Raw genomic sequence first — 229157 nt, forward strand, 5'->3', positions numbered from 1 at the left:
GAGAAGCTATGATAGCCAAGGGAGAGAACCTGTGCAACCCCCTGTTCAGGAGCCAAGTCAGGTTCACAAAGTCTGCCTTCTCCAGCAGCCTCTTGGGGGGCTCATAGCCCCAGCCCTAAAGTGTGAGGACGCACATCTGGGGCTGGCCGAGAGTGGCTGCCGGGTAACCATTGATGCTTACAAGACTGTACAGGACAATGAAGGCCTGTGAGACACCTGGCTGGGGCACTGGTTATAGGCAGACACCCTCAGGCTTGAGACCAGCTCTGTATTCCTAGCTTCGTGACTCTGAGCAAGTCATTCTAGCTCTCTCAGACTTGCTTCTTAATCTATAAAATGGAAATAATAATGTTTACTCTGTAGGGTCATTGGGAGAATTTAATGAGATAGTATTAAAAAGGGTAATATTGCCCCCTGACAAATGTTAGCTGCCATTATTATAATTGTAATAATAATAATTATTATTTGAATTCAAATTCCAGCTTTACCACTTCCTGGCAGAGTCATTTTGAGCAAATGGTTTAAGCACTTTAACCTTCAGTCTTCATCTTTTATAACTGGGAATGATAATACCAACTTCTAAGGGTTCAGGGAATACATCCATGCGCCTGGCACTTGGTAGCAACTAAAAAAAAAAAAAAACTATTATTGAGTCATGTTTTACCCTTTTCTTTTTTTTTCTTTTTTTAATGTTTTACCCTTTTCAAAGCACTTTCTCATAGGTAAGGCCCAGATAAAGCAAGAGCCACTTAGCAACACCTCTGAGTGCGTTGGGGAGACAGGTGATCTGCAGGAGTAACTGTCCACAATTGGACAAAACCAGGGGCATGTGGCTCCAGGAACGTGATGCCAAAGTGAAAGGGAGCATGACTAACAGAGTAATGATGAGAGCTGAACAGTTTCTCTGAGATCACTGCCCCCATTTTATGGATGAGGAAACTGAGGCCCAGAGAAAATGTAATAAGAAAATATTAATAAGGACCACAAATTGAGCACTAGTTATGTCCAGGCATCTTGCTAAGAACCTTACATTTGACAGTTCATTTAATTCTCTCAACAGCCTATTAGTATTATTATCCTCACCTTACAGGTGAGGAAACTGAGGCCCAGTGAGAAATGACTTCCTCAAGGTCACACAGATCTAGGAGATGGCTTTATATTTCCAAACACCATGGCTGGCATTTACTCAACACTGAGCTCATCGTACCACAACACCAGCTGTTTTTTTTTTGTGTGTCTTTTATTTTTCAGAACCCTATGAGGTGTACATTTATCCTCCCATTTCACACTTGAGGAAACTGAGGCTTAAAGTCACACAGCATCTACAGGGTGATGATATAATGATATCATTATAAACAGCTGACATTGATCTTGCTCTTCTTACATGCAGTACTTTTTTTTTTTTTTTTTTGAGACAGAGTCTCAAGCTGTCGCCCTGGGTAGAGTGCTGTGGCGTCACGGTTCATAGAAGCCTCAAACTCTTGGGCTTAAGCGATTCTCTTGCCTCAGCCTCCCAAGTAACTGGGACTACAGGCACCCACCACAACGCCTGGCTATTTTTTGTTGTTGTTGCAGTTGTCGTTTAGCTGGCCAGGGCCGGGTCCGAACCTGCCACCCTCAGTGTATGTGGCTGGCGCCCTGTTGACTGAACTATGGGTGCCACCCATGCAGTACTTTTTAAACCTCTTCATCATAGCTGACCTTGAGAGCACCCTCCTTGTGCACTTAGCATATATTCCCCATCATGGCCATACCAAGTAGACACTGGTATCTTTGTTTTAGAGACTCAGAAACTGAGGCACAGGAGATGGTGCCCTGGCTGGAGTCAGGTATGACCAAACTTAGATTTGATTTGAATGTGGATCTGTCTACCTCTGGCATGTTCTGACCTCTCCAGGGGAAGTCCCACTACCAAGGTCTCCCTATGAGCAGCAGCAGAGCCAGGATAAGGATCCCGGTCTTTGGATTCCCATGGGGTAGACCAAATTGGCACAGCTGGTGATGGGGCGTGACTGGCAATTAAGTGGGGCAGTACCCTGGTTGCTGTGGCTATGAGGAGCCTCTCAGAGGAAGAGTGAGAAACGGGTGCCAGTTCAGGGTGGCACAGGATGAAAGCACCCTGGATGAATGCCACAAAGTTGTTCAGCTGACTCAGGACCTGGTGGTTGTAAGGTGACCTCTCCTGCCACCATCCCCACAGAAATGACTCCCAAGGTAAGTTCCCAAGGCACCAGTCCTTTGGTCCTTGTCACTGGCCATCTGCAATGCCCACATCTCTCTTCAGCCAGCAGGTACCTTTATTTACAATCACCTTGGAAGGGTCAAGCAGACATATGTTGCTAAGGGTCGTTTATTCTTGTTTATAAAATTTATGCCTTCACCTCGATTACACACTGTCAAAACAGAAAGGATTGGCCCCAAAGTCTCTTGCCGCATGACTGCCTCAGACGTGCATACATCTGTTAACTCTGTAGGAGCTGTAGAGGGAAATAAGTTTCGCTATAACTCAGAAGCTCCGTCCTGCCACCAAGTGCGAGCCACAGGCCTTGAGAAAAGACATCCAGGCGTGCACATGGAAAGGGAGGAGGCTGGGGTCCGTGAGTGGCCGCGCTAAGTGTCCTCAGGATCCTATCCTGGCCCAGCCATGGACTTGCTTCAGCTGCTTTGAGCCAGGAGATGGGGGGGAAGGAACTCTACATCTATAGCCCTGGGGGTTCAGCTGCAGGATTCCAGCAGCTGGAGAGAGTTCTGAGCCTGTGGCTCTCCACCTGCCGTCTTCAGCAGGGAGAGAAAAACATTGACTCTCCGCTGCTGAGGGGAGTGGAGGTTGGTAGGATCTTCCAGAAGGGCAATTTGGCAACGCACACGAAAGTCCTAGGAATGTGTGTACCTCATAGTCCTGCAATTCTGAGGCTGAGAATTTCTCTGGAGCAAGTAGATACATCTGTGTAATCATAGGCATTTTTTTCAGTGCAGCATTGCTCATTACAGTGAAAAACTGAAAACCAACATTTAATAATAAGAAGCTAGATAATCAAATAAGTGAAATATTTAAGAGACTATAAGAAATACCATGAAGCCTTTGAAAATGATAGTACCTATGTTACTACTATGGAAAAGTGTTCAATATCTAAAGTGACAATGAAAATCCTAAATTACAAAATGTTATGTATGGAACCATCTAAATCCTGTCAAAGAAATATAAATGTGTGCATATATACTACAGAAAAAATATGAGGATCCATTCTATATGGTACCTCTAAGTTACCTCTAAGTTTTGGAATTATAGGTGGTTTTAATGTTCATTCTTATTTGCCGGTATTTTATTTCTCTCTTCCCTCTTCCCGCTTCTCTCTCCTCTGCTCTGCTCTCCTCTCCCCTCCCCTCCTCTATTGTCCTCTCTTCTCTCTCCTCTCTTTTCTCTCTCTTTTTTAGAAACAGGTTCTCACTCTGTTGCCCAGGCTGACGTGCAGTGGTGAGATCATAGCTTACTACAGCCTTGAATTCTTGGGCTCAAGTGATCCTCTGCCTCAGCCTCCCAAGTAGCTGGGACAATAGGTGCACACAACCATACTTGACTAATTTTTAAATTAGAGATGGGGGGGTCTCCCTTTGTCACCAGGCTGGTCTCAAACACCTGGCCTCAAGTGATCCTCCCATCTCAGATTCCCGAAGCACTGAGATTACAGGCATGAGCCACTAGAACTAGCCTGTCTATCTGGATTTCCTAATTTTTCTACAATGAATTTGGGCTGAATATCACCAAGGGTTATTTGTGTTACATACTTGAATGAAAAAAAAAAAGAAATTGGCAGAGGTTTCTCTGCCTGTAACAAATCATCGACCTCCCTTGGGGTGGTTGGAGACAAGAGAGATCCCCCACGTTCTCACCTCCAACCCATGAGGAGGAGGGCCTCCAGTAGCCAAAGCCGTGGGGCTCCTCCAAAGTCTAGAAGCCTAGAGAACAGGCACACGCTGTCTTCTGTTGGAGACAGCTGGCCGTTTGGAGTCCAGTGGGATGCAGACACTTGGATTCCATTCTAGGGCAACACAGAAGGGAAGAAAAATGATCCTGGCCCCACTGAGGTGTCCCCAGGGGGAAAACCAAATGTGCTTTTCACGCAACTGTTGAGGATGTTGGCACCCTCTTTCTCCTCTGTTGGTTGCTGCATCTTTATCTTGCACAGAGGTTGAGAGGAGACAAAGAACTTTCATATTTACTATGTCATATAGATTTTCATTCTGGATTATCACCCTAATTTTCCCTGTACAAGCTAGCACCGCAGTGAGTATAATGATGAACCCGTGTGCCAGTCAACAAACAAAACCAGCACTCAATCCAGCCTTTGTTAACATAATCCAGTTTCTTTCCCCCTCTACTCTGCTGAGAGATGCCTTTTCCAAGTGAGTGCCTAGTGGCTGTGTAGAGGAGCCTGAAGCTGGGTCCAGATTCCAGGAAGGAATTGGTAATCCATTATTAATGTCTGCCATGGCCTCTAATGGGGTAGTGGAACAAGTGGCATGGTTTCAACATTTCTGGACTTCTAGGCAGAGCCTTTACAGATCTCAAAGCCAGCTGCGGTCTCCAGGACACCTGAGAGTTGCCACACTATTTCTCCAAAAGAGCCCTCAAAGTTGGGATCCCAGCCCCACAACCCTTAGGAAAACTACCTAGCAGGAGAGGAATTTCTCAGAGCTTTGAGTAGACACATCAGGGTTATAGCATCTTTGAGAAGCAAATATTTATAAAACTGACTAATTAGTCAGTCCTGACGAGCTCACCATCATAATTCAGAATCTGTAATTACATTTTGCATTAAAGCACATAGAGTTGGCATAGAGTTGGCTGTGCCCGTAGCTCAGTCAGCAAGGGCGCCGGCCACACCCGGCTACACCTAGGGTGGCGAGTTTGAAACTGGCCCAGGTCTGTTAAGCAAAAATGACAACTGCAACCAAAAAATAGTTGGGTGTTGTGGTGGGTACCTAGAGTCCCAGCTACTTGGGAGGCTGAGGCGAGAGACTCGTTTAAGCCCAAGAGTTTGAGGTTGCTGTGAGCTGTGATGCTGTGGCACTCTACCCAGGGCAACAGCTTGAGACTCTTGTCTCCAAAAAAAAAAAAAAAAAAGAGTAAAGCCAGTGAGAAATGATGTGACACCTCCTATCCCAAGTCATCCTGCTTCACCTGCTTTGTCCCTCAGTTCCCAGTGCTGTTCCCAGCTGCATGAGGAGCCAGTTCCAGCTCTCCCACCTGAGGTGACTATAAACATTTTGTTCAGGGAGACATTTTTGGGTTTATTGAGCAAAGTGTCCCCTAGCTAGACACTACCAGGAACACACCTATGGTTGAACACAATGAGATTTGTCTTTTTGCAATGAGATAATATGCGCATCCTGGGGAGCTATGGGGTGCGTCCAGATTAAGGGTCTGAAAGGGCTTATTTTTGGGTTTTGTTAGTTAGGTGGTTTGGGCAAGGGTTCCAGGAAGCAGGGCTTGGCTCTGAGTTGGACGCTGTCTAGAAGCAGGGCTCTATGACTGGATATCTTAGTAAACCCTACCTAGAAGGGTAGAACAAATATAGCTAAAAGTATAACTGAATACACTGGAGGGTGCGGCAGGCACAGCCCCAGCCTTGAGGAAGCTGGCAGTCAGCTTTGGCAACCCGCTGTGTACACATATATGCACACCAGGATGTGATGAAGTTTTTGGTTTGGGGAGTACTCGGTGTTCACTGTGTGCCACGAACCATGTGCATGACCTCATTTGACCTCAGCAACCCCACAAGGGAAGAATGGGCATCCTCACTTTGCAGGCTTGGAGAGGTTAAGTGACTTGTTCCCCAGCCATGATGAGGAAGTGGCTGAAGCTATCCTATCTTTGATTCCAGACTCTGAATCCTTACTACCACCCTGTGGGCAAGAATGGGCCAAAAATGGCAGGATGCCTCTTGTGGATATTTGCTATGTTTGGGCACCCACTATTCAATTGCCTCTGTTTTTTCCTGAGAACTTACTTTTCCTTATGGGATACAATCTCCATGGGGCTCTTTGTCTTATTATCAACCAGAAATTATCTTACTGGTTTCTCTCATGGTGTCTATCTTTCCCCAGATAGACTGAATCTCAGTGCCTGGAATAGTGCTTAGCACATAGCAGGTGCCCAACAATATTAACTGAGTGAGTATGAAAGAGCATTAGCACCTTGTCCAGTCTACTTTCTCTCCCTAAATTTCCCTGAAACTCTTTTGTGTACTGAGTGAGGAAAGGTTACTGGCTGCAGCTGGTTCACTCATCCCCATGGCACCCTGAAGAGATTTGGCCTCAGGCTTTACTGTCTAGGCCCACAGAACTACCCTGACTCCCATTCTGCCTGCAGCCTGCACCTTCAACCCTCAGTATTGGCCAATAAATTCATCTTCTAAATGAGGAAAATCTGGCTTCTAGTGCTTGTAGCTCAAGACCCCTGGCAGATAGAGACCACATTCAATGGTTTGGAAGTAGGTAGCTTGTTTCATTCATTCATTCATTCATTCATAGTCTAACTCTGTTGCCCAGGCTAGAGTGCCATGGCCTCAGCCTAGACACAGCAATCTCAAACTCCTAGGCTCAAGCAATCCTCCTGCCTCAACCTCCTGAGTGGCTGGGGCTACAGATACCCACCACAACACCTGGTTAGCTTTTCTATTTTTAGTAGAGATGAGGTCTCACTCATGCTTAGGCTGGTCTCAAACTTGTGACCACAAGTGATTTTCCTGTATTGGCCTCCTGGAGTGGTAGGATTACAGTCATGAGCTACTGTGTCTGGCTATGTTGAGATTTTTAAATCATATGCCACTCGGACAAATGTCTTACTTTACTCAATGGCCACTTCCATTGCCCCATAAAAGCCAGACTTAGAAAGAAGGATTCAGGCTCGGTGCCTGTGGCTCAAGCGGCTTAAGGCACCAGCCACACACACCTGAGCCGGCAGGTTCAAATCCAGTCTGGGCCCGCCAAACAACAATGACGGCTGCAACCAAAAAATAGCCGGGGCATTGCAGTGGGCGCCTGTAGTCCCAGCTACTTGGGAGGCAGAGGCAAGAGAATCACTTGAGCCCAGGAGTTGGAAGTTGCTGTGAGCTGTGATGCCACAGTACTCTACCCAGGGCGACAGCTCGAGGCTCTGTCTCAAACTCTACCCAGGGCGACAGCTCGAGTCTCTGTCTCAAAAAAAAAAACAGTACTCTACCCAGGGCGAAAGCTCGAGGCTCTGTCTCAAAAAAAAAAAAAAAGAAAGAAAGGATTCAGAGAAGGCGCCCTGAGTAAACCTGCCAATACATCTTGGGCAGATCCAAGCCTGGCACAGCCAAAGAGCAAAAACCTTGGCAGTAGGATTTTATGCATTCTGCATTTCCCACAGGCTTTTCTGGGGTCAGAAAGGCAGAGCACATCTCCAGAGGGGTTTCTTCTGTGGTCGCTGGTGACTCTAGCAGGCTGGCTCTCTAGTGAAGGTCTATAAATCGACACAGGTCTCCCAACCCGCAAGTCTGTCTCTCCCTATGGCTCAGAAACCACATAGATTGCCAGGAACTTAAAAAAAGCATGAAAGGAATGTGGCTGCTAGTCCCCAGGTGGGAGAGCACAGTGTGTGGTGACACTCTGGGTCCAGCCAGGGCTTGGGCCCAGAGGGAGCCTGCAAACCTGGGGCTGAGAGCGAGCCCTGCAGAAGCTCCTTAGAACATCCTGCTTCCTAGAAAGACATTTGAAAAACAAAGTTAACTCCAGAGAGGATGTCACTTCAGTCCCTGGAACAAAATGATGACAGTTATAATGGCCATGAGTCATCAGCTTTCACAGATGGCCCAGGCTGGGGCTTCTCAGACCATTTCTCTGCTGTTCACAGCAGCACTGCAGAGCGACGGCTGCTGTGCTTGTTTCATGGAGTTCTGAGAAGTGGGGGCCTCTCCCAGACCTCGCCTTGGCCTTCCAGCTAAGGGGTGGCAGCGCTTGGCCATGAATCCAGCGGCAGGATGCTCCAAAGCCTTCACTCACCCCAGTGCCCTCTTAAACTGTGAGTACTCAGCCTAGGCTCTGGAATCAGCTTGTTGAGCATTTGCTCTTGCAAATGGAGCTGTTATGAAGATCAGCAGGATTTCATTCTGACCTCCTACACCAAGCCTGGAGAGAACTGCTGATCCAGCCTGGGCTGTGGCACGGCTTCCTCTATAGCACAGCCCAATGCTGAGTGAGTGTGAGATGTGTGGGTGGGAGCACAGCAAGATACTCAAGATACACAGCAAGAATGGTGTGAGGTGTGTGGGGGCTGCACAAGCCTGGACACACCTCAGCGGGATCCTTCTGGCTGAAGGATCTTGCTTGTGGACTGCTCCATCCAGACAAGTGGAGGAGGGGATATGATTTTATCCTAGTCCTGCATAAATCCCATGGAGACATCACAGATGACCTTTCTCCTTATAATTTCTTGTTACCCTGCTGTGATTGTTGGTAGCACAGAAGCCACTCTGGAAGCTTCAATTAGAGCCCTATCTCCAGAGTTGTGGGCAGTCCTGTTTGTGTTTTTTCTTTTTTTTTTTTCTTAAAAAAGACAGAGTCTCACTTTATGGCCCTCGGTAGAGTGCTGTGGCCTCACACAGCTCACAGCAACCTCCAACTCCTGGGCTTAAGCGATTCTCTTGCCTCAGCCTCCCTAGTAGCTGGGACTACAGGCGCCCGCCACAACGCCCGGCTATTTTTTGGTTGCAGTTTGGCCAGGGCTGGGTTTGAACCCACCACCCTCCGTATATGGGGCCGGCGCCTTACCGACTGAGCCACAGGCGCCGCCCATTTGTGTTTTTTCTTTTTGATGAGACAGTCTCACTCTGTTGCCCCAGCTAAAGTGTGTACATCATCATAGCTCACAGCAAACTCATACTCCTGGGTTCCTGGATCTTCCTGCCAATCCCAAGTAGCTGGGATTATAGCTGTCTGCCATAATGCCTGGCTAATTTTTCTATTTTCAGTACAGATGGGGGTCTTGCTCTTGCTCAGGCTGTTCTCAAAATTCTGACCTCAAGCAATCCTCCCTCCTTAGTCTTCCGAGTGCTATGATTACAGGTGTGAGCCACGCCTGGCCTCTATTCTCATAAAGTGAAAGGCAGGAAAAGGTAAGAAGGAGGCTCAGCGCCCGTAGCACAGTGGTTATGGCACCAGCCACATACACCAAGGCTGGCGGGTTCGAATCCAGCTAAACAAAACAACTTCAACAACAAAAAGATAGTCAGGTGTTGTGGCGGGTGCCTATAGTCCCAGCTACTTGGGAGGCCTAGGCAAGAGAATCGCTTAAGCCCAAGAGTTTGAGGTTGCTGTGAACTGTGATGCCACTGCACTCTACTGAGGGTGACATAGTAAGACTGTCTCAAAAAAAAAAAAAAAAAAGAAAAGGTAGGAAGAAGACTAATAATATATAGGTGGTTATTCAGTGCCAGGAACTGAACTGGGTGCATTTTTTGTGTTACTTTGTTGAATTCTTGGCATCCTCTAAAGGAGACCTCAAGGCTGTTTTCCAGATAAGGAAATGGACCCACAGGGAGGTAGATTCTGTGTGACTCAAGAGGCAGGATTTGGATGGGTGGGGTCTTCACACATGTGGTGTAAACACTATGTGAAGAACATGCTAAGATTTATACCCAATCCAGGGTGATGGCAGCCTCTGGGAAGTGGGTAAGAGGGATGGGACTATAGAGGGTGCTTATCTGAAATGTATTACTTCTTAAAACAAAGCTGAAAGCAACTATGACAGATTGTCGACAGCTGTGTAAACTCTGGCTGGTGAGGCCAGAGCCTTTGTATCTTCTCTCCACTGTGGTGCCCGTGTGCTCCTTAAACTCAGATGCCCAATCTTGAGCCACTCAGGCACATGTCTAGATAAAAACAGAACACGGCCATCAAGTGCTTAAGTACAAATTTAATAAAGCCTTTGATCACGTCTTAATCCGTAAGTTGCCTACAAAAACAAAAAACCCACAGCTTTTTAGAGTCATCAAGAGCCATCAAGGTGTCAGTGAACACCAGTTATAAAAGTACAGATTCGATGTTTCAGATAGTGCAATAATGCCAACTGTTGAAAGGAAGAATTTAGATGAAATTATAAACTACTGCTCCTTATCTAAAAACAGGTCAAGTTGACATTGGTGCTTATAAACCACTCTTTCCCCACTCCCACTGGCTCCAATCCTTGGGTAATACAAATTAAGGTGGGATTGATCATCTTTGTGCAGACTGACAGTTTTTCAGCCCCAGCTTATCTGTATGAACCTGCCCAGCATGCACATTCAGAAGAAATTTTCAAAAGAATCAAGTAAGGAAGTGGCAAGTCCACAGAATCAGAGGTTACTAACAAATCTTAAATAATAATAATAATAAATTCATCTTTAAATTCCTTGTTATCGTTCCATCATAGTAAGCACACATATTCTGCTCTTTAGAAGCCCAGGGACTCTAACCTGAGTGGGACACCAGGATCTAGCTGAAACTCTCTGGTGTGGGCTATGGAGCCAGCAGGAAGGTTCTTGCTGGGTGTTCTGCTGCTTTGAAGAGAGTGAAGCTGGCAGCACAGAGCAGAGGAGGGACAGGTACTCCTGGCTTTGATCTTGGTGGCAGGGATGCAGGAGGAACATGGTAGGAGTCTGGGTGGCTATCAACGCAGATCATACACATGGCCTCTGCCTTAAATTACCTAGATCTAGAGAAGAGTTCTCATGACAGAGGTGAAGAACAGGGCAGAGGAGCACAATGGGTTGGAAGAAAAATGAAGTTTAAAAAAAAACCAAGGGTGGCACCTGTGGCTCAGTGAGTAGGGCGCCGGCCCCATATGCTGAGGGTGGCGGGTTCAAACCCAGCCCCGGCCAAACTGCAACAAAAAATAGCCGGGCGTTGTGGCAGGCGTCTGTAGTCCCAGCTGCTTGGGAGGCTGAGATAAGAGAATCGCGTAAGCCCAAGATTTAGAGGTTGCTGTGAGCCGTGTGACCTCATGGCACCCTACCCAAGGGCGGTACAGTGAGACTCTGTATCTACAAAAAAAAAAAAAAAAACCAAAAGGACAGGGCGAGGTGGCTCATCCCTATAATCCTAGCACTCTGGGAGGCTGAGGCAAGTGGATTGCCTGAGCTCATAAGTTCAAGACCAGCCTGAGCCAAAGCTAGACCCCATCTCTAAAAATAGCTGAGCGTTGTGTTAGGTGCCTGTAAACCCAGCTACTTGGGAAGCTGAGGCAAGAGAATTGCTTGAGCCCAAGAGTTTGAGGTTGCTGTGAGGTATGACACCACGGCACTCTACTGAGGGGAACAAAGTGAAACTGTCCCCCCAAAAAAGAAACCAGCCCACAGGGTATGAGTCTCCTCAGCCTCATGAGCCAATCAGTGCAAAGGGCTCCAGATGCCCTATGCTGAGGAAGGACAGGCAGCAAGACCCAGATTCCTTGGGATTTTGTGATCTTTGGGGTAAAGCCATTGCCCCAATGGGATAGGTACCTTAGGTTACTGTTTGTGTTTTCATTAGACAAAAAGCACAGCAAACCAGCAGGGACTACAGGCCCCTCTGGGGCCAACAGGATTTGGGTAACTGCCAGCGTGTTCTAGGGATTGAGCTGATTTTAAGGGCCAATGTATTTTTCTCCCAAATCAGGATGCCAATCTGAATGCATAAGATAGGAACAGGCTAGTGGCAGCTCCTTGGCAGCTTGGTCTGCTGAAGACACAGGAAGGGGTTGACGGGGGAGAGCTGAAGTGTCTAACATGTGGCTTCAGGGCGGGAACAGTGCCCTGAACATCCTGTGTTCCATGGCCTCCCAGCAGGCTCCTAGGCTTCCCTGGGCAGCAGGGGAGACTGGCTGTGTGGGAAGAGGCTGCTATGGACGGTGTGGAAGCAGAGACTTTTGGGTGCACAGAGGCTTGGTGCACCTTACCTGAGTAAAGAGTTTTCAGAAATGGAAGGAGAGAGGGCGGCGCCTGTGGCTCAAGGAGTAGGGCACTGGTCCCATATGCCGGAGGTGGTGGGTTCAAACCCAGCCCTGGCCAAAAAAAATAAAAAAACAAAACAAAACAAACAAAAAAAAAGAAATGGAAGGAGAGGATCTCAAGCATAGTGGGCTTTGTGAGCTTAGACCCCCATGATGAAAACCACTCTGGACTCTTTGGAGTTCCTGGAACTTGTTCAGGTGCAGTTTACTCAGAGGGTTAAGGAAGGAAAAACTCTCAGTAAAAGACCAAACTATCACAAAGAAGCCTCTCTATAATCACCAGGAAGAAAGGACCACTGTGGGCGGAATCTGGAGGTTTATTTTCCACATCCCCTTCCCATGAGTATCACCTGGAGAGTGTGATGTCATTTTGTCTAGTGTTGTGTTGTCTAAAGTTCTTGAGGCCACAGGGAGGCTCATGGCTATAGAGAGAGTCTGGAGGCCAATGTCACCTGGCAAGTTGGTCGTGTTCTCAGGGCACACTGCTTCTAGGAGCTGAAGATCCCTGGCAGCCCAGGGGCCCATTAGGGCTGGGGCTGAGGCTGGGGGCTAGGAGAGCTCAAAGCCTGTGTTCATGCTGATGGCGTAGCGCAACTTCTCCCGGAGGACGCTTTTCTTGCTATAGTTGGGCAGCTTGAGCAGGTTGAAACAGGTGGAGGAGGTGGGTAGACGGCCGCCTGGTTCCCGCTTGCGGATGGTAAAGAAGCCCCGGAGGACGCTGCCCAGGGTGTCCCCAGTGTCCTGCAAACACACAGCATGGCCCAAGTTGGGAGGTGTCTGGTTTGGGAGCCTGGGTAGGTATCAAACAGGTGGCCTAGGGAGAGGTCCTGGCCAGTCCTTGGGCCCTGGGCAGTGTGGGTCCCTGCCCTTACACCTGAGGTCAAACCTCAAACTTAGGACAACTGGCCTTAAGATGTCAAGGCCTGAGAAACAAGGACTACTTCTTGAGGTCACTCAGGAAAATCCTGTGTTAAGTAAGTAGTTGGCCATGGGGCCTTGTGGTTAGTAGCTCATTATCAGTAAACCGACTGTCAAAGAGTAGAATACTGTAACCCTATCTTAGGTACCATAACTTAGCTGTGAATGCAGCCTAACATTTTCTCCTGAACTGGACAGAGCTATGGCTTGTGGCAGGCTAAGTGTGGAGCTGAGGATCATCTAGTACCCTGTGTGAGGAGGGATTAACAGCTCAGACTGGGTGTCTTGAAAGACAGTGACACCCTGAGGCCATTGGGCTTTATGGGGAGGAGGACCCTCAGCTGAGCACTTACCCACTGTGCTCCTAACACACAGCTTGTGACCCCTAAGGCACTCACTCCCCCTTCACGGGTGAGGAAACGAAGCAGCCTGGCCAGATGCACAGTCACAGGTAGCAGGGCCGGCATCTGAGCTGTGTGTGTCCACTTTCTGAGCCCGTGTCCTCACCCTATCTTGTACTGCTCTCAGATCTGGAGCCCTGGCAAGAACGGCAGCTACTAAAAAAATAGCAAGCCCCTACCAGGTACAGCCAGGCACCTCCCAAGGCTATAAAGAGAAAGGGACCTCCAAGAGAGAGTGGAGGCCCAGAGCAGCCTGAGTTTGTGGATGCTTTCTGAAGGACAGGCCAGCTCTCCTGCTGTAGGACTGTGGGACCCTCCTCCCTGGCTGGGAGGATCCTAGGAGACAGCCACCAGGAGGGAAGTCAAGGAACACCGCATGAGGCCAGCTTTCCCCTGGCTGTGGTACCTGATCATCTGATACTTCAACACAGCGGATGGAGAAGGGTGGCTTGAGGTAGGCGAATCCCAGCAGTGGAGGCCTGGAGCAGCTGGTCACAAACTGTAACACAACACAGGGTCAGAGGGGGACAGAGTGAGGTTCTTACTGCTCCAGAAAGGGCTCCCCTGCAGCTGTGCAGTACACTTTTGCTTCCCATCACTGTACTACATATTGCTCACGGCTGTGGAGCCAGCGGCCTCTGGTGACAGAGCTACATCTGGCCTGAGGACTGAGACACATCTCACATCTCCTCGGGGTACTGCTCTCTGGGATTAAACACATGAAAACCCAGAGATGTGGCTGGTTGTCTGTTGAAGAACAGACGACTGAAGAGTTCAAAAACAATGCAAACTCCTGACCAGGGTGTGGTGTGACATCCCCAGGAAGCAGGTCTCAGTGGGATCATCACAGTCAGCTGGAAGAGAGTGGTGATGGACACCCTTCCTTAGAAAGAGACCATGCAGTGAGAGCACAGAGGGCAAGGCAGAAGCTGGTGGCACCACTAAAGTGGTATAGGAGAGAGGAACCCCCGTTTGGACTATGCCACGGACTGTACTTGCTCCCACTGTACTTGGCATCCCGTGGCTTCTTGGCCATGCAGGTGCGACTGAGGTGCTCTCACCTAAGCTGCCTGCTGGCTTACAGAGTGGTATGGTGTGTGTGCTCGGGCCTGTGGGCAGCTGGACACACTGCCTTGCTATGCCCCTGATATTCTCTAAGTGGCAGCACCCGTGTTATTACCTCAACTGTGCTAGCTTGTGCTGAACAGAGGATCTGACCAACCTGGAAATCTAAGTGATACACCTACACAGGAATGTCCTAAGAAACTATTCACTTTCTTCAATTCAATAGTAACCAAGAATATTTTCCCTTCTCTGTTACTTACAACACCCAGCTACACTCCAAAATTCAGTGGCAAGTTGAGAGGTTAGGTCTTAAAAATCATATTACCATTTAAACAACGTTGTGAATGGTTTAAGATTCTTGAGATCATCCAAAGACAGTTTATGTGGGCCAGGCTTCAAAAAATTTTTTTAAAAAGTATTGACATGATATTTCTATTCTGATGTTTTATTTATAAAAAGCAGGGCAGCGCCTGTGGCTCAAGGAGTAGGGCACCGGTCCCATATGCCGGAGGTGGCGGGTTCAAACCTAGCCCCGGCCATACCCAGTCACACCACTGAGCTGTGCCTTGGGATTGTGGTCAGTCCTGTTGTAAGGATGAGGTGACAGACACAAAAGTGTTCGTACATCACAGTCTAGGCAAACACAGGTGTGCTCCCCCTATAGACTGGGGCTGGTCAAAGGAGGGAGGGGACTTCTACCCTCTTTGGACATGGAAAGAAGGGAAGGCACGGGAAGCCTCCAGGCACTCTGCTCTCACCACATTTGAGAGGAGCATGGGCACACCCACTCCTGTGCAGAGGTCACCTTTCCTCCACCTGGCTCTGGAGCCTGTCTACTACCACAGAAAAGGTCAGGCCTGTGACAAGGAAGTACGGGTTTTGTTACAGCTTATCCAGAGACACAAACACACTGGCTGGGCAGGCTGGTGACTTCATGATTAGGAGATGCTGGGCACTGCTGAGGTGCTGCTGGGAAAATGGATGGTTCTCCCAGGATTAACTTCTGGAATTACATCTACCTGCCCACCTCAAATCCCTGGACCAAGGGGGATGACTGGACCATCTATCTGTGTTTCTGTGCGGCTGAGTGAGGGTCTCCTCACTAGGAATGATCAGTCCAGGAGAGGGAAAACCAGCCACCATTTTGCTTGGTGGGGAGGGCCAGGTGGCCTCCAACAAAACAGAGGTCACAGAAGACTTCAAAAAAATCCCAAAGTCCAAAGGAAAATATTTTGAGGGACTAAATTTACCTCCAGAATATGGCAAGATGTTTGTAACAGTCAAATAGAAATCAGATGGTGAAATGATGAGCCCATTTTTATAAAAATATACACAAAATGGACAAGTGTATGTGTGTTTTATCCCGAGTTGTCCTAGAAAATTCTTACACTTTGTTGATGTTAGTAATAAAAATCTATACATTGTGGAGGGAGGGTGTATTGGTGGGACCACACCTACGGTGCATCTTACAAGGGTACATGTGAAACTTACTAAATGTAGAATGTAAATGTGTCAACATAATATAACTAAGAAAATGCCAGGAAGGCTATGTTAACCAGTGTGATGAAAATATGTCAAATGGTATATAAAACCAGTGTCTGGTGCCCCATGATTGCATTAATGTACACAGGTATGATTTAATAATAAATTAAAAAAAAATCTATACATTGGCATTGGGAGTGACACTAGGAGCATTTACAACTCTACAGACACCAGAACTGGGGAACTGGGTACTCTATCTGCAAAAATATACACTGACATCAGCCTAAGCAAGCATGTATGTTTCTTGGGACATTGTGTTTGTGTGTTGTGTTTGTATGTTTTACACTACTGAGAAAAAACATGCACAGAGATAGTCCCTGGTGAGTAGAAATGTAGATAATTTAAGATTTTTCACTATAGGACTATGGATTGTTTAAAAATTTGCATATTTTTCCAAAGTAAGGGAGTCAATATTATTTATTTTTATAACGAAAAGAAAGAAAAAGACGTTAGCAAGGTCAGCATGGGCCAAAGGGAGGATAGAGTGCTGAGACCAATAGGCAGGCATGCCTGCAAGGGCAGGGGACTGTTCTTGCTGCCAGGTGCATGAGGCAGGCCCAGCCTTGCCCCTTTAACCCTCGCTGATTACCGCTGGCCTACCAGGGAGGCCTGCCTAGGAGAAGACATGCTGATAACATGAGGTCTTCCTGATAATTCCATTTTTTCCAGTGTAAATTATTACGTCAACTGGCCTTCTAGGTTTATGAGAATACATGAACGCATGCACAGCTCTAAATATAAAATACCTTCAGAAACATGGCTCTTTCTTCAGGTGTGAAGTCGGAGGCCAGAATATCCCAGAGCCAGATAATGACTCTGTGACTTCCATGAAAACCACCATAGTATACCGTGTGCTTCCTGAAAACAATCCAGATGACAAGGGTTCAGCAACAAATGCTGAGGGACATTTATGGGCACAGACAAGCAGAGACATTTAGGTACATGGCAGAGGCAACTCTGACAGGCCAGGGCAACACTACTAACGTCTCTTTTTTTTTTTTTTGTAGAGACAGAGTCTCACTTTACGTCTCTTTTTTTTTTTTTTTGCTACTCACTTCTCTTAAAAAGTCACAAGTTCATGCTTTAATAATCCCATCTCCCTGGAAGCTAAATGGGCAGAGTTTGAGAGATGGCGCTGCTATTCCCAACCAAAAGCCAGCATGAGACTCTGTAAGCCCCCCCTACTAGAACTTCAGTGAGCCCCAATCTTTTCTTTTTTGTGTGTTTTTTTGGCTGGGGCTGGGTTTGAACCCTCCACCTCTGGCATACGGGGCCAGAGCCCTACTCCTTTGAGCCACAGGTGCCGCCCGAGAGTCCCAATCTTTAGAACCTGCATCCACTTCTCGACTTCTAAGCAGACAAGTGGTTGAGCTTTTAGTCCAGTGTAGTCCAGCCAGTGACCCGGGAGGAGGACATTTGGGGATGGGCTCCTGAAACAACTCTCCAAAAGGAACCCAGCAAGGAAAGCAACTGGCTTTCTAAGGGGCCTAACAGTTTCACACCTACCCCTGAACCCACCCCTTACTTTAAATCTTCCAGATCAATCTCAGCATTGTCACCGGAGATGAGACGCTGCAGCTCAGGAGTTGAGAACATTCGGATCCACTCGGGTTTGATAATGGAACGGAATCCGCTAATGAGGGCAGCTGTCTGGTTTTTGATTTGAGTGTGCATGCGAAAATGTGCCATCAGATGGATGTAGCTAATTCTGTTGCCAACAAGGAAGAGAAAACAATGGAAATTAACAGGTTGGGGCAGCCTGTTACCAGTGGGCTAAAAGATGAGTCTAGTCATTTGTAAACCACTTCATAAAAAAACAAATAGAGCATATCACCAGGACAATGACAATGAGGATGAGGATGTGGATGGAGTGCTCCTGAACTGCACACTGTGTGCCACTGTGCATGCATTGAGCCTTCAAAGGCATTACCTCATTTCCTTCTCCCACAAAATCCAAGGGTCACACATCAGAATAGCCCCCAGTTGCACAGGACCCTTCTTAGTACAAAGAGTGCTTTTTGGACTTTTAATTTTTTTTTTTTTTTTTTTTTTGAGACAGAATCTCATTTTATCACCCTCAGCAGAGTGCCATGGTGTCACAGCTCACAGCAACCTCCAACTCCTGGGCTTAGGCAATTCTCCTGCCTCAGCCTCCTGAGTAGCTGGGACTACAGGTGCCTGCCACAACACCTGACTATTTTTTTGTTACAGTTTGACAGGGGCCAGGTTCGAACCCTCCACCCTCGATATATGGGGTGGTACCCTACTCACTGAGCCACAGGCGCCGCCCACTTTTTGGACTTTCATTTAACCTCATCCTTCTGGGCATAAGCCAATCAAGATATAATTCAGTCTCTAATGAGCTTTAAAGTAGAGAAAAATTGTTTCATGTTGGAACTTTAATCAAAATCTGGCTAATCTCGATCAACAGTCTAGAGCCATGAAAAGGTAGACCCACAGGATGCCTTAAACCAGCCGAGTTGCGACCAATAACAATTCTAAGCAGAGTATGCTTTCATGAATACAATGACTTCACCTACAACTGTACAATATAATGTAATCCCTTTGAGCAGGTTAAATACATTCAAATGACCTTCTTAGCAAATCATTTACTCAGAGATTAAAGAACTTGAGCCCAGCCCAGATACAACTCTCAGAAATTATACATTAGTATAGTACAAATAAATCTGTTTTATCTTACAATGCTCAGGTCCAGTTAGTGGCCTTGAAAATATCCTTATTTTAGAAGATTATCCAGCAGCAAATCTGTACATTAATATATCCAAGTAAGAATTTTTCTATTATTGCTACTCCTCCCATGTGCTCTCTGAAACAAGTTACTAAACTGTTCCATTTTATGAAGACAGACAGAGGGGTAGGGAAGTGGGAAGAAGGGAAGAGGAAGAGTGTATAGGAAACATTTAACACTCAGGAAGTCCAAGATCAAATATCACTCTAAGGAGCAGGAGACTGGCACTGCCAGGCCTTTTAAGTTGCCTGTAGAATTGAACCACCAGTCCTTATTCTGGGTTTTATGCTAAGACAGTGTAAGGTTTGTGAAATTTCAGGGCAGGACAATCTGTAGCATAGCCTACACTGACCCACTTTCTTTGGCTGCCATACATAGCAGCCAGCGACACAAAAATGCACCATCAAATCAAAGTAGCTAATTCTGTTGCCAACAAGGAAGAAAAAACAATGGATATTAACAGGGTGGGGCAGCCTGTTACCAGTGGGCTAAAAGATGAGTCTAGTCATTGGTGAACCACTTTATAAAAAACACAAATAGCACCAGAGGATATCAACAGGACAATGACAATGAGGATAACAAAATGTGGCCTCTCTAGGGGTGGTGGGATTTATGTGATATGTACACATCCACTGATGGTGAGCATCCCTGTTGGCATTTATTAAGCCTCTCCTTTGAGCCCAACATTCCAGAAGGTATTTTATATACCTTATCTTATGTCCTGCTCTCCAAAGGAAGGTCAACAGGCCAGGTGCTGGTGAGGACCAGGATTCACCATGGCTGTTCTCTCTGACCCTGAACTCGGTCCTCTCTACTCCCCCAGGCAGCTCCTCCCACCCTGTGCCTGGTTCCTTCCAAGTTTTCAACTAATACCCTGTGGCCAAAGGGCAAGGCTGGTGTATTTCAATCATGATGAAAACAGGATCTATTCTTCCGGCTAGTCTGACAATTTAAATAAAAAGCTCCCCAACCATATATATTGACCAAACCACCTGAGAGGAACATGATACTTGGGAACACCGGACTATGATGTGCATCTGATCCAAGTGAATCACCAGGTGGGCCTGGGCACCTCACTTGTCACTAAAGATACTGATGCTCTAATTAGAAGTTCAGATGCTCAGCTGAGCCTAGTGGCAGAAGATTGACTGACCGAAGAAGGGCCGATGTCTACTCTCCATGCCAGGTTCTACTTTTATAATTAGGTGACAGTATGGCCAGGTAGAGACAGTGCATTGAGGGATTTTGCTTCTAGGTACCAAAAAGGTTGAAATTTATGATAGATTCCTAAAAGCCTGTTATCTGTGACAATAGCTGCAGGCCTCAGAGTCTCTCCAGTTCCCCATTCTAAGGACCTCTGTCTGCGGCATTTGAATTCATCACGGTGTCTTCTCAAGAATAGTGTTTGATACAACTGCCACATGCTATCATTCCTAAATGATCTGCCCCTCCAAGGTGTCTTTGCGCCTCCGAGCCCTCTGGGTTCAGGACAGCGTGCCTGAATGGCTCAGAATCCATCTGTCTGCATCTAGAGCTGTCATTAAATTCTTAAGAACACTGCGGCCTGGGTGCCTCTGACCTTAGAAGTGCTACTGCAAAAAATAAATTGTCAATTCTTATTTTGCAAATTGAATTTAATACAATTCTGGCCTATGAACTGTAACCAGTAAATTCCATTATGATATTTATGGCTTCTTTCTACTTCAATCTATCTTAATAAGTTCTGAACATAAGCCTAGAGAGCCAGAATGAAGTCTTTTCAAGTGGTGACCTTAAAAATCTAATTGCTATACTCACTTATTTTCATTTGTAACAGGAATGGTCTTCCCTCCAGGAACCAGTTCATGGCAAACAAGCTGGGGGAGAAGATGGGGAATAATTACTAGAGAGCATTCTTTTTTTTAGAGACACAGTCTCACTTTGTCGCCCTTGGTAGAGTGCCGTGTTGTCACAGCTCACAGCGACCTCCGAATCCTGGCCTTAGGCGATTCTCTTGCCTCAGCCTCCCAAGTAGCTAGGACTACAGGCGCCTGTCACAATGCCCGGCTATTTTTTGTTGCAGTTTGGCTGAGGCCAGGTTTGAACCCGCCACCCTTGGTATATGGGGCTGGCGCCCTACTCACAGGTGCTGCCCAGAATTTTTTTTTGAGACAGAGTCTCACTTTGCAGCCCTAGGTAGAGTGCTGTGGCGTCACACAGCTTACAGCAACCTCCAACTCCTGGGCTTAGGTGATTCTCTTGCCCCCCCCCCCCCCCCCCCCCCCCGGTAGCTGGGACTACAGGTGCCCAGTGCCTGGCTATTTTTTGTTGCCGTTTGGCCAGGGCCGGGTTCGAACCTGCCACCCTCAGTATATGGGGCCAGCACCCTACTCACTGAACCACAGGTGCCACCCTACTAGAGCAGATTCTTTTTCTTTTTTTTTTTTTTTTTGGTAGAGACAGAGTCTCACTCTATGGCCCTTGGTAGAGTGCTGTGGCCTCACACAGCTCACAGCAACCTCCAACTCCTGGGCTTAAGCGATTCTCTTGCCTCAGCCTCCCCAGTAGCTGGGACTACAGGCGCCTGCCACAACGCCCGGCTATTTTTTGGTTGCAGTTTGGCCGGGGCCGGGTTTGAACCCGCCACCCTCGGTATATGGGGCCGGCGCCCTACCGACTGAGCCACAGGCGCCGCCCACTAGAGCAGATTCTAATGGAGAAATAAAGCTTCTTGAAGATGAAAGGCCTGACACAAACATACATGATAATGATGGAATTAAGATGGTATGCTGGGGCGGCGCCTGTGGCTCAGTCAGTAGGGCGCCAGCCCCATATACCGAGGGTGGCGGGTTCAAACCCGGCCCCGGCCAAACTGCAACCAAAAAATAGCCGGGCGTTGTGGCAGGCGCCTGTAGTCCCAGCTACTGGGGAGGCTGAGGCAAGAGAATCGCTTAAGCCCAGGAGTTGGAGGTTGCTGTGAGCTGTGTGAGGCCACAGCACTCTACTGAGGGCCATAAAGTGAGACTCTGTCGCTACAAAAAAAAAAAAAAAAGATGGTATGCTGTTTGGGAACAATCATTTTTCACAGAAAGTCAAGGCTGAAATCTCAACAAGCAGGTTCAGCACCAGCCACATACATCTGAGCTGGCAGGTTTGAATCCAGCCCAGGCCCGCCAAACAACAATGACGGCTGCAACCAAAAAATAGCTGGGCGTTGTGGTGGGCACCTATAGTCCCAGCTACTTGGGAGGTGGAGGCAGGAGAATTGCTTGAGCCCAGGAGTTGGAGGTTGCTGTGAGCTGAAATGCCATAGCACTCTACCCAGGGTGACAGCTTGAGACTCTGTCTCAAAAAAAAAAAAAAATAAATAAAAAGAAATGTCAACAAGCAAACCCTGTGTGATGAGTATGAAAGGTTTTCTTCTTATCTGATCCTTCTTCAAACATTTATTTGTATTAAGGCTTTGGACGTCATGGAGAGGAAAGTGTTGGCATTAGGAGTACAGAAGGATAGTTCAATAAATGTGGGTACATCTATATCCTGGAATACTGTGCAGCTATTTAAAAATACAATAAAAATGTGTATTTGTTGAAAAGATGAAAACAAAAAGCAGTTTATATAACAACATGCATAATATGGTATTATTTTTGCAAAAATACAATTACATACTATGCCTAGGGAAAGAGTCTGGAAAGGAACAGGTGCCGCACTACAGGAGGGCACCCTCCAGATACTGGCCTTACAAGTACTTTCATGTTCATCTTTATGCTCGTATTATAGCTGAATTTTTTGTTAGAAGTTTCACTATTTTTTTAGTTGGGAGAAAAAATTAAGTATGTTAGGAAGGAGGCTCAAAATATGATTAAAGATTTAAAAACTCTACAATATCAACTGCTCTCCTCAACTTCAAGAACTAAAAATCAACTAAAAATCGAAGTTTACATCATTTTGAAGAGAATTTTTTTAAAGTCCTAATCAAATGTCAATTAACACTTCCATTCTTTTTTTTTTTTTTTTTTTTTTGAGACAGTCTTACTCTGTGCCCTAGGGATAGAGCTGTAGTCACAGCTCACAGCAACCTCAAACTCTTGGGCTCAAGCTATCCTCTTTCCTCAGCCTCCCAAGTAGCTGGGACTACAGGTGCCTGCCACCATGCCTGGCTAGTTTTTTTATTTTTAGTAGAGATGGGGGTCTCACTTTTGCTCAGGCTGGTCACAAACTCCTGAGCTCCAGTAATACCCACCTCAGCCTCCCAGAGTGCTAGAATTATAGGTGTGAGCCACAGTGCTCAGACACTTTGAAGCTAAATGTAATAGAAATTATATTAATATGCTATAGCTCTACAGATGTAGAAAGGATAAAGTAAACCTCTAGTCCCACTGCTACCAACATCTAGGGTGACACCAAAACATTTTAAAGCTGAAAGGGCCCTGAGAAATCACCCAGCCTGACATTTCCCATAAAGGGTTCCAAAGAACACCTTGTCTGTCAGCCAGCAATTGGAGAACCATTCTGTGAGACAATATTTCTTTTTTGAAAGAAGAGCTCTACATCAGAGGCGTCAGAGGAACAGGAGGATTACACGGCCACATTCAGTGTCTTTCCCACAGGCTTCTTCTCCCACAGGATGTGTCAGCCTGCTTGGTGACCTTTCAAGAGGACAGGCTATGTAGGGCTGCCAGTGATGTTTGCGGTTTGGTCCCATCAAGGATTTGCATTTGGCAAGTGATACTTTTGGGGAATAAGGAAATGTTTCTCAGGGAGACTGAATGACCTCTTTAGAGGTAATCCAGGCCTGAATCCAAGCCAGCTGTGTGCTAAGAAGCTCCTGGTGTGGTTCCTCCAGAGCAGCACTTGGGCCACACATATCCATGAGCCTTATGCAGAGGCTTCCACGTGGAGGGCGCTTCAGAGAAAAGCCATAAGGAACAGCTGGGAGGTGGAGGAGGGGGGGGGGAGAGATGCTGCTGCCCTGATTCCAGGACCAGCCGTTCCTTCTCTGTTCTTCATGAAGAGCACAATGACAGGGTTCTGCTGGAGGCACTGCTCAGGTGGCTTCTTCTCCTCTCTAAGTCATAATCCTCTATTTGTAATAGCTAATCCTCACCATGGTAATGAAAAATGATGTTACAAGTGGAGAATTAAGTGATAAAATGTGATATAAGCAAAGCCAGATCTCTCTGGGAGCTCTCTGAGGGGTGAGCAGGCAAAGGCCAGGCCAACTGGGAAGGAAAGGGTGGTGGCCTCCCTCCTGCATGTTGAGAAGAGGGTGGGCAAAGAGGGGAAGGGAATGAGAGACCAAACAGATGGACCCACCCTCCGCTTATGGACTTCTCTCCCAGCAAAATACCAAGGAGAGCAGGGCTGCTCTGAGGAGGCCTGCAGAGAAAGGGGAGGAGTGCTCAGCCAGCAAGGTCAACCTACCTGGCCCATGACGTCCTCATCATAAGACAGAGTTAGGCCCAAGTCAGCGATGTCCCCGTCATAGCGCTAATGCAACAGAGAAGGGGAAAAACGTTGGAGCAGAAGAAGACTACTCTCCTTGAAGAATTTAGCACTATCCCTTCTGAAGGTGTTACTTTGGCAGGATTAATAACTTTAGCTGCCATAGGGCTTGAAGCAAAGGAGAAGGCCACACATCCCCTAAAGGAAGGAGGCTGTGCTGATCAGCCCTGAGAGAGCCCACAAGGTGACACAGGGGCCTGCAGTGGCTACAGGGAGAGCAGGAAGGGCAAGACATCTCATTCCAGGATACAGAAGGTGAAGGATAAAGGGGATCCCTGTGGGACTTCACAGAGTGATGATTACTTCATACTGGTGCTTGGTATGGCTCACCCACCATTCTGCACTCACCTTAATGGAAGTGAGGTTTTTGTAGAATTCTGAGTCCAGAGAAGGAAGTTCATCCACAGAGCTATAGAAGATGCTATGGTGGTGCCCAAGCAGCTGGCTTAGGAAGAAGGATGCGAAGGGCACATCTACTACAATTCCCTGTGGCAAAACAGAAACAGTTTTCTATTCCTCAGTCCAGGATTACTGACTCAATGTCTGGACTGGGGTGGCACAGGCTGCAGACATGGCCCTGACGTGCCTCCAGCGTCTCTTAAGTTTTTCAACCTGGGCAGCAAAATCTCTCCATGCTTTACCAAACACAACTGAATGCCTCCTGTGGACATCCCATCCTAGTGGTTATGGGCACAGGCTTTGGCCTATGTGTACCGTGAGAGGATCTTGGCTGTGCTGTGCAATTTTTTAAAGATTGCTAAATTATTTTTGAAGAAGTTCAAAGCACAGTAAGTATCAGGGATCAAATCTTATCTTGGCTATTGCCAGGCTATGGGCTTTCTCATCTGCCAGCGGGAAACAGAGCCATCCTCTCATTCATAAGGACTGAGTAAGTACAGATCCGACCCCTCCTAGGCTCAGTGCAGCCATGGGGATGTGCAGATGTGTGCCACGCCACAGGCATGAGCACAGAGGACAGGCCCTCAGCTGGGGGCAGGGCGGGGAAGCTTCCAGGAAGAAGAGCTATTTAAGCTAGTAGCTCCTGGTATGAAGCCCACAGGCGTGCTCCAGGGATGGAATGCATTTCTGTCCATGGAGCACTACGAGGCAGGGCAGGTAGGCAAAGGACCGGGCTAGGAAGGGGGCAGGGCCAGACCTTGAAGGGCCCCATAAGCCTTCCTGCAGTCTGGGTTCTATCCTGAGGGCTCTGAGCAGGTGACAGATTTGCACTTTACATGGGAAATGAACTGGAGGGAGAAACACAAGAGATAGGGACAACAGCTAGGAAGCTGTGGCAAAATGCCAGGGGAGACACTGAAAGACTATACTAGGGCAGCAGCCAAAAGGGTGGAGAGAGGTATGAGGACTGGGGAGAGCCACTCAAACTCCATGGTGGCCTGCCCCAGAGGATCATGAGGTTAAATGAGTTAATACATGCAGGGCTCACACAGGGCCCAGCAGGGCCTTACTTCTCTCATCAGTACAATTACTATCAGATGTAAGAGAGAGCGAGGACTCAAGAGACAAGGTCTAGGAAATGTACAGGACATTGAAAAAAGTGAGGAGCCGTGCTTTTCAGGTGGCCCAGACTCCCCAGGTCTCTCCACAGCTATACATTTAAAGCAGTGATTTTTCAACTGGTGTGCTGTGAGAGGATCTTAGGTATGCTGTGAAAAATTTTAAAGATCATTAGTTAAATTATTTTCAAAAGAAGTTCAATGCATAGTAAGTATACTCTTTTTTTGACTAACATAATGTTAAGTGTGCTGTGGAAGTTTAACTAGAGGTTCAAGTGAGATAAAAAGGTTGAAAAACACTGATTTTGGTATATCCCAGGTAGATCCTAATGGGGTTTTTAAGTTTTTTAAAAAGGGCATCAGGGTGTTGGCCCCATATACTGAGGGTGGTGGGTTCAAACCCGGCCCTGGCCAAACTGCAACAACAAACAAAAAAATAGCTGGAGTGTTGTGGCAGGCACCTGTAGCCCCAGCTACTCAGGAGGCTGAGGCGAAAGAATTGCCTAAGCCCAAGAGCTGGAGGTTGCTGTGAGCTGTGACACCATGGCACTCTACCAAGGGCGACAAAGTGAGACTCTGTCTCTAAACAAACAAAGAAAAAAAAAGGGCATCAATTGAGAAGTTGTCTCCATTTTGCAGGTGAGGAAGCAGAGGCACAGAGAATGAGCCCAGGACCACAAAAGAACTCTGATTGGCTCCCTTATTCCATCAGAGCCAGGGACTGGGGACTCTTAAGTAGAAGCTGTTTCCAAAGTAATTTATCTCTGAGAGCCCTCCCTCTCTCAGCCTGCCATGACCCCTTGTCTGGGCGTGGAGCTCAGCAGAGCCTGGGCTCTGGGAAGGTGCCTGCAGCTCTGCAGTCTGCTGTGAAGGCCACACAGGCTAGCCCCTGATGGGCTTATGCTGCAGTTTTACGTCATTCCTAGGGAGTAGGACTCTCAAGGCAACTTGAGGAGTGGCTCTCAATGGACAGGGAGTAGGAACTGAGTGGGCCTCACCCAGAGCCTGTGGAAGTCCACAATGCCCTGACCCCATGAGACCACAGAGTGGATAGGGTCACTCACACACCCTTCCTGTGAATGACAGTAAGGATGGACAGCTCTGCCCCACCTGGGGTGACCAGGTGCCTGGCCCTGTAGGAGGGGTTTGTGTGTATCACCTCATTTATCATCAATAGCTACCCAGATGCAAGGCTTTTACTATCCCTTCTTTACTGATAAGAGAACAGGGGCTTAAAAAAGTAAAGCAACTTGAATGCAAACAGTCACACAGCAGGCCAGGGAGGAGCTAGACTTGACCAGTTGCCATGAACTATGTCCCACATTCTTTAGTCTACAGGCCAACTCCCAGGTGCTCTGAACTATGAGGTATTCACTCAAATAACACAGATTTTAAAATGCTGCCCTCCTCCAATGGGGCCCATGCCTCTACGTGGTGATGAAGCTCTGTTCACCACCCCTCACACTCAGGGAAGGAGAGGGCTAGCCTTGGTCTTAGGCCAGCCTGGGTTTTGAGGAGTGGCTCTCAATGGACAGGGAGTAGGAGCTGAGTGGGCCTCACCCAGAGCCTGTAGAAGTCCACAATGCCCTGACCCCATGAGACCACAGAGTGGATAGGGTCACTCACACACCCTTCCTGTGAATGACATTAAGGATGGACAGCTACCCACTTAACTAGCAAAAGGACTCTGGACAAGGGACTTTTCAAAGCCTCAGTTCTCTCATCCTTCAAACAGGACAGCAGCAGCTATGTCATAGGACTGTCAAGAGGATTCAATGAGATGACACCTGCAAACAGCCTAGGATTTGTGTCTTGGTTCAGGCTCTTCCTTTTTCAATTGCTTTCTAGTGACAGTTTGTTTCCACATGTGGCAGGTCACACAAATGGATATGAAGGAGCCCACAGTAGCTCTAACATTTTATTTCACATTTCTCTGGTCCTTAACGTGCCTACCTCATACACAGCTTTCCCCAGCATCTTCCCTACAAACTCGAAGAGCTGCAGGTAGTTCTCATGAATGTAAGACGTGGGTGAGGGGTACAGCCTCTCATCCCCACTGGTTGTCTGCATGGCAAAAAGATGGGGAGAGGCAGAGAGGTTAAATGCCTTGTGCCAAGTAAGCCCAGCTCTTGCTTCTCATTTGTCTGTCGCATTTGGCTACTGTCAAGCCCACTCTTGCTCCCCTGGAATACCGTGAACAGATTGAGTGCTGGGTCAAACACCCGCTTGATGATCTCTTCCAAGAACTCCTTGAAAACACCGTCTTGATCAATCCCTGCCTCGTCCACCCCGAGGTCATTGACAAACTTCACTCGGATCACGCCCTTCATGGTGTGCTGGGAGAGCTGCCGGAGCTGCTCATAGCCGTCCTGCCAAGAGCAGAATTACAGCTCATTAGAAACCAAGGCCTTCTGCATAATTCAGGGCTCCCTCCTCAAGGTTCTTTCTCCCTCAGGCAACGCTTTCCCACCGTAACTACTAAATGTGCAAGTCAGGACACATGGGTATATGACAAGAGCAATTCTCATCTGCTTTTGAATAAGAGCCCATTAAAAGGAAAGATCTGTTTTGGGGATGTGACAGTATCACTCTTTGGCAAGAGGAGGCTGACCTCAAGAGGACACAGAGCAGTGAGCTGGGGAATTAGACAAAATGAGTCATGACAAGCTCTTGGCTATCAGACAAAGGATGCAACAAGCTAGGATGGGGTGGGTTTCTCTTTCTTTCTCCTCTCTCTATGCTAAGAGTATCTATCTTTTAGCTTATGGAAAAAAAAAAAAACAAACTTATGGAACACTATAAAATAAGTATCCTTACCTCTCATGTCCTGGAGCTTTCCCCCAGAACATGAAGACCCATGAGTCTTATTGAGGAATTTAGGTTACATATTAAGGGCAAGGAGCATCATAGCTAGCTTTCTGCTTGGGAAAGACCTTTCTATCAGCTGCAGAGCAGAAGGACGGCGGGAGCCAAGGCAAGAAGCAGAGAGACCAGGATGCAGAAGCGATGTCAGGCTGGGGCTCTGTGGCCAGCTCTCCTGGGATATAGCCATTTAGCATGTCTTTCTTATCCAGAATTCAATACACATGGCCCCCAGAATACAACTTCAGAGTTCCCCTACTAAATCACCTTGTTTATAATCTCTTGATTCTTATCTGTAGAAGTGTTCCTGGCTTCTGATTCACCTATCTAACGCATTCCTAGTAAAATCTTGCTGAGGTTTTATTTTGGAGCAGAGACTATAAAAAAGTGCTGAGGAAGACAGGGCCCAAAAATCCTTTGGTCCAACATGAAAGGCTCCATCACCAGGTGAAACTGATATCTTTACATACTGTCACAGAATGAGTCACAAAGCAACCTTTACAATCCTGCTGAGGTCACACATTTCTCCTTTCAGCTTATAACGGTGTTGGTGCCATTTTGTTTTGCTGACACTGGACAGACCATCCCCATAGCATCCACTTGGCTGCTGCTCTGGTCACCTTGTCACAAAGCAAATGAGCAATGTGCCAGAGTGTGGTGAGCCCTCTTCTGAGGATCCCTTGTTGGCCTTCCTGCCAGGCTCACTTAGTTATCCAAAGGACTGTCCTATGATGCCTCCAAAGCTAGTAAGCACAGGAAAAATTACCTCTGAAGTTTTCTAGGTCACCTGTGGGAACAGCTACAGGGTTCTATATACACAAACCTGAAAGTGCTTTTTCTGCATATAAAGTTTCAGAACCAGCAAGTTAGATGAAAAAAAAAAGAGAGAGAAACAAGAAGCTATCCTGCAGCTGTAGCCACATTTAAACCATTCTGTCTAAATTAAAGATAATTATCTTGGCACCCAGTTGAGGATGGGCAGAGAATTCCAACATGTTTGCTAGCAGGATTTCCTCCATTCTGCTTTAAAATTATGCCTCCCTTCCCTTACTATACAGTAACAGACGCATCTGAGGTTATGTGGGTCAGACAGAATGGTGTATGTGAAAGTACTCAGCTCATGACTTGAGGATGGTTTGCTGGATCAAACCTCAGTTTTACTTTATCAGCTCTACATCAGCCTCTTCTTTAAAGAGTCCTAAAGAAGACTCTGCCGCTTGCCTCTCCTGATGTGCTTCCTGCCCCCTGGGAACTGGTATGGCTGTGTAAAGATTGTGCATATGCACCCTGGGAAGGCGACCGTGAGCCAGGCCTTTCTCTTCTCTACCGTGCCTTAACGTGTAGACACAGAGCACAGAAGCTGGGACAAGGAGGTCTGGACCAGGCCTGCCTCTATCACTGACCCAATTGACCCTGACTGACAACCAAACTTCTCTAGCCTCAGTTCTGCCTTTGACAGGGGAAGGGGAAAGGGTCGGATTATAGTATGTTCGAGGGTCCTCCCAGTTCTGAAAAGGTATACTTTCAGCCTGAATTAACTCTTTTCTGTAGGACTTCAGACCAACACCTGGAAGCTGATACAGAGGCAGTCTTCAATATAAACCTTAAAGGAGGGATAGTATGAGTCTGACATAAACTTGCTGATGCCCTCTTGTGTCCAAATAGAGCAAAGGCCACTGGATTCTCACTCTTTTTTTTTTTTTTTTTGAGACAGACTCTTTCTTTCTGTGTCACCCTGGGTAGAGTGCCAGGGAGTCATAGCTCACAGCAACCTCAAAACCCCGTGGCTCAAGTGGTCCTCTTGCCTCAGCCTCCTGAGTATCTGGGACTACAGGTGCCTACCACAGTGTCCAGGTAGTTTTTCTATGCTATAGTTTTTCTATTTTTAGTAGAGACAAGATCTCGCTCTTGCTTAGGCTGGTCTCAAACTCCAGAGCTCAAGCTATCCATCCATCTCAGCCTCGCAGAGTGCTAGGATTATAGGCATGAGCTACCGTGTCTGGCCTGGGCTTTCATTCTAATAACCAAACCATGAGACCATGAAAACAATGGGGAAAAGTGAATAAAGGACCTTTTCCCCTTCTCTAACAGAAAGTAAACAGGAAAATGAATTTCCCTAAAACCTTACACAGAAATTGTTCCTCTGATATTCCTGAGGGATGTGTTTTAAAAAGTAGACCAAGTGTGAGCCAAGTGCAGTGGCGCAAGCCTGAGATCTCAGACACTTTTGAAGGCCAAAACAGAAGGATCACTTGAGGCCTGGGAATTCGAGACTAACCTGGACAACATAGTAAGATTATATATATATATATTTTTTTGTTTGTTTGTTTTTTTGTTTTTTGTAGAGACAGAGTCTCACTTTATGGCCCTCGGTAGAGTGCCGTGGCCTCACACAGCTCACAGCAACCTCCAACTCCTGGGCTTAGGCGATTCTCTTGCCTCAGCCTCCCGAGTAGCCGGGACTACAGGCACCCGCCACAACGCCCAGCTATTTTTTGGTTGCAGTTTGGCCGGGGCCGGGTTTGAACCCATCACCCTCGGCATATGGGGCCGGCGCCTCACCGACTGAGCCACAGGCGCTGCCCAGTAAGATTATATTTTTTAAAAAATTTTAAAAATTAATTGGGTGTGGTGATGTGCCCCCGTAGTTCCAGCTACTTGGAAGGCTGAGGCAGGAGGATCATTTGAGCCTAGGCAGTGAGCTATGATCAATGCCACTGTACTCTAGCCTGGACAGGGCAAGACTATCTCTGAAAGAAAAAAAAAAAGAGAGAGAGAGAGAGAGAGATGTCAAGTGAATCAATCTCCCATAAGCAGTGACAGTTGAGGGCATCAGGGGATTCTGCCATTGTCAGGAGACACCACAGTCTATACCACCCCAGACTCTTCCAGTGGGTGGGTGCTGACCACATCTAAGTGGTATGATCACTGGTGAGACAGTAGACTTTAAGAGACAGGGGAGATGCATCCAGGTCCAATGAGGAAAGTGGAATTAGGCTTTTTCTTTCTGAGTCAAAACAGAGGTTGCAAGATGGTAGCTCATAGGTTGAATTCAGTGGAAAGACAGGTGTTATATGACTTTCTAGGCACTTTCCAAAATTTAATTAGTTCACAACATGGAGACCAAGAGATTTCACATAAAACTCTAAATTTTGGGCTTCTGTTAAAGATTCACCAAGATTATAGAGCCCACATCTCCACATGATGAGTCAGCAGGAGCTGGGCGCAGGGGGCCTTTGAGATGCTCTTCACTCACCCACCTTCTCCATTGCTCCCCAACACTGAGGCTGGGTTTAGTTGTCACATGTCAACTCACTCGTGGGACTGTAAAGGTACACAGACTGAGAGGGTGATGATTCAAGAAAAATGGGAGAGATTTCTATGTTTAGCACTCGAACAAAACACTCCTGCAACGAGATTGGACTCAATGAGCTTTACACATTCACGTGACCTGCAGGGCCCCTCAGGCACATAAAGTCTTTATGCTTACCTTAAGGACTGTTAAAAATGCCAACTGTTCAACATGTGCTGCATTTGTCAGCAGTTCTTGGGGTCGATGCCAGAGGCCAGGGGAACCTCAAGTGAGCTCCCCAATAAGGAGTGACATAAACACAGAGCTAACACAAAACAGGAGAGGATGAAGAGGAGTGGGGAGGAAGGACTGCAGGTGTGGCTATGCTGCCATTTGCTGTTGGGTGATCCCATGACTATCTGACACTACAGAATATGCTAATGAGAAACTGGCTAGAACGCGATAAATGGTCTAAAGAATAAATAGGGCAAATTATCACAACCAACCTCTCCTGGGACTGGGGTCTGCAGCTCAGACAGCAATCCCACTGGGGCAGGACTAGCAACAGAGCACTGGCCTCCCTTGGTGGTCCTTGGTGTATGGGCTATGCTCCATACAACCCTGGGGGGCATGGCACAGAATGCTCAGATGTCCTAGGTAGGTACATTTATGATGACGATGTTCTAGCAGGTCAGGGCTGTGCTCTAATAGAATCAATACATTATGACAATTTTCTGACACATGAGGACAGGGTACCTACCTCTAATTTACATGAAGTTGTCATATAGTGGTGACCCCAGACTACGGTTTGGCTAAGGCAGGCTACTTCACTTGTATCTTGTGTTTCTTCTACTGGCTCTGTGATGAATGTGTTTCTATATGGTACAATAAACATAACACCCTGCTCCACCTACACCATATTCACAGCTGGGAGTCTAGGCAAAGTGTCCGCTGGGACAAATGCAGTTTGCACAGTCATGAGAATGTCAGGGTGGCTGCTGCAGCTGGCAGTTCTGCCCTTGTTTCAAAGAGGCATTAAGAGGTTTATGATATAGGGCAGTGGCCTTCATAGGATAAAGGAAGACAATGAAGGTCTCCAGTACTGAGGACACATTAACCAAGCAGCTATTCAGGGCAGTCAACAGGACAAATGACTCCTTCCCTGTTCTTAGAACCTTGATTTCAGAGTTATGAGATCAAGGAGGGATAAGAGCAGTTCAGAGGCCATAGCTTGAATGGCCCCATTTTACAGAGCACACTTCTTTGTGGTAGGATTCTGTAGGCCCCACACTCACCTCCAACATCCGGGACCGGCGGATAGTGATGTGAGTGACATGAGGAGAGGCAGAGCTGGTTTCCACAAGCCCCAGTTTTTCTTTCTCCCTGGTAACCATGTTTCGGAATAGGAGAACTCTCTGAAAAGAGCAAAGATGGGACCAGAAACAGGGTCAGCCACAGATGAATCCATAAAAACACTCTACAAAGTTACAGAAATTTAAGTCACATGAGATCCAACCAGAGTGGGATGCCTTGATTTGTGGTACTGCTGAGAACAGTAAACATTTCCCAAACTTAAGGGACTTAGAAATATAGCTGAATACATGCTAAGGAAGAAATGTTCCAGAAACAGTGGTCAGGCTGCAGCTACAGTCCAGCTAGGAATAGTTCAGGAGAAAATCATTCTCCTCCTCTAGTCAATAATCCACTGTAAAAACCTGGTGCTGGAACAAGTTACACAGGCTGCTTTATATAGCTGTGCCTGCTTTAAAAGAAATCAATATCATGAATCTACACAAAAATGGTTCGAAGATAATTTTTCTCACTGTCAGAAATTTTAAAAATGATCCCACAGTATAAAAAGCCTGATGGCTTTTTTTTTGGCAGCGTTTGTGGCTCAGTGGGTAGGGCACTGACTCCATATACCAAGGGTGGTGGGTTCAAACCCAGCCCCGGCCAAACTGCAACAAAAAATAGCCAGGTGTTGTGGTGGGTGCCTGTAGTCCCAGTTACTTGGGAGGCTGAGGCAAGAGAATCACCTAAGCCCAGGAGTTCGAGGTTGCTGTGAGCTGTGACGCCACAGCACTCTACCGAGGGTGATAAAGAGAGACTCTGTCTCTACAAAAAAAAAAAAAAAAAAGCCTGACCTTTTTATCTGCCTTCTGTATGGCTTCAAGCCCGTCACAGTCCCACCACTAATACTTCTCAATTACTGCTGAGAAGAATCCTTCTTTTTCTTAAGACTCTGATGAGTCCCTTTAGGAGAGCAAGACCCTTTGCCCATCCTGGGTTTGAAAATCACCACCCTAATAGCACTCGAACAAAATCAGCCAAAGGAATACATAAATCCAACTTTCTTTTTTTTTTTTTATGTTTGAGAAAGAGTCTCACTTTGTCACTCTGGATAGAGTGCTGTGGCATCATAGTTCACAGCAACCTCAAACTCTTGAGTTCAAGTGATCCTTTTGCCTCAGCCTCCCAAGTAGCTGGGACTACAGGCACCCACCACAATGCCCAGGTATTTTTTTTTGCAGTTTTTCTTTTTTGGTCGGGGCTGGGTTTGAACCTGCCACCTCTGGTATATGGGGCTGGGGCTCTACTCCTTTGAGCCACAGGCGCTCCCCACGCCCAGGTATTTTTTAGAGATGGGGGTCTTACTCTTGCTCAGGCTAGTGAGGCTAGTCTCAAGCCCCACAGCTCACGCAATCCATCCGTCACAGCCTCCCAGAGTGGTAAGATTACAGGCGTGAGCCACCGTGCCCAGCCCTTTTGTTTTTTTAAATGGGAATCTCCTCCAAAGTCCAGAGTTTTATTAAATATAAATATGAACAATCACAGTAATAACAACAGTAGGAACAGGGATAACTATACATGGGGGCAGTCCTAGTGTACTTTCCTTTACTCATAACAGAAAAAGCAATTGCCAGTGGTCTCCTAAGAAGAGGGGGCGATATTCTGTTGAGGAACTGTGGTTTGGTGAAGCACCTCAAGGTGACTGGTTTACAGGCTGAGAAACAAGGACCCAAATACTCTGAATAGTACCAAAAGCTCTGGGGGTTCCAGGGCCACACGCAAGGGAAGGAGTGGATTAAGGACCACCAAGTAAGGCATTCTAAGCCACTTGCTAGAACGAGATCAAAAAAAGGGGAGAGATGCAGATGGCAGATGGTCCTCTTGTGTGTGTCAACAAGAATATTTCAGCAGTCTGGATGGCCAAGGCAGGTAGATCACCTGAGCTCAGGAGTTCAAGACCAGGCTGAGCAAGAGCAAGACCCCATTTCTAAAAAAAGCCGGGTGTTGTGGTGGGTGCCTGCAGTCCCAGCTACTTTGGAGGCTAAGGCAAAAGAATCGCTTGAGCCTGAGAGTTTGAGGTGGCTGTGAGCTATGACACCATGGCTCTCTACCAAGGGTGACAAAGTGAGACTCTGCCTCACTTTGAACAAAAAAAGAACCAAAAATATTTCAGCAGCAGAGGGCAGCACATACATCACTTGAGATGGGAGGAGACAACAGGAGAGCCCTGAACACTCTGAACACACCAGGCCTGAAACACTCCCCCAGGACCTGCTGGTTCTATCACACAGAGGAGGACAGTGGCTAGGAGACAAGAAAGGTTCTATTTTCCCAAGGAAGGAAATTTTATGAGCCAAGAACAAATAGCCTGGATGACAATCTTAAGCAACATTCCCCAAAGAAAAATGATGAAAGACTCACAAGTCATTTCAATTAATCTCAGTGGTTTCCAAAGTTTCTTACACACAGCACCCCTAGTGTCTCAGTAATTTTTTTCATGGCACTCCTAGGCCAAAAGTAATCCCTCACAGTTCCATTTCCTAGGTACTGAGGTTCTAACAACTTAGAGTATGTATGTCCTAAGAACTTAATAGCTGTGTTTTACAAATGCACATACACCAAAATATAAAATACTTTTATTTCGTCTTTTTTTTTTTTTTTTGTGGTTTTTGGCTGGGGCTGGGTTTGAACCCACCACCTCTGGCATATGGGGCCGGGGCCCTACTCCTTTGAGCCACAGGCAAATATAACATCACTGAAAAGAACATAGTGCAATCAAACACTGAAACTATGAACTACCTTTAACTTGTAGTTGGCATAGTGTTTTCACTATGTTCCTCTCAAACATGTGAAACACAGAGGCAGCACCAGGTGCCCCAGCACTATCTGTGAACTGTAGATAGATAAGAGTGTAGGCTCTAGACCATGTGTCATGGGAATGGTGTGGTCAAAAGCTGAATTCACAGACTCTCGGGTCCAAAACAACATGTGCATTTATTTTATTTTTTTGACATATTTAATCTTTTTTTATTATTATTTAGTTTTTATTTCATAATCATAAACTTAACATGGAGAGGAATAAGGAAAATATGCAACTCAAAGAGCTGCAGTGAGAGCGCAGAGATCACAGGATATTGCGAGCAAATGGGGTAGAGGGGTGCTCTCCTGAGCTACAGAAGGAATGGTTTGGTGGTTGAAACATTAAGTCCAATTTATTACAGCTGTCCACAGTCAGTAATGGTGATATTCTTGCTGGTCTTGCCATTCTTGGACCCAAAGCGCTCCATGGCTTCCACAACATTCATGCCTTTTTTCACCTTGCCAAAACCACAGGCTTGCCATCCAACCACTCAGTCTTGGTAGTGCAGATGAAAAACTGGGAAACAACAACAACAAAAAAAGAAAAACTGGGAACCGTTTGTGTTGGGTCCAGCATTTGCCATGAACAAGATGCCAGGACCTATATGCTTCAGGACAAAGTTTTCATCTTCAAATTTCTCCCCGTAGATAGACTTGCCACCAGTGCCTTTATGGCGTGTGAAGTCACCACCCTGGCACATAAACCCTGGAATAATTAGGTGAAAGCAGGAACCCTTACAACCAAATCCTTTTTCTACAGTGCTCAGAGCACGGAAGTTTTCTGCTGTCTTTGGAACTTTGTCTACAAACAGCTCCAACCTGTTAACATAGCTTTATGGATTAGATGAACAAGCACTTCTTGGTTTCCAGGTCCTCGAAGGAGATGTGGCCCAAGGGCTCGCTGTCGGTGGCAATATCAAAGAACACGCTGGGATTGACCATGGCTGATACCAGACGACTATAAGAAGCGACAGCATCTGCAAAACCGATTTATTTAGTCTTTTTATTTTGAGACAGAGTTTCACTGTCACCCTGGGTAGAGTGCTGTGGCATCATAACTCACAGCAACTTCAAACTTCTAGGCTCAAGTGATCTCTTACCTCAGCCTCCTGAGTAGCTGGGACTACAGGTGTACAACATCATGCATGGCTAGCTTTTCTATTTTTAGTACAGATGGGGTCTTGCTTTTGCTCAGGCTGGTCTTGAATGAGCTCAGGTTAACCATCCACTTCGGCCTCTCAGAGTGCTAGGATTACAGGCTTGAACCACTGTGCCTGGCCTAAGATGTGCATTTTCAATCAGATATCACCAAATTGGGTGAAGCCCAGGAGAAGAAGGGCTGCAGACTACTGCAAGTAAGGACTACTAGTTGGAGAAGCTAAGAATGCTTGGACAACAGAAGACTAGGAAGGCAAACAGGAGCTGACTATAGGTCTCAGAAGATTTATTTCACAGATTAGAGATACCACTTTTGGGGGCTGTCAAAGGACCAAAGGGTAGAAGTTACGAGGAAGTAGATCAGCATAAGATGAGGAAGAACATTCCATCATTTGGAAAAGGAAAGGCGTAGAAGGGCCTGCTCTGCAGAGTATTTTCCATGTGAAGACGGGTCAGGGCTATTGCCCTGTAGAAGGGCAGGGTTGACCAAGTGATCCCTACAGGGCCTTTTCATGTCTAAGAGTCTGTCAGACAGCTACATCACCACTTGGGAGGAGAGAATAGTTACTGTAAGTATTAAAGTCAAGGTCAAAACAACATCAGAGAGCAGTGAAGATTATGTATCTCTAAAAAATGGTATTTAATTTACAAAAATGTGATTTATGCTTTTTTTTTTTTTTGCAGGTTTTGGCTGGGGCTGGGTTTGAACCCACCACCTCCGGCGCCCTACTCCTTTGAGCCACAGGCGCCACCCTGATTTATGTTCTTTTAACAAAATGTCTATTTTATAAAAAAACAAAGATAAGATAATATAAGTGGTATTGTCGCTGCATCTGATAGATACTTCTGGAGCGCCTGCCACTCACCAGGGTTGTGAGCAGCATTTACCCACATCTCCTGGATGCCCCTGCCACAGCATCTGACCCTTCCCAAGTCCCTCGTGTCCCCCGGGGATGTGACACCATGCTCTCTTGGTTTCCCTCCTTCTTCTATTCCTCCTTCTCTCCTCATACAGGCCCTTTGGGTAATGGGTCCTGCAGGGCTCCTGGACTTCTCGCTCGATCAGGCTCCCTGACTGCTTTACCAACATCTATGAGATGTGGGTGCTATCCCCACACAGAGCCCATCCTCTGTCCCAAGCTCCAGGCCTGTAGGTGCTATCTCCTTAACCACCCTCCCCCCCCTTTTTTTTAAATAGAGTCTAACTTTGTTGCCCTGGGTAGAGTGCTGTTGCATCACAGCTCAGAGCAACGTCAAATTCTTGGGCACAAGTGATCCTCTTGCCTCAGCCTCCTGAGTAGCTGGGACTACAGGCACCTGCCACAATACCTGGCCATTTTTTTTTTTTTTAGAGATAGGGTCTTACTCTTGCTCAGGTTGGTGTCAAACTCCTAAACTCAAAGCAATCCATTCGCTTCGGCCTCCCAGAATGCTAGGGTGGCATGAGCCACCCTGCCCGGCCCCTTACCTCCCTTACCTCCTTACCACAGAAGGCTCAGAAATGAAATGTTGCTATAAGCATTGTGTGCACCAAAGGAACATCTTGTTTGACTGTCTATAGGCGTTGTTTACAGTCAAAAGTTAAAAATGTCAACCGGATTATCTTTCTTACTCTCACAGCTTGCTTTAACGGGCTCTGCCACTAGCCAGTCCTCCACACTGCAGCCAGAAGGATCTTCCTAAAGCAGTGGTTCTCAACCTTCTAATGCCACAATGTATTTTCATTGTTAAAAAGGGGCCATGACACATAGGTTGAGAACCGCTGTCCTAAAGTATGAGACTCTGACCAGAAGCCTCCTAAGCTTAAGACCCTCCAGTGGTTTCGGAGAGAGTCCAAGCTCCCAGCCTAGGTTTCTGAGGCCCTTCTGGTTCTGGCTCCTACAAACTCCCTTGCTGCCTTTCTCACTCCATCCACACACTCTCTCTAGTTGTATTTCTGGCTCTGCGACAGTACTCATTCTCTCTCACTCGGGCCTTTCAGCACTGTCTGCTTCTCCCTGTGGATCCCTCTCCAACCCCCTTCCCCTCACTCCAGCTGGGCCAGACCTCCATGCCTGGGCCTCCACAGCGGCCATCCCATTTCACCAGAACCGCCAGCCCACACTGTCTTCCTCAGCCTGGTAGCCCCAGCGCTAGTGTGACACCTGCCACAGAGTAAGATCAAACTCTATTTCTGTCTGCTGGATGAGTGATCTCATTCTGTCATTTCCAATTGCTATAATCAAGATGGAAAGTCAGAAACCATGTGGTGGAACAGAAAGATACACCAGGAGCCCAGGGATGAGTGCTACTCACATTTTTGTGAGGAATGACATGAGGGATATACTGCAGGATCAACTGTGCCCGTTTTCTGTCCTTGTCAAGTTCTTGGAAGAGCACACTAGGTTTGAGATCCCTGAAGAAGAAAGACACAGGTTTGGGATAATTAAAACAAAACTCCCATGCTTTGGTGCAGGGTTGGCAAGCTACAGCATGTAAGCCAAATCTAACCTGCTGCCTGTTTTTTGTAAAGTTTGATGGGAACACAACCTTACTCATTAATATTCATGTATGTATTGATGTCTTGTGGCTGCTTTTGCGATATGATAGTAGAGCTGAGTAGCTGCGACAGAGAAGTTTGCTCTGCAAAGCCTAAAACTATCTAGTCCTTTACTAGAGAAAAGTTTGCCAGTTTCTGCTCGAATGCCACGGCTTCAACAGTTGCACAAGAGTTGACATATCATTGATGAAAATGCTGACATGCTCTTCTGTTTAGCTGTTGAAGGAGGATTTCCCTACCCTAGTCTCCAAAAAACTTAAAAACAATTTTTACCCTGGTAATTCTGCTGATAAAAACTACCACTTAACTCGGCTAGGCTGAAAGACCTACTTTTCCCAGCCAGGATAAGAAAGATCTGTTAAATGTAATCTGATTTTGTCGCCATTAATTAACTCTAATCATATTTGGTGTAAACATCTCTTAACAGAAGCAACTCAAGTATCATCAGAAGCATCCTGACAGGTGTTTCATAGGAACAGCAGCTCTCTGTACACAGATGAATAAATAAAATGAAGGAGAGGGAAAAAGTCCTTGCCATCCTACAACACAAGTGCTGGGCCCTTAGGCAACTCTGCTGTGGGCAGCAGGACGGGGCAGTAGCTTCCACAAAGCCCATCCCCAAACCTGGTGCTCACTTTCGCAGCCAGTGGTCCTCAGGGGCGAAGCGTCGTCGACAGTCCCGCTCATAGAGCACCATCAGCCACCCATGGACAGACTGGAATAGCTCCAGGGTCTCGCCCTTGGCGGTCTCTGTGGGGCACACAAATGGGATAGTCTCACTCAGAAAGAGGAGTCAGAGCCAGAGAGGAGTGGGAGTACAGCAATTGTTTTTCATAGTCATCAACTCCTTGATTCCCTCCGCTCAGAATTTCCTGTGGAACCAGAGGAATTAAGAGGCACTCTGGGTATACACTAAGTATCTGCGGAGCCTGAGAAGCTCGCAGATACCCCCACTACGTTGCCTCCCTCTAGTATGTCATGCAGAGGACCTTTTGAATCTAAGGAGCTTTGTACTGAATGATTAGAAACACCTCAGTAGGGACTCTTGTTTGAAGTGTGAACTGGCACACGTTTTATCTTCATGGAGATCAACTTGAAGAATCAAAAGGAGATTCAGGGCAAAATTAATCATCATTAATAATCCCTGACACATACATGCAAATCCTGAAGGACGCCTGGGAGAGTGAGGCTTTATCGTCACACTACTATCCGAAGAGGTCACAGAGAGTGAAGAAATAAAACTTCTAATTATGTGAATAAATGTGTATCTTATATTAACTTTAACAGACAATAAAGCTAAGAATCAGTTGATTAGGCCCCTTGGCTTCCCTGGGTGTAGCATCAACCAAATAATGACAGACACCTTAACCTTACCTACAATTCCATCCCAGATCATCTTAAACACAAAGGAGTTCAAAAAAGAGGAGATGGTGACCAGCTCTTCCAGTTTGAATGAAATTTGTTCTTCATAAACTTCAATGTCATCAAGGATCCTAAATCAGACAGAAAATTATTCAGCACATTCCACTGAGAAAAGAAAGAAAAAAAAAAGAGACCTGCACTGCTTAACAGACAATGTAAACCAGATTAAGAAATACACTCTCTCTTTTAGAGATACAGATAAAAATGGTAATGATGTCTAGAATTTGCTTCAAATTAATTTAGGAGAGGACAGAAGGTAGGAGTTTAGATGAAGCAAAACTGGCTGTGAGTTGGGAACTAATAAAGCTGGTGATGGGCATATGAGGGTTCCTTATATCATTCTTTGCACTTTGTAGTATTTTGAAATATCTGTGGTAAAAAGTTTAAAAAGTATAATTAAGTGGTATAAAAGTGGTATAATTAAGTGGTATAAAAGTGGTATATTAAGTGGTATAAAAAGTATAAATAAGTGGTTTTATGCTATATTTTTCTTATTCATAAGGATATAACTGTGATACTTCCCTAATTCATGCCTGAATTTATGCCTTACTTATGCCTGAATATAAAGGAATCTTGACCAAGAGTGTGTTTATTGAAAAAAACTGTGGAATCTTACTCCACATTTGGGACAGACACTAGTGATATTTGGGAGGTACTTTGTAAGTGTTTGTGAGTGAACAAATAAATATTTGAAAGGGTGTATGAATAAATGGACCATTTAAGATAAAGCTCTAACTGGAAAGTTCCTAAAACGGTTCCTTGCACTAGAACACTACTCACCCTTGGCTCACTCTCCACCAGAGGTTAAGGGTGTCTTCCCCAGCAGTGGCTTCCTGCTCTCACCCCAGCTGCTCAGTTAGCCCCTTTCTCTCTGTGATTCTCACCCATCTGCCACCCACATGTCCTTGATCCCCTCCTGCTAATGTCTTCTAGCCTGAACATAATTGCCCGAGGGCTATTCTATTTTATAATTCTTCACCAACCTTTTGAGAAAAAGTGAAATTTTAAAAGAATAGCAAATACACAAGTAGACACATAAGCTTAAAAAACAAAGGAATTGGATGGGACTAACATTTGGTTAATTTCCCACTCTGTGCCAGGCATTGTACTAATTATTTGGCATTCTTTTTCTCATTTACTGTCAGACTGACAATATTATCTCCATTCTGATAGGAAAGCTGAGGCTCAGAGAATTAAGCTCAGCATCAGCCTGATAATAATAACAGCAATTACTGAGTCCCTCCAATGTGCCAGGCACTATGCTAAGCTCTTTCCATTATCTCTTTTAATCCCTGAAAGGTAGGTGCTGTTGTTACTCCCAGTTGCAGAAGGGAAAACTGAACCTCAGAGAGGCTGAATCCCTTGATCCCTTGTGCTGGGGTCTTAGGAAGTGGTTCAGCATCTAGGACAGACACCAAGTGACACTTGATAGGTCCTGGGAATTTTCTAGGAATCTACTTAGCACAGTGAGTAAATGGCTGAGCTGTGATTTGAACCCATCTCCAGGAGACCCCAATGTCCACACTCAGAGGTGCTGACCCAGCTCCCTAGAAAGGACAGGAACCAACAATTGCTGAACTGTGGCATGCCACCTACTTTGTAAATGTTTTCTTGCCTAATTTTTATAATGTCCCTCCACACAGGTCCAAATGTATGCAGTCTATCAGCAATTACTTCCTTACTGAAATTCTAATTAGGTCTCTCTAAATTTTAGGAAAGGGATTCAGCCCCACGGTAGTCAACCTACGTGATCAGGTGCCGGGAACAGTCACAGAACAGCATCAGCATGGCCAAGAGCTGCTTGGACTCCTTGGTGTCATTGTTCAGGCATTCCAGGAAGAGCTTTAACCCTCCTTGGGGCCCCAGCTCACAGATGAAGGCCCACAATTTGGGCAGCAGGTCATCAAGGTAAGTGAGACCTAGAAAAGGATAGAGAAATCCAAGCTTCAGGTGGGGGCTCCGTCTGGCCTCTTGTTTCTCCTACCAGTGGGAAAAACAAAACACTTAATCTATTAGTGAACATTTGATGTGCCTGAGAAGAAGGCGGTATTATCAATGAAAGCATGATCACCGTGAGAATAACAAAACAGCACTGACATTTACTGGATCCTTACTCTGTGCCCGATACCATTCTCAGTACCCTGCATGCACTGTCTCCTTTCTCTGCTTTGTGAAGCCCAACGTCAACTTTATAAGTGAGGAGACTAAAGCAGAGGTTAAATAAATGAACATAAATCACACAGCCTATAAGTGTCAGAGCCAGGAACAGAACTCAGAACTGTCTGACTTCATATCTATGTTTTCAGTCAGGGATCTGTAAATTTTTCTGAAAAGGGCCAAAGAGTAAATATTTTTATGCATTATGGGTCAGATGGTTTCTGCTATTAAAGTAAATTGAATTTAACAGAGTTTAATTGAGCAAAAAACAATTCACGAATCCAGCAGCCCTCAGAGCCTTGCAGGCTCACAGCACTTAGCCAAGCTCTCCTCTCACCCACAATTATTCTACCTATTTTAAAAATGGGAATGTGAGGAATGACTCGCAGAGATGCTCTGAAACATCACACAAAAACTGAACCTTGGGGAAGCAAAGGTAAAACAGAGGACATGCTAATTCTGCTTCTGATGGCCACAGGGTTAAGATACACAGTGGACATCACTGGTATACGTTAAGTCTAATAATGAGTCTGGATCTGAAATTCCATGTGCCAAGGAATATACAATAAGGTGTGCTCCTCAGAAAAGCAGAGTCACCTTATATTTGAGCCCTTACAATACTTCTCATTTTTACAGGGCACTCTCTGAATTACTTAGTTTTGAAAAAAGACCTATTTGGAGAAGATCTATTAGCCCGGGGGGGTGGGGGTGGGGTGGCAGGGAACTCAATCAGTGCTACTTATGGGTGCTCAGAAAGTGACCTGAAGAAATTCTAAAGGGACAATGACTTAGTGATTATTCCTAAAGTTTGACCTCACACTTTCAAGGTTATGAGGATAGTTATAAAGAAACCTTTATAAAACTAGAGTATCTTGATGTGCCTGGTGGTTATGTAGATGCTCAGGTCATAACAGGTCTTTAAACTGTCCATGTTATATACACCAAAGAATGCAGAAATCTCATAATTTAAAAACAGGTTAAAAAAAAAAAGATGCCAAGTAAGTGATTACATTGTGGAGATCAAAAACTTCTACAGGACAAAAAAAGAAAAACAGCTATCCTCGTGTTATGTGAACAGGATTCATAATGTAGATGAAAATACTCAGTATCATACACTCCTTCAGCAAGAGCTACATCGTGAGCGATTCTGACATAAATGAAGATGCTGTGCCTGCAGAGTTGTGTCAAAGGACCAGCGATGGCTCCAGTGCTGTCAGACTCACAGGAGGAACACGAACAAAGACACTTCATAAATTGTGGGACTAGAAAATCAGCAGTACTTTTATAACAAATATGTTATTTTCTACAACTGAAGATATGTAGAGCTAAATTACATGAATTTAGCTATGAATATCATCATATATACACTGTAGACCAGTTTACCTTCATCCCTGAATGTGTCTTTTCAAGTTGGCCTAAAAACTTATTTTTGGATTTTTCTCATTTGGGAGAAGACAGTATCATTGGGAGGTCACTTCTAAAGCTGGACATAGGCTGTAACCTCAAAATCCTCTCCCTCAATATGCTCCCCAATCCTTAAGGTGCGAGGGGCCCCAGGTATGATCTTGCCCTTCGTTCCTCCCTCTGCTCTCTCTTTAGGAACCAGCCTGAGGCCCAGGCCTTATATTCCATCCTTAGCTGATGCTCCCAGAGTGTCTTTAAAGGCCTGCTGGACACCTCCTCCTGCATTCCCTGCAGGTACCTTGCACTGTCACAGCCATGACACAACTGATTCCCCACACACCCCACCCCTAGCTGGTTTTCTCTAGCTCAGGACATGGTACCACCATCCACAGAGGTGCTTGGGCCAAAAATCTAGTATCATCTTTGAAACGTTTGGCCCTCACACCCTCAATTCAATCTGTCAGTAAGATTGTATCTCTAAAACACACCTAAATTCTCCTGCTTCAATCTCCATCACTACTACCAGGCTGATAACTCAACCAAGAATGATTTTTGCTGCCCAGGGGGTATTTGGCCATGTTGGCTGTTGCAAGTAAGTGAGAAGGTGCCTCTACGAATAGGGGCCAGGGACTGCTAAACATCCTGCAATGCACAAGACAGCCCCCACCACAAAGACTCATCTGGCCCAAGATGTTAGTGGTGCTAAGGCTGATAAACCCTGCTCTAGTCCAAGGAACCCAAGATAATCTCCCACCACATTTACGTTCATAGAGCCCATTGTTATATTAAATCTGCTTTATATTTAATCTGTTATATTAAACTTGCTTACTGCTGGTCTCAACACTAGATTGTAACCACCTTGACAACAGAGACTGTGGCTGTCTTGTTCACCTGTGAATCTCCAGAGCCTGACATACAGGTGCTCTATAAACATTTGAAGAATGGATAAACAAGTGTGAAAGAGAGATGCTGTGATTTATGATTTTTAAAAATGTAAAATGCAGCAGAGAAGTTCTTAATCGTCTACGCAGTGAGCAGCTTTCATGGTTTACGAAGACCTTTTGTACTCTTGTCACCTATTCATACCAACAGCTCCTGTGCTGCCCAATTCTGTGTTCACAGAGGGGACTTTCTTCTCTGCTCAGCTGAAATAGAAAATATTGGGCACAGGGCATAGCCACCTGAGGCGATATGTAGTATTATGCAGTCAATAAAAATGAGGTTTCGGAAGAATTTTTAACATGATAAAATGCTTATGATTAATGGAAAGGGAAAGATAAAACTATACATTTCAATTTAAATATACAGTCAACCTTTGAATGACATGGGTCTGCAATGCATGGGTCCTCCTCTGCACCCCTAAGACAGCAAGACCAACCCTTCCTCTTCTTCCTTCTCCTCTGCCTACTCAACGTGAAGATGAGGATGAAGATTTTTATGATGATTTACTACCACTTAATGAATAGTAAATGTATTTTCTTAATAATACTTTCTTTCCTCGAGGTGGCTTTATCGGAATAATATAGTATATAATAATACCTGTAACAGAAAATATAAGTTAATTGACTGTTTACGTTATTGGTGAGGCTTCTGGTGAACAGGCTATTAGTAGTTAACTTTTTGGGGAGTCAAAAGTTGTACATGGTTTTTTGAAGGGTAAGTGGCTGCATCCCAACCCCTGCATTGTTCAAGGGTCAACTGTATTTATATGTATAGTACACTTAAGCACAGGTGGTTATCTTTGGATTACAAAATTAAAACTGGTATAAATTTTCTTTTCTCTGCTTTTCTATGTTTTCTAGTTTACTCTTAAAAAAAATTTTTTTTTTTTTTTTGATAGTGTCTCACTTTGTCACTCTGTACAGTGATGTGGTGGCATAGCTACAGCAACCTCAAACTCTTGGGCTCAAGTGATTCTCTTGCCTCAGCCTCCCAAGTAGCTGGGACTACAGGCACCTACCACAATACCTGGCTGTTTTTAGAAATGAGGTTTTGCTCTGGCTCAGGCTGGTCTCGAACCTGTGAGCTCAAGCAATCCACCTGCCTCAGCCTCCCAGAGTGCTGAGATTACAGGCATAAGCCATAGCACCTAGCTAAAAAAAATAATTTTTAAAAGTAAACTGTACCTCATAACTAGGTAATAGCAACAAAATGGAAGTACTATGATTAAGGGTACTTGAACTATTTAACTGAAGTGCACTAATCTCTAAGAGGAACAACTCAAAAACACCCTTCCTTAAAATACCTGAGTCAATGGACACCAAGAAAAAAAAATCCACTTTTTCTAAGACAAACTGTCTGCCAAATTTAAGAGATAAAAGACGATGCCTCAGGTCTGCAAACCTGTGAGTATCTGTAACCGGATCTGGGTGAGAGTTGTCAGCGAGGTCTGGTAGAGGACACAGATGTTGCAAACCTTCTGGACTTCTGCAGAGTCAACGCGCTTACCCCCGACAGGCCTGAGAATATTGCGGACTGATGTAGACTTTTGAAACGCACGCTTTAGGAGACCTGGCGTGGAGAAAAGCAGAGATGTGAGAAGAAGTTCAGCCATCTGCAAAATTCTACCCTGGGAGGCAAGAGTGTTTCAACATTTACCAATTTATAGCCAGGCCCAGACAGTAAGGCAGATGCTTTTTTTTTAAATTATTATTAAATCGGTGGCGCCTGTGGCTCAAGGAGTAGGGCACCGGTCCCATATGCCGGAGGTGGCAGGTTCAAACCCAGCCCTGGCCAAAAACCACAAAAAAAAAAAAAAAAATTATTATTAAATCATAACTGTGTACATTAATGTGATCATGGGGCACCATACACTGGTTTTATAGACCATTTGACATATTTTCATCACACTGGTTAACAGAGCCTTCCTGGCATTTTCTTAGTTATTGCGTTAAGACATTTATATTCTACATTTATTAAGTTTCACATGTACCCTTGAAAGATGCACCGCAGGTGTAATCCCACCAATCACCCTCCCTCTGCCCATCCTTTCCCCTCCCTCCCTCCCCTCCCTCTCCCCCTTCCCCCTGTTCTTAGGTTATAACTGGGTTATAGCTTTCATGTGAAAGCCATACATTAGCTTCATAGTAGGGCTGAGTACATTGGATACTTCTTCTTCCATTCTTGAGACACTTTACTAAGAAGAATATGTTCCGGCTCCATCCATGTAAACATGAAAGAGGTAAAGTCTCCATCTTTCTTTAAGGCTGCATAATATTCCATGGTGTACATATACCACAATTTATTAATCCATTCGTGGATTGATGTGCACCTGGGCTTTTTCCATGACTTAACAATTATGAATTGGGCTGCAATAAACATTCTGGTACAAATATCTTTGTTATAATGTGATTTTTGGTCTTCTGGGTATATACCTAGTAGAGGAATTATAGGATTGAATGGCAGATCTATTTTTAGATCTCTAAGTGTTTTCCAAATATCTTTCCAAAAGGAATGTATTAATTTGCATTCCCACCAGCAGTGTAGAAGTGTTCCCTTTTCTCCACATCCACGCCAACAGCTCTGGTCTTGGGATTTTGTGATATGGGCTAATCTTACTGGAGTTAGATGATATCTCAAAGTAGTTTTGATTTGCATTTCTCTGATGATTAAGGATGATGAGCATTTTTTCATATGTCTGTAGGCCATGTGCCTGTCTTCTTCAGAGAAGTTTCTCTTCAAGTCCCTTGCTCAGCCTGCGATGGGATCACTTGTTCTTTTCTTGCTTATACGTTTGAGTTCTCTGTGGATTCTGGCTATTAAACCTTTGTCAGAGACATAACCTGCAAATATCTTTTCCCATTCTGAGGGCTGTCTGCTTGCTTTACTGTGTTCTTGGCTGTGCAGAAGCTTTTTAGTTTGATCAAGTCCCAGTAGTGTATTTTTGAAGCTGCTTCAATTGCCCGGAGGGTCCTCCTCATAAAATATTCGCCCAGACTGATTTCTTCAAGAGTTTTCCCTGCACTCTCTTCTAGTACTTTTATAGTTTCATGTCTTAAGTTTAAATCTTTAATCCAGTGAGTCTATCTTAGTTAATGGTGAAAGGTGTGGGTCCAGTTTCAGTCTTGTATAGGTCACCAGCCAGTTCACCCAGTACCATTTGTTAAATAGGGAATCTTTTCCCCACTGAATGTTTTTTTTTTTTTTTTTTGTAGAGACAGAGTCTCACTTTATGGCCCTTGGTAAAGTGCCGTGGCATCACAGCTCACAGCAACCTCCAACTCCTGGGCTTAAGCGATTCTCTTGCCTCAGCCTCCTGAGTAGCTGGGACTACAGGCGCCCGCCACAACGCCCGGCTATTTTTTGGTTACAGTTCAGCCGGGGCCGGGTTTGAACCCACCCCCCTCGGTATATGGGGCTGGCACCTTACCGATTGAGCCACAGGCTCTGCCCCCCACTGAATGTTTTTAATTGGCTTGTCAAAGATCGAATAACAGTAAGTAGCTGGGTTCATCTCTTGGTTCTCTATTCTGTTCCATACATCTACCTCTCTGTTTTTGTGCCAGTACCATGCTGTTTTGATCACTATTGATTTATAGTATAGTCTGAGGTCCGGTAGCGTGATTCCTCCTGCTTTATTTTTATTTCTGAGTAATGTCTTGGCTATTCGAGGTTTTTTCTGATTCCATATAAAATGAAGTATTATTTTTTTTAAGATCTTTAAAGTATGACAGTGGAGCTTTAATAGGGATTGCATTAAAATTGTATATTGGTTTGGGTAATATGCCACAGGCAGGTAACTCTACCGAATTACGTGTTAGTGGCATCTCCTTAACTTTCATCAGAGTGGGCAACAAGAATCTTTCCAGGGAACCCATCACTGACTCAGCAGTAGAAGTGCTGCTGTGGTGTTAGCTGGTCTGTGACTTGGCAGCCCCTTTGTAAGGAACCCCACGTGGGAGACCTATTTTATGATTAAGAACTCCCAAAAAGCTTTATTTCCTTTAAGAAATGAGAAGAAAGAAAGGGGTCTAAAAATCCCTTTTCATTTTGGCTACTAGAAAATTCATAGCCAAACTGAACTTCAGAGAGAGCCACTGTAACTCTCATGAAATGTGTATCTGTGGCTGTTCTATGTACATGATATCGATTTTGTTCACTTATTTATATTTTCCTGGTCCTTGTCTACTATTCCTATGGATTTTGTCACTGTTTTGTCAAACATGAATCTGATCTAAGCAGCCTCAAAATCATGTGGCAGAAGTCAGAGTGCCCCCTCAACCCTAGACCATTTATACAGAGAGACCCAGGGGCTATACTTCAGCCCGGTAGATTCCCGGGGCCAGGCCTGCTCCAGCCACTCACTCTTCACTGGAAGCACATTCTGTGGGGACGCTGGCTGAACATGGGCCAGTTCCTGGTTCTCTAGGAGCTTCTTGCTCAGGATGTCACTGAAGAAGATCCGGATCAGGGGCACCCCCCACAGGAACTGCAGCTGTTTGGTGATCAAGTGCATCGACTCATTAAGGCTAGGAGAGAGCACAGACGACCCAGTGTGTCAGTGCCACCTGAGGCAGGGCCAGGGACAACCCACCCAGCTACTAATGGGCCTTTCCCTTGGGGTGTAGCTAGGGCCTGCCCATCAATGTGGCAAAGAAGATAACTTTAAAGAAAAAAAGTACAACCAACAAATTGTCACCACCCAGGGCCTGGTATATTGAAGGCATAGACTTTTTATCTCCTCTACCAACAGAGTTCCTGCTTTCCCAGGTCCCCAGGTGCAGTTCCCACCTACCATCACAGTCTTCTCAGAGATACTTGCCATCACCTAGTCAACAAAAGCTAACTTGAGCCTGCTGCACTGCCTTCTTCCTCATGGTGAGCCTGTGGGCATGGCCCCCAAATCCAGATGGATCAACAGCCTCCTCAGTGTTTCCTTGCCTTCAGGGGTCCTCTGTTTACCCACACTGCACCTCAGCACCACCTACATTCTTGAAATCTGCCATCATGCCTTTCCTGCTCAAGACCCTACACTGGTTCCCATGTGCATCTTCGTAGTGGTAAGAGCCACCAACACTGAGGAGGGGCCAGCCTTACTCATGCGCCCTTTATATCCATCATCTTATTGAATCGTTCAAGACAACCCTATCAGAGGGACTACAAAAATTATCCCCATATTTCAGATAAGGAAAGTGACGTAAGTTGAGGCGTCTAAAGTCCCTTGAAGAAGGTGCAGTGGGGTGGAGCCTGGGCTGTTCACTAAAGTATACCCACCCTCTTTAGGCTGCAGTATCACACTGGTGGCCTATCCTCTGGCAATAAGTCTTTTTAACTGGCTAGGACCAAAAGATATCATTTGGGTACAAAGGAAAAGGGAATGAATTTGGGGCTATCCTTCTCTGGCCTTCAGTTTTTTGCCTTGAGGGCACCTGCCAGGGACCCTGTGCCTTAGGCAGGTATCCAAACCAGAAAAGCTGAGCATCATAGCTGCTGTAAGTCCAGAAGCTACATCATCTCAGCCTTAGCTGCACATTTCAAATCTGTGATGCTGCCTTGCTTGAACTCTGTTCTTCCAATCTAGCACTTCTCATGTTTTTTATCCTTAATCACAATTTTCTTAATTTATGTGCCACCTCTTAAAAAAGATCTGGGGTGACTTTTTTCCCTTTGACTCATTTGTCTTGTTTCAGCATCTCTGAAAAAGGCAGTCTATATAATCAATAAAATTGATATTAAAGAAGAAAAAAATATCAATAGACAAGGTCCACAATTTAATGAAAAGAACAAATATAATTTCAATTTTGTAAAAAATGAGATATTCTAGATAGTAAAAGACTAAAAAGATGTTCACTCAGCTTCCCGTTGGGTAGGAGAATTATAGGCTGGTTTTCATTCTCTTTTGGCCTTATCTGAATTTTACACAACGAACAAATTATTGTTGTGGTAAGAAACAAAACAACAGAAGCTGGAAGAAAGAAAGAAGGAAGAAGGGGGAGATGAAGAAAGAGGCAGCAAAGACAGTGACTTGTCTCCGGAACTCACCCATAATCCACAGATTGGGAGAACCAGCCCAGGACAGGGTGCCAGTGAGTCAGGTTGGATTTCTTCTGGGACACATACTTTTGACAGTAACAAAGCATCTGGGTGAGTAAACTCACAAACCCATCCGTCTCCTCCTCTAACACTCTGGGGCTGAGGGAGCCCAGGTGTAAGAGGTTACCTACAAGGAAAGAAGGCCAAGTGTGATGGGCCCACACAGACATGGTCAGGCAGCCATGTTGTATGTGTGGGAAGAAATTCTACGTGAGGGACACATTCAGGGCCAGAGGCTGCCAATGTGGTACAGAAACAGGCTGACCTGACTTCAAATCCTGGTTCTGCCATAGAGAAGCTGCGCCGTGGTTCTCACCCACCTCTCCAATTTGTTTCCTCATCTATAAGATCAGAGTAATGATCCCCACTCTCATGTGAGGACTGCATGAAGTAACAGGTAAAATGTCAGGCACATTTATCACAGTATGTGATATTTAGTTAATATTACACTTCAATATTACAATGATATTTAAAAATCAAGGGTCAACATAAGAAATGACCTTTTGAAGGATATCTGAATGTCCTGGGAAATCACTATTTAATGTTCACCAAAGTTATATAATATCCCTTGTGTAAAGACTCCTACCATAAACTCTTAAATTTTAGCCTCAAGAAGCTCTTTCTATGTGAAATAAATTTCTTCCTATTAGGCAAATTGGAATTTGCACATAATTTTCTTCCTATTAGGCATAATGAAAATTATGTGCCTCTGCTGTCCAAATGCTCATATCCACAAAGTCTCTCTTCACCTACAATAAAAAACACCATACAACAGGTGAAGCAGGTGCTACTCTGATCCATGCCACACTCCACTACGCCCTCACGTCTCCCTTGAGACCAGAATTATCCAGGCAACTCACTACCTTTTCAACTTTTCCTTGGCTTCCATCAAGCTAAGGGATGAAATCTAATGTTCATTTATAATCACTTAACTAGCTTGCCAGCCTGGTATATCTTCCATGTGATTGTTAATTCACAGGTTTATTTTAACTCTTTGAATATGTCTTTAAAATGTAAGAACTTCCAGCTGTTACTAAAAACAACTCACGATCTAGAAGAGTGAAAAGGAAAACACTGGGCCTTTCCCTGCTGGCCAGACAATTAAATTTCAGCCACGGATACTCACCCATTAGACAAAGTGTATGGCATCCTTCTAAACTTTCACATACGTCACGGCACTGGTCTTCATCTCTTAAAAATATGATGAATTTACGAAGGATATCATGAGATTCTAAAACAGTGAGGCGCTGCAAACAATTGAGACAGTCAAAGCAGAAACTTACTGAAGAGTTTCCCATTAGGGTATAAACTAGAATCAGCTGCAGATGACCCCCTACTCATGCAGAACATGCTACCAGTCGCCAAGATGATGGACAAAGATGAGAACCTGCTCCTTGGGGCTATTAACATGAGTGTCTGTAGTAACTATTTGTTCAAAAGAAAATTGAGAAGGTAGGAATTAGCACAGAAAACATTTTACTTTTTAATCTTATTTTTTGAGCTTGAGTCTCACTTTGCCACTCTGGGTAGAGTGCCTTGGCAACATCACAGCTCATAGTAACCTGAAACACTTGGGTCCAAGCAATCCTCTTGCCTCAGCCTCCCGAGTAGCTGGGACTACACGAGCCTGTCACAATACCCAGCTAGGTTTTTTTTTTTTTTTTTTTTTTAGTAGAGTTGGGGTTTCACTTTCACTCAGGCTGGTTTCAAACTCCTGAGCTTAAGCAATCCACTCGCCTTGGCCTCCCAGAGTGCTAGGATTATAGGCGTGAGCCACGGTGCCTGGCCCATGTTACTTTCTCATTTCTTTTCTTTTTGGCTATTAAGTCTTCTTTTTTTTGCAGTTTTTGGCTGGGGGTGGGGCTGGGTTTGAACCACTGTCCTCGGTATATGGGGCCGAGGCCCTGCTCCTTGAGCCACAGGTGCTGCCCTACTTTCTAATTTCTAAAAAAGAAAAGCAAAAATAAGAGCTCACACGCCCACTTACCTCAGGGGTCACTGTGCTGAGGTGAGTCACAAGAGCAGGAACAGACATGACATGGATTAGGAAGGGCCGAATCAGATTGTCTGAAAATTGTGCAGCAATCACAGGGCTAGACACAGACAGGGGAGATTATTCAGAGAGGACTTCATGCACACCCAAACAAAAGAACAACCTTACCAATACTCTCAGATCCCCAGAAATAATGCCACACAAAGCTTCTAGGAAAACTAAAGGCTAAATATGGGGATATACCATAGGGAAATGGTTAAGTCAATGATAGTATAGTTACACGATGCAAGACTGCAGCCATGAAAAATAAGTTTTGAAGTTTTAGTGACATGAGAAAATGTTCATGCTATAATAAACTTAAAAAAAAGCAGAACCGGGCGGCGCCTGTGGCTCAAAAGAGTAGGGCACTGGCTCCATATGCTGGAGGTGGTGGGTTCAAACCCAGCCCCAGCCAAAAACTGCAAAAAAAAAAAAAAAGGCAGGATAAAAAAAAAACTATACACATGGGGAAGGGGCTTTTGGAGTACTTGTATGATCGATTTCTCGATTGGGTTATGTTCACTCTGATAACTAAATACTTAAATTAAGCAGTCTATTTAAGAATATATATAGTATATTAACATTTAAAAGTACATACCAGAACACAAATATGTATACTTTTTTTTGAAATAGGGTCTCATTCTGTTGTCTGGGTTGGAGTCAAGTGGCACAATCATAGCTCACTACAACCTCGAACTCCTGGGCTCAAGTAATACTGCTGCCCCAGCCTTCTGAGCAGCTAAGACTATAGGTACATGGCACCATGAACAGCTAAAATTTTTTATAGAGAAAAGGGTCTCACTATGTGGTCCAGTCTCAAACTCTTGGCCTCAGGTGATCCTTCAACTTCAGCTTCCCAAAGTGCTGGGAGTATAGGCTTGAGCCAGCACCCAACTATATAAATTTTAAAAAAGACTGGGAAGACATTTAAAAATGTTAACAATGTATTGCTAAGATACACTATACACCTCGATAAAATGGCACAGGCACTTTGGAAAATAGTCTGGCAATTATTCAATAGAATTCAACAGAATTTTTTCCTCTTCATACCTTTCTGCTTCATCTAGGTTTTTTAAAATAAGCATGTATTACTTCTATAATCAAAGAAAGATAATTATTAAAATAAGATAATGACCTCTATCTCAAACCACACACAAAAATTAACTCAAAATAGATCTCAGACCTAAATGGTAGCTTTATAACTTAAACTATAAAATTCTTTGAAGAAATATTTGTGACCTTAGATCAGGACAAGATTTCTTAGATATCATACTAAAAGTACAAGCTACAAAAGGAAAAACAGATAAATAGTACATCATCAAAAACCTCTGTGAAAAGATGGCTGGGTGCAGTGGCTCACATTCTGGGAGGCTGAGGTGGATAGAGTGCCTGAACTCAGGAGTTCAAGACCAGCCTAAGCCAGAGTAAGATCCCTATCTCTAAAAGTAGCCTGACACTGTGGCAGGTGCCTGTAGTTCCAGCTACTTAGGAGGCTGAGGCAAGAGATGCTTGAGCCCAGGAGTTTGAGGTTGCTGTAAGCTGTGACAGCATAGCACTCTACCGAGGGCAATAAAACAAAACTGTCTAAAGAAAAGGAAAAGGAAGGAAAAAGAAAAAAAAGAAAAGGTGGCGCCTAAGGCACAAGCCTCATACACCAGAGCTGGTGGGTTCGAATCTGGCCCAGGCCTGCCAAACAATGACAACTACAACCAAAAAATAGCCGGGTGTTGTGGTGGGTGCCTATAGTCCCAGCTACTTGGGAGGCTGAGGCAAGAGAATCGCTTAAGCCCAAGAGTTGGAGGTTGCTGTGAGCTGTGATGCCATGGTACTCTACTAAGGGTGACAAGTGAGACTCTGTCTCAAAAAAAAAAAGATCATGCTCCCCTCTCCAAATACTCCTATGTTTCCCATCTATTTCCTAGTACTTATTTTCTCAGCAAGAAAGTCATCAGAATCTTTCTTTAGTCTACTTATAATTGTTGTACTTAAGCCCCCTAGGTGACAAATTCTATAAACATACTGCTGGTTTTATGTATAATAGGCTAGACACGATACGGTGGGGCAGGGAAGGTAAAAAGAGAGATGTGGTGTATAACCCCTGCCAGCAGAGAGCCCTCAGTGCATCCAGGGGGTAGCGCAGGCACTCAGGGAAATGCCAGCTAGGGCTAGTGGGTACATTACTAGGTATGTGAGTAAACAAGGGGCCCAAATAATGAATGCCATGGTGGTATGAGGAACAAGGCAAGTTTGGAAAGGTGTCCACATGCCATTTACTCAAAAAATATATATGGTTCTCAGAATACAAAAATGTGTCCAATATGTAAGAAAAGCATTAAAAAAAGGAGTACACTGTATGGGCTCTGGTGTCAGATGGCCTGGGATTAATTTCTGGCCTGGCTACTCCCTGCCATGTGACCCTCTCTGAGCCTTAGCCCCAGGCCTTTCCTTCCTCATCTACAAAATAAAGAACGTGGTAAGGAGTCAGTTCATGCGTGTACATGTCTTTCGACAACATGCATGCAGCCCATGAATGTTAACTATTCAGATTTCAAGACTTAGTGATCACACCAAAATATGTCATCGAGGATTTTATAGACTTACGCTATATTCCTGGACGAAGAAACCGCTGTGAATATCTTGTTTTAAAGGTCCTGATCATGTTTGATTACATGTAAAAATTCAGTGGGGAAGAAGTGTACACTGTTTGGAAAAAGGGCTTTGGTGTAGCCTGGCTTTCGCAAGTGATTCAGTGGAATCTAATACATACAGAGAGAAGAAAATCTACAATAATGGATGCTATGATAGCCTTAAAGGAGAAGAAATGTGGTGGAATGATTGGATGTGACCATGTTGGTGAATTACATGTCAATTACAACCACACAGGAGCAGGGGAGAGATGATGGATGGAAAAGAAGGTGATGTGCTCCTAGATTACGTGTTCTCTGGAGAGGGAAGAGGAAGTACAGCTGTTCCTGGGTTTTAAAGCTCAGGCCTTGGTGTGCTGATGCAGTGAAGACTGCCTCTGCCCAAGGACAGAAGGTGATGCTGCTGGACTGAGCTGCTCCAGAAGATGATTCGGCAAAGGGGAGTTGCGATAAAATGCATCTTAGGCTTCTGGGAAAATCTGCTTGTACCCAGATGTTTTGGCTCATTAAACACAACTCATGCTACTTCTCTCAAAGTATGAAACAAAGGTATAGTTTATTATATAATTTGTCCTACTTCTGTAACTAACAACAGCATAAATGGTTGGATCCTGCTCCTTGGCTGTGAGGGTCTAGCCCCTAGAGTTATGTAGTCCAACACAGTAGTCACTGGCCATATGCAACTCCTGAGCATTTGAAATGGGGCATTTCAAATTCAGCTATGCTCCAAGTGTAAAATACACACCAGTTTCTGAAGACTCAGTATGAAAAGCAAAATGTAAAGCATTATTTAGTTTTAATTAAAATTTAACTAGATGTAGTTAAACAGTTAAAATACATTTAATTAGATGCAAAAATGAAAATATTTTAGATATATTGATTTAAATAAAATGTATCACTAAACTAAATTTCTCCTTTGACTATTTATTTATTGAGACAGTTTCACTCTGTCACCCTGGGTAGAGTGGCGTGGCATTATAGCTCACAGCAATCTCAAACTCCTGAGTTGGAGTGATCCTCTTGCCTCAGCCTCCCAAGTAGTTAGAACTACAGGTACCTGCACAACACTTGGCTAGTTTTTCCAATTTTTAGTAGAGATGGGGTCTTGTTCTTGTTTGGACTGGTCTCGAACTCCTGAGCTCAAGAAATCCACCTGCCTTGGCCTCCCAGAGTTCTAGAATTATAGGTGTGAGCCACTGTGCCCAGCCCCCTTTGACTTTTTAAATGTGGTACTTTCTGTGATGGTAGAAATATTCTATATTTGTGCTGTCCAGTAGAGTTGCCACTAGTTACATGTGGTTACTGAGCACTTGAACTGAGGAACTGCTTTTGTTTTTTGAGATAGAGTCTCACTCTATCACCTTTGGTAGAGTGCCATGGTGTCACAGCTCACAGCAACCTCCAGCTCTTGGGCTTAGGAGATTCTCCTGCCTCAGCTTCCCAAGTAGCTGTGCCTACAGGCGCCCGCCACAATGCCTGGCTATTTTTTGTTGTTGTTATTGCAGTTTGGCCAGGGATGGGTTTGAACTTACCACCCTGGGTATATGGGGCTGGTGCCCTACTCACTGAGCCACAGGCGCCACCCTGAATTCTTAATTTTATTTAATTCTGATGAATTTTCATTAAAACTCCCGCCTGTGGCTCGTGGTTATTTGAAACCAGTCTAGATTTGGGGCCCAAATTTGGTCTACTGCCTGTTTTTGTACATAAAATGTTACTGAAACATGCTCACTTGTTGATGTACTCTTTATCGCTGTTTTCAGGGCACAATGGCAAAGTGGTTGTGGAAAAGGCTGTATAGGCTATAGAGCTGAAAATACTTACCATCTAGCTTTTTACAGAAAAGGTTTGCCAAACCATACTCTAATCATTTTCTGAATAGGTGCTCCATGGGAAATGATTCCATGGACTATTAAAGGACACATTCCACCATCCACAAACAAGGCAGGGGCATTCCATTCTCAGATATGTTTGGACTAACATCAAGACAAACAAGCCCAGGGCGGCGCCTGTGGCTCAGTTGGTAAGGCGCCGGCCCCATATACCGAGGGTGATGGGTTCAAACCCAGCCCCGGCCAAACTGCAACAGAAAAATAGCCGGGCGTTGTGGCGGGCGCCTGTAGTCCCAGCTACTTGGGAGGCTGAGGCAAGAGAATCGCTGAAGCCCAGGAGTTGGAGGTTGCTGTGAGCCGTGTGACATCATGGCACTCTACCGAGGGCCATAAAGTGAGACTCTGTCTCTACAAAAAAAAAAAAAAAAAGATAAACAAGCCCAAACATCTTGCTACCGCAGGACTTCTCAGAGCTTTTATCCCTCAAGTGCACTAAGGATTAGCAGAAGGGGTAGAACAGGTAGCTTTTTTGTTGTTGTTAAATCAAGCTGGTTTGACCATGACACTTTCTCTTCTAGGAGATCTAACTAACATCTCCCCATGTTAGTGTTTTGTTCAACAGTTTAAGAATGTTCTGGGCAAACTAACAAGCACAGCATTTTATATTTGGCAGTTCTCAGAGTTGCAGGTATAATTTCTATACGGAAATACTTAAATTCTGGCATTTTTTTTTTTTTTTTAATGTCACCCTCAGTAGAGTGCTGTGCCATCACAGCTCACAGCAACCTCAAACTCTTGGGCCCAAGCAATTCTCTTGCCTCAGCCTCCCAAGTAGCTGGGACTACAGTTGCCTGCCACGACGCCCGGCTATTTTTTTGTTGCAGTTGTCATTGTTGTTTAGATGGCCCGGGCTGCGTCCAAACTCGCCACCCTTGGTGTATATGGCTGATGCCATAACCATTGTGCTACAGGCGCCAAGCCGAAATACTTAAATTCTTACGTTCATATCTCCAAACTGACTAAGTAAAGGCAAATATCACAATCTCTCTGAGCCTCCAAATTCTACCATTTTACACCTATATTACCAATACTATTTATTCCCTTGCCCTTTGCTGGGCCTCCTCCAGCTCTTAGGCTTCCTTTATTTAATCAATTAAAACCTCTAAAGCAGTGGTTCTCAACCTGTGGGTTGAGACTCATAGGAACTGTATTAAGGGCTCTTGGCATTAGGAAGGTTGAGAACTGCTGCTCTAAAGGAAAATAATGGCATCTGGGCCACTGGCAGAATGAGAATAATTCATTTTGAATAGTTCCCACAGATCACACTGCAAAAGCATTCAAGGTTACAGACTGAAGTTTGAGCAGTCACAAATGTGTCACTTTCACTAAGGACAGTACTTCCTGTAAATTCTGACAAAGTAGGCAACTCCATACCTGATGCCCAGTAAAAAAGAAAATGAAACTAAGAAAAGGAAGCACTGAGAAGCAAGTCCACACCCTAGGTATAGCTTCTTTCTTACCGCAATGCCAGAGAAAAGGCTGCTGTCAGAGTGCCTTTGGACAGGCAAGGCCGGGGTCTCGCCAGGCCATGGGTTAACAATACCTGAAAAGAACATTTTAACTGGTTAGGGGACAACATTGACTTTACATTCATCTTACATAGAAAAGCAGTAAAGGTAACAAAACTATATTGGGATGTTTTTTAAAAAGAAAGGGGAAAAAAGTACTGGGTATAGAGGTTCATTCTACTATTCTCTTCCTATTTTAAATATTATGTTAACAATTTTAAATAATAAAGTTTAAAAAATTACCAGCTAATAAAAAGAACAGACTTAGAACTTCAAGACACCATACTGTTTTAGAAGCAGGTCAGGGATAGCATCAAGCAGATGCTCCCTCTGCTGAGATAAACTGTTGATAATACTACCTTTTGCTATCACACCACCCTCACAGGGTTGCTGTGAGGAGAAAATGAAACCAAATCAGAAAGTAGCCCAATACCAGGTAGAAAGGGTTAAATCAAGAGTACTTCTCGAACTCAAGAATTCCACAGTCACTCGTTCCTGAACAACAGGGATATGCTCTGAGAAATGCATTGTTAGGTGATTTTGTCAGGGTGCAAACATACTGGAGTGTCCTACACAAACCTCGATAGTATAGCCTACCTGCTACATAGTGAGGCTACACAGTATGGCCTATTGCTCGCAAGCTAAAAACCTATATAGCATGTTATACTGAATACTATACGCAATTATAATACAGTGCATAGTATTTGAGTACTTAAACATATTTAAATATATAAAAGGTACAGTCAAAATATGGTATTAAAATCTTAAAGAGACCACCATTGCAAACGTGGCCTATTATTAACTGAAATGTTGTTACATGGCATGACTATTTTATTTTTTTATTTTCTTTACTTTTACTTTACACTTTACTTTACCTTTTACTTCACATCACTTTATTTTATTTTGAGACAGAGTCTCACTCTCTGGCCCCTGCCTACAGTGCTGTGCTATCGTAGCTCACAGCAACCTCCAGCTCCAGGGTTCAAGCGACCCTCTTGCCTCATCCTCCCAAGTAGCTGGGATTACAGGTACCTGCCACAATGCCCAGCTAGTTTTCCTATTTTTAGTAGAGATGAGATCTCTCCCTTGCTCAGGCTGTTCTCAAACTCTGAAGTAATCCACTCTCCTAAGCTTTTGAAGTGCTAGGATTATAGGTGTGAGCCAGCACACCCACCCCAGGACTGTACTTTTAAATAACAATTACGCTTCTCTAGCGGTACGAACTGGCATAATTAGATGCAAAATGGACAAAGGCTGTTTTAGGACACAGAGGTAGAACTGTAACTCCAGACACTAGCCAAGAAGGAATCTGAGGGAACAAGACCTGAGGCCTCCATCCTTCCCCAGTTTAAATTTCAAGAGACTGGATTACTCATAGAGCCTAAAATGCAGAGCACTGAAGCAATCCCAGTGCCACTGTCCTCCCTTTACCTGATCCATAATTGACCTCAGGCATGGGGAGGGGGAGAGGACACTGCCCATCAAATGCTTCCCTGGAAAAGTGTTTCAGAAAGAAGGGCACCAGATATGCCAAAACAAAATACAAAAATCTAAGTTCAGGTGTTGGAGAGTGGAGATGTTGCAATGTTAGGGGATGGGTCACTCACTGACCTGCATCACAGGATAAAATCCATGCTGGTTAAGATGTCCCATTATGTTTGCACAAATGTGGTTCAAGGCTGGTCGAAGACTCTCACCTAAACAAAGAAAAAAGTTTAAAGAAAAACATTTCTTGTCATCATGTGACCTATTCATCTGGGACAGAAAATTACTCTCTAGGCCCAAAGCTTTAAGGAAATGAGGTACTTCCTGGCTTGCCTTCCTTTTCCATTAGGACTATAACCAAGTACCAGGAGATTCTGCATACCTGGAATTCTCTTTCTCCTGGAAGTCCTGGCTCAAGTAATTACCTCTTTGGTGGTGAGTCCCACTATTCCCCTGGCCTCTGACCTCCTGTAACACCTTTTTAGTTCCCTCATAGGGCCTGGTGCTTCCTGCTCCTGTGGTTGCCTTCTCTCCTCACTGGGACATGAGCTTCCTGGCAGGGCCTAGAGCTCCACAAACTTCAGCGCCCTCCCAGAGTCCCAGGACAATGCCTAAGATAAACCTTTCTTGCTAACCCGGAGGCTTTGCACATGCAGTTTCCTTTGTTTTCACAGGTTCATCCCTCCTGTTTGTCCTGTGAACTCCTACTGTCTCTCCAGCTCTTAACTCAGACATCACTTCTTCAAGAAAGCCAGAGCCCCATGCCAAGCAAAGCCTCCCCCACCACACTTCTCTTGTATTCTTCCTTCTGAGCACTGAGCATATTAATGCCATTTTATATATATATGAGTGACTTCTACTTAATGTTTGTTTCCCCCACTAGACACAAAGTTCTGTGAGGAAGGTAGTGTCTAAAGTCCCTGGAAAACAGCGACCTTTTCTGTTTTGTTCATCACTGTATCTCTGGTACTGAGCATGGTGTCTGGCACGTAGTCACTATTTGTTGAATGTATGAACGAAATGACTATATGATTTTCAGGGAAGGAGGCAGCTTTACAGAGCAAATTTTGTGGCAAAACAGAATTACTTGCTACCAAATGATTTTTCCAAATGAAATGATAAGGCTTAAGTGAATGTTATCACTTGGCGTTGAGGCACTGTGGGGGTTATACAAAGCAGAACCATGCCTTTAAACATAAATTCAAAGAAGGGGAAAATATAACACACAATATGGAACATATTCTGTATACTACAATGCAATCTGCTGGGAAGTGCCAAAGGCATCTTCATGCTTCTGGTCTCAGGGCCTTCCCTGAAGTTTGTGGTAGCAGAAAGCTTTTTACAAAGAAGAAAAGGTGGCAGTGGCTCATACTTATAATCCTAGCACTCTGGGAAGCCAAGGCCAGAGGATCATTTCAGCTTGGGGTTTAAGACCAGACTGAGCAGTAGTTAGACCCTGTCTCTACTAAAAATAGAAAAATTAGCCAGACACAATGGCATGCCTATAGTCCCAGCTACTTGGGAAGCTGGGGCAGGAGGATGCATCACCTGAGACCACAAGTCTGAAGTTGCAGTGAGCTACGATGATGCCATGCACTCCAGCCTGGTTGACAAGAGAGAGACTCTTTGTCTCAAAAAATAAAAATTACATAAAAAAAAGTTCTCCCAAGTTCTCTATGGACATGCCAATAAGGAAAGATTTTGAAACAAGTCCCACAGACCTTTTCCCCGTAGAATTTTCCATGTTGAAGTGTCTGTGAAGGTGACAAGCATTGTGAGATACAGTGTGATGAGTCGAGAGTCTTGTAAGATTTCAGGCTGGAAACAACAAGAGTTCATTAACATATTAATCCTCTGATTTCAGATACTGAAGCACCCATTTTCCAACTGTTCTAAGTGTACTCAGACTATAATAAATTAATCAGAAATATCATAAGGACATTTGTACTAGACTGTTCAGGGCAGCTCAATTTACAATTGCCTAATTGTAGAAACAATCTAAACACCCACCAATCCAGGAATGGATTAACAAACTGTGGTATATATATAACGGGGAATACTATTCAGCCACTAAAAATGATGGAGACTTTACACATTTTGTATTAACTTGGATGGAAGTGGACTGCATTTTATAGTAAAGTATCACAATAATGGAGAAGCAAGAATCCAATGTACTCAATTCTGATATGACAACAATTGATGACCTAGTACATGGTAGGGATGGGGGAACATAAAGAGGGAAGGAGGGAGGGTGTTTGGGGGTACACACCTCTTGGGGACAGGACACAATTATAAGAGGGACTTTACCTAATAAATGCAATCAGTGTAACCAGGTTCTTTGTACCCTCAATGAGTCCCCAACAATAAAAATAAGTCTTTTCTTCCCCGCCTTGGGGAATGATCATATTAGGAGTTAAATGACAAAGATTTTGACACACTAGTACTAACTATAAAATCAAATACTCCTGGGAATGGAGACGTGAGAATTCCTGGAAAATACATGTGTCTGTCTGTCTATATGAACACTGCAGCGAGGAGAGTAGAAATGCAATTGGGCATAGCAAGGACTTTCAGCTCAGATTTCTGGCTTTACCACCTAGTAGCTGTGTGATCTTGGGCTAGTTTCTTAACCTGTCTGTGCCTTGGGGCCATCATCTGTTGACTAGGGATAGGATGATTACCTTCCTCAAATGGTTGTTATGAGGAATAAATAGATTAAGGCATACAAAGTACCAAGAATAGTGCTTGGCACACAGACAACTCCATGTAGTATTGTTGTTATAATTATGATAGTTCATTGTTTCCCAAGAGTAAGCTGGGCAAAAGGAACATTGGAGACCCCTAGGCTCATAGTAAACAAGACAGGGGAAGTGACTTGTTCAAGGTCACATGGGAAATCAGCAGAATTAGGAATTAATTATAGATATTACTTGTTCCAGATCCAGTACTCTTTCTTCCTAATGTCTGTTTCTTCACATGAATTTAAAAAAATTTTTTCAAATAGAAGGCCCTCTTCTCAAAATCTGTTGTAGAATTCAGAAACAGAGAGCAGATAAAAGGGGATCTGCCTGGCTCCAGTTAAGGCAAGGGACCTGTCCATTTAGCCCTGAGGCATTCTGGTAGAATCCCAGGGCTCCACGGAACAGAGTAAAGACCACCACTCTGAGCTATAACCCTTACCTGACAAGTCAGGTGTGGCTTCTTGCTGGCTTGCTGCCTTGGCTGGATTGTGGCCAAAAGCAATTCATGAGCATCCCAAGAAGGATGGCAAGGACTAGCTTGCTGGGGGGCTCTAGGGTCATTTGCTCCATTGCTTAGCTGCTACGTCAGTCCTTGCCAAGCCTCTGTCCCTGAAACCTGTCCCTCTCTATGTGCAGAGTTGAAGTGGCTGCTGTTTGTGTCTATCCACACCTCTGTCCATCTCAGAACACAGGATGGGCACAGGACCAGATTGACTGTTAATATGTCACACCTCTCGCCACTGTGACTGGTTCAGAGATGAGCCTTGGACTACACTGGACCTTTAAGAATCCTCCTGGGTTTTTGAACCGGAAGGGGAGAGTTCCCTTTTCTGTTTCATCCAAGACAGAGTAATGATGTGAGGCCAGAATTATTGGTCGCTGTGATTACAGCAGGGACGACAAGGTGACTCCAAAAAGGAGCAAACATAATAAGTAAGAACGAGGGAGAATCAAGAAGCCCCTGGCTCTAGTTATCCCCAGCTGCCACGTTACATAATACATTCTATAACAAAATGTTCTCATTCTTGCTTAGCTTTTATGTATTACTGTGCTCGTGCTGGATTTCTGTACATGTAATAACAAGCCTGACCAGTGCAATAATACAGACCATAAAGTATTCATTACATCAAATAAATGGGAAGGAAGATGACAGATTCCCTGGCATGGAGGCTGTGGCAAGTACAGTCAATATTTAACATATTGCATACCAAAGAAGGGCTCACACTGAGAACAGCATAAAACGTCCTCTCTCCCTGAAAAGATACTCCATGAGTAATTCTTTACTAGACTTTGACTGATAGATCTCCAAAGGTATCACCTAATGAGCCTATGAAGAAATGATAGAGGCTGAAAATATAAACTAAAGGCCCCCGATAAGAATGACATACATAAATATATATGTAAAATCTTTCTTTTTTTTTTTTTACCTTGAGTTGCTCAAGAAACTCACAGCAATACCACAGAATGTCCTTGATCTGTTTAATCCACAGAAGGGTAAGATCCTTAGAAAGAGCCAGGGACACATACCACACCTACAAATGGGAATAAGAAGACTGTCATGGGCAGTTGGAGCATACTGCACATGCTTCAATTGCCTGAACTGGATTTATTAGGTAGGTCCAGTGCCAGGTAGGGCAATGGAGATGAACAGACAAATAAGCAGCATACAAGGCTTAATGCTAAACCCAAAGATAAAATAGCCTACTAAGGCAATTTACTATCCTGCATAAGAGACAAGAGCTGAAAATGGCCTCTTGGATCATAAAAGGAAGGAATCACTTCTACTTTGTTACTATTTTCCACCCATTACTAATTTGCACATGAACGTGGATTAGTCCTAACATTCAACAGGAACTTCCAGAGCCCAACAGGCTGACTGTTAAGAGCTTGTGAGAGACCTTCCAGCTTCTGGTGTACTTACCTTGGGTTCGTTCTCAGCATCCATGCTGCTCAGGATGCTGCGGCACAACTTTTCAAATCTCTGCAAAGAGACAGAATGGGGGTTATCAATTCTAACTTAGCTAACAGTGGGAAAGAGAAGGGAGCAAACACTCAGCAGGCACCTGGCAGGAGCAGGTGTTATATCAGGTGATTCACATACGTGATCACATTTAGTTCTTTTTACAGATGTGGAATCTGAGGATCTGAAAGGCTACAGAAGGGTTCTCAAACTGGTGGATGAACCCTACAGATATGATTTAGAAATTAGGGTATTTCAGGTAAAAATCCAGATAGGGGTTTCTTTTTAAAAATAAAAATCTGGCACACTGGGCTTGGTTTCCTGCAATCTATCTGCTGTCTCCTAAACTGTGCCCTCTTATTGGCCACTTTGCAAGCATCATGGATACTGACTTTTGCCTCACAGATATCCGCCAGATTGTCATATCATCATTCTTATCCCGAAATGCAAAAGGAAGAAAAGTGGAAACTAGGAAACAGATTTCCATTTGGCTGTGCCAGTCCTGGATCCACCCTTAAAAGCAGTGTGATGCTGGTGGCCCTACCATACTGAGCTGCAGTTTCTCCCCCTGTATGATCAGGGTCACTTCCTAGAAACTGTCTGTACTTATCTACGTAATCATACATTCATTGCCGGCATACCCTTCTCTCTCCTGCTGGGCTATGAGCTCCATGACGGTAAGAGACCTTGCCTGTCTCATTTTCTTCCAGGGCCCCAGTACCCAGGAAAAGGGTGGCACAGTGTGAGGCTTAGCAATAGCAAATGCCCAACAGCTGGTAACATGGAGACATGCCTTGATGGTCATTTATACCATCACATGTAACTAGCTGCTTACCTGGAATTATGTTTTCCAGGCTGATCATTCTAATCCCAAAGGTGCAAACTGGCATGTTTTGTTTGGTTTGCAAGATATGAAACAAATTTCAATTTCCAATTAGTTGCCAGCTTTTACAAATTAGAACATTGAGCATAAAGACCCAGATCTCCAGCATCTCAAAAAAAAAAAAAAAAAAAAAAAAATCAGAGGGTGGGTCCATCACCAGCTGGGATCAAGTAGCAGCTGCTCTCTCTGGATGGGGCAGCCCACAGACCCCATCAACACCACTGCTCTTTGTCAGTTACCATTCATTATGATTCATATTTTGTATTATATTAGGTCTCCTATAGGGCTTCTTTCACTCATTCACCTAAACTGCATGGCTCCTGCATGCATCTGAGTCCAACTCATGCTTGTAACAGTCAATCTGAAAAGATTCTCAGAAGCACTGGGGATAATCCCTCTACAATTGGTCCCGAGAAAACAAAAGGAACAGATGTAGGGATGACAGTACCTACCCCAGAGTGGCTATAAGAAAAAAATGAATATTTATAAGATACTTACAAAAAGACCTGGCATGTACTATATATGTTTGCTATTATTATTTTTACCTCATTATCCTCTTTGAGTTTGAATAAAAACAGCAGTTTCCTGGCAATCTTAAAAATAGAAAGTGCACTTCTTTTACTCGACCCAGAATCCTCTGTTTTTAAAAACTCATCAATCTCTCTCCTAGGGAGGGAAAAGTTAAAAAGAAAAAAAAAAAAGAAAAGAAAAGACTTTGTTAATTAGGAACTTGTAGCACCTGGAAGGCTTTTCAAGCACTCTAACAGTGCTGGGGAGATCCTGGCACCCACCTGATGTCTCTCCGCAGTCGAGTCCGACAGAGAAAACTCCGGATGTGAGCCTGAATCTCAACGGCTGCCCGCTCCCGCTCTCTCTGCACAAGCCTTTCTTCTCGGGCCTGACGGGCTCTGTCAATGAACCAAGCTCTCGAAGTCTGAGATACGGTGAACATGTTTGCAAACTTGCACAAACCCTACAACGGAAACAGGCGAGTAGCTGCTGCAGGCTGTTGTGTGAAAAACACACATAAAAAGGGGCAGGAGCCTGGGCAGCAGCAGAGAGATACTCAGGACCCTCTTGCATCCTCCAAAGTGCTAACAGCTCTCCTGGGACAAGATCCAACTTCCTACTTGCTCCTTTCATGCAACTCACCAAGACAAGACACCCTATATCCTATATAATTACATCTTAAATTTTTTTTTTAAGAGACAGAGTCTCACTCTGTCTCCCCGGCTGGAGTGCAGCAGACTAATCATAGCTCACGGCAGCCTCAAAGTTCTGGGCTCAAGGAATCCTCCTGCTTTAGCCTCCCAAGTAGCTGGGACTATAGGCATCTGTCACCAGGACTGGCTTGTCTTTTTAAAAAAAATTTTTTTTTGAATATATACAATTTATTTAATAAATTAATGTCATTCAAAATACAGTGCCAGAACATTGTGCAGTTGAACATGCTAGTAATGTTTATCATGAAGCACCTGTGCTCATGTTAGATTGGCGGCGCCCCACTACTGCTAGTGGTTCCTGGGATTAATGCCTGAGCAGCGCAAGTTATCTGCTCTTCTGCACAACTAGTGCAGAGAATTCCTGAACAGTTCACCTTCCTAATCCCCCCCCCAACACACACAACAGGTTTAAAAAAACACACCCTGACAGCTAACAGGTATCTATACACAATCACTCTACAGTAATGCTTTTTATTAAATTAAGATGTAATGACCTGGTTAACCCACTTTAAATCTTTAAGATGGAGAACTACATCAGCAGCAGGTAGTTATATGCATGAGCCAATGTAAATGTAATACAGAAAGTGGAGGCATTTACTGATTACAGCTCCACGCAAACCCGCACAATGAGGGGCTGGCAATTCATATTGCAAGCCCAGCAACGTAAGTCCACACCTGGTAAATGACCAGCTGATTAGAAGACCTGTATTCTAGATAGACAAGTTAGTGAAAAGAGAATACATGCACCTAATAGCAGAGACTGATCCTGCAGTCATAGCTTTCCCTGTGTAATACCATAAAATTATGGAAGATCTTCAACTATAGCATGGGATTTAGACATTTCTATACCAACACAGACATTAGTGTTAAGTGCAGCTGAATTAATTATACTGAAAAAACTATTCCAGGGCTTCAGAACAGAAGCACAGGAATGAAGTTACATATACTAAAATAACCTCAGCACAATTTGTGATACCACACTAGGAACAGGAAGCTACTTTTGTAAGTGGACATTTGAACTGTACAGACAGGGCTAACAATGTTAGATAATCTGGATTCTTATGCTCTCATGATACACATAAAAGTTTCTCAATTATTGATTAATCTATTTCATATTATGGAAGCTTATCTTTCTGTAAGACTGATATATATTATACTGATGCAAATAGTAGGGCATAAAAATAAAATTTATCAAAGATAGATTTTTTTTTTATGTACTCATACTTAAGTTCTTTCATAGCCTCTCATTTAACAAAGAAAATGACAAAGCACATAACTCAGGCGTGCACTCCCTGAACTCTCTAACTATACAGGTGGCAGTGCAACCATTTCTCCATCAAGTTCAAAGTCGTCTGTCCCATCTGGTGAAAAAAGGCAAGTCGGTGGTTTCCATGGAGATTCTTCAAGGCAGGATGGATAAAGTTTCCCCACAGTGCATCGAAAATCTCTCCCTAAGTCCCATAGTACACGTTCAGATATATGCTGCCGCAGAGACCACCGGTCAAGTTCCAGATCATACTGGTAAGTGACATATTTAGCTCATTCATTTAAGTGGGTTTCTCGCATAAACACACATAGAGAATTGGAGATCACAACAGCTCTAACACAGGGGTCAGAGTATCTCTTAGCAGGGATGTTGGCTGCCATTTTCCACTCATTCTTATTCACATCATATATCTCCACAGTTACTGAAGACCCATCTACAGTGCCAGAGGGCAGTCTTATGCCAGAATTGGTAGCAATATGTAATCCTCCAATATAGAAAATTTTATCACCAAAAGCTGCAGCTGAAGCAAAGGACCTACTAGTCTGCCTCATGGCCATTTCTACCCACGAATCAGACCTTGGAAAATAGCAATACATGAGATTCAGTGTCATCACATAAACGCAATCATGAACCACAACTGCTGCACTCCACTGCCAAGCACAAGGCAAAGGGCTAACCATCGTCCACTCATCTTTTTCAGTGTCGTATCTTTCTACGGTCCTCCGGTTAAGTTCTCCACCTACACTGTCTCCTCCAATTGCATAGATATAGCCTTCACAGCAAACCAAAGATGGCTTTACTCGGACAAAAAGCATTGGAGTCTTTGGAAACCAGGTATTTTGCTGTGCATCAAACCAGTAAAAGCAATTCACAGTTCTGAAGGCAGTCTGGTTTGCTTGTTTTACTATGATTCGTTTTTGTGTTTTTCAGAGGAATCTGACCCCCTGCTATGTAGATGTCATTATCACGAGTTACAACTGTTCCAACCTTATGCAAATCAGCTGGTGGGCTGCAGAGCTTGTAAACTTTTTCTGCCTTGGGGGCTGTAACAGACAGAAGAATAAAGACTACAAGGATTTTCTGAAGATGCTTCAATGAAAATCATCATTTCCTCTTTAGTCATCCCAAGTCTTGGTTTGAAAAACTTGGGCATAGACTTATATAGACCTTGAACCACTACAGACTTATCATTAGGTGGCAGACCTTGAAACCAAGCTCTCTGTGTCACTTCTGAAAGTGCATCAATTCTGATTTGGCTAAGAACTGAAGATAAATACTGAGATTGTGATTCTGTGTTGTACTCTAGCCACAGCATAGCAGCTTCTCGAACGGTTTCTTCCTTTTCTACATTTAAATTGTCACTACTGAGAATATCTATCAGTAGGTCGTGCGACAGCTGCATGAAAGCTTCCCGGTGATACACAGCAGTGAACTTGTGCTCCACCATCCTTTTAGCACTTTGTTTTAATTCCTCACAACTGAAGAGATCAGCAAAACTCAACAATCGCACACAATTCTCTGCATTTATTTTTTTAATTAAATATTCTCGACAACGTTGTAATACATCTTCTACTTTTGGGGTGGCGCCAGTGGCTCAAAGGGGTAGGGTGCCGGCCCCATATGCCGGAGGTGGTGGGTTCAAACCCAGCCCGGGCCAAAAACTGTAGGAAGCAAGCTGTTTCATAAAGCTGTTCTACAGTGCTGTCATTTATTGCCAAGTTACCCGTGTATGCATAAGTTCTTATTATCTGTAAAGTGGCAGCATCCACATTCCTCAGATGTACATGTGTCTGTTTGCTTTCACTTAGTCCACTCATGAACATGGCCCTGAAATAAGAGCTACATGTTGCAAGAACCATCTTATGACATGGGAACTCAGTGCCCTTAACAATTAACACTATGTCAGTAAACAACTGCTGTTCATAAAACAGTTTCAACTGTTCCAGCAAGGACACAGCATATTCAGTATTGATCTGCCTCTCGTCTTGAGTGGACATGACTATATTCCATTAATATCTCCCGGAACAGATTAGAAAAGTCCGTCTTAGTGATGGAAGGTCAACTGAATATTTCAGAAATACAGAAACTCTACTTGCTGTTATCTGCAGCATTCAGAACTAAGACTGACCACAGCCGTTAAGGAATAATATCCTGTTCTGGGCTTAGAATCAGTCCTAGGTCATCCTGTGTTAATTAGGTTCTTCAGAGTTTTTCAACACAGTCTGCAGACATTCTCTTCAAATCTGCAATTGTGCAGCTCTTGAGTAAAAGAGAAAAATACACGAGGTACATTTTGTGGCAACATCTTATGTTCAGTGGATCCTGTGGAGTAACCATAATCCTTTATTCAAAATTGTTGAGACAGGCCTCGTAGCGCAACGGTAGCGCGTCTGACTCCAAAATTGTTGAGACAAGGTATGTTCGGCTTGCTTTTCAATTTACTTTAGGTCAGAAAAAAGTCCTTCCTTTTAAAGTTAATTTTGTATCTTTAATTCTTTTCATAATTTCACTTGAAAGGGCCATCGTGGGAGCAGACAATCCTAAGGGTCTGCAGCTTGAGGAATAGATATTCTTTTACAATTTTCCGTTTCAAAGGGCAGGTTCTGCTTTCTTTTTAAAATCGTTAATAGACCGCAACAGGACCTCCGTAAACCTAGACCTTTCTGTGTTACTTCCCATGTACCGCGCGGAAAAAAAGCGGCATGTAAGGAGGGGGTCGTCCTCCTAGGGCCCACCGCGTCCCGAGCTGCTGAGTAAACAGCTTTATTTCGGCAAGGCCAGAGCGCGGTCCCGGAGACCCGGAGACCCGCAGCTGCCGGCGGTCCCCTGCGCCGGGGCCGGAAAAGCCCCCGCGACGGCGGCCGGGCCGCCCCTTCCCCGCGCACCCGCCAGCAGCCGCGCCGCATTGGGGTCGCCTCGGGTGCGGAGGGCGGCGCTTAAACATTTTTTTGTAGAGACAAAGTCACACTATATTGCCAGGCTGGTTTTGAACTCTTGGCCTTAAGTCAGGCATCCTCAAACTGTGGCCCGTGGGCCACAGGAAGCGGTGTGAATTGTATTTTTCCTGTTTTGTTTTTTACTTCAAAATAAGATATGTGCAGTGTGCATAGGAATTTGTTCATAGTTTTTTTTTTTAAACTATAGTCCGGCCCTCCAACGGTCTGAGGGACAGTGAATTGGCCCCCTGTTTAAAAAGTTTGAGGACGCCTGCCTTAAGTGATCCTCATGCCTCAGTGTTCCAGAGTGCTAGGATTACAGGTACCAGCCACCACACCCAAGTTAATTTCATCTTAGGAGGAAGAACACAGGGCCTGGCATAGGGTAAGGGTAGGCTCTACACAGGTGTTACAAATGAACAAAGCATGACTCAATCCCACCCATAAAACTCTAATTCAAATTGTTGCAAATATCTGAGTTTTCTGTAGTTCATATTTGGGAAGTCAGCACTGAGCAATTAGTTTTATTTTGTTAAGTATAAATCTGTGGGGAAAAAATCAAACATGATTACTGTTACCATTATTTTACTTATTTACTCAATATTTACTAGTGCCTGCTTTATAACCACCACAAAAAAAGTGGGCCACTTTAGCATTAAAAGGTACACAATCCAAAATGCAAGACAGCCCTTACTTCGAATGTGCTCAGTTTTATGTATTGCCTTTTCCATTGTCCTTACTGTTCTCTCCTGCCAAGGACTCACAAAGCCTACAGCTGAACTAGGTGCCTCCGCTAAGAGGCACTTTTCTGGAGAAAGGCTCTAAATTATACGTTACATTTTCTTTTTTTTTTTTTTTTTTGTAGAGACAGAGTCTCACTGTACCGCCCTCGGGTAGAGTGCCGTGGCGTCACACGGCTCACAGCAACCTCTTAACTCTTGGGCTTACGCGATTCTCTTGCCTCAGCCTCCCGAGCAGCTGGGACTACAGGCGCCCGCCACAACGCCCAGCTATTTTTTGGTTGCAGTTTGGCCGGGGCTGGGTTTGAACCCGCCACCCTCGGCATATGGGGCTGGCGCCCTACTCACTGAGCCACAGGCGCTGCCCAATATACGTTACATTTTCATCTAAATCACTGGTAACTGTCTTTTCCCAAAGGGATGGCTTTGGCCAGCAGCCTGAAGCACACAAACACTGATCGATGGAGCCTCTCAGATTATTCTTTTGATGCTCGAGAACTCAGTCATTCTATAAAAAATGCACAATCAGCCCAGCTGTAAAAACACTGAAATGAATTATTCAGAAATCCAGCCTTCTGGCAAATAATCTGTTTACCAGGTTGAAAACATTATCCAAAATAAAAGGTTTGTCTAGGCTCCTGCCACATGTAGTTATCAAGGACCTCTGTGGCCCCTTCTTGATAATGATTCATATCTGTTAAACATGAGGGCTTTGCCAAAATATGAGTCTTCTGTAATTCTTGAAACAAATTAACAGAGTCCCTTAACCACAGAAGGGACAATAAAAAGGTTGGAGAGAGAAAAAAGAAAAAGATTGGAGAGAACCAGATGCAATGGCTCATGCACAATCCCAGCAACTCAGAAGGCTGACACCAGGAGTTCAAGACCAGCCTGGGCAAAATAGCAAGACCTCCCCCATTTTTTTTTTTTTTTTTTTTGGCCGGGGCTGGGTTTGAACCCGCCACCTCTGGCATATGGGACCGGTGCCCTACTCCTTGAGCCACAGGCGCCACCCGACCTCCCCCATTTTTAAAAACATAAGAAAAAATTAGCTGGGTGTGGTAGAGTATGACTATAGTCCCAGCTACCTAGAAGTCTGAAGGATCACCTGGGCCTCTGAGAGTTGGAGGTTGCGGCAAGTTATGATTGCCTTGCTGCACTTCAACCAGGGTGACAAAGCAAGACCCCCATCAGAGAGGCTCAGCACCGGTAGCTCAGCAGCTAAGGCACCAGCTACATACACTGGAGCTGGCAGGTTCAAATCCAGCCCGGGCCAACTACAACCAAAAAATAGCCGGGCATTGCGGTGGGCGCCTGCTGTCCCAGCTACTTGGGAGACTGAGGCAAGAGAATCACTTGAGCCCAAGAGTTTGAGGTTGCTGTGAGCTGTGATGTCATGGTACTCTACCAAGGCAACATTTATTTCTCAAAAAAAAAAAAAAATAAATAAATAAATAAATAAAAAATAAATAAATAAAGATTGGTCTCCTGAACCATTCACTCTTCTGACCCCAACAGTAGAAGTCTGGAGAGCTTACCTGAGGAGCTGCCTGTGTTGCACAAATGTCCGGTAACCATTAGTGATCTTGTACAGAACTCACAGCTGAGGACAGCTTCTCACTTTAGAGGGGCTTCTTTTTTCTAACAGAAGAAAAAAGTCCAGATTTAGTGTTAAGTTTACTTATCTTCCTGAGTAAAAACTAACAGATACAATGCCAATAGTTTTTTTTTTTTTTTGAGACAAAGTCTCACTTTGTCACCCATGGTAGAGTGCCCTAACGTCATAACTCACAGCAACCTCAAACTCTTGGGCTTAAGCGATTCTCTTCTGTCAGCCTCCCGAGTAGCTGGGACTATAGGCGCCCACCACGATGCCCAGCTATTTTTAGACGAGGTCTCACTCTTGCTCAGGCTGGTCTTGAACTAGTGAGCTCAGGCTGCCTAGGCCTCCCAGAGTGCTGGGATTACAGACGTGAGCCCCTGTGCCCTGCCCAATAGTTTTTTAAAAATGCTACTTGTATCTTCTTTAGTTAATGCCTAGTCTAAATGTTAGACTATATTTCCTTAGTCTTCATGGTTTAAAAGGGATAGGTTGAAAATAGTATCAAAGAAGTTGTCTGAATTAAAGCTGTATTGAGAAGCAAAAATAAAAGTTAGAGCTGATGGAATGTTAAAAAACCACTGAAAATTATGTTTGACATTTTTAACCATATGGAAAATGTTTATGGGGAAAAAGGGCTGCCTGTGAACCAATATGATCACAATTACCTAAACAAAGAGAAAAATGCATGTGCACAGACACAAATACATATATGTTAAGAGTGATACATGGTTGTTTTGAGATAGTGCAATTGTAGGACATTTCTTAACTGGTCTCTATTTTCTAAATTTTCTCCAGAAGGCAACATGGTGAAGTAGCACAGCACAGTGAGAGGTGTACAGGCTTTGGAGTAACACAGCTGAAGCCAGTCCCTAGAAGGAGAGAGTCTCAGTCTGTATTCATCTGTTAATCAGCTCAGAGGTTGTTCATGAGCACTAAAGATGATGAGGTCAAGGGCCTAAGGGGGTGCTGACAACACAAAGTCAAGAAGTCTAATTGATGTATTATTTTTACAGACATAAGAATTTTCTTTTTTACACTCTTCAGCAGTGGCTCCCATCTATAGTCAGTCACTAAGGTTCTTTGGGTAGGAAATGTTGGCATCCCGACATTACTCACTCATTAAATTTTTTCCTACTCTGGAGTGCACTAAGATTCACTAATTCTCTTTGTTGAGCAGTGAACCCCTGGCCCTGTTGCTCTGACTGGGTAACCGGTTCAAGCTCCTGAATAGCTACAAAACAGCAAGGCCCAAGCCAGGTGCACAATGATATGCTCTCCCATAACACACAGACAGTCACTCATTGTCAGGAACTACACGAGGATGAGGCAAAAATGGAAAAATGAACTTGCAAGCAAACTTTGCCTAAGTACCTATAAGATTATCTCAAAACATTCGCTTCTCCCAGGGGTCTTTCAAGATCCCTTCTTTAATATTATCTTCCCCTCAGCAATGTTATTTGTTGGTTTCTGTTTACAGCACGTAATAGCCTATACTCTAAAGTTTTTCTCATTCTTTTCTAAAGAATGATCTCCTCCACCCATATAGTGTGTACTATAGTTCAAATAAAACACATAATCAAGTATTAAGCATTGCTAAATGCCATGGAGAATAAAAGAAAAGGCTGTGTGTAGCAGAAAAAAACTTGGATCAGAGAAAGTAGCTCTTGGGTTCTTTCTAGTTCTGATTCCCCATGTCATTTACCCAACCTACTTATCCTCTCTATGCCTCAGTTTCCTCATCTGTAAATTGATGATAATAATAGTACCTAGATCCTAGGGATGCTAAAAAGGAGTAAATGAAACATAGAGCCTTTTGAACCTCAATTTAGTCATCACAACATTAAGATTATGGGAAAATATTATTAAGTGGTATCTTAAAGCATATAGCATGTAAGTGAGCTTTACTGTATTGTCGTTAAGAAATTTACAATCCAAAACAGTCAAGGACTCTATTCCTTTCACAGTAGTGCCAAAGAAGATGAAATATTTGGGAGTATATCTAACAAAGGACATGAAAGATTTCCATAAAGAGAACTATGAAACTTTAAGAAAAGAAATAGCTGAAGATGTTAACAAATGGAAAAACATACCATGCTCATGGCTGGGAAGAATCAACATTGTTAAAATGTCTATATTACCCAAAGCAATATATAATTTTAAGGCAATTCCTATTAAAGCTCCATTGTCATATTTTAAAGATCTTGAAAAAATAATACTTCGTTTTATATGGAATCAGAAAAAACCTTGAATAGCCAAAACATTACTCAGAAATAAAAACAAAGTGGAAGGAATTATGCTATCAGACCTGAGACTGTACTATAAATCAATAGTGATCAAAACAGCATGGTACTGGCACAAAAACAGAGAGGTAGATGTCTGGAACAGAATAGAGAACCAAGAAATGAATCCAGCTACTTACCATTATTTGATCTTTGACAAGCCAATTAAAAACATTCAGTGGGGAAAAGATTCCCTATTTAACAAATGGTGCTGGGTGAACTGGCTGGTGACCTGTAAAAGACTGAAACTGGACCCACACCTTTCACCATTAACTAAGATAGACTCTCACTGGATAAAAGATTTAAATTTAAGACATGAAACTATAAAAATACTTGAAGAAAGTGCAAGGAAAACTCTTGAAGGAATTGGCCTGGGTAAATATTTTATGAGGAAGACTCCCCAGACAATTGAAGCAGTATCAAAAATACATTACTGGGACCTGATCAAACTAAAAAGCTTCTGCAGTCAAGAACACAGAAAGTAAAGCAAGCAGACAGCCCTCAGAATGGGAGAAAATATTTGCTGGTTATACCTCCGATAAAGGTTTAATAACCAGAATCCACAGAGAACTCAAACGTATTAGCAATAAAAGAACAAGTGATCCCGTGAAGAGAAACTTCTCTAAAGAAGACAGACGCACGATCTACAGACACATGAAAAAAAGCTCATCATCCTTAATCATCAGAGAAATGCAAATCAAAACTACTTTGAGATATCACCTAACCCCAGTAAGAGTAGCCCACATAACAAAATCCCAAAACCAGAGATGTTGGCGTGGATGTGGAGAAAAGGGCACACTTCTACACTGCTGGTGGGAATGCACACTAATACATTCCTTTTGGAAGGATGTTTGGAGAATACTTATCGAGATCTAAAAATAGACCTGCCATTCGATCCTGTAATTCCTTTACTAGGTATATACCCAGAAGTCCAAAAATCACAATATAACAAAGACATCTGTACCAGAATGTTTATTGCAGCCCAATTCATAATTGCTAAGTCATGGAAGAAGTCCAAGTGCCCATCGACCCATGAATGGACTAGCAAATTATGGTACATGTATACATGGAATATTATGCAGCCTTAAAGAAAGATGGAGACTTTACCACTTTCATGTTTACATGGATGGAGCTGGAACATATTGTTAGCAAAGTATCTCAAGAATGGAAGAAAAAGTATCCAATGTACTCAGCCCTACTATGAAGCTAATTTATAGCTTTCATATGAAGGCTATCACCCAACTATAGCACAAGAAAAATGGGGAAAGGGCCAAGGGAGGGGAAGGGAGGGGGGAAGTTGAAGTGGAGGGAGGGTAATGGGTGGGGCCACACCTATGGTGCATCTTAGAATGGATACAGGTAAAACTTACTAAATGCAGAATAGAAACGTCTACATACAATAACTAAGAAAATGCCATGAAGGCTATGTTGAATAGTTTGATGAGAATATTTCAGATTGTATATGAAACCAGCACATTGTACCCTTGATTGCACTAATGTACACAGCTATGATTTAACAATAATTAACAAAAAAAAAAAAAAGAAAGAAATTTACAATCCAGTTAGGGGAACAAGAATTACAGGTAGAAAGGTAAGAAAAACGAGATTGGCAATAACTAAGATCATTTGAAAAGGAAAATAAGTTGAGTACGCACTACGTGTGAAGTTCTAAGTGATCTCATTTAATGACAGAAATCTTATGTCCAATTTAGGCCATTAGTACATGGCAGAGACAAGATTTTTAATACTAATGGTCAGGATTCAGACTCCTCTTCATGTCAATGTTCCCATGAGAGCTGCTCAAAAATCAGTCTTTCTTGGGTGAGACCAAATGTATGGAGAATTGCAAAAGCACACAATAGTCAAGAAATAATTTTCTAAAGGTAAAACAACACAAATACTAACTGCTGACTGAGCACCAGAAGATATCCCTACACAGTGGGTGGGCCACCAAGTTTAATGACCACCATGGTGTAAAGGCAGACCACGTAAGGTTATTACATAAACAATTATTAATTCTACCTTTTCAACAGCTCTACCAGGTCTCAATAGTCCAAGTACTAGTTAAAGAATAGACAACAGGGCTCACTGCCCATAGCACAGTGGTTATGGCACAAGCCACATACACGAGGCTGGCGGGTTCCAACTCGGCCCAGGCCAGCTAAACGATGCCAAATGCAACAAAAAATAGCCAGGCGTTGTGGCAGGCGCCTGTAGTCCCAGCTACTTAGGAGGCTCAGGCAAGAGAATCGCTTAAGCCCAAGAGGTTGCTGTGAGCTGCGACGACACAGCACTCTACCGGAGGCCAAGATAGTAAGACTCTGTCTCAAAAAAAAAAAAAAAAAAAAGAATAGACAACAAGACTTAGAGAAACTATAATGATAGCTATCATTTGTTGAAAGCTATAGCTTATGTAGGTGGGTGCTATCAATCCTACCCTGACATGATGAAAATGAAAAGCAGAGACAAGACTTATGGGAGGTTGCTGGCTCCTGAATTTGAACCCACGCCTAACTGGAAAGCAATTCTTTATTGGCAAGTTCCAGAACAGCAAAGCAAAAAGGCGCTGAGACTGCAAGGCTGCCCGTGGGCAAAACCAGAGTCAAATTACGACCAAATTTTTCTTTATTCAGGGCTAAATGTCAGACAGGGTATTAAAACATATCATACAACACCCTCTGTGAAACCACCTAACAGATCCATTTTACAGAGGTGGAAAGTTAGGCTTTCCTAACTTTTCGAACAGAGGAGTGAGGGAACTCACCGAATGTCACACAGCGAAAGAAAGGATTCGAATTCCAGTTTGACTAACTCCTGAGGCTTGGAGTCTTTCCTCGGCATCGACAACCACAGTAACAAATCCTTTGCGCCCAGCATTAGTGTTTTTATAAAGGCCTATAGTCCCAAAGGAGAGAAGAGGTGGAAAGGGCGACAGAGAGACTTCCTGGAGCACGAAAACCAGCCCACAGCACCTGCCTCTCTGAACCTGGCCAGGCAGGGACTCGGCCCCAGAGCCACCTCCCTCGAAGTCCCCGGCCCCACCACCCGGAGAACAGAAGACCCTATTCCTACTCGCTACCCACAGGCCGTAGACCTTTATCCGCTCGAGGCCCCAGTGCTCGGAGTCAGGGATGCGGCTGCAGCCGCCTCAGCCCAAAACCCTCGAGCAGACCCGGGGAAGCGGCCGAGGGCCGACCGCCATCTTGCCCCGGGGTGTTGTCTTTCAGAACTCCGCCTGGAAGCAAACATCTAGTTCTGGGAAACAACAGTTCCGTAGAGCGTCTTCGCCCAGGAAAGAAGATTTCTCTGCATTATGTTCTCCTCTCTGGCAACTGAAAATCAGAGAAGAAAAATGCCTGATCCAGCCGAGTGCAGTTGGAATCCTTTCTGGCTAGGGAGGTGGAAGAAAAGCAGCCAGCGTCTATAGGCACCGAAGGATGTTTTAGGAAAGTGCTCTCTGAGGGACCGAAGTGGGAAGCGGACAGCGGAAGTTCCCGCCCCGGCTCCGCCTCCGCCCCCGGCTCGCGTAAATTGGGTGTTTCCTGCCTCTTTCAGTCCGGGTTTGGAGACTCGGGCGTCCTCCGACTTTTCATGGTAAGGAGGGCGGTGCCCACCGGCTGGGGACTCTGGGCGACCGAGGAAGCTGAGCAGCAACAGAGCATAAGTGGAAGGGACCGAAAGAAGCGGGTGCGATGAGGGGCAGTCGCGATAGAAGAGAGGCAGTTGGGGGATTGGATGCTTGCGAAGCCGGAGGTGGGGGAAGGGCTTTGGGTGGAGAAGGGCAGTGTGGGTGTGCAGGGGGTCCTTGACAGTTGGAATCCGGGAAAAGGCATTTAGACTCGAGGAGTAGATTTGAGTGTGGGTGAGTCTTGAGTGATTGTGAGGAGAACAAAGAGATGTCATTGTAAATAGATACGTGGGATGGAACATGAGGATTTGGAGGATTGCGAAGGAAAATGGGTAGGTTATGAGAATGTGAAGTGGGCTTTCTTGGAGCGGAGCGTTTGGGGTTTCGAAAGTTATGGCTGGGGTCACTGGGTTTCATAGAAGTGGGGAAGGGGCTTCCAGGTGCTTCTGAACACGCGGGCGAATGGCGTAAAGAAGTAGAGGGAACTAATAGGCGGATTTGCGTTCAGTGCTTGAAATTCCAGGGAGGGATGCCAGCCTTCTGAGGTCAGGTACTTTAGCCACACAGTCTGGCGCCTAGGTACATATCCAGTCACTTTTTATTAAGATCCGTGATAGACAACGCCTGAAGGAGCGGAGGACGTCTTACTTTCTATCAGCTATGTTTCTGTGTTCTTGGAAGGTTTCTGTGTGCTTGGGATCTTAAAGGGTCTATTGCATGAATAACTCTTTGTTACTAGGTGGGCATGACCAAAGATCAGCCCAGGTCTTTCTACTTATTTGTTTGTTTGTTATTTCCCTTACAACTTAAGTCTTCCCCTCCTGGGAAGGTCAGCCCCAATGATACTGCTGAAGACAAATCAGTCAGCTTGTATCTGACTGATCTCTATTTTGTGCAAAATAAGGACCACCTGAAGGGAAGAAGATGGCATAAACCAGTGGTTCTCAGACTGTGACTTAATTAAGGGAGCCAAGGTAGGAGCAGTACACCTATAGTCCCAGCTACTCAAGAGGTTGAGGCTGGAGGATGACTTGTGCCTAGGAGTTCCAGGCCAGCCAAGGCAACATAGTGAGACAGACCCCATCTCATAAGGAAAAAAAAATGTAAAAGTTCTTATTTTCAAGCTGTACCATAGACTACTATATCATACAATCTGGGGGCATCCAACTGTAGGTTTAGAGTAATGATTTCTTGATTTGGGCTATGTAATGAAAGGTACATGAGAGTTGAAGTCAGGGCCCTTATAGTTCTGATTCTTAGTTTTCTCCCCTGAAAAATGACAATGATGATAAACATGTTCCTCTTCACACTGTTGAGAGAAATAGGCCAATAGTTTGTGTGCTGAATGCAAGAAAACGGTGTTTGTTGGAGCAGTTGAAATAGGCAGTACCTGTTTATGAGCAAGTTTTGGCCACTACATAATGCTACAGTTATGTGGCCAGTGTGATTTAGTTTGGTTGATATGAAACAAATTTTTCTGAGTTGTCGGTATGCCCTCATTTGGGGAAAGTTTTATAGCTAGCCTCAGTGCAGTGTTTTAAAAACTTCTCTGCTATAAGAATCCCCCCAAGCTGATGTTTTCGCTACACATCCTGGTCAATTCTTAGATCAAGCTGGTTAAACAAAAACCTTAACTCAGTGGCACTGAGCCCTGGCCCCACATCAGAATTACATGAAGGAAACACTAGTGATTTACCTGCCAACCCTTCCTGTCATCAAGATTTTGATTAATTGGTCTGGGGAAGAGCCCCGGCAGCCACCAGTGTTTTAAGCACACCCTGGTGATTCTAGTAGTAAGAGGAAAGAACCACTGGTCTTAAAAGCTTGAGGGACAGAAGGGAAACTACACAAAAACATAGGTGCCAGATACCTTAACATTCAATCCCTGAGGGTTATTTTGAAGATTATGGCTTTAACACTCTTCTTTACAAGTTAGGAAACTGACACATGGGTTAGAATTCCTTGAACATCTTGCAGGAAGTGGTGGAACTGGATTGCAGTCTTGGTTTGTCAAACTCTGAATCTAGTTTTCTTTACAAAAATGAGACAGTTTTAGAATGAAGTGATACAGGATCAAGGGTTTGGTGCCCCTTTTTCTATTGTACTTGCTTGGAATCGCCTTTCAAGTAAAAAATTTTCTTCTTTCACCTCATTTTTATTTTTTCAAACATGTATATAGTTGCTTCCTGCCTCTAGCTTTAAAGCTATGAAGTGGGGGCTTGCTTTTGTTTATGGTGCTTCAGTTTGTTTTTATGTGTAGGTGACTTAGGAATTTGCTGGGCCAAGATCATGGAGTTAATTGTTGCCTAATTAAGGGCTATAATACTTTTAGATCCGTGGGTTGTAGCCTTGGCTGGCATTAGAATCACTTGGGGCAGTTTCGAAAGCATTTGTTGCCTCAGCAGCCCTCTAGACCAATTACATCAGAATTTTCACAGGTAAGACTCAGGCATCAGTATTTTTTAAGCTTCCCAGGTTGAGAAGAATGTGTCACCAAGTGGCAAACCAGTATCTGTATATTTAGTTTTTAGAAACTGGGTCTTGCCCTGTTGCCCAGGCTGGAGTGCAGTGGCACAATCATAATTCACTGAAGCCTTGAACTCCTGGGCTCAGGTAATCATCCTATATCACCCTCCCGAGTAGCTGGGACTACAAGCATGCACTGTCTTACCCAGGTAATTTTTCTTATTCGGTGTGTATGTATAGAGACTTGCTATTTTATACAGGTTGGTCTCAAACTCCTGGCCTCAAGCATAACTCTTGCTTTAGTCTCTCAAAGTGCCAAGATTACAGGTGTGAGCTACCATGCCTAGCGTCAGAGTCACTATTTAAAATCAGCAATAGAATGTTCATGGAAATGGGAAGGAGAGAAGCCTAGACTTACCCACCTAACTGGAATAAACTTCTGATTAAATAAAACCCTCAACCAGTATCTCAAATATGATTTACCTCTCTGTTTCTCTTTTTCTTTTCCTTCTTTTTTTTTTTTTTTTGAGATAGTCTCCCTATGTCATCCATAGTAGAGTGCCATGGCTCATAGCTTATAGCAACCTCAAACTCTTAGGCTTAAGTGATTCTCTTGCCTCAGCCTCCCAAGTAGCTGGGACTACAGCGCCCACTGCAAAGCCCAGCTATTTTTTATTGCAGTTGTTTAGCTGTACTGGGCCAGGTTCCAACCTGCCAGCCTCAGTGTATGTGGCTGGTGCTGTAACCACTGTGCTATGGCCACTGAGCCTACCTCTCAGTTTCTTATAACCAATTTCGCTGTCTCCTTCCCCAGCTTCATTAATAATGAGATCAAAAACCTCTGAAACAAATAGTAGGGAGAGGTTTATTGTCATCTTCTTTGGTCCCTCAGTTCACCGTAACTTGGGCTCAAGGACATGAACACAGCCAGAACATTTTTCTGTAATGGCTTATCCTAGTATATTTGGTTGGCTGATGTTTAGAGGAGGAGAGCTCCAGAAAGATTCAGAGCTTTTCCTAATCTATAGTCTCACGCTAGATCAGGATGGTTTCTGCCTTTATCTCTTAGTAATTCAGTCTGTCATTAGAGCTGGAAGCAGTTTCCAAAGAGAAGAAGATAATTTGAGACTTTGAGAGCGTTCTTAAATCATCATCATTTGAGTGTTTCCTCTGAGCCAGGGGCCCTTGCTGAGCACTGCTGAGGCGGCTAAGCTGTTGTCCTGTTTGATGGATGGGACTAGATTCAGATATCACCCAACTCTCATAGCTACCAAGTTGGGGGCTTAAACATAGGTCTGATCCCCACATCCTGAACCACATATTACCTCTCATATTTCAGGGCTTTTTGTACTTTCTAAAGAGAGAGGTGGGGCTCTCCTTGACAACTTGATATGTCATAGCTCTAAATATACCAAGCATGATAGGCTCTGGGCGAGCCAGGACAAGTCTTTGACTTGCCCCATTACTGACTCACCTCCTGGCTTTAAAAAGTGACTGACCCTCTCTGGGCCATGGCATCCACATCCACAAAATGGAAATTGCCTTCCATTATTGTTTGGATTTTAAAACGTGATGTAGTACTCTGGGAGGCCAAGGTGGGTGGATTGAGTTCGAGACCAGCCTGAGCAAGAGTGAGACCTTGTCTCTAAAAATAGCTGGGCATTGTGGCAGTGCCTGTAGTCCCAGCTACTCAGGCTGAGGCAAGAAAATTGCTTGAGCCCAAGAGTTTGAGCTTGCTGTGAGCTATGCTGCTACTGCATTCTACCAAAGGTAACAAAGTGAGACTCTGTCTCCAAAAAAAAAAAGTGTGGTAGAAATTAAGTGGTAAAAAGTGCAGGGGGAGGGGCTTTCTGGAGCCATAGAAATGGTTTTTAATCTTGATTTAAAGAGAGAGGTGGGGCTCTCCTTGACAACTTAATGTGGGTCTACCCAAGTACGTGTATTGATCAAAACTCATCAAACTGTACACTTAAAATATACTTTATTATGTGCAGATTATCTTTAAAAAGTGTTAGCCAGGCCTGACATGGTGGCTCACGCCTGTAATCCTAGCACTCTGGGAGGTCGAGATGGGTGGATCGCTTGAGCCCAAGAGTTTGAGGTTGCTGCGAGCTATGACACCATGGCACTCTACCAAAGGTGACAAAATGAGACTCTGTCTCCAAAAAAAAAATAAATAATAATAAATAAATAAAGAGCATTAGCCATAAAATGTACAGTTGTCCCACATAGTGGGCAGACCACATTTACCATAGTGGTCCATAAGATTGTGATAGGAACTAAAATTCTTACCACCTAGCTACATAGCCATCAGAATGTCGCAACACAGCATTACGTGTTTATGATAATGCTCATGTAAATAGACCCGTACTGCCAGTCATATAGAAGTATAGCACATGCGGTAATGTACATTATATAATACTTGATAATGAAAATAAATGTTACTGGTTTATGTATTTCTGTATTATATTTTAATCATTATTTTAAAGTGTACTTCTTGTACTTATTTAAAAAAAAACAACAAACTGTCACACAGCCTCAGGCAGGCCCTTCCGAAGACATTGTTATCATACGAAGTGACAGCTCCATACATGTTAATTGTCCCTGAAGACCTTCCAGTGGGATAAGATGGGGAGATGGAAGACAGTAATATTGATGATCCTGACTTTGTATGGGCCAAGGTTTGTGTCTGTGTGTATGTCTTAGTTTTTAGCCAAAAAACCCCATTAAAAATAGGAAAAAGTGGCTTGGCACCCGTAGCACAGTGATTACGGCACCAGCCACATACACCGAGGGTGGTGGGTTTGAACCCAGCCCTGGCCAGCTAATCAATGACAACTGTAACAAAAAATAGCTGGGCCTTGTGGCAGGTGCCTGTAGTCCCAGCTCCTGGGAGGCTGAGGCAAGAGAATCGCTTAAGCCCAAGAGTTTGAGGTTACTGTGAGCTGTGACGCCATGGCACTCTACTGAGAGTGACATAGTGAGACTCTGCCTCCCCCCAGTAGGAAAAAGCATACAGGACAAGGATATTAAAATATTTTTGTACATTTGTACAATGTGTTTGGGTTTTAAGCTAAGTGTTATTACAATAGAATCAAAAAGTTGAAAATTAGAAAGTTTATTAAAAATAAGTGAGAAAGATACAGTAAGGGTAGTTTATTATTGAAGAAAGAAGTCTTTTTTATGTTTTATTTAGCCTAAGTACACAGTGTTTAGAAAGTCTGCAGCAGTGTACAGTAATGTCCCAGGCCTTCACATTCACTTGCCACTCACTGACTCACCCACAGCAACTTCCAGTCTTGTAAGTACCAAGCATGGCACAAGTCCTATGCAGGTATACCACATTTCCCTCTTTTGTACAGTAATTGTACATTTTCTCTGTATAGGTATGTCTAGATACACATACTTAACCGTTGTGCTGCCTACAGAGTATTCAATACAGTAACATGCTGTCCGGGTGTGTAGCCTCAGAGCAATAGGTTGTACCATACAGCCGAGGTGTGCAGTGGGGTGTACCATCTGGGTTTCTGTACGTGCACTCTGATGTTCCCACAGTGAACAAATCACCTGATGACACATTTCTCAGAGTGTACCCATGACTGTACATGAAGTACACTTTATGTACTTTATCTGTTTCATGGTAGGTGTCTTCCAAAATGCCAGATCATTTCCCATAAACATATTTATTGTATAAATTGAGATTTGAAAGGGGTGCCTAAAAGTATTTCCGTATGGGGACAAATTTCTCTAATAAATCCCTCTCTCAAAATGTGTATAAGACTTTTTCCCCATTCCAGATCTTCAACATTTTGGGAAATTCTTTATTCTTATAAACCTCTTTGACCATCCCATGAAGAAAATGTTTTTCTGTGGCAAATGGTTGGCCATAAATGTTAGGGTGAGGTCTCTGGGGACTGATTTCAAAAGAAAGCTGGAAGAGAGAGGAAACTGTTTCCTCTTGGCCTTTTTTTCTTTATATGAGGCCACAGAGAACTCAGATGAGCTAAGCCTGAGGTTTGAAAACTTTGTTTTTAGATGTTTTGGTAAAACTGAAGGCTGAACAGTTTACTGAGAAAACAAATTCTCAGGAGGCTGGTTTTTGTGTTTGAACTTGCTGGACCCTGACTCAAGTTCCCCAGCAGGTGATTTCCAGGCCTTTCTGCTCTTGTGGGAGGTGGACTCGGGAGGGTTAGCCAGAAGAGTAGGAAAACCTGGAGTTGAGAATTGAATATTGCTTGTGACTGTCCATTAGTCATTGCCACCCTTTAGGCCTTGGTTCATTTAAAAAATGACTTTTGTGTTTTACAGGTTATAACTTTAACACATAGTCATTGTGGAAAGTCTGGAAAGGATAGAAAGGCATAAAGAATTAAAAAATAATCTTTTTTGTTTCTGGGAATTACTCAAAAAAGATTTGTTTGGTCAGTGCCCTTTAGCCAAAAACCACACCGAGCTTACCTGTAGTCAGACAAAGATGGGTTTATTTCCTTGTTCCATTGAGGGTGTGGGGTGTCTCAGAGGATTTGAGCTTGTGTTGGGTAATTTGGAGGAGGGTTCAGAGAATTGGGGCTTTGCCCTGTGTTGAATGCTGCTTGGAAAAAGGGCTCATTCTGTGATTGGGTGTCAGTGATTCTTGTCTTGAAGGCAGGAAGAATGGAATGAGGCTAACGCTCCAGTTGGCAAAGAAACAGCAGTAACTCATATTAGCCAGGACAGGAGAATGTTGTGTGTTTTTTGTTTTGGGGATAATGTTTGTGTTTTTGTCTGTGTTCAGACATGAGTATGTAGTGGTCTTATTTTTGTCTAGTTGCAACATGACCACAGAGTGATCTTATCTGGTGGTGGTGTGTTGTGATATTTCTCCTGTTAAGTGGGAACTCTAAGGCCCATCTGTGAGGGCCAGGCCAGCTCCTGGATGTCAGGGCTGCTGTTTTTTCTCAGTACTACAGCCCAGATTCAGCAAAGATCCCACCCACTCGTGGACATCTTCTCCCGCTCTACAGTTTTACCTATTCATTCAAGAAATGTTTTCTCTAAGCACATATGTCCAGATGCCAGCCTTCTTTTCCAGCCCTGCTTAAATCAGACACTACATCCATTTCTTTGACTTAGGATATATGCGAGGGCTGGTAGTGCTGTTGGGAGGCTGTCACAGGATCTTGCCATTTGGGGTGTCACTACTATAAGAAGTCTATAATTTTTTCATGGTCACAAATGGGGAAGGGAGAAGAAAAATGAAAAATCTAATTTTGCAGTAATGTGCTTCCAAGAGTTTACTGTTTAGTCCCCAGAAGCATTTTCTACTACTACTTCTAGGAAGTATTAGGAGTGTGGGCTGGGATACCATTCAACTTTATAAAAGCTTGTTTCATCTTTGATTCATCCTCTTTTAGCTGTTGATGGTGCAATAAGGAAGCATAGACCTAGGCAGTGCTTTGGACTGTTTTACGATGCAACTAGGGTGTGTGTGTGTTTGAGGTGGAGGGTGGGGGGTATTATGCATAAAGGAAGTTCTTACAACACAAGACTTAGTGGCAGACTTGTGTGCCTATTGGGTTAGCAGGTGGGATCAGCCGTGTGAAGCTCTCTGGGTGGGGTTTGGCACAAACTGTAGGATACATGTTCCTCTCTGAGGACGGCCAGTACCCCAGCTTCCACTAGTTGTCTTGCTGGCCCAGTTGGCGTTTGATTTTAAGTCAAAAATCCAGATTTTTTTGGTGAGGTTTCCTGAGTTGTCAACAATGGAAGTAAACTTTTAAGTTTTAAATGCAGTGTGTACTTGGACCAAGCAAAACACATCTGGAGGCCAGATTCAGCCCACATTTTACAGGCTGAAAGAGGTCAACCAGGCCTGGTGTTGTGACCTTGTGTCTTCTCCATCTGCAGGAAGAGATGTCAGGAGAAAGTGTGGTGAGCTCGGCGGTGCCAGCGGCTGCTACCCGCACCACTTCCTTCAAGGGCACAAGCCCCAGTTCTAAATACGTGAAGCTGAATGTGGGTGGAGCCCTCTACTATACCACCATGCAGACGCTTACCAAGCAGGACACCATGCTGAAGGCCATGTTCAGTGGGCGCATGGAAGTGCTCACCGACAGTGAAGGTAAGCCCACCACCAGGTGCCTGTCTCTGGTTGTGCATTCGACGCCATACTAGGCACTGGAGACATGCTTGTGGTTGAGGGCTTTAATCCAAAAGACTAGACACTAAATGGGTAGTCACACACACAGGTACAGACCTGGTTCGTGTGCTCAATAGTATTGATACAGGGTTCTCCCCCTCAGGGCTGGACAGGAAACCCCCACCCCCATTCTCTAGGCCCAGATGAGCTCAGAAATCAGACTCCCATCTCTAGGCACAAATGGCTGCCCTTTCTAGGCCATACCCTCTGGGCTCTAGCAGGGTCAAGAATAAAGCATCCTGAAATGTTTGGGGTGGTTCCACCATTAGAGCACACACCCTAATCCCTTCCCAGAGACAAAAACTGCAAAGACCTAATAACCTTGCCCCAGCCAAGGGACTGCATTCATTCATTTATTAATACACTCATTAATTTTGAAAAGGTATTTTTCCACTTACCAAGTCCTGGCCAAAATGTAGTATACACCTCTACATAAAAGACCCACGGAAGACTTCTGAACTTGGGTCTTTCCCTTTGCCAGAAGTTCTGGTGCTTTTTTACTCCTTCTGTATTCCTTTCTGTCTAATAAAATCCTATCTTACCGCTGATATGTGGTTCATGGGTTCATTCTTCAAATCCCCGAGACCAAGAACCTACTGAAGAAAGAAATTCTGGTAACATTACCTTGGTGTGCAAGGAGCCTTGAGAGTGAGTAGCAGGGAGGTGGGATCTAGTCTGGGGGATGTGCTCAGGGGAGGCTTACCTGAGGAGGTGACATTAAACCCAAGACCACAAGATGAATGGAGGCAGCTAGACAGAGACTCCTACCGTCTTGACTTAGTTAATTTTTTGTGTGACTTTGAGAAAGTCACTTCTCCACTCTAGGTCTCAGCCTCCTTACCTGTAAAATGGAGACTGGACTAGCCACCCTCGTTGGTTCCTTCCCATTCTCTCTGCAGTGATTCTGTGACTTCAAAGTGTAGCTCAAGCCTGGGCAGAAGTGTTTTCTCTGGACCTTTGTCATCTTAGGACGGGGCCTTCACAAGGGCTCAGAGATGGATTTGTGTCCCAACTCTACATTTAGTGTCTGGTGATCCTAACCAGGGGCCTATGATATCTCATTTTCTTCATCAGGCGAAAGGGGCACAACGATTCCCACCTTATGGGGCTGTTGGCACATAATAAGTATTTGATACACAGATATTCAGTGCATATGTATTTTTTTCTTGTGGAAAGTCAAGTTAGTAAAAGACAAAAGAATTTCCATAACTACTTCCTCTCTACCTGGAACAAATTGTACCTGGCAAAGGGGTATATCTTTCCTGGCTGGGCTTATGGACAGGTCACATGAGGTTTTAAAATATCTCTGTCTTGTGTTCCTTGGCCTGAAATTGCTTAAGATTAGGCCAGAGCACAGTCTGGCTTGCCCCACTGTACCTGTTTCTGAGATCAACCTTCTGTGGTAATGTCCCACCTTTCTAGGGACATTGGGGAAAGTGGGTGAGTTTTGACATAAGCAGATAAGGATAAGGGAACGTAAGCCTGGTGTGCCACACTTCATTCTCTGATCCTAAGAGGGCAGAAGCTCAGGCTGCCTGCCCAAAGGTTAGGGCAGGGGTCCTCAAACTTTTTAAACAGGGGGCCAGTTCACTGTCCCTCAGACCGTTGGAGGGCTGGACTATAGTTAAAAAAAAAACTATGAACAAATTCCTATGTACACTGCACATATCTTATTTTGAAGTAAAAAAACAAAATGGGAACAAATAGAATATTTAAAATGAAGAACAAGTAAAGTTAAATCAACAAACTTACCAGTGTTTCAATGGGAAGTATGGGCCTGCTTTTGGCTAATGAGGTGGTCAATGTCCGGTTCCATATTTGTCACTGCTAGTCATAACAAGTGATGCAAGTGTGCATCAGTTAGTCTAGATCTGGTTGGAGATTTCAGATGTTTCATTCTGGAAAAAGTCTGTTCATGGACATAAGTGCTGCCAGAGATGGTTGCCATTTTGAGTGCATGGTTCCTGAGATTAGGATATGTCTCAGAGGGGAGAGATGCATAGAAATTAGGAAGGCTGCTTGACTTGAATGTGTCTTTCAGAGAGTCACAATTCTGCAGTTCAGCCAGTTCCATTTGGTAAATCGTATCCACATTTTCAATGTCAGAAAATGGGTTATGAAAAAGCTGTATGTCCTGTTCATGGAGATGAAGCTCTTTAAATCTAAATTGGAACTCCTTTCGCAACTTTTCCAGTGAATCCACACATGTTTTATTTGGTAATGCAACCAATGGATTTTCCGCTAACAGATTTTGAGTTGTGGGGAGGTGGCAGAAATTTTCCTCCTTCACTTGTTTGATGAGGAGGCCTAATTTTATTTCAAATGCTTTCACATGAGATTGCATATCACAGGTGAGCTTCCCCTTTCCTTGAAGTTGCACATTGAAACTGTTGAGTAGCTCTGTTACATCTGTCAGAAAGGCAAGGTGCCATTTCCATTCTGCATCATTGAGCTCTGGTACTTCTTTGTTTTTTGAAAGCAGAAAAGCTGTAATCTGTGGAAGTAAGTCATAGAAATGTTTCAAAACTCTCCCTTGACTCAGCCAACAGACTTCTGTGTGGTACGGAACATCTTCACAGGCAACATTTAGCTCAGACAGAAATTCCTGAAATTGTACAGGTTTAGTGCATTACCTGTAATGAAGTTAACACAAGATACCACAGTTTTCATAACAGAGTCCCACTTCAGTGATTTACTACACAGTGCTTGTTGGTGGATGAGGCAGTGTATGGCTATTGGATGAGAATGGTTATGTTTGTCCATCTCTTGGTTAATGCTAGCAATTACTCCTTTCTTAGACCCCACCATGCTAGGAGCACCATCAGTTGTCACACTGGCTAGTTTTGCCCAGTCCAGCTCCAAACTATTCACAGTTTGCCAAACCTTTTCATAGATATCCTCTCCTGTAGTTGTTCCTTTGATGCTTTGCAGTGCAGCAAGCTCTTCTGTGACTTCAAAATAGTCATTCGTCCCACGAATAAAAATTAGAAGTTGTGCAGAATCACAAACATCATTACTTTCATTGAGTGCCAAGGAAAAATAGGAAAGTTTTTTTTGCGGAGTTTTGCAAATGCTGATGCAAATTGTCTCCCATTTCTTCAATCCTTCATGTAATTGAGGGTCCTGAAAGACTCATTGTACTAAATAAATCAGCCTTCTCTGGACACATCTCTTTGGCAACAGAAAGAAGGCATTCTTTAACAAATTCTCCCTCCACGAATGGTCTGCCAGTGCACCTATTAGCTTGGCAGTTTGAAAACTTGCTCGCAGTGATGAAGTATTTATCTGTTTCTGCTTCACAAAAGTATTTTGCTGAGTTGTCAATGTATATTTCAGTTTTAATATTTTATCTTTTCTCACTTCTCCGACCAATCATATTTATCTTTATGTTGAGTTTGATAGTGTTGACACAAATTGTATTCTTTGAACACAGACACTATATTCTGGCATATCACACACATAGCTTTCTCCTTGTACTGCATGAAAAAGTAATCATAAGTCCAACTGTTCTTTGAATATCCTACACTCGAGTCAATTTTTCTCTTTCTTGATATGATATAATTGTTTCCTAAGGATCTCAAATTGCTATTAGTAAAATACATATATATATATGTATCTATATACACAGTGCTCCAAAAACAATATACCAGCAATAACTTTGCCCACACAGAGACATATAGACTGCACTGCCCATCAATGCAGTCTGATCAGTGTCCATCAATGCTGCCTTGCCAGTCCACAACATTTCAGTCTCGCCAGTGCCCATATGGTGGAACTCCGCTTTTACCTCAGGCTCACACTGATGCGGTGTGGGAACAGGCATGATTACAGAGCCGGTTCCTCCACCACCTTTCCAGTTCACACTACCCTGTGCGAACCGCACTATGATCTGTGAACTCGCACAGGAATCTAATCACATGGGTGAGAGACCCATGTGATCAGATTTCACTGCAGGAAAAAAGAAGGCACCTATGCCTTTTTTCTTCTTCATCTAATGCGAGTTCAGCCATACAAGCATATGGCTGAATTTGCACTGCTCAGAGATGGCAACAGTGTGAACTGGGGCTTACACAGAACACAACATACAACATCATACACAACTGAATAGCAATCAGAATATAAATGCACTTACTGTCAATTAAATTGGGTTTCCTACTCCTTGGCTGTCTGCAGAGCTGGATTAAGTTCCCATTGGGCCCTAGGCAGATTACCAGTTTGGGGCCCCCATGCGATAAAACTGAGCACTGACCATTTGCGATAACACTGACTGCTGACAATTTGCATTAATACTGAGTACCAACTATTTGCATTACCTCTGAGCTCTGACTATTTGCATTACCTCTGAGCACTGATAATTTGCATTAGCACTAAGCGCTGACTATTTGCATTATCACTGTGATGCAACCCCCCTAGAAACCACTCCCAACCAACTAACCAACTTAAAAAAAAGGCTCTTCTAACTTCAAAAAAAAAGGTGCCCCCTATCTGCAAAAAAAGAAAGACCTCCTAACTTCAGGAAAAAAAGGCCCCGCTTAACTGCAAAAAAAAAAAGGCCCTACTAACTGCAAAATTAAAAAAAAAGACCTCCTAACTTCAAAAAAAAAAATAAATCCTAACTTGTTCTTACCTTGGTCTTTAGGAAGCAACAGGCTCTGCACAGGCAACCTGGTGACTCCTCCAATTACACCAGAGACTGAGAGGAGGAGTCAAGAGGCAGAAGGAGTGGAGTTGGAGAGTGTGGGGCACATTCCACACATGCGCACTGCGGGCTGAGACAAGTGGGCTGCTAAGCAGGACGGCAAAAACACCCAGAGGGGGAGAGACAGAGAAGGAGCAGAGTCGGAGAGTTGGCGCACATTCCACACATGCGCACTGCGGTCCAGGACGAGTTGGCTGCTAAGCAGGACAGGCAGCTGTGGCAAAAACACCTGGCGGGCTGCATGTGGCCTGCAGGCCATAGTTTGAGGACCCCTGGGTTAGGGCATTTCCTGCAGTGTCCTGGGGAGGGCCATGCTGCAGTGCTGAGGTTCTGCTTTCAGCAGCAGTGAAATAAGATTGGAGCGCCTCAGCTTCTTATGAGGGAGTGGGTCCCCTTTGCTGTACCATACCCCATATTGCCCAGGAGTATTTGTGGAAATCGAGACAATAGCATCCCAGCTACACAAGGAAACGGGCATTGTCTGAGAACCCAGAATCGTTGTGGTTTTTCTTCCTTGTCTTACCCAGTGTTGGGGGTAGGGTGCTTAGGAAAAGCAGCTGAGTTGCATTTAAAGCTAAGTGGCAGCCTTACAGTTCAACCACCAGCTTCACCAAATTCCTTTTGGGGACCTCATTAAGGAGATGGGCTGTCAGGCTGGTTGGTCTTCTAGCCATCATCTGTACCCGGCAGAGCAGTCCTGTTTGCCCTTGGAGAGAACGTTGCGTAGCCTGAACCCGTGCTTACATGGTGCCTCAAGTACACCTTTGGGGCTGTCAGTCAGAATAGACTTCCTGCATCTTACAGCTTCATTCTGGCCTTGGGGCTGGAAGCCTATCAGCTGCAATGAAGTGTGCTGCAAAAAGGCAGAAATGCCAAGTGCAGCTCAACCAGATAAGTGAAACCAGCAGTAGCACTTGGCTGGTTAAAGGACAGGGGCTTTGAAGGTACCAACAATATATGTATCATGTTGCTAGAAATCTCTGAAGGATGCCCAAGAAAATGATTGCTTCCTAGGCACCCAAGTCCACCGTGGGTAGAATAGTCTCCCTTTTGTTCCTTGCTTTTTGCTTGCTTGAGTTTTGTACCATGTGCATGTAATTGCTAAATGGAGAAAAACTTGGGTGTTAGCCAGAGTTAGCCAGACCTGCATTTGAGTCCTGGTGGTGATAAGCCAACATTTATTGAGCTATTTCTGTATGCTAGGCATTGTACTAATTTTGGTTTATTTGCTATTTACTAGTAATGTGATGTTGGGCAAGTAACTTTTTCTCTGAGCCTCTTTCCTAATTTCCCAAATTGTGAATTATAATGCTTTGCTGAGTTGTTAACCGGGATTAAATGAGGACATTAGAAAGCACATGAGTGCCTGATACATTGGGATAACTCAATAAATGGAAACTGAATTATGGCTTTAGCTGTCTCCTGGGTGGGGTGCAGAAATGGCGGAAGAGGTGTGTCAGAGTTTGGCTGCCGTCCCTGGGCTTCATGGCTGAGTGTGCTGCAATTCCGCATTATCCCCTGTGGAGTGGCTTTTCTAAGATAATGAGGACACTGTGGAAATGAGCAGAACTTTCACAGAACTCTACCCCGGAAAGATTCATTTCTTACTGTGCTAGAATTTTTACCGGAGTCTTTGTTAGCATCGCCATTTGTTCGCAGAGTTAGGAAGCACCTTTCACAGTAAGTTCCATTTAGTATTCATTTGTAGTTGTCTGTTTCATCTCTATTGCTTGGTACAGTACTTCCCCTCCCCCACCCCATGTGGTTTCTGATCTCTTGCTAATGGTTTTGGAATTAGTATATACACTAGATTGAAAAGTGAGAGTCATTCATAGTATTATCAGCACATTCTCCTAAAGAACTGAGAAACCAGTGTAATTTGTGGGAAAACTGCAATATCTAGGAGTTTCCCTGAGATCTCCCACCCTTCTGCCTTAAATGATAATGCTCTTTTGTGAAATTCTGAAATACCTTGAGAGCTCTTAAATTGTGAATAATACCACAAACTCCCCTGTGTCACCACTCAGACCCAGGCATAAAGCATGAGCTGTATCAATGGGCTTTCTCCCTTCAGAGGTAACCAAATAGTCTGACTTTGGGGTCAGTAAGTGACTCTCAACCTTGGATACATGGTGAGTCACCTGAATAATTCAGCATTGGTGCCTGGGTCCCATGACAGAGAGCGAGGTGTCATTGGGCCAGGTGTGACTGAGACATCAGGAGTTAGAAGAGCTCCCCAGGTGATTCTTTGTGATTGAGCCAGGGTTGAGAACCATAGGTGTATCTTTCCAAGTGTTAATTTTACCACAGCTGTTTATGTCCCTAAAAATGTGCTATTGGTGTGTTTTAAGTGGAGAGTTTTTATTTGAATGGTGCTATATTGTTTGTGTCCTTTTTGCTTTTGCTAGCTTGTGAGATCAATCCATGAATAAACAGCTCTAATTGAAACATTTCCCAGTGGAGGAGTGTTCCGTTCTAGAAGTATACTGTAGCTGATAGAACCATACTCTATGGATGGTTATGCGTGTTGAGCAGTTCATTAGCCGTTTGGTTGCATCTTATTAACATTTTACTTTTTCTTTTCTTACTACTTTGTAGAAGTGGGTATTCTAGACTGTATTTCTTTGTAGTTCTTTGCTACCAATATCTCCTCCCAGTCTTGACTTGCCTTAGCTTTTTTAATGGTATCTTGTGGTACCTCAAACTTTTTACATTTAGATCTTTGATCTACCTCAGAGGTGCTCAACTATGGGAAGAAGAGGGTCCAACTGTCTGTCACTGTCAGTATGTAGAGACGGGGATAGGTCCACCAAACTTTGTCAGAAGGCCAGGATTCTGGAGAACAGTGAGATTAGCCTATTTAAGATTGTTTTGTTTTTCCATTTCCAGAATTATAGCTTCATATATTTAACTTTAAAGTGAAGACTATGTTAACTCTTCATTTTAAACAATAGTTGGCAGAACCCATGACATAATAACATTTTGATTTAAAAGTTAATTGTTTTAGTTAATCTACTTAAACTTGTTCAGATAGGCATCTTTAGGGTGGGAGTTAAATTTATAAAACAGTGAGAATGGGAGACATTGAAGTTCAGGCCGGACCTAAACCAACTAGACCAGCTGTGTTATGTCTGTCCTCCATCTTATTCTCATTATATGTGCTTTTATTTCCTACTCCTATTGTATATCTATAAAATGGATTTTAAATGGAAATAATGGCTATCATTTACTGTATTTGTCTTGGGATTGAACTTATTCTGGCAAAAGATAGGCTTAAAGTTATATTGGGAAGGAATGCAGCACAGTTAATAAAAGACAACAAAGTAGCCACACTAATTATAGTAACAAAGATGTCTGAGAATAATGTATTTTTTTATTTGAACAACTGAAGTTTTTAACTCTTGACTCCACATAGTTCTGCAGTCTCCTGGTCCAGCTTGAGTTCACTGGTTTTTCTCAGAGGGATAAGGCTAGATGTGGGAATGATGTGATTTAAACAACTTGACTACTGTAGGGATTACAAGTAAGTAGAACGTCTCTGGGGCAGGCTACTTTTTTTTGAGTTGTTTGTCAGGTTTTTTTTTCTGAGGATAACCTGGTCATCAACTGGAATGTATGTAGGTTTCAGGAAGCAGGGCAAGGCGCTTTTTTAAAAGTAGTTTTAAAGTGTGGTGTATTATAACTGAGGTGGCTAGGCATGTCATGACAGAGATTGAAGGTTATCTGCTGGAGGGTCTGAAAAGGCAGGAAGGCCCTCCTGGGTGGAGGGTTCAAGGTTAGTAGGTTTCTTGGTTACTGGAATACAGGACCTGGAAGATATCTTAAAAATTACTCCGGGGCAAAGAAGTAAAACAGTGGCCCAATCTGGCTTCTTTACACTGACATGAATGAAGTCAGGGTTGTGCCTAGGGTAAGAGATGAAATCATTTAGCAATCACCTATAAATATTTACAAGTTCTGGGTTTTAGGGCTGAGGTTTGTGCAATAAGAATATTAGTATTTTTATTTATAGTCTTAGCATAGTTTTTAAGATAATATTTACCTTTAGAACTCATCTGAAGTTCTGGGCAATTCAAGTGAATATTTCTGAAAATCAGCTGGGTGTGGGACCACTTGTGAGACTGTGTTGTAACCATACCTTTTACTGGGAAATTTTTATTCAGGTTCTGATTTTTCCTGAGGTATCTATATAGGCACAATAGATAGTGTTTAATACTGTACAGATTTTTTTTTAGAGTAGCCAACTATTGATCTTTGTGGAGTCTTTAAGGCATTTGTAGTTTCTTATCAGTCTTAGAGTCAAGAGACAAATCTCTAATTATGCTTTTTTGGTCCCTGTCTATAGATTAGGATAAATATTTTCAGGAAGTTTTTGTAATGTTACTTCTGGGACAAGTCATTCCAAAATATGTCAGAGACATGAATTTGGGGGTAAATATTTTTAACTTACTTTTTTTTCAGTGTCTACTTTGAAATGAAAAGATTTTACATATTAAAACCTAATATGTTATCTCAGGGCTAAGAAGCAGGAAGAAAAAGCAAATCTAAGCAAATCTGACTACTGTATATAAATTCTTTATTTTGGGGCCAGTCTTTTAGTCCTGGTAACAGACCAGTTTAGTTAAATAGTTATGTCTCATTTTATAGGCTTGCATTGTAGATAAGGCTGGAATGTAATATAGGCGGGCCACAGTTTCTTATTTTTTGAATTATATTTTTCTTTCTTTAATTTTCCATTTTACTCACAATAAATTACAGTAGAATCAATTTAATTGTCAAAATAAACTGTATTTTCAGTATACTGGGTCTGATTATTTGTATAAAGTGCAGTAAGAATATTAGTCATTTAGGCTTTTTCTTTTCTTTTAAAATTGGCTTTGCTGGAACCTTTTATAAGGAATCTCAGGTTAGACTCTCATGAGCCCAGGTTTTATTTGTGTCATTAGATATCTGTATGTATTGGGTAAATTTCTCTTCTCTGAAGATCTCTAAAGTAAATTGGGATTCCAGGACCTGTCAGAAAGTCACATTTTTTTTACTGCAGATCAGGATATGTTATTGAAGAGGTATTTGGCCAGTTTTTCCAACAGGCTTTTTATTGACCATAGAAAGTCAACTTTAATTTTCTAATTAAGTCTGGATGCTCTGAAACTCTATCATTGTAGTCAAAGCCTTGGTAAAATAACTAGTGTTTGTTATTTTGTCTTATACAAGAAACATATTGAACTTACATAAATAACTGTATTGTCAGAAATTAAGAATACTTACAAATGAGGACCAGGTGAGGGGCTCACACCTGGAATCCCTAGCACTCTGGAAGGCTGAAGTCAGAGGATTGCTTGATCTCATAAGTTTAAGACCAGCCTGAGCAAGAGTAAGACCCTGTCTCTTAAAAAAAAAAAAAAAAATAGCCAGATGTTGTGGTGGGTGCCTGTAGTCCCAGCTACTCAGGGAGCTAAGGCAAGTGAATGGCTTAAGCCCAGGAATTTGAGGTTGCTGTGAACTATAATGCCGTGGCACTCTACCTAGGGCGACAAAGTGAAACTATGTCTCCAAAAAAAAAAATAATAATAAAATAAAATAAAAAGAATACTTATAAATGGTTTTGAAATTCTGGAGAAAGCAAAAAGAGAGAAAAATAAATATTTAAAATTTTGTTTATAAGTACGTACATTGTTGAAAGTTATAAATAGCTCAAAAGACGGAAAAGGGTTTTCTTGATTTCTGGAAAACAGAACACAGAAAGAATTAGTAATGTTTTAAACAAAAAGTCATAAAAAATTAGTTTACTCCTATGTAATTAATTTCTGTTCTGTTTTAGCTTTCTAATTAAAAGTTCTAGAAGTTTGCTTTTAGTCCAATGGTATATGATCTCTAAAGTTATTAGAAATTTTTATTCAAGAGAACCTTGCCATTACATTTGGGTAAGGCACCAGCCACATACACCGGGGCTGGTGGGTTCAAACCTGGCCTAGGCCAGCTAAAACAACAATGACAACTGCAACAAAAAAATAGCTGGGCATTGTGCTTGCCTGTAGTCCCAGCTACTTGAGAGGCTGAGGCAAGAGAATCGCTTAAGCCCAGGAGTTTGAGGTTGCTGTGAGCTGTGATGCCACAGCACTCTACCAAGGCTCACATGGTGAGACTGTGCCTCAAAAAAAAAAAAAAAATTATTACTGATAACATAACACTAACATAGACTAATATTGTATAATATTAGAACATATGTATATATAAACAATCTATAGAAAATTAACTATCATTTTATATTTGACAATATTTTTTATATAGTTTTGACACACTAAATAGGTCTAATATGTCTTTCTCAGACTTTTAGTGGTCTAATATTTCAAAGGGACCAAATTTAGAAGGCTGGGGGGCAGTGACTCACACCTGTAATCCTACCACTCTGGGAGGCCAAGGTGGGTGGATTGCCTGAGCTCACAGGTTTGAGACCAGAGTGAGACCTTGTCTCTAAAAATAGCCATAGGCACAGCACATGGCTCAGTGAGTAGGGCGCTGGCCCCATATACCAAGGGTGACGGTTTGAATCCAGCCCCAGCCAAACTGCAACAACAAAAAAAAGCTGGGCATTGTGGCGGGTGCCTATAGTCCCAGCTACTCGGTTGGCTGAAGCAAAAGAATCATTTAAGCCCAAGAGCTGGAGGTTGCTGTGAGTTGTGACACCACGGCACTCCACCTAGGGTGACAAAGTGAAACTTTGTCTCTAAAAAAAAAAAATAATAAAATAAAAAGTAAAAAAAATAGCCAGGTGTTGTGGCAGGTGCCCAGCTACTTGGGAGGCTGAGGCAAGAGAATCGCTTGAGCCTGAGAGTTTGAGGATGCTGAGAGCTATGATGCCATGGCACTCTACCAAGGGTGACAAAGTGAGACTCTGTTTCCAAAAAAAAAAAACCAACTGAATTTAGAATTTTGATTTTTGGAAGATTTGTCAAATATCAAAGGCTTCCAACATTTGTTTAAGCAGGATCACAAGCAAAAAGATTTCAAAGGCAGTACATAGCCAAGTGGATCACATATAAATTCCTTTGTAAATTTCCTTTTATGAGTTCTATTTAACCTGTACAGAGAATTTACAAACATCTCAAACCTTCTGTCGCTTTCTTAATCAGTTACAATTTACCACACAAGATCCTTTCTTACACAGTGCTGCTTATTTATTTATTTATTTTGTTTAATTGTTCTTCAAAAAACCACTTTTCATAAAATAGGATCACAGTTTACTATAAACTTAATCGTTTAAACTGATAATCAGAAGATTTAAAAGGCAAAATCTTATTTTTTGACAAAGTCTCAGTTTCCCAGATAATCTAAACATTTTATAAATGACTCAGACATTTTATGAAGCATAACATGACTTTTAAGTTTTTGAGTTACTGAAAACTGTTTTGAAACCACAACATAGGCATCATTTCTGATGTCTTTTCCTTGTCCTCCTAAGTTTCACATGGCCACATGGCATCAAAGATAGCTGTAAAGGACATGACCTATCTGTGTACTTAATTCTTTTACCAAGTGCAGAGTTCAAGACAGAAAGCAAGAATACTGGATCATTCAGTTTCTCTCAGAATAGCAAGGGGGCGAAACAAGTTGGAGCTGGGAAGGGGCCATGTGGGCTAGACTGTACCTTGTAGCTGTTGTCTTAGGCAAAGAGAACATATCCCTAGGCCTCATCACAACCACCAACCTATCTGACCTCAGAATTCAGAAGCTCAAAATCAAGAGCATAAAGTCAGTCAAAGCTAGCAAAATTTAGAAGTATTACAGAAGTGGCAGTTTTATAATCTTTAAACATCTGAACTTTAGTAACAGGTTTAAAACTAGTTTTATTTATCAAAAAATATTAAAGTCACTTGAACAAAAAGGCATGAGTTTTTTCCTGTTTTTCTGGTGAAATACTTGATGTGTTTACTTTTTTTAAAAATCCAATTAATCAGAGCTATTATATATATAATTTTCTTTTTTTTTGAGACAGAGTCCAGAGTCTCACTTTGTCACCCTTGGTAGAGTGCTGTGGTGTCATAGCGTACAGCAACCTCAAACCTCAAGCGATTTTCTTGCCTTTGCTTCCAGAGTATCTGGGACTACAGGAGCCGGCCCCCACACCCGGCTATTTTTAGAGGCAAGGTCTCATTCTGGCTCAGGCTGGCCTCAAACCTTTGAGCTCAGGCAATCCACCCGCCTCGGCCTCCCAGAGTGCTTGTGGTTGTTACATCCTGTAGTAGGTACTATTGCCATCAAATGGGTAGTGGCCAGGGATATGCTGCTAAGTACCTACAACATACAGGATGGCTTCCTCAATAATAAAAAATTATCTGGTCCAAAACGAATAGTTCTCGTCCCTCATGACATCAGGAGGGACACCCCCACAACCAAGAGGCTGCTTGACTTCCATTTGCTTTTCTACATGCTAGGCTCTTAGGCTGACTTTCAAAGGGAAAGCTTCTTGCTTTGAAAGCAACTCAAATATTTAAAGTCAAAATGCTAATTGAAACCTGATGGAGAGTGTGCTTGGCTTCTTTGCCCTTATTTGTCTAAAGTATGATTCCTTCTCTGCAACCATTTCCTGATAGCATTCTTGAGCTGGAGCCCAGTGTCATGGTCTGCCTATTCATTTAAGGAAACTCTAAGCTGTCACTTGGATAATTGATTTCAGGGACCTTGCTCTTTGTGTGCAGCTGAGTTGTCATGCATCAAAGGCAGAATGTACAAGAGCAGCTGAGTTGAGTTCGTTGCTATTTCTTGGCTAAGGTTCTACTTGTCTTTTCAGTTCCAGTGAAAAGAGTTTTCCTATGAGTTCCTTACTTTTTCTTTCTTTCTAGTCCTACTTTCCCCACTCTGGAATGTCACTTAACCTCACTGAGACTTTACTTTTATCTGTGGAAAATGTACTTGATCTGTCGAAAATGTCCAAAAAATTGTTGAGAAGACAATTTAGTCTATCTACACCATGTCAGCTTTTTGAGAAAAAAGTACTTAGTTGAGGATAACGCAGGCTGCAAACTGGTAGCCTACAGACCTATTTCAACTGTGGTGTGTTTTATTTGTCCTGTGGTAGATTGATGACAGTTTTATTTTAATTAGTGTACTATTCTTTAAAAATCAGGAGAGTCACACAAAAATCTGGATTTCTGGCATCATTTGGAGGAAGAGCACATTCTACCCTGGGCCCATATTCCTGCCTGGCCTCTTTTGGCTGGAGCAAGAAAAGCCTGCCCCTGCGGAGGAGGGGGCAAATGCTCTCAGGTCAGCCCTGGGCCTCAGCATTTGTACTGTGTTCATTTATGCTGCTTGCTGGCCCCTGTAGACATCTGAGTTGTGTAAGATATTAAGTCCATGTTTCGTTGTCTTGAATGTAGACATGGGTAGGATAACATCTGAAGATCACTGCCTAGATGTGATTTACCAGCCACATGAAGGCCTCTTCTTTTCTTGAAACCAGGGTTTGACTTTAGGCTGCACAATCACACTGTGTCTGCCCCACTGGGGATTGTACTCAGGAAAGCACACTCTGTGGAAATATAGAGTAGAAAGAAGGCTCAGAAGGCGGGGTCCCAGCCGTTATCAAAAGGTTCAAAAACTTGAGGCTGAGTAATTTCAGGAGTGGAACATGGAAGTTGCCTTGATATCAAACTTTCCTGGTGATTCTTGCAAAAAATGTTAGTTATACCCTAAGACCATGAGAGAATGCTTGGCAGGGACTGCATTTAGGGGCCAAGGGATGGAGGGAAGTGGGTAGACTTGTGACCTTGGAGTATGCATTGCTACTCTTGACTTTTATTGGCCCCTGCCATTGATCTAGGACCTAGAGGTCTGAGTAGGACTCAAGGCAGGGCACGATGGGGTTAGAAGTGGAAGTACTGGCCTCTTCTCAAACTAGGCACAAATAGGGAAGGAAAGTATGTTATAAAATGCCTGGTTCCAGTTTAAACTCCTCACTGCCCTTTGCATTGGTGTTTTCATCTGTGGGGGGCAGGAGTCTTGTGCCCCTGGCCTGAGGTTGCCCTGCTAGTCAGGAAAGTTAGGACTTAACCTCATCAGGAGATACTTGGTGTTTGCTCTGTTCCTATGTCCCTTGCCTATACTTCCTCCTCTTTCCAGGCCTTAGTCCTGAGTCCTCTGTCTCCTCCTCCAAATACCCTCCCCGTTTTTCTTTTTTTAAAACAGAATCCGTTGCCCAGGGTGGAGTGCCATGGCCTTAGCCTAGCTCACAGCAACCTCAAACTCTTGGGCTCAAGCCATCCTGCCTGCCTGCCTCAGCTTCCCATAGCTGGGAATACAGGTGCCAACCACACCTGGCCGATTTTTCTGTTTTTTTTGTTTGTTTGTTTTTAATATGGAACACTTCACGAATTTGCATGTCATCCTTCCACAGGGGCCATACTAATCCTCTCTGTATTGTTCCAATTTTAGTATATGTGCTGTGGAAGTGAGCACCGATTTTTCTCTTTTTAATAGAGGCGGGGTTTCACTCTTGCCTAGGCTGCTCTCTAACTCCTGAGCTCAAGGGATCCAACTGCCTCGGCCTCCCAGAGTACTAGGATTACAGGCATGAGCCACTGTGCCCGGCCTTAATAGAGGAGTTTTGAACTCTTAGGCTCTCTAGTGGTAGAATATTAGGCCATCAGGCCAGCCACAAGATTGAAAGGACATTGAGAAGCAAAGGGGTAGTCTTCCTGGCTTTCACCCCCAAGAATTTTTCACTGTGACTGATTTGGTCAGCTGTTGGGAACTTTTTCCAATCCAATAAAAGCTATTTCCCCATGTTAACTAAGCTGCTTGAGGGCCAAGTCTGTGTTCACCAATTGTTGTTACTGGCTACTGGGGGCTTGTTGTGGGAGGTTCTGGGATAGTACTATGTATAGGGCTGGTGAGTGTCTGGGGGTCACTCTCGAGCCAGCGGTTGCAGTCTGTGGGAATGAGGCTTGTGCTTCTTTCAAAATGGCTCTGTTACTTGGCTAAATGAAGTTTTGTAGAAAGAGGAATTAGATATTTTTTACCCCAGAATTCTTCTCCCTTCATTGGGATGTGGCCCTTTGGTCCAGGTGTGTGGTTCACCAGGTACTTCTTGGAATGCTTTCATCTAAGGGATATTTGAGAGTACTTCAGAAACATATTTTTAAGCCTCAGAGGTCCTGGTGTCCAACAGAATGTAAGACCAGAGTAGGCTGGGGTTGTAGTTGTGTCCAGCCAGCAGGACCTGGAGGCTGTGGCAATGGCGTCTGGGCAGAGCCTACTCAGCCTTTTGCTGGTAGGCAGGTAGATAGGGCCTCAGCTCTCTCAGGTCCCACTCTCTCCTGGAAAGTAGAGGGAGCCAGGAGACATCCCTGCTGTGCTCAGCGCCACCTCCCACCCCCACAGAGGAGCACCTTTGAGGACCCTTCTGCTGTCCTCTTCCCTGTGTAGGTTGGATCCTCATTGATCGGTGTGGAAAGCACTTTGGTACGATACTTAACTACCTTCGAGATGGAGCAGTCCCCTTGCCTGAGAGCCGCCGGGAGATCGAGGAGCTGCTAGCAGAAGCCAAGTACTATCTAGTCCAGGGCCTGGTGGAAGAGTGCCAGGCAGCCCTACAAGTAAGCATCACCCTTTTTTCCCATTTGGGTGGGAGGCACTAAGTCCATTTGCCTTCCTTGTTGTCCCTCCGTGGAATGGGGCAGTGGAGGTAAAATTGTCCCCTGACCTTGAGCATAGGCTTGCTTTCTGCTTGAGAGACCTAAAGAGGCACAGAATGGTATGTGAGTTGTATATGTGCAGGAGGGCAGAAAACTGACCTCCAAGAGAGAATATATATGTGAAGTGCTACAACAAAGATCCTCTGGATTCCAAAGGTCTCTTGACACTGGAGGCAGAGGTCGTGCTTGAGGTATGTGTTTGTGAAAACAAGGTGGAGACATTCTATCTGATCTTCTCCATGCCCTCCCTATCAGTGCTGATGTCTGATAAGCAGCTTTTATCTACTTCTTCCTGTTTTATGATAATAAATACAGACCTGAGGTTTGCTCGGAGGAGGACTCCTCCCTGAGTTCCTCAGTCCCCCGGCATAGACTCCTTGTCAAGGAGTCAAAACCCGTTCATCTTTGCTTGCTTTATTTTTAGAATTACAAAGCCTAGAATTGTAAACATCCTTATTTTATCAGCCATATCAGAACCCATACTACACTACCAGGCTCTCTGGCCTTAGGTAATGAACAAGTTTCTCAAAAAGAAATATTTACAGTATCCATTCAGTAAGCCACAGCCTCTCATGCTTTTCATCAAAGTATCAAAGCAGTAGTATATCAATTCAAATTACCTATTAAACTTGCTAAAAAAAATAGTATGAGCTTGTACTGATTGTCGAGCTGTCCAAGGACCTTCCCTAGGAAAAGGTTACAACCCCTGAAGTTTACACAGTAATCAACTATGGCAAACTGATGTTAAGCATTAAATATCATATAAAACACTTAAATTTATCCATGTCACTGTTGATACTCATGGCAGGTATCTCCCTACTACATCATTAAATAGAGAAAAAACTCACCATGCCACCTGCTATTTGCTAGAATGTTTTGCTCATAATGGGAATTCCCAAGAAACTAAAAATAGACAATGGCTCATGTTATCCCAGTAATACTTTTCAAAACTTCCTTCTTACTTGGCAAATTCAGCATATTACAGGAATGCCCTACAACCCCACAAGACAAGCCATTTTTTTTTTGGAGACAGAGTCTCACTATGTCGCCCTTGGTAGGTTGCTGTGGTATCACAGCTCACAGCAACCTCAAACTCTTGGGCTTAAGCAATTCTCTTATGTCAGCCTCCAAGTAGCTGGGACTATAGGTGCCTGCCACAACACCTGGCTATTTTTTTGTTGTAGTTGTCGTCGTCGTTTAGCAGGCCCGGGCTAGGTTCAAACCTGCCACTCACAGTGTATGCGGCCGGCATCCTAACCACTGAGGAACAGACACCAAGCCAACAAGCCATTGTTGAATGTGCTAACTGCACTTTAAAAAATTATATTCAAAAACAAAAAGGAGCATATGACCCCCGTATTGCTCACCCCAGAGATACTATCAACAAAGCCCTTATAAGTATTAATCTTTTCACCTGGAATCCTGATAATTTTTCTACATTTCAACAGCACTTTCAAAAAGCTTCCAAGCCAGCATGGCCAAAGGATCAACAAGTGTTCGTAAAATTCTTAGACTTGACTCAATGGGAAGGACCTTATCCAGTCTTAACATGGGGGAGAGGATATGTATGTGTTTCCACACCAACAGGACCAGCGTGGTTCCCTACAAAAAGGACCAAACACAAGTGGGAAGGACCATGTCAACCCACAGCCGATCCAAGAGCCCTTTGAACAGATGAGTCTTCAGAAGAATCCGCGAGTACCCCTTCCCCAAACACGAGGGGCACCCCTGGTGACGTGGGGATCACTTAAGAAATTATTTCAAGATGCCGACACTCTTATGAAACAGCTTGGTGCTCCTCCAACACCTGAAAACAAGTTCCTGGCTTGCCTGACAGTGATATCTCAGAACTCTGCCAAGGTGTGCTTTCTCCTTTTATTGTGTTTTTTCTCTGCCACTAAAGCAGAACACATCTATTGGGCTCACTTAATAGAATCTCCTTTAGTCCAGCCTGTGTTTGGGGAGATTCTGAGCTCCTCCCTTTCCAGTAACAACACCACTTGGACTGGAGGTCTTTTTATGTCCTTAGGGCATCCCTTGCTGAACCAGACTGGCTTTATTACCCCAGTGTCTTTTCTTCATTGATAAAACTCCTATGTGTTTTTACCTCCATTCATTGCAACCTTGTGCTATGGTTGTGCCTCATAGTTTTACTTACATTATTCTACTAAACCTCTCAATATGACTTTCATGAATACTACTTCCCTCTTTTCTTTTCTTTTTTTTTTTTTTTTGAGACAGAGTCTTACTTTGTCACTCTCGGTAGTGTACTGTGACATCACAGCTCACAGCAACCTCCTGCCACAACACCCAGCTCGCGCACACAAGTGCGCGCGCTCGCTCTCTCTCTTTCAATATATATATATATCTATATATATATACACACACACACACACATATAATTTTTTTCTTTTTAGGGATAGGGGTCTTGCTCTTGCTCAGGCTGGTCTTAAACCTGTGAGCTCAGACAATTCACCCATCTCGGCCTCGAAGTGCTGGGATTACAGGTGTGAGCCATCATGCCTGGCCCCTCCCTCTTAATAATGGCAATTGATCTATGCCAAATTTACCTCTTTGTATGCACTTTTCTGACTCCTCTACTCCTGATAACGCTAGCTGGGAGCCTAGCCATGTACAACAACCTCCCTGAGCTAATCTCACCCAACAAGTTCACCTTCTTAACTGGGGGCCCTATGGCCATTTAATTGCAGAAGGTAAACTATAAAGTTTGCAGAATGGACTCAAAGCAAATTTCGGGTCCAGCTTGTCAAAACAATCAGTGTTCCCTTTATTATTCTGTTTTTTGTTGTTGTTGTGGTTTGTTTGTTTGTTTTTGAGACAGAGTCTTAGTATGTCACCCTCAGTAGAGTGCCGAGGTGTCATAGCCTACAGCAACCTCAAACTCTTAGGCTTAAGGAATTCTCTTGCCTCAGCCTCCCGAGTAGCTGGGACTACAGGTGCCTGCCACAACGCCCAACTATTTTTTGGTTGTAGTTGTCATTGTTCAGCAGACCTAGGCCAAGCTCAAACATGCCAGTCTTGGTGTACGTGGCCGGCGCCCTACCCACTGAGCTACGGGCACCACCCTCTTATTATTCTAAACTCTGGGCAATTACTCTCCCATTTCCCTCCCCCCTCCATCCCCCCAAATTTTAAAACATGGTGTTATCTGTACCAGTACTATAGGCATGTTCACATTAAATTTAACAATTTTTCTTTCCAATGGAATCCTTGGATGTACTACTAGCCCATATGTATTCTTACTAGCTCCTTCTTTTTCATTTCATAGCACAATTTATTCTTCTACCCTTTTATTCTCTACTGCTTGGTTAAGTACTTGGTTTTCCAATCACAATGCTACTAGTTTGAACATCTCCACTGTATTCATTATGGAAAAAAAGTAGACACCTGGGTTCCAGTTCATCTTAAATGACCCTGGCAAGCAGATTCCACTTTGCATATTTTAATTGATGTTAAATTAAAACAAAAAAAGTTCCTTGTGAGCCTCATTGCTTTTATAGTTTCTGCTATTGTTTTACTTGCTTCTGCATCAGTGGCCATAGCTGCCTTAACTGAATCTGTTCAAACTGTTCCTTTTGTTGATACTATGATGGCTAATAACACATGAGCTCATAAGACAAGCTAAGATTGACCATCAAGTTATGCAAAGACTTCATGCCCTTAAGCCTGCCATTAAATGGCTTGGTAATAAACAGGGGAGGACTGCTCTTTGATGTGACTTTAACAGTATGAATTGCGTCACAGCAGTTCCTTACAACAGTTCTCTCAATCAGTAAGAACAAGTTAAAAATCTTTTACCGCAGTGCCTTTGATGATACTGTGGCTGAAGATAAAGCTGATATATCTAGCCAGTTACATGAACAGACTATCACCATCCAAAAGGCTAGCCAACACTCTATTTTTAACACTTTGGAAACAGATTTTCAATGGTTATCTCCTTCTCATTGGTTTTCAGGGTTAAATTTAAGAATGTGTTTTTTTGGTGCTCTCCTGATCCTCTTCATCATCATTATCGCATTCGGACGATGGATGTGTCATCATCAGACCCAACGACAGAAGAAACAAGACGAGACGTTTGCTTATGTTCACTTAATGATGCTAAAAAACAAAAAAGGGGGAGATGTAGGGAAAATTGTGTCCTGACCTTGAGCATAGGCTCACTTTCTGCTTGAGAGACCTTAAAGAGTCATGAGAATGGTATGTGAGTTGTGTATGTTTAGGAGGGCAGAAAACTGACCTCCAAAAGAGAATGTATATGTGAGGTGTGATGATAAAGATCCTCTGGATTCCAAAGGTCTCTTGACACTGGAGGTAAAGGTGGTCCTCAAGGTCTGTGTTTTTGTAAAAACAAGGTGGAGACATTCTATCTGATCTCCATGTCCTCCCTATCAGTGCTGATGTCTGATAAGCAGCTTTTATCTACTTCTTCCTGTTTTATGATAATAAATATGGACCTGAGGTTTTCTTGGGAGGACTCCTCCCTGAGCTCCTCAGTCTCCCTGCACAGACTGTGTCAGGCCTCTTCATTCTTTGCGCCAAAACCCTTCATCCAGTTCCTACCATCCAGAAATGTGAGAGTTAATTACCTAAGCCTGGAACCACTCCCCTTTGGTCAGGGTGACCCTGAGAGGCATCCCTTGAATGAGCAGGTCACCTAACTTCTCTTTGGCTAATTCAGTCCCCATGGTGTTGGGTCCTTTTGTGTATGTTGAAACTGTTCAGTAAATCACAGGGTATAAAACTTGATCAGTGTTCTGGATCTATCTTGGGATTTGTTATGGCCCATGAGTTGGTGTTGGAAGCCAAGTATAGTTATTATGGAAAAACACCCCTCTCTTCTTAGCTGGATTGGGGCAGAACTGTTGGGATCAAGTCTAGTAATAGTAAAATCCCATAAAACCATAATGCTCCTAGGTATAGCCAACAGCCTTTTATTTCAAGCAAAGTTACAACATGATGGAAAATCATGTTGTCCTAGGAATGTGGGATGTGTGCATGAGCCTCATGTGTGTGTCTGGCCATCACTGGAGCTGAACCCATTGTGCCTGACCAGTGCCTGACCAAACACCATTGTTGCCACACACCACCTCCACCCCGAGAGCCTGTGATCTCGTGGTCAGGTTCAATGAATCTGCAACATTAAGTTTAGTTCTGTTTTGTTGTTATGTTTATTAAAGCAATGCAGGTACATCATTTAAGAAGTCAAATAGTACTGCAAGGTTGATGTCAAAAACACTACTATACTTCACCCACCTACCTTCACCCCTGAGGGTAGGCTCTTTGAATTCTTTCTGTAGTTTTTCTATTTACATTTATATTTCTACATAATTTGCCTATATAGCTATTTATTGACTTTTCGGTTTTCAGCATTATCCACTAGCATTACAATAGTAAATTAGAATTTAGCCCATATACTACACCACCTCAACCACCGCTAAGCTTATCTTGTCCCGTTCTCTGAATAGTTTATCACAGTTTGGTTAAATTCAGAATTTACATTATGAGACCTAAATATAACTAAAAGTTAAGCTACAGAATATACAATGATTATTTTATGTTAGTATAACTTTCAGGTTGCTGGAATTAGTGATTTCCTTATTGTTTTGTTTGCTTGGTTTTCTGAGTGTATATCCTAATTTAGCCCCACATTCTCAGATGGTCTTCTGTTGGTATGTTCAGAAGCAGGAGAGATTGTTTCATCTGTGTCTTGGAGACATGTTCTCCCCAGCTTTCATTTCTATTAGTCTGAGTTTAGACCTCCAGGACTAAACCTCCTTATTCTCCTTCCTCTTAGTTTCTCCTGCTTCATCTTTTTTTACTTTCCCAGTGTTTCAGAGGTTTTTTTTTCTGAGACATTATGTTTTCAACCTTCTATGGGATTTTTCATTTCTGCTATCATTTTTCTAATTTCTAACAGCTTTTTCTTATTCTCTTAATGCTGTACTTTATCTAGCATGCTGATCTTACTTCACAGGATGCCCTGTCTGTTCTCACTCGTCTGAGGATAAGTTTGAACTTTATTCTCCCTTCGTGGACTCCTTTTTTCTTTTTCTCTCTCTGTTTTGGTTTCACTCTCATGTTTGAGCCGGCTTTCAATATACAATCTAACGATCCTTGGCTGTCTGTCAATACAGTGACTCTGAAAAGCTGTGCATGGGTGGGCCTTACTGTCCGTGGGGTTTGTTGTCAAGTGATAAGGCTGACTTTTTCAGTTGGAGCCCCAATTATCAGAATCTATAAGTTATTTTGAGTGGCATGTGGTTTCCCTCTATTCCTTTTACCTTCTGGGAATAAGCCTTAACTGGCTGCCTATTGGGGAAAGAAGCTGGGGGTGCTCACCATTTAGTATGTAGATCTTCACTCAGTCTCCATTTTCAAAACAGCAGCTCAGCCCTGCCCTCTGCTGCACAAACTGCTTCAGGAAGAAGGTGGACTTTTTCTTTTGCCAGATTGGGGAAGAGGGTCTCACTGGGACTTCTGCCAACTGGCAACTGCTGTAGCCCTGTTGCCACCAACTTTTAGCCCTGCTCTCTGAGGACTGGTCAGGCTTCTTTCCCATCTGCCAACTCAAGTTTGTCAGCTTTCTCCATCTCCTTGGTTATCACTCACCTGTGACTTGCTTTCCACCTTGAATTTCTGACCTTATTTTTGTCTGCTGTTCTCACTTTTTTTTTAATTGTTGGGGATTCCTTGAGGGTACAGGAAACCAGGTTATACTGATTGAATTTGTTAGGTAAAGTCCCTGCTGTTCTCTCTTTTCTTTCTTTCTTTCTTTTTTCTCTTATACCTTTTAAAAATTCCTTTGCAGGGCGGCGCCTATGGCTCAAGGAGTAGGGCGCCGGTCCCATATGCCGAAGGTGGTGGGTTCAAATCTAGCCCCGGCCAAAAAAAAAAAAAATTCCTTTGCAGTCATTGTAGTTGGATTTTAGGAACTTTCAGTTAACTCTTCTTTAAACTACCACATTGAGGGCTTATTGTTGACTGGGCTGTAGAAATGTATCATCATTGCTACTATTTACTGAGTATTCCATAGCCAAGAGAACTTACTGGAAAATTCAACTCCTATCCTACTCATTGTCTATCTAATCCATTGGTGATAAGAATCCTCCTCTTTTCCCAGCCTCAACTGCCCCATCTCCCCTCACTAGAGCCTGTCTTTGCTCAGCACGCTAGCTTAAAAATGCAATGCTGAGCAAGCCTCCTAGGCTGAAAGCATGTTTTGTTCCAGCAGAACAAAGATACTTATGAGCCTTTCTGCAAGGTTCCTGTGATCACCTCATCCAAGGAAGAACAAAAACTTATAGCGACCTCAAATAAGGTATGTTGGAGGCACCCTTTGTGGAATTTATTTTGCTACTACAAGTGGAGATTCTTCTGAATAAGTTTTGAAATAAAAGCAAGTGTAATTGCCTGAGCAAGGCTTGAGAAAGGGTTCTGAATGGGAAGCTATAGCTCATCGTGTGTCCCCCCACTCTGGCTTTCGGGTCATGTGGTCCCCCTCTCCAGCCAGCAGGCTCTGCTTGTCTGCCTTTGCTGCCTTGTGGCAAGGCCCTCACTCTATAGGAAGCCAGTGGTTCATTTCATCTGTATGCCAAGTAACTGTCGTCTTCCTTTTTTAAAACAATCCACAGCCAGCCGTGAAGTTGCTCTACAACAGAAGTAACAACAAATACTCATATACCAGGTAAGGTGTCAGCCAGGTTTTCCATCTGTACTCACTAGGAAAACCTCCATTCACACCACTCTAGCCCAGTCAGGGGTTGTTCTTGTTCCAGTCAGATGACGATGACTCCTGTACCTCTGGAGTGCCTAGATACATAGATGGATAGATTGATAGAACTTAAGGGAGATGTAATTCACACATACCACAAAATTTATCTTTTAAAAGTATATAATTTAGTGTGTTTTAAGTTGTGCAACCATCAACGCTAATTCTAGAACATTTTTATTATTCCCCATTTCTCCTCTACCACTTTCCCTCCACTCCCAAGCTCCAGGCAACACTAATCTACCTTCTATCTCTGTGGATTTGCCTATTCTGGACATTTCATGTGAATGGACTCGTACGTGGCCTTTTGTGACTGGCTTCCTTCGCTTTAACATAGTATCTTCAAAGTTCATCCATTTTATAGCATGAATCAACACTTTATTCATTCTTTTTATGGCAGAATAGCATTCTGTTGTATGGATAGACCATGTTTGTGTTTATCCATTCATCGTTTGATGGACATTCGGGTTGTTTCCCCTTTTTTGCCTATTGTGTATAATGCTGCTATAAACATTACTGTATGAATCTTTGTATGGACATATGTTTTCATTTCTCCTGAATAGATACCTAGGAGTAGAATTGCTGGGTCATATGGTAACTCTAGGCTTAGTCATTTGAGGACCTGTCAAACTTTCCTAAAGTGGATGCACCATTTTATATTCCCACCAGCAATACATGTGGGTTTCTAGAATGCCTTTTGGCTCCTGGGAACCAAGTGTGGTTTGTCTAAGGTTAGCTCCTAACCTTGTTGGCTTCCTTAATGAGCTGAACTCTGGGTCCATTTTTATGCCAGGGGAACATTAGGGATGTGGGGCCATTTAATGAGGGCAATCAAGATCCTTAAAAAGATGTGTGATAAAAAGTCTCCTATTCTGCTCTTTGTATGGGTCCGTGAGGTTGTCTTCTCCACCTAGTGCCTGTGCCCAGAGGCCCAATGGGTTAGCATCTTCTCTCTGACTGTTGGAGAGCCAACACTCAAGCATACTGGGTAGGATCATAGGCTTAGAAGCCAGAACTATCTTTTGGGGGCCTGGCACTGCCACTTATTAGTTTTTGGCCTCAGGCAATTACCTAATTTCTCTGACCCTCACTTTTCCTTCTTTGAGCAGTATAGATTGTAGTGCTTTTCCATGGGATTATCGTAAGATTGAAATGAGATACATGTAGTTGAGAAATTGGACCCAATAAGGGCCAACAAATGGTGGCTATTTTTACCAGCTTGAGATCTCACCTTATCAAATGCTCTTTTGCAGCAATTCTGATGACAATATGTTGAAAAACATTGAATTGTTTGATAAGCTGTCTCTACGTTTTAACGGAAGGGTCCTATTCATAAAGGATGTTATTGGGGATGAAATCTGCTGCTGGTCCTTTTATGGACAGGGCCGCAAGATTGCTGAAGTCTGTTGTACCTCCATCGTCTATGCCACTGAGAAGAAACAGACCAAGGTAAGAGCCTAGAGACAGTGTGAGTGGCTGTTCTGAAATATGTACTTGTTGAATTTCTTTAACTTGAACAAAATAAGGAGGAAGGGCTTCCAAAATGTTTTTCTTGCCTTGTGGTTGCTCATTATTAAAATAATCCTTATCTTTTGGGCCACAGAAAGATCAAAATGTAGTTCTTACTGAAACAAACTGGCTTCCCTTCTGAAACTCAGGTTAGACAGTCAAAGTATACTCAGATTTCTTTGCCATGAACCTGGGTCCAGACTTACCCTATACCCTATACCCACGCATACCCTCCTGCCAGCGTTTTCTCTACCTGGCATCAGTGCTGTTCCTCACCTTCCTCCATGTGACATTGCTGCTCACTCAGCATGGCCTCGTTTATCATTTAGTCTTGCTCATCAGAGGAACTCTGCTGCCTTCAAGATCTTGACTTTGGCTTTCTAGTTATGACCTGCTACTTACTTGGGATCTGTCTGTCCTCTTACCTACCGACATAGAGTTTCCCTCCACTGTCTCCCAGGGCCTGTTCAGTGTTCATTAGCTCCTAACCTCTTTGGTTTCCTTAGCACACTTGGCTCCCTTACTAGGCTCTGGATCCATTTTTATGTCATCCTCTCCAAACCTGTCCCTTGCTTCACCTGTCCCTTGACTTCTACCACCTTGCCATTCTGCAAGACTAGATCACACCACAAACTACTGCTAGAGATCTGGCCCACTGTTCATGGGAACTCCACTCTCTTTAGGTTTTCTGGTTGCCTGGCCTCCTTGGCCTATGCAAGGTTTTCTCCCTCCCTTTCTTTCCTTTCCTTTCCTTTTCTTTTTTTAAAACTTTTAATCACAGTATACATTTCTGTCATTTCTTTTTGTCTTTTTTCAGCCTATATAAGGGAAATATGATTACCAGTGACATACAGCAGGTCAGCTGCAGGACTGACATGCCTCTGGTCCTCTTCAGTCTATAGGTCAGGTCATTATTGTCCCCTGCAGCTTTAGGAGGCATAGAATTCTACATGGTCTAGCAAAAAGCAAAAGAGAAAATCAGATCATAAGTGGAAACCAGGGTCTTGTCTTTGACCTATTATTGAAAAATTAGGACATGTACAGAATTTTTATTTTATTTTTATTTTTTGTAAAGACCAGGTTTCCTATGTTGCCCACATGGGTTTTGAACCCCTGGCCTTAAGTGATCCTCCCACTTGGGCCTCCCAAAATGCTGGGATTATAGGGGTGAGCCTCGTAGAGTAGGGAAATGATCTCCCATGTACTCATCACCCAGCTTCAAGGGCCATGAACACGGGATCACTCCTGCTCAATCTATTTCCTCCCCCAGCACTCACAGGATTAATTTAACAACATATTTTATTTATAAATAGATATTCAGAATCTTCTGAAAGGATTCATACTGTTCTTAAAATAGCCAAGATGTGGAAAATACTGAGATTCTCTTTTTCCCCCCAAACATACCAGGGAGACCAGAATCGTTTGCTTCCCTTACCACATAAGCGAGGCACATCGAGTCTCTTTTCTCCTATGAAATTTTTTTTTTTTTCTTATTAAGGGCTGTGAATTCTGTCAGTAACTAGATCCTCTTTTTGTATGGTTTTATTTATTTATTTATTTTTAAAATTACCTGGGTTACCTCTGCCCTTGGGTGTTAAAAGAATAGTGGTCATATTGGTTAAGCTTTAACATATTATGACTACTCATTTTTAGAGACCACATGTCTGACCTGTGTTGAGATTAGCAGAAGGAGCCTATACTTGTGTTTGTGAAGCTGGTTAGTGGCAGAGGCAGAATGGGAGGCCAGGCACCCTTTCTGCTGCCTGTCCCTAAGGGCTTTTTCCTTTCTCCAGGGGAAGCATGTGACTGAGTTCCCAGGAAGTTGATGAGGGGACAGCTGCCTGTGTAGGAACCAATTCCCCCTTCATCTAGCCAAGCCTCTGGGAACTGTGCTTTGGGGAGGCACTCACATTTTGTTTTCTCAAGTAACTGCAGATGTTCCATTTGTTTTTTTGCAGTTTTCAGCCGGGGCTGGGTTTGAACCCGCTACCTCCTACCCTTTGAGCCACTGGAGCCGCCCAGGATTTTTATTTTTTTTTTTTAAATAATTTGTATCTTCCCTGAGAGAGCATTCCAAATGCTTTGCTAATTCTTTTGCTATTTAGCTGTCTTTTGTGGTTCATTTGGAAAGGGTGTGCTCTGCTGAAATGAAAGTTTCAGCAGTGTTTAATGTATACCTTGTCAGTTTGGTTCCTAATTCTGATTTGCTAGGGAGTAGGTGGTAAGGAAGTATGGAATTCTGCCCTTTATTGATCTTTTTTTATTCTGTTGCAGATTGTATTGCTTCTGTTGTCTCTTCTGCCATCTGCATTCTGTTATTGAGCCCTTCCAGTGAGTTCAGTTTTTTGTTTTTATGTTCATTTTGGTTATTGTATTTTTCAGTTCTGAAATGTTTGTTTCTACTGTCTCCTTGCTGAGCCTTCTGTGTTTTCATTTGCTCTGAAGGCAGTGTTTGCCTTTACTTGTTGAAGCATCCTTGTAATAACAGCTGTCAGGTTTTTGTTTAGTAAGTCCAACATCTTATATCATTGTGGCACTGGCATCTGCTGATGATCTTTTACCATAGGAGTTGAGATTTTCCTGGTTCTTCAAATGCTAAGAAATTTTGAATTGGATCCTAGGTATTATGGATATTATGTTACAGGACTCTGGGCCTTGTTTATATCCTAGGGAAAATGTTGACATTTTTATTTTAGCAGGTGATGGACCCAGTTAGGTTCAGGATGTAGTTCCCACCAGCCTGCTGTGGGTTGTAGTTCCAGTGACAGTTCAGTTTCAAAGCTTTCAGATATGTACCACCTGTGTGCCATACTGTGGGCAGTCTGCCCTGGGCAGTGTCTGTCCTAGTGTTGAGTTCTTAGACCCCATGTGTGCTGTTAAGGGGCAGAGCCTGCAGCCAGGGAACGAATCTAGGAGTTCATGTACAACTTCACAGGCTGCTTTGTCAAGCTCCCCTTCCTTCACATCTCTTTAGTACTTTTAAGTTGCCCAGGGCTCTCCTTTTTCGGTTGGCCAGAAAGCTGGTGCTTTAATTACTCTGCTCTGCCACCCACTTCCTGTGACTGTGCTGCTATCTGGAGCCAAGCAGTATGAACATAGGGAGAAAAGCAGCAGAGATTCACCTTATCCTGTTGAGTCCACAGCTCTTATCAGAAGGGAGGGTTCCCTCCATCCAATTCAACACCTCTGGTTGCTGCCATAGCCACTTCTACCATGGATTGCTCAAGGCTGGAGTGCAAGAAAATAGAGAAAAGAGAATCGGGGAATTTCCCCTGCACTCGCATGTTAGACTCTACTGGCTTCTCTGGGCACCAGAGACCTGGAGCTCGCTCTTATCTGGTCTCATTTTTGGGTTTCAGCCTACACTGATGCTGACAGAGGGAAATTGTAAACCCACTGCTAGTTTGGTATTACTTCAGATTCTGGTCTTTTCCCCTAATTTGCCTGCAAGCTGCCTAAGGTCTCTATTTGCTGCTCACAGTCCTCATATTGCTGCTCGTAGTCCTTGGATTGCTGCTTTTGTACATCTGTCCTTTTGTAGTGTCATTGAGGAAGATAGAGTTGAGTGTGTTTCCTCCATTTTCCCTGGATCCAGAACCTCAGAATCCTACCTTTTAAAGCAGAGTCTAGTCTGCGAGTCAGGTGTCTGGGGCCCACTTTTATGACCCTTCTCCTGTTCACAATGCCTTAACCTTGAGAAGCGACAGGCAAACACTGACCAAGCAGGAGGGATTGTGTCCGTTTCATGAGAGTCCCCAGGCAGTCCCTGTTTAGAAGGAATTCTGCTTTAAAGACCACTTTAATGTGTGGAGGGACTCCTGTGCAGGGTTGCAGCTTTGTTGGTTAGCAGCAGCATTTTGAAAATACCCTAAATGTCCATCCAAGTGAAATATAATTCACCATTGCATTGATGTATTCTTTATAATTCCTTGATGTGGTGTGATCTCCAGGTTAAGTTAGGCACAAGAAGATACAAGCTGGACAACAGTAATCCCAACTACCTGTGAGGCTGAGGCAAAGAGGATTGCCTGCAGCCAGGAGTTCGATACCAGCCTGGGCAACATACTGAGACCCTGTCTTTAAAAAAATTTTTTTTAAAAAGAAGAATAAGAATCTGTATAGCAGATTCTTTTGTATTTTTGTATTTTTTAAAGTGTGTGAATATATATGTATTTTTTTTGAGACAGAGTCTCACTTTGTCGCACTTGGTAGAGTGCCTTGGCGTCATAGTTCACAGCAACCTCAAACTCTTGGGCTCAAGCGATCCTTTTGCCTCAGCCTCCCAAGTGGCTGAGATTACAGGCTCCCAGCTATTTTTAGAGACGAGGTCTCCCTCTGGCTCAGGCTGGTCTCGAATCCATGAGCTAAGGCAGTCCACCCTCCTCAACCTCCCAGAGTGCTGGAATTACAGGTGTGAGCCACTGTGCTTGGCCAATATATGTATATATACCACATTTACACAGAATGTGGTATATATACACAGAATTTCTCGAAGGTAGGGTAATGAGAAGCATTGCCTATTGCCCTTGGTCTCTTTTGTATTTGGTGCCATGTATAAGTGTTGCCTATTTGAAAATATCAATTTAAAAACAGTCTGGGCACAGTGGCTCACACCTATAATCATCACACTCTGGGAGGCTGAGGTAGGAGGATCTCTTGAGCTTAGGAGTTCCAGACCAGCTTGAACAAGAGTGAGACCTCATCTCTACTGAATATAGAAAAATTAGCTGGGTGTTGTGACACCTGTTTTCCCAGTTACTCAGAAGGCTGAGGGAGGAGGATCACTTGAGTCCAAGAGTTGAGGTGGCTATGAGCTAGGCTGACACCACAGCACTCTAGGCTGGCAATAGAGTGAGACTCTGTTTAAAAAAAATAAAAGACAGGGCGGCGCCTGTGGCTCAGTCGGTAAGGCGCCGGCCCCATATACCGAAGGTGGCAGGTTCAAACCCGGCCCTTGAACTGCAACCAAAAAATAGCTGGGCGTTGTGGCGGGCGCCTATAGTCCCAGCTACTCGGGAGGCTGAGGCAAGAGAATCGCTTAAGCCCAGGAGTTGGAGGTTGCTGTGAGCTGTGTGAGGCCACGGCACTCTACCGGGGGCCATAAAGTGAGACTCTGTCTCTACAAAAAAAAAAAATAAATAAATAAAAGACAGTCTTCAATGGAATCCCAGGGACCTGACTGAGCCTGATGCCCTGCTCAGAAGTGACAAGATGACAGGCTATGTATTATGCTAACTTACTTGTCCTGTATATTTTGTGAACGTAGGTTGAATTCCCTGAAGCCCGGATTTATGAGGAGACCCTGAACATTTTGCTGTATGAGGCCCAAGATGGCCGGGGACCTGACAATGCACTCCTGGAGGCCACAGGTGGGGCAGCTGGGCGCTCCCACCACCTGGATGAGGACGAAGAACGGGAACGGGAGCGAATTGAACGTGTGCGACGGATCCACATCAAGCGCCCAGACGACCGGGCCCACCTCCACCAGTGAGCATGCAGGCAACCGAGCCATCCTCCTGCCACCCCTTCCCTCCCTGCCATGCTACACTCAGATCCTATGCAGGCTCCCAGGCACCTTCCACCTCCTCTGGAGCCTGGAGATCATTTTGTAACAAGCCAGATAATTATTTTGCTATTTCTTGACAAGGTGAATTGGTTGTCTCAACCCAGGTCTATGCAGCCCTATTTTTGAGCAAGCTATTTTGAGGTCTCTACTTTTCATGAGACTCCAGGAACCTTTGGAGCCAGGCTTTCTTGGTTCTTGGAGGAAAAGTATGAATGAGTGTAAAGTATATGTGAGACTTTGTTTGCAGTATTTATTTTTGTGAGTGTTGACTACCTATTTGGGCTTCTTGGTGATACTCCCCTAAGGTTCAGTGTGACTATTCTAAGAGGAGTTCTGGGGTTGGTGGCCATCAGGGATATCAGAGCTACTTACTGCATATATCATAACCCTCCAGCACATTGGCTACCATTCCTGGGTGTTTTGCCAGACACAATCCCCACTGCTTTGCTAGAAGTTCGTTGTGCCACGTGATTTTGTGCCTAGTCCATTCTGATAATTGCAGCTTATAACAGAAGTTTCATCTAGTAAGCCTCTAAGATGTTACTAGTGTAGCTTTGGGTGCAGAGCTTTCCTTAAGGAGCAAGACTTTTGCTGCCCTGACTAGTGTTTGGTTGGGACACTAGTGTCTGCCTAGGATTAGAGTGTTCCTGGCAGTGAGTGTTCAGCTCTGCTCCTGGCTCCTACAGTTGCTCTCCTTGTTGACCTGCTCAGTTCCAGTAAGGCCATCTGACCCCCCAGACAGGGATAGCTCACTAAGTACCTTGATCAGCATCTTCCTCATGAAGCTGGGTTTACTACAGCAAATAGACGCCCTGCCCTTTGCTTAGAAATTCAGTGTGGCTCAGATTCTTTGTCTTCCCCTCTGGTATCCAAGCAGGGACCTCCTCCCCCACGCCCCCCCGCCCCACCCCAGCACCAGCCCCCAGGGTGTTCCCCTGCTATAAATATAACCACTGCTTGGAGATACCCTTCTTATCTTTGCCTCTGATTCTTACACAGTATAGGGTAGCCAGCCGCGTACAGGTTGAAAGAATGTGCAGATATCTTTGGGTCTGGATTGTGTCTGTGTTCCCATTTGTGTTAAGGGAAGTGTGCTACTGTTGATGGGGGAATGTGTGCTTGTGGGGCACGGGCAGCCTGTGCCAGAGCCTGGCTGGCTGCCTGGTGCTCGTGTAGGACAGATGTTCTCAGTTACCTACCTCCCAGCTCTCTTTGCCTGCAAAGGAACAGAAGTGAGTTGTGACTGATACTGGGTTGTTGAGACTAGAGTAGGTAAAGTAGTTACAAGGAGATGTGTGTGTCAGGTGATGGATGGGTTTGTCTGCTTATCAAGGGAATCGTTACCGTTTTATACCAAAGGTATTAACATGGGTAGCCTTTGACACATGTATTCCAAAAAACGAGTTTATATTTTGAAACGGTTTTTACAGCACAGACTTTTTTTATGTCCTGCCTTGCCCTGCCTGTGACAGTTGTATGCCTTTATTTTGTATCCAGCAGCAAAGCCTACAATAAAACTGTAAAACAGTCATGACTGAACGTAAAAATCATGTATTGGGTAGATACTTTTTAAACTGTTGGGTGGAAACTTTTATATTAGTCCATTTGGATTTTATTAAGTGCTGTGGAAAGAGGGCTTACAAAATAATGTTTCGTAAATATTTTATACTGTTTAAGTTTTAAACACCAACCCTTTTGGGTTGAACTTTTTTAGAAAGTTAAAGTGAATGTCAGTTCTGATGTTTTCTGTAGGAAAGGAAAAGCCATTGTATAAATTGTTTTTTAAATGTTTGTATGAAGAGTAAGTTTGTGGTAAGTTAAAGTTAATCTGTTTTATTTTGGCTCCTATGCCTTATGACTTAATGTTCCTGGCAGCTCTCTCTAACTTTACTTTTCCTCCAACTTTGCAGTTTTGAATATGAACAGGTTCATAAAACATTCCATGGTAAGTGATACTGTTAGCTGCAGGTAGCCATGAGCTGACAGTGTTGGCTGGTCCACACGCTTATCAAATATACTCTATATTATATGGAACTGATTTTGCTTATGTTAGCACTAAGGACAAAAGTCAATATTTCAGAACCATCCAAGTAAAACACTGATCTAAGAATTGGCAAAAAGTAAGGTTTTATCACATAGTAATAGCATACAGTTTTTAAAAATGGAGCAGCTTCTAGTCTGTTGTAATCAAGTTTTTTTTTTTCTTCTTTTTTAATAAGTCCTCTGCTTGTGGTGACTGGGAGGTTGTACCTGAGATAATTCCTGCCATATCTCTGTCACTTTCCTGTGGTAGATTAGCTGGTCAGTCACTGTGCAGGTTTCCCAGCCCTGTTGAAGTGTATTTGCTGTACAGCAGCTGTTCAGCACTGAAGTGTGAACAACACTCAGCCCTCCCTCCTGAGTGTGTGCTATCTTTAGGGCTCCACCCAAAGTCACGGTAACACATTTAAGCGTGGTGTTAATTAACCTTTCTGTTCTTTGTGCTATGAAAAGATGCTGTAAGTTTTAAAGTAGTCACTGTTGTACAAGCATTTGTGGACATACATGAAATAAAAGTTATATAATGCTTCTATTTAAATCTGCTTTCTGGGTCTTTTCAGGAATGCCCAGCATCACTGAGCCACTGAGGTGCGGTTTACAGTGAAGAGGCAAGGCAGAGCCCCTACTTTTCTACCTTACCACCTTAAAAGTTGCTCAGCATGGAAAACGAAAGAGGAGTCATTTTTCTGTAGAGTATGAATTTAAACACAGAAGGGAGGTCTTGGGTTAGTGGTTGTCTGGCTTGGGCAAAAGCAGAATGACAGGTGGAGTTACTACTGATTTAATATTGGGGGTTGAGGACTCATCTCACCATGTGGGACTTAAAAGCCTCATCAGAAACAACACAATTGCTTGATGCTTGTAAGTTCCATTTATTTAAAGTGAAATTTGAATTTTGTAGCTTTATGAAATTTTCTTTGCTGATTCTCAGACCATATACTGTAAGTCCTCAGTGTCATCGATTAGTTCTTAGAAACTTCAGTTTGAAGCAAAACCACTTTTACCATAGGCTAATGGATAGAAACAAGGGTTAAATTCCTATAGCATACTCCTAGTCACAGAAATACCCCCAAACTTCTAAATAACAACACTTCTAATACTAAACATTGAAATAAATGGGATACATTTAAGAAAGATTAATAAAAACAAGATAATTCCCCAATGTTTAGTGAGTTAGTGAGGATGGTTGTAGTGGTGGGTTAAATCAAGGAACAGATACTTACATAGCAAAAATTATAAGGAGCACCAGAACCAAATACTCACAAATATTGATTGCTGAGTGCTTTTGTATCAGCGTTTATTGTTGTGCATTTGTATGATAATCATATGCAAATTTTTATTGTGCAGTAATTTATATTCATTTATTTTCCAACCTGCTTGTTCCAGGTCAGGGTCTTGGGTGGCCTGAGCATGTCCTAGCAAATTGGGGCATAAGGCAGGAACCCACTCTGGCCAGGACTCTTCCACTGCAGGCACATTCAGACTGGGACCATGTAGCCAGTTCACATCTTATGCACGTCCTGCGGCTGTGAGAGGAAACTGGAGTACCCAGAGAAAACCCACATACACTCCACCGATAGCAGCTCTAGCCAGGAATTTTTTTTTCCATCATCTTTATAATGAAATGATGTTATTTGAGGACCTGCTGTACATATTTCATTGTAACTCAGGGGCAACTTGACAAAGGTAGAGAGTCTTGCCCACTCTATAAAGACCTGTTGAAATGTCCATCAAGTGTAGGCCCTACTGGGGATATTTAAAACCACCCCCTCGGGTGACCTGCAGTTGCTCCCTAAGGGAGACATTTTAATATAGTGCCCAGGGCAGCTGAGAAGCTGGGGTTAAGATTTGGCATAATAAGCACCCCTCACCCCAAGTTTCTTCAGATGTGATTCTCTATCCAATGCTGCTGGAATCTTTCCTTGGTGTAGCCAATTGGATCAAATTTCTGCTTCCTTGATAATTTGCTCAGCTGGAGGGAAAAAGTCAATGGTAGAAGTCAGATGTCATTCTCTATCAGGACTTCTTACGGACTGACACCTGGGAGAGAGGTACATTTCAGATCAGATACCGCTCAGCTCCCTGCTCTGGAAAGGAAGCGATAGTTATCACCTCAACTATCACAACTGGCAAGCTGAGTGGATGGGCTATGAGACACCAGCCCCACCTCCCTGGAGACACACCACATTTAGAAAGTGTCTCACGGAATTCCCTGGGTATCTTTAGCTGGAGCCAGACAGGATGACAAAAGCTGTAACTCCAGAGTTAATCTCAGAGGTGTGAGTTTTAAGACAGCATATAAAATGAAAAATCACCTTATAGTTTCTATCCAAAGTGATCCTTATTTTAACTTGTTGCTGAAGTTGTGTTTAGGGACAATTATATGGTAAAAGACAATTTATGTACTTATTTATATCCACAAAATGATTTTGTAGGTAAATGTATGTAAATTTAAATGTGTATAAGACATTCCACGTTGATAGATCATTTGAAATTGTTTTCTATCAAATAATTCTTGACATAAATACAAATACATTTTAAAGGTTCAGCCCCCTCTGTTTTTAGCATGTCATTTCCCAGCAACGTTGGGTCAAAGCAAGCTCCATATACTACCTTCCAGCCAAGTCAGAGGCTGAGTCAGGGTTCCTGAACTGCTCAGGTTTGATTTCTTCAACCTCCATGCTCCTGGGAATCTCTCACATTCCACAGACTAGGCCACGCCCCCAACCAGTTAAGCCACAGTATCTGGGGGTGGGACACCAGTGTCCCATGTGGAAACAAGTTTGAGAACCTCAATAAGGAGGCATAAGGCCTTCATCTACTGAAGCAGGTTGAACTTTGACATTTAAACCTGAAATATTCAATGTCAATCCTGGTTTACTGACAACTAAATATGGTAAACTTTTCCCCTTTTATTTTTAAGAGAGATTCTTGCTCTGTCACCCAGGCTGGACTGTAGTGGCAAAGTCATAGCTCACTGCAGCCCCTAACCCTTGGGCTCAAGCAATCCTCCTGCCTTAAGTAATTAAGACTACAAATACACACCACCACACTAGTCTAATTTGTTGTTGTTGTTTTATGAGACAGGGTCTTCCTTTGTTGCCCAGAGCGGTCTCAAACTTCTGGCCTCAAGTGATCCTCCTGCCTTGGCCTTCTAAAGTGCTGGGATTCAGGTGCAGCCAATGTACCTGGCCCTTTCTCCCTTTTTATTTAGTGTTTAAATACTTGAAGTAACAATTTCTTCCTGTCTTTCAAATGTAGAATCAGGAATGGGAAGAATGAACTACCTTCTGATTCTATTCAGTCTACAGGGCCAAAATTCATAAAATTTTCTCACCTAACCCTGCTTACCTCCCTTCCCAGACACAACCACTCACCACTGTTAACTGTCCATTTTTATCTTTATAGACTTGTTCTTCTGGTCCGGTGTTAAAAGCTATGGTGCCTTCTTTTCCTGGACTAATGTAAAACTGTAAACTTAAAACACACAAAGTGACAAGTTATACACTCTGTTTTCTTCCCTCAGCCTTTAGTCTGCAAAAGAAATTCACTTATGAAACTTAGCTAGTTTCAAGATCAGATTCCTGTTTTATTGTATATTTGAGAAATCCAAAGAAAAACATTTCTACAGCTGGGCAACTGATATATTCCTGTAGTTATTGTCAAGCTAAGTTAGCACATTCAGTTCTTCTACATGCCAGTTTGATGCTGAGGCATCACCTACACATCTTCACACTGAAACAGTTACAGGACAGAGCATTCCTTGGGAGGTCCAGCAAAACAGAAACAACCACTTGTCAAAGTAGTCAGCTCTCCCAGTAACAAGAATTTGCTCATCAGGTAAAAACTTAAAACAGCACAAGTATGAGGGGAAAGAAACAACTATCCAGGATAGTTTGCTTTCCTGGGAGCTCTGGGAGCACGTGGCTGAGAAAGAATCAAGCCTGGGCCTGAGCCTTAGACGTCTGTACACTGGCACTGACAAGCTTCATGGCCCCGGGCATACCTGCTAACCTCCCTGTGCTCTCCTTGCCTTGCCCATGAAGTAGAAAAGCTGGCATCTACTTCAGAGTGTTGAGAGAGTTAAATAAGAGGATTATATTCTGTGCACCAGATGTTTTTCTTTGATAAAAGGATCATTACGAAAATTTTGAGATACATAAAGATCAAGAAAAGTAAAACCCATACAGACAGAAACAAGTGAAGCCCTCCCAGCAACACAAGTAAGCTGAGCAAGTTGAAACTTGTATGGATGAATCAGAAAGGATGCTATCAACTGTTTCTGGGAATTAAAATAATGAACCAAAACTTTCATAGTGACCCACATGTCCTAATCTATTAGCAGCCTGTGACGCTGTGGCCCAGTGTGCTCAAACAACTGTCCCGACAAGCACCCACGGCAAAAGTGTGGCTGTCACCTGCTCTGACCCAGAGGTCCACCTTTTACACAGTGACAGCTTCCCTCAGGCATGCAACTACCTCCTCTGAAAACTATGGGAAGATTATTGCCTTCCGAGGTCAATGAGTGATTAATCACTGACATCTTTGCTTCTCTGGAGCCTAAGACCATAGGGGTGAAGACAGAAGAAAGTTCTTTATGGGAGAGGGCAAGGGTACACCAGTCCAGTATTCTCTCCCACCCCTTGCTGGTTGATGGTGCTTGCTTGTTTTGGAGGGAAGAGGCAAGTGTGGGTGAGCGGATTAACATTTGCAACATCCCTCATCTGTCAATAACCATTTTCACGTTGAATTACTTCCTGAGCTGAAGATGAGCTTCCTACCTTCCTTGAACAACATTTACAATGTTCTCCTTCTTAACCAGCATGATGAGTTTAGTAACTGCTTCAAATACGTGTTCACACTGTAAAACAACATCCCCCTGGGGTAGAGAGGAGATAAGGGGTTGTTTCAGTATTATAGGTTTAAAAGAAGCACACACTCCAATACTGAGGTTGCACAGTGCTCAACATTTTGGCAGTGTACTGTTTTTCCCCTCTTTGAGCAGAGACTGGTGGCCATCAGTTACCTTTTGCTTGTTGTCCTCTGGCGAAACATGAATGACTAAGATTCCATCACTCAGATTGCTAGTGGAGACACCTTAAGACAGATCCAGAGTTAGGGACCAGGGACCCCACAGCTTGACAGAATACAGAAAGAAAAGATGTGCCCAGGGGTCCCCAACTTTGTGCTTTGTTCTCCTAGGTGGGCCCAGTGGCATGAAAGGTATACTCCAGAGATCAGCCTGCTAGTGGGCTGTGATCTGAATAAAAACAGCTCATTATAGAAGTTGACTACTGGCCAATCCAGATACTTGAGTGAAGAGACGCTATTGATATTTATGCCAGAATAATGAGTCGGGCCATGGGCACCTTTGTGTCTTCCGATTGAGGGTTCATTACTGGTATTTCCAGTAGTTGAATTAACTCAGTGAATTATCTCAGGATTCCCCACTTCTTACCTTTGAGTGCTGAGTACTCTATTTTCTGCTTGATTTTGGCAAATTCCACCACATAAGCTGCTTTCTGAGTCAGAATGAGTTGCCTCTGTCGTGCCTTGAAGCCTTTCCTGTCATATTTAATGACCGGGATACCATACTGCAAGGAGGTTATCATCATCGCAAGGGGAAGATTACTTTGTGGTGGGAGGTGGTCAGAGTTTGAGCTCCTTACTACTCAGACTCTAGTAATGTCACTTTAAGCACTCACAGACACTCAAGAGAGATTTTCCATACACATTTTTTTTCTGCGCCCTGGCTCTGGGATTGGATTTAGCCTCACCTGACTGCATTGCCCTCTGAGAAAGTCAAGGGTGAGACTTGCCTCATGGGTCTATTCTCAAGGGCCAGAGAGATGTAAATCCTCACAAGCCAAAGGGTCATCCAATCAAGTGCCACAGGCTTCTGTTCTCCAGGGAACCAAAAGGGGCAGAGAAGCCACCAGAGCACATGGTAAAGACAAATGTTCACCTGCTGCTATGTGCCAGGTCACGGCCTGTCGACTGGATCATGCTCCCAGGAGCCCATCATCTGCTTTGACAGGAGATTGGGGTACCGCAACCTCAAGTAACCTGCCCAGCATCTCACAGCTGCTAAGAAGCCAGAGTCAGCACCCCGGCACTAGGCCACATTGCCCCTCACTAATAACGGAGATGTTTCATGATTAAGTTCATGGTTACATTTCATTCAATTTTGTAGGAAAGCAAAGCAGGACAGTTTCCAGGGTGACAGAAGGACCATAAGAACAGCAACAGATCTCTAACTGTCAGAGTGTCATTCGAGAGCCCTGGCCCACCCAAGCTGTACCCCTGCATTTAAATAGTGCTGCTAGATACTTTATGGGAAAAAACCACCCCATAAAAGACCTAAGAAGGGAATCTTATTTGTGGCTAAGGACACCCGTTGCCTTACCTGGATTTTCTCATTGCTAATTAGTTGAAGCACTTTGGGATTAATGTCTTCTTCATCTAGGGAGGGAACCAGAACATCATGAATCATCACTAAACACTAACTCTGCGGAAAAGTCGCCAGGATCAGCTGCTTTTGTTATATTTTGCTGTGCTGAGGTCTCAGCTGGGGAAATAACCTGTCAGGAAATGCCACAAAGCCGAGCAACTTCCTTAGACTTTTTTAAGAATTGGGAGGCCAAGTACATAGGTGGGAAAATGTACTTACCTATCCGAGTGTTGGCAAAGGGTTGCATTAAACTTTCTGCATAGCCTTCTTTCTTTCCCCTGAATATTTCACTTGTAACCACCTTTTGCTGCATCTGGTAATACATAATTGAAAGCACGAAAATGGTATCCATGGGGCTCTTTGGGACCCAGGAGCTTTAAACCCTTGCTATCACATACTTTGTTGGGTAAGCTGTAAAAGAACACATTACTGGCTTTGGCTAAAGTGCTGTAAAAATGATACCAGGTTGACAGTTCTGCTGGTCCTCTAACTTGTACTAGTTTCCTAAAAGTGGAATTTTCAGGACTTCAGAGAGTAGTTTCTTCTGGATCAGAGATTGGCAGACTACAGCCTGTGGGCCATGTGCGGCCTGCTGTCTGTTTCTGCAAGTAAAGTTGTATTGGAACACACAGCCCTGCTGTTCATTTGCACATTGTCTGTGACTGCTTTCTCATGATAGCTGCAGAGCTGAGTAATTGCAATAGATCCTGTGGCCCACAAAGCCTAAAATATTTACTCTAGCTCTTTACAGAAAAATCCTGCAGAACAGCATTAACAGAATCAAACCTCCAGCAGAAAGGGGTCCTGCAATCTTTGCAGTGCAGGGGCCATCTGGATTGTGTTCCCATGGTAATAACAGTAGGAGCCATGCTGATTATAGTAGGGCTCTGCTCTATGTGGTCTGCACACATTTATCTTCAGTGCATCTGTGAAGCCTGGGACTAGCATGACCTGTGGCTTATAGTAGAAATAGTGGACAAGGCCTTTGACACTAGTATTCTGTGCAGGATCCACGCCCACCCCCTCCAGGATCCTGCCACCCTGCAGACACCCCTTCCCTACCATTGCTTTCCACTCAGCTGTGATCCTTCGGCAGTACTTCCGAACCAGGTTCCTCATACACATTTTCCTGAGCAGATCTGAGGCCTGTACGGAAAACATAGCACTTTTCCATCTACCTGACCAAAGTGTGAGTTTTAGAAACAGCCTTGTATTCAGTTTGACTTAAAGTACAGAGTTACTATTTTATGGTTAAAGACATGAACATTCTGACTTTGCTCTAACTTCTCCCTGTGGCTTCACTAGTGGTTCTCAAACTTGAATATGTTTATGAGTCACCCGAGGAGCTAGTTACAGTGGATCCACATCAAAGCCCTGCTAGTTTTTTCTATTTTTAGTAGAGATGGGGGTCTCGCTTTTGCTCAGGCTGGTCATGAACTCCTGAGCACAAGGGATTCACCCTCCTCAGCCTCCCAAAGTGCCAGAATCATAGGCACAAGCCACTATGCCCTGCCATCCTCAGGTCATCTTACGAGAGACACGTTCTACGAAGGCGGTGTGAAGCAAAACAGACTTCCACTGGCTTTCTGATGATATTAAAGATACTGCAAATTCTAAGGACTTAAATTTCTTGTCCAACATCCTTGCCAAGAAGCGCTTTGCTAAGGCAGCTCCTTCAAACTAAAGGGAGGCAGCACAAAGGAATACCCATCAAAGTCCGTGTTACAACTTCAGACTCCCACATTAGCCCTCACATTCTCCAAGATGCCAGGAGGCCTCAGCCAGCTCCTGTCCAGGACAGTCTTTGGAATATGATGCCGAAGATTCAAGATGTAATTCTTCCTCACAAACACTACAAACTCTTCATTCTCAGGACAAAGGGGTTTATTGCGATAGATGAATCCCTTGATGAACCTAAAAAGGAAAGTGTTCTATTAGTTTGCTAGACCTGAGATTTATGTTCCGAGTGCTAGAACATTTATTCACTGAGATTTATGTTCTGTCCTCATTTATTTGATTCAAAGGAGACCAAACTGGTTGTTTAAATGACCATATAGGCCAGTCATGCGGCCCACAGGCCAGTCAACCCCAAAGATAGATTGTTTCACCCACAGTGCTTGTTGTTTTGAGTAACTTGAATTAGTTACCAGGCTGCACTTGGCCCACAGGCTGTAGTCTGCCAATCTCAGGGAGGTATTACATAAAAGCTAGATTTTGGTTTTCAAGTGGTGTGGTAGCACTTCCCCTTGGTGGCCATCCACTGGATCAGAATAAATTAGTGCCCCCTTCGAGATGGACTGAGCATTCTAGTTTGCCAAAATTCTGACCTCACCCTGTGGTCTTATCCTAGCTCATGAGATTTACTCCCTTGACCTGCCTGGCATCAGAAGGCCTTTGGCTTTATGATTTTTGAGCAAGGCTAAGACAAATTACAAATGTACACAATTTCAGTCACCATCAAATTTGGGTACTCAGGCCAAGATGGGACTGAATTCCTGTGCATATCCTGAAGGGAACATTCCTTTCTGCACCAACCCAAAAATTACACCAGACTCAACCACATCCATTCCGTGTGGCACAACGGTGTGTGTGAGCACTCCTGCCTGTCATACTTGACAACTTACTTTCTGATAATCTGCACGGCCCACTTTCTCCTCTCTGCCTCCCTCCGAGCCAGGGCTCCACGCCAATAGGTTTCCAGTCTGATGGCTGAAAGAATTCACTGCTGGCATTAGAAGGTGAGCAGGATCATATTTAAATACAAAAGACTTCTCCAGAAGTTATCTACTTGGTGCAACAAATACCCAGATGCCCACTCAGCACCCTGTTCGCCCCAGAGATGGAAAGTCAGATGAATGTGATCAGGAAAACTGAGCTAGGGATACAGAAGAACAGAGGATGCTGTGGGAAGGGGTCAGTTTCCTGGCATCTTTTTTGGGGAGGGGGTGAAACGTGATGATATGGATTTAGTCTCGTGACCACTTTTAGCCTCTCACCTAGAGTTAACTTTGATTTCGTTGTCTACATTTAACACATTACCATGCGAGTCGTATTTAACTCATCCTAATTTTTGAGCCCGTGTCCTCACGAAGCATATTAACTCACAGATTTCTTGACCTTATTGTGTCCCCCTCAATTTTTTTTCTAGTGTGGCAGTCACGTTGTTAAAAATTGAGATACCTAATCCAGGGTACACAAAAAACTAGCTTTTGGCTTGTCAATCAATTTTTAAATGCTCTTCAAATTCAGTTACTTAGATTTTAAAAATGCTTTTATTTTATGCCTCAGAACAGCATTGTTTCTATACAGAAACAAGCAACTATAAACACAAACGTCCATCAACACAATGGCTAAGTTGTAATATATTCATATGAGCTCAGAGGCTGGCAAAATATGGCTTGTCACCTGTTTCTGCAAATAAAGTTTTATTGCAACACAGCCATGCCCATTCTTTGAGCTACTTGTGCATTATGATGGGAGGCTTGAGTAGCTGTGACAGAGCCCATGTGACCTGCAAGTCCATCACACCAACCTTTGATATAGTAAAATATGCACCAAAGAAAAGGAATAAATGTACACACATCTGGTAGAATTTCAAAAACAATTTTGAGTGCAAAAATGTCCCTAAAGATACCAACAATCTAATTTTATTAAGTTCAAAACATGCCAAACTATAAATGTACTATTTAGAGATACATCCATAGGTGGTAAAACTATAAAGAACGTTGTCTTTGTAGTTGTGACAACAAAATTCAAGAATTCCAGAGTGGTTACTTCCAAGAAATGTGTGTGTGTGGCTGAGGGTTTTGTGTGTGAACGTGACTGAGGCGGGACAAAAAGGCAGTGACTCCAGGGTACTTGTGGTGTTTGAAGCATTTTTCAGAAATTTTAAACGTGCACATCTTGGCTGGGTGAGGTGGCTTATGCCTGTAAACCTGGCACTCTGGGAGGTCGAGGCAGGTGGATTACTTGAGCTCAACCAGCTTGAGCAAGAGGAAGACCTTGTCTCTACTAAATATAGAAAAAATTAACCAGGAGTTGTGGGTGCCTGTAGTCCCAGCTATGCAGGAAACTGAGGGAGGAGAATCGCTTGAGCCCAAGACTTTGAGGTTGCTGTGAGCTATGATGATGCCACAGCACTCAATCCAGGGCGACAGAGTGAGACTCCAAAGAAAAAAAAAAAAAAGCACGCACATGTCATAAAACATAAAACAGCCTGGGTGGCTGAGTACAGTGACTCACACCGATAGTCTCAGCCGTTCAGGAGGCTGAGGCAGGAGGATCCCTTGACCCAGGAGTTTGAGGTTGCTGTGAGTGAGGCTGACCCACTGCATGCTAGCCTGAGCAACACAGTGAGACCCTGTCTCAAAAAAAAAAAAAAAAAATCCCCAAACCATGTCTGTAGAACAATGATAAGCCGCAACATTATAATCTCCAGTAAATAAAGAAATGAGAAGAGGCCCAGAACTGGACCCTGAGGCAAGGACAGGCAAGGCGAGAGAACTTGCAAACTAGCCTGTGCACCCAGGTGCCAAGGGGATAAAGAGAGAAAGGGTGAGACTCTGGCCGACTGCAAACTGCTGAGTTTCTGTGTAATTCTTACCTGCTTGTCTTTTTCTCACATATTCTCTCCTTCCTTGGCAGCCTTTGTATGTGGCTTGAATTCTCGCAACTTAAAATAAAACAAAACTTTTGGTGAAATGGTTTTTCATTTGTGTGGCTTTGTGTTATGACTTCCAGGAAGGAATGGGACAAGGGGGCCTCAAAGGCTGGGATGTAGTGATGACACAGGAGGCCCATCACAGCATCACAGAAATGGGTGCTGTCGGGTCACACTCAGCTCGGTTCCTAGATGCTGTCCAGTAACCAGGGCTTCCTTTCTGCCCTTCTCTTTCCTTGCCCCAGAGTAAGGAACACCAGCAGTAGAAGCCCCCAGTTCCATGCTGCGCATTGCATTTCACTCTCATGCTCCCGTCCATGCGGTGGGCATTATCAGAACTTTATACAAATGGGCAACGCAAGTGTCTTCAGACAGTGAAGACACTTGCCAAGGTCAAGGCAACACAGCTACTAAGGAGGAGTGTGAACCTAGGTCTGAGTGGACCACAAAACACACAGTCGCCCTCGTGTCTCCATCCTCTCTCTATCCCTCCATGCTGTGACTAAAGTCCCTCCAGAGGTCAAGTTTATTGAGGCCTCACAAAGCAGCAGCATCATATTCCCTGAGAGCTGGTTAGAGATGCCGACTCAGGCCTCCCGAGACCCATCCAAGCTGGCGTCTGACCTATAACTAGATCCCCAGCCATCAGGGCCCACTGCAATGGGGGTCAAACCATGAGACCCTCAAGGCTTGAAGCCCCAGCCAGACCCACATTGAAACCACAGCCCTACTGCTTACTACCTGTGCAGCCTTCACCAAGTTACCAGCATCTCTGTGCCTCAGTTTCCCTGAATACAAATTGCTGATGATAATACCTACCTCATAGGTTTTTCTGCAAATAAAAGAAGATCATGGGATAAAGACTCAGCATGCACCTGGCACACAGCAAGCCTTCAAGTGACTCAAGCATAGTCCTTGACAGATCGGTTATTATTTGAAGGGTAAGCCCTGTGTCCCCAGTCATTTTGACTTTTTAAATTTTTTGCATTTCCTGTCACCCAACTTTGCTCATTTTACCATTCACAATACAATACCCTGGCTGTAGGTTTGGAAGCTATGCCTTCCAATATCAGATACTGTGATATGAAGTTTTTAAAACCTTAATTAAAGGGGGATGGTCTCCCATGGTTTTAGGTCCTAATGGTGCACAACAGGGTCTGCTCCAAAGTGGAAGGTACAAATGTTTACATTTCTGCCTTATCCACGGCTGGCCTCCAAACACCCATGAAGGCATAAATTTACTTGTGTATTTTTATAATTCCACATCTTGTTCCTGGTTTCCACAGTGAATGCTTCTCACATTACATCAGACACCCAGGTTTCAGATCCATTCCCACATTAAACTTGTTCATTTCACATTCTACTGAAATAAGGGCAGAAAAATCATACCTAATTGATGTTTACTAAATTCAAAGGCATCTTCGGTTGCAAAGAGAGTCCTGGGGAAACGAATGAATATTTTGGTTCTAGAAGTGAAAAGAAATGTATTCATTATCAGTCAGTTACCATCTGTGGGGAGTAGTTGAACCGTGTTGCCCCCACATGTTGCCAAAGTCCCATCTACACAGAACCTCAGAATGTGATCTCGTTTGGAAAGAAGGCCTTTGCAGACATGATTAAGGTAAGGAGGGAAATGAAATCATACCAAAGAAGGTGGGCCCTAAATCCAACAATAGTGTCCTTAGAAGAGACAGAGAAGGACACACACGGACAGACCCAGGGAAGTCCTCGGAGGCAGAGATCAGAATGATGTGGCCTCAAAAGCCAAGGAGTGCCAGGAGCCACCAGAAGGTGGAAGAGGCACCTAAAAGTAGCACAGACCCCTGATGAGTCCTGGATTTTGGACTTCTGGCTTCCAGAACTACAAGAGAAAAAAATGTTGTTGGGGTTTTTTTGTTTGTTTGTTTGTTTGTTTTGACACAGTGTCGTACTCTGTCACCCTGGGTAGAGTGCCATGGCATCATCAGAGCTCTCAGCAACCTCAAACTCTTAGGCTCAACTGATCCTCCTGCTTCAGCCTCCCAAGTAGCTGGGATTATAGGCACCTGCCACCAGGCCCCACTAGTAGACAAAGGGTCTATTTTTAGTAGATACAGGGTCTTGCTCTTTCTTAGGCTGGTCTCAAACTTCTGAGCTCAGGCAATCCACCCGCCTTGGCTTCCCAGAGTACTAGGATTATGGGGGTGAGCCACCTCAGCCAGCCTAATTTATGTTGTTTTAGCCAGCCAGTTTGTGGTAATTTGTTCTGCAGTCCTAGGAAATGAATACACCATCCTAACTTCAAGTAGCTTCTAATTTTTAAATAGTGATAACAAAGAAGATAGATCTGAAGTTTAAAGAAGATTCCATTAACCAACAAAGAGAAGTTACCAATACTGGTCTCAGATTTGCCTGTCTTCACCCTGTGCCTTGTGAGGATAGTTCCCAGAGCAGCCACTGGCTGCGGCAGCGTGTCATGTCATGTGATCCCCCTGCCACATTCCAAATTATGGGATCTGAGGCAGACACACCACCTCTGACCTCCATGGCCTGCCTCCCTCAGGATGTGCCGAATCTGATTCCCCTTAGGGATTTGGACTGACTAAATAACTGTCTGGAACAGAGCCCAGAACAAAAGCCTAAAGATAGAGGCCGGGGCCAGGTAAGCTGGCTAACCCCTGCTATCCTAACACTCTGGGAGGCTGAGGCTGGAGGATCACTTGAGCTGAGGAGTTCTAGACCAGCCTGAGCAAGAGTGAGAACCATCTCTACTAAAAAAATAGAAAAAGTAACCAGGCATTGTGGTGGACACCTATACTCCCAGCTACTCAGGAGGCTGAGACAGGAGGATCGCTTGAACTCAGGAGTTTAAGGTTGCTGTGAGACTGAGGCCACAGCACTCCAGCCTGGGTGACAGAATGAGACCCTGTCTCCGAAAAAAAAAAAAAAAATGATAAGGGGCCAGGATGCCATCAACAGCTACATACAAGGAGGAGTCAAGAGCTGGCCGGGAAAGAAAACCTACTACTGATGGAGTCAAAGGCAGAGATTCTGAAGGGGAGAAGTCCCACAGTCTAGGAGCAGAGCCTGCTCATGCTGGGGCACTGTTCCTTGAAACCACAACAAACCTGACGAAAATGACTCACAGAACAAGCTCACACCATTGCGATTCATCCCACGGAGTTGTGTCTGAAAGTTCTCTGTTCACGACAACTACAAACTATAGTTCAGATACCAGAGTTCTGGAACATTGCTTTCTGGGATGCCGAAGATGATTTCACTTTGGATGGGTCCCAGTTGCCAGGTCTGGCAGGTCATGCAAACATTTGAACAATAAGAGAACCAAAGCTCACAGACGTAAGTTGGTGCATCTTGGCCCCTTCTTCATTTTGCAAACATTTCTAAACCTGCTGAGTCAAGTTTAGGACCCAGGGCTCCCTTGTTAACGTCATCTCCTCTGACAGGCAACTCTACAGACCAGGCGTTCTCAAACTTTTTAAACAGGGGGCCAGTTCACTGTCCCTCAGACCGTTGGAGGGCCGGACTATTGTTAAAAAAAACAACTATGAACAAATTCCTATGCGCACTGCACATATCTTCTTTTGAAGTAAAAAAACAAAACAGGAACAAATACAATCACATGGCCTTATGTGGCCCGCAGGCCACAGTTTGAGGACCCCTGCTATAGACTTTCTAACCATTCAGAGCTGCATTTGAATTGGATAGAAGCATCTGTGTATAAATCTACATAAATCCTAGGAACTGAGTCTCCAGGAACACTTTGATGGCAAGAACAGAGACCATTTGGACATCTGTCGTCACTTACTTCCCTAACTTGTATTCCTCGGGTTTGTAGCCAATGTACTTAATCAGCCGTTCTACACCTTCTGCTGGAGGCCCGCACCAGTGCGGCCAGGTATCAGGGCACAAGGATTTGTACCTGTACGGAGAGAGGAGAGGGACATCTAGAAGCCAGGGTGGTACCTTACTCCAGTTCCCCCCATTCCTGGGCAGAGGTCTGCTTAGCTCCCACCACCCTCAGTATATGGGGCTGGCGCCCTACTCACTGAGCCACAGGCGCCACCCCAGAGAAAGGATTTCAATAGAGTAGGCAGGTTGACCTGTCTTCACAAAACAATGACATCATCAGACACACCCAAGTAATTTAATTCCCCCATAGGGATCTACCCAAGAGAAGTGAAAACATGGGTCCACGTAGAAACCTGCACACAAACGTTCATAACAGCATGATTTGTAGTAGCCGAAAGGTGGAAATGACACAAGTGTCCATCGGTGGACAACTGAAGAGATAAACAAATGTTTTCTAGCACTAGAAGAACAATTTCCATGCTTGGGAAGTAACACATTTTTTTCCCAAGGGTAATCTTGGCTCTGATGTTGACTTAAGAACCTATAGATCAAGGTTAAAATCAACACAACTGGACCAGCTGGCACCCTCAAAGATACCAAAATCAGGAGGCCGGGTGTGGTGGCTCACACCTATAATCCTAACACTCTGGGAGGTGAAGGCGGGTGGATTGCCTGAGCTCAGGAGCTAGAGACCAGCCTAAGCAACAGCGAGACTCTGTTTCTGCTAAAAATACAAAAACTAGTTGGGCCTTGTGGTGAGTGTCTGTAGACCCACCTACTAGGGAGGCTTAGGCAAAAGAATCAATGAGCCCAGGAGTTTGAGGTTGCTGTGAGCTGTGACACCACAGCACTCTACCCAGAGCAACGGAGTGAGACTCTGTCCGCCAAATAAATAAATAAATAAATCCCAAATCCACAGAAGCTTCAGTCCCTTATGGTATAGTATCTGCACCCACCCTGTAAATTTTAAATCATATCTAAATTACTTATAATACCTAACACAATGTAAATGCTATCTAAATAGTTGTTATGATATATTTTTAATAAGTACTGTTTTTTTTTTTTGTAGAGACAGAGTCTCACTTTATGGCCCTTAGTAGAGTGCTGTGGCATCACACAGCTCACAGCAACCTCCAGCTCCTGGGCTTACGCGATTCTCTTGCCTCAGCCTCCCGAGTAGCTGGGACTACAGGCGCCCGCCACAGCACCCGGCTATTTTTTTGTTGCAGTTTGGCCGGGGCTGGGTTTGAACCCGCCACCCTCGGCATATGGGGCCAGTGCCCTACTCACTGAGCCACAGGCGCCGCCTAATAAGTACTGTTTTTTATTGTTGTCTTTCATTATTTTTTCCCTAAATATTTTTGATCCACTGTTGGTTGACTCTGTGGATATGGAACGTGTGGATAAGGAGGGCTGGCTGTGGATCTCTTTGTCCACTAGAAAGCAGACTCCATGAGACCAGGGTGGGGTCTGACCTGTTCTCTGCTGGAACTCCAGCTGGCTCAGAGCAGCTTCTCACTAGTATTTACAGAAAAAATGAATGAGACTAAGACAGCAGCAAAAGAGGGAAAAAAAAAGTATGACATTCCAAAAAGTGCAAGAAGATGGAAACATCAAGTATGTGTTTGCAGGGAGGGGTGGGGTGTGGCTGGTGCTTCCTGCCATCTTCACCAGGAATTGGATTCAGAAAAATGGATGGGACGTGGGAGAATGTACAATAAGTAGATGGTAGGCAAGGACAGTATGTCTAGGGTGAAAAAAAAAAGGCAAATAGTCTGTCTGGCAGTTCTTCAAATGATTAAACTCAGAAAAGCCTGATATTAGGTTGAACTGTGTGAAATTGCCACTGATATCTAACCATTCTGATCTCCCCAAACAACCACTTTATTATGCTTATCTTGACAGTGTATTGTTATTTTAGTGGCGCAGATTCACACACAGCCTATCACCAAAGAAATGCTGGTGTACAACCCACTTGGGAGTGCATGATTAAGTCCTTATAAATCCCCCAAGCACAGACTATCTATTTACAATCTATCCAAGACAGTACTTCGAGCACAGACAATTTAATTTTCACCTTGCAGGTAAGGAATAGGTCATAGCTATAAGAGACAGAATGAGGATTCCGACTCAAGTTTGTGTTTCCAAAGCCCCTGCCGCATGATGAGAGGCACCTCATGATGCTAAGGCACCAAACCAGTGGAGACGGTCACAAATGGAGAGTCCGCCCATCTAAGTCAGTGGGGGTGGGGTGGGGTGGAGTTGGGGTAGGGGGTCCACCCCTGTCCCTGGTGGCAGGTCTATGTACTTGGCTTTGCCATTATGATTGAAAAAAATTAGGGATTAGTGGCATGAATAGATGTTGATAAAATTTAGCCAGGTTTTTATGCTCTCCAAAATGTTAGTGTTCTTTTTTTTTTTTTTTTTGCTGCCTTGACAACAGCAAAGAAGAACAGACTAGGGTTCCCTAAGGTACGGCATCTTGTTTACCACCAGATCTAACAGACTCATGCATAGCCAATGCTATTCTTTAGTAACTTTACCTCTGCAAAAAATGTTCATATTTCCGCCGGTAGGCAAAGCCAGCCCGTCTCACCCGCAGGTGCTCCATCAATCCCAGGTACTTGATCTGATGACTTACGAGGAAGTCGTCAAACTTGCCTTTGGAGGAACAGAAAAAAAAAAAATGACAGTAAAGGGCCCCACTTAGTTTAAAGTGGCTTCATTTCAAACTAAGACAGAGAGGTTGCAAACCAAAGATCTATGGGAGGCTTGAGTGCAGTGGCTCTCGCCTGTAATCCTAGCCCTTTGGGAGGCCCAGCCGAATGTATTGCTTCAACTCAGGAGGAGACTAGCCTGAGTGAGAGTCAGACCCCATCTCTAAAAATAGCCAGGTGTTGCGGCAGGCACTTGTAGTCCCAGCTACTGGAGAAGCTGAGGCAAGAGAATCACTTGAGCCCAAGAGTTTGAGGTTGCTGTGAGCTATGACGCCATGATACTCTACTGGGGGTGATAAAGTGAGACTCTGACTCAAACTAAATGAATGAATGAATGAATGAATGAATGAATAAGGGCTGGATATAGCCACAGACATGTTTTCTTAGGTTTCAATTGCGTGTGTGTTTAATGGAGGGAATTTTATAGGAAAATTTAAATTGAAATTGAAATTGAAAAATCATGAGATCTAGCCACCCTGGGCCCATAGTCCCACATGGCAACAACTGGCTGGAAGGGAATAGCACTGTTGCCCCTTTAGATAGTTTGCCACAGTCCCAGTTTGCCGCAGTCCCCTCCAATCCCTACTGTCTTTCACCCTCTCCTCCTGTAAGCCTCTGACTATACGACTTCATTATAGATGATGGCAAGAGCTTGCAAACCCAAATCACAGACCGTTCTGGGAGATTATTCACTGGCTGGAGAAAAATAATGCTGTTTCCCTTCACCTCTGATACTTACCTGCCTGGCTCAATTGTGCTGCTCTTAAAGCTGAACCAGGGCTGAGCAACGCTTACCCAGAGCCACCAGAGAAGCTCCCCTCCCAGCTAGTTTACCAAGGGCTGAGCAATGCTTACCCAGAACCACTAGAGGAGCTCCCCTCCCAATTGGTTTACTGTCCATTATTTAAAAAGAAAAACAATTCACACGCAGATGACAAGAAGAGAGCTGTGGTGGGTCTCAGGATCCTAACCCACTGCCATCTCGGTCAGCCTTGCCAACCTTTTCTCTGAGCTCAGTGTTCAGAACAATTCAAAACTCACTGGGTTCTTTCCTCTCATTGGGCTTGATACAACGGATATATGAGGGTTCCTTAGAGATGAGAATTTCTAGAAGGCTGCTCAGACTGTTTTTAAACTGAGTCCCCACCTGCAGAGAAAGAACAAATGGAGTAGACATTGCTGGTTCTGATACACACACAGATGACTGGTCAGGGCACAAGACTTCAGCCTTTTAGAGATGAACTCTCAAAAGATCATTTTATTTGCTACCAGTTCATGCGTCAACAGGCAGCTTTGGATGTGCTGACTTAGAAGCCTACCCTTGGTCTGGTGACACAGAAGCTGAACAGGTGTCTGTCTGGGAGGTTTTACTTGCTCAGCAAATACATAGTGAGTGCCTTGTAGGAACCAGGGCTGCAGCTGAGCCTGTCCCTCTCTGCCACTTCCCCTTGGGTTTCCTTGTTGGCATACTTCGTTCGTGACACTGGTGCTATTGTTAGTGTTTTATTCAATGGTATTTTCCCAAACCCTCCTCCCACTAGATTGTAAGCCCCTAGATTGTAGTGCAGGGACCTTGCTAATCTCCCCATGCCCAGCACAGTGTCTGACACGTAGTAGGTGTTCAATGGATGTCTGCAAATGAATGAACTAGTGTTAAACTTGAAAAGTATATTATTTAGTAGAATCTGCTGGAGAGTGATATTTCCAGGAAAGGGGAGGGTGGCTTAAAAAGTGGAGGCCATCACGCCCCCCGCCCCCAGCTAATTCTTGTTCCCTTTCTAATTTTGCACCAGCATTTTTTCCCACTCACTGTTGGTGGCCTCCTCCGGTTTTCTAACTCAGCCACCAGGAAGCATTCCCTCAGAATGCTGTTTGTGGACTTGCACAGCACCTGTAAGTGAAGAGCACCACAGTTGCCTTTCAGAAGTCACTAAGGAGCCTCCAGGCAGGCTCACAGAAGTGTCCATGAGGTGACAGAACCAACCATCTGCATCTTGAGCATCTGAAGACATTCCTACTGCAGAAAAGGGGAAGAAATACATGAGGTTGGGTGCACTGGCTCACACCTGCAATCCTAGCACTTTAGGGGGCCAAGGTGAGAGCATGACTTGAGGTCATAAGTTTGAGACCAGCCCGAACATGACTGAGCTCCCTTCTTTACAATAAAAATAGAAAAAATAGCTGAGTGTAGTTGTAACTACTTGGAAGGCCGAGGCAGGAGGATCACTTGAGCCCAGGACTTTGAGGTTGTACTGAGCTACGATGGTGCTACTGCATTCTAACCTAGGCGATACAGCAAGACACTGTCTCAAAAAAATAAAAAGCAAATAAGAAAAAGGGAAAAAATGAATCAAATACAAGAGAAAAAAGCCACTGCTTTGCATACTTGCTGAGGCATTCTCTAACATGATGAAGTAAAAACTGTTCCCTAGTTCAATGAAGCCGCTACAGAATAAACCAGCTGCTGAAGATAGTGGTGTTAAGTGAAGACAGCAAGATGCAGGAACACATGCACAGTGCGCTGTTCTTGTGTAAAGAGATAGAAAAAGAAGAGCGGACACACACACACATATATATATATATATATATATATATACACCTCCTAAGCTGTGCGACCCCTGGAAGGATGCACATGGCTCAGGCCAGGAGCGGTGATTCACACCTGTGAACCTAGCACTCTGGGAGGCCGAGGCTGGTGGATTGCTTGAGCTCACAGGTTGGAGACCAGCCTGAGCAAGGGTGAGACCCCATCTCTACTAAAAATAGAAAAACTAGCTGGGCATTGTGGCAGGTGCCTGTAGTTTCAGCTATTCAGAAGGCTGAGCCCAGGAATTTGAGGTTGCTGTGAGCTATGATGACACAATGGCACTCTACCCTAGAGTAATGGAGACTCTGTCTCAATTAAAAAAAAAAAAAAAAAAAGAGCAATTGGTCCTCAGAAGAGACAGTTGGTGGTATGTGGCCAAGAACATTAGTTTTTGAACTGTTTGATTTCACCCCGCTCCGCGCATGTTTTCAAAATAATCTATGTTACAAAAAGTCCTTCATTTTTTTAAACTGCAGTTCTCAGTGAAAACGTTTTTCTCTGTATACGTACAATGGAATATTAGTCATCCTTAAATAGATATTCTGTCACAAGCTGCAAAATGGATAAACCTTGAGGATGTCATGCTAAGTGACAGAAACCAGACTCAAAAGGACAAATACTCTATGATCCTTTCATATGAAGTACCTAGAATGATCAAATTCCTGGACACAGAAGGTAGAATAGTGGGTGCCAGGGACTAGAGAGGGGAAATGGGGAATGGTTGTTTAGTGGACATTGAGTCTCAGTTTTGCAAAATGAATTATGGAGATTAATTGCACAATAATATCAATATACTTAACTGCTGAATTGTACACTTTAAATGATTAAAATGGCAAACTTTGTGTTATGTATGTTTTATCACAATTTAGTTTCTTTTTATTTCAGGCTGGGCACAGTGGCTCACACATATAATCCCAGAATATTAGGAGGCTGAGGCAGGAGGATCACTTGAGTTCAAGAGTTGGAGGTTGCTGTGAGCTATGTTTGCACCACTGCACTCCAGTCTGGGTAACAGAGTAAGACCCTGTTTTTGTTTAACCCATGCCATTTCAAAACTTAAAGTGACATGGAAGAGTAATTTGCATATAGGAAAGAAAAAATTTTAAAGTGATCCATCTCGATATCAAGAAGAGTTTAAGGCACTTCAGCCATGGTTGATGAGGGGAGGAATTCAGAATTTTGTCCTGTATGATGCACACTCCATGGATTGGTTTGTGAAACAAATGGCCACAACCTCCAGAGGGGAAATCCACAGAGGAACACTGTCACCTACTTATAACCAAATACTCCCACTCCTGTGTCATTCGCAGAGACTCGGTGAGGAGGGCATCGCTACACTCATTACTCTGATGGAGAAATCTGCCTGGGGGTCCCCAGCAGGGAAGGAATAGGGCTGGGACTCAGACCCAGACAGCACCTGCCTGGAGGATCCAAGTTAGGAATCACTTATCAACCCCAAATTCAAAAAGGTTGGAACAAGCAGGAAGGAAGGCAGAAAACACTCCCAAGATGAACTGTTTGCCTGATCACTCTGAAAATGTTGCCTTTAGGTTTAAGCTTTTTTTTTTTAGACAATCTCATTATGTTGCCCTTGGTAGAGTGCCGTAGGTGTCACAGCTCACAGCAATCTCCAACTTTTGGGCTTAAGTGATTCTCTTGCCTCAGCCTCCAAGTAGCTGGGACTACAGGCGCCCATCACAATGCTAGCTATTTTTTTTTTGTTGTAGTTGTCATTGTTGTTTAGCAGGCCTGGGCTGGGTTCGAACTCACCAGCCCTGATGTATATAGCCGGCGCCCTAACCACTGAGCTATGGGTGCTGAGCCTAGGTTTAAGCTCTTTATAAATCGAGATAATTAAATAAAATCCAATAAGCATTTCACGTTTATATTGAAGCAGTACCCTGAACCCCATAAATGCATCAATGTACAAAGTTACAATTTAATAAAAAGCAATTAAAAAAATAAATAAAATCCAATTTTGTACAAAACAGTTAACTATTTCAGTACAAAAGAGAGGCACTAAACCCCCAATGTTTTTCTGGTTGGTGACACATACAGAAAGAGATCGGGAATTTCATTGGCAGCCCTAGGGCCTAATTCCAGATCCAGCACTACCACATGTATGACCTTGTGGAAGTTGTGACCTCTCTGGGTGTCACTTTTCTCATCCTAAGGTCATGACACCTTATTATATTCCCCTTGTGCCAGAACAAAATTGCAGCTTCCCCCTTACCCTGTTGCATTTTAAGTTGCTTCTCTTAACGTTACTCCTCATCCAGGCCACAGGGCCTTTGCACATGCTGGTCCCTTTACCTGTAATAACTCCTAATCTTTCTATGGCCAAATCATTCTCATTTAGGTTTCAGCTCACAGTCACCCCCATACAGGTATTTTTGTGATTTATTTAAATTAAAAATGTCCCCTTGATCACAATTCCTCATTTATCCTTCTTATTAGCACCTCTCCCTGATGGATAACTTATTTGTGTATATATTTATTCTCTGCCTCCTACCTCCAACTGTAAGCCCCTTGAGAACAAGCACTCTGTCTTGTAGCACCCAGGGAGGGGCATCATGCACACTTGAATGGTTTGTTGAATGAAGTGTTCACACCCATGACCTTAACTGTCTGCTCTGGCCATAATATACTGAAGTTCTAACACTGTGTGGAAAAGGAAAATCCGGAAGGCAAAATCTACCCCCCAAATTAGCATTAAGGATGATATTTCAAAACCATCAGAAACATATGGCTAAGTTTCAGACTCACTTCTTTCAGATGTCTGTAAAGGAGATCATTGTTCTTTTCCAAGAATCCTGGAAAACAGTAAGTAAAACAGTTTTGAATCAATAGCTTTGCTTAAAAATGCAATTCCATCCCAACTGATTGTGAGGAGAAATTCCTAAGAATAATTTCTTAGGATTACACCAGAGTTTCTTGATCTTAGCACCATTTGTATTTGGGGCCAGATGGTTTTTTGTGGTAAGGGCTGTCCTGTACATTGTAGAATGCTGGCCTCTATTCACACCAGATGCCAGTAGCACTCAGTCCAGTTGTGACAACCAAAAATATCTCTAGATACTGCCAGATATTGCAGGGTGAGTAATGCCATCTCTGGTTGAGAACCAGGTTCTCAGAACTGAACTCACGGCATGTACTATACTTGACCTTGATGAGCTATCTCGTAAAGGTGTCACCTTCACACTAAGTATTGTACGCGTGCCTTAATCCAATAGCAAAGAAATGCATGTACAGTGGTGACACAGAAACAATGAAGAGGACCTTGAGCCTAAGGACAACCAGCTAAGATTATATAAGTGGCTGTGAAAATTCTTCATCACTAAGAAAAAGCAAACTCAAGCACCATAACTAGAGGTACCCAACAGTGTCTTTCTGCCAAGGAAGACATGTCATTTCTAATTTTAAAACCTGGCCACTATGTTTAATTAAGGTCTAATTAGTTAATAATTAAATTAGGAACTTAATTAGCATTTTAAGGTCGAAATCAGCTTAAAGAAAAAGATGTGCATCAAAAATGTCTAGGAAAAAACATGGGGGTGGAGAAGCAAGCTGGCTTCACTCTTCACCCCACAGAAAACTAAAACTAAATATATAATGCTGAGATTATGACCAGCAATGTCCCAGAAATCAAATATGAGGATGAGGCAGTAGATTTGGACATCCTTCCCCCACAATCTGCCTGGCACCAAATGTACAGAAAATTTCTCCTGCCTATAGAGGAGGACAACTACCTTTCCACCATCATGGGTTCTCTGGCAGGAGACTGGTCTCTGCTTCAACCTTTAGGAAGCATCATGAATGCCCGAAGGGAGAAATAAGTCTGAAGTGGGAAGCAGGACCACCCTCCCAGCCCTAGGAACTCTGCTTTGTAATGCAGCCAAAAGAGATGGCAAATCGGAATGGCTGTTCAGCTACACTACACTGCGAGGAGAAGTGCATGGACCCCTAGCCAGCCTTCCCACACAACTGGGATATCTACCCTTTTTAGGGCCTCTCCTGTTTGGGATCAGCCATGTCCCTATCATTTAGTGAACCTGGACTTAAAGCACCATCTAGTGCCAAGAAGGAGGCAGCAACCAAGTAGAAAAAAAGATATTCAACAGATAAATTACGGAGTCTCTAAGCAAACATAGCCAATAAAAACCAAAACAAGCCAGAAAAGACTGAATAAATACCTAATCCTTCAATGCAAAGACACAGATGTATATCCATAATAAACAGTAGAAAACAGGGAACCATGACTCCTTCCCCCATCAAATGCACAAATCAAGGAGCCATTGGCAAACCCTAATGAGATGGCAATATATGAACTCACTGATGAAGAATTCAAAATAGCAGTTTTAAGGAAACTCAGTGATCTCCAAGATAATACAGAAAATCAATTCAGAAGCTTATGAGAGAACTTTAACAAAGTGATTAAGATAATTTAAAAAAAACCAGAAATCTTATAAGTGAGAAATATACTTGTGGAACTGAAAAACTCATTAGAGACTCTCAACAGCAAAATGGATTAAGTAGAGAAAAGAATCAGCAAGCTCAAAGACAGGGCTATTTAAAATTATGTAGAGAAGAAAAGGAACAAAGATCACCCATAGATATTGAAAATTATCTCAAAAAGACCAAATCTAAGAATGATTGGTGCTCAAGAAGGAGATGATAGGCTGGCTGTGCTGATTCATGCCTGTAATTCTAGCATTCTGGGAGGCTGAGGCAGAAGGATTGCTTGAGGTCAGGAGTTTGAGACCAGCCTGAGAAGGAGCGGCTTTCTCTTGCTCAGCCCCATTTCTACCAAAAAAATTAAAAGTTAGGCTTGGCACCTGTAGTTCAGCAACTAGGGGGCCGGCCACACAAGTTGGGGCTGGCAGGTTCGAACCCAGCCCAGGCCTGTCAAATAACAATGACAATTACAACAACAAAAATAGCTGGGCATTGTGGTGGGTGCCTGTAGTCCCAGATACTTGGGAGGCTGGGGCAAGAGAATTGCTTAACCTCAAGACTTTGAGGTTGCTGTGAGCTATGACTCCATAGCACTCTACCAAGGGCAACATAGTGAGACACTGTCTCAAAAATAAATTATATATATAATAATTTATATATATATAGATTAAATAATATATAAATAATAAACAAATATATATATATATATATATATATAGAGAGAGAGAGAGAGAGAGAGAGAGAACGTCAGGCTGAGACAGGAGGGTCACTTGAGCCCAGGAGTTTGAGGTTGCAATGAGCTGCAGTGATACTGCAATCTATTGAGGGCTATACCAGGGCTATAAACCAAGACTCTGTCTAAGAAAAAAAAAGAGAGAGAGAGAGTTGAGCAAGGGTTAGAAAGCTTATTCAAAGAAATAATAACAGAAAATTTTCCAAAACTTAAGAAAGAAAGAAATATCCAGGTACAGAAATGTCAGAGAACACCAAACAGATTAAACTCAAGTTTAATCTGTAAAACTCAAGTAAGACTACCCTAAGGCAGATACTACTAAAACTCCCAAAATTCAAAGACAAAGAAAAGATTCTAAAAACAGCGAGAGAATAGAAGCAAATTACATATAAAAAAATTTAAATTTGTCTAGCAACAGACTTCTCAAAGAAAACAATACAGGCCAGGAAAGAGGGGTAAAACATTTTCAAATACCAAATACAGCATACTGTGTTCCAGCAAAGCTATCCTTCAATTATGAAAGAGAGGCAAAAGAGGGACTTTACCTAACAAATGCAATCAGTGTAACTTGGCTTATTGTACCCTCAATGAATCCCCAACAATGAAAAAAAGTGAGGAAAAAAAAAAGAAAGAGAGGCAAAGTCTTTTCCTTTCAAAAAGACTAAGAATTCACCACCACCAGACCTGACTAACAAGAAATGACAAAAAGGGTTGTGCCTGTGGCTCAGGGAGTAGGGCGCCGGCCCCATATACTGAGGGTGGCGGGTTCAAACCCATCCCCGGCTGAACTGGAACCAAAAAATAGCCAGGGATTGTGGCGGGTGCCTGTAGTCCCAGCTGCTCTGCAGGCTGAGGCAGGAGAATTGTGGAAGCCCAAGAGCTAGAGGTTGCTGTGAGTCCTGAGACATCATGGCACTCTACCGAAGGTGGTAAAGTGAGACTCTGTCTCTACAAAAAAAAAAAAAAAAAAAGAAATGATAAAAAGAGATCTGAAAGAAAAAACTAACATACAAAAATAAAATATTTTAAGATATAAAACACACTGGCAAAATTAAGTACAAAGACAACCCCAGAATACTCCAATATGTAATTGTGTGTGCAATCTACTTATAACTCTAGTATGAAGCTTAAAAGATAAATAAAAAGCTATAATAGTTTTTTGTGGGAAGGCTGGCTAGGGGGTTCATGCACTTCTCACAGCCATTCTGATTTGTCATCTCCTTTGGCTGCATTACAAAGCAGAGTTCCTAGGGCTGGGGATGGTGGTCCTGCCTACAATAATCTGTTAAGAGATAGGTAATATAAAAATATATAAATTGAGGCAACAAAAGTTAAAATATGTTGGGGGGTCATGGGATTAAAATGTAGAGTATTTTTTTTAATATTTTTGTAGTTTTTTCTTACTTTACTTCTTCTTCTTTTTTTTTTTTTTTTTTTTTTGAGACAGAATTTCACTTTGTTGCCCTCAGTAGAGGGCCATAGCATCATAGCTCACAGCAACCTCAAACTCTCGGTTTCAAGTGATTCTCTTGCCTCAGCCTCCCAAGTAGCTGGTATTATACATATCTGTCATAATGCCCAGCTTTTTTTAGAGACAGGGTCTTGCTCTTGCTCTGGCTGGTCTTGAACTCCTGAGCTCAAGCAGTCCACCCACCTCAGCCTCCCAGGGTGCTAGGATTACAGGTGTAAGGCATTGTGCCCCACAAAAGTTATCTCTTTAAAATAATTTGTTATAATTTTTTTTGGTAACCTTCATGGTAACTATAATGCAAAAACTCATGAGAAGAACACTAAAAATAAAAACTATACCACTAGAGTAGATCACTTAACCACAAAGGAAGACAGCAAGAAAGGAGAAAGAGTTATAAAACTACCAGAAAACAAGCAACAAAATAGTAGTATGTCCTTACTTATCAATAATAACAATGAATGCAAGTAGACTCAACTCTCTGATTAAAAGACACAGGAATGGCTGAATGGATAAAAAATATAAGACACAATTATATGCTGCTTACAAGAAACTCACTTCACCATAAAGACACACAGACTAAAAGTAGAGGGGTAGAAAGACATTGTATGCAAGTGGAAATCAAAAAAGAACAGGAATAGCTACACTTATATTAGATAAAACAGACTACAAATCAAATACTATAAAAAGGGACAAAGAAGGTCACTATATAATGTTGAAGGGGTCGATTCAGCATGAGGTATAACAATTATAAATATCTACATTCCCAACACTGGAACTCCCAAATATATAAAATAAACATTAATAGACCTAAATGGAGACATAGACAGTAATAGTAGGGGACTGCAACACCCCGTACTCAGTAATGGACAAATCATCACTACTGAAAAATCAACCAAGAAACATGAGAGTTAGACTATACATTAGAGCAAAAAGGCCTAGCTGACATTTATAGAACATTTCACCCAACTGCAGCAGAGTATACATTCTTTTCATCAGCACATGGAACTTTCTCCAGAATAGACCATATCCTGGACCACAAAACAAGTTTCAACAAATGTGAAAGAGTAGAAACCATATCGAGTATCTTTTTTTGACCATAGTAAAATAAAACTAGAAATCAATAATAAGAAGAACCTCAGAAAAGATACAAACACAAAGAAATTAAATAACATGTTCCTAGATGATCAATGTGTCAGTGAAGAAATTAAAAATGAAATGAAAAAATTTCTGAAACAAATGAAAATATAACATACCCAAAATCTATGGGATATAGCAAAAGCAGTAGTAAGAGGGAAGTTTATAGCAACAAAGGCCTTCATCAAAAAAGTAGAAAGACTTCAAATGAACAATTATTGTGCACCTTAAGGAACTAGAAAAGAACAAACTACACACAGAATTAGTAGAAGGAAAGAAATCATAAATATTAAAAAATAAATAAATGAAATTGAGACAAAAAATAGATATAAAAGATCAATGAAATGTGAAGTTGGCTTCTGAAAAGATAAAAATCAACAAACCTGGCTTGGCACCTGTAGCTTAGGGGCTAGGACTCCAGCCACATACACCAGAGCTGGTGGGTTCCAATCCAGCCCAGGCCTGCCAAACAACAATGACAACTATAACCAAAAAATAGCCGGGCGCATGACAGGCGCCTGTAGTCCCAGCTACTTGGGAGGCTGAGGCAAGAGAATCACTTAAGCCCAAGAGTTTGAGGTTACTATGAGCCGTGACACCATGGCCCTCTACCCAAGGTGACAGCTGAGACCCTGTCTCAAAAAAAAAAATAGAAAAGAAAAGAAAAAATCAACAAACCTTTAGCAACACTAACAAAAAAAGAGAAAAGATCCAAATAAATAAAATCAGGAATGAAAAACAACACGCAATTGACACCACAGAAATATTAAATGCAAAAAAAATTAGAGATTATTTTGAACAACTATACGCCAACAAATTGGAAAACTTCCAAGAAATGGGCAGTGCCTGTGGCTCAAAGGAGTAGGGCACTGGCCCCATATACCAGAGGTGGTGGGTTCAAACGCAGCCCCGGCCAAAAACTGTAAAAAAAGAAAAAAAAAAAAAAACCTCAACAATTAAAAAAAAAAGGCGAAACTTCCAAGAAGTGGATAAATTCCTGAACACATACAACCTACCAAGATTAAGCCATGAAGAAAGGGAAAACCTCAACAGCCACTAATGAGTAACAAGACTGAAGCTGTAATAAATAGTCTCCCAAAGAAAAACTCATGACCTAATGACTTAACTGCTGAATTCTACCAAACATTTTTTTTTTTATTAGTGCTGATTTTTTTTCCTTTTTTTCTTTTTTTTTATTGTTGGGGATTCATTGAGGGTACAATAAGCCAGGTTACACTGATTGCATTTGTTAGGTAAAGTCCCTCTTGCAATCATGTCTTGCCCCCAGAAGGTGTGGCACACACCAAGGCCCCACCCCCACCCTCCTTCCCTCTCTCTGTTTTTCCTCCACCCCCCCATGACCTTAATTGTCCTCATATCAAAATTGAGTACATAGGATTCATGCTTCTCCATTCTTGTGATGCTTTACTAAGAATAATGTCTTCCACTTCCATCCAGGTTAATACGAAGGATGAAAAGTCTCCATTTTTTTAAATAGCTGAATAGTATTCCATGGTATACATATACCACAGCTTGTTAATCCATTCCTGGCTTGGTGGGCATTTGGGCTGTTTCCACATTTTGGCGATTGTAAATTGACCTGCAATAAACAGTCTAGTACAAGTGTCCTTATGATAAAAGGATTTTTTTCCTTCTGGGTAGATACCCAGTAAGGGGATTGAAGGATCAAATGGGAGGTCTAGCTTGAGTGCTTTGAGGTTTCTCCATACTTCCTTCCAGAAAGGTTGTACTAGCTTGCAGTCCCACCAGCAGTGTAAAAGTGTTCCCTTCTCTCCACATCCACACCAGCATCTGCAGTTTTGAGATTTTGTGATGTGGGCCATTCTCACTGGGGTTAGATGGTATCTCAGCGTGGTTTTGGTTTGCATTTCTCTAATAGATAGAGATGATGAACATTTTTTCATATGTTTATAAGCCATTCGTCTGTCTTCTTTAGAGAAGGTTCTATTCATGTCTCTTGCCCATTGATATATGGGATTGTTGGCTTTTTTCATGTGCATTAATCTGAGTTCTCTATAGATCCTAGTTATCAAGCTTTTGTCTGATTGAAAATATGCAAATATCCTTTCCCATTGTGTAGGTTGTCTCTTTGCTTTGGTTGTTGTCTCCTTAGCTGTACAGAAGCTTTTCAGTTTAATGAAGTCCCATTTGTTTATTTTTGTTGTTGCAATTGCCATGGCAGTCTTCTTCATGAAGTCTTTTCCAGGCCAATATCTTCCAGTGTTTTTCCTATGCTTTCTTGGAGGATTTTTATTGTTTCATGCCTTAAATTTAAGTCCTTTATCCATCTTGAATCAATTTTTGTGAATGGGGAAAGGTGTGGGTCCAGTTTCAGTCTTTAACATGTGGATATCCAGTTCTCCCAACACCATTTATTAAATAGGGAATCTTTCCCCCAAGGTATGTTCTTGTTTGGTTTATCGAAGGTTAGGTGGTTGTAAGATGTTAGTTTCATTTCTTGGTTTTCTATTTGATTCCAAGTGTCTATGTCTCTATTTTTGTGCCAGTACCATGCTGTCTTGACCACTATGGCTTTGTAGTACAGACTAAAATCTGGTATGGTGATGCCCCCAGCTTTATTTTTATTACTAAGAACTGCCTTAGCTATACGGGGTTTTTTCTGGTTCCATACAAAACGCAGAATCATTTTTTCCAAATCTTGAAAGTACGATGTTGGTATTTTGATCGGAATGGCATTAAATAGGTGGATTGCTTTGGGAAGTATAGACATTTTAACAATGTTGATTCTGCCCATCCATGAGCATGGTGTGTTCTTCCATTTGTTAAAATCCTCTGCTATTTCCTTTCTGAGGATTTCATAATTTTCTTTATAGAGGTCCTTCACCTCCTTTGTTAGGTATATTCCTAGGTATTTCATTTTCTTTGAAACTATGGTGAAGGGAGTTGTGTCCTTAATTAGCTTCTCATCTTCACTGTTTCTGGCATATACAAAGGCTACTGACTTGTAGACATCGATTTTGTGTCCTGAGACATTACTGTATTTTTTGATGACTTCTAGGAGTCTTGTGGTTGAGTCTTTGGGATTCTCTAAGAATAAGATCATGTCATCAGCAAAGAGGGAGAGTTTGACCTCCTCTGCTCCCATTTGGATTCCCTTTATTTCCTTGTCTTGCCTAATTGTATTGGCTAGAACTTCCAGCACTATGTTGAAAAGTAAAGGTGACAGAGGACAACCTTGTCTGGTTCCAGTTCTAAGAGGAAAAGCTTTCAGTTTTACTCCATTTAGTACATATTAGCTGTGGGTTTGTTATAGATAGCTTCAATCAGTTTTAGAAATGTGCCACCTATGCCTATACTCTTCAGTGTTCTAATTAGAAAAGGATGCTGGATTTTATCAAATGCTTTTTTTGCATCTATTGAGAGGATCATATGATCTTTATTTTTGCCTCTGTTAATATGGTGGATAATGTTTATGGACTTGCGTATGTTAAACCAGCCTTGCATCCCAGGGATGAAACCTACTTGATCATGATGTATGACTTTTTTGATGATAAGCTGTAATCTATTGGCTAGGATTTTGTTGAGAATTTTTGCATCTATATTCATGAGTGAGATTGGTCTGAAATTCTCCTTTTTGGTTGGGTCTTTTCCTGTTTGGGATAAGGGTGATGTTTGCTTCATAGAATGTGTTGGGGAAGATTCCTTCTTCCTCGATTTTTTGGAATAATTTCTGCAATACGGGAATAAGATCTTCCTTGAAGGTTTGATAGAATTCTGATGTGAAACCATCTGGACCAGGGCATTTTTTGGTTGGAAGATTTTTTAATGTTTCTTTGATCTCAGTGCTTGAAATTGGTCTGTTCAGGAGCTCTATTTCTTCCTGGGTAAGTCTAGGGAGAGGGTCTGATTCCAAATATTGATCCATTTCCTTCACATTGTCAAATTTCTGGGCATAGAGTTTCTGGTAGTATTCAGAGATGATCTCTTGTATCTCTGTGGGATCAGTTGTTATTTCCCCTTTATCATTTCTGATTGAGGTTACTAGAGATTTTACTTTTCTATTTCTCGTTAGTTTGGCCAATGGTTTACCTATTTTATTAATTTTTTCAAAAAACCAACTCCTTGTTTCATTAATTTTCTGAATGATTCTTTTGTTTTCCATTTCATTGATCTCTGATTTGAGTTTGGATATTTCTTTTCTTCTACTGACATTAGGCTTAGATTGTTCTTCTTTTTCCAACTCCATAAGATGGCTGTGAGTTTGTTGACGTGCTCTCTTTCTGTTTCTCGAACATAGGCATCTAAAGCGATAAATTTTCCTCTCAAAACTGCTTTTGCAGTATCCCACAGGTTTTGGTAGCTTATGTCTTCATTGTTGTTATGCTCTAGGAAGTTAATGATTTCCTGTCCTATTTCTTCCTGCACCCATCTGTTATTCAACAGAAGATTGTTTAATCCTTTGGGGTATTCTTTATCTTTGGGGTGGAGTGTTCTATATGCGTCTATCAAGCACAGTTGTTCTAGGGTCTCATTTAAATTTCTTATATCTTTGTTTAATTTCTGTTTAGAAGATCTGCCCTGCTCTGTAAGAGGAGTGTTAAAGTCCCCTGTAATTATGGTATTATCGGATATCATATTACTCAGACTGAGTAAGGTCTGTTTCAAGAATCTGGGAGCATTTAAATTGGGTGCATAGATATTTAGAATTGAAACGTCTTCTTGTTGTACTTTTCCCTTCACCAATATAAAGTGACCATCTTTGTCTTTTTTGACTTTAGTTGCTTTAAATCCACATGTATCTGAAAATAAGATCGCAACTCCTCTTTTCTTCTGAATTCCATTTGCCTGAAAAATTGTCTTCCAACTCTTGACTTGGAGCTTTAATTTGTCTTTTGAAGCCAGGTGTGTTTCTTGCAGACAGCAAATGGATGTCTTGTGTTTTTTAATCCAGTCAGCCAATCTATGTCTCTTCAGTGGGGAATTCAAGCCATTAACATTTATTGAGATAATTGATAAGTGTGGTAGTATTCTATTCATCTTATTTTGTGAGAGTCCATTGCTTAGTTTTATCTTTTGCATCAGTGTGGAGGTTAGGTTCTGTCCTTTAATTTCTGAGTTTTTACTTTGCTGCTGATCCATTGTGATGGTCAGTGTGTAGAACAGGTTGAAGTATTTCCTGTAGAGCTGGTCTTGTTGTGACGAATTTCCTCAATGTTTGTATATCCGTAAATTATTTGATTTCTCCGTCAATTTTAAAGCTTAGCTTAGCAGGGTACAAAATTCTGGGCTGGAAATTGTTCTGTTTAAGTAGAGAAGTCTGCGGTCACTCTGATGGATTTGCCCCTGTAGGTCAACTGGCGCTTACTCCTGGCAGCTTGCAGAATCTTTTCTTTTGTCTTGACTTTGCACAGGTTCATCACAATGTGTCTTGGAGATGCTCGGTTAGAGTTGGGGCGACCTGGGGTCCGATATCCCTCTGAAAGCAGTGTGTCAGAATCTTTGGTGATATTTGGGAAATTTTCTTTTATAATATTCTCTAGTATGGCTTTTATTCCTCTGGGGCATTCTTCTTCCCCTTCTGGGATTCCTATAACTCGTATGTTGGAATGCTTCATAAAATCCCATAATTCTGACAGTGAACGTTCTGCTTTCTCTCTCTTCTTTTCTGCCTCTTTTACTATCTGAGTTATCTCAAAGACTTTGTCTTCCACCTCTGAAATTCTTTCTTCTGCATGGTCTAACCTGTTGCTGATACTTTCCTTTACATCTTTAAGTTCCCTAATTGACTGCTTCAGTTCCTTCAGCTCTGCTATATCCTTTCTATATTCTTCATACTGTTTATCTTTTATTTGATTCTGTTTTTGGATTTCCTTTTGGTTATTTTCCACTTTATTAGCAATTTCCTTCATTGTTTCCATCATTTCCTTTATTGTTGTCATCATATGTATTCTACATTCCTTTTCTGTCATTCCTGACATTTATTTATAGGTGGAATCCTCTGCAGTAGCTACCTTATGGTCTCTTGGAGGGGTTGTTCTGGACTGGTTCTTCATGTTGCCTGGAGTTTTCTGCTGGTTCTTCCTCATGAGTGATTTCTTTTATCTGTTTCCTTGCCCTAATTTCCATTTCACTTCCTTTTGCTCTTTAAGTTCCTGTGCCAGTTTTCCACCCTTTTAGTCCTCCTCTTGGGTTCCAGAAGTCTCTCACTGACTCCCTGTATCCTCAAAGGGATGATTATAGGCAGATCCCACCAGCCAGAGATGGCTGGAGTCTTATCTCCCCAGACTCACGGTGCCCAGCTGCAAGCTCTACCAAACATTTAAGGAAGACTAATTATCAATTCTACTCAAACTGTTCAAAAAAATTGAAGAGAAGGTATTAGTTCCAAACTCATGTTACAAGGCAAGCATTACCTTAATACCAAATCAGACAAGTACACAACAAAACATACCAATATGAATATAAATGCAAAAATCCTCAACAAAAGTGTTAGCAAACTAAACACAACAACACATTAAAATCATTATTCACCATGAAAAGTGGGATTTATCCCAGGGATACAAGAATGATTCAATATATGCAATTCAATAAACATGATGCATCACATTAACAAAACCAAGAACAAGAACTGTATGATCATTTTATTTGGGACTGAAAAAGCATTCAATAAAATTCAACATCACTTTGTGAAAATAACCCTCGATGGAACAGGTATAGAAGGAACATCCTTCAACATAATAAATGTCATAGATAACAAACCCATAGCCAACATCATATTGAACAGGGAAAAAGTGAAAGCTTTTCCTTTAAGACCTGGAACAAGATGAGGATGCCCACTTTTATTCAAGGTAGGCCTGAAAATTCTAGCTAGAGGAATAAGGTAAGAGAAGGAGAGCATCCAAATGGGAAAGTGAAAAGTAAAATTAGCCTTATATGCAGATGACATGATTTTTTTAAACTTGATTAAGTCTCATTAATTAATCAATTTATTTTAGAGACAGGGTCTTCCTCTGTTGCCTGGGCTAGTGTGTAGTGGCATCATCATCGCTCACTGCACACTCGAACTCCTGGTCTCAAGTAATCTTGACTCAGCTTCCTGAGTAGCTGGGATTAGAATCATGCACCCCCATGTCCAGCTAATTTTTTCATTTTTTAAAAATATAGATGGGATTCTCTCTATATTGCCAAAGTTGGTCTTGAACTCCTGGCCACAAGCAATCCTCCCACCTCAGCCTCCTAAAGTGCTAGGATTAAAGGCTTTAGCTACCACACTCAGTCAGATGACATAATCTTAAACTTAGAAAAACCTAAAGACCAAAACTGACAAATGAATTCAGTAAAATTGCAGAATACAAAATCAATGTACAGAAACTAGTAGCATTTCTATATGCCAAAAGCAAACAGTCTGAAAAAAGAAATCAAGGAAGTAATCTCATTTATATTAGCTACAAAGAATGTAAAATACTTAGGAATCAATTTAACCGAAGATGAGAAAGATCTCTACAAGGAAAACTATAAAACACTGGCAAAAGAAAGTGAAAGAAAAAGATATTCCATGCTTATGAATTAGAAGAATTAATATTATTAAAACGACAATACTACCAAAGCAATTGATAGATTCAATGTAATCTCTATGAAAATACCAATGATATTCTTTACAGAAATAGAAAAAGTAGCCCTAAAATTTATATGGAAACACAAAAGACCCCAAAGCCAAGACCATCTCAAGCAAAAGAACAAAGCTGGAAGCATCACATTGTCTGACTTCAAAATATACTATAAATCTACAGTAACCAAATCAGCATGATATTGACATAAAAACAGACACACAGATCAGTGGAACAGATAGAGAAATCCAGAAATAAATTCGTCCTTTATAGCCCATTTATTTTTGACAAAGGCTCCTAGGACATACAACAGGGAAAGAGCAGTCTCTTCAATAAATGATGCTGAGGAAACTGGATAAATAGAAGCTGAGGAATGAAACTAAACCCCCCTTTCCTACCATATACAAAAATCAAATCGAAATGTATTAAGAAATTAAACCTAAGACCTGAAACTATGAAACTACAATAAGAAAACATTAGGGAAATTCTCCAGGACATCAGTCTGAGTAATTTTTCGGGGTGTGTGTGTGTGTGTGTAAGACCTCAAAAGTACAGGCGACAAAAACAAAAATAGGCAAATGGGATTAAATTAAGCTAAAAACCTACACAGTAAAGGAAACAATCAGCAAAGTGAAAAGACAATTCACCGAATGGGAGAAAAGATCTGCAAACTATTCATTTGAAAAGAGATTAATAATCAGAATATATAAAGAGTTCAAATAAAACTACAGGAAACCCCAAAATAATACAACTTTAAAAATGAGAAAATGGGCCAAGCGTGGTGGCTCATGGCTGTAATCCTAGCATGCTGGGAGGCCAAGGCAGGTGGATTGTTCAAGCTGAGGAGTTCAAGACCAGCCTGAGCAAGATGAAGAGCCTGTCTCTACTACAAATAGAAAAAAAAAAAAAAAAAACCTAGCTGGGCATTGTGGTGGGCACCTGTAGTCCCAGCTACGTGGGAGGCTGAGGCAAAGGAGATTAACTGAGCCCAGGAATTTGAGGTTGCTATGAGCTATGATGACACTACAGCACTCTACCCAGGGCAACAGAGTGAGACTCTGTCTCAAAACAAAAAATTATTATGCATTTCACAATAGCTAGAAGAAAATAACTCCAATGGGGTGGCACCTGTGGCTCAGTGCGTAGGGCGCCAGCCCCATATATGAAGGGTGGTGGGTTCAAACCCAGCTCCAGACAAACTGCAACAAAAAAATAGCTGGGCGTTGTGGTGGGCACCTGTAGTCACAGCTACTCGGGAGGCTGAGGCAAGAGAATCACCTAAGCCCAGGAGTTGGAGGTTGCTGTAAGCTGTGTGATGCCATGGTACTCTACTGAGGGCAACAGAGTGAGACCCTGTCTCTACCAAAAAAAAAAAAAAAAAAAGAAAAGAAAATTATTCAAATTTCAGGGGGCGGAGCAAGATGGTGGCCTAGTAACAGCTTCCTTGCATCTGGGCACTGTGAGTCTGGGGAGATAGGACTCCAGGCATCTCTGGCTGGTGGGAAATGCCTATCATCACCCCTGCAAGGATACAGGGAGTCAGCGAGAGACTTCTGGACCCCAAGAGGAGGACTAAAACAGTGGAAAACTGGCAAGTGGTTGCGTGTGTTCAATCTGTCTAAACCCGCCCGCAACTGTAAGTTCAGTAGCAGCGAGACTGCAAACCAGAAAGGCCTTACCTGTGAACTGTTTTGGTGTCTTTGGACTTGGCACTCAGTTGAACTGCCTTGGGGAGAGCCTGAGCGGGAGTGCGGAGAACTTTGGCCATTGTCTAGGGCCCCAGTCTGAGCCGCTGAGCCAGACGAGCTAATAGTGTCTGGCTGTGGATCACAGGGAGCCATTGTGAGCGACCTGCCCCGGCAAGCTCCGCCCTCAGGGTCGCAAAGCTAGAATTGGGTGGGAGCTGGTAACCCAGCGACCAAGTAGCCTAAGGGTAGGGTCTGAGCCGCCTTGCAGCCCTAACCCTCAGGGGCAGAGTGAGACCAGTTTTGGCACACTGGGTAAGTGGATAACCACTTCAGCAGTGATTCCAGTGACAAGCACATTCCTGGAAAAGCCTCTGCTCAGCAAGTGAACAAGTTCAAAGTGACTTTTAAGTGGGCTGAAGAGAGATTTAGGGTGTCTACCTGCTGGAGTTTGAGAAATCAGCAGCCTCCAGTCGTATCAGAACTGTGATTAACATCTCATACCCCAGAAGACCACGTGTTGCCCAGACAATATTCAATAACATATACATACTGCTTTGCTTTTGGTTGTTGTTTTTTTTTGGTTTGGTTGGTTTTTTTGTTTATTTTGATGTTGTTGATGTTGTTTTGTTTTTTAAGTTCAACCTTTTCCATACAGATCCTTTTTCTTTCTCAATTTTTCTAGTTCAATTATAATTTCCCATTGCTGCCTATTTCAATAATTAGAACTTCATTTTTGCTACTGTTTCTACCACTATTATTTGGTTTTCCACCCAATTTTATCCTGTAAAGTTTTCTGTTTGCTTGTTTTGGTTTGATTTATAGCATTTTTGTCTTTCCTCTCTACTTGGTGGAGGTGGGGTACTGTGTCTGATCAGGTTAGCAAAGAGCTGCTGACCTCAAGGGAACCACCCAACTGGGCACCCCCAGAAGGTGGTTTTTTTTTTTAAGGTTGTATCAAAGTACCCTACTGTACACCTATATTGCTCTGTCTCCCTCTTTCTGTGCCTCTCTTCTTTTTGTCAATATTCCTTTTACCCACCCCCTCTCCTTTCTCTACTTTTCTTTTTTTTTCTTATCACTCGGTCCTCCTTTCTTTCATCCCTTTTTTGCTCTTCAACCTTCTCACCCTTCTGGTCCTGTAACCCTTAGTCCACAGGCACGAGAACTTAAAGAGCAAGAGGAAGTGAAAGGAAAATTAGGGCAAGGAAACAGATAAAAGAAATCACTCATGAGGAAGAATCAGCAGAAAACTCCAGGCAACATGAAGAACCAGTCCAGAACAACCCTGCCAAAAGACCATGAGGTAGCTACTGCAGAGGATTCCACCTATAAAGAAATGTTAGGAATGACAGAAAGGGAATTTAGAATACATATGTTGAAAACAATGAAAGAAATGATGGAAACAATGAAGGAAATTGCTAATAAAGTGGAAAATAACCAAAAGGAAATCCAAAAACAGAATCAAATAAGAGATGAACGATATGAAGAATATAAAAAGGATATAGCAGAGCTGAAGGCACTGAAACAGTCAATTAGGGAACTTAAAGATGCAATGGAAAGTATCAGCAACAGGTTAGAGCATGCAGAAGAAAGAATTTCAGAGGTAGAAGACAAAGTTTTTGAGATAACCCAGATAGTAAAAGAGGCAGAAAAGAAGAGAGAGAAAGCAGAACATTCACTGTCAGAATTATGGGACTTTATGAAGCGTTTCAACATACGAGTTATAGGAATTCCAGAAGGGGAAGAAGAATGCCCCAGAGGAATGGAAGCCATACTAGAGAATATTATAAAAGAAAATGTCCCAAATATCACCAAAGATTCTGACACACTGCTTTCAGAGGGCTATCGGACCCCAGGTCGCCTCAACTCTAACCGAGCTTCTCCAAGACACATTGTGATGAACCTGTCCAAAGTCAAGACAAAAGAAAAGATTCTGCAAGCTGCCAGGAGTAAGCGCCAGTTGACCTACAGGGGCAAATCCATCAGAGTGACCTCAGACTTCTCTAATGAAACTTTCCAAGCAAGAAGACAATGGTCATCTACCTTTAATCTACTTAAACAGAACAATTTCCAGCCCAGAATTCTGTACCCTGCTAAGCTAAGCTTAAAAATTGACGGAGAAATCAAATCATTTACGGATATACAAACATTGAGGAAATTTGCCACAACAAGACCAGCTCTACAGGAAATACTTCAACCTGTTCTACACACTAACCACCACAATGGATCAGCAGCAAAGTAAGAACTCAGAAATTAAAGGACAGAACCTAACCTCCACACTGATGCAAAAGATAAAACTAAGCAATGGACTCTCACAAAATAAGATGAATAGAATACTACCACACTTATCAATTATCTCAATAAATGTTAATAGCTTGAATTTCCCACTGAAGAGACATAGATTGGTTGACTGGATTAAAAAACACAAGCCATCCATTTGCTGTCTGCAAGAAACACACCTGGCTTCAAAAGACAAATTAAAGCTCCAAGTCAAGGGTTGGAAGACAATTTTTCAGGCAAATGGAATTCAGAAGAAAAGAGGAGTTGCAATCTTATTTTCAGATACATGTGAATTTAAAGCAACTAAATTCAACAAGGACAAAGATGGTCACTTTATATTGGTCAAGGGAAAAATACAACAAGAAGACATTTCAATTCTAAATATTTATGCACCCAATTTAAATGCTCCCAGATTCTTGAAACAGACCTTACTCAGTCTGAGCAGTATGATATCTGATAATACCATTATAACAGGGGACCTTAACACTCCTCTTACAGAGCTGGACAGATCCTCTAAACAGAAATTAAACAAGGATATAAGAGATTTAAGTGAGACCCTAGAACAACTGTGCTTGATAGACGCATATAGAACACTCCATCCCAAAGATAAAGAATATACATTCTTCTCATCACCCCATGGAACATTCTCCAAAATTGATCATATCCTGGGACACAAAACAAATATCAACAGAATCAAAAGATTTGAAATTTTACCTTGTATCTTCTCAGACCATAAGGCACTAAAGATGGAACTCAACTCTAACAAAAATGCTCGACCCCACCCAAAGGCATGGAAATTAAACAATCTTCTGTTGAATAACAGATGGGTGCAGGAAGAAATAAAACAGGAAATCATTAACTTCCTTGAGCATAACAACAATGAAGACACAAGCTACCAAAACCTGTGGGATACTGCAAAAGCAGTTTTGAGAGGAAAATTCATCGCTTTAGATGCCTACATTTGAAAAACAGAAAGAGAGCACATCAACAATCTCACAAGAGATCTTACGGAATTGGAAAAAGAAGAACAGTCTAAGCCTAAACTCAGTAGAAGAAAAGAAATATCCAAAATCAAATCAGAGATCAATGAAATTGAAAACAAAAGAATCATTCAGAAAATTAATGAAACAAGGAGTTGGTTTTTTGAAAAAATTAATAAAATAGATAAACCATTGGCCAGACTAACGAGGAATAGAAAAGTAAAATCTCTAGTAACCTCAATCAGAAATGATAAAGGGGAAATAACAACTGATCCCACAGAGATACAAGAGATCATCTCTGAATATTACCAGAAACTCTATGCCCAGAAATTTGACAATGTGAAGGAAATGGATCAATATTTGGAATCACACCCTCTCCCTAGACTCAACCAGGAAGAAATAGAGCTCCTGAAGAGACCAATTTCAAGCACTGAGATCAAAGAAACAATAAAAAATCTTCCAACCAAAAAAGCCCTGGTCCAGATGGCTTCACTCCAAAATTCTATCAAACCTTCAAGGAAGAGCTTATTCCTGTACTGCAGAAATTATTCCAAAAAATCGAGGAAGAAGGAATCTTCCCCAACACATTCTATGAAGCAAACATCACCCTGATACCAAAACCAGGAAAAGACCCAAACAAAAAGGAGAATTTCAGACCAATCTCACTCATGAATATAGATGCAAAAATTCTCAACAAAATCCTAGCCAATAGATTACAGCTTATCATCAAAAAAGTCATTCATCATGATCAAGTAGGCTTCATCCCAGGGATGCAAGGCTGGTTTAACATACGCAAGTCCATAAACGTTGTCCACCATATTAACAGAGGTAAAAATAAAGATCCCATGATCCTCTCAATAGATGCAGAAAAAGCATTTGATAAAATCCAGCATCCTTTTCTAATTAGAACACTGAAGAGTATAGGCATAGGTGGCACATTTCTAAAACTGATTGAAGCTATCTATGACAAAGCCACAGCCAATATTTCACTGAATGGAGTAAAACTGAAAGCTTTTCCTCTTAGAACTGGAACCAGACAAGGTTGTCCTCTGTCACCTTTACTATTCAACATAGTGCTGGAAGTTCTAGCCAATACAATTAGGCAAGACAAGGAAATAAAGGGAATCCAAATGGGAGGAGGTCAAACTCTCCCTCTTTGCTGACGACATGATCTTATACTTAGAGAACCCCAAAGACTCAACCACAAGACTCCTAGAAGTCATCAAAAAATACAGTAATGTTTCAGGATATAAAATCAATGTCCACAAGTCAGTAGCCTTTGTATACACCAATAACAGTCAAGATGAGAAGCTAATTAAGGACACAACTCCCTTCACCATAGTTTCAAAGAAAATGAAATACCTAGGAATATACCTAACGAAGGAGGTGAAGGACCTCTATAAAGAAAACTATGAAATCCTCAGAAAGGAAATAGCAGAGGACATTAACAAATGGAAGAACATACCATGCTCATGGATGGGAAGAATCAACGTTGTTAAAATGTCTATACTTCCCAAAGCAATCTACCTATTCAATGCCATTCCTATCAAAATACCAACATCGTACTTTCAAGATTTGGAAAAAATGATTCTGCGTTTTGTACAGAACCGGAAAAAACCCGGTATAGCTAAGGCAGTTCTGTGTAACAAAAATAAAGCTGGGGGCATCAGCATACCACATTTTAGTCTGTACTACAAAGCCATAGTGCTCAAGACAGCATAGTACTGGCACAAAAACAGAGACATAGACACTTGGAATCGAATTGAAAACCAAGAAATGAAACTAACATTTTACAACCACCTAATCTTTGATAAACCAAACAAGAACATACCCTGGGGGAAAGACTCCCTATTCAATAAATGGTGTTGGGAGAACTGGATGTCTACATGTAAAAGACTGAAAGTGGACCCACACCTTTTCCCACTCACAAAAATTGATTCAAGATGGATAAAGGACTTAAATTTAAGGCATGAAACAATAAAAATCCTCCAAGAAAGCATAGGAAAAACACTGGAAGATATTAGCCTGGGAAAGACTTCATGAAGAAGACTGCCATGGCAATTGCAACAACAACAAAAATAAACAAATGGGACTTCATTAAACTGAAAAGCTTCTGTACAGCTAAGGAGACAATAACCAAAGCAAAGAGACAACCTACACAATGGGAAAGGATATTTGCATATTTTCAATCAGACAAAAGCTTGGTAACTAGGATCTATAGAGAACTCAAATTAATGCACATGAAAAAAGCCAACAATCCCATATACCAATGGGCAAGAGACATGAATAGAACTTTCTCTAAAGACGACACACGAATGGCTAACAAACACATGAAAAAATGTTCATCATCTCTATATATTAGAGAAATGCAAATCAAAACAACCCTGAGATATCATCTAACCCCAGTGAGAATGGCCCACATCACAAAATCTCAAAACTGCAGATGCTGGCGTGGATGTGGAGAGAAGGGAACACTTTTACACTGCTGGTGGGACTGCAAGCTAGTACAACCTTTCTGGAAGGAAGTATGGAGAAACCTCAAAGCACTCAAGCTAGACCTCCCATTTGATCCTGCAATCCCATTACTGGGCATCTACCCAGAAGGAAAAAAATCCTTTTATCATAAGGACACTTGTACTAGACTGTTTATTGCAGCTCGATTTACAATCGCCAAAGTGTGGAAACAGCCTAAATGCCCACCAAGCCTGGAATGGATTAACAAGCTGTGGTATATGTATACCATGGAATACTATTCAGCCATTAAAAAAATGGAGACTTTACATCCTTCGTATGAACCTGGATGGACGTGGAAGACATTATTCTTAGTAAAGCATCACAAGAATGGAGAAGCATGAATCCTATGTACTCAATTTTGATATGAGGACAATTAATGACAATTAAGTTTATGGGGGGGAAGCAGAAAGAGGGGTGGGGCCTTGGTGTGTGTCACATTCTATGGGGGCAAGACATGATTGTAAGAGGGACTTTACCTAACAATTGCAATCAGTGTAACCTGGCTTATTGTACCCTCAATGAATCCCCAACAATAAAAAAAAAAAAAGAAAATTATTCAAATGTCACTAGCATAAAGATCAATATTTAAGGTGACGGATATCCTAATTATTGTCATTTGATTACATGAATATATCACATGATCACACGTACTCTGACATGATAAAGGAGCTCAAATAATTTTATTGCAAAACCCCAAATAATCCAATTTAAAATGGGAAAAATACCTATATGGATATTTCTCAAAGGAAGACCCATGGGAGAAAATGGCCCATGGGTATATGAAAAAAATATTCCATATCAATAATCACCAGGGAAATGCAAATCAAAATGACAATAGATATAGGCTCACTCCAGTTAGATGGCTATTATCAAAAGAATAAAAAAGTAAGAAATCCTGGTGAGATTATAGAGAAAGGAAATTCATATACATTGTTGAATGTAAATTGGTAGAGCCATTATGGAAAACAGTATAAAGGTTTCTAAAAAATAACTAAAAATAGAACTACCATATGATCCAGCAATTCTACCACTGGGTATATATCCAAAAGAAAGGAAATTAGCATATTGAAGAAATACCTGAACTCCTGTGTTTACTGCAACACTATTTACAATAACCAAGATGTGGAATTAACCTAAGTGTCCATCAACAGATGAACAGATAAGGAAAATGTGATGTATATACACAATGAAATATTACTCCACCATAAAAAGATGAAAATTTGTCATTCATGGCGACATGGATGAGCTTGGAGGACATTATGTTAAAGGAAATATGTCAGGTACAGAAAGATAAATACTGTTCTCATACACAGAAGCTAAAAGTTGATCTCGTAGAAGTAAAGAGAATAGTGGCCACTAGTGGTGGGGAGGTAGGGAGCACAGGAAGAGGCTGGTTAACAGATGCAAAACACAGCTAGATGGGAGAATGCATTTTAGTGCTCTTTAGCATTATAGGCTGACTGTAATGAGTAATTTATTGCATATTTCAAATAGCTGCAAGTGTAAATCTTAAGAATGCTTTCAACACAAAAAAATGATAAATGTTTGAAGTGATGGATATGCGAATTCAATATTGCATACACGTATTGAAATAGCGCAATGTACGCCATAAACATGTACAGTTATATGTCGATTAAATACAATAAAAGCACAAATAAAACAAATAACAAAGAGGGAGTAATACCACTCCCACTTCCCACGACTCTGTGAGGTTTAGAACAACAGAGCTAAAGTGCTTGGGACGGTACCTGACTCATTATAAGTGCTCAGTGAATATTAGTTGGAATACAAATGATCTCCAATGTCATTAAGTGAAAAATGCAAAGTACATATCACAAAATAACAGTTTGTGTCATTGAACAGTCTGTCTGTCTCCTCATATATGTAAGCATAAGCATAAAATGTTTCTATTTTCCTGGAAGTAATTATAAGATACTGTTGATTCTTATGGATGCTTCAGGAAGAGACTAGGGCAAAAGGGCATGTATTACTTTTGTTCTTCAGACAAAAATCAAGGGATTATATCTGTATAAACGGATTCATCTTATTTAAAATTTTTTTTCTTCTTTACGTCGCTTTGGATTTAAAAATAAGAACTTTTTTTTTTTTCAGACAGTCACACTCTGTTGCCCAGCCTACAGTGCAGTGGCATCAGCCTCGTTCATAGCAACTTCAAACTCCTAGGCTCAAGTGATCCTCCTGCCTCAGCCTCCTGTGCAGCTGGGTCTATAGGTGCCTGCTACAACACCCGGCCATTTTTTCTGTTTTTAGTAGAGATGGGGTCTTGCTTTTACTCAGGCTGGTCTTGAACAGGAGTTCAAGTGATCCTTTTGCCTTGGCCTCCCAGAGTGCTAGAATTATAGCCGTGAGCCACCACGTCCTAAGAACTCTTAATATCTGTACACATTATATATTACTTTTTAAAGATTCTTAGACAAACTTGTTTAAAAGTAATTTTTTTATTGTTGGGGATTCATTGAGGGTACAAGAAAAAAATATGGACCGCTTCATGAATTTGCATGTCATCCTTGTGCAGGGACCATGCTAATCTCTGTATTGTTCCAATTTTAGTATATGTGCTGCTGGCGAGCACTATTTCAAAGTAATTTCTAACCAAAATACAAGTGAGAAAAAGAAATGAAGATAAATTAGACTTCATCAAAACTAAAAACTTTTGGGCCTCAAAGGATACCATCAAGAAAGTGAAAAGACAATTTACAGAGTAAGAGAAGATTTTTTTTGTTAATCATTTAAAGGGTCTAGTATGCAGAATATATAAGAATACTTACAACACAATAGTTAAAAACCCAATTTTTTAAATGGGTGAAAGAACTGAATGGACATTTCTCCTAGGAGGATACCCAAATGGCCAGTACACACACGAGAAGATACTCAATATCCTGGGTCATCAGGGAAATGCAAATCAAAACCACATTGAGAGCCAAGTATGGTGGCTCATGTCTGAAATCCCAGCACTCTGGGAGGCTGAGGTGGGTGGACTTCTTGAGCTCAGGAGTTTGAGACCAGCCTGAGCAAACCTTGCTTCGATTAAAAATACAAAAACCTAGCCAGGCGTCATGGCAGGCACCTGCAGTCCCAGCCACTTTGGAGGCTGAGGCAAGAGGATCACTTGAGTCCAAGAGTTTGAGGTTGCTGTGAGCTGTGATGATGTCACGGTACTCTACCCAGTGTGACAGAGTGAGATTTTGTCTCAGAAAAAAAAAAAAATTGACATACCACTTAATATCTGCTAAAATGGCTATCATAACATAAAATGTAGATATAACACTAGAACGTAATAAATAGAATAGAACGTGCCATATAGAATAATATAACAGGTAGTAACAAGCATGGGTGAGGCTGTGGAGAAACCAGAACCTCTCCTACACTGCTGGTGGGAATGTAATATGGTATAGCTGCCCTGAAAAACCGTCTGACAGTTCCTCAAAACATTAAGCATAGAGTTCCATCAGATCCAGTAATTCCACTCCTAGATATACACACAAGAAAACTGAAAACATCTGCTCATGATAACACTTACGCAGGCATGCTCATGGCAGCATCACGCGTGATAGCTAAAAGTCTAAACAACCTGAATGCCCATCAGTGAATTACTGAGGAATGGATAAACAAAACCTGGTATGGATCTGCACAAGGGAATATTATTTGGCAATGAAAAGGAATGAAAACACGGATAAACCTTAAAAACATTGTGCTAAGTGAAAGAAGCCTGACACAAAAGGCCACATATTGTATAATTCCAGTTATAGAAAGTGTTAAGAATAGGCAACTCCACAGGCAGCATCTGTGGCTCATTGGATAGGGTGCTGGCCTCATATACCGAGGATGGTGGGCTCAAACCCAGCCCTGGCCAAAGTGCAACAAAAAATAGCCAGGCATTGTGGTGGGCGCCTGTAGTCCCAGCTGCTTGGGAGGCTGAGGCAAGAGAATCGCCTAAGCCCAAGAACTGGAGGTTGCTGTTAGCTGTGACACCAAGGCACACTACCGAGGGCAACAAAGTGAGACTCTGAAAAAAAAAAAAAAAAAGCAAATCCACAAAGATGGGAAGTAGATGAGTTTGTTTTGCCCAGGACTATAGGGCAGGGGCAGCAGAAGAAGATGGGGAGTGACTGCTAATCAGCAGAAGGTTTCTTACTAGGGTGCCGACGTGTTCTAAAATAGACTGTGGTGATGTTTGTACAACTCAATACCAAAAGTTATTAAATTATACACTTTAAATGGGTGAAATGTATGATATATGAATTATCTCAATGGAGTGGTTATTTATAAAAGTAATAAATAAAAAAGTTAGAAAGACTTTTTCAAATGGCTTCAGTGTGAGATGAGGGCTTTTTGGGGATGGCAGTGCAGGGCTGCCTCAGAGGACTTGGTGCAAAAGCAGGACACGGGGCTGGGCACATACCTAGGGCACCTGCGTAGCCATAACTTGTACCCCATGGTCACTCACCTTTGGTACAGTATGTGACTTCTCCTGCGTAGTGGAGGAGTCGGAACTCCATCCAGCCAATCCTCTTTCGGCCTTTTGGACCAGCCAGCTTACGGCTGCAAGACAGAAACAGACAGAGTTGAACTCTCTGCTGCACTGCAACCAAATGGCACCCAAATTGAGGAAAGACCCTTCCTTCTCATAAACCCCGAGAAATAAAAATACATAAGTGAGCTACATAAACGTACGCTTTTCTAGGTGATAACTAAGAATACTTTGTTTGTATTTTATTTTTATTTTATTAACACTTCACATTTTTATGATGTTGAGAGACCAAAATACTCATGAAACATCATTTCTCAGATTCTGGAAATCCATGATTTTTTAAATAACTTTTTCTCTTAAATACATCATATATATTGACAGCACATATACTGTAAGTATACAGCTCTCAAAAACTAAGCACACCCATGTAATAAGCAGCCTGATCATTACCAGTGAGAACCCCCACTTTGAGCCCCTGCCAGTTATTAACCAACAGCTAACAGGGTAAGTTAGTTTTAGTAGTTACATGTTTTATAGAAATAGAATTGCATAGTATGTACACTTTTGTGACACATTTGTGTGATTCACCCACATCACTGATGTAGTTATAGATTATTCATTTGCAAGGTGATATATTATTCCACTTGTGAATGTACCCCAACTCACTTCTCCATTGATTCCTTTACTTATGTGATTTCATTTACTTGTCCTTTTACTGTCCTACAACAGGTCTGATGAAGCCACTTCTAGTCACTGAGTCTTTACTGTGGCCAGAAATTTCACTAAGCAATTTATGCAGTCATTTACAAAGCTGTGTGGTAGGTATATTAATATCCCCATTTTGTAGAAGGGGAAAACATAAATGCAGGAGCATTAAGTTTTCCCAAGTCACATGTCTTGTAAGTAGCAAAGGTGGGATTCAAAATGAGGTTTCTGATTCCAGAGCACATGCTCCTAAGTTCCCTCCTCCTTGTCTCAAAGATGACAATGAACATCCAGTTGATTTTCTGGGATGCTGAGCTCTAAGTCTTGATCTGCGCGGTAATCACAGGAGCACATACAAATATAAAAATTCATCAGGTTGTACATTTCACATCTGCACCCATCAGGTATGCATTTTATACCTGAATTTTAAAAAAGATACTATTTGATGCATATGGACATTCCAAAATGTAATGATCACTGAATAAAGAGACAAAATCCTTTTTTTTAAATTCCACTTGTAATTTATGTGAGTTTGATTTCTACTAACAAAGGTAACACATCTATGAATTGCATATCATAATATATATATTTTTTTGAGGCAGAGTCTTACTCTGTTGTCCAGGCTACAGTGCTGTGGCATCAGCCTAGCTCAAAGCAACATCAGATTCCCGGGGTCAAGTGATCCTCCTGCCTCAGCCTAACGAGCAGCTGGGACTACAGGTGTCCACCACAATGCCTGGTGAATTTTTTTTTTTGAGACAGTATTACTTTGTGGTCCTGGGTAGAGTGCCATGGTGTCATAGCTCACAGCAACCTCAAACTCTTGGACTCAAGCAGTTCTCTTGCCTCAGCCTCCCGAGTAGCTGGGACTGCAAGTGCCCACCACAATGCTCGGCTATTTTTAGAGACAGGGTCTTGCTCAGGCTGGTCTCAAACCCATGAGCTCAGGCAATCCATCTGCCTCGGCCTCCCAGACTGCCAGGATTACAGGCATGAGCCACTGTGCCTGGCCCAATGTTTTTCTATTTTTAGTAGAGGTGGGGTCTTGTTCTTGCTTAGGCTGGTCTGGAACTCCTAAACTCAAAGTATTTGCCCATCTCAGGCTCCCAGAGCACTCAGCCCATAGTGATATTTTTTTGTTTCAAGAAGTAGTTGTTCTCTCAAAGAACACTCACTATTCACATACTAAAGAAAATGGATATACAATTATTTTCACCCATGCCAACAGTTTGTCAAATAAAGTACACACATACGTTTCAAAGTGTGCGTGCTTGCCCACTTTCTCTTCCAATTTCTCCAGGAAACTCAAGTCTGTAGCAGGACCAGGACGAATGCATTCTTCATCCTTCAAAAGAAAAAAGGGAAGCCTTAATCCACAGGACACAGAACCAAACCTTTTCTCTCCTACAAGACAGGGATACTAATATACCTACCACCCGGCTCTGTAATTAACTGTGCAAATTGCCTAGTGCAATTTCTGGCCATGGCAAAGACTCAATACATGGTAGTGGCTTTATCAGACCTGTTGTAGGATACTAAAAGGACAAATAAATGAAGTTGCATAAGTAAATGAATCAAGAATAGAATCCATCAATTTCATACTTAAATAACTTCATCAGCTGTAGCAGAAAGTTCTGGACTAAAATACTGTGGCATCAAAGATGGCAGCAACCTCAAACTCTTGGGCTCAAGCAATTCTCTTGCCTCAGTCTCCCAAGTAGCTGGGACTATGGATGCCCGCCACAACGCCCAGATATTTTTTTTAGAGATGCAGTCTCATTCTGGCTCAGGCTGGTCTCAAACCCGTGCGCTCAGGCAATCCACCTGCCTCAGCCTCCCAGAGTTCTAGAAATAGAGGCGTGAGCCACCGTGCCTGGCCTATACTCTTAATAGTTTTGAATGTACCCTTGCAAATCCTGTAGCTTTTAGTAAAACACCAGCAACAAAGAAAAAATCCCTGGGCATTCCAAGGAAGGACTTATTAAGGTTACAAAATAAAACTACAAAAACTCCCACACACACACACAAAAGTCCAGGTTAAGGTTGGTGAGACAACCTTTAAGAAGCAACATTTCTATGCTTTCTGACTCCATATGGAAAAACAAATAGAAGCAAACATTTGTTCCTAAAATATTTAAAAATTACTAGTCAGTGTGAACACTGAAGGCACACAGACTTGTTTACAACTGTAAGGTGATTCCTGGGGTGGGTTTCCCCAGGTGTCCACATGGGTATCCCCTGGCCTCCTCAGGTCTTTACTCAAATGTCACCTTCTCAGTGAGCTCCCTCAATGGCCATCTTGCCTAAAGTTGAACTTCACCCTTGCCGCCTGCAGCCCACTCTTCCTTTTCTGTTTTTTCTCCATGGCACAATCCATGTATTTTGTCCATCAAGGTGCTTGTTGTCTGTCTCTCCCTGCTAGAACCTAAAGGTCCCCAAGGGCAGTGGTTTTGGTCTGTTTTGTTTACTGCTGTGTCCCAAAATAACAGAACACCATCTAGGCACAAAGTAAGCATTTGATAAGTGTTTGTTGAATGAATAATGAATAGAGATCTGAATGCTTACCATGCACCAGGCACAGCTTTTAAGGGCTCTGTATTATCTCTCTTAATTTGCCCTTAAAACTTCTTTTTTTTATGTATTTATTTATTTTTTAAATTTTTTACATTTTTTTTATTAAATCATAGCTGTGTACATTGATATATTCATGGGTGCCCTTAAAACTTCTGAGGTAAGTGCTGTTATCATTATAACCATTTAAAGATGTTGGAATTAGAGCTCAGAGAGGTTAAGACACATGCCTAAAGTCACACAGCTAGTGAGCAACGGGACTGGGATTTCAATCCAGATGGTCCCTATGTTCTTGGCAACTACAGTCACCACTCATTAGAATGCTGGGTTCATAGAGCACTTGTGGGCAGGATGGGTGCCACTAACTAACCCTAACCCCTAGTTCTTGGTAAAGGGGACCAATAATTCTTTTTTTTTTTTTTTAGTTAATTTAAATTTATTATCATTATTATTATTTTTTTTTTATTGTTGGCGATTCATTGAGGGTACAATAAGCCAGGTTACACTATTGCAATTGTTAGGTAAAGTCCCTCTTGCAATCATGTCTTGCCCCCATAAAGTGTGACACACACCAAGGCCCCACCCCCCTCCCTCCTTCCCTCTTTCTGTTTCCCCCCCATAACCATAATTGTCATTAATTGTCCTCATATCAAAATTGAGTACATAGGATTCATGCTTCTCCATTCTTGTGATGCTTTACTAAGAATAATGTCTTCCACGTCCATCCAGGTTCATACGAAGGATGTAAAGTCTTCATTTTTTTTAATGGCTGAATAGTATTCCATGGTATACATATACCACAGCTTGTTAATCCATTCCAGGCTTGGTGGGCATTTAGGCTGTTTCCACATTATGGCAATTGTAAATCGAGCTGCAATAAACAGTCTAGTACAAGTGTCCTTATGATAAAAGGATTTTTTTCCTTCTGGGTAGATGCTCAGTAATGGGATTGCAGGATCAAATGGGAGGTCTAGCTTGAGTGCTTTGAGGTTTCTCCATACTTCCTTCCAGAAAGGTTGTACTAGCTTGCAGTCCCACCAGCAGTGTAAAAGTGTTCCCTTCTCTCCACATCCACGCCAGCATCTGCAGTTTTGAGATTTTGTGACGTGGGCCATTCTCACTGGGGTTAGATGATATCTCAGGGTTGTTTTGATTTGCATTTCTCTAATATATAGAGATGATGAACATTTTTTCATGTGTTTGTTAGCCATTCGTGTGTCGTCTTTAGAGAAAGTTCTATTCATGTCTCTTGCCCATTGGTATATGAGATTGTTGACTTTTTTCATGTGGATTAATTTGAGTTCTCTATAGATCCTAGTTATCAAGCTTTTGTCTGATTGAAAATATGCAAATATCCTTTCCCATTGTGTAGGTTGTCTCTTTGCTTTGGTTATTGTCTCCTTAGCTGTACAGAAGCTTTTCAGTTTAATGAAGTCCCATTTGTTTATTTTTGTTGTTGTTGCAATTGCCATGGCAGTCTTCTTCATGAAGTCTTTCCCCAGGCCAATATCTTCCAGTGTTTTTCCTATGCTTTCTTGGAGGATTTTTATTGTTTCATGCCTTAAATTTAAGTCCTTTATCCATCTTGAATCAATTTTTGTGAGTGGGGAAAGGTGTGGGTCCAGTTTCAGTCTTTTACATGTAGACATCCAGTTCTCCCAACACCATTTATTGAATAGGGAGTCTTTCCCCCAAGGTATGTTCTTGTTTCATTTATAAAAGATTAGGTGGTTTTAAAATGTTAGTTTCATTTCTTGGTTTTCAATTCGATTCCAAGTGTCTATGTCTCTGTTTTTGTGCCAGTACCATGCTGTCTTGAGCACTATGGCTTTGTAGTACAGACTAAAATCTGGTATGCTGATGCCCCCAGCTTTATTTTTGTTACAGAGAACTGCCTTAGCTACATGGGGTTTTTTCCGGTTCCATACAAAACGCAGAATCATTTTTTCCAAATCTTGAAAGTACGATGTTGGTATTTTGATAGGAATGGCATTGAATAGGTAGATTGCTTTGGGAAGTATAGACATTTTAACAATGTTGATTCTTCCCATCCATGAGCATGGTATGTTCTTCCATTTGTTAATATCCTCTGCTATTTCCTTTCTGAGGATTTCATAGTTTTCTTTATAGAGGTCCTTCACCTCCTTCGTTAGGTATATTCCTAGGTATTTCATTTTCTTTGAAACTATGGTGAAGGGAGTTGTGTCCTTAATTAGCTTCTCATCTTGACTGTTATTGGTGTATACAAAGGCTACTGACTTGTGGACATTGATTTTATACCTGAAACATTACTGTATTTTTTGATGACTTCTAGGAGTCTTGTGGTTGAGTCTTTGGGGTTCTCTAAGTATAAGATCATGTCGTCAGCAAAGAGGGAGAGTTTGACCTCCTCTGCTCCCATTTGGATTCCCTTTATTTCCTTGTCTTGCCTAATTGTATTGGCTAGAACTTCCAGCACTATGTTGAATAGTAAAGGTGACAGAGGACAGCCTTGTCTGGTTCCAGTTCTAAGAAGAAAAGCTTTCAGTTTTACTCCATTCAGTGAAATATTGGCTGTGGCTTTGTCATAGATAGCTTCAATCAGTTTTAGAAATGTGCCACCTATGCCTATACTCTTCAGTGTTCTAATTAGAAAAGGATGCTGGATTTTATCAAATGCTTTTTCTGCATCTATTGAGAGGATCATGGGATCTTTATTTTTGCCTCTGTTAATATGGTGGATAACATTTATGTACTTGCGTATGTTAAACCAGCCTTGCATCCCTGGGATGAAGCCTCCTTGATCATGATGAATGACTTTTTTGATGATAAGCTGTAATCTATTGGCTAGGATTTTGTTGAGAATTTTTGCATCTATATTCATGAGTGAGATTGGTCTGAAATTCTCCTTTTTGTTTGGGTCTTTTCCTGGTTTTGGTATCAGGGTGATGTTTGCTTCATAGAATGTGTTGGGGAAGATTCCTTCTTCCTCAATTTTTTGGAATAATTTCTGCAGTACAGGAATAAGCTCTTCCTTGAAGGTTTGATAGAATTCTGGAGTGAAGCCATCTGGACCAGGGCATTTTTTGGTTGGAAGCTTTTTTATTGTTTCTTTGATCTCAGTGCTTGAAATTGGTCTGTTCAGGAGCTCTATTTCTTCCTGGCTGAGTCTAGGGAGAGGGTGTGATTCCAAATATTGATCCATTTCTTTCACATTGTCAAATTTCTGGGCATAGAGTTTCTGGTAGTATTCAGAGATGATCTCTTGTATCTCTGTGGGATCAGTTGTTATTTCCCCTTTATCATTTCTTTTTTTTTTTTTTTTTTGTTATAAAAATGTTTATTGTTTACCAAAACCAGTGGACCTCTTATCAAATGCTGCTTGGTAACAAAATCTTATCACAGTTTTAATAAAAAAAAAAGAAAGAAAGAAGCTAACTATTTGTCTCATTGTCATTAGTTAGACTTTCTGCAAGGTCATTTAGTCCAGACTTATTCAGTGCACTGATCAGATTCTCGGGTGTTGCATGTACTCCTTCTTGATCTTGCCAGGCAACTAGGAGCTGCTTAGCTCTCATCTTCATGTCTTCACTATCACACTCAATCTGCCTAATTTCTGAGTCTTTCATTTCCAAATAGGGAGCCAGAATCTTCCAATGTTCACCAAGCTTGTTGGCAAAAACTTCTATCTGTTCCCCTGTTACAGGTTTGTCTCGCCGAACATCAGGACTTTCATGTTCTTTCAGTAAAGCATCATTATCTTCCTCATCTTCATCCTCACCTGTTTTTATTTCTTCAGAAGGAGGTGGTAATTCCTTGGCTAGCTTTATTACCATGTTTTCAAGATACTCTGGCAAACTTTTAAACTGCTGATTAGTTGGCTGGAAGAAGTGAGGGCTTCTCCGTGCTAAAAGCCTCAGGGCTCTCCAACCATAATTTGAATTGTTCACAGCCTTATATTCATTTTCAACCATGTTTTCAGGGTCTGCCTGTTCAATGGCTTCTTCAAAGAACTCCTCCAAAGTTGGCATGTATTCCCTTGTCTCTGATTTACAGGCTTCCATATTGTCAGGACAGAGATTCCAAAGCCTTGTTAACTCCTCATTTCCCATCAGAAGTTTTTTGCTGGGCCCTTTCCCTAGGAAGTCCTCTGGTGCTGTTCTCTTCCGTACGACTCTTGTAGGCTTGGTATCTGATGCTCTTTCTTTCACAAAACTTGGGCAGCCTTCATTTTTCCATGAGTTCCAGTTTTCTTCAGTGTTTAATATATGCTCTACCATCTTTGAAAATCTTTCTCCATCAGGGGGGTTTTCAGATAGTAGTTGATACACTGATTTTGTGGTATCTTCAATCCAAAGTGACTGTTCGTCAGTTAAAACATAGTTTGAACTTTTGAATTTGACTTGCCCCTTGAGATATTGGAATAAAATGAGATACTGCAACAGGATGTGTCGACGAAAGTTACTGTCACTCAGCTGTAAATCCATCAACTTCTCACTTGTTAAAAATTTTGCAAAATATACATGCTCTCCTCCTGTTTTCAGTTCTTCCATCTTTTTTCTTGAGGCCTGAGTATCGTCTAATTTATAACTTTTAAAAACAGCCAAAACTTCCTCAGAATACTTAAGAAAAGTTTTCCACGAAATCTTCTCATAGCACTGCACAGGGTTCCTAAAGTAATCCTGAAGTGACCAGAATTTTCGATATAGGTTGTAATCAATTGGAATGGAGCAAGTTGTTGGAGCTTCATCATCTCCCATTTCCCCTTCTTCTACATCCATTCCTTCTTCTCTATCCTCAGTGTGCTTTTGACCCAGTGTGCTTTCCTGCTCATTGGTATTGAAAACAGTGACATTTTCCAGATTAAACTGACTCTGCAAGTTAAGACCTGATTTCTCAGATAGAGGGAAAAGCCTGGCCAAAAAGAGCTGAATTCGTCCACAGAAGACTGTATTCTGGGATTTAGATAATCTTCGTAGGAGATCATTGCACATACGTAGTAAATAATTTTTCCCAGCAGAATAGAATGTATTTGATTTCCAAGTAGCAACATTTTTTTCCACAAAAGTGAATATTGTATCACATTGATCCAAAGGAAGACAATCCAAAACATCTCCCAACAATACAAAAGGCGTAGATGCGGTACAAATACCTTCAGTTACTCCCCCAATAGCAAGAGAAATAATAGCTAAAACGTTTTCACATGATGAATGATTTATAATTTCTTCTTCTAGAACACCTCTGAAAGCTTGATCAAGGGTACATTTTTTTTCATTTTCACTGCCAGGTAATTGGCTGAAGGTACTCAGTAATGGCTTGATATTTTTGTTGTTCAAGGCCTCTCTGGTAGACTTCGTAAACCGCGTCCGCGCTTCGGGCAAACTAAAGAGTGGCGGCGTCGGAGACATCTTCTCGGTTGCGCGTGCCCGCTACTCCCCTTTATCATTTCTGATTGAGGTTACTAGAGATTTTACTTTTCTCTTCCTCGTTAGTCTGGCCAATGGTTTATCTATTTTATTTATTTTTTTAAAAAACCAACTCCTTGTTTCATTAATTTTCTGAATGATTCTTTTGTTTTCAATTTCATTGATCTCTGATTTGATTTTGGATATTTCTTTTTTCTACTGAGTTTAGGCTTAGATTGTTCTTCTTTTTCCAATTCCATAAGATCTCTTGTGAGATTGTTGATGTGCTCTCTTTCTGTTTTTCAAATGTAGGCATCTAAAGCGATGAATTTTCCTCTCAAAACTGCTTTTGCAGTATCCCACAGGTTTTGGTAGCTTATGTCTTCATTGTTGTTATGCTCAAGGAAGTTAATGATTTCCTGTTTTATTTCTTCCTGCACCCATCTGTTATTCAACAGAAGATTGTTTAATTTCCATGCCTTTGGGTGGGGTCGAGCATTTTTGTTAGAGTTGAGTTCCATCTTTAGTGCCTTATGGTCTGAGAAGATACAAGGTAAAATTTCAAATCTTTTGATTCTGTTGATATTTGTTTTGTGTCCCAGGATATGATCAATTTTGGAGAATGTTCCATGGGGTGATGAGAAGAATGTATATTCTTTATCTTTGGGATGGAGTGTTCTATATGCGTCTATCAAGCACAGTTGTTCTAGGGTCTCATTTAAATCTCTTATATCTTTGTTTAATTTCTGTTTAGAGGATCTGTCCAGCTCTGTAAGAGGAGTGTTAAGGTCCCCTGTTATGATGGTATTATCAGATATCATATTGCTCAGACTGAGTAAGGTCTGTTTCAAGAATCTGGGAGCATTTAAATTGGATGCACAAATATTTAGAATTGAAATGTCTTCTTGTTGTATTTTTCCCTTGACCAATATAAAGTGACCATCTTTGTCTTTGTTGACTTTAGTTGCTTTAAATCCACATGTATCTGAAAATAAGATTGCAACTCCTCTTTTCTTCTGAATTCCATTTGCCTGAAAAATTGTCTTCCAACCCTTGACTCGGAGCTTTAATTTGTCTTTTGAAGCCAGGTGTGTTTCTTGCAGAGAGCAAATGGATGGCTTGTGTTTTTTAATGCAGTCAACAAATCTATGTCTCTTCAGTGGGGAATTCAAGCCATTAGCATTTATTGAGATAATTGATAAGTGTGGTAGTATTCTATACGTCTTATTTTGTGAGAGTCCACTGCTTAGTTTTATCTTTTGCATCAGTGTGGAGGTTAGGTTCTGTCCTTTAATTTCTGAGTTCTTACTTTGCTGATGATCCTTTGTGGTGGTCAGTGGTCAGAACAGGTTGAAGTATTTCCTGTAGAGCTGGTCTTGTTGTGGCGAATTTCCTCAATGTTTGTATATCTGTAAATGATTTGATTTCTCCGTCAATTTTTAAGCTTAGCTTAGCAGGGTACAGAATTCTGGGCTGGAAATTGTTCTGTTTAAGTAGATTAAAGGTAGATGACCATTGTCTTCTTGCTTGGAAAGTTTCATTAGAGAAGTCTGAGGTCACTCTGATGGATTTGCCCCTGTAGGTCAACTGGCGCTTACTCCTGGCAGCTTGCAGAATCTTTTCTTTTGTCTTGACTTTGGACAGGTTCATCACAATGTGTCTTGGAGAAGCTCGGTTAGAGTTGAGGCGACCTGGGGTCCGATAGCCCTCTGAAAGCAGTGTGTCAGAATCTTTGGTGATATTTGGGACATTTTCTTTTATAATATTCTCTAGTATGGCTTCCATTCCTCTGGGGCATTCTTCTTCCCCTTCTGGAATTCCTATAACTCGTATGTTAGAACGCTTCATAAAGTCCCATAATTCTGACAGTGAACGTTCTGCTTTCTCTCTCTTCTTTTGTGCCTCTTTTACTATCTGGGTTATCTCAAAAACTTTGTCTTCTACCTCTGAAATTCTTTCTTCTGCATGCTCTAACCTGTTGCTGATACTTTCCATTGCATCTTTAAGTTCCCTAATTGACTGTTTCAGTGCCTTCAGCTCTGCTATATCCTTTTTATATTCTTCATATCGTTCATCTCTTATTAGATTCTGTTTTTGGATTTCCTTTTGGTTATTTTCCACTTTATTAGCAATTTCCTTCATTGTTTCCATCATTTCTTTCATTGTTTTCAACATGTGTGTTCTAAATTCCCTTTCTGTCATTCCTAACATTTCTTTATAGGTGGAATCCTCTGCAGTAGCTGCCTCATGGTCCCTTGGCGGGGTTGTTCTGGACTGGTTCTTCATGTTGCCTGGAGTTTTCTGTTGATTCTTCCTCATGAGTGATTTCTTTTATCTGTTTCCTTGCCCTAATTTTCCTTACACTTCCTCTTGCTCTTTAAGTTCTCGTGCCTGGAGGTTGCGGGCGGATTTAGACGGATTGAACACACGCAACCACTTGCCGGTTTTCCACTGTTTTAGTCCTCCTCTTGGGGTCCAGAAGTCTCTTGCTGACTCCCTGTATCCTCTCAGGGGTGATGATAGGCAGATCCCACCAGCCAGAGATGCCTGGAGTCCTATCTCCCTAGACTCACGGTGCCCAGATGCAAGGAAGCTGTTACTCGGCTGCCATCTTGCTCCACCTCCTATTATTATTACTTTTATTAAATCATAGCTGTGTACATCGATATGATCATGGGGCATCATTCACTAGCTTCACAGACCGTTTGACACACTTTCATCACACTGGTTAACATAGCCTTCCTGGCATTCTCTCAGTTACTGTGCCAAGACACTTACATTCCATATTTACCAAGTTTCACATATACCCTTGTAAGATGCACCGCTGGTGTAATCCCACCAATCCCCTTCCGTCCACCTCCCTCCCCCCTCCCTCCCCTCCCTTTCCCCCTTCCCCCTATTCTTAGGTTGTAACTGGGTTATAGCTTTCATGTGAAAACCCTAAATTAGTCTCATAGTAGGGCTGAGTACATTGGGTACTTTCTCTTCCATTCTTGAGATACTTTACTAAGAAGAATATGTTCCAGCTCCATCCACGTAAACATGAAAGAGGTAAAGTCTCCATCTTTCTTTAAGGCTGCATAATATTCCATGGTGTACATATACCACAATTTATTAATCCATTCGTGGATCGATGGGCACCTGGGCTTCTTCCATGACTTAGCAATTATGAATTGGGCTGCAATAAACATTCTGGTACAAATATCTTTGTTATGACGTGATTTTTGGTCTTCTGGGTATATGCCCAGTAGAGGAATTACAGGATTGAATGGCAGATCTATTTTTAGATCTCTAAGTGTTCTCCATATCTCTTTCCAAAAGGAATGTATTAATTTGCATTCCCACCAGCAGTGCAAAAGTGTTCCCTTTTCTCCACATCCGCGCCAACATCTCTGGTCTTCGGACTCCAGTCTCACTGGAGTTAGATGGTATCTCAAAGTAGTTTTGATTTGCATTTCTCTCACAATTAAAGATGATGAGCATTTTTTCATATGTCTGAAGGCCGCACACCTGTCTTCTTCAGAGAAGTTTCTCTTCAAATCCCTTGCCCAGCTTGCAATGGGATCCCTTGTTCTATTCTTGCTAATGCGTTTGAGTTCTCTGTGGATTCTGGTTATTAAACCTTTGTCAGAAACATAACCTGCAAATATCTTCTCCCATTCTGAGGGCTGTTTGCTTGCTTTACTTACTGTGTTCTTGGCTGTGCAGAAGCTTTTTAGTTTGATCAATTCCCAGTAGTGTATTTTTGAAGCTGCTTCAATTGCCCGGGTGGTCCTCCTCGTAAAATACTCGCCCAGACCGATTTCTTCAAGGGTTTTCCCTCTACTCTCTTCTATAGTTTCATGTCTTAAGTTTAAATCTTTAATCCATTCACACTTAGTTAATGGTGAAAGGTGTGGGTCCAGTTTCAGTCTTCTGCAGTTTGCCAGCCAGTTCACCCAGAACCATTTGTTAAATAGGGAATCTTTTCCCCACTGAATGTTTTTAATTGGCTTGTCAAAGATTAAATAACGGTAAGTAGCTGGATTCATCTCTTGGTTCTCTATTCTGTTCCAGATATCTACTTCTCTGTTTTTGTGCCAATGCCATGCTGTTTTGATCACTGTCTATTTTTGTAGTATAGGCTGAGGTCTGGTAGCGTAATTCCTCCTGCTTTGTTTTTATTTCTGAGTAATGTCTTGGCTATTTGAGGTTTTTTCTGATTCCATATAAAACGAAGTCTCATTTTTTTCAAGATCTTTAAAGTATGACAGTGGAGCTTTAATAGGGATTGCATTGAAATTATATATTGCTTTGGGTAGTATGGACATTTTAACAATGTTGATTCTTCCCAGCCATGGGCATGGTATGTTTTTCCATTTGTTAACATTTTCAGCTATTTCTTTTCTTAGAGTTTCATAGTTCTCTTTATAGAGATCTTTCACGTCTTTTGTTAGATAAATTCCCAAATATTTCATCTTCTTTGGCACTACTCTGGATGGGATAGAGTCCTTAACTGTTTTTACAACTTGACTATTGTTGGCATATATAAAGGCTGCCAATTTATGAATGTTGATTTTGTAAACTGAGACGCTGCTGTATTCCTTGATCACTTCTAAGAGTTTTGTAGTAGAGTCCCTAGTGTTTTCCAGATATACAATCAGATCATCTGTGAAGAGCAAAAGTTTGATCTCTTCTGACCCTATATGGATACCCTTGATCGCCTTTTCTTCCCTAATTGCAGTGGCTAAAACTTCCATTACAATGTTAAAACGCAATGGAGACAATGGGCAGCCTTGTCTGGTTCCTGATCTGAGTGGAAATGATTCCTATTTAACTCCATTCAATACGATATTGGCTGTGGGTTTGCTGTAGATGGTCTCTATCAGTTTAAGAAATGTCCCTTCTATACCGATTTTCTTAAGTGTTCTGATCATGAAGTGATGCTGGATATTATCAAAAGCTTTTTCTGGGGCGGTGCCTGTGGCTCAAGGAGTAGGGTGCCAGTCCCATATGCCAGAGGTGGCGGGTTCAAACCTAGCCCCGGCCAAAAACCAAAAAAAAAAAAAAAAAAAAAAGCTTTTTCTGCATTGATTGAGAGAATCATATGGTCTTTGTTTTTTAATTTGTTTGTGTGCTGAATTACATTTATAGATTTACGTATATTGAACCAGCCTTGAGACCCTGGGATAAAACCGACTTGGTCATGATGTATAATTTGTTTGATGTGTTGCTGGATTCTGTTTGTTAGGATCTTGTTGAATATTTTTGCATCTATATTCATTAGTGATATTGGTCTATAATTTTCTTTTCTTGTTGGGTCTTTTCCTGGTTTGGGGATCAGGGTGATGTTAGCTTCATAGAACGTGTTGGGTAATCTTCCTTCTTTTCCTACATTTTGGAACAGGTTGAGTAATATAGGTACTAATTCCTCTTTAAAGGTTTGGTAGAATTCTGACGTGAAAGCATCTGGTCCCGGGCTTTTCTTTTTAGGGAGGTTTTGTATGGTTGATTCTATTTCCGAACTTGATATGGGCCTGTTCAACATTTCCACTTGATTCCGGCTAAGTCTTGGAAGGTGACGAGCTTCCAAGTATCGATCAATTTCCTTCAGATTTTCATATTTCTGAGAATAAAGTTTCTTGTAATATTCATTAAGGATTTTTTTGATTTCTGAGGAGACTGTTGTTATTTTGTCTTTGTCGTTTCTGATTGATGAGATTAGAGATTTTACTCTTTTTTTCCTGATTAGGTTAGCCAAAGGTTTATCTATTTTATTGACCTTTTCAAAAAACCAGCTTTTTGATTTATTGATCTGTTGTATTATTCTTTTGTTTTCAATTTCATTTAATTCTGCTCTAATTTTGGTTATTTCTTTTCTTCTACTGGGTTTGGGGTTGGAATGTTCTTCCTTTTTCAGTTGCATGAGATGTCTCATTAAGTTGTTAACTTCCTCTCTTTCCGTTCTCTTGAGGAAGGCTTGCAGTGCTATAAATTTCCCTCTTAGAACTGCCTTTATGGTGTCCCAGAGGTTCTGATAGTTCGTGTCTTCATCGTTGTTTTGTTCCAAAAAATTGGTGATTTCTTTCTTAATCTCATCTCTGACCCAGCTATCATTCAGCATAAGGTTATTTAACTTCCATGTTTTTGTATGAGTATGCAGATTCCTGTTGTTACTCAGCTCAAGTTTTATTCCATGGTGGTCCAAGAAGATGCATGGAATAATTTCTATTCCTTTAAATTTACTGAGGTTAGACTTTTGACCTAAGATGTGATCAATTTTGGAGTAAGTTCCGTGGGCTGATGAGAAGTGTGTGTATTCAGTTTTGTTGGGATGAAATGTTCTGTAGATGTCTGCTAAATCCAAATGTTGGATGGTTAGGTTTAAATCTAAAATTTCTTTGCTCAGCTTCTTGTTGGAGGATCAATCCAACACTGCCAAAGGAGTGTTGAAATCTCCAACTATTATGGAGCTGGAGGAAATCAAGTTGCTCATGTCTGTTAGAGTTTCTCTTATAAATTGAGGTGCATTCTGGTTGGGTGCATAGATATTAATAATTGAAATCTCATCATATTGAGTATTACCCTTAACAAATATGAAGTGACCATTCTTGTCCTTCCTTACTTTTGTTGGTTTAAAGCCTATTGTATCTGCAAATAAAATTGCAACACCTGCTTTTTTCGGATTACCATTTGCCTGAAATATGGATGACCATCCTTTCACCCCGAGTCTATATTTGTCTTCTAAGTTAAGATGTGACTCTTGTATGCAACAAATATCTGGCCTGAGTTTTTGTATCCCGTCAGCTAACCTATGCCTCTTTAGAGGACAGTTTAGGCTGTTCACATTAATGGAGAATATTGATAAGTCTGGTGAAATTTTGGGTATCGAGTTTTTCAAAAGTCCAGTGGACATTTTTAATCCTTTTGCCAGTGTGGAAATTGGAGTTTGATCCAAAGTTTCTGAGTGAGTTTACTTTTGTGGTATAGGATTGGGTTGGTCATTATGGAGGACAGGTCTGAGACTATCCTGAAGAGCTGGTTTGGTTATGGCAAATTTCTTCAACATATGAATGTCATTAAAGTATTTAATTTCTCCATCATAAATGAAACTCAGTTTAGCTGGATACAAGATCCGGGGTTGAAAGTTATTTTGCTTTAGGAGATTAAAAGTCGATGACCACCCTCTTCTGGCTTGAAAAGTTTTAGCAGAGAGATCTGTAGTCATTCTAATATTCTTCCCTTTGTACGTAATGGTTTTCTTTCTCCTGGCAGCTTTGAGAATTTTATCCTTCATATTAACTTTAGTGAAGTTAATTATGATATGCCTGGGGGATGTCTTATTGGGGTTGAGTCGTGCTGGGGTTCTGAAGCTGTCTGCTATCTGAATTTCAGAATCTCTAGGCATGTCTGGAAAATTCTCTTTCATAATTTCATGCAGAAGGGCCTCTGTGCCCAGCAAGGCCACTTCATCTGTTTCAGGAACTCCAATGATTCGGATATTCGCCTTCTTCGAATTATCCCAGAGCTCTCTGAGAAAATGATCCATTTTTGTTCTCCATTTCTCTTCCTCTTTGAGAGTTTAGGAGCGTTCAAAGGCTTTATCTTCAATGTCAGAAATCCTTTCTTCTGCTTGCTCCATTCTGTTGCTGAGGGATTCTACTGTATTTTTCATATCTTTGAGGGCTGCAAATTCTTGCTTCAGTGTGTCTAAGTCTTTGGTGGTTTTGTCTTTAAATTCGTCAAATTCTTGAGACAACTTTTGAATTTCTCCTCGAATTCCTAATTCCACTTTATTAATCTTGTCTGCCATCCATATTCTGAATTCGATTTCTGACATCTCAGCCAGTTGTTTATGAATGGGATCTTCAATTACATCTGCCATATCTTTCCTTGGGGGGGTTGATCTATTCTGGTTATTCATATTACCAGAGCTTTTCTGCTGATTCTGCCCCATGGTTGTTTTACTCCCTTTGATTTTTTCCCCTGGGGCTTTGTCCAGGGCCTGTACAGTGTTGTAGCCTGAGAAACTGGGGCCCTGTCTGGTGTGTTGTGGCTAAGTGGTTTTGTCTTGTTTTCAGCTGATTTCTGTTCCACCCTAGTGAAACAGATACTCTGGATTGAAGTATCAGCTGTGGAGGAATATCAGCAATTAAGTCACCCCTCCCCCCACAGGCAAACAATTGGAAAAGGAAAATCAAACCTTCCTACCACGGTGCACCCAGGGCACCACCTGATTTGTCCTCAGGCAATTGGTTCAGTTCAAAAGGTCCAAATCAATTATCTCAGTCTGCACCTGTCTTGGGTGAGAGAGTTTAAGAGGTCTCTGGGAACTGGATCACAGGGGTCTGGTGACTACTCTGGTGTGGCTTGCTCCAGTGCTTTGTGGAGTCAGGAGGAGCCAACCAGCCAATAGATCAGTCTGGGAAGGTTGATGCCTCCTTCCCCACCTTGCACCGCTGTCACACCCAGTCACTGATAGCCCTGCAGTTGGCTGACCCAGTTGCCTGTAGTGAATTGGTACTCCAGGAGTTTGCACCTGCCTGAATCACAAGGAAGTCTTCCAGGCCACTGTGCTCTGCCTCTCTCTAGCAGGAGGAGGTGAGGTCTGACAACCTCGGGCGCTTGATGAAGGTTGGGGGGTTTTCACTCAGGTCCAGTCTTGCCCCGGATTAATGTTACTGACAGAACAGAATAGAACAACTTTGCGGTTCCCAGTCTCTGGTTGCCCAGGGAGACAGGGAGTGTGGCTTCAGAATATTCGGTAGTGAGCCGTATTGCTAGCAAAAGAGGCCTGCTGTTTTATGCTTCAGGGAACCACTGCTCTGGTACAGCTCCCTTCTGGCCAACCATCCTCTCTCTGCTCCCGTGCCCCAGAGTCTGCACCTACCGGCTGCAGCCCCGGCACTGTCCACACCCCTCAAGCAATCGCCCAAGAGTCTGGACTCCTGGAGGACAGGCCTCCAGACCTTGGAGTGAGAGCAGAGGGGAGTGCTGGGAGCCCAGGGCTTTTGTTTGTATCCTTGTGGTCACAGCTTGCCTCAGTGGGTTGATGTGCGTTCTTCAACCTTCTCTCTTATTGCAGCTCAAATCCACCAGGGTACTTGCTGAGTTTTTGTCCTTTAACTCTCCTTCTGGACAGGAGCCTCTGTGGAAAGCTGGCTTCAGTCAGCCATCTTGTCTCCTCCCCCCCAATAATTCTTATTAAAAGGTAGGCAGACAAGCAAGACAGGAAATAATTTCTCATTTGCCTTTTAGAATTTATTTCAAAAACTGATGTGTGAATTTGATCAATTGTGGATCTGAAAATATGGCCATAGTTTAAAACAAGGTCACAAGCCCATCCTGAGGAATGAATGCCAACTCAGGATCTACTGACATGCTTTGAAAAGGCCTCCTTTTATGGTTCCTGACTTCCTGCTCAGGGGCTAAACATGAAAGTAGCCCTTGTCCAGTTGCTACCAAATATCTGCCTAAGCTGAATCCCTAGTTCTATGTCCATGGAAGATACACATTCATGCTTTCATTTCAAAGGTCTTCCCTTGCCACCTCCTGATGGGCTATAAATTAGGCATAATAACCTAAAGGAGAGGGGAAAACTCAGCCTAAAGCTTCAGATACAAGTTCAACAAAAAAAGCTCAATTTGTACCTTTTAATAATCTAGTGGATTCCATTCTCAACCCTGTTTTTTTTTTGCAGTTTTTGGCCGGGGCTAGGTTTGAACCCACCACCACCGGTATATGGGGCTGGCACCTTACTGCTTTGAGCCACAGATGCCGCCCTCTCAATCCTTTTTAAACCCAAGAAATATTCTTCCACATGTTGTAAATGCCAGGCGAATGGGCTTTAATTCAATATTAATTTTCTCACCAGAATGGATATGATTCCCTTGTGCCTCTCTTCTACCAAATCACAGATGATCTTGTTGTTGAAATATTGAATTGGTTCCCACTAAAATGAAAAAGAGGAAAAAATTCTCCAAGTAGTATTTAGAGGAGCATTAAATAGATTGGTTTTCCAAAATTTTCTTTCAAAATCTGGTTTTTATACCCAACCTTAAAAATAATAATACTTCCTGAACATTAAAATAATTTCCCAGGAAATAAGCAGAGAAGAACTGAAAAATATTTCTTAGTACTAATTAGGAAAATCTTCAACGAAATAATCATTCTCAGGTAAACGTCTTTCTCCAGATCAAGAAATCAGATGAAGAGAAAACCTTAAAATGTTTACCTCTATACCTTCCATTTCGTATTCTGTCTGTTCTGCTTTTAGAGTCCTCTCTATTAACAGTTGTTGAAGTTTCTCATTGCAGTAATTTATACAGAACTGTTCAAAACTAGAGATGCAAAAGATTTAAATAACTATAGTTATACAAATAGACACATTAAATTTTTTATCTACTTACTGTTAAGAATGCCTTTTAATAAAGAAAATGCAAAATCCTTATAAGTAAAATAATTTACCAACTAGATCATAAGTCAGGTTAAAATACGTTTGCATTTTTTATGGTTATCCCACTTCTAGTACCTTCTGGGAACTAGCGGTTACACAAATCTGGAGAATTTCTGGGGATGGGAAAATCAATCCCAATTTATAAAAGGGGCCAAAGACAGGTAGGTAAGGTAATGATAAAAACTCACCCATTCTTGTCGAAGACTTCAAACCCATAGATATCCAGCAATCCAATCACGGTTTTCTTGGTGAAATCCTACTCAAAGTGACACACATACTTATAGTTAGGTGTTACACTCAGTGATACTCAAAATCCTGTAGTTGCTCCCCTAGACTGGGACTTGGCTATAAAACTCCTGTATTCTTTCTCTTCAGTAACTCACAGGGAATCTTTAAGTAGAACCCAAAGCCCCAGTATCCTTTCTTTCATTTCCAGCTTTGAATAAATTCCCTTTTATTTAAATAATTCCACTTAAAAAGGAAACATGGTGTAAGTGAGTTTGAAAGTCTACTTATATTTTTTTAATTTTGCGGGGGATAGGGGGAGAAGCCAGAGCAATACTCTGTCTCTTAGGCTGGAGTGCAATGGCATCATCAATAACTCACTGCAGCCTCAATCTCCTGGGCTCAGGCAATCTTCTTGCCTCGGCCTCCCACATAGCCAGGGCTACAGGCATGTGCCACCCTCAACTAATTTTTAAAACATTTTTTGTAGAGGTGACATTTTGCTAGGCTGCTCAGACTGGTCTCGAACTCCTGGCCTCAAGCAATCTTCCTTCCTCAACCTCTCGAAGTGCTGGGATTACAGGCATGAACTACCTTGCCTGGTTAAAATACTTTTTCTTAAGCACATTTAAATATACTATTAATACCATTGAAATAAAACAGTTTCTGTGTACACTTGCAACTGTACCAATGCTGTCATACCACACTTTGGGACATACTGAAATAGTCACTGGGTGTGTACTCCTGAATGCAGACATTGGAAATGGCATTGTCCCTGCCCACAAGGAGCTCACAGTCTATCCTCACATCTTTAAAGAAACCATGATTGTAAAATCTCACATTAGTGAAAGCAAGTCATCCAATATGTGTTGGCCAACCTTGTTAACTAAAGAGGAATTGATTTTGTTGACCAGCCAAGTAAATGTTCGTCCATAAATGGCCTTTGCCATTGCATCTCTAGCGTAGACAGAGAGTTCTAGTGTCAATGGGCATATCACCTGAAAAGAATGACAGGATTATCATTGCAGATTCAATTAAAAAGCCGCTGAGTTTTCAAATTAGTCTTCAATGAAGACTGGCAGAAGACCCGTTCTGGGGGAGGAAGCTACTCCTGTGTGCTCTTATTTGCACAGTGTCTGTTTCTGCAGTGCCCACTTATGTGCCAGGCACCTTGTCAGCTGCTGAGACACAGCCGTGAGCAAGACACACAGTCCTGGTCTTTGTGGGCTCACAGATGAGCTGAGGATAATGATGGGGAGGGGTGGCGTGATAGTGGAAGAATCACACAAGGAAGAGATGTGTTGAAAGTTAAGAGTGGCAAGTCCTATAAGGAGATACAGAGGGTAATTTGAGGTAGAGATGGGATGATGAGAGATGGCTCCTTGAGGAAGTGATCCCTGGGGACTAAAGGATGAAGAGGAGCTCTGGGTGAAGCACAGGGAACAGTGTTCCAGCAGAAGGAACAGCATGTGCAAAGACTCCATGGAGGGAGGACACGGGAATATGTGGCATGGATTATGGTGGGGGAATGATGAGAGGAGGAGACCCTCCTCTTCTGCAGGAGACCCCGGCAGAAACTGGACCATGCAGGGCTTGGGGAACTAGTTTCAAGGGTTTGGCTTCCCCTAGGACCACCCGTCCTGCTGTTATGGGAGGGAGGCAGCAGCAGTGGGAAGGGCAGCTTCAGTTCCACCTACAGCCATTTTTACCTCCTCTGTTTTGGCTTCGATCTTCCTATGGGTGAGAGCTTCCAGAAGAATTGATGAGTGGACCCCCAGGAGCTGAATAAAAGGAATCCAAAGTGCCATTCAGTGACTGAGTATAAAGAGCTCATGGAGTGTCCAGGCCCAGGGTTTTCCACCCTGACCGATCATATGCTTTAGTACAAGATAGACGACATTAGATCTTTCAACTAGCTGGCTTCTCTCTCTCCCCATTACCAAATCTTGAAGATTCCTAACTAGCAGCAGCTTCAAGAACATGGGGTCAGCCATTTGGGCCTAACAGTGGGCATCCAGCTGCCTGACTCCTCTCCCTCTCTCGCCTCCCACCCTCTATCCCTCCAAAAGTGGAACCTCACCTTGGCAATCCACTTGATCTCATGGGTGTCTGGGATGGTGGCACAGCCTTGGTCGTCTCCTTCAAAACCAATGTTCCCCAGGTGTAGGACACTGGCAATAATTCCGAAGAGATTCTAGCAATGTGGGAAGAAGAGCAGGAGGGCAGGGAAAGAGAATGGCCACCTAATTGATACACGTCACCGGCAGAAATGCCCAAAGGAAAGTGCTCCCTCTCCTGAATTTCCAGAACTGAGCTCAGAGAACCTCACCCTCCTCCTACCCCAGAAATCAACCTTTTTACTTCAGAGTTTAAGGGAAGTGGGTAAGGAGCCTCAGAGGAAGGCAGAGAAGATGCCTCACTCAATATCCAGCACAGAACATTTCCATTTTCACATAATAAAAAAATAGATTTTTCATAAAATAAACTACTTTTATAAAATATTTTGGAAAATAAACCCCATCAATAAACTCATTTAATTTTTAAATATCGTAGTCTTTTTTTCCTAAACTACATTCTGGTCCTTGAAAGATTAATAGTTTAACAATCAACATTTTAAAAAAAGGACAACAAAGATGTAAAAACAAAATGTTTACAAATCTTTCAGTTTGCTCCAGTTTGTGCCAAAATAGAAGCTCAAAGAAATGAGAATCCTGTAATTCTGTGGGATCTAAATTGTTCAGAGTGGACTTAATTTAGGGGAAGAAGAACATTGCCTCCTCTTTGCACGCAACATCAGGAAAATTTAGGGTTGGCAATGAAATAACAGAGTGGCCAGTGAACTTTTGAATTTCCATACACAAGACTAATTTCTTAGTTTAAGTTTGTCCACGTGCAATATTTGGGACATACTCATAATTCCTCCTTGTTTATCTGAGACTCCTCCTATGTAGCTAGGCATCCTGTATTTTTATTGGCTGAGTCTGGCAATTATACTCTCTGAACACCAAGAAAACAGGCTTCTTTCCTCAATCCCAGACAGAACTAGCAGTTCTGTCCCCAGGGCCCATACCTCAAGGTCACCTTCAGTAAAATCAATGACAGAAAAGGCATTGGAAACGGTTTTCCACTCATTCTTGTCGTTAATAGAGGACTCTTTGGCACAATGACCCTGTTGGTAGGAAATCGGATCACTTAACAGCATTTTATAAGGACAGTTAAGCACGTGCACCTCTATTCTTCTCTATGAAGACGGAGAAGCTAGTTCTATTAGGTACTGACTTCTTTAAAAAAAAATAGGTTTTCCTCTAATTGTCTATCATGTAATGATATACCAACTATTACTTTTTTTCAAATTTATGTGAAATTTTATTTTAAAATCTCTGTTCTGGGAAAACTGTCAAGGTTACATGTTAGTGGCATATCTTTTTGTATGCGTTCTTAAGCATAGTTTTCCTGTTGTTTTTTGCTAAATACATTGAAGCTATTTGTCTCAATAAATATCTACTGAGACATGCAGGCAAATTACAGTGCTTAAATTCAGAAAACAATATGGACTCACTTAGAAATCTCCAACAAACACTTCACTGTATGACTAGATAAAAGGAGACCCTCACTCAAGGCAATAAAAGCTGGGCATTTGGAGAAATAGTGTCTAGAGCAGTGGTTCTCAACCTTCCTAATGTTGCAGCCCTTTAATACAGTTCCTGTGGGTCATGACCCACAGGTTGAGAACCACTGGTCTAGAGAAATGATCACCAGCAGAGATATGGTAAGACTTTTCCCACTAGCTCTAGAAGTTGCCTTTTAAGTAAATAACAGTTTGACCAATGGAAAGAGAAACATCTAGACAGTGTTAAAATTATTTTGCTTTGGTGGTATAGATTGTATTCTTATTTCCTGGTTATCTGAAGACTCATTATACCTTAAAAGATTTCTTCATTGCTTGGGGGAAATCAAAGGTGTCAAGCCATGAAAATATGGCTAAATACAAAATTTGCTACTTCATGAATATCCCTTCCCACACGAAAACACATATAACATGAAAATAGCCCTTCCCACACAAAAATATACAGCGACATCTGTTCCTGTCCTCCCTACCCCCCAAGGGTAGCATCTGTACAAGTCACCCCCCTCCCTGACACCTATTGGTTTGGAAGCAGTACAAATATACTGCCAAGTGGAAATGTAAGTTTATCAAAGTTATGGGAGATCATAAAGTTGATAAAAATAATACTGGCAAATTGCTAGAACCACTTCAAAACCCCATGGGGGCATAAGGATCTGGATGAATGGATGTGGCCAGAAACAAACTCTAAGAATAAAGATGTGTCTTATTTGGGTGATGGTTATACTAAATTCCCAGACTTCATCACTATGCAGTATAGCTACATAACAAAACAGTACTGAACCCCTTAAATTTGCCCCCCCCCACACACAAATAAAAACATGTCAATTGAGCCTAGGAGTTGGAAGTTGCAGTGAGCTATAATCATGTCTCTACACCCCACCCTAGGTGATAAAGCAAGACACTGTCTTGGTAAACAAACAAACAAACAAACAAACAAAAACAGACATGATATATTCCAAAAGAGAAGGCGTAGATTACCAGTGGCTTAGAGATGCCTTTGGGAAAATGAAGGAAGCCCTCAGACATTTTTACAAAATTAACCCTCTCTGATTATGCTATAAAAGTCCAAACATGATGCGACTATACAGCTCTTCTGGAAAAATTTGTTCCTCCAAAAGAAAAATACATTAAGTTTTATTTATTCTTTAAGAAGTAATTCAGAATTTCTTAAGTATGCAATAAAATTGTGAATTTTTATTATTTAAAAAACTTTTTGAGATTCTTTTATCTTCATTATTTAGCTTCATTTTTAAAGGTGAGTTTCAGTCAAGCTTCTTTTCTTCTATGATTTCTTTTTTTATGCAATTCACTTCATAAGAACTCGTTCTCTCTCTCGAATGATGCCCCAGCCTGCACTGTGCAGGGTGACCTCAGTCATCAGATCCGGTGAGAAGTGAAAAATAAAAAAAATCTTGGGGTGAAAAAGGTGCTGGTGACATCACATATTGATAAGGACTATACAATCTGGACATTCCAGAATCCTACTGGTTGCAGAAAAAGTAATGCTGCAAAGTTAAATTCCAACAGTCAGTTTTATTTTATTGCAGTTTTGGCTGGGGCTGGGTTTGAACCTGCCACCTCCAGCGTATGGGGCTGGCGCCCTATTCCTTGAGCCACAGGTGCTGCCCCAACAGTCAATTTTATAACACCACACCCTAAGATTGCTTATAGGAGTGGAATGGCCTAAATGGTTTCTGTAAGGGAGTAAGTTCATTTGGCAGCTAACAATTCTCAAGATAGAAAGCATGAAGGTAGGAAAAGGTCTTTCAAAAGTAATTTGAAAGCAAAATGAGATAGGATAGACTATGGATATCGAAGGACAGAAAATTTCTATCACATCTAGACCAGCAGTTCTCACCTTAGCTTTGGATTAAAATGCAAAGACAACATTTAAAACAGCTCTGATGCCCAGATCTCACCCTAGACTAACTAAATCTGAATCTCTGGAGGGTAGGGCCCAGACATCCATGTTTTTAAGGGCTCTTTGAGTGACTCTAATCTCAGCTACAGCTGAGAACCACTTGCCTAGACATTGGTTACTTTACCAAGATGATACAGCTACCAGACACAAGAGGAGATGTATTAGCTTCCTTATAATGAGAGTTAAGAAATCAGCCAATAGGATACATCCCAGAATGGCAATAGAAAGTTCTTGAATATCCTACAAACACCCCGATTCCCTCCTCCAGAGGGTCACCCATGCCACATGCTGATCCCTCCAACCTGTGAGAGGTATTTGTACAGCTGGGGGTCTCGTTCAAGTCCCAGGTAAGCAAGGCGCTCTTCTTCACCACCCGCTAGCAGCTGGTAGAAGACGTGGAAATTCCGTTCACCATGGTTCTGGTAGACGACTCGGGACTTTTCTATCAAGTAACTGATGATATGCCCACCCACGGGAATGCCCTTCAAAACAGAACAAAAAATGCAGCAATGACAACAACCAAGCCGCCACTTTCTTAACAGTATTTACGATGAACAGAAGTTCTTAATTTTAAAGAAGTCCAATCTATCAAACTTCTATGATTAGTGTTTTCTAGCTTCTATTTAAAAGATTTCTGGGCTGAGTGCAGTGTCTTGCTCCTGTAATCCTCCTAGCACCCTGAGAGGCCAAGACAGGTGGATTGCTTGAGCTCAGGAGTTCAAGACTAGCCTGAGGAAGAGCAAGATTCCCACCTATACTTAAAAAAAAAAAAAATAGCTGTGCTATTTTTGTAGCAGCTGCCAGCAGTGCCAGCTACTTGGGAGGCTGAAGCAAGAGGATTGCTTGAGCCCAAGATTTTGAGGTTGCTGTGAGCTATGATGCCAGGGCACTCTACCCAGGGCAACAGAGTAAGACACTATCTCAAAAAATAAAATAAAATAAATGAAAGGAAAGAAAAGACTTGCCTGCTCCAACATCATGAAGGTATTTTTTATGTTTTTGTTCAGCAGCATGATTGCTTTACCATTAAGGACTACAATCGGTCATGATTTACTTTGTATTTGAGTGAAGAAGGGGTTGAAGGTCTTTTTTTCTATAATTATATCCACCTGATTAGCACCATTCATTGGAATGACAATCCTATCTCTACTGAATCACAGTGGTGCTTCTGTCACAAGGCAGATGACTGTCCTTTGGCCTTGTTATCTATCCTTGTATCAATAATACATTGTTTATTATTTTTAATGTATCCAGTAAAGGATTTTTATTCCAGAGCATACATATATATAATTCTTGCAAATCTATAAGAAAAAACAGACAACCCAATTAAAAATGGGGAAAAGATTGAATGAAAAAGAAGACCTGCAAGTGGCCAAGAAGCAAAATTCCTGAATTATCAGGGAGATACAAACTTAAATCATAGTGAAAAACCACAGTACCCCACCTTCTAAAAGGACTAACATTACAAATGTTGGTAAGGGTGGGCAGCAACCGGAGCTGTCACTCTTTACCCTCACATTGCTGGTAAGAACATAATAATTCCACTTCTGGGTATGTACATGTACCCAACATAAACAAGTGTTTGTTCTACTAAAAGGCACAAGCAAGGAAGGATGTTCTGGACACTATTTGTGACAGTCCCACATTGCAAACAACCCAAATGTCCACCAACAGGAGAGCAAATACCTTGGGATATAATCAGAGAAGCAGAAAATGAACAAATGCTATCTGCAATGACGTGGGTGAATCCCACAGATACAGTGTTGATGGAAAGAAGTGAGACAAAAAATAGAACATGCTATATAATTCCATTTACATGAAGTTCAACGATCAGTAAAACAGATCTGTGATTATAGAAGTCAGAATAGTGGGCTGGAGAAAGGAGGCTGGTGTTGGGAAGGACAGTAAAATCTTTGGATGCTGGAGATTTTACATCTTGATCCCAGTGGTGGCTACGCAGGTCAATACATATGTAAAAATCATTCAACTATCCTTATGTTCTATGATGTGTTGAACTTCAATAAAAGGTTTTAAAATAAACATAGTTATTAAATTTCTTTCAAAGTGTATTGATTCTCCATCAGAGGTGCATATACCAGCTCTGGGAAACCCTGAGCCAATCTGTCCTCATCGTGGCTCTCAGGGCTCTGATACGTATTGTCTCCCTTGGAATTTTATGCCTTCGAGAGTTTTGCCCACCCTCTCTTCCCACTCATGTTAGTCCCATTTGAATTCCGTGTGCAACACAACTGCTCTCACTCATTTACAAATTGTCTGCAGCTGCTGTCATGTCCCAACAGCAGAATTGAGCAGCTGTGATTGTATGGCAACGCCTAAAATATTTCCTATTTCCGGCCCCATCCAGAAAAGTGTGTTGACCCCTGCCATGTAAGTAGCCATACCTAAACAATATATTGTTAACTTGTGACTTGTTTTCAAGCTTTGCAAAAAAATGGCATCACACCGGCACCCAGTATATTCCCAAGAGTCATCCACCTATGTAAGGTGTTGCTGTGGCTCTTTGTTCCCACGGTGGTGTGACCCCTCACCTATGAACATACCTCAGTTCAACTAGTCATTCTCCTATAGATGGACATTCAGTTCTTCACAGATGTTTTAGCTGTGTTCAGTCCTTTTATCATTACGAGCAGTTCTGTTGTGGACCCGCTTACACATCTGTAGGGAGCACCTGGGTTGGGTGATTTCAACTTCCCAAGATAGTACCATAACCACTGCTGCAAGGGACTATTTTCCAAATGGGCTGCACCAATGTACACCCCACCAGCAATGTGTAAGAATTCCTAATGATCTCTATCTTTGTCAATACCTGGTATTACCAGACTTTTAAATTGTTGCCCGAGTAGTACTAACCCTGGATGTCTGAACTGTTTGAGTCTATAAATGCCCTTCTTTCCTTAAGGGGCCTTGCGTTAGATTTCGTCACTGGCAAAATAAGAGATCCCCGTGAACCAGTAATAGGAATTTCAGTGTACCTGAAAGTCAAACTGTATGTCCATGTATTTTCCAAATCTGCTGGAGTTGTCATTCCGGAGTGTTTTAGCATTTCCAAAAGCCTTGGAATACAAAGTGTCATTCACGGTTATTTAAGCTCATCACGCTCAGCAAATTTGTGACCCCAAATTACATCTTATCATGAAAATGGAGAAGGGAAGAAGCAAGAGAGGAGCCAGGGAGGAAAGTTGTACTTTACCTTCTCAGAAGGAATCACTAACTATGGAGAACTCAATGCTAAATGCTAGATTTAGACTCACAGAAAAGAAGGGAAAAATACCTTCTCCCTAGAATTCAATTTGGGAATATTAGACACGGCCTGGGCAGAGGTGCATAGAACCCCAGACCACTGATGTTCTAGAAGGCACAGCTGACAGCCCCCAACACCAGACCCCTTCTTATACCAAATTGTTTAGCTCAAAGGGTCTACTGGGAAAATTCCTTCAATAAGAAACATCTCCTTTTACAAAAAGAGCCACAGAAACACAGGAGAAAATGACACATTCGACATTACAAACAAGTCAGTGAGCTGTAATAGTAGAAATAATAATAACCAAAATGATTTTAGTCATAAGAAAAATAGCAATAAATACTAAAGTATTATTTTAGTGCTTACTAATTCTACAGTGTGCTTTTTGCATTCATTTCATTCAATCCTCAAAATCTCTTCAGAAGGAGGTACTATGAGCAGACCCATTCTACAAATGGGACAACAGGCTTTCGGGTTGGGAGGAACTTCCTGAAGCTTGCTGGTGGTTGGCCATGCTGGAATTATTAATAGAATCCAAGGCTGCCAGACTGACTTCCAGGTCACACCCTTAACTGTGACACTACCTGTGAGACTGTTAACAGTGACCGCCCATTTTGGCCAACAAGCTCATGCACAGGAATCTTCTTACCTACTGGCCCTCCCTGGAACTCCTCTCTGTTGATCCTAAGAGGTCACTTACCTCCAGCACTGGATTGGAGAGCAGCAATCTGTCTCGGGCTATTTGTAGTGACTGGGTCATTGGGCAGGTCACTGCAAAATACTGGAGAATCTTCTTGGAGGCCTCTGTTTTCCCTGCCCCACTCTCTCCAGAAATGAGGATGAAGTGGTTATTTAGTTCAGAGCACATCATGCGGTAAGCATTGTCAGCTATGGCATAGCTGGGGAAGGAGCGAGATGGAAACAATTTTCTTTTCTGAGACAGTCTCACTCCATCACCTAGGCTGGAGTGTGGTGGCATCATCACAGCTCATCGCAGCATCCAACTCCTGAGCTCAAGCAATCCTCCTGCCTCAGCCTGTAGCTGGAATTACAGGTGCCTGCCATCACACCCAACTAATTTTTCTATTTTTGGTAGAGATGGGATCTTGCTCTTCTTGCTCAGGCTGGTCTCGAACTCCTGACCTCAAGTAATCCTCCCACCTCGGCTTCCCAAAGTACTAAGATTATAGGAGCGAGCCACTGTGCCAAGCCACTGAATTGGCTTTAATGCTACTTTCCTTGGCTCTGACACCCACCAGAGAAAAAGGAAAAACACCCTGCTTTCAAGAAGCTACATCCAGACTGTGGTACAAGGATACTGGGCTCAGATAGCTATCAACCCCATACCATGACCCACAGACTGATCAAATATAAAGTGTACTAGCCATAGTACACTATGAAAAAGATAGTGTGATCACATTTACTCCCATTGTGGTATGACACATCACGTGTAAACATACCACAGTTTAACTAGGCATTCTCCTACAGATGTAGGGGAATTAACTAACCATTCTCCTACAAATGGACATTAATTTGACTATGATCAAATATAAAGTGTACAGACATAGTACACAAATATAAAGTATTTTATAGCCATAGTACACTACTCTCAAACAGTAGAAGAGTTAAATAATTTGAGTAGTAATAAAAATAGTTTTCAAAATTTGTAAAATGCATTTTTAAAATCCATCATTTCTTATAAGAATAAACCAGACACTAAATTACATGCCCAAGAAATGTTCCTTTAATAGAAACTTAACTAGGCTGTAGAAAGTCTGTAACCAGAAATAGCATCTTGTCTAAATATTAAATAATTCAATAACTATAATAAGATCTCATGTTTTCTCTTTTCCTCAAAACCTAGAGTTCTAAGAACATAGTGGTAGGAAACCAAAGAGATTAAACACTTTCAGGATATCTTTAGGACAATAGGTAAAGCTATTATAAGGCTTCATCTCCAAGATCAGAAACCAAAGCATAAAAGTCTCCCAAGAATATAATCTTAGCATGTGACATCAAAATATAGTGATTCAGACAGGTCTATAAACGCCATAGAAAGTAGAATAGGTAAGTCACCAAGACAAATGAAGGGAGATCTTATATCTTAGCCTAGAAGTTAACCAGGGAGGAGAACTGGGAAATTTAGCAAAACTCGAGTCATATAATCTGGGCAGGAAATCTCTCAACTTTCTAAACCCTGGTTAAGTTTGTATCAACGGGTAGTCTTAGGGCTGGCCCCATGGTACTTAGGCACCAGCAGATGGCATATAGCCACCCATTTCCCAGAGAAGACACCTCTCTAGCTGTACTTCTCTGCAGAAACACAAAAAGATTCCACCTCTTATTTAACACATCCACTGCCACGTGATTTGTATTTCACTTATGCTAGTTTTAAGCAAAAGACCTCATAAGACGTATGGACCTCACGTGTCTCTTAACCTGTCTTGACTTTTTTATTAGGTCAAAACTTTTTTCCCCCTGATGTGGCGCTCAATGTGTTAAGCCCAGATTCCCTAAAACCTAAAGTTTTCTACTGCTTTGAAAGACTTTTTTCACAAAAAGGCAAGAGCTTAAGTTCAGAACCTCATGAACATGCATCAAAGATTTGAATGGATGAATAGATGGATGCATCTATTGGAAAGAGGGAGAAAGGAGTGAGAAAAAGAGAAAGAGAAAGGGAAATGAATAGAAAAATACTGCCAGTGAAGTGGACACTACTTACACATGTGGTGGCAGTTCAAAGAAATTGACCCCTTGATAAAGTTCCATCTGGCTCACCGTGTAGATCCCGAGCTCCTGGTATGGATTCACGGACACAAGGAGGGTCCCAATATATGTCTAGAGAAATGGACCAAATCACAGTGAGGGATTACAGGGTGCAAAAGACTGTCCCACACTATGATCGCCATGTGTTCACTGAGGATATGGCAGGATAAATCAGACTCTGCTGGAATTTTATATGGGGTAGACAGGGAGGGAAGATAAACCACTAAAGGATCCAGACAGCTTCAATGAGACATCAGAGTTAAGACAGGCGAACACAGGGTAAAGGAGCGCCAGTGACTAAGGCAGGCCATATTAGCTGGCAGGCACAGGGAAAGCTTCTTCTTCTTCTTTTTTTTTGACACAGAGTCTCACTATGTCCCCCTCAGTAGAGTGCCATGGTGTCACAGCTCACAGCAACCTCCAACTCTTGGGCTTAAGATATTCTCTTGCTTCAGCCTCCCAAATAGCTGGGACTATAGGTGCCAGCCCCAGTGCCTGGCTATTTTTTGTTATAGTTGTCATTGTTGTTTTAGCTGGCTTAGGCTGGGTTTGAACCCACCAACCTCAGTGTATATGGCTGGTGCCGTAACCACTGTGCTACGGGCACCAAGCCTGGAAGGCTTCTTTAAAAGGAGGTGATATCTGAGCTGAGACTTGGTCAAGAGTGGCAGGCCGGCTGCACTGGAGGCCAATGTGGCTGAAGCCTGTGACTGACGGAAGAATGGAGAACAGTGACAAAGAATGTCCAAAGGAAGCAGATTCAGAACATACAGGTCCTGTGGGCTGCTGCACAAAACTGGGGTTTTGTTCCAAATGGCAGAGACACTGTCCTCCCCTACAGAAATAAAACACCTGTCCTGAACTGGTACATGAATGGATGGTGATCTGATTTATGTTTCAGAAAGGTTTCTCCGGCCATTGAGTAAAAGCAGGGTGAGTTTTACCTACCAGCCTTCTAAGACTGGGCAAAAATGCCCCCATTACTGACATGTATTTCCCCAGATTTCACCATTACACTCATACATTTATGTTTTTTAAGTACTCTGTAATGTAGGCAGTCCCCAGGTTACGAACAAGAGAGGTTATGTAGGTTTGTTCTTAAATGGAATTGGTTTGTAAGTTGGAACAGGTACATTTATATATTATCTGTAATAGCTTCCATTTGTAAATATAAATTGTACATAGGTTGCATGTTTGTGACTCAGAGAATGCCTGTATAACCACTAACACGAGACTTCCTGGAATATAATTATGAATAAACAAAAAGCTTTAAGCTCTTATATAGAAAAGATAAATATTTTGGATCCTTTGAAAATACATCTGGTATTTTCAGATTCTGAGTTTACTCTTGTTTCAAACAGCAAACAAAAAGCCTATATTAAGATTATGCAAAAATTGTTCTAATGAATGTTTTCAATCTCCAGGGCAAAAATCAAACAGAGAAGAATATTTTGATTAAAATTCTGCATGACTTCAATCAGTAGAAATTTGGTCTTCCAAGGTAGAAGATAATTTCTGAAATTTATCAGTTCAAATTGGAAACATTTCGCTTAATCTTGATCTCATTATCTTATCTGTTCTTCTCCACACTATGTTATTTCTCCTTTGATTACACAGGAAACTGGTCTAATATTTTTCTATTTCTACCATTAAGGGTGATAATTCTGAAAGTTAGGCTGCAGAATACATACTTGAAGAAACACTTTACTTATTTCTTCTGATAACCTTGGTTTTAACATATAAGTGAAATCATAGCCTCCTTTATAAACAAAATAGCTACATGACAAATACTTTTAAACTGCTTCTGATCATCTAATTTACTCTTAGCAAAAGCTAACGAAATCTCAAAAAAAAAAAAAAAGAATAATTTTAACAACACTCCATGACACACATAGACACACTATGAAGTTTACCCTAGAGGATATACCTGAAAATTGACCAATCAAATCAGGATGTGGTGATAAATGGACAATTTAGTAAAAATTGGCTACTATTATTAGATGCAACAAGATCAGTATGAGAAGTGTTTGGTTAAAGTGCTGCATTCTTGACCCTTGAAGATTCATAGGATGTGGGGGACATCTCTTATTTTGTTTTGCTTGGCATCTCTTTCGCCTATTTCCACACATTCTTCTGAGGAGCACTAGTCTCCAGCTCTCAGTCCAGTGAGCTCGCACCTCCAGGGGCAATCTGGCCAGTCAGGACAGTCCTCATTCCTAGCCAGGGGGATTGGGTCTGAGATAGGCACATGACCCAAGATGGGCCGATCAGAGCCAAGTAACATCAGCACTGGGACATTTATTGGAACTGCCTACCGGAAGAATGTTCTCTTCTCAATAGCAACGCTAAGCAGATAAAATGTTCCCTTGCGTCTAAGAGCAACCTTTTTGTTATCGTGCAAAGAAAGGCAGTCTGAGAAGGGAAATGATGCAAAAGAAAGCAGAGAAGAAAGAAGTAGAGAATCCCCCAAGGCAGCATCTGGAAACCTATATCTATTCCTGAACCCTAAAATTAATATGTCAACAGATTCCCTTTTGTGGTTCAGGCCAGTCGAAGTTGAGTCTCTCACTGGCAGCCATAAAAACCTTAACACAAAGGATCAAAACTGCATCTGACAGTGGTCCCTCCACAGCTCCCTTGGAAGACTAACAGAACAGAGAGATGTTGAGCACAGTCATCAAGGCTGTCAAGGCCAGAAGGGAACAACCACTCTGGGAAAACAGCTGAGAAATGGGTCAAGTTACGTATATGAGGTTCTCGCTGAAACGCTTGCGAAGGTTGTCCACAAAAGCAGATTCGCTGGTATATGCATCCAATAGCACAAAATCCTGCACTCCGACCTTGTCCCGGGCAGTCAGCGTGCCCTCCATGTGCAGACGAATGTGCTTCCTCCTCGCTTCTTCTTTCTATAGAAAACAGAACATTCCTTAGCACTCTGTCTATCTATTACACGATTAATGCATGGAAATTACAAGATGCTAAATCCTGGGACAGTTGAGAGCCAGGCTTGAATGATGCTGTCTTCATTTAGGATTTACAATCTGATCAGGCACACACGATGGCAAGAATAAAAGCACATATGACAATAGCAACAGCGGCTAACCCGAACTGAGCACTTAACATTGTCAGGTGTATTTGAAATGTTTGGCTTATGTTATTTAATTACTCTCTGAAGTGAGCACTTATCATACCCATTCTACAGATGAGGATGCTGAGGCACAGGGATGTTGTAAACCCTGCCCAAGATCTGCCAAAAGAAAGAGCCAGAGCATGAATCTAGGCACGCTGACTCAGAGCTCACTTTCCTGACTCCCATGTACCCTGTTAATGTTAATTGTCTAAACTCTTACATAATTCCCAGGTGAGTGGTGAGGAGTTTGGGTCAGAAAGATAATTTCTTGTTATGGAGCAGTATTCCAGGAAGGACGACTTGGGGTGGACTTCAGAACACACTGGAGAAGATGTAGTCGCAGTTCACCGGGTGGCGGAGAATCTCACCAGGTTACCAGGCCCAGAGCTGTTCATGATCACCGAGCCCAGGCCCTGCTGGGCGGGAGGCTGGGGAGAGCCATAGGAATCACGCCTCTGGAGCTCAGACAAGCTGAGTCCAGACTGCAAGTGTGTTTCTGAAGCTGGGGTGAGAGTAGGTACAGTCTGGAGTACGTGATATCTGTGTTGCAAAGTGGTCAGCAGGCTTTGGCCAAAGCTGTAAGGTCCCCGAACAACTGTGCTCAGGGTACACAGGTCGTGTCATACCCATGAAGCACTGTGCAGCGGACTGCATAGCCAGAAAAGCAAGAAAAAAGCAAAGCAGCAAAGGGAAAATGGAAGAGAAGCCCCAAGGCTGTCGCAATATTCTTCCGGCACCCTCTAGTGACAAAAATTAACATCGTGCTCACTTCAAGGAGGAACGCTAAGAGGTCCAGTCCCCTGCAGAGCGGGTGCTGCAGGGTGAATTTGGATCTGAGAGGTCATAAATTGACAACTAGCCACATGCATATGCAAAGATCCTAGAATAGCCAAAATATCCTTGCAGAAGAAACACACAGCCGAGCTCTTACACTTCTTAAGTAATCAAGACTATTTGTCAATCAGTTTGGGGCAAAGGTACTGCAACAATTCAGTGAAGAAATGAAAAATCTTTTCAACTAATGGTTCAGGACCAACTAGATGTACATTAGAGAAAAATGCATTTCAATCACTACTATATGCTACAGATACATATATATATGTCTATTTTAAGCTTGAGGTGGATCTTAGACCTAAATGTCAATGTAAAATCTGTAAAACTACTAAAAGAAAGCAAGGAGGATATCATCATAACCAGAAGAAGGCAGTGATGTGTTAGGACACAGAAAGAAATAATGACAAAGAGGAAAAAAATAAGAAATTAGGTTCCATCAAATATAAAACTGTTTCTTAAAAGACACTGTTGAAAATGAAAATGAATAGACAAGCCACTGGCAGAAAATACTCTCAAAATCTATAGCTACAAAAACTCTTATTGGAAATAAAAGATATCTATAGTCCAATATTGAAAAAAGCAACCCAATAATAATGGGGCCAGAGACTTGAAGGTACACTTCACAAAGGAAGATAGACAAACGGTCAAGAAGCACATAGAACATCACTCCACATCCTTAGTCATCAGAGAAATGCAAATGAAAACCACAAGGAGATACCACCAGAAGAGCTAAAATTAACAAGACTGACAAAACAAACACTGGGGAGGATGTGGAGTGGGGGGAATTCTCTTAAATTTCTAGGAGGACTGTGAAGGGGTCTGATCACTTTGGGGAAAGGCCTGGCAGTTTCTGATGGAGTTAACCATGCCTTGATCCTTTGATCCAGCATTCCATTCCTCAGTGTTTACACAAGAGAAATGTAAACATATGTCCACAAAAAGACTTGAACATGAAATTCAGCTTATGCTCAACTTTACTCAGAATGGCCCCAAACTGGAAACAATCCAAATATCCATCAGCTGCAGAACAGCTGGGGTACATCTGTATAATAGAATGAGCACAGCCACAAAAGAGAAATAATGGGTCACACAAGAGCGTGGATGACTCTCACAGACGTATGCTGGGTGAAAGGACCCAGACACAAAAGAGTACATCTTGTATGATTCCATTTATGTGGCATTCTAGGACAAGCAAAACTAATCCACAGTGGAAAATCAGAACAATTGTTGCCTGGTTGGGGAGTTGTCAGGCAAAGGACATCTTTGGAGTGATGGCAACATTCTGGACACCGACAGGGCTGTGAGTTACACGAGTGTATCCATTTGTCAAGACAAGTTGTTAGAATTGTGTGCATTTTGACATGTGTGAATTTTATTTTTTAAAAAAGGATCATAAAAAATAATTGAGTGGGGAAGGGGAAGAGAGTAGCTGGAGGTATGAAGGGAAAAAAGAATGGCAAATTGTTAGTTGCCGTTCCAGAGGGTGGGCATGGAGAATTTATTTATCTATTTATTATTGGTGTATAGTACATGTACATCATTTGGCGGTACATCTGACAATTTAATACATTCAAATAATTTGTAAAGATGAAATCAATGTACTTGAGATATTCATCACCTTAAATATTTATCTCTTCCTAGGCTAGACCCAGATTCTTCTAGCTATTTTGAAATATACAATAGGTTATCATAAACTACGTATAGTCATCCAACTGATCTACCAAACCCTAGGTCTTATTTCTTCTATCAAACTGTGTATTTTCACCGATTCAGGAACTTCTTTTCAGAGTGGGGTTTATTATACTTATTCTGCTTACTTTGTATAAATTTGAAATTTTTTCCATAATAAAAAGTTTTTAAAAACAGAATGGCCACCAGATGTCTCCCTACACTAGCCAAATGAGACTAAAAGACCCATAATCATCAGCAACCTAAGGTTGAAAGCATTTATTTTATTTTATTTTTTGAGACAGAGTCTCACTTTGTTTTGCCCTCGGTAGAGTGCTGTGGCATCATAGCTCACAGCAACCTCAAACTCTTGGGCTCAAGTGATTCTGTTGCCTCAGCCTCCCAAGTAGCTAAGACTATGGGCACCTGTCACAATGCCTGGCTACTTTGGAGACGGGGTGTTGCTCTTGCTCGGGCTGATCTTGAACTTCTGAGCTCAGGCAATCCACCCGTCGCGGCCTCTCAGAGTGCTAGGATTACAGGCGTGAGGCACTGCCCTCGGCCTGCTTTTTATGTTTTAAATAACAGAAGCAATATAGTATAGTGATTAGCTTAAGGACTTTGGGGTGACAGAGTGCACCTCTCTGTCACTTCCTGGAGTACAATCTTGGGAGAGTCTCTTAATTTCTCCGGGTCCCACATCTCTGTTTCAGTTCTGTAAAATGCAGCAGCAATAGTACCTACCTCATAGGGTTGTTGGTCGGAGAAGCAACTGTGCTAGGCACAATGTAAGTTTATGTGTACCCGCTTCTGTCATTGTTAACATTTATAATATGGTTATTATTAATAGAAATGGAAACATAGTAGAGAAAAAAATCTGATTAGTAGTCCATGAGTTCTTATTAGATTAGAGGGTGGGCTGGGGTCTGAGATAATATCTGAAGCTGCACCTGGAATTATTACTGTAGGGAGAGGTTGTGGAGATTAACCAAGCCTCTCTCTTAGTCCAGTCCTCAGGATACGAAAGTGGTAAGTTTATGAGAATGAATATGCAGTCAGCCCCAGGAGGTTATGTGACTTGTAGCCCAAAGAGATTTGAAAAAAACTCATAGATTAAGAAACATGGCAATGATTTTTAACTTGCAAAGGTCAAAACCCACTCCGTCTGCTTCAGACTGAAGTTTTATTTGCCACAATCATTTCCCATACCTAGATTCCTCTAATCTAGTTAATTTCCAGGTATCTTTTAAAGAAAATGGGAAAACTAGAACTTCCCAATGAGATTGATGTGGATGATCAAAGGGACAAATAGCATAAAATAAAATAAAATAAAAGTGGACAAGGACATAAAATAAAAGTGATCAAGAAATTGGAGTGGTTCATCCTTAACCAAAAGGATGATCAAGAGTCTTTTCAACAACAGAATATTAAATTCAGAGATGATTGAATAAGAGGGAGGAAACTAAGGAGAGATTCAATTATACCCAAGAAAATTAAATTACATCAAATTAAGTTACACCTAAGAAAGAACTTCCTCTTTGGAGTAATAAACGGAGCAGAGATCACAGACTCTGCCACCTATCGGGTCCCAGCAGGGACAGTGACTGCCTCAGGGTGCCAGGTGATGGGAACTGGGTTAGACCAGGGAATGGCCATCTAAGGCGTGTAGCTACTGCCTGGCTCCAGCCTGTTGCTACCAGGCATGAATATAGGACTTTTGTTGCTAGATCTTTCAATTATTTAGGACAAGTCAGAAATTTGGAATTCTATATGAGGTCCTGTGGCACATATTTAGCTTTGTGAGACACTGGTTTGAAATCTCTGCAGCAGACACTAAAAACAAAAGCAAACCACTCTTTGTCTTGCGTGATTTAGACTGTCACTTATCTAAAGGCAAGGGATTCAAGGAAATGCTCCCACCAGGACCATTGTTTTCGAAGTACCATATACTCAGTGATGATCTGAGCCGGTCATCTTCTACATAATCTAATGTTTGACCCAGTATTTGGCCAGGGGTAAGGGATGACAGGGAGGGCATGGCGTGTGTAAAGACAGTGAGATGCTGGGTGGTGCCTGTGGCTCAAGGAGTAGGGCACTGGTCCCATATGCCAGAGGTGGTGGGTTCAAACCCAGCCCTGGCCAAAAAAAAGACAGTGAGATCCTGTGGTAGAGACAGAAATGCCTGCCAGTTATTCCATGGGCTTCCACACATTTTTAAGCCCCCTTGCAGTTAGCTCGAGTTACTGCACTACTGTAAAACTGGTTGTAAGTATCTTGCACATATACATTTGTGCAAGATTCTTCCAGTGGGTTGGTAGGACTCCTTCAAGATTTTTTTCTTGTTGAATACATGAATAACTGAGATTTTTTTCTTGTTGAATGCATGAATCACAAAATCAAAACAGCCTGGATACCCGAAACAGCACATGGACTAGAGATTTCCTAAAGAGTCATCCAGACCCACAGGAGACTTTGTATAAACAATTAATAAACTCTTGTAATTGTTGTTATGGTAAACTGAATTTTGGGGAATGTTTGTTATTATAACTGAAAGCTGCTTATCCTGACTAATACAGACAAAGAACAGAACTTTTTCTGGGGAGGAGAGGAGTTTGAATTTGAGCTACAGTTCTTGCATGTTAAATCCAGCCAACTATTTTGACTACTACCATAATTCTCTTGAAGAATAGAAGGTTTTTGTTTTTTTTTTAAGGGGAGACAAGGAGGGATGAGAAGCCCTGGAGCTGTAGTTTTTGACTTTAATTTGGATCTTCAGAATTCTCTGTCCAAGGGAAATGTTGGAAGGAACCCTCAAAATAGAAAATTGAGGAAATCAGAGCCTTTCTAAGTAAAGTAGGGGGTGAGAGTCTCACTGAATTGCCCCATGGAAATGTGGGAGGTGGGGTATGGGGAAGCCCTGGGGCAGAGGCAAGTTTGCAAACCACTGAATCCTGAATCTTTGCTCCCTAACCATTGTCATTTAAGTACTTCCTTTACATTTATGACAGTTATCTGTGTACCCCCAGTACTAATTTTTACTTGGTATTTCTCTTTAAATATATCTTCCTACACACATATACAGTTAAATATTTTATTACAAAAATTTTTCAAACATAAAAATAGCAAAAGTACAGCAACCCCAATGTCCCCATTCCCTAGTTTCTTGAAATATGAACTTATGGCTTCTCCCATTACAGCTAAGTTCTACTACACACCCACACTAGATTATTTTGAAGTAAATCACAAACATCCTAATACTTCATTTATAAATATTTCAGTATGTATCTTTCAAAGATAAGAACTCTTTAACATTATATATACATATATAATCACAACACCATAATCATACATAAAGAATGTCACAATAATTCTTTACCATTAATTATCATATCCAGCCAATGTTCAGATTCCTCTAATATCTGATAAGATTCTTTTACAGTTGGTTCACTCAAATCAGGATCCAAGCAAGGCCACACATTGCATTTAGCCAGCCTGTCTCTCTAGTCTCTTTTGTTCTAGAGATTCCTCCTCCCTTCCTTTCTTGCCACTTCTTTGTGGAGAATATTGGGCAATTTGTCCTATAGAATTTCCAACATAGTGGATTTTGTTGATTGCATCTTTTTTTTTTAGATGGGGTCTCACTTTGTCACCCTACATGGAGTGTGTGATGTCACAGCTCACAGCAACCTCAAACTCTTGGGCTCAAGCGATTCTCTTGCCTCAGCCTCCCAAGTAGCTTGGACTACAGGTGCCCGCCACACCCCCTGGCTATTTTTAGAGACGGGGGTCTCGCTCTGGCTCAGGCTGCTCTTGAGCTCAGGTAATCCACTTCCCTCGGCCTCCCAGAGTGCTAGGATTGTAGGCGTGAGCCACCACAGCCGGCTGATTGCATCCTTTTTAATATGTCTCTCTTTCTCCTGCATTGCCTGCAAACTGATCATTTGCCCAATCAGTCCAAGACTGATTTGTTCTCACAAAAAGATTTCCTAGGCAGTGTTGTTTATTTTTAGCAAGAGAGGCATGAAGGCTATCAGGATGTCAGTGCTCTCTGATGCACACTGCCTAAATCCACATTTATGCTTTTCCCTCTTTTTTAAAAGACAGAGTCTTGCTCTGTTGCCCAGGCTGGAGTGTAGTGACATGATCATAGCTCACTGCAACCTCGAACTCCTGGGCTTAAGCAATTCTTCTGCTTCATCCTCCTGAGTATCTGGGTATACAAGCGCATACCACCACTTCTGGATTTAAAAAAAAAGTTTTTGTAGGGATAGGGTCTTGCTAATAGATACCACAATGATGCCTGGGCTGGTCTTGAACTCCTGGCCTCAGGCAATCCTCCTACCTTGGCCTTACAAAGTGCTGAGATTATGGGCATAAGCCACCATGCCTGGCCTAAATTTAAATTTTTAGGAGTTTGCAAAATAGTGACATTCAAGTTCTGTCACCCCTTCCTCACTTATTTATTTTTTTTCCATGTAATTTTTGTTTTTATTGTTGAATCATAACTGTGTACATTAGTGCAATCAAAGGGTACATTGTGCTGGTTTCATATACAAACTGAAATATTCTCATCAAACTGTTCAACGTAGCCTTCATGGCATTTTCTTAGTTATTGTATGTAGACATTTGTATTCTGCCTTTAGTAAGTTTCACCCGTACCCATTCTAAGATGCACTGTAGGTGTGGCCTCACCCTCCTTCCTAACCTCCCCCCTCCCTTCCCCTTCCTTGGCCCTTTCCCCATAGTCTTGTGCTATAGTTGGGTTATAGCCTTCATGTGAAAGCTATAATTTAGCTTCATAGTAGGGCTGAGTACATTGGATACTTTTTCTTCCATTCCTAAGATACTTTGCTAAGAAGAATATGTTCCAGCTCCATCCATGTAAACATGAAAGAGGTAAAGTCTCCATCTTTCTTTAAGGCTGCATAATATTCCATGGTATACGTGTACCACAATTTGCTAGTCCATTCGTGGATCGATGGGCACTTGGGCTTCTTCCATGACTTAGCAATTATGAATTGGGCTGCAATAAACATTCTGGTACAGATGTCTTTGTTATATTGTGACTTTTGGTCTTCTGGGTATAAACCTAGTAAAGGAATTTTAAGTCTCTAAGTATTCTCCAAACATCCTTCCAGAAGGAACGTATTAGTGTGCATTCCCACCAGCAGTGTAGAAGTGTGCCCTTTTCTCCACATCCACGCCAACATCTCTGGTTTGGGGATTTTATTATGTGGGCTACTCTTACTGGGGTTAGGTGATACTCAAAGTAGTTTTGATTTGCATTTCTCTGATGATTAAGGATGATGAGCTTTTTTTCATGTGTTTGTAGATTGTGCGTCTGTCTTCTTTAGAGAAGTTTCTCTTCAAGTCCCTTGCCCACCCTGAGATGGGGTCACGTGTTCTTTTCTTGCTAATACGTTTGAGTTCTCTGTGGATTCTGGTTATTAGACCTTTATCGGAGGTATAACCTGCAAATATTTTCTCTCATTCTGAGGGCTGTCTGATTGCTTTACTTACTATGTTCTTGGCTGTGCAGAAACTTTTTAGTTTGATCAGGTCCCAGTAGTGTACTTTTGATACTGCTTCAATTGCCTGGGGGGGGTCCTCCTCATAAAATATTCACCCAGGCCGATTCCTTCAAGAGTTTTCCCTGCACTTTCTTCAAGTATTTTTATAGTTTCATGTCTTAAGTTTAAATCTTTTATCCAGTGACAGTCTATCTTAGTTAATGGTGAAAGGTGTGAGTCCAGTTTCAATCTTCTACAGGTCGCCAGCCAGTTCACCAGCACCATTTGTTAAATAGGGATTCTTTTCCCCACTGAATGTTTTTAATTGGCTTGTGAAAGATCAAATAACAGTAAGTAGCTGGATTCATCTCTTGGTTCTCTATTCTGTTCCAGACATCTACTTCTCTGTTTTTGTGCCAATACCATGCTGTTTTGATTACCTTCCTCACTTATTAACGAAGACCTTTCCATAAAGAGAAACTTTCCTTTTAACTATTTGGTTGCTCTGGGTTTCAGTTTGTAAAGGAAAGTCACAATAAATACTTGATTTGCTAGTTTTCAGAAACATGAGTTGGTTCCATATCATCTTCCAAACATAGCAATGAGGTTTTTGTTTGTTTGTTTGTTTGTTTTTTGGAGACAGAGTTTCACTTTGTTGCCCTTGGTAGAGTGCTGTAGCATCATAGCTCACAGCAATCTCAAAATCTTTGGCTCAAGTGATTCTCTTGCTTCAGCCTCCCAAGTAGCTGGGACTATAGGGGCCCGCCACAACTCCCGGCTATTTTTAGAGATGAGGTCTGACTCTGGCTCAGGCTGGTCTGGAAACTGTGAGCTCAGGCAATCCACCCATTTCAGCCTCCCAAAGTGCTAGGATTATAGGCATGAGCCAACATGCTTGGCCTAGCAATGAGTTTTTAATGTCATTATAAATCCATGAGTTTAAATATATTTGATGTGTTTCATTTCATGGTAATTATCCCAACTGATACCCAGTTTATCACATTTTTGGCTAAGGGGAACCTAGTAACCAGGCTATTACGTCCTTTTGATGTGGCCTTAATAGCTTTTAGCAGGTTCCTTGCTTATCAGAATGTCAGTTATTTCAGACCTATGTTAGATATTTTCTTTCCTTCTTTTTTTTTTTTTTATTAAATCATAGCTGTGTACATTAATGCAATTGTGGGGTACAATGTGCTGGTTTTATATACAATTTGAAATATTTTCATCACACTAGTTCACATAGCCTTCACAGTATTTTCTTAGTTGTTGTGTTAAGACATTTATATTCTACATTTAGTAAATTTCACATGTACCCTTGTAAGATGCACTGTAGGTGTAATCCCGCCAATCCCCCTCCCTCTGCCCATCCTCCTCCCTCCCCTCCCCTTCCTCTCCCTTTTCCCCCTATTCTTGGGCTATAGTTGGGTTATAGCTTTCTTATGAAACTTGGTTTCATAGTAGGGCTGAGTACATTGGATACTTTTTCTTCCATTCTTGAGATACTTTACTAAGAAGAATATGTTCCAGCTCCATCCATGTAAACATGAAAGAGGTAAAATCTCCATCTTTTTAAGGCTGCATAATAGTCCATGGTGTACATATACCACAATTTATGAATCCATTCATGGGTCGATGGGCATGTGGGCTTCTTCCATGACTTAGCAATTATAAATTGGACTGCAATAAACATTCTGGTAAAAATATCTTTTTTATAATGTGATTTTTGGTCTTCTGGATATATACCTCATAGAGAAATTGTAGGAGCGAATGGCAGGTGTATTTTTAGATTCCTAAGTTTTCACCAAACATCTTTCCAAAAGGAATGTATTAGTTTGCATTCCCACCAGCAGTGTAGAACTGTTCCCTTTTCTCCACATCCACACCAACGTTGCTGGTTTTGGGATTTTGTGATGTGGGCTAATCTTACTGGGGTTAGGTGATATCTCAAAGTAGTTTTGATTTGCATTTCTCTGATGATTAAGGATGATGAGCATTTTTTCATATGTCTGTAGGCCTTGCACCTGTCTTCTTCAGAGAAGTTTCTCTTTAAGTCCCTTGCCCAGCCTGAGATGTTTTCAACCCAGACCTTGAATCTTTGGTTTCTCCAATGAGATCTGGTTTCCTTCAGCAGAAAGATAATAGATAACACAATCCGATACTAGGGGTGCTCATTATTACTGGGCTGGTCAATAGAAAGCACAAGAAAATTAGTTTTTCAGTAAGATATATCATGAGTTTATTTTGATTCTACCAATGTAATACAGAACTAAGGGATTTGTATTTAACCTTTCTTACATTTCTTTCTCTCATTCAAAAATTCCAGTTCAATGACAAGCAATTTTTCATTGGCTTTATTCACCATATGCATGCAACAGTCTCAAAATAACAATACCAACCCTGTCATCGACATGATTACTGAACATGGTTTGAAATTTTTTCAACTCTTGATCCTCAGTGTACCTCATTGCAATTGTATAGATACAGTGCTGTGTTTTTAGATTTCCTTGAAACAGTTGATCTCTATGTGTCTATATCAGCAAACACATACACAGTTAGGTTTTTTTTTATTCAACTCTTTTTGGGGGAATTAACTTTTCAACTTAATTTTGTTTCATAATTGTTTACTGGCTCCAAATAACTAGCTCCCGTTCCTTCCCCTTTTACCCTCTTCCTTCTTCTTCCTCTAAATAACCATTTTTTTAATGTTAAATTGTTTCTTTTTAAAATACAAGCAAATATACTATGACAGAATACTTGAAAGAGCAAACAAGAGAAAAATAAAAACAACAAATAAAAATATATAAGCAAATACACACATTCATTTGTTCCCTTCCTTTCTTAGGCAAATGTTGGAAAACTCTACATGCCATTTTTTTCATTTTGTCTTCTCACTGGGAAACCCTTTCTGGAAACCACTTTGGAGTTCTTTACGGAGACACTCCTCATGACTTTTTATATTTGCAAAGTACATTGCTGTTTGTGCTTACTGTACTGTAGTTTATTCAAATAGTCCCACAGCAAAGGGTCTTAACTAGCCTTTCTTTGACAGAAACCAACAGAAAACAATGGCAAAAAGCTCAGCAGGACTCAGAACATCTAACCAGCACAATTAACTAACACCTACAACATTGCATGCAACAACTGGAAAATATGCATTTTAATTAAGAAGCACATGGAAACTTTATGAAAATTGACATTATCCTGATCCATAAAGCAAATAGCAATTTTAAAGGAGTTAACTCATACAAAGCTGAATCTTATCACTCCCTTAAGCCAATGCTGTCCAATATAACCTTCTGACATAATGGAAATGTTCTTTTTTTTAGAGACAGAGTCTTTCTTACTTTATTGCCCTCGGTAGAGTGCCATGGCATCACAGCTCACAGCAACCTCCATCTCCTGGGCTTAGGCAATTCTCTTGCCTCAGCCTCTGAGTAGCTGGAACTACAGGTGCCTGCCAGAACACCCAGCGGGAAATGTTCTTCATCTTTGCTGTCCAAAATAGCAGCCATTAGCTACATATGGCCTCTGAACACTTGAAATACAATGAGTGAGACTAAGGAACTGAAAATTTTATTTTTTTTATTTTAATTAATTTAAATTTACATAGTCATAGATGACTAGTCTAGAGCTTGGGGAGCACAGATCTAGATTTAACTTGGAGTACAAAAGACAGTAAGGAATGAAAAACACTTTCAATAATGCTGCAGTATGCAATCACCTAAATTCAGACTGGAAAATGCTAGAGGACAAACTACCTAGTTTCTTCAACATTTGTTGAAGAAAACTTCAAAAGAACTTATTAAAATATAAGAAAGAGATGAGAGAGGAAAATGAAAATCAAGACCACAATGAGATAGATACCACTTCATACCCACTAAGAAGAGACGTCAGTGAGAAAGTCAGATAATGACGAATGCTGATAAGGAAGTAGAAAAACGGGAACTCTCACCCATTGCTGGTGGCAATAGTAAATGGTGCAGTCACTTTGTAAAACAATCTGGCATTTCCTCCAAAAGCTAAGCAAAGTTACCATATAACCCAGCAGTTCTACTCTCAGGTAAATACCCAAGAGAAATGGAAATATGTTCATGATATGGTGATCATTAAACAACTCTGTGAACCCACTAAAAACCACTGTATACTTTAAGCAGGTGAATTGTATGCTACATGAATTATCTCTCAATAAAGCTGTTATTTTAAAAAATAAATGAAAAAGAGTTATCAATAATCACAATGTACGAATCTTATATAGATCCTGATTCAAACAGTCTATTTTTACTTTTTTGATGTGATATTGAAAATCCGAACAGTAACTAAATGTTGAATTATATCAAAGAATTATTATTAATTTGTGTGATAATGATATCATGGCTGTGTTCCTAAGATTCTTCATCATTTAGAGGTAAATACTGAAATACGTACAAAGAAAATGACAGTATGTCTGTAACTGTACCAAAATAATCTGGCTATGGGAGAAAGCAGGGATGGAGATAAGACATCTTTGGCCAGGAGCTGGTGACAGTTACAAAGTTACAAGGGGATTCATTATACTATTCCTATTCTCTCTGTTTTTATACCAAGTTTGTTTCATGATATATAGAAAGCTTAAATGTTTTATAAGATATATTTAAAATGTTTCACAATGAAGCTAATTTTAAAGACTCCTTAGGAATGAATCTCACAAAAGATATATAAGACATTATTGATATGCACAACACATAAGTCCATAGAGGCAGAATGCAGATTGGTGGCTGCCAAGAGACGATGGGAGGGAGTATGAGGGGTAAGTGTTTTGCTTTGGAGTGATGGAAATGTTTGGAAGTAGAAAGGTGGGGGCTGTACAACATTGAGAGTGCACAAAGTGCCATTGAATTTGTCCACTTTAAAATGGTTAAATTTATGTTATGTGAATTTTAAGTTCAGTAAATTATCTTTAAGAAAAAAATTATTGAAAGAAACTAAATAATGCCTTAAAAAAGGGTATACCATATTCATGGATTGAAAGATTCAATATTATAAAGCTGCTATTTTCTCCAAATTGATCTTTAAAGTCAATACTGTCACAATCAAAATTATAACAGGTTTAAGTAAAACTTGACAGGCTATTTCTGAAATGTTTATGTAATTGCAAAGGATGAAGAATACAAAAGATACTCTTTATGTAGAACAACTTCTTGTTGTGTGATGATTTGCTCTGCTAGTTACCAGCTATATTATAAAGCTACATTAATCCACACAGTATGGTATTGTTTGGGGGATATGAAGACACCAGTGTAACAAAATAGAGAAGACAGGGTCAGACTTACAAATAAATGAACACTTTTTTATGACAAAGTTTTCAGAACAAAGGGTTATGAGTAAAGGGAAATCTCTTCAAAATAGCATCCTGGGTCATTGACAGGTGTAGCCAGAGAGGTGAATGCCTACCTCACACCATATGTAAAAGTGATTTCCAATGGATTAAAGACCCAAATGTGGCAATAAAAAGAATGAAGTACTGATACATTTTACAACATGAATGAACCTTAAAAACTTTATGCTAAGTAAAAGAAGCCATTTATAAAACAAATAAACTGTGTGATTTAATTTATATGAAATATATAGAGACAGAAAGTAGATTAGTGGTTGCCAAGGGCTAGAGGGTTTGAGGTGGCTGCTAAAAGGTATAGATTTTTTTTTCAACGTGTTAAATGTGTTCTAAAATTGATCATGGCAATGGTTGCACAACTCTGTGAGTAAACTATAAACCTTGAGCTACATATTTTAAATTGTATAATATGTAAATTATATCTCAGTAAGTTTGTTACAAAAAACATAAATGTGAAAAGCAAAACTATAAAGTTTTAGAAGGGAATATAAATGTTATCTTCATGGTCTTGAGAACATCAAATATTTCTTCATGATTCACAGAATAAAAGTATCAACCATAGAGAGAATGATCTGCAATCTTGACTACATTAAAATTAACAATTTGTGTTTACTGAGATATGAGAAGAAGTGAAAAGAAATGCTATAGAGTGGGGGGAAAGTATTTATAATATGTACAAAGAATCTAGGAATGAAAAATGAAAATCCAACAGCTCAATCAAAAAATGAGCAATTGACAAACAGTATTTCATATAAAAAATCAAATGGCCAATACAAATATGAAATATGGAAGTTAATACCCCAGGGAAATATAATTTCATACTTACCAAATTGGCAAAAGTTAAAGAGCCTAACAAGGCAGGCTGGCAAGGATGTGGAGCAACAGTGACTCTCTCACTCTATGGATGGAAGTGTGAACTGGTACAACTACTTTGGAAAACAATTTAACATTACCTAGTAAAGGTGAGGACACATACTCTATGATCGAGCAACTTCATTCCTCTTGTTAATGCACAGTGGGGGATAAGCACAAGAAGGTGCAAAGCAACATCATTTGTAACAACTAAAAAAAAAAAAAAAGAACAGCCTCAACTTCCACTAATAATAGAATAACATTGTTGTTATTGCATAGTGGTATAGTCATACCACACACAGTTATGTAGAACTTACAAAACACCAATTACTGCCCCAAGTGCTTTTTATATATGAATTCATTTGAAACTTTTCAACAACCCTATGAGGTACTAAGTACTTTAGCTCCCATTTTACAGTTAGGGAAACTGAGACACAGAGAAGTTAAATAACTTGCCACATAGGAAGTACATGTCAGCCAAGACTCAGACTTAAAAGTCCAGCTCCAAAATTCATATTCTTTTTTTATTCGTAATTCATACATACATATATATATATATATTATTATTTTTTTTTTTTGAGACAGAGTCTCACTATGTCACCCTCAGTAGAGTACCAGGGCATCACAGCTCACAGCAACCTCAAACTCTTGGGCTTAAGTGATTCTCTTGCCTCAGCTTCCCAAGTAGCTGGGACTACAGGTGCCCACCACAATGCCCAGATATTTTTTATTGCAGTTGTCAATGTTGTTTAGCTGGCTTGGGCTGGGTTCGAACCTACCAGCCTCAGTGTGTGTGGCTGGTGCCGTAATCTCTGTGTTACTGGTGCCAAGCCAGAATTCATATTTTTTCTTTCTTTCTTTTTTTTTTTTTTTGAGTCAAAGTCTCACTTTGTCATCCTGGGTAGAGTGCCTTGAATTCATAGCTCATCACAACTTCAAACTCTTAGGCTCAAGAGATCCTCTTGCCTCAGCCTCCCAAGTAGCTGGGACTACAGGTGTCTGCCACAACACCCAGCTAGTTTTTCTATTTTTAGTAGAGATGGGCTCTTGCTCTTGCTCAGGCTGGTCTTAAACTCCTGAAATCAAGGGATCCACCTGCTTCAGCCTCCCAGAGTGCTAGGATTATAGGGATGAGCCACTATGCTTGGCCAGAATTCATATTCTTTTTAACACACTCCAAATGGGCACAAAAGATGACATCAAGAAATAGAAAAAATGTCAATTTTTGGAAGATTCAACAAAGATGTTTGATTCATCCATTATGTTGTACACACTGTGAAAGTGAATGAATCTCCAGTATGTTCACCAACATGGTTCAATTTCAAAAACCAGCATTTTTCTTTCCTTCTTTTTTTTTTTCGAGAGAGTCTCACTTTGTCACCCTGGGTAGAGTGCTGTGGCATCACAGCTCACAGCAACCTCCAACTCTTGGGCTTAAACGATTCTCTTGCCTCAGCCTCCCACCATGCCTGGGCCCATAACCACCATTTTTCAAAGAAAGCAAGTCACATGAAAGTATACATAGTTTAATTCTATTTTAGCAAAGGCCCCCAATAAACAAAATTAAGCAATGTCTTGCTTGAGGATACGTTCATTGGTGGTAAAACTACAAAGAAGACAAGGATAGCAAGGATGACCCTTCATATCTTTCAGTGGGTGGCGGCTATTATAGTTGTTTGTTATTCTTTAAGTTGTACATATATTACACATATATACTCATCTAAGTGTGGAGACCAATTCTTCTAAGTGAAGTATCACATGAATGGAAAAACAAATACTATACTATTAAATTGGAACTAATCGATCAACACTTATGTGCACATACAAAAATAACACTCATCAAAAATCAACTAAGTAGGAGGCGGGAGGAGGAGATGGGTAAATTCACACCTAACAGGTACAAGGCACACTATCTGGTGATCATCTCACTTATAAATTTGACTTGAATGGTACAAAAAAGTCTATATTTTAAAATAAGATTCTAAAATATGAAATTAAAATTAAATTAAATTTTAAAAATATATGAAAGAAACTCCATTGACTTAGCAATATCGGTACTAAATACCTCAGTAAGTGATTAGTAAACTGAATTCAATAGAACAATAAAGAAATAATAAAACACGACCAAATGGGATTTAGTCCAGCAATTCAATATCAGAAAATCTTTCAATAAATAGGTTTACCATATCAATAGATCAAGAGCAAAAAATGACACATCTCCATACATTCTAAAAAGGCATTTGATAAATGTAATTATCAGGAATGAAGGTTGAATATATCAAAACAGTAGGTACTTATTTAACCTCATGAAAATATAGCTATGTCCCAAGAGCTAGCACCATAATAGCAAACATAGAAGCTTGCCTTTTAACATCAGGAAAAAGACACTCTGTCCTTTATCATCCTGGTTAACATTGTTCTGAAGGTACTAGCCCATGCGATTAGATAGAGGAAGAAATAAGAAATAGAAACATTGGAGAAGAAAAAATAAACGTATTTGCAGACTACTGTAAACTACCTGAAAAATCCAAGAAAATCAACCAAAAATTATACATGATGTGTTAATTCAGGCTGAATACAAAATTAATAAACATAAATCAGCAGCTATACTGTAACCAAGTAATTATTAGTTAGAAGATACAATGGAAGAAGGAACTCCACTTAAAATACCAACAAAAAAAGATGAAATACAGAACAAGCTTATCAAGAAATATGCTAGATCTTTATAAGGATAATTTTAACACATTCTTTAGAATACAAAAGAAAATTTGAACAAATGGAAAGATATACCATGTTCTTGAATAGGAGGTTCAATATTATAAAGATACCAATTCACCTACGTTCAAGTATAAAATAAATAAAATCCCATTTAACACACTGCCACAATTTCTTGCATACTAAAAAAATGAACCTAAAGTTATATAGAAAAAATAAGCAAGAATATCTAGAAAATGCATGAAAAAATAAATTGAGAAGGTACCAGCCTTGGCAGATATTAATACATAAATTTAAAAATGTACATTAATTCAATAGTATATGCTTACCTGTGAATAAGCTAGCAACTGAGTGTACCTGAATATTAAGAATAGGCATACAGGGAAATTTATTAAATGGTTAAGGTAGCATTTCAAATTCATGGTAAGAAAATGAATTAGTCAATAAACAACATCATACAATTCACTCAAAGAAATGTCATCTAAAAAGTGTGATTTTTGCTGTTTGTAAATTATATATTTATTACCCTAACTTTCAGAATTGGTGTTAGGATACTGGATATTCTATTTCAAAACAAATAGTTGGGCATCTATATTAGACTTCACACCAAAATAAATTCCAGAGAGTTCAAAGATTTAAACATTAAAAAATAAAATTACAAAAGCAAAATATTAGAAGAAAATATGAACACCATGAATGTGAAGAATTCTGTAAGTGTGACACAAAATTCAGAAACCCCAAAGGAACAGATTGATCAATTTCAACACTAGAAAATATTGCTGCCTAGAAAAAAATAATAAGCAAAGTCGAAAGACAAAACCATTTTGGAAAACTAACTCACATCTCAACCAAAGATTAGTTTCCTTAATATATAAAGAACTTCAATAAATCAATAAGAAAAAGTTCAATACCCCCCAAAAGTGAACTAAAGATGTAAACAACAATTCTCAGCAAAAAACACATACATTTGTCTTTTGAACATGAGGATGATACTCAACTTCACTCAAAAGAGACATGTTGTGAAGCAGGAATAAAAATTAAAAGAAACTGTTATTGTCTAAAAAAATACTCTGAGATACCATTTCATTTTGAGTAATCTGATAGACAAAGATTGAGGATACACTCTTAGAAAGGGAATAAGGTCTATGTATATTATATAAACTCTATGAAATATAACTTAAAAATATATTTCCAAAATTAAGTATACATTTTTGCTGAGTCTTGTTTTGAACTTGTGAGCTCAAGCAATCCACCTGCCTCGGCCTCCCAGAGTGGTAGGATTACAGGTGTGGGCCACCACGCCTGCCAGAATTTCTACTAAGAAAATATTATTTTTTAATTAATTTATTTTTATTGTTAAATTATAGCTGTGTACATTAAGATGCACCGTAGATGTGGCATTTGTTTCTATGGTATTATCTCCAAATGGTAATTTATATTAAATTTATAACAATAATATTGATCACAGTAATGCCTATAAAAATTATGTGTTTTTTCCCTTTTAAAGGGGAACAGTGGAATACAAATGTACCTTGTGATTACTAAACATGTACCCATCGGCACGCTTACGGACTGACCAGACATGAGGCAGGAGGTACAAGTACTGAATTCTCCACATTCATGGTGTTCTCTTCTCTGGCTTGTCAGACACTGAATCCAGGAGTATTTTTATTTCTTTTCCCTGCCTCAGTGCTAGATATCTGTTTCTGCTCCCCCCAGCCTCCATCTTCCCTCCTCTGGCTTCACCATGGGGCTAAATAATCTTGCAGATGGAAGCATCCAACAAGTCCCACTTCTGTACCCCAGAGGAAAGTGGAGGACACAGCTCACCCTTCGGGGTTCCTCCCTCTAGGAACCAAGATCTCCATTGCGGGGGGCATGGAGAACGAAGGTGGTTTGCCGGCAAACTCAGTGTCTAGCACTAGGAAGTAGGTGAGTGTGGGAGATGCACCCCGGGAAGACTCTGTCTTTGTCGGGAGTGACAAATGAAATGTACTCACAGCATCTGGGAAAGATATTAAATACATTAGGAAGAAGAAAGGAAACAAATTTATCATTTAACTAGCATGTACTTAATTCACATGCAAAACAAAGCTACATGTTGCATGTGGATATAGGCACATTAAATCATGCCTACCAAATTCACTGCATTCAGGGAAGTGACTAGGAAGGAGGTCAAACAAGCAAAACAAATCAGGAGAGAGGCTTTACAAAGACTAGAATGATTTTGTGCTGTGGACTAGGGACTCTCAATCTTTACTCTGTGCATCTAAAGTCAAGAGAAAAGAAATAGGTGATTCCTTCTTTGGCAGGTTAGGTTGTTTCTGTTGCTTACAACCGATGAAAAGATGGATTTCAGGGAATGCTATGTCAAAATATGGCATCTTGGCATTTCAGAAAATAGGAGATGCAGGCCATAGAAACTAGATGACATTCTCCATAAAACCTAGCTGACCTTTCTCTTGACGTAGATCCTAAGGTCCTCTTTCCTAGGCAGGGCATGATGGCTCACACCTATAATCCTAGCATTTTGGGAGGTTAAGGCAGAGGATCCCCTGAGCTCAAGAGTTCAAGACCAGCCTAAGTAAGAGTGAGACCTTGTTTCTACCAAAAATAGAAAAATTAGCTGGGCATTGTGATGGGCTCCTATAGTCTCAGCTACTTGGGAGGCTGAGGCAGGAGGATTGTTTGAACCCAAGAGTTTGAGGTTGCTGTAAGGTAGCCTGAGGCCACGGCACTTAGCCTGGGGCAACAGAGTGAGACTCTATCTCAAAATGAAACAAAAGAAAAAGATAGACCCTCCTTCCAGAGGGGTCTTCTCTATGCCCAGAGAAGAGCAATGGCCTCATCTGAGGAGGCAGAAACACAAAGAAAAATCTGAACAACAGGCCTTGCTAAGTTCCCCAGGGTTTATTATCAGTAGATCAAACTCCCCATTGTCCAATCATACTTCTACACAGCTGTCTACTCTTCATCAAAACTGAGCATATAAATACACATTTTTTTCTTGTTTGCCTCTTCACTTCTGAAGGCCCCTGTGACGTGTAAAACTTACACTCAATCAATTCATATGCTTTCTCTTGTTAGTGTGACTTTTGTTAAAGGTGTCTTAGTTATGAACCTTGCCATGGGTAAGGAAAAGATATTATCTTCTTTTCTCCCTACAAATAGAACACAAGGGACAGAATTTTCAATCATAAAATTTAAATCCAGAAGAATTGAAAAGATTATCTTTTGGCTCAAACTGGAGCTCAAATCGTAAAACAATAAATTTAAATATAAGAATATGTCCTTTCACTAAACTTCACGGTCAATGGAGTCCTACCTCTCTCCAACAAAATAACCAAGGACGCACAGCTCCTGTCAATGCTCCCTTACAATTATTTGGTGACTTGTAGTTTATGGATAAAAGCTCTCACTTTGGTCGACAGATGTACCAAGCCTTTGGGTGACTGAGTTATAAATACTACTTGGTGTCTGCATTCTTTTTTCCAAACTTAAAAAGAAAGCAATTTTCCCTAATCCAAAAACAATTATTAATGATTCCTCTGGCTCCATGTTTTAGCTATGATTTTTTTTTTTTTTTAGCTATGATTTTTGCTGTGTCTAAACCTCACCCTTTCTCTTGTGGACTCAGTTGTTTTCTTTGTGTTGATACAGCATTAACAACATCAGAGCCTCCCTTGGTCTTGTTCTAAAGAATAGTGTCTGCATAGCAAAGGATTGGGTTTGCTTGTTATTTTTCTTGATATACATTATGGCAAAACTATACCATCTCTGTATCACTTAGAACCCTTTAGATGCTTCCACTTTGCACTAGTCTGATTTTTTTTAAACTAATGTTTATTTTCCACCAACATTATTTCCAATTTGTTTAAGAGCTTGTGGAAGAACAACTTGAGACCACTCAGATTACACAGAGCATTGGTAGGCAGGTTAACATAAGACACCTCTGTGAGAGGCTGGTGGTCAGCCTGGGATCAGTAACCACTAGAAGACAAGGCTCCTGGAAGGCTGCCTAGATCTGGTTAGTGAAGGTTCTGGGAGTGAAGTGGCCAGCAATGGGAGTGGCTCCCAGGGCAGCAGCAAACGTCAGCACAGCTCCCTGGACAGTGTTCCTGGAGGATAGGACGCTGACATCGGCAGGGTTTTCAAGGGCAACAATGGCCCGAGCTGCCAACAGAAGCTTCTCCCAGGCCCTCTTCAGATTTATGATGGAGATGCCATCACTTTTCCTTTTGTAGATGTCCTGTTCCATTTGGAAGTCCAGGTTGGTGCCACCTAAGGGGGGTCCTGCTGCAAGGAATTTGAGGACATACTCCTCCCTCATTTGCAGGACATCAAGGGCTCCAGACATTGTGAAAGTTTCCAAGTTACGGTGGGAATCCAGAACAACACTGTATGGGCCCTCCCTGAGTAGCACGAAGGAGTCTGATTCTTTTAAAAAGACCATGTTTTCTTTTTTATTTTGTAAATGCTTAAATTATTCCAAAACAAGGTGTGAAAATCCAAATAATGGCTACCTTCAGTGGATATGAAAGGAATTGAATGGAAAAAGTACACAGGGGGACATTCTGAGTACTAGAACTTTCTGTCATGACCTAGATGGTTGTTACATGGGTGTATGAGTTATAATAATTCCTTAAGCTGTATGCTTATTTCCTGCGTTCTTCAGTATATGGGTTATACCCCTCAATAAAAGGCCTTTTAAAAACATCACATCATAATTCTGTTGTGCTTTTGCTCAAAGAAAAGATAAAGGCCCTGCGAGGAAGTCCACATTTTCATCTTTCACTTATTATTTATAAAATTGTAGTTGGGGAGGCCAAATAGGTGAGAAGCCTTATTTTTATTAGAAAATCAGTTAGACTTGGGCAGATAGCAGATAGATAGCAAAACAAGAAGAGAATTACTTGATTGACAGGAGTTGAGTTCGTTTATCCGGAGGGAGAATGTACCAGTCCTCCATTATACCCTCAAAGTGCAGATTGTGGTTTCTACGTCTCCACAACATGGACTCCTGTTGGTTGTCTCATGTCTAAAGCTTAAAAACCAACAAGTGTTTCAGGCACAGCAAGACCTAGTGCTATTGACATCTCTAATTTACAGATGAGAAATGTTTAGCTGTTTTTTTGTTTGTTTGTTTTTGCATACAGTGCTTCAACTGGGTTATTCTCACAGAGAAGGAGCAAGATCATAGATTTTTTTGGCTCCAGTGCATACATCCCCCATAAGGACCAACGAGACTTTTTCCGGGGAATAATCACACCTGCTCTCTTCCCCCACCAAGGCAGATAACCAGAGTTAGAAAATGATATATTTCACAAAAGTGTAGCCTGCAATCATGAGAAAGCCCCAGCTGTTCTTGTCTTCAGCCTCCCTGACATTGTTAGTAAAGTTGGTGAGATAAAGAGACAGAGAAGAGAGACAAGGGCAGGCTGGACCTTGGCTATGGTGTTTGTCCAATTGGCAACTAAACAGCACTGAAACTCTGCCGCTCAGGTCTCCACACTGATTCAGGAAGCGCCAGAAACTTACTAACCTTGTCATCAACTCACTAGAGCTGGTACACACACCCACAGACCTCAGCACTTAGAGAGATGTTGAATAGCCACTCAAATCCCAATAGTTTTCCCCTAGGAAAACCCACGGGGAAATTCTTCATAAGTTCACAACAAGGGGACACGGAAACTCCTTGCAGCCTCATATTTATCCATGTACTTCTGAGGAGGTGGGAGGGAAGAGTGTAGCCAAGAGAAAGTGTGAACCACTCTTTCCTGGGACTGCTCCCTCGTTTCCAAGAAATAGGCTCCAAGAGTCTTGTAAAGGCTGACCATCCCGCCGCCGCCAGAACAGGACAGAGGTTGGGGGGAGCCGCTTCACTTTCCCAAATCAAAAGGGGGGAAAGTAAGTGAGAAAATCTCCTGAGTTCAAACATGCCTTTAAATCCCGCAACTTTAAATACTGTGTTTCATGGCTGCCATCTTGAAAAACATTAGTTTGCCAAAGGCACCCTTTGATTCTCATTTGGGATGGAAACGCTTGCAGATAATCCATTGAAACAGGTCCGGCACAAAGGCCTTTTTGCAACAATCATGGTGCTTGTGAAGGACAACATTTTTGTGCGCAAAATAAAACATTTTAATGCGCTACAATCCATTACACATATAGCCCTCCATTTCCTTTCAGTAATTATTCATTAGAAAACATTTAACGTCACTGCGGATTTCACACTGGGCAGTCTGCACACAAAGAACAAGAGATGGCCTATTTATAAGGGGCTGGAGCCTTCTTTTCTAATCTGAGAAACTCCAAGGAGGTGGGGCTCTCAGGACATAACAGGCCGGCTAAATTGTGCAGTTAACGGTCAAAGCCCCCCTGCCTACTTTGACACTCATTTAAAGATGACAGGGAACAATAGAGATTTGTTCTGTGCAACCCTTTCTTGTTACGCCGTCTACATCAGCTCCGCACATGAAACTGCCGATATTTCATTCCACCTGCCATCTCCCTCCCGCCTTGGTCGACTCTCTCTTCTGCTATTTTGCAAGTTCCCACTTTAACACAAAGAGACAGGTAAAGAATATCGTTAAAAAGGGTCCATTCAGCATGTCAGCTTTCATAATACAATTGCCTGTCAGGTTCCTTAAGAGCTATGAGGCACTCAAATGTCTGGGTTTAGGCCAGAAATCCAGCCCACAGTTAGGTTAGTTAGCGAGCGGGACAGCTCCCCAGCCACCTCCCGCCCTCCTGTCACAGAAGGCCATCTCCTGGGCATAGACACTGAAAACCATCTTTAATAACAATAGTTTGAAGTATTTGCTACATCAGCAAGGGACCACATGCCGACTCTGGATGGGCTGTCTGTATACTATCTTAGTGCTCGCATTTAAAAATCTTACTGTAAATATGTACTCAAAGACCCAAAAGCCTACTCATAGGAAAGGTTGGGAAATACTTACCTTAGAGCAATGGTTCTCAACCTTCTTAATGCCACAATATATTTTCATGGTTAAAAAGGGATCTCGACCCACAGGTTAAGAACCCCTGTCTTAGAGCCATTTTTTAAATGGTAAAGGAGTTGAATATCACAAGGTCTTTCCCAAAAGTTAGGGGAGGAAAAATATTCTTAAAGGCCTTGCCAGATTATCTGAGATAACTAATCATGTAGGAATACGTACAAACCTCAAACGTTTCTAGTATCATTTCTACTCTGTACATGGCAGAGTAGAAATCACCTAGGGATGCTTCCAGAATGCACTGATAGGAAACGAGTGGGGGTAAGGGGGGAAGGAGTTGGCTTTCAGAGACCCTAAAAAATGACTCATATCACTGTATTGTTATTTTTCCTCTTATAGCAATGCTGATGTTTGGCACATTAAATCTAATTCTGATGTGTTACTGAAAACTGCCTCTGGCCATGCAGTCAAACAGCAAGAACATGCCAGCTAAGATCTGTGAGTGCTTAAATAAAAAACAAAATTTATACTGAAGCCAGTTATAGAAGCTCAGCCAGTGGTCAAGGAAATTCTAGAAACAAAAACAGTTTTGGTATAATTCTATATTATGGATCAACACACTATGGCTTGCAGGCCAAACCCAGCCCCCTGGCTGTTTTTTTTTTTTTTTTTTTTTTGAGACAGAGTCTAACTCAATTGCCCGGGGTAAAGTGCTATGGCATCATAGTTCACAGCAACCTCAAACAAACTTCTGGGCTCAAGCGATCCTCTTGTCTCAGCCTCCCAAATAGCTAGGACGATAGGCACCCGCCACAACACCTGACTAGTTTTTCTATTTAGTGGAGTGGGGTCTCGCTCTTGCTTAGGCTGCTCTCGAACTCCTGAGACCAAGGGACCTACACACCTCAGCCTTTCAGAATGCTAGGATTACAGGTGTGAACCACCACACCCAGCCAACTTTTACACTTTTAAATGGCTGGAAAAAACAGACAGAAGAATAGTATTTCACAGCATAAGAAAACTATATGAAATTCAAATTTGAGGGTCCGTCAGTACAGTTTTATTGGAATATAGTCACACTTATTCATGTCTGTCGCTGCTTTTGTATGACAAACAGAGATAAGTAGTTGCCACTGAGACTGTGTGACCCACAAAACCTAAAATATTTATTAT

The 229157-nt window shown here is 42.1% G+C and overlaps 5 protein-coding genes and 2 non-coding genes across 19 annotated transcripts; 1 reads left to right on the forward strand and 6 right to left on the reverse strand.

Moving 5' to 3' along the window:
- Positions 1-9920: 9920 nt before the first annotated feature.
- On the reverse strand, positions 9921-80089 carry UBE3B (ubiquitin protein ligase E3B). Of its 6 annotated transcripts, XM_053590103.1 has the most exons (29): positions 79961-80073; positions 79642-79772; positions 74534-74636; positions 67621-67802; positions 67375-67495; positions 65908-65967; positions 65414-65518; positions 62967-63063; positions 61372-61457; positions 59713-59795; positions 53671-53776; positions 52810-52930; positions 51633-51810; positions 49956-50119; positions 46995-47162; positions 42838-43009; positions 41043-41161; positions 40304-40418; positions 39425-39524; positions 33118-33237; positions 27861-28037; positions 27622-27732; positions 24500-24637; positions 24071-24136; positions 20465-20523; positions 17444-17626; positions 16665-16776; positions 13718-13810; positions 9921-12733 (listed from the first exon to the last, which is right to left on the reverse strand). In XM_053590103.1, exons 4-29 carry the CDS (start codon positions 67779-67781, stop codon positions 12542-12544), a joined length of 3207 nt encoding a protein of 1068 aa, XP_053446078.1. In that variant the 5' UTR covers positions 67782-67802; positions 74534-74636; positions 79642-79772; positions 79961-80073; the 3' UTR covers positions 9921-12541. The 6 variants fall into 6 exon arrangements, with proteins under 6 accessions (XP_053446078.1, XP_053446080.1, XP_053446077.1 ...); XM_053590105.1 differs by having other exon boundaries at positions 67621-67737; positions 79642-80085; XM_053590102.1 differs by having other exon boundaries at positions 79642-80085.
- LOC128584856 (kelch repeat and BTB domain-containing protein 2-like) lies at positions 69263-71812 on the reverse strand. Its single transcript, XM_053590120.1, is given in 4 exon segments — positions 69263-70210; positions 70212-70354; positions 70356-70894; positions 70983-71812. Coding segments are annotated over 4 exon segments (1869 nt in total). The 5' UTR covers positions 71317-71812; the 3' UTR covers positions 69263-69357.
- Positions 80090-80200: 111 nt separating the features above from the next.
- Positions 80201-121942, forward strand: KCTD10 (potassium channel tetramerization domain containing 10). Of its 8 annotated transcripts, XM_053590113.1 has the most exons (9): positions 80451-80564; positions 88858-89071; positions 105276-105445; positions 107132-107404; positions 112797-112883; positions 113197-113249; positions 114587-114782; positions 117117-117173; positions 120109-120240. In XM_053590113.1, exons 1-8 carry the CDS (start codon positions 80469-80471, stop codon positions 117162-117164), a joined length of 1137 nt encoding a protein of 378 aa, XP_053446088.1. In that variant the 5' UTR covers positions 80451-80468; the 3' UTR covers positions 117165-117173; positions 120109-120240. The 8 variants fall into 8 exon arrangements, with proteins under 8 accessions (XP_053446087.1, XP_053446092.1, XP_053446093.1 ...); XM_053590112.1 differs by lacking the exon at positions 117117-117173 and having other exon boundaries at positions 80201-80471; positions 120109-121942; XM_053590111.1 differs by lacking the exon at positions 117117-117173 and having other exon boundaries at positions 120109-121942.
- Positions 104200-104306, reverse strand: LOC128585131 (U6 spliceosomal RNA). Its single transcript, XR_008379876.1, has one exon. It is a non-coding gene; the product is annotated as a U6 spliceosomal RNA (small nuclear RNA).
- Positions 121943-122185: 243 nt separating the features above from the next.
- MYO1H (myosin IH) lies at positions 122186-203845 on the reverse strand. The gene is made up of 31 exons (XM_053590109.1): positions 203690-203845; positions 200902-201017; positions 198880-199078; positions 197911-197991; positions 195220-195399; positions 192439-192537; positions 191449-191562; positions 191078-191149; positions 190247-190366; positions 189332-189399; positions 188922-189027; positions 188559-188639; positions 172007-172098; positions 170025-170119; positions 145479-145525; positions 141936-142016; positions 141167-141272; positions 139952-140069; positions 137365-137478; positions 134949-135025; positions 133503-133571; positions 131524-131608; positions 130654-130813; positions 129962-130045; positions 129119-129212; positions 128855-128910; positions 127907-128042; positions 127475-127545; positions 127230-127327; positions 125826-125925; positions 122186-124488 (listed from the first exon to the last, which is right to left on the reverse strand). Exons 1-31 carry the CDS (start codon positions 203813-203815, stop codon positions 124465-124467), a joined length of 3069 nt encoding a protein of 1022 aa, XP_053446084.1. The 5' UTR covers positions 203816-203845; the 3' UTR covers positions 122186-124464.
- Positions 168048-168149, reverse strand: LOC128585124 (U6 spliceosomal RNA). Its single transcript, XR_008379869.1, has one exon. It is a non-coding gene; the product is annotated as a U6 spliceosomal RNA (small nuclear RNA).
- LOC128584854 (THO complex subunit 1) lies at positions 176622-178736 on the reverse strand. Its single transcript, XM_053590110.1, has one exon. It carries the CDS (start codon positions 178709-178711, stop codon positions 176738-176740), a length of 1974 nt encoding a protein of 657 aa, XP_053446085.1. The 5' UTR covers positions 178712-178736; the 3' UTR covers positions 176622-176737.
- Positions 203846-229157: the final 25312 nt, after the last annotated feature.

Source organism: Nycticebus coucang, chromosome 4 (genome assembly GCF_027406575.1).
Source record: "Nycticebus coucang isolate mNycCou1 chromosome 4, mNycCou1.pri, whole genome shotgun sequence".
NCBI classification, from domain to species: Eukaryota; Metazoa; Chordata; class Mammalia; order Primates; family Lorisidae; genus Nycticebus; species Nycticebus coucang.

What these genes read in the sequence shown, in the direction of transcription:
- UBE3B (XM_053590102.1), bottom strand. Translation starts at nt 67,781, where the DNA reads ATGTTCACCGTATCTCAGACTTCGAGAGCTTGGTTCATTGACAGAGCC. An exon ending in TCCCAATCTGTGGATTATGG is followed by an intron (nt 50,120 to 51,632) that starts GTGAGTTCCGGA and finishes GCTCTCTCCTAG; the next exon opens with CCTTAATGAGTCGATGCACT. An exon ending in GCCGGTCCCGGATGTTGGAG is followed by an intron (nt 28,038 to 33,117) that starts GTGAGTGTGGGG and finishes TGCTCTTGGCAG; the next exon opens with GACGGCTATGAGCAGCTCCG.
- KCTD10 (XM_053590111.1), top strand. Translation starts at nt 80,469, where the DNA reads ATGGTAAGGAGGGCGGTGCCCACCGGCTGGGGACTCTGGGCGACCGAG. An exon ending in AGTGCTCACCGACAGTGAAG is followed by an intron (nt 89,072 to 105,275) that starts GTAAGCCCACCA and finishes TTCCCTGTGTAG; the next exon opens with GTTGGATCCTCATTGATCGG. An exon ending in CTGAGAAGAAACAGACCAAG is followed by an intron (nt 114,783 to 120,108) that starts GTAAGAGCCTAG and finishes TTGTGAACGTAG; the next exon opens with GTTGAATTCCCTGAAGCCCG.
- LOC128584854 (XM_053590110.1), bottom strand. Translation starts at nt 178,711, where the DNA reads ATGTCTCCGACGCCGCCACTCTTTAGTTTGCCCGAAGCGCGGACGCGG.
- MYO1H (XM_053590109.1), bottom strand. Translation starts at nt 203,815, where the DNA reads ATGGAGGGCACGCTGACTGCCCGGGACAAGGTCGGAGTGCAGGATTTT. An exon ending in ATTTAGTAAACATCAATTAG is followed by an intron (nt 133,572 to 134,948) that starts GTATGATTTTTC and finishes TTTTATTTTAAG; the next exon opens with TTGCGAGAATTCAAGCCACA. An exon ending in CTTTGCCAACACTCGGATAG is followed by an intron (nt 128,911 to 129,118) that starts GTAAGTACATTT and finishes TTCCCTCCCTAG; the next exon opens with ATGAAGAAGACATTAATCCC.